The sequence below is a fragment of the Anguilla rostrata genome, chromosome 13 (assembly GCF_018555375.3).
Source record: "Anguilla rostrata isolate EN2019 chromosome 13, ASM1855537v3, whole genome shotgun sequence".
Taxonomy (NCBI): Eukaryota; Metazoa; Chordata; class Actinopteri; order Anguilliformes; family Anguillidae; genus Anguilla; species Anguilla rostrata.
Window position 1 is genome coordinate 30,544,634 of NC_057945.1, and position 238,399 is coordinate 30,783,032.

General features: G+C 44.0%; 7 protein-coding genes and 1 long non-coding RNA gene across 24 annotated transcripts; 3 read left to right on the forward strand and 5 right to left on the reverse strand.

Moving 5' to 3' along the window:
• Positions 1-24,996: 24,996 nt before the first annotated feature.
• Positions 24,997-51,294, reverse strand: LOC135238605 (uncharacterized). Its single transcript, XR_010325155.1, has 3 exons — positions 49,666-51,294; positions 31,238-31,369; positions 24,997-25,996 (listed from the first exon to the last, which is right to left on the reverse strand). It is a non-coding gene; the product is annotated as an uncharacterized LOC135238605 (long non-coding RNA).
• LOC135238604 (potassium channel subfamily K member 15-like) lies at positions 41,126-46,539 on the reverse strand. Its single transcript, XM_064306676.1, has 2 exons — positions 44,788-46,539; positions 41,126-43,468 (listed from the first exon to the last, which is right to left on the reverse strand). The coding sequence occupies exons 1-2, from the start codon at positions 45,068-45,070 to the stop codon at positions 42,531-42,533; spliced, it is 1,221 nt and encodes a 406-aa protein (XP_064162746.1). The 5' UTR covers positions 45,071-46,539; the 3' UTR covers positions 41,126-42,530.
• On the forward strand, positions 44,907-62,508 carry LOC135238602 (opioid growth factor receptor-like protein 1). Of its 2 annotated transcripts, none has more exons than XM_064306672.1 (8): positions 44,907-45,016; positions 57,227-57,283; positions 57,513-57,548; positions 57,672-57,741; positions 57,833-57,911; positions 58,715-58,781; positions 58,965-59,113; positions 59,770-62,508. In XM_064306672.1, exons 2-8 carry the CDS (start codon positions 57,257-57,259, stop codon positions 61,181-61,183), a joined length of 1,842 nt encoding a protein of 613 aa, XP_064162742.1. In that variant the 5' UTR covers positions 44,907-45,016; positions 57,227-57,256; the 3' UTR covers positions 61,184-62,508. The 2 variants fall into 2 exon arrangements, with proteins under 2 accessions (XP_064162742.1, XP_064162741.1); XM_064306671.1 differs by lacking the exon at positions 44,907-45,016 and adding an exon at positions 55,660-55,967.
• A 541-nt stretch (positions 62,509-63,049) lies between these two features.
• On the reverse strand, positions 63,050-69,320 carry LOC135238603 (transcription factor-like 5 protein). Of its 2 annotated transcripts, XM_064306675.1 has the most exons (7): positions 67,940-69,320; positions 67,407-67,587; positions 67,141-67,309; positions 66,735-66,933; positions 65,174-65,315; positions 64,518-64,550; positions 63,050-64,312 (listed from the first exon to the last, which is right to left on the reverse strand). In XM_064306675.1, the coding sequence occupies exons 1-6, from the start codon at positions 68,623-68,625 to the stop codon at positions 64,542-64,544; spliced, it is 1,386 nt and encodes a 461-aa protein (XP_064162745.1). In that variant the 5' UTR covers positions 68,626-69,320; the 3' UTR covers positions 63,050-64,312; positions 64,518-64,541. The 2 variants fall into 2 exon arrangements, with proteins under 2 accessions (XP_064162745.1, XP_064162744.1); XM_064306674.1 differs by lacking the exon at positions 64,518-64,550 and having other exon boundaries at positions 67,940-69,317.
• A 1,501-nt stretch (positions 69,321-70,821) lies between these two features.
• LOC135238599 (death-inducer obliterator 1-like) lies at positions 70,822-104,849 on the reverse strand. 7 transcript variants are annotated; one of them, XM_064306663.1, is made up of 17 exons: positions 104,723-104,849; positions 97,022-97,172; positions 94,837-94,952; positions 92,464-93,313; positions 91,898-92,222; positions 91,500-91,724; positions 88,659-88,866; positions 82,582-83,161; positions 82,223-82,382; positions 81,200-81,316; positions 80,909-81,070; positions 79,911-80,115; positions 78,915-79,401; positions 78,498-78,651; positions 77,753-77,842; positions 77,388-77,583; positions 70,822-75,061 (listed from the first exon to the last, which is right to left on the reverse strand). In XM_064306663.1, exons 3-17 carry the CDS (start codon positions 94,916-94,918, stop codon positions 71,520-71,522), a joined length of 7,383 nt encoding a protein of 2,460 aa, XP_064162733.1. In that variant the 5' UTR covers positions 94,919-94,952; positions 97,022-97,172; positions 104,723-104,849; the 3' UTR covers positions 70,822-71,519. The 7 variants fall into 7 exon arrangements, with proteins under 7 accessions (XP_064162733.1, XP_064162732.1, XP_064162734.1 ...); XM_064306662.1 differs by having other exon boundaries at positions 88,659-88,863; positions 91,868-92,222; XM_064306664.1 differs by having other exon boundaries at positions 80,957-81,070; positions 91,868-92,222.
• Positions 104,850-106,613: 1,764 nt separating this feature from the next.
• Positions 106,614-135,299, reverse strand: LOC135238600 (MYND-type zinc finger-containing chromatin reader ZMYND8-like). Of its 5 annotated transcripts, none has more exons than XM_064306666.1 (22): positions 135,118-135,299; positions 132,237-132,483; positions 129,658-130,156; positions 122,349-122,419; positions 121,638-121,789; positions 119,942-120,157; positions 118,952-119,065; positions 117,273-117,365; positions 116,793-116,880; positions 116,416-116,471; positions 116,100-116,177; positions 115,790-115,905; positions 114,915-115,396; positions 114,495-114,635; positions 112,933-113,088; positions 111,206-111,760; positions 110,342-110,782; positions 109,770-109,954; positions 109,609-109,689; positions 109,435-109,513; positions 109,073-109,312; positions 106,614-108,763 (listed from the first exon to the last, which is right to left on the reverse strand). In XM_064306666.1, exons 3-22 carry the CDS (start codon positions 129,978-129,980, stop codon positions 108,588-108,590), a joined length of 3,843 nt encoding a protein of 1,280 aa, XP_064162736.1. In that variant the 5' UTR covers positions 129,981-130,156; positions 132,237-132,483; positions 135,118-135,299; the 3' UTR covers positions 106,614-108,587. The 5 variants fall into 5 exon arrangements, with proteins under 5 accessions (XP_064162736.1, XP_064162737.1, XP_064162739.1 ...); XM_064306667.1 differs by having other exon boundaries at positions 119,942-120,085; positions 135,118-135,286; XM_064306669.1 differs by lacking the exon at positions 129,658-130,156 and having other exon boundaries at positions 135,118-135,290.
• An 8,865-nt stretch (positions 135,300-144,164) lies between these two features.
• On the forward strand, positions 144,165-197,751 carry LOC135237179 (nuclear receptor coactivator 3-like). Of its 2 annotated transcripts, XM_064304008.1 has the most exons (24): positions 144,194-144,312; positions 164,636-164,683; positions 171,165-171,226; positions 178,430-178,534; positions 179,012-179,172; positions 180,386-180,486; positions 181,172-181,346; positions 181,632-181,808; positions 181,983-182,069; positions 182,178-182,315; positions 183,123-183,270; positions 183,841-184,433; positions 184,837-185,810; positions 186,372-186,501; positions 187,204-187,395; positions 188,119-188,343; positions 188,580-188,700; positions 189,125-189,296; positions 189,978-190,277; positions 190,429-190,530; positions 190,769-191,063; positions 192,003-192,183; positions 192,676-192,850; positions 194,771-197,751. In XM_064304008.1, the coding sequence occupies exons 4-24, from the start codon at positions 178,449-178,451 to the stop codon at positions 194,780-194,782; spliced, it is 4,545 nt and encodes a 1,514-aa protein (XP_064160078.1). In that variant the 5' UTR covers positions 144,194-144,312; positions 164,636-164,683; positions 171,165-171,226; positions 178,430-178,448; the 3' UTR covers positions 194,783-197,751. The 2 variants fall into 2 exon arrangements, with proteins under 2 accessions (XP_064160077.1, XP_064160078.1); XM_064304007.1 differs by lacking the exon at positions 164,636-164,683 and having other exon boundaries at positions 144,165-144,312.
• Positions 197,752-198,678: 927 nt separating this feature from the next.
• Positions 198,679-229,912, forward strand: LOC135237885 (minor histocompatibility antigen H13-like). 4 transcript variants are annotated; one of them, XM_064305436.1, is made up of 13 exons: positions 198,679-199,093; positions 200,842-200,940; positions 201,652-201,734; positions 202,617-202,705; positions 203,064-203,149; positions 203,659-203,784; positions 204,308-204,365; positions 204,564-204,647; positions 205,123-205,159; positions 205,260-205,362; positions 205,451-205,536; positions 205,874-206,035; positions 228,778-229,912. In XM_064305436.1, exons 1-12 carry the CDS (start codon positions 198,869-198,871, stop codon positions 206,010-206,012), a joined length of 1,215 nt encoding a protein of 404 aa, XP_064161506.1. In that variant the 5' UTR covers positions 198,679-198,868; the 3' UTR covers positions 206,013-206,035; positions 228,778-229,912. The 4 variants fall into 4 exon arrangements, with proteins under 4 accessions (XP_064161506.1, XP_064161505.1, XP_064161504.1 ...); XM_064305435.1 differs by lacking the exon at positions 228,778-229,912 and adding an exon at positions 206,787-208,432; XM_064305434.1 differs by lacking the exon at positions 228,778-229,912 and adding an exon at positions 206,787-208,432 and having other exon boundaries at positions 205,874-206,008.
• The last annotated feature ends 8,487 nt before the right edge of the window (positions 229,913-238,399 follow it).

Genomic DNA, 238,399 nt, shown 5'->3' on the forward strand with positions numbered 1-238,399 from the left:
ATGACGGCCTGAAGTCTGTGAACCATAGACATAACCAGACCTAAGGTATCTTCCCTGATAATGCTCTGCAAATCCTATGCTGTAGCTATCGTCAGTTCCTGTTTGTTATGTGGGATTTTTTTGTTTCAGATGGGTGATTGACTTAGCTAGACAAAAACATTCCACCTTTTGGTTTTTTGTTGCTTTAGTAGAATGTTTTGGGTCATGTCCTGCTGCAAGGTAAAGCACCATCCCATGACTTTTGAGGCATTTGGTTGCATCTGAGCAGATCAGATGTTTCTGGGCACTTTAGAATTCATCTTGCTGCTGCCATCAGCAGTCACATCATCAATGAAGACAAATGAGCCAGTTCCAGTGGCAGCCATACATGCCCAAACCATAACATTACCTCCACCATGTTACACAGACAAGGGGGGTGGGGTGCTTTGGATCATGAGCAGTTCCTTTCTTTCTCCACACTTTCCTCTTTCCATCACTATTGTACAGGTTAAAACTAATCTCATCTGTCCATAAGACTTTATTCCAGAAGTCAGGTTTTGTAAATGTAATTTTTTTTTCAAAATTGAAATTCGTTGGTCATTCAGGTTGTTTGCTATAACTGAGCTTGCCTGTGCATTCTTGCTTATTAACAATGTATCAAGCAGTTGCTTTTGATGGCCTGCAATTCCTACATGTTTTACTCAATATGGATGAAAATTAAAACTGACCATCTGCACTTTAACCTATTTTTTTAAAATGTAAATAAAAATCATAGTTTTATTTCAAATCTAATGTTCCGGAGGACAGAGCCAAAACAATAAAATTGTGTCACTGTACAAATACAGACTGTACTATTCATAGATCCATATAAATGCTACTCTTTCTTTTGTTTTTATACTTAAAATTGTGAAAAAATATTGGTGATCATGGTTAAGTGTTAGAGAAGGTATCCTGGTTGTACATTTTAAAAAAGGTTTCTGAAAAGAAGCTAATGCTTTGTGACTACTCTCAATTACATTCTATGATCCTCTCTGTGAGAAAAATTTTTTTATTTTTGTCATCGTCTATCACCCTCGCCCACCAAAATTAAATCCATTGTTTTTACTGAGATGTTCTGAAATGTTATCCTTGCTGGCATTCTTTTGCTTGGTAAGTAATAGGAAGCAGTGGGATGCAACAATGCAGTTCCTTAAGACTGAGAGGAACTTCCAAATCAGAGTCAATTTACCCAGAAATCCCTGGATGTCCCAGATGTAAATCTCTGATTCGTGTTGGTGTTGCATTTTTCTGCAGTGTAAAACTAAGATACCTCACCTCACCTAAGTCATTTCAGCTTCCAAAATCCTATGCTTGTTTATCTTGAAAACTAGATATTACATAGGACACCTGGGCATCTCTGTCCTAAGTGTTATGTGTACGAGAAATTGTGCACATTTCACAAAAAAATCTAAGCATACTCTGAAACTGATGCAATTTTCTATTTGATCTAAATGGGTCTGTCACACAGCACGGTGTGGTGAGATTTGTGCTGACATATCTACAGTGCCCTCCAAAATTACTGACACCCTAGATAAAGATGAAGAGGGCCATGTAAAATAAACAATAGGTAATAAGCCATCTTGTATGCTCAAAACATGGGGAAATTCTATTACTTTAAACTAATACAATAGCTCAGAGAAAAAGATTTTGTTTAACAAGTTATATTTCTTTCATGGAGGTGAAATAGAATTTCTCTGTCGACCATAACTACTCAGTTTGTGTCTACAGTCAGATGCACAGAAAGATCCTGAATATTTCCATCATCCCATCCTCACATGCAGATCTGCAAATCTTTTAAATCTGATTTGTAAAACAGATAAATAAGATGTAAATATGCATGTGTGTATGTACAGGTATTCATTGGTGTGTGTTTTTGCATATAGTTGTGTTTGTGCATGCAATGTGTGCATGTGTGTGCATGTGTGCGCGTGAACATAATGAATTCAGCACACTTGTTGCTCCATTTAACCAGGAGCAGTGCGTTGTGTTTCTCACAGATGAGCTGCCGTAGAAATGTCATGGAGATAAAGAGGGCATCGGGGACGCCTGTCTGACAAGCAGTGATTAAAGAAAGTGTCCCACATGGAAGGGACAGCTTGGTATTGCACAATTTAATTATATGATGAATAATTCAACATGCCAGCCGAACCAATAAGTGGATGGAACATTTCACACACGGGGTAAGTGTTTGATTGAAAATTATACATTATTAACTTTAAGCTTTGATCTGTTTTCCTTTTAAGTGCTCTCTGTTGCTGTGGATGCAAATGGCAGTTGTGGTGGTGGGGGGTGTGATGAGGTGAACTTGCATTATGTGGGTGACGGTGGCTGAGGTTCAGAGCCGAAAAAAAACTCCCAGAAAAAAACTCACGGGGCAATTTCCTTTAAATCATATTTTGCTGGGCAATGTTGGACATGTGATATCATGTCATGTAAAGCTTGTAAACAGTATTATTGTAATACATGCAGTATACTACAAGCATAGTGTGACACCACAATTTCTTTGTGAACAACAATCCCCCCCCTAGTCTTGACACTGAAGAACCTTGCTGACTGGATGAGTTCCACAACTACCCTTAACAAGCAGTTTTCTCTGTATTTGAAAGTGCTCAATTACACTCTAGGGATTAAAGAAGTGCTGTTATAGAAATAAAGTTTGTTTTATGTATATACTAAAGTTTGGGTCATTTAAACGTACACATAGCATTGATGCCGCATGAGTCCTGAGCAGTATTTGGGTTGATGGCGAACCATGACATCATCACCCAATCAGCATTTTGTTGTCCGCACCAAGTTACCAGACAGTGACGCAGGCCTTTTATGAAAGAGTTTTGCTTTTACCCTTCAATCAATTCCTTCATCTGACCTGCAAAGCAGGCCGTTTCCTGGGAGATTGGAAGATGGCGGAGAGAGAAAAGGAGCGCGTCACGGAGAGCGTGTCTGAGCAAAAGCAGCGCTCGCGTCTGCTAGCAGCGGGGGAGAGCGATGGGAAATCCAATTAGGTGATCAGTTACATCTCATTGATTAACCCGCACAAAGCACCTGACTGGAGTATTGGACACAGCCTCCGCGGCCCTGTGCATCCTGCCTTCAGCTATCGATCCAGGATCATCTTAGCTGAGCCCAATCCTAACCCCAGCTATTATGAGAAGGATGTCAGAAATGATCGGAGGAGCATCGCCATCGGCGCTTAGAATACCATTTATACCTAACAACACATATGTATCGAAACAGAAACCCACTGGGATACTGCCTTATATTGTAAACCATACATTTTAGATGGCCCAACTCGTTTGCCACGAGCGCCATTTTCCCATCATCCCCAGCATCGACCCTTTATGTTGTTGTGGTAATTGTTATTAATATTAATATGGATGACTTACACATTTTACATTTCTATACAATTGTTTATTACTGCAGGTGGGTGTTTTCAATAACAAAGTAAATTCCTTTCTCAAGACTATTGCAGTAGTGTCCCTCCAGAAACTTGAACTAGTCACCACCTGCTGCCACACATCCTATTTCCAAACAAGCCTATTTAAGGGACAGAGAGCTTATTCAATCTTTTACCTTTTGTACTGTTTCACTCCTAAGTGGGGGATCGAACCCTGCTCCACCCCACAACAGGCAGAGTAATGTTCAGGACAGAATCGATGAGAAAAGGCACCACTGATTTCCCCCCCCATCCCTCTTCAGTTCAAAGAAGGAACGCTTTTGAAAGCAACCACAGCCAATTAAGAACCAAGGAGAGACATCACACTGGGGGCTAAACTTGCCCCAGGCACACCTTCTTTTAATCCCTTCATACCACTCCTACTCCTGCAACTGTGGCCATCATCAGTGCCAGCCCTGTTACAGATCAAAGCAGAAAGCCACAGGCAGCGGCTCGGTAACATGAACAAAACACTGTGCCTATATTCAGCTCCATTACATTCACCTGCCATTCGCCAATTGCAGGGCAATTTTCACAGGAAATGGGATTCTGCAAATTCTGCGACTCAGATATTTTGGAACATACACAGTAAAAATGTCCAGTGTTAATTCAACTCGAACGGAGTACATTTGCTCCAGTTGGGACCATGTGCACTTTGTAAGAGTTGATTTGACACTGAACATTTTTCTGTGCGTAGAGGAACAGGAACGCTCTGTCAAAAATCTATCAGTAACACTTGCAATAGGGGAGAGTGGGGCAAAACCGGGGTAAAATGCAGATGCATCTCCCTATTGAACTGTGAAAATGTATCCCACTGTAAGTACATGCAGAAACATTACATTACATTTATTTGGCAGACGCTTTTATCCAAAGCGACGTACACTACTGTAAGCGCATAAGAAACGCAATAGGGGACGGCACAGACTGCAAAGCAATGTCCAGCTGCATGAGAATTTATTTATTTACTAAGCCAGGAAAATAAAGAAGACCTGAAACAGATACTCTTTTCATCTCACATGTTCATTTGGCCTCAATTTATTTCATTTAAATTTGTAAGACCTTGGTAAATCACACAAGATCTCATGAGCATGTACCTGCAGTATGGTTACTAAGGTTACTAAGAGTGCTCAGAGATGTCACTATCTGTATCTGTTCAACTAACAAGATTCTCTGTATCTGTATTCAGGTAGAACTCGAAAGTGGGTGTGGTTTAAGTCAGAAATTGTGTAAAAAAAGAGAACTTTGGTTATGCAACTGTTGTATATTTGAACCACCAAAAACTGAACATGTAATCTGTCAGAAAGTATAATAACAGACCACTTCTTTTAAAGCTGTTTTTAAAAATAACACTCACCTAAACTCCTAAAGTAGCCATAAAACCACATTTTATAGTCTTTAGTGATAACTCTAGCTGCACCAGACCCTGCAGGTGCTATGGGAGCAAGCAACTCTGCCAAATATCTACCAGCTTCAACTATTTCATCATCTTAGTCCAGTGCTAACGGTCAGAAAAAAATTGGACTTCTGCTAGATGGCTACTATCACTGTAGGCTAGCTAGCCAAGCAATCAAGTCAGCTACTGCTTCTAGCCTCATTCACTTCCACATTATGCTCACGCTGGATGAGGATGGAGTTGCTAAACTCTGCTGATTTTATTTTTGGTAGCAATCATCAAACGGTCAAAGACATATCAGTGTAAATAAACTGGCAGATGAACACAATATTTCTCTCCCTCCAGTTTGTGTGTGTGTGTGTGTGTGTGTGTGTGTGAACTTGTAATCCTACCTTTGTTGGGACCAAATGTCCCCATACAGATAGAAAGATGATGAACATTATGCATTGGTGGGACCTTTTTCTGGTCCTCACAAAGTCAAGAGGCTGTTTTAGGGTTAGGATTTAGAATTAGGGTTAGGGTTACAATTAGATTAAGGTTAGGGTTAAGGTTAGGCATGTAGTGGTTGGGGTTAGGGTTAGGGTTAGAGGTTACGGAATGAATGTAGTCAATGGGAAGTCCCCACAAGGATAGCAATATGGGACTGTGTGTGTGTGTATGTGTGTGCGTGTGTGTGTGTGTGGGTATGTTACAGTACCTCAGGAATACGAACCCATCAGGGACTAGGGGTTTTTCTGAAGTCAGATTACTGATGCAAAAAACATTCACACAGTACAAGCTATAAAGTCAAACTTGCTGAGCCATCGCTTCGAATTTTTCCCTTTTATACTCAGATTGCTTTATACCACAAAATGTAAACATTATTAATTTTGCACTTTTAAATTGAGTGCCTTTATTCCCCAAAGTGTAAAAATGTGACTTTATGAAGACAGAATAACAAGCAAATACTCAGAATACATAGTTTTCTGCTGTCAACGTGTAGTTCCAATGCAGATATAAAATGGAGCATTCCAGTTCGTTCAAGTTGCACACTTCCCGGTATCCATCCACTTGGACGGAATGTGGAATGAGAGAAGACTCCGGTAGAGAAGGGAGCAGGGGTGCATGTTTGAAATTGGAATGCCCTCCCCTTCATCCACACTCACTGAATCTTTGTCAGCAAGAAATATGGGCGGGGGGGGGGGTTGGAGAGGAATTATTGGCTTGTCATGCAGAGCAATCCCTTCACAGAATGTGTTTTAAGGAGTCTCTGTGGGATGCCAGTCTTACTCATGGATCTCATTTCAACTCGTCCTCTCGCCATTCAAAGTCCCTCGCTTGTCATTTTCAATCGCTTGTTTGATTTCACTTTTTCTCTTTATGTCTTTTAATGTTTAGCGTTTAATTCATTTCAAATCCGTGAACAGTAGCTCCTCTTGCTTATGCACACTTCTAATAACACATCAGTGGTTAACACCTCCATGGCATTCAGTTAACAGGGGAAGGAAGCACAGAGAGCAGCAGGGGTGTAGTAGTGAGTTTGACATGGGGGGGGGGGCATTTGCTCCCCTACAATAAATATTACAATTAGTGGAAAATTTCATTGGCTCCACCAGAGTCAGCTATGGGTATTAAAGCTACAATGGTATGCTAGCCTCATCCATCCTCACTTGCGAGAGCTGGAATAGTTTTTTCTTTATTGCTCTGTATGTATGTGAGATACCTCCTAGTCAGTAATAGGCTAACACCCTCAAGAGGACAAAATAATGAAAATATCATGTTTAACAAACGTAATTAACCTATATTTAACTCTCTGATATTGAAATCTGTGAATTAAATACGTCACAAATATTCTATTTTTAGACACATAATTAAATGCATACATAATAAATGTGCAATAAATGTGTCTTACACAGAGTGTGGGGTGCAGATGATGCATGCTAATTAAGTGAGGTTGAAGAAGAGATACTCTACACCTCAACAGCACTGCCCCTCCACCTCTTTACCCATCCAAACCCAAATCAATTCCCCTCTCTTCCTACCCAACTTTCACTCTCAAGAAATGAATAAAGAAAAATATTTTGTCACAAAAAATCAACTACACTTTTTTCGCTTCCACACCATCATCGAAATGCTGTTCAGTGTAACGTTATGTAAATATGTAACGTGCACGTGTGTCAACACAGTAATGCAACACGTTGCAACAGATTACATGTTGGACTGGATCCGTTTCTGTACTGATTTTGTTGCCATATTTTTGGATGAATGCAGGAAATAAAATCAAATGAATACCGCCAAATCAACCATTGGGCTGTCCCACTTTTTACCCGGCTGTGATACTTGCAGTAAACTGTAGCAAACATTACAACGCATTAAAGCTTCAGAAAATCTACCGATAGCTAGATTCATGATGGAGCCAAAGGTTATATTCTCTGATACACACAAGGTACCCATAAATGTAGTCAATTAATGCATGCTCAATGTATGATGTATTGAATTATATATAATTTCATAAAAACTATAAAATGCAATTTGAACAATGCAAGCTGCTTATTGTACTACGTTAACAGTAAAAGCACAGTATTCATAGTACCTTCTGCCCATACGACTGCAAATGCAGTGGTGCATGATTTCATGGGGCAATTTTTTAAAGACTGAAAAGGAATGATATGTGCTGTATCAGGTGGACTTGTTGACTTAGCTCCCGCTTACAAAATAAAAGTGCATGTTGAAGGTCTTTTATTTTTTTTTGTTTGGCACAATTATAGGGGGAGACAACTGCTTCCATTATTTGGGGGGACATGTCACAACTTTCTGCCACTGGGTGTGAAAGGAGGCTTCAACAGCATGTTATGTAGTCTGACACGCATAGCAATGCGATTTTGTTCACAGTAAATTAAATGGCTGAGAATAGTTCAAAATAACTAAAGATTTCACACTTAAAAGGCAGGTAAGTCAAAATGTCACCTGCACCATATAGAAATGTAGATGAACTCACACAGTAAAATACAAGATACATGCATACGCAGTAACATGCATACAAAGACACATACGCACGGTGAAATAAGCAGCAAAAAGGCTGCAACTTTTATTTTACTTTCCCTTGGGAATGCGTGCCATGTTAATAAAAACATTAGCAGGTCTAATCTGTTGATTTAATCAAATGAACAATACCACAGCTATGAACACAAAACCACATTAATGAGCAGTGTTTCACTGAACACATTATTTCATTTCTGATTGAAAAAAATTACATTAACTGCTTTTAAAGAAATAATGAAGGAGGTAAACACATTTCCCAGAAAGGCTGCTGACATATAAATCATTAATTTATGATTTACTATGTGGATTGTTCCATTAAGATTTTGAATTAGGAATGTTTATGAGTGATATTATGAGAGAACATAGTTGACTGAGTTTGATTGAATTATCTATTTTAAATTAAAATAGATAATTCAATCAAACCCAGTCTTTTTTAAAGTAGAATTTAAATTAATAATCAGTAAGTGATTAAATATAATCTTTGAGCTGTTTGGGTCTTTCTTAATTGAGAGCCTAAAAATGTTCTTTGGTTTAATATTTTTTCCCTTGTTAGTCACAAAATGACAACTTCCTCTATAGACAATGCATAGGAATTACAAAAAGACAGCATCCACTTGCCATTCCACCCTATGACGTTTTCTCCTGAAGCTAAAAAGGGCTGTGCTTGATTAGTATTGCCTAAATTGGTCCTGTAAGTTACACCAGCTGACCAGATCCCTAACTCTGATCTTTAGCCACCCAACCATCTTCCAATATAAAATGGCTGTCATGCATCACTCAGATGGGTACTATACATTGGTAGGCAGCTGAGGTGAGACTCTCCCATTTACTGTGAAGAGCACTATGACTATGAAAGATATATAAATAAATCAATACATATCGATAGTACACATTATTACATTCAGTGTATCACATCATCCTATTGTGTGATAAAAGTGGTAATAAAATGCAGCCTCCTTCAAGAGTCAGAGATGAGAGCCAGAAATGGCTCCGTAATATCTGCAAAACTAAAGTTGCTGTTCTTTTCCTGTGTGATATATTCAAAGAACAAGATCGCAAAGCATGCTGGAATTAAATTATTTATGTGCTTCACAAGCACCTTTCTCCAGGGCAACTTGGATCCAGCAGCTTACTTTGCTTTTTTATTTTTTATTATGGCAGCAGTGTGGTGAGCACAACAATGAGCAGGGAACCCAGTGCTTATAGGTCAAATCCCAGGCTGAACAAGTGCTTTATGCTCTTGAACGTATCCTTAATATATATAAATATTTTCATAGTGAGCAGTGTGTAGGACAGGTGTTCTGAATATGAGTGTCCAGATAAGCAAAAAAAGCACTAATTTTCTGAGAAATAATCCAGGTCAAGCCTTTACTTCTGGTTATGAGACAAAGTCCTTAACTGATACACTGCACCGCTGTCTTTAATGCTTTAGCCTTGGTATAAATGAAGCTTAAAGAAGCTCTTACCTCTGCGAGCATTAAAACCACCCGGGACGAACCTTCCCTGACGGAAAGCCCCACAGCACTGCATTCACTTTACCAACTGCTACACAAAACCTGTCTGCATTGACACTGACAAGTCCCATGGGGTCATCATACAGAGAGAGGCCGGAAAGACAACACACATCGCAAGCAACGTCAAAGCACAGGCTTGACAAAAGACATCGATTTTTGCCATAAATAATAGAATTGAGTTGGACACATTGCTGTTAGCAAAGACAAGAACTGCAATGCAATGCAAGACTGTCATGCAAACGTCATCATCAAGGTGTATCTGCACAAGGCGAAATGGACAGCTCACATGGTCTAACCTTGGGAGATTCCTTTTGTTCCCTACAGGTGTTTAGACAGTATCTACTGTACATTGGCTACATTGGGGGAAATCTCAATATAAATGCCCTCAATAAAAGCTTATGGAAATTAATTCAGTTTACCTCAGGCCTTGGACCTACATTACAAAGCTAACATTCATAAGTTCATCTTATTCCACTATTTCCCTGATAATGCTATTTCAAAATGCCTGTCTTGTCAGGTGTTTTGCTCACAACTAGACACATTTTAATTTATTTATTTATTTATTTACTTCACCACAACACAGTAATGGAAATGTAGCTGCTGTAAGAGTTCAACATGGCCTTTGTAAAGCAACTCATACTGCTATGGGGGTGTGATGCTCACAGTGCTTCCAGAATGGGATGAGGGAGGTGCATTTCAATAGAATGCTCTGTGTGCTAGAATCTCTCTCTCTCTCTCTCTCTTGCCACCTCTTTCTCACTGCCCCTCTCTCTGTCCTCTGTCTCTCTCCATCTCCACCTTTCCCTCTGACTCTGTGCCTCTCTGTCTCTCTCTTTCTCTGCATCTTTGTGCAGTTGACCTGCTATTGTGCACTTGTTTCATGCTGGCTTCTCTTTTTGACTGTATGACTGTTGACTTTTGAATATGACTGTAAAAATAGTGACTGAGATAGCAACAGAATAAAATGGCATTATTGTTAACTTAGCTTAGGAGAGCAAAACCCAGAGGCGGGAAATTATATCGTAAGACGCACTGTAAAGCACAAAGTATAGATGCTTATTTTACCAAACATAAATCCTAGCCTAATCTAATCCTAATCCTAACATCACTCATTAAATGCCTCAACCATAAATGTCTCAAATTAAATTCCTTGTGTAGAAATCTAACCACACATTCTTGTTAATATATGTAGTTGCACAACAACCATTTCAAAAGTCACTATACTCGGGTTGAACATCACATATGTTTAGACAAACCGAAACGGATAGATAGGTAGATAGCTCTGACACTCTGGAATTCCCTATTTACGGTACAATTGGTGTTCTGTAGTAAAACATATATTAATTCCTGATTAGTCCATAATCTATCATTGAAACTTTAAAGTTTTAACTTGACTGGCCAAGAGTGTAGATGTTTCTAAGAGTTACACTGGAAAACTATATTCTGGTTAAGAGTTCTTTTATCATAATGGATAATGTGTACGTGTAGGACTGGGGTTTTCAACTTTTGCTGATCCAGCAGGGATCTCTCCACCCAGGCTCAAAAGCATCCACAGGGCAGGGAACACCCCCCATCCTAAGCCAAATAGGATCCTACTTTAAAAAGGTTTTCTTGCACCGGGAGAGGGGAGGGATTGCAGTCGTGGACCTGGAGGGGAGATGGTGAGATCACAGACTTGCACCAAGGGGGATTTTTGACTGTGGACCTGGGGGGGAGGGCATGGGGAATATACAGCATACACACACACACACACACACACACAAATATATATATATATATATGTGAGCTTAAAATATACAGGCAGATTTTCCCTACACCCACTTGCTTCTTCAAAGGGGAAAATCGTCCACTAGGCTACTCTGAAGAGTCGTTTGATGTCCTAACCATCATAAAAATTATCTGTACTTCCCGTTTCTCTTCAAAGGCACTTGAATTATACAAGCGTACAAACAGATTTTTGGCTCAGTGACTTAAACTGTTGACATGGTTTGCATGCATTAATGAGATCAGTGGTAAATAATAAGCTACGAAATACAATTACTATTATAATTATTATATAAAATAATAATAATAATAATAATAATAATAACAAGGGTTTGATTGGGGTTTCTGGCATACATTTGTAGTTAATGTATCATCAGTGTTTTATCCATAACAGGCCTACAATTAATGCAAGTGTTATTTTTTCAGTGCAGACAGGTTTTTTTAAATTCATTTTGATATTCCAAAAACTGTCAAACTAGTTTAACATTTGGATTTAAATTTTACTGAAATTTTAAAGGAAGGAATAAAGAAAATTTGGATTGAATCCAAGTCCTAGACCCCACATCATCAATGTGTATCTAAACTCAGACTAGCACAAGGTATCAAATAGCACACGAACCTGTGCTAGGAAATACACCACAGTATGTAATTACACTACATGTTTGACTTTTTCTGGAGAGTTTAGAAAATGCTGGGCACCACAGAAGAGAGCAGATGCGATCCCATTCCTTCTTTCTATCTCAGTTCATGCCTTGGTCAGTTATTTAAATTTCAAAATGACGATTCTCATTTTGGCCCTGCAAGTGAAATAAAAATAAACCTAATTGGAGTAGGTCATAGCACAGTTCAAAAGAAAATGTTGTGCTCAAAGGCATATTATATTGAAACTGTCGGTAATTATGCACGATGGGGATGGCCAAATTTAGAACTCACGATCAAGTAGTTCCTCAAAATGAAATTTGACTAATGAAAAATGAGTACATCAACCAAAGGGAAAATAAACAGTTACAGCAAAGCTTCATGCTGATTATAAATTTTCAAGTTCATGGATCGAAATGCTCAAATGGCTTTTTTTTTTAATCACTGCCTTTAATTTACAATAGTAATTATAAAGAATAATTATAATAATAGATTTTTCAAACCTATTGAGTTCTTTAGCAGGTTAAGGTGATATATTAAATGTTGCCTGGAAACTTCTCTCTCAAAATCCACTCTGCCAAACAAAATGTTAAAAATTTAAAATCTTTAAATAATAAAGCTGTTATTTCAAATGAAAAGAACTGGCCCTGAACTCAGTTGAGGAGTTGCTTTTAGCTAAATTTCCATTCCATGGATGTAGCCTGCCCTAATAATGCAATTGGCGGAGCTTCCATCAGCAGATTCACCTTAATGCGATGACATTTCCAGACTGCAGGACTGCCGATGGCAGCTTCTCTCACTGGGTGTTTCCAGTCCACAAGAAGCACAATTGAAAAGTAGAGCGATGTACAGTCACAGGTTCTTTCGAAGGGCACATAGTCGGAGTGTGTTTTTTTTAATTTTTTTTTTATTTTATCCCACATTGACTGCTTCTTGTTCATTTATTTGTGAGCTTGGGAAATGTAGCATAGTGCCAAAAATGCAGACATTCTAAAGATAGACCATTCTGGCATTTGTGAAAGGAACTCTTCATCAGAGGTCATTGATCTTAGAAACCAACCTCAATAAAGCCACGTATGGACAAACATGTTCCCTTGACACTTCCACTTTTCTTTTTAATTGTTAATTAAGTAATAAGGCACAAACTTGACAAGCATCCAACACTTATCTAACTTGTCAATCACTCTAGCTACTGCTATAAAATTACAAAAAAAACTATAAACAGCCTAACTAGCTAACCTCACTTTCCCATGAGGGATATTAATCTGGATGTTTCTATTTACATAAGTGGTGAACATGTAAAGCAGTGGACTTTTTGGCACAAACGACACATCATAAGTTTCATAACGTCATGTTTTGATATCATCTAAGGACAGCTGCGTTAGATATGTTTTCTGATTAAATGTTGGCCTAATGTTAAAACTGTCTATATTATTGTCCTGGTTTTCTTAAATGTAGCCCACCTAATGTTGAAAGTTGTTAGCCCAATAACATTAGCTACTGTCAATAGTTCATCCTCTTTTTAGAGGTGTGCAGTGATATTATACACAGGTAAAGGTGAAGAGGTGTGTCATGTCATAGCTGTTACTATATTGTGGATCATAACACAGATGGAATGCTAATGTGACCAATCAGCATCCAGGAGCAGGCTATTCATTTTATAAATCATGATTACAGGTAAACATTGATGGGCATTTATATTACACCGAATCTCACTGTATAGACTTAGTCTTTAGATTCCCTACAGCCGTGGCTTTCAAACTCAGTTCTGAGGACCCAATCTGTATGCTGGTTTTTGTCACAACCAATCTCTTAATCAATTGCACTTGCTGGAAACGTGTTTAAGCTCTAACATAATTTAGTTTCACTTACTCCACAGCATAATGCAGGTTTGACTCATTGCTGTTTACTCTGTAATTGAACTTTTCATTTTTCACACAAAGTTTAGTTTCAGCACTCAGTTATGCTACCAGTCAGCCTATGATTCAATTGATTAAAATGTAGCCTATTTCCAAAGGAATCGTTTGTCATAGTGCACGTTACACAGAATTAATGCAATAGTTGATCTGACTGATTGAAAGTCCCAGGAAGTGAATTTGGGATGACTGTCCTGATCAGGGCCGATGGATCATACTGCCAGTAGGGCATCATAGTTTACAATGAGCAGGTCCTCCTGATGGAGAATGCATGAGGGTTGCAGATACCCAGCGACGAAGTAGCACTAGAAACCAAGCTAAATATTTCCTTTGGAAATCATTTTTTAAGTGTGTTATGGCTTTTAACTTTGTCAATTAAGTATTTAAAAAATGGAGAACACAAACAAACCCTCAGGGGCAACAAAATGAATTGCCATTATTCATATTATGTAATTTCATTTAATGTGTTTGTTATTCACTCGATGGATGCTTTTAATCAGAAAAGCATTTCTGGAGTGCTGAGCATCCCCGTGTTTTTTTGCTCTGTTCCAACCATAACCCTGCTGCTACTCAGCAGTCAGTGTATGAATTTTAATTAACTTATTTACAAGTTAACGAAATGGAGAGGTAGGCAAGGTTATACAATCGGCTAACACATGACCAATTTCCCCCAGCACAACTCTTGTTCCAGCACAACGCTGCTCTGCACAAGGATCCTAGATTGATAGAGAGAAAGGGATAAAGCAGCATAATGTCAGGTTTCTTTTTAACTGCACCATGTCAGGACTCTGAATTTCACCTGGTGGCATTAAGCATTGCTATGTGGGACAGGTATTCTGAATAAGTGGGCAAAGAACCAGGACTCCAGCCACTTAACCTGCATTTCTGCAGAAAATATCCAGCTGCATTAATGGAACATGTATGGGAAAATGCTCTGATAAAGTGATTTTGCCAAGCAAGTGAATCATAAAAATTGCATGAAGGATCCACCACTGCTTCTGTGAACTCCACTTACCACTTGCATGAATACTGTATTAAAACGCAATGCTTTTTTGGGAAGGGGCCGATTAAAAAAACCAACCTGGATCACACATATATGAGATAGTGTCCTGCACAGGGCAATTTTACAGAATCGCTTTCAGAGTCAGGAGCACACATAACCACAGCTGTTCACAGCCCAGCATCTTCACACATACACACATACAAACACGCAGTTGCACATGCAGTGCGCTCCATGTTTTGGGACAAAGGCTTTTTTTTTTCTTGATTTGATTCTGTTCTCTACAATTTTAGATCTGTAATCAAACAATTTACATGTGGTTTAAAGTGCACATTCTCATCTTTTATTTAAGGGGTTGTTTTTGTACTCCTCAGCTTCACCATGTAGAAATTACAGCACTTTTTATACATGGCCCTGAAATGGGGGGACTGTGTATAACAAGCGCTGTAATTCCTACATGGTAAAACAGTATGTAAATACCCTTCAATAAAAACTGAGAATTTGCATGTTAACCATATGTAAATTGCTTGATTGTAAATCTGAAATTGTGGAAATTGCAGAGCCACATCAAAAATACATACAGTATATATCTTTGTCACAAACATTATGGAGTTCATTGTATATACAAGTATATCGGATAAGGAAACTGGTCAAATGCAGTATATACCTTTATCCCACATTAGAGTTTACCAGCCCTAAATGTCACTGTAGTGCAACTACAGTAGATGTCTAAGCCACAGACAAACAAAAAACATCAGTCTGGACAACATATTTCAGAAAGGTTCTTAAAATACAGTCAGATTTCTCACCCTTGCTCCAAACATTTTTGAACAGTACTGTAAGGCATTAGTATGCTGTTGTCTCTGCCGTAATGATTCAAAGATGAAGCTGCCAAAACGCGTGCTGAATGGGAAAATCTCAGGCCATTGAGTTTGCTCTCAGCTTATTTTGTCAACATTAACAGGACATTAAAATTAAATTTGGTAATCCTCTTACATATTGTCACACAATGATATTTGTAAACCATGCCAATAAGTCTTACACTGAACTAATGTCATTCATTGCATTTGAGAATTATTTTTTTTCCTAAATGAAGAAAAACATTTTTCTCCATTGCAGAGGCCAAGAGAAAATATCACCTAGGCCAGGGCTGGCCAACTGTGTTCCTGGAGATCTACTGTCCTGGGTATGTTTTAATTTCAACCCTAATTTGCCACACCTGATTCCACTAATTAGCAGCTTGATGAGATCTCTAGCTGTTGAATGAGGTGTGCTTTGTTAGGATTAGAGTGAAAAGCTACAGGACAACAGATCTCCAGAAAGAGGGTTGGGCACCTCTGATCTAAAATGACCCACCCCAGCCACACCCATCTTAGTTCTGCTTTGGCTGGTGATGCTTACTCAAGCTTACAAGAGTAAGAAAACAATACTCCTGGTTTTGGTTAAAAAGTAATAATGGCTCAAGTATGATTCTGGGATTTTTGATGATTATTAGGTGTCCATATTACATTGTGTCATGACCAGAGCCAGCCTGAAAGTTTAAGTTGGAAATCACAAACAATAAGGTGTTATGATGAGCAGTTTTAATTGCTTTCTGTGTGGTGTATCCCTTCTCCCAGAATAAGGGATATACCATTGAATATCAATATACTGACAAAGATAAAGAGTTTGTTCACCACAACTCAACATGCTGTTTGTCTGTGGCAACCAGCTATCCACTCAACTGCACACACAACAGCCACAGCAGATGATGTCTCTTTCCTTTCTGAACCAAACAACATATGGGAGCAATTCACCCAATTAATGAAAAGAGCCATCCTCTTCCCTCCCCTCATTCTCATGCATCCCTTTCCCCTGTGGTTTCCAATCACAGATGGATGTTAGACAAATGGGAGTGCACAACAAGACAACCTCCACAGCACTAGATGTAGGGGAGACCAGGAAGTACATAGGAAGCACAAGTAACATAGTAAATACATGACGTGAAGAAGTAAAGGTGTGGGTGGTGGCTGCACCTCCAACAACAAGCAGTATTTTTTTTAAATAAAGAACTAAATGATGTTCGCTACTACATGTTGTACAAAGAAATAAAAACTGACGCACAGTAGCCCTGTTTTATTATTTTTATAATGCAATTTTGGGCATGCTCTATGACAGCGTTCTGATTAACCGAAAGACCATAAGGGCACCAGTCTGTCAATTTTTCTCATATTTGATGCCAGCAACTGTTACTGCCTACTGATTTGTTTTGAAACTTTAAGCACTTGTTACTGTTGCTACAGTTGTTATTTCCCACCACTCTGCATGAGATCTATTAATAAATTAATGTTTTTTTAAACACTCCATGATTTCTGCCTCCGTTTCATCAGTTTTCTGTCATTTTCAACAATTTTGCCATGACTGCTCCGTGACTTCAGTAAATATTTTCAGTGACAAACACCCAGCCACGTTTAGAACTGCTCTAATTTTATGACACACTGCAAAACCCACAATAAAAAACAATTTATTTCCTGTCTTCTGACTATCCCCACCCCCACCCCACCAAACATGTCATTTTCCTTTCAAAAGTGATTATAATGCACTTATTTCAAAGATGTTCTGTTCCACGTTTATTAGAAACAAAGCCCTCCACGCTCATTATCGGTGAAGCCTCTGGCTATTTACAGTTCCTACGTGCCTGGGGGTGACACACCAGCCAGCTCTCTCACCGATTCCTAACTCTGTGCATTGGTGTAAACCTAAAAGATTTTTTTTTTTCCAAAGGTTTTGGAATGTGCGACGAATGGGCCTGTCTCACTGCTGCAATGTTCCCCTCACATTTAGAAGGGCATGTCCTAGTACACATGTCCTCTGAATCGTGTATAGCCAAAAAAAAAAAAAAAAAAAAACGCTTTTATCATACTACCAATCCAGCAGGGGACAGGTGCAGCTATTCCACAGGAGGGTTGCACTTCTGCAGCTGCCACTGGCAGACGGCAGGCACCCAGATCAACCAAAGGAGATTGGGAATACCCTGCCCATCGAAAACCTCTCCTTCCCTGAGCAAAGTTACCCATTGTCCATTGGGACTCCCAGTCCCAGTGAAGATTCTATTCACTGCTGGGGAGCCCAAAGCACGGGCCATTCAGGCTGTTGCACCACCCAGGTGCCACTGGAGTATCTTCTGAAAGCATCTGGCAAGGAAGCTAATTCTATCAAGCATCCGTTTGAAAAAAACGTTAGAATGTTAATTAAACTGTCAAAAACATTTTCGTTTTCTGCTGCATTTTTGCATCCTCCCCCTCTATACACACACACACACACACACATAAAAATGTACAGACTTATAAATTAATAGACTGATTGTTTATGAAGTCTAATTCCTTGTTAAGTTATCTTCTGTATCTATTTGTGCACAAGTGAAGAAAAAACTGCAATGGAAGAGGTTGTTTTAACCAACCCCTGAGAATAACAACATATTATTTTTGCATTACTGTATTACAGGGGAAATAACAAATTATCTTTCAGTTCTGGTCATGCTTATTACTAAAAGCTTAAAAAGGAAAGACAGCTATGCATCACTGCAGTGGCCAGGAAACAGATACAAATTAGATTTCCTGTAAAATTACATCTTGTGTCATCTGTTTTCCCTTATGATTTCTGAAAGGTCAGAAAGTCCAAAGAATACTTCTCTATTAAGCTCTGTTGTAGTCAGGGCCTTCGATAATAAATAATAATAATAATATTAATAATCATAATAATCATCATCATCATCATCACAACAGAAAAAACCTACAAAATGCCCTCAAACCCTTTCTGCAGTAACCACCGGAAGGCTTGCAAGCTGTAGTTTGTCCTAGTAATGACTGAAAAAGTCTGCTGTACCTGCTCTCACACAAAAGTGCAAAGACAAACTCTCCATGGCAACACTCTTAAAATAGCAATCATCACATACTTCCTGGTAGGCTGCCTCCCAGAATTGTGGTTGTGATGAAAAACAACCCCCCCTCCCCCCAACACCCCCCAATGGACAGAACTTCCAGCTGAGCAACTGGTGGCAAAAATCCCAGAATGCATTGTAGTTTCCAAGTATAACCTACAATTCCAGAACACTTTGTATAAAGCATATATGCATCAAGAATAATGAGTGCATATTGACAAGAGCTGAATGTGTTACAGCACATAGTGAACAATGGAATTAGTACTGAGGATTTCACACACATGCTTTTAGATCACCTTACATTAGATACATTATGAGAATGTGAAAAGACATTGAAAGAAATGTTTGCATACATACACTAGAGACATACTGTACTTCACATGCAGTATTGAAACCACTCATGGCCGTCTTTGTAATGCATTGTGGCATTAATGCATTTCTGGGGAGTCACTAAATAAACTGCTGACATCAAAATGAAATCACACAGAAATCACCAGAATCACTGAAAGGACTGAAAGAAAAGAGAAACGTGGCAAAAAGTTACAGAAAGTACGGTAGATGCATTTAGCTTGAAACGTAAGCACTATCTTTAATAGATCGTTTAAGCACATGCTCTTCTCAGAATATATCAGGGTTTTCAGAACGTACCAAGGTAAGTGTGCGTATTGCTTTTAAGAGCTGCATTTCATGATAAATGCAAGGCTGACGCTCAAGGACAGCAGACTCATCTCAACGTTTTGTTTTTCTCAAAAAAGCAACTTTACTAACAGGTTTGAAAAGCATACAAACACTCAGAAAACGAAGGAAGGCTTTGTAATCAAGGACATGCTGTTTATAACCCAGGCTCCCTGGCCCTCTCCTTAATGACGAGTCAAGTGAAGACTAAGAGAGTCCAGCCAGCGAGACAAAGCAAGAAAGGGGGTCCCACAGACGCTTCACAAAGTGGCCTTTTATTCAGCAGCAAATACGTAAATGGAAGAGACCTTTCCATGGCCTGGGTGGCTCATCCTCCTGTGAGACAAGGCTCCAGTGTGTGGATATGCTCCCCAGTCTGGTATCAAATCTCGACTGACTCATATCCAACTGTGGCCATTATAGGTGTCCATAGAGATCAGTCAGCAGGGCTGTCCTAATCTTATCCTGCACTAGTGAACTCCAACTGATCCTGCAGTCCACCTTCACTAGATGAGGATGAAGTATCCTCCTCAATGACTGCGGCGGGCAAAGAAGCTGTGACTGGTGGATCAAGCTTCTGCATATCCAGTACAATCATATGCACAAGGCTGGGTACATACAATCTAGAAAGCATTTTTGTCAAATTTCAGTTTAAGTGTTTCCTTTAAGTTTCTAAATGTGTGCTACATTTAGTACCTATCCTGCTGCATGGAACAAAAATAGTCTTACTTGCCTCTTGGTTTCAGTGGTTTAGGTTGTTTCTGGTGGATAATAAGCAAGGTCAATCACTTTTTTGGCTTGGTTCACAGAAGAGCACCACTGCATGATGTGTTTGCTCAGTTGTACTGCTACAGTGGCACACCTGTGCAACCTCTCCCAGGCCTATACCACTCTACTCCGAAAGCAATTTAATGCAACCAAGCAAAAATACAGTGCCTGAAACAACACTGGAAGTATATAGAAACAATACAAATTTAAACACAAATAGCCCTTTTGACCATAAATTCTAACTGATATCATACTGGTAATTATACCTTAGGCATTATACACTTCCGAAAAAAGAACGAAAAATAAATGAAAAGCCAGCGGTAAAGAACAAAAAAAAGAAAAAAGGCTTCTTCTCAATTAGGCACTGTCTCAAAACATTCATATTTGCCAGCAAATAAAGGCTTAATATGGAAACAATAATCATTGGATATGCTGATATGTTTGTCATTGTGGAAGCAGGGTCTTTGCAGATGCTAACAGTTGAGAAAGAATTCTCTTGCTTTTCTCGTCTGTTTATTGTAGACTCCAGATGCTACAGATATGATGAATTCTGAGCCGTGTTTCACTTCCACTGGTGAAAAATAGCTTTGCACCCTCTAAAGAAGAACTGCATGCTCTTCCAGAACAAAGCAGATTTATAGCTTGCCAAAGAATATCTGGACAGATAGAATTAGCTTTTGCTGCCCAGGCAGTGGCTCTGTACCTATTGTAGTGTGATCTGTGCAGACTCCTGTAAACTTTGGATAAGAAATCCATTCATTAAGTCAGACCACAAAGTCTCATGTGCTTTCTTTTGATATACTATCATATTCGATGTTCAGTAGTATTATATTATAAATGTAAAAATTCCCGGGTACTTTAGCTAATAATAGCCACAAACATGTGTTCAGTTTCTCACTAGCAGGCTCTACAGTGTGAGCAAGGATTGCTACTAATCAGCGGCTGATTCACTTTCATTTAACTGTCTTAAATGAGGTCGTGTGACTACTGCAAAAAAAATAACAGACATCAGTTCACAAAAATCTGTTTTCTTATAAATTACATTAGCTGTGAAGTGTACATCTGCGGAACTTCCATGTTAGATGCAAGCAGGTACACAGGAAGACTGCTAAAGACTCATCTGTCTTGAAAATGGCTGACCTTCCAAGTATGCAAAGCAATCAGGATGCTTATAAAATAAGGGGAAGGTCTATGGTTTTCTTGTTCATAACTCCCTTCTTGTTTCATACATGTGTCTGTACAGTCATGCGTATTTTAATAATCACTCCTGATAGGTGCCAAATACAAAGAAAGAACCATTTTCAAGGGATACTCCCAGCCTTTTTGTTTTTATGTCTTTCCTGCTCTCATTCTCTCTCTCTCTCACCACCCCATTCTTCTTCCACAGAGAATGCTGACCCTGCAGGTTTCCAAACATAATTTTACTTCCCAGCACTGCGCCATAATCAATAAACGGGGATTTATCGGGGTTTGTAAACAACTGTGTGAGAATGCTCCTGTTTGAGATTCACAGACGTGCTCATCCTAAAATCAATCAATTAAGTCTTCTTGAGTATAAAGCGTCAATTAATTAAACAAGTGGCCGTGGCAACACTATCCCAAGACATACTTTGTACTGGAGTCAACACAAAGGAACTGGACCTCATAAGCAATCAATGTGTAAATGCACATGTGCATTAATTTGTGTGTGTGTGTGTGTGTGTGAGTGAGTAAGAGAGGGAGTGGGGGAGGGAGAGAGAGAGAGAGAGAGAGATTCTAGCACACAGAGCATATGTTGGCATCCACATTCAAGTTTTATAAAGGCAGTGACAGATCAGATCAGATGAGTTTGATTAAATGGTTTAGTGAGCTTCTGTGATTACCACAAGAGCTAGCCCTGGCTGGAAGTTGTGCCATGTAGCTGTGAATTTCCTAATGTTAGTCCCTGCCTGGACCACTCCTGTGACAATGCTGCCATTTCAAATAGCAAACACTGAGCTGAGGATGATGAGGGTGAGAGGGTAAGAGACTGCGTGACCTCAGCGTGTGAGTGAATGTGGGACTTTGTGCTGATCACACACTGATGGATGTGCTCACACTGTGGAGAGAAGGGAGGAGGACCTGGACGAAGTGGATGCAAGGCAAAGCTTACGATGGAGCTTTGGTTGAGGACCCTGTTGTTATAACACAACTGGCAACACTGGAATACACAGTTCAGAAACACTAAAAAAAAATATATATCAAAAGAGTGTTTCTTAACACTACATTTTGAACAGCAAAACAAAGCTTCACTGTCCAAGCACAACCCATGTCCCCATGGTGCCTCACACTTAACGTCTCGTGTTTGGATGTGTGGACAGCTGGTCACAGAAATGCAACATTTAAAAAAACAGATTATATAATATCTGTGTATAAGGTCAATATGTATGAAGCAAATTCTGCCATTACATGATTTTTCAAAGATTCCCTGCGGTCAAGTGACACAGTGTTCTTGGAAATACTTCTGTCGGCTGCACTTCATTATCTGTTTGTCAAGATGATAGTATTCGGTTGTTTGGGCAAAGGTACCACTGGCCAGCAATGTCTGTATGATGTCTTCAGGCTTTTTGTGTATGTTATCTTCTAGTTAAGCAGCCAGTGAACTGGGAAAAGAAGCTTTACTAATTAGAAAATACATTCTTAATGGTCTCCCGGGCATAGTCATCATTATTTAAGCACTTTAGCCTGGAGAAACATAATTCAAACGATACATGTCTAACATCGAGGGTGTTAATGATGCACAGTGGAGATGCAAATTTAACAATTAGTGGATGTTATTCTTCCCTCTGTGAAAGTAGACAGTAAAAAAACACAGCAGTCATAAAAGCAGGGACATTTTTCTCTTGTGTACCCCCTTAACCCTTAAATGTTTCATTTGAAAAAAGAGAAATAACAATTAAGACGCTGAACATTCTGACCTGATACACCAAAGTAAACTTGAATTTAAAAAAAACTGTTAAATTGAACTCCTGTGAGTAAATGCCATTGACACTCTTTAAAAGGAACTTTATAAGGATAATTACTTCACAACTCCAACCGTCCTCCAGCAGACAGTGCAGAGGGTGACATGCTGATAATTACTGTGTTATTAATTCTTCCAAGCCTCAAGGTTCTCATATTTTACACAACGTTGTCCTTTTTGGCGAGAGATGAAAGGAATGAGACAGCAGTGTACAGAACTAACCTCTTCTGCCCTCTCCGACAGTAAAGTAGCCTGATTTTTTATTTTTTTTGGCTGGTCTTTGGGTAAACCAAGGCCAAACACATTGGATGAAAATAAGTGCATTTACTTATTAAGACTTCTATATATAAAACAGATCTCAAAACGTAATGAATAAACACTAGCTTGTTGGTTTTCATATTGCCCAATTGCTAAAGGCTGTTCTGATATAAAATCATATCGTGTCCCAGGTGACCTTAAAGTTGAGTCATTGGATAATGAGGGGCCAAGTTGGCTGGTTTATGCTACTTTGAATGGGAAAACAGTATACAAGCACTATAGTGGGCAAATTACAGTTCATTAAATCTGTGAGGTGATTTTTGTGTACCATATCGCCAGATAAAATACGGTCTGAAAGAATTAGTTTTATTTTCATTGTAAATGCATCTTTACATCAGCTTTGTATTTTTAGAATAATGAGAACCCAGCATCCTCTGTTCTGTGACAAATCAGCTCATTGTGCCAAATAGTAAGCAAAGTAACCACGTCAATAAAAGGAGCTTCTTACTTGTTTTGGTACCAATAAACTGACATGTCACAGTCCGGTCCTAACCCTATTTTAATAACCCTGCTGTTAATGATTATGTGATGCAAGGGGTCAATGCTGAACAGACAGTAATGCAGCATGTTTTGGAGGGAGGTTGGGTGTGCAAGGCAAACCCTTTTCTCCAATTTCACAGAACTCAGAAACAGTACCAGGCGGATACCAGTCACCCCAGTCAGTGAAATGGCTTGCATCATTCCTGAATATCATGTTCATCACTGTGTCTACTGGCGGTCAGAATTTCAATCATTATTGCCAACATGTTGCTGATTGTTTCACACTTTTAATATGCTTGTGACTGTCTAATGACACTATCTATTAATACTACGGGACATCTGGACATCCTGTCCACTTGTATTGTTCTCTCTTTTTTCAATTGAATTTTTAAAGATATTGGCACACAAAAATTTACTCACCATGGACAATAAAGTTATCTGATTAAAGTCGAATGAACCTGACACCAGGTTTACCGAACCTGAAACGTCACTGGGAGCCTAGATTCAGAGTGACATCAGGCCCGGTGTTTGTGAGAGGCGAAGGCCGAGCGAGCGAGCGAGCGAGCAAGCAGCATACGCAGCAGCATGTGCGCAGGGTGCAAAGGGACAGGCAGGAGAGAGAGAGAGAGGACCTCAGCACTGGGGGGTTTTAAGTTGTTGCTCCTCTCTCTACAGCCGGGACGCGCACTCAAGCTGTGCACCCAAAAAAGAGCAGTGATGGACGGGCCGTTAGGATGGCGGGGGGAGGGGGGGGGGGCGGTAAGTGGACGGTGCTGCCGGGGCTCTGACTGCAGCATCGCCCTTCACAGGCTTGGGCCTTTAATTGGCCTGCAGGGAGCTCGTTTGGGGCTGTTTGTGGACGGGGCCGGATCGCGCGCGGGAGGCAGCGGGAGGCTCTTTGTTGCGGTGGCTCTGTGGAGATGACAGGAAGGGGGCTGTGTACGGAGCTGCCTCCGCATCGCACAGAGGGACAGCTCGGAGCGTCAGCGCGCCGCTTTCACAGGCCCCGGGCCCCGAGCTTTCACTCCGAACACAGAGCGTGCTGTGGCCCCGCCGACCCCTCTCTTTAAATGTGCGGTATCTGTGAATGCTGTGTTTGTGCGTGTGTGGGTGTGTGCGTGCGTGAGTGAGAGAGAGAGAGAGAATGAGAGAGAGAGAAAGCTTGTCATACAGGTTTATTATTTGAGTCTCTTCTTTACAGTGGGCTCATACAGTACACGGTGTATGCCATGGCCCTCCTGATCTTTCTTGTATTACATACAGTACACAGGGAAAAAAGTGTCTTTATCCTTAAGCAAAGGAAAAAACTCTTCAAAGTTTACTATTCAGCCTACTCTGATTCAGCGCCCATGACTTAGATGATTTTTTCAGCACATTATCCTTTTTTTCCTTCTATACTAGTCTCCTCTCACTGATGATAAAACTGATTCGCTTATTACGAGAATTATGACAACCTCACTATGCCACATAATGAACAAATAAAATGGCATTTCTGTTATATTCCTCCCTATATTTCTCCTTCCTTCCTGTAACGTATCTATAGGCAAAGTACCTCCAAATAAACACTGCAGGTGTAAACATGAGGTGCTGAGTGAAATGGGAATGAACTTCACATGCCACAACTACTGTGGCCTAAAGATCCAATGTGGATCAAAACATTCATTCTCGAGGGTGAATAAAGTTTTTCCAAGAGCAGTAATTGCGGTGTGTGGAGTTTTTTCCAATATTTAACATGTATGTGAACAGACATTGTCATTGACAATTATGTTAATTGTTTATAGGGTAAAATAGGCTTCATTGGCCTTCTAGGACCTATTGTCCATGAACCGTGTTCTACACATTTCACACACAGAACAGCTGACTTCTCTAGCAGGTTCTATTCCCAAGCTTTCCCAGTTGTGCAGGTGAGTCAAGAGACAAACAGAACATTTCACATTGCTAAAATAAACCTGTCTTCACAAGTCAAATTTTTCATCGCAGAATCCCCTTCATTAGTGAGATTTCTCATCACAGGTCTGCAAACAGAAGCCTCAGCATCACGCTCACAGTCATATTGTCAGCTGGTTGTTTTGTCTCATCTTCCGAATTCACAGGTGTCATGTCTCTTCTTTATTTTTATTTTTTTTCAAAACATTTCTTTTTTAACATGATTTCAACCCTGCGATTTCCAAATGGGAGAGAGAGACACAGTGAGCTGGGTGGATTGCTCTCAGGCTGCTGATATTTGCCAATCAGTGATCTGTGCAACTCAGAGAAAACAAGGGGACTTTTCCCAGGCAGAAATGCTTTATTCTCACAAGCTCTAAGAACACCACAGGAGACGTGGGCTCTGGTAATGACCCTCTGGTGTAGAAAGAATTGGGCATATTGAGGAAGATGTGCTATTAACAACCCATTGAATTTTTCCTTCAAAGTATATGTGACCACATTTCATACACTTTGTATAAAAGACATACATCCACACAGACACACACACACACACACAAACATGCACATAAACATGTGCGGTTCTGAAGGTAATGAAAGTTAACTCTCTGAACTGCGTAATGATTTTTTTCACATATATCTGCACTCCCTCCTACACAAGAGCAATCTTTTCTGAATGCGCTGCATTCAACAATTCCTCTTTGAAACATCCAACATTGACATATTCCTATCTGTTTTAAAATAATGCAGGAATTATATAATCGATGTACTGTAGTATGTGTATGATAAGGAGAGAGGTAGGAGTTGGGGAGCAGAACAAAGAAAGAGAGAGAGAAAAAAGAGATTGTGCATGGGGGGGGGGCTGTCGCCTGTGAAATAACCTGAGATATATTTGATGTCAAATATATCTTAAATTAAAGCTAAACCACATTGTGCCCAGCCTTTTTTATCATGGCAGAGTCAGAGAGAAAGAAATCATATAAAAATCAATATAAAACCTTGACTTCTAACCCCTCTTGTTAATACATCACAAATGGAGGAATTTTACACATTATCAGCTTCTCTGGCGTGATGGAAATTATGGCTGCTGCTATTTTGAAACATTCAAGAGAACGTACAAGCCATTAAATGCTTGAATACCTCCGTACTACGGGTGACCAAATGTCAAACCATGTGTAGACTGCAGTATATGAGTCTTTCAAATATAAAAAAAAACATTTTAAACTTACGACTTCTCCTACATTTGTCTCTGTCTCAGCTGACGTGCAGCACAAGTACTTGTGCTTCTCTTCTGGGTGTAGCTATGGATTCAGACCCGAATCATTAGATTTCACAATGACTTTGTGCACATGACAGTTTGTCTGTGCAAGCCAGTGTGTTGTATAATCAACCTGGGTTGGTATAATATACAGTATATTCCTGGTATTCTGTCATACCAAGTTGCTTGATGACAAGAAATCCTGGATAGAGTTATGGCTCAGTTGTTTCTGTAATCTATGGATGGCAGCTTGTCTCATTTTTCCCTCAAACAGTAAAGTTATTTGTTTGTAGAATTATGAGCGGGAAAAACAAGTAGATTGTGTGTTACAGTATGGAGTTTTTCACAATAAGAATTTTTGGTCATGGCCTTAATCCGCGTATGCGATAAGGTCAATGGTATGCAATGATTAGTTTTTTTGTTTTTCTTCTCTGCTCAAGCTGAAATGATTTAAATCGATATTGAAACAGCAACGGAGGAAGCATCCATCAGCATAATTGAAGCTTTCATTTTCATTCGGGTTGGTATTTCGGTGTTTGTTTTATTACGCTATGTTTTTTTAGCTTTGTGGTTTTCCAGAACATTGGCTGTTTGTACAGATATCTTGTATCTTTCTCACTTTCGACCCCTTTTAAAGCTGAGAATTCAAACGGCGTGAGAGCAGGGTGAACGGAGCCTTTTTGTGAACTCAGATCGTCCCAGGAAAGGCAGGGGACACTGAGGTCACTAAGAGCGCAGAGATCTGAACTCGTGGCCCCCTGCAGGGGTGGCACAGCACAGCCCAAACATGCGTCCAGGTAACAGAGGCCTGGCACTGGCCAGGAGACCTTAGTGCAGCATGCCATTGGGAGAGTAGTTTCACAGGGTGGGCAGCCAAAATAGCGTAGGAAACCATCCAGTGCTGTAGCCCACATATGTAGTATAAAACAGCAGGTACACTACGAAGGTTACCCCTCAAACTGCATATATCTTCAGCAAAAAGCATTCTGGAAATTTACAAAGTGTATCTTTTTGAACTGTTAATATTACTGTTCTGAGAAAAGTAATACAAAAAAAATGGAAAAAATAAGTTTCAGAACAAGTAAAAATTACCTGCAATTTGAAAATGCACTTTAAGACCTTATAATTGATTTAATGTTACACCTTCTGTGAATAAGACATTTCTGCAACCACCCACACACAGCCATAAGCACCTGTGTTTTTCACTGGTCTCGCACTGAGTTTAGCAGTGTCCAGGTTTCTGTTAATTCAGTTTACCTCAACCAGTCTTACAGCACAGAAAGGTAACGGTGAATAAATACTGTAAAATCTCTCTGACACTAGCCAGAAACAAACATCCCTTGGGCAGCTGTGGAAATCCCACGTCACCACAGGAAAGGAGTTGTGATTTGTGAAACCGAGCTTTAAATGGAATTCTGGGCTGTGTCTAAACAGGAGCCATCACTGAAGAAGAACCGTGCTAACAAACATACAGGCTAGCCAGCAGAGTAAGTTTTAAAAATAAATATTACAATACAAACGCATGTGTTCTATGTATACAGGATAAATAGATGCAACAGTGTCAGTCTGGCACAACCCATTGGATTTTCTGCACCTTGTTTGGAAAGCCAGAAAATATGTGCTGCTGCAAATGCAAGTCTTATCTGAAAGACGTTTAGGCACATCTCAATCTTAATAAAGGAACTGCACCCATTTCTCTTAAAGTTTAGAGTCTTTTGGTAAGTGATGCAAAGGAACAACTCCGTTCTTTAAACTAAAATCTGCACCATTTTGTGCTAATGTCATGGTTCAAACGATTACATTTATTGTGGTGTGTTAGTTGTGTTGCTGTCACTCTTTCTAACTTCCTAATTAGGACATTCAAAACACCTATAGCTAGTGGCAAATTCTCCAATTTAATATTAACTACTGTAATGTCCGCTCCATTGCCATATTATAATAACTGGAAGACAATGTAGTGGGTATATTTTATAATGATTGGTTTAATAAAATGAGAATGATTCAGTGATGTCATGAATCTAGTGCTTGAGCCCACCTCTGTTGACAATTGAATTGGCAACTCAGTATTTTCTAATCTAAAATGTTCATATGCAGATTTCATGTATTTTACATTTTGACACTTTGTACATTGTTCAAATATACAATGAAGAGAACTGAACACCTCAACTATCATGATTTGACTTGAAATAACTAACTTTTTTGTATCTGAGAAGCAATCAGAAAAGGGGCGTGGCTCAGTAGGCAGCAGTACTGTAGTTCACTGTCTCCTCTCAACTAAGTGTTGACGTGCTATTAAATAAAATGCAAGATTTCATTTAACATCAAGATTATAATTGTGGTGATGATTTGTCCAGAATACTGTGACAAAGCATGATAAGCTTAATTCAAGATCAACTAAAATAATTAATTATTTTACTGCAGAATTAAACTAGGCAACAGGGCACCACAGCGTCATGACTGGAAAACATTTCTGTATGTAATTACCCATCAGGACCTTGGGCAGTGGCAGACCTTGGATGCCTACAGGCACTCAGAGCTGGGGTTTAGTGGTAATCCACCCATGTTTTCCCCATTGCTTCTGTCAGCTCAGGTATAAAGGGCAGCCAGCTGCACCTGGGAAAACAGATCTTCATGGACATGGACTGTATGCTTTTTATCCTCAGCCTTCAAAATGGTTAAAAAGAACTACAGAATTTCTGAGCCCAGTTTGAAAAATTTTTCGGTTACTTTTTCTGCTGTCACATCCTGGTGAAAGGGGGCAAGCTGAATGGCTTTTCGCTGCCTTTAAGTCCTAAGTCCATATTTTCCACTGAATCCATATCCGCTATCACACCCAACATTCCGAAAATATGTTTTCCAACTAGCAGTTAATCAGGTGTCCGACTTGTGAAGCAATAAGCAGATATCAGAGAGATCTCCATCAGCGATCATTTTGACAGTGCACAGCACAGACCAACAAAAAAAGCAGCAGCATCGACACTTTTCGCACCTCGGTATAGCTTTTAATCATTTTAATTTGTAGGGGCCCTTTTTCGACGGGACAGCTGATGAGTTATTGTTGTCAAAATGATAAAGTCTGTTTGGAGAAACAGGAGAGGCGCAGATGGAGAAGAGGGTGTTAACATCGCTCTCTGTCTCTGGATGAGAAGTTTTTCCCTGACGCACACTGTCTTTCGCAACTCACGTTACACTTAACAGATTAATTAGAAGTGTGTGACAGGACTGCAGCGCTCGTCTTTTAGTTTGTTAGCAGGAAACGGAAGATATATCTCTCACTGGGAGGGAGGACTCTGCTGGGAGAGAAGGGTGGAAGCTTTCAGGTGGATGTTTTGTCAGAGATCTTTTGTCTTGCTAGGGGAGGAATACACTTGCTCAGGAAAGCAGTCGAATGAAGTTTGTTTACCACTGACAACTAACAAGCCAATATGTCATTCTGTCACAACCTGCCAAGTGTTTACAGCATGTACAACATCATAAGTGTAAACGGAGATGGTGCTTCAACACAGATCTTAGAATCGCACATGCACCAGTACCAGCAGAATCACACGTGCACCAGTACTGTCAAAAACATTTTGCTGTTTTATGCTCTCTTGGAGAAGTACTTTGAATTTACCCAGCGGAAAATGTAAAGGACTGGCAGATGAATGGGTTTTTGTTGATGGTGAGTACAGGAGAGATTTTTTTCCCAACAGGAAATAAATAATTTCACATTAAAGTCTTCATCTGCCCATAATGTGCCCAAAGTAGAACAGCATTCAGAGGGTACACTAAATCATAATTAATAATGTGTTATAATGATGGGCCACTGCACCAGCAAAATCATGTTTTTTGGAGTGAACACAAGCACGCTCCTCCACTGCGTGGAGTTTTTAGTCATTTTCTTAATAATTCATATCCCTTTATCAATGAGCTCTGCAATGTCTATACTGCTGTTCTGTGTAGGGATGGAGTTTTGCTGAGGTATTGTTTGTTGTGAAATGCAACCACCATTATGTATTATATGAGTGAATAAGAGCACATATCCACACACATTGCCATGAAATTATATCTGTACACAATGTGAAAATATTGATTATGACAGCAAGAAACTTCAATACCCTGCTTACTGCTACGCGTGGGCACAGAAAATAATATGATTATTTATCTGTTGTATAAATATGCCTTTGTTTACGTCTTATTTAAAAAAATGTGTATTGAAAACAAAAGTGAACTTACTAGTGCTCATGTTCCTGTCAGTAGGCTGGGGTACAGCGTGCCAGGGAGACCCCAGGCAAGTGTGCAGTCCAGATGAGCTTTTCAGCTTGAAGGAGACTGTTTAAGCCGTTTCCTTTAACATTCAGCATTTCTCTGTGTGCAGGGGAAAACACAAATACAACTTATAAGGGCTGTTTAGCCATTGAAAGTACATAAAAAGGGACATAAATGAATAATTATCTCAAGCTAGACGGGTAAAAAGGACAGATGTGTCTATAGATATTTGCCTCTCTAATAAGATGATGAATAGCATGTCATAAAAGCTGTTCAGCTGCCAGAGTAATGAACACAGAAGAGCACAGTAGCCCACTCGGTTTCAGACGAAATTGCTGGAGGAAAATAAGACCAACAAAGTACAAGGACCTTCCATCAGCTCCCTACTATTCCACACTAATTGCCAAAAACATTATATTTGTTGTTAGTGTACAACTCTGATGACCATAACTTCAGATGAAACATGTACCAAGAGCCAAGCGTACAAAGACAGAGGTACCATTTCCAATGAGTTGTGAAATGCTCACGGGATCACTTGACGGTTTGCATTTATGCAAATTAGCAAATCTGTGTGTGTGTGTGTGTGTGTGTGTGGAGGAAAGAAGGAAAGAGAAAGTGAATGTTTCAGTAATAAGAGCTGCCTTTTACTGAGGCTGAACTTCAACTTAGGAAAAAAGCAACCTTATCCTTAGTTTATTTAAAGCTTTCTTTGAGCTGGGCCGGAAAAAGTGAAACCGTCACACATCTGTAGTCATGGATCGCAATGAATATTAATAGGATGACTATAGAAGTTTGCCATCATGCTAGTTGGCAGTGTGACAATAAATAAATAAATAAATGAAATTAAGTGCTACAGTATACTGAATAATTTATAACAGAATCCACTGCTCCTTAGCTTAAGTAAATTAACAGGGGAAACAGGAAAGTGAAAATATCTTCAGTGTCATACTTTTGTTTTTTGCGGGCAAAAAAATGAATAATTCCCTTTTCACATTTTTTAGCTGCAGTGATTCTTTATGTGACCATCCTCTCTGCGTTTTTCATTTTTTATCTTTGGTGTTGTGGTTTAATGAGTTTTATCTCATTGAGTGTAGTTTCTCTTTCCTTCAAATTCTGGCACAGTTGCACTTTTAAAATAGGTTTTCTTAATAAATGATATTTCGTGGGCTCTGGGTGATGTCCAACAAAAACAAAAGGGTCTGCTTTTGGGAAAGGAGAGGGAGGGAGGGAGGCAGCGAGAGAGAGAGGGAGAGAGAAGGGGTGAGAGAGAGAGAGAGAGAGAGAGAGAGAGAGAGTGAAAGAGAGAAAGAGAGTGTGTGGAGGGGGAGCTCTGTCGGATGTACTTATAGAAGAGCAATCTAGTATTTTTGTTTCAAATTTCAAGAATATTTCTAACGATGTGTACTGTATGTCCATATTACACAAATGAATATTGCATTTTCCAAAATGATCCATTTATACCAAACAGTCACATTGATTTTATATGGATCCATAACATAAGCACTATATAAACATGTGACCATGTGCTAGTGTGATAAAGAACTACTGTAGGTTATAAGTTCAGTTACTAGGTGGGGTACTAGTGTGATAAAGAACTACTGTAGGTTATAAGTTCAGTTACTAGGTGGGGTACTACTGCTGTAGCTCAGAACAAAGTACTCAAGACCTGAATTGTACCCAAAATATCCACCTGTACTGTGGGATAATATAGATAGTTTATTCAAGGTATGGAAGTAAGTTGTCTTGGATACATTGATAAATAAGATGTATTCATATGCTAACATAACATGCAAACATAAGTGCATAAAGAAATGCATAAAGTAATGAAGTATAGAGTGTACATATATACATACTGTATATACAGACGGGTGACAAATTAATGTAAAAACCTGAATAAATGAGCGGAGAAACATAACAAACGTGGGTGCTTCCATACAGGTGTACTGCATGATACAGTTAAGCAATTAACATCCTATCATGCTCTGTGGCATGCATAAAAATGCTGAACAGGCCCAGTTGACTCAATTTTGGATCAAGATGGCAAGAGAAAAGATCTGAAGTGACATTGAAAGAGGGTTCATTTTTGGGGCACGGATGGCAGGAGCTTCAGTCACAAAGACTGCTCAACTGGCTGGTATTTCAATAGGAACAGTGACTTAAGTGACATCTGCATTTAGATATATATTATATATATATATATATATATATGCTCCATTTGAACTATGCTATTTAAATATGGTAAATACAACTGTTTATGCCTCACGCATGCAGTTGCCACAGCAGACCCCGCCCCCCAAGTGAAGTGTTTCACGGTTCAGTACAACATATAATGAGTAAAACACATTGCCCCTTCGGCGATATGCATCTCCAAGGAGTCTGAAGACAATAACCTTCCAGAGCTCATTTTCACAAAGACAAGAGACAAGTAGATGTTTTTTTAGTTGATTTTTCAGACCCTCCTAGACACTTCGGCTTTGTGAGGCTGGGGTTTGCTGTAGGCTCTGTTCTCCAACTGACGTCTTCCCTAACAGCCGTAAAGCAAGAAAAGCAGCCCTGAGCCTTTCTTCCTCTTTACTGTCCTCTGCATCCTCTCCCAAACACAACAAGAAGGATGCTGCAGCTGTGCTACTTTCCCCAATAAGTCGGCTACATGCCGCCCGGTGCTTTCTCATGTTTTCTTTTCTATGGAGTCTTTTCCATGGCTGGAATATTCTAGAATATTAAAGGGTAAAATGTAATGTGCGGCCATGCCTTTTGATTTTATTTATTTTGTGTCAAAAATAGTACCGTGAAATATTTATTTCATTTCAAATTTCATAAAACTACGGTATTCAATCAACATTTAACTAATAATTAAATACAATACAATGCAATGCATTTCTGTGTTTGTTAAATGAAGTTAGTCGTGTTTATTTGTTAAAAGGTCTGGACATAGATTGAATGTACTAGGTGCAAAGATGGAGGTTCAGAAAGTAGACGTCCAGCCCAGTATTATGTTCCTGCCACCTGGATTTCATAATTAGCACAATTCTTCAGCCAGGAGGTAGAACTAATTAGTGAAATCAGCTGGCTGAGTTCATGGGTGGAAGAAACACATGGCAGAACTTTTATTTTCTGACCCTTGGACTTTCCACCCCTGACTAGGAGTATATTTGGTCATCAAAGGACCTCTATAAATAAACTGGTGCTAAGCAGAACAGAACAGTTTAATTTCAGATACTCATATCATATGTCTGTAAGGCAGACTTTAAAAAGATGCAAATGTTTTTTTTTTCTTCTTTGTCCCCTGTGATTACCTCTCTGCCCAGCCCAACCCTTTTCCCAGTGACAAGATTACAGTATGGGGGTATATATATGTCCACCTAGAATTGATAAGTAACAGTAATTACTCTCCTATATTCAGATTATATGGTTAATCTTAACATTCCAAGGCAGCTTTATGTGCATGAAATGGAAGGGGCGTTTCCATCTGCATTCTGGCCTCTGTGAGTAGTCCAAGGTAGGAAGTGCTCACCCTTAATTGTATATGCCTTATACCTTTAGCAACCCTTATGTCTTTGAGCATGAGCCTTTGTATTTGTGTAAATTGTAAATTGGCTTAGAGCCAGAGCCAGACCAATAATTAAGCCATATGGATGTATTCACTTAAATCTGTGTCAAAAATAGAAGCAAGGAATTATCATCATTACATTAAAAAAGATAGGTCAGGTAAACACTGTGACAGCAGCTTCCGTATGGAGATGGGCTGCCACGAATCTCACAGATAGTACCTAAATCAAAAGGCAGCTGTTAAATGCAAATGCACTCGTCAACAGACGGTAATGAGAACCTACACCATGCTGACAAACTTGGAAATATTCAGACAGCTGCAGACCTTCAAATGTGGAAATTCACCTACACAAACTCACATTACACATCCTGCTGCGTGCGTCATTCAGCTCCGGTGAACGGAAGATCCTACTGACCATGATGAAATCAACGTTCAAAAAGGACCTGCGAAGGCACCAATCAACCACCTCTGCTAGTTTTGCCGATTCTGTCACCCCCCTCTAGTGGTCCAGTGTTGCAAGTGTCAGAGCCATTCACTTTGGGGACACTTTTTCTGACGGACTGAGGGACACTACCAACCCTTTGACCTTGGATTTACATTTCTATGATACAGGATCAGCTGAATCCACATTAGCTAATCTGCAGCTGAACAGACTGTGGGCAAAAATCCCATCAATTATAAATTCAGGAAAGACTCCTATCTCTGTTAACTTCATATGCTTTAAAACTACTCAGCTGAGGACGTTTTTCTATCTTTAATGAAACAATGGCATTTTTTGTTAAGAGTCCCAGTGCCACCACCACCCCTTGTCCATAATAACAATGATGGGTGCCATGCAAAGCAATGACTGCATTCTACAGCCTCTGCTTAAGGGCGGTGCTGCTCAGCGCCGCATTGATTGCTGAGTATATAGTGTAATTAATACGGAGAATAATACAATGCAAATCTGCCATTGGTGTCACATTATTTCAGGGTTAGGCAGCTGTCCCTCCACAACATGTAAACATAGAAAATGATTTTGTTGTTGTTTCACTGCTTTCCCTCAGCTTGCGCATTTGCAACACTTGGAAACAACACTTTAAAAACTCCTACCTGTAATACCCTGCATGAACCTTTGTTCCAGCTAAATCCCAGAATCTCACTCTGCTCCTGGGGGTAAAAATGCTGTCAATAACAGCTCACTTCACAGGTTTGATTCACAGAGAGGCCGTGGAATCAGAAATTATTCTCCCATCCGCTCTGCCTGTACACAGCCACCGCCTGATCTACACGATCCCACAGAAAAACGCGTGTTGTCTACAGAAAAAGCAGTAGGAAGTTATGTAGTCAAAACATCGTAAACAATATTTTTTAAATTTCCAAAATATTCTCTCTTCTGGGTTTTTCTGCAGCCCTGTCAAAAATGGTCTGTGGTACTGAAATGGCTCAAAAAATTCCAATACCATTATGAAAATTCAGCCCCTGGAGTGTTCCAAACAGTGTCAAATGCACACCATTTTAAGTATTTGGTACAACCCCAAAACAGCCGATTTGAATATAACTCCATTCCATTTAATAACCTGCATATGTGTATGTGCATTTAAACATTAAAACAGCATTACATTCGCATGGTGGGTTTGCAAAGGATTCAGGACACAAATAAAGAGGAGTGTAACATGACTAGTGTGATGGCAACATAAAGAATAAAACCACATGACTGGTTGTCTGGACATGCATGGTGGTATTTTGTGTGTGTAAGAGGAGGTATAAACAGTAGCCAGGATTTATCTTTGGATTATTTAGGGTTTATCTGAGTGCTTGGGGTGAGTGCAGAGTGGAAAACGTGGACAGGTTTAAAATGTAAAGGATCTTCAGCCGAACAATAGTGAGCATGTGTAATTTGCACAAATAATTCACATGAATTCATATCCGACTGTCAACATAAGGCACATGCTGCAGGGCTGACAGAAAAATGCTGTTGATATAAGATTCTTTGTCTCAGTTTCAGATTTTAAGGGAGGTGCAGTTTGCAGATAATTTCTTTTTCCCAGTAGATCATCTGCACATTCTTCTAAAGGAGATTAATCTACTCAGTCTTTGGGCACTGTGTATAATGTAGAAGTAGTGAGTTATCTGCACACAAATAAGTAATCAAAAATGTACTTTTTAGTTATATTTATGAAATTAATGATCAATGAGTAGACTCTACTATTCAGGTAGGCAAATGCAGCAATAGCCAATCAGCCTACACCGTTGCTGACCTCTGGTCAGAGTTAAGTTTACTCTGTGTGTTTGTGCAGCTCCCTTCAGCTCTAAAACTTATATTTTTCTTCAGACTGAGAATGGATGACCTTGCTACATTTTTGACTTGGACATGTTTATCAGGGGCACCTTAGAGAATAAAATACCTTGTTAAGGAATAACAGCAGTGACCTGTAACCTCCTTGTTATAAGCTCAATAGGTTTTGTGCTGTACTGGTAAGTGCTTTCAGACGTGATAGACCATCATGAACAATGAAGAGACTGAAGTGCTCATGATAACCTTGATCACCATGGAGCCAACTGCAAAGCATTGAACATGTGACTCCAATTAAATCTTTTAGTCAGTGAATAACCAGTTTGTGTGGGAGGTGAGAACAAACTTTCAAAGCTAAGGTTCTAATACAGTGAAGTGCTATTGCCATCTACAGGCCAGAGACTGCTGACAGCAGCTGTACTTGTGTTGAGAAAGCAGCTCCTTATTCTGATCTTGTGTTATAATTCTTAATGCCTGTGTGTTTTAATAATAAAAAAAGATTATTAAAGTTGTACAACTATAATGCCGGTTATGTTTTTTTCAGTCAAAAAAGCTCAGAAAAAGCCTTAATGTGATTCAGCTGGAAATCCCACATCTAACCCAGCATACTTTAAAGAAACAATGGGCAGCACAGTGAGGTGAAGAACTTAAAGGTGTTTTCATAATGACCCAGATATCATCGCCAGACCATATTTATTTGGTGTTTCAACAGAGCAAAATTTTTATCTAAATTAATACTATAGCAGCAGAAAATGGTTGATGCATACAGGGTTAGTCTTCTGGCCAAGGCAAACTCTGTCGTACAAAACTACAGTATTTTCAGAAAAAAGTTACTCTTTTCTGTTCATTTTCTGGTAGTGTGGTTTTTACTTTTAGCATTTAGGATTCAAATACAATTGTTGTTATTATATTGATAAGAGGAGTAGGCAGATGCAGCTGACAAAAATATTATCTGTTCCATTAGTGGAAGAATCATGTATACGAGATGGATTCCTGTTTCATATGAAATAAAGACAACATGTCATTTACATCACCTTCTATAACAGCTGTTTCTTAAGCACTGTTTACTACATACAATAAAATTTGTTTTGGCTTTGTTGTGCAGCTTCAGTTCTAAAAGGTATATAATGTGTGGGGGGGGGGGGGGATTACAAATCAGATGTTAGCTCATAATATTAATTGAAAGATAAAAGAAAATCATTGTAGGCAAGGACACTAAATGTGGAAAGCGCACTTAAGTTGGCTACAGTTGGCTATGGTCATACATAATTTGTCAATATTGTGCACAGGATATATCTCGCACTGGACAATATTGCGACCAATCTTGCCCTCTAGTGTTGAAGATGTAAAATGACATCCCATAGCATTCAAAGTATAATGCGCCAAGGCAATGTACTTCTTAAAACATAAAAAATGAATTTAAGTAAATATTATACAAGAACATTACAAATAATGCATTGTTTGCATCCCTTTTAGCATGAATGTATTTTGAGCGAAGCACATGACAGGAATATCAATTATAATCTATTTTGTCTGAGGAATAAATGATAAAGTAGTGTTATATGCATAATTATTCCAGGAGTTTTTGTTGTTGTTGTTGTTATTATTATTATTATTATTTAGTGTTGTTATAAATTTTATTTTTACATTTTATTTATTTCTAAGCACACAAAGTCACTGAAAATAAGGCACTAAAATGGTATATGAAAGCAAAATGCAGAGAACATACATAAACAATAAAGCAAAGCTGGAGAAAATATGACTGTAATGAAAGTGACATCACACGAAGGGCTAACTGCAGTTATATATAAACATTAGCTGTCTCCATTATAATGCAGTTCTGTGCTTTCAAGGTTTAAACTCCAGCTAAGCACACTGCACTTGACCTCAATAGATCTGTCCATGCAGGCTTCTTGTTTCCCACAGATTTTTAAATAACTGCATCTGAATGATAGTGGTGAAATAATTTATTTGATTGTACTACCACCCCAGACCTAGCCCTATGCATTTGACTAATGGAAGTTATGCTGTTGAGAGAACACAGTGTCTGGTTGTGCTTTTTTGGTGGCTCTATGTTAAAAAAAAGAACTGTTTGTATATTTTTTTAAAATGTTTATGCAGGAACAATGGTGGAAACACACTTGGACTGCAGTTTCACTACTGCAGTCAAGACGGCAAGCACGTATTGTACTTTCCTCTTCATATTTCGGGGGCTGTTTGTAAAGGTAGTTTACGGATCAAAATTGCAATCCCTGCCAAAAAAACCTACAGTGCCCACAAGCAGCGCACAAGTGGCCCGCCGTCAGCACAGCTGTCAGTCCGCCAGCGTTTTGCAAATCGGCACTATGGGGGTCCCCTCGAGGAGAGCTGAGCTGAGGTGAGGCAATTGAGATGTGGATCAGCTGTTGAAAGAAACGTTTTTGCGAAACACTGGCAGACAGACAGTTGGCCCCGGCGGCAGTCGAATGGGTGCTTGCCTGCAGGGGCTACAACAGTATATATTAATTATGACAAGCTATTTGACAAAAGCACATATTTCAAACTATAGGAAGCAGTACACAGCATGATGTATACGTTAGCCACTTATTTAAAACTGTGCGTGGGCCCTTATTCCATTCCAGTGTTCATGTATCATTTGACAAAAACACATTAAATATTGCAAGCTGGCTGGAAACTGCATTACAAACTTATGCTTATGTACAGTATACAAACTTATTCAAATGTTTTTTTTCTGTTCACATTGTATGTTCTGTGTATTGTTTGTTGTCCATCAAGGACCACATCGGAAAAAAGTGTTTTAGTATGCTTTTATATGTCATCCTTGTACTTTTAAAATTTGCTCTATATTACAGTATTTTTTTTATACATGGAAAATATAAAGTTTCCATAAAACATAAAGTTCTGTTTTGCCCTGAATTTTTGCATTTTTGCATTACGTAAATGTTGGACTGAGATCCAACAGAACATAAATTATTTATTTAATATTTTCCCCCTTTTTATTCCCAATTTGAAAAACCCAATATTATTTTATCCACCCTCACTGCCATAAGCAGTCAGCACTGGCACAGTCTGGATTCGATACAAGACCACAGAGCGCATCCATGCACTAGAATAGTGCTTTAACAGCATGAGCCAGATCAATAAAAAAATCACCACAGCGATTCATAGCTGCAGTGTCCTCATTAGCCAGGAACAGGCATGAGCATCCTCTAAAATACATGTAGCCAGCTGCCATTTCTCACTCTGTAGCCCGCAAGCTCAGCTGCACAGTCATGATAGCACTACTTTGGCGAGCGGCACAAACAGAGTGTATTCAACCAGTGCTGATGTGGGAGGATTACCCTGGCAACAGAACCCCCCGCCCCTCGGTGATGGTATTGCCCATTATACCCCCCCCCCCCCCACTTGGTGATGCTATTGCCCATTATACATTGCCTTGTAAGGCTGCTGGCCATAATCAGCACTCTCACAACAGGGAAATAATTCCGAGCCACAGGGGTCCATCACTGCACATAGAATGATTGCTATCGATAGAAATGCCAACCGACCGCCCCTTTGAGTTTCCTCATTGTCTCTCTCAGCACATGGAGCTTCTCAGCCAGGCGCCAAATCGCAAAAACTGCCACCGTCCCCCAACCCCCCATCCCACACGCACGCAAATAATTCCTTTTGAATTAGGACAATAAATGTAATTACATTAGGAAATACTTTCACCCACGTGCATTCTTCTGATAATTATTCACTGGCTGTCAACCAAAATACCATAAAACTGAAATTTTGAGCATAACGTGTACATATATACCATGATACAATATCTGTTGTTTCAATAAATTTCTTCCTTGCCACTTTTCATCTAAATTCATTTCTGAACCTTTGAATACTGTATTGAATTATTTTTGGACTATAAACGGAGCTTCGTGTTTTATGTGCCTGTATATGTGGAGGACATGACTGTGCTGGAGCTGAACCTGATCAAAATTAATTAGCTGCATGTCTAATAGGCCATGTAAAAAAAAACACATGAAACAGATTGCGTAATAACATGGACATCTGTGTATTTTAACTTGGATATACACAACACTCTAACTGATAAATCAACACATACCGTATAGGGAAATAAAGAATTACAACAGCCTTGTTATTTATAGAAAGTTGTGCTTATATAGTTTCCAAAGTATGTTTTTTATTTTAAAACAAAGGATATTTCTCCTTTGTTTTTTTATGAGAAGTAATAACTTTGATTAATAAAATAGAATATAAAAATATTTTTATTCAATTCCTCACTGCCCCCAACACTTTAAATACAAATAAAACAACTGCATGCTTTTAAAAAAAAAAAATGACCTGCATTTAGAGGCTAGCGATATATACTAAATAAAATACATTGCTTTGAATCTGCTCTACTCTTTAATGTAGAGTTCCTATTAGCATGCCACAGTTCTCACCACTAGATATTGGTTCCTTTGCCATAGCTTTGACAATAAGATATATGATAAAACATATTACATTGAGATTTTGACTGGCCTGCTTTAGGTTTCATAAACTTGTTGGAAGAGGGACACAGTCTACCTGTTCCATGTACAACCATACATCCAGATTTCATGCAGCGGAAATAAAATGGTAGCAGCATAAATCAGTTGAACAGCTCAACAAACAATCATTGTGACTGAAGGATAACACTGGTAGTTTTCATTTTTTCAGTATCATCATCAAACCCTACGAAAAGACCAAAGCCGATAATGTGTCTGCCCAACTTACTAATAATTTACCCTACAAAAAATCATTATCCATCTAGCCAATGCCAAATCACCAGAAAGCAGAGAACTCCATTGTCCAAAAAAAACAATTAAAACAAGTCAAAGAGACATACTGTTGCTTTAGTCAGAATAATTCTCCATTACAATGAACTAATTACTTTATAAACTTGATTGAGTAAAAAAAAGTACAAAGTGACAACGATTGCTTTTTTGGTATGTGGAAAGTAGTTTGGCATGGCACCAAAATACTGAAAAATAGTCCCCATTGAAATGAACAATTTGAAGTAAATTTGATAAAAAGTACACTGGTCATGTATTTTGCGATAACAGGTTGCATTTTCTGAAAATGAAAATATGTATTTCTGCACTGCATTCAATGACTTCAGCACACAACTGAAATGAATGACTTTCCTGGTTGAACGCTAAATTTGGTAGGAAAAAAGTACTGAGAAACGGACAGAAACATTTTCAGTTTAGGTATTTTCATATGACATGACATGCTGAATGATACTGAATAAATTAAAATTACCAGTATTATCCTTTAATAGGACATCAAGTATATGAAGCAGTATAAATTTACAGATAATACTCAGCTCACCCTCTCTATCTACTCAGTGTATAAAAATAAATTTCAACGTTAAAACGGCAGAATTTCTGCTGAGAATTCTGCTCGAGGCATTATAACGAATTCCTCCGCGCAAGCGGGGAAAGGTAGGTCCCCTCAGAGGAGCACAGCGCAGTGCCTTCCCTCGAGCTGTGGGACCCCCCATCAATCCTGTAAGAGATGGAGCTGTAGTAGACAAAGTTGGTGTGGCAGCCTGGGTGGTCGTGGTGCGAGAGGGCGGGGCTGTCGCAGGCGCCCAGCTGGTAGCAAACGCAGGGGCAGAGGGAGCGGAGGCGGGACTCCGCTTTCGGCGGGTGCAGCCGTTGGAGGTACAGCTGCTCCAGTTCCTGCTCCTGGTCCTCACTTGGCGAGGGGATCAGGTTGATGCAGCTCGCGCTCTCTTCCACGGGCAGGAAGAGCATGCTCCTGCTGCACCCGTCCTCGTCCGAACTGAGCCCCCCGCGCCTCCCCGAAGCTCCCCATGCCCGGCCCCGCCCTCTCTTGAACGACGCCCGCTCCGCGGCGTCACGGCGCTCGTCCTCCGAGTTCATAGTGAGGAAGCGGAGCACCACCAGGTTGAGGAAGGCCCCGATGACCGTCAGGCCTACCAGGATGTACATGAAGCTGAAGGCCACATAGGACGTCTTCTCCTGCAGGTCCTCCTTCTTCTGCAGAGCCACAAAGTCCCCAAAGCCGATGGTAGTGAGGGTGATGAAGCAATAGTAGTATGCGTGGAAGAAGGTCCAGCCCTCATAGTAGGAGAAGGTGGCCGCCCCAATGCCCAGGGTACCAATACAGGACAGGAAACCCACCAGCACCATGTTCTCCATGGAGACCTCTGTCCGCCGCAATCCAAGGCTTTGTTTGGTCTTCCTCAGCAGGTAGCGAACGAAGGTGTTCATCCTCTCCCCCAGGCTTTGGAACATCACAAGCGTAAGGGGGATCCCTAGCGCAGCATAGAACATGCAGAACACCTTCCCACCATCTGTACCAGGTGCTGCATGGCCATAGCCTGCAGGATCACAGCATAGTCACACACAGTATTACAATCTGGTGTTTTCATCATCAGCATGTGCAAAAGTGCCTGATGCTTGGGGGAGCCGGATGGAAGGTACGGTTAAATGCAAACATACTGGACAGTGATGCAATTTGTGTTGCCATGGCTCTGTACTCCAGCACCTTGCACTTGAAATAAAACAATGAAATTTTGGTTGAAGTGAAGACTGTCAGTTTTAATTTGAGGGCATTTACATCAATATTTGGTGATCAGTGTAGGAATTGCAGCCATTTTCATACAGTCAGTCAACATGGACATCTTAGCAAAGAAACTTCCAGAAGCTACAGGCTGATCTCAGATCAGCTCTTGCTGATCAGCTGGTTGTAGTTGTCTGAGCAGCAGTGTAAACCAGACAAAGTTGCCTTTTTATTTAAATTGGGGGGAAGGGTTAAAACCTAGAGCCTGAAGTGTACAGAAACTTCTCCTCAGATCCAACCAAATGCCTCAAAAGTTATTGGACGGCTCTTCACCTTGCAGCAGGACAATCACCCCAAACATACTGCTAAAGCCACAGAGGAGTTTTTGGGGCCAAAATGTGGAATGCTCTTGACTGACCAGTCCTTAATCCAAATGAACATGCGTTTCATTTGTTGAAGACAAGACTTAAAGAAATGCCACAGAAACTAACAGGAAATGAAGATGGCTGCAGTATAGGCCTGGCAGAACATCCCCAGGGAAGATGCCCAGCATCTGGTGATGTCTATTGGTCACAGACTTCAGGCAGTCATTGAATGCAAAGTATTTGCAACAAAGTGCAAAATATAACAACTTTATTTCAGATTATGTTCATTTGTCCAGTTACTTTTGCTCCCCTAAGATGGGGGTACTATGTATAAAAGCGCTGCAATTCCTACATGGATCACCAATATGGATGTAATTACTCTCAGATTAAACCGAGCAATCTGCACTTTAACCTCATATTCATTGTTTTATTGCAAATTCAATAAGCTGAAGTACAGAAAACTAAATTTGTGCCACTGTCCCAGTATTTGTACATTTAGCTGTATATTCACACATTTATCTTCTAATTTGAAATTCAACCCCAGGTATTGTGTATTGTGTATTATTACAATCTATTCGCGTACACGTTTCAAACGACACATACACACATATATATAATAGCCTATATAATATTATGAATTCAAATATATCACTAAACAGAGAAAAGAACACAGTGGGAAAACTTAAATATTCTCAAACCTAAGAATGCCAATGTTACTAGTCTTTTACCATCTTACTCAAACCAAATCAGTATCTTCAGAAATCAAACTTGCCTATCGTCGTTATGACGGTGATGGCAAAGTAGAAGGATCCGGCGAATTTCCACTGCCTCCCGGCGCGATGGGGCTCAGCTTGCAAAACCACACGCTCTATTTCGCGATAGTCGTCATCTGAAAAGCCGTATTTGTTCTTAACGTCGTTGCGTTTCTCTTCCAGTATTCTCTTCCTTGAGTTTTCGGTTTCCGACTCCAGCGCGTCGAAAACGGCAGCCCCAACGAGCAGGTAGGAAAACATGCACAGGATCAGAGAGAAGGTTCGAATGTTCTGCTTCTTCATCTTCGCACGCGGCGAAATAGAATGGGGAAGGATTGTGGGCAGCCGCGGTGAAATGCTAGTGCAACTCACCACATGACTGATGTTCACACTAGCACATAAGCGAAGCCATTTAATTCGGAACTTTAAAAAAAGAATATATGACGTACAGCTTGTTAATTACAACATTCCGAGGAATACTTAAGGTGCTCGAATGTCCGAAAAGAAATTCTGTCGCAGTTTTTATTTGATGTTGATACTGGCAGTTATGTATTTAACGTGCAAGTAAAGCCTATGCAACTGTGCCGATTGTTGCATTCTACGCTTCTTAAAAAAGACTGAATTCAATATCCAATATTGAAATCAACCGCACGAACATGTTTTCTGTTGAGGGACGTCCTTATCAAATGCGACTGCAGTTCAGTTTAATTATACCTACATCTGAATGTTACCTTGCTCAAAACGTAGCCTACAACAAAAGTGTTTCACCTGTGGATATAACCTCAAACATTAAGATTACAACGCCTCCTCAGACAGTCTCCTCGTCACCAATAAACGCCTCCGTCTTCTTCAGTCATTCTTACATGGATTTATGTCTCAGACATTTTAACCAATCCAGTTTGTTTAATTTTTGTTTCCTTCAACCAACCGGGTCTGTCTTGTTGCAGCACTATAACCGGAGGCCAAGTGCTTGGTTATCTCGGCTGCAGCGCGGTCTCAGTTTAAATTGGTTACGGAAGCCGAGTTCTGTGCATCTCTGACATGGACCAGACTGCTTCATGTCAGAAGCAGAACATAGGATATATATAGCCCTTAAATCCCCGACAGTGATTTGCCTCCTAACTGCCGCTTTTACAAGGAGAGCTCACACGCCGGTTCACTTTTCATAGCAGCAAGAAAAAATGTTAAGCAGTCTCTACGGCTATTTAATTGGCAATATAGGCCTACTAGTCTGACAGCATACGGATAAACATATATGGATAACGCGAATGCTACTGTAAAAAGGAGGTGGAAGTGGGGAAGTACAAACAAATAATTATGTGTATCGGCCATTAATTAGCTTGCATGCAATAGGCTACCTTCTGGTAAGAAATAGATTAACTGTAAGAAATTATTTATTAATGTATCCATAAATGAGACGTTAATTATTAACACGTTAATTACAAGCCTACATTTCCATATTTTCTCTACTATGCAAATTACGTGTTATTGATCACCGTTTTAATCCTAAAACCACCACATACAGTTTCAAAGAGGCCATACAAAAATGACAAAACGGTTTTTTATATAGCGCGTAGAGCCTGGCGCCAAATCGTGTCACCTGCACGAGCCGCTGGCCGTGGTACTGATTGCTTTCTCCAGTGGAGCTTCAGCGGGGTGCAGCTAATGCTGTCCATTGTTCCCATAGTCTGCTCTTTACAATAAAGGGGAGCGATTTTGGATTTAACCCTTTACGTTATGAAAAGGATGAAATGAAAACATTATTTCTTCTCGAGGAACATTCACTCTAAAAGTATTGTGAAGGTTCAGTTACATATTCATGCCTGCTTTTGTTTCCTGTTTAATCAGCAGAGAGAGAAAGAGAGAGAGAGAGAGAAGTGTTTTGGGGAATTGTGGAAACAGCTGGCCTTTTCACATTCAGCTATCTTGATTGCTTTGCCTTTTGAAGCATGCATGGAAAGAATATTCACAATTCACTTCGGTATTGGATCATTCTGACGGATGACCCATGCCGGGCAGAGCTGACCTTTATGAAGCACACTGTACCAGACTAGTCAATGGAACATTTGTCATTTGCAGAGTCACTTTTTCAGAGAAATAGGGCAACCAATCACGGCCGCATGTTTCAAGATATCTTTTTATTCACTTAAAATGAACAGAAAAGTATTGAAATTTAATTACTGGGATCATTCTTAAGCACATCCTTTTCTTCAAAACAAGAAGAATGCAATCTAAAAAAATAACATTATTCATAACACACGTGTATGTGTGTGTATATTCTCCCTTACTCTCTCTCCTTTGTGAATGGAACCATTATTAATTTTGCCAAAGGTTTGTAATATTCCAATAGTTCATTCATTTTGTCAACGTTACTAATCAACATCACCGATCAGTCAGGGTATGGAGAGGAAAAGATTGTTCGGAGTGAAAAGATAGGCCACCACTGTGATGCTCCTCCATGAAAGCTGAGAGATGAGAGGATGTTTCAGTCGCTGCCGCGGAGGGGCCGCGGGCGTGACATAAATGAAGCTGAACTTTACCGGCAGTGCAAGCAGCTGGTGGGACCCCATTAAGGGAAAGGGCAGAGGAAGAACCCTCTCAGGGATTTGAGACTCTTATCCACAGGTGTCAAACTCCAGCCCTTGAGGGTCTGCTGGTTTTTGGGGTGTTTCGGCACCATTGCTTCATTTCAGTCACTGATTGGCTAAAGGATCCACAGACCTCGTTCTCAAAGCCTTAATTAGCAGCTGATTGAAGTAACACCACAAAAACCTGCACGCACTGCGGCCCCCTGGGAATTCAGTTTGACACTCCCTGCTCTAATCTGTCACGGCTCTGGTTCCTGACCACGAAATGCCCCGTTTTAGTTCTCACCCTGTTCCTTTGATTTCCCTGTGTTTAGTGTCTCGTGGCTGCTAATGGTGTGTTGTATTTAATGATAGATTTCTCACATTCTGCATATCTGCTTGTTTCCTGCCATTGTTTGCATGTCTCACCGTGTATTTCAGTTCCTGGTTTTTTCAGTTTGGTTTTTGTACTCTTGCATGTTTGCTAGCTCCCCCATGTACAGTACTTCCTGTTGCCTTGTTGCGGTTTTTGCTTTTGCTGTTTAAAGACTGCAGTAAAGACTTATTTTACCTACCTCTGCCTGCGCGTTGGTCTCTGCACCTGGGTCGTAATCCTTTTTGTGAGCCCTGACATTGATCTTTTGCAGAGGACTTTTGCCACAAACTAAAATGTTCAGTATTAATTCAACTCTGACCAAGTACATCCGAGTCCAGTTGGCACCATATGTACTCTGTAAGAGTTGATTACACATTTTACCGTGCATGCATTACTGCTCACATGCAGCCAACTAAATCCCTGGATCCGATCAACATGTTACTTTCCGTGGCTGACCATGTGCACTGTTGTACAACAGGGTGGCCAGAACATTACTGTACCATGTTAAGTATATGGTAGCAGGCTGTGTATCTGTTAAATATTACGGTGTTTCACAGTAAACAATACAATTATTTACATTTCAGCTGTTTACAATTTCATACCTTTGCTATTTTATAGCCTGAAAAATTCAGTTTTTACAGTGTGGGACTTCCTCAAACAATGTCAAACAATACCACATGCTTGGTATTCATTGAATAAGTTATTCTCATATTAGCCATACCACCCTGTGATCATCTCCTACTGATGGACAAAGCCAAGTGGGCTGAGGTTAGAACACCGATGTGAGACATGGGGTGCCTTCCAACTGCTTATTTTTCTCCTTTCCTGGTCTCCTTTCCTAGTATGAAAGGCCAAACGGGTAAAAAAAAATGTGAAATTGACGTCTGAAATCATGCGTTGTCAATTTGGGTGCATTCCAATCGCTTACTTTTCCTTGCCTCCACACTAGGAAAGGAGGCAAGGAAAGGAAGCGAGGTGGTAATAAAAAATAAAAAAAGCAGTTGTAACAACCCTGGGCAAGCTATCTCTGCTGGGAGAGCTATTAGTGGGCCAGTCCCAATACTGCAAAGACAGCAACACTGTACAACAGAATACATGCTTATGGTTATGTCAACAAAATGAGTTGCTGACTGAGCCTGACCACAGACAAAAGATGGAATAGATCATTTAAAAAAAAAAAGGATAGGTTGCAAATATTAAGGGAATCATATACCCACTAAACCTAAACACAAGCCAGCATGTTTGGCAGCTAATGGACACAAAATTACAAAATTGTACATCAGTCCATAAGAGACTATGGAACATCACACGCTCTCAAGTGGATAATGTAACTTAATGTTACTCTACTATTACCCATAATACAGCACACCTCTCTGGCATTTTTTATGCCGTTTTCATTCAAGGTTCCCTGATTTACTGATTTAGTATGGATAAGTAGCGGCCTTCAGATGATGACTCCCCAGAACTTAAGCAAGTTCAGCAGTCTCAGTTTCTGAAGCTGTTGCCAAATGCTTCAAAACGTATTACACATCAAAACATATTCAAAACATATTGACATCTTGTTAATAGTAGAAACCTTTCAATTTTGCCTGGAATGATCACAATATATTTCTTGCATTTTAAAATGTTAATTTCATAATGGACACATATAGCTCACACTTGCTGCAGATTGTAATATTTATAGGAATCTCTTCTTACCTAGAAATAAATTCACAAGGTGACTCCTAATTGCAACTTGTCCTTTGTGGTGTACTTGCTTTTTATAAAATGAAAATTGCAATTATAATTTCATTATTAATATTGCAAGTCTATTATCAAGAAAACAATGTGTGCAGGTAGAAGCAGTGCAATCATTTCATATATAATGTGTGCCTTGCAACTGGTGTGAGGCAGGGCTGGGGCTGGACACTGCTCAAGTGGTGGGCAGACAGGACAAAACAGAAAGTTTGGCTTACCGGTTTTATTTGTCCAAAACACCAAAGTAGTAAAGGCCACACAAAAAGGCCAATCTGGCAACCAAACCCTTCAAAGGAAGAGTAATAACAAAAATCATCCAAAAACTGGCATCAATCCATCACACTGTTAATAGCCCAGCTCCCAAACACATCTAAAACATTTTTTAAAAAGCAGCATATCCTTAGGCCTGGGAGCTAGGCCTCTTATAGAGCCCATAATTAGGTCATGGGGCTGCAGCTGGTGTGATTACAATGAACCACAGCTGCGGCCAGACCTGTCTGTAAGGCCGATGCTGCCCCCTGGAGGACAGCACCCCAGTTCCTTTCTTGCCATCACACTGGTTACTGTACAGACAGTTTGTAGTATTCTGTCAAAATACTGTTGTAGTACCAAGACAAGAATGTACTGGATCACATCATCCCAGCTGTGACACAAGAATATTTTTTAATGAATTTTTTTTTTAAATTCAATATACCTTCGTGCATCTGTTCAGAAGGATTTTTCTTTTTTTTATTCCTGTCTTATTTTGTTTCATTGGTAATACTAAAATAAACATACTGAAATGTAATTTGGAAAAAAAAAAATACTGTGTTTCTGTGGATGCATGAAATGTTAACACTTGATTCAATATCATAAATTTTCATGTGTATGTTTTAAAACTCTGAGTCATACAACAATAAATATGAAGGGTAAAATGCACTGCAATAAATTATAACGAAAATGTAAAATCTAAAGATGACAATGTCATCAAGGCATAAAAGAATACATCTATTGCACAAATACATGTCAGTCCTGTCAGAAGAGCTACAATCTACTACAAAGCATTAGTATTCAAGTTATTTATTGACATATATCAATATAGAATAATCAGTAACAAAAAGTTCCTGATTCAGACTAGAATCAGCCACTTTGTAATGCCAGAGAGTGACAGAAAGAAAAACAGCACACACATACTTGTTCATAATATACTTCATGGATTTACATTTCATAATAATGTGAATTAATGGTGAAAAATGAAACCTAGAGTGATCGCTAATTGGCAGGTGACTTCGACCAGATAAGTAGAATTTTCTTTTTTTTTCTTTTTTGTCTAAGCACTGTTATTACCACAGCATGGTATCCAAAATCTGTGAAACAGCACAGGAAAAGAACTCACCACTGCAGACGTTTGATATGGGTTTTAATTCAAAGAGAAATATACACACCCAGATGTGATTGGTGTAGTCACCACTGTATGCAGGAGGTTGGCACATCCTGCTGGTTTCCACAGTAACCAAAGATTAAAATAGCAGCTAAGAGTCGGGGGATGTTGGAGAAAAGGCACTCCCCCATAATGGAAGAGAAATGCATTTTCTGTTCTCTGAAATGCCAGACACATAAGACAAATATTAGCCAATTAATGTCTGGGGAAAAAAAGAAAAAAGGTCCTCTAAGCATAATCAAATTACAAACTCATTGTTTCTTGCTCTGGTGTGCAGCAGTCAGACAGATACACTGCAGGCCTAGCTTTCTGTCTGCTGTCCTCTCACAGTGGACTGAACGTTTTCACAGTTTCACAACCTTACATCATCAATTTAACAAAATCAAAAATCTGCTTCTCCTTCTCCCAGAAGCAAAAAGCATTTAAAGCCGCGTTTCCACCGCAGGAACTATACCCCGGAACTAGGAACCTTTTGAGGAACTCAGTGCGTTTCCACCGCAGGAACTAGGGTCTAAATTTAGTTCTGGGGGCTTTGTTTTACCCCCCAAAACGTTCCTGCTCGGGGGGTAGTACTTTCCGAAAGTACAGGAACCTTTTGGGTGGAGCTTGCAGTGCTGAACATTTCTGATTGGTCGAGTACTCGTAGCATTTGTGTTGTATTTATTCTCCGCCATTACCCGCCATGTTTGAAAATATGCAGCGCCAAACCAATTTATTTTCATAATAACTTCAAATCAAACTTGTATGTTATGCGGCGCAGTAGCCTACTTTATGGCCTGTCAACGTCTTGGAATTATAACGTGTGCTCTTCTGTTCTTTTCTTGCTTTAGTATTCGTTTTATAAAATGCTAAGCATTCGTGCTGGGACAGCATATTACGTAGGCTACCAAAACATTCAAACGGATTAATTCGGTTGCTGAATATTTTCTTCCGGATTTTCTTTGTTAGCCCGTTGTAATTGACTCAAAACGTTTGATACAGTTATGTGAGGTATGCGGTAGTTCTGCATAATTAACATTGGTGATACAGTACAAGCAAACTGGAAATCACCTTCCGCACTTTTTATCCGGGTAAAATAACAGGTTAATTCTAGTAATCTTCCCTTTAGCTTTTTCAGACTGCCGTAATTTTACTCAATTTTACTGCCATTTTCAATTCCACGAAAAGACCAGGAAGACTATGGACTCATTTATGGTGCATGGTTCGCATCTGGAGGGCACACTTCGCTGCTCGGCTAGCAGTAACTTCGAAGGAAAGCAAACGGTGGCTGTACCACTACTAATTTACATTTTCACGCAAGTCCGAATTTTCGTTCTATTCTTGTCATTTTGCGATTAGCCTATATGGAATCGACGACGAGAAAGTAATAAAACAGCAAATTGTTTACAACGTGTGCATGTTTTCTGCTGTTAATGAATGTGTTTGAGAGGATATATGAAAATCAATAAATACAAAAGTAACCATATATAGTCATTGTTGGTAACCCGTTGTATATAAGTGGAATAAACCCCTCCGGGCTGTCCCGGTTATTAGAAAATGTAGGCTACTTCGGTGGTAGTATAGGGTTACAGAAGAAATCATATGACAGATGGACCGACGACAACGTCAGTGGGTTAATTTGCCTAATCTTCGCGGTACTTTAGACCCCGGTGGAAACGCAGACAACCATTGGCTGAAGGAACCTTTTAGTTCCTGGTAAAGTAGTTCCTGGGACTGAAAGTTCCGGGTAATTTTGGTGGAAACGCGGCTTAAGTCACAGTGTTACTGAGATTAATGCCTTTTGGACTACACTGAAAATGGCTAACTTGTAAATCATAAAATGAAGACAGAAAAAATACTAAGTTGTACACAAGGTGTGGGTCAACCAAAGGGCAGAAAAATCTTATGTAATCAAAGTTTCCTGTATATATATATATATATATATATATATATATATATATATATATATACACTCACCGGCCACTTCATTAGGTGACAGGAGTGGCACCCGGTGTGGTCTTCTGCTGCTGTAGCCCATCTGCTTCAAGGTTTGACGTGGTGTGCGTTCAGAGATGCTCTTCTGCATACCTCGGTTGTAACGAGTGGTTATTTGAGTTACTGTTGCTGTTTCTATCAGCTCGAACCAGTCTGGCCATTCTCCTCTGACCTCTGTTTTCAACAAGGCATTTTCGCCCAGAGAACTGCCACTCACGCGATATTTTCTCTTTTCGGACCATTCCCTGTAAACCCTAGAGATGGTTGTGCGTGAAAATCCCAGTAGTAGATCAGCAGTTTCTGAAATATTCAAACCAGCCCATCTGGCACCAACAACCATGCCACGTTCAAAGTCACTTAAATCACCTTTCTTCCCCATTCTGATGCTTGGTTTGAACTTCAGCAGATCGTGTTGACCATGTCTACATGCCTAAATTCATTGAGTTGCTGCCACGCGATTGGCTGATTAGATATTTGCGTTAACGGGTGCAGGTTACAGTTGAACAGGTGTACCTGATGAACTGGCCGGTGAGTGTATATATAATATACATAATGCAGGACTGTAATTCTGTTAGTTTTCCTTTTACTCAAATGGGGAAAATTACATGGAGGAGGTAAACTCTGCATACATTCACAGCTTTACAACAATACCTAAATTTGCATCAAGGATATGCAGGTTTTCTAGTATGAATTTATGCATGGCTATAACTCAATGATATCCTATGCACTTTTTCCCTTTATGAATGGATTTGGGTGTGGGTGGTGAGATTAGATGGGATAGAGAGATTAAATGGGAATTAATTTGTAATTAATTGTAAAATATCATTGCAAGCTGGGGAGCAATTCCCTTTTCATTCTTTAATGAGAATCCATAAAATTCTGCGGTAGACTCAGTTCTCCTTTGTGATGGCATGTGGCCAAGGTCACACTTCTTGCATGGTTTGCAAATTCTTCTTGCAAATTTCTCTCAAACACTGATGTACATGTCTAAGCAAATACTTAGATCCTGATGCCTTTAGTATATGATGACATCACTAACATTGTTGTGTTGCTTAGGATAAATATACTAAACTCTTGAGATCTGGATTTGATCAACATTTTAATTTCACCTTACAAATTATATCAATTGTTATTTATTATTCGCAATTATTATGGATGTACTTTGGATGTATTCAGAATTTGTATTTTGGTTACTGGTTAGCATAGTTAACTTTTAAGTATTACTGCTTTAGTGAGGCATCTGTACTCACTTGGTTAGCCAAGTTTGAAAGTATTGCTCATATGTATCAGACAAGGACGCTTGTGTCCACCTACATTACAAGGCGCACCCGGTAAGAGTGTCTGCTATAAGAATGCAATGTAAATGTAATGTAAAACAGTAAATTCCCTTAATTGCCTTTACACATAACATATATGAAAAGGGAATGTAAGCTATTGCAGCCAGTTTCCTTAATTAAATCAAAATCAAAATAAAATTTTAAAAAACCATATACCAACACACATATTTTTTCGACACATATAATGTACAGTCTCCCTCTACAGTGAAGGCCACCCCTTCACACAGATGCAAAGCAACATTTTCAGTGTTGTTAAGAAGAAGACCATGGGCACACATTCCACATGGTTTCTTACAGCTGCAGCGCATAAACTTCCTGTTCAATATTGCTATATAATAATACAGCTTCTGTGGCTGAGCGGTGAAGCACACATTCAGCGATCATTCTGGCTCAAGTCCTCTTGATCCATGTGTGAAATGTGTTTCCTGTCTGGTGTTCGTAAACACAATGTGCCATCTCATTTCACAGTACAGCTCTCAGGTGATGTCACTAAGGCCACCGTATCACTGTATACTGTAAAACAGAATTTATGACCACATACGATATTGCATTTTCCAACATGGCCACCTTTCCAGAATACACGATGGTGACTGCAACTATAATAGCCAGCCCCTAAAGGGCTGTTTTATATTATTGCCTTCATGTCCTTATAACGGGAATGTGCATTGGTACTTCTAAATGAAACACTTAAGTACAGTAGATATACAGAAATTTAGTAACAGAACACATTACCCAGGAGTAAGATCAGGGCAAAACTTCAACTTCAAAAGAAAAAAGAAAGATTACACAGAATTCACAAGATGACAATAACAATGTAAAAGCTGTTGAAGCAAAACAACGCCTGAAAAGATTTTTTGCTCCAAAACATTTGCGCCAGCATTCTTTCAGTCTCCATATTGCCATCTACAGGTAGTTCTGCGAACACGCGCATATTATGCGTCATGGTTTTGAGTTGGCCAACAGCCTACCTTGAAACTTTTATTCAGTTTCAAAAAATGTTTACTGTGCGGAATGAAGCTATTTCTGAATACTTCGAATACTCTGAATACTATTTTTGAATATTCTATATCCTCTAAATATATAGTCAATTGTTTTTTTTATTTTTATTTGTTTGTTTGTTTTTTGTTTTTCTCCGTCGTCATGGTGCAATCCGTGGTGCCAAATTTTCAATTATACTTAGACTATAGCAGTCGAAGCCATGTTAATATTGGCTTCCGGGGACGCCAGTTAAGCCTGCATTGTAATTTAGGTATACAGTTTCGACCTAAATATTTTTCACGACAGAATGCTTAAAATACAATGAAACACGTCTTAAGTATGATACGCTATATTCCCCCTCAGCATTCCCTTTCGGAAAACAACCCGACAGCAAACTCGCAAAAAAGGGTTACAAAGCTCAGTTAATAATAATAATAATAATAATAAAAGCAGTTTCTGTCCTTCAACTGAGTTTCACTTTCATTTCCACGAAGTCAACTAGTCAAACATCACGTTAGGGAAAACTTCCGGTTTCAATTCAAAGAAACTGATTACAATACATTAATAATTAGGCTACTCCGTTCCAGTAGCGAACTGAAACGGATTCAGGGGCGATTTTACATTCCTGCCAGCCTAGCTGTCCTCGGTTCGCTCCAGGATTGTCTCCTTCATCATGGAAACTCCATTCTACAGATGGTCGGACGATGAAGATGAAGAAGAAGACGATCTGGTGTGCGAGTATGATTCGACCTGGGAGGAAACAGGCTGCGATTCCGAAGGAAAAAACTCATGGCGGAACACTGGCTATAGAGTTCGTGCCTTCTTGTGTATTTTTGTTATAATTTTATTTTATTTTTAAACAATGTATTTGATTCGCCTTACTTGTATCTTGTAGCCTACACAGTATAGTAAAATAACTCATTTGTGAGAAAATAGGCTTCTTTTTGACTGTTGTTAGTTGGCTGGCTCGTGACGACGGTAGATCCGCATTACATTATAAAGCGGCAATAAGTGCATACCGAAGGTCATTGGAATAACTACAGAACACGGGTCCGATAAGATACAAATCTCATTAAGTATCAGTTATCCATAGCCATGAACATCAGGTCTAGTTCACGTAGTAAGGATAGGCTAAGTCAGTAAAGCTATGGCAAGTTAAACTTGAAGTGAGACATGATTACAAGAAATATAAACAGCTACAATATGAAGACAATAGCACGAGTGCAACACAAAAGTGGTAGAATAAGATACAAGTGATATAAAACAGTGATCTGGGATTCGGACCAGTGGACCAGTAGCCCTAGTGTTAAGAGGTAGTCTGAAGAGATTCTTCAGTACACGATGGAAACTTGGGAGTGGTTTGTAGAGGAAGCAGCGATTACTTTTAATGGTAGGCTAGACATCCCAATATGCACGCACCTGTTATAATTAGGTTAGCGTGTTTTTCGGTGTTTGGTAGCGTGGACCGCCAAATGATGCGACGACCAGTAATAGTTACTGTATGATTGATCATCAAGGTTTTCGTCCTCAATGGCTACAGGCTTTTCCTGGCCCAAAGCAAAATTAATTACATTGAAAGTCATTATAGAGTGATAGACATTGACGGCATTTTATGCTTTTAGTGAAATCATATGCACAAATTGCAATATGGAATAAGAATTCACAAAGTTTTTTCCATGATGGGCAACTAAAACGGTGGTGGAAAATAATGCAAAGGTGGTGGTTCATGCAAATGTTCACTGTTTACGCTGGGTACATGGCAACTACTTTTTTTTTTGTTGTGAATGACACCCCGAGCTTCCTCTTCTCTTTGTGTACTGTACATTATTGCAGATTTTAATGGAATATTTGTATCTGAGTTTGAACAACATCAGTGAATACTTATCAATTAAGCCACTTTCCATATAAAATAAAAAAAAATTAATATAATTCCGAAGACCTCTAAATAATTTATTTTTGCATTAGTTGTTTATACAGGAGTAGAGAAAAAGCAACAGAACAATAACTAATCAATGAGGAGTGAAAATCTTTACAGGTGCCAAATTGTTGTAATGACATGCCTTTTTCCAGGGGAGAAGAAACCTTCGAGCTGCCAAGGACATGCAAACCTATCGACACAGTTATCCAGTAAGGCCATGGGTTCCTCCTAAATATAACACAACCAAATAATTAACTAATTGGACCAATTAAGCCAGAGCAATACTTTGGAACAAAAACTTGTGCACACAGGCTATTGAGAATTTTAGATCCGTGTTCCTGTTCGGTATTCCTTTGTACATGAAGTCAGTGTGTGTACACATCCTATAGGTTTAAGCTTTTGAAGATTCACAGAGGTGACCTACTGTTTTCTTAACAGGAGAAGTACCAATCATGCTCTTGGGGTCATCGTACAGTAAGTTTTTTTTTTCTACACTTAATTAGCAAACAGAAATCTTTATAATGTCAGACACATGAATATTGAATCTGGACATTTGCCTGGCTCATAGAAGCTCTTTCCCCCTGCTTGTTTCTCCAGGATCTGGACGAGGAGGAGCAAATGGTTAATCTCCGGTTCTACCGTAATGAAATTCCCTCATCGCCTGACGGTATGTCACTCCATAGAATTTTAATGAATTATCTGAATGCAAGTATCATGCTGTCCGGTGAGCTGACAACATTTTCCTTATTTTTTTCTAGACATGAAAATCACAGAATTTCACGAGCATTGGAAAGGAGACTATGAAAGACTTGAATATGTCCATTCCTACATTCAGTGGTAAGACCCAGTGTTTATCACAACCCGGAACATAGGACCTAACATTATATACTTCAGTAAAAAGACCTCTGCAGCCCATCCAGAATCCTGCCATGCATCTGATCTACAACCTCCCCATATAGAGCCATGTCACTCCCCTTTTCATCGCCCTCCACTCCACTGCCTGCCTGTGTCAGCGCGCATCAGATTCAAAACGTTGGTGCTAGCCTATCAAGCAGCTAAAGGGACAGTTCTGCTGTAACTTCAAGCGATTGTTAGACCCTACATACGTACCAGACCCCTCCATTCTGCTACGTCTGGGCATCTGACACAACCCTCCCAGCACAACTGGACTTCCAGGTCAGGTCTCCTGTTTGTTCTGGCCCCTCCGTGGAGGGATGAGCTTCCCACTGCAGTCAGAATGGCAGAAACCCTGCCAGAATTCCAACAGGCTGAAGACTCATCTCTTCAGATTGCACCGTGGCTTCCATGACCCCCTTAGATCAACTTTCTTTTCCTTTGTTTCTTTTTTGGATTTACGTTTGAATACGTGTTATAGCTGGGCAAAGATTTTCTTTCTAGTGGTACTTTCTTTAGTTACAATACAAATTGTTGTTTGTTAGGTTAACATTACACGTATTAATGGGCCTCTATGCCTTCCTGGTGATGTCACATTTTTGAGAGTTACACTGATGTCCACCTCTTCTGTATACCAGCCTGAGCATCTCCTAAGTGCAATGCAATGTGTAAAAAAAAAAAAGTAGTTTAAGTACTGCACTGGTGCTTTGATTCCTTTTGAACTCAACAGCATATGTATTTCTCAGGTTGTTTCCACTGCAAGAAGCTGGAATGAATTATCGTGCCAAGGAACTCACTAAAAAGGAGATAGAGGTAGGCTTTATTAACAAAAGATGTCAGAAAATGATGGCATATTGGTGATATAATTGGTGATATGAGAAAAACAAGTGAAAACATTTTTTAAATAATTGCTGGAGTTTAATTACTTTAAGTAGTGAAGTGTGGCACACAGCCTGCCCACACCTTGTGCTTTTGCACTCTTTATTGTCCCCACAGAAATTTTGTAAAGATGAGGAAGCAAAGAAGAGGCTGGTGGAATCCTATGAGCTGATGTTGGACTTCTATGGCATACGGCTAGTCGACAAATCCACAGGAAGGGTAGAACGTTCAGAAAAGTGGGAGGAAAGATTTGACAACCTCAACCGGTCAGTTTGTTCATGTAATTCAACTGCAGCAACTGATTTTGACTTATGGCCATACCTTATTTAACTAACTGTTCAATTCATTTCAATTTTACCATAACAAAGACCCGTTATAAAATATGAACAATTGGCCAAGACCACGCCTGAACCCCCCCAAAATCCAACAAGTGAGGTGCAAAAAAAAATTGTCCAGTAGGGAGAAAACACTCAAACAGTGGTGATAAAAACTCCCTGGTGGAAAGAAATCATGTGGAAAAACCCAGATAGAGGGGGAGCCCATCTCTGCTGGCCAGCCCTGCATCAGTAGTTTGATAGGATACTGTAAATGCGAAAAACTATCCCAATGGCTATCCCAATATTATAATCCAGATGCTAAATTATAATGAAAAGGAAAACTCCACCAGCCCTTATGGCCCTGATATAATGTCGTTGGTAGGTGAGAGACGTACATCTATAAAACAAGTAACAAATATGTATGATATTAAAGTAACTGGCTAATTTGAATTTGAATTGAATTTTTAGTGCCTAAAATGCACCAGCCACTAATGTCACACAATCAGTGATTAAAAATCTGACTATGGGAATCTGGAAAAATCATCAGTGGAGGCATTTTGTAACAAATTCATTATGTAATCTATTTTTATTTTTTTTGGCTTTAGAAACACACACAACAGCCTGCGGATTACCCGGATCCTGAAGAGTTTAGGGGAGCTGGGGTTCAAGCACTACCAAGCCCCCCTGGTTAAATTCTTCTTAGAGGAGACTCTGATTCATAATAACTTGAAAAATGTGAAACAGAGTGTAATGGACTACTTCCTCTTTGCTGTCCTTGACAAGGATGAACGCAGAAAGCTGATTGAGTACGCCTTCAGGCATTACGAGCCCAAATGTGAGTTTGTGTGGTGCCCAAAAAAGATTCAACTGTTGTGGGAACAGAAAGATGTGGATGAGCAAGACCAAGAAAAAGGTGGCCAATCAGATGGATCTGGGTGTGACAAGAAAAATGAGGCAAATCTAACTGAAGACCACTCTGAAACTTCAAAGGCTTTTCAGTGTCAGGCACCATCAGTCGACCCACTGCAAGAAAGGTCCTCAGTTGAACAGCCACCTCCAGTTAACAAGGAAATAAACCAACCCAACTTACCACATTCAGGCAGTCTGAATGGGGACAGTCCATTAGAAGGACACATGCCGGGGCCAGGAGTTGAACACAGTTGTCAAATCACCGTCAGTCTACCACTGCAAGACTTAGTCATACAAGAATCTGCACAAGAAGAAGGGATTGAGGCAAAGACAGAGAGCAGCAGGGTGCCTGCTGAGAAGCAGTCTGACAGCGATGACATTGAGAATAACTCGACAGCAGATGACACACCAGCAGCAGAGCAGGGATCACCACCGGAGAAGCAAAACAAGAAGGAAATGATGGGAATGGATGAAAATCCCAATGACAGTGATTTTGCAGAGGAGGTGCCTGACTCAGCTAGAAAAAAAGATGGTCCCTCAGTTAGCAGTAATCCAGTTAAAGATGACGATGTCACTCATGAAATAGATTCTCAGCTATCCAAGAGTTCAGAGAATCCCACAGCTGTGGGAGGAGCGAAAGAGAGTCTCAACAGCATAGGTGAAGATAGAGAGAGCAAAGGGACAGAGAGTCGTGAACCTGCAGATGCAGCTGAGAACAATCTCAGACCCATCGGAGTGAATGAAAGTCACCAACTTCAGGCTGAAGGTGTAGAAAGTTACAAACTTGAGGGTGGAGCACTCGAGAGTCCTGGACCAAAAGGAGGAGTGGAAGATAGTGTCAGCCTGGAAGGAGCTATGAACCTCTGCAAGCCTGAAGATGTACCTATTATCAGTAACCTGCCTGAAGGTGGAATGAGCCAGAGTCCAAGACCCGATGTTGGAGCAGACAAGGATCAAAGACCAGAAGGTGCAGTGGAAGACACGGCTTCTGGTAATGATGCTGGGAATGTGTCATCTAATCCTGATGATGTGAAGGCCAGTGACGATGCCATGATATGCAGAGACCAGGAAATGGAGACTGATGAGGACTCCGAGATGGAATTGCAATGAGCCATGTAAAACGGATATCTGTGAGCGAAGCACACCATAGATTCCACACTAAAACCTTTGCACATAAGAAAAATGTTCAAGTTCTGGTAAAAGAAGAAGCTGTTTTCAAGCCAAAAGAAAAACCTTGCATCTCAGCAAATGCCAAAAAGTCTTCCTGAAGCAATAGTATAGCAGTAGTACCCAAAATCAGTCCTGGGGAGCCATTGTGTATGCTGGTTTTCATCCCAACCACAAGCGCAATCCAAGAATTCTAACAAGCTGCTGATTATTCTTAATTAGATGGTTGTCATGTTCAGAGTGATTATTTACCCTCTTAAATCACATTATGTCAGAAATAGCCATGCATGTCATCAAGAATAAAAGTCACATGATCACATTGTGCCACACTGCAATCAATTACAGTGCGGTGAAAAAGCATTTTCCCCTGCCTGATTTCCTGTTATTGCGTATTTATCACACTTAATGGTTTCAGATCTTTAGACATAATGTAATATTAGACAAAGAGAAACTGAGTAAACACAAAACATGTTTTTTAAGTATCATTTCACATATTTAATGAAAAAACGTTATTAAACACCCATATCACCCATGTCAAAAAGATTAGAAACCATCCACTTTGACAAATATGCAGTAATAGAGGAAATCAGGAAGGGGGCAAATCATCTGACATAATTATGCTGACATATTGTAACGTGACTTAAAATGGTGAATAATCTCTCTAAACATGAAAAGCGCCTAGTTAAGAGAAATTAACATTTTAAAATTCTGGGATTTTTATTGTGGTTTTTACAAACTCTTCCTTTTAGACTCAGGGTTGCTCTGCAATAAAATGAAATTATAGTTGGGTGGGATTAATAAAAATAATCACTGGGCAGTACCAGATGAGCAGATAGTCTGAAATGTAAGTGTCATTGCTTATTGTACGTTACTTGTTTCATAAAACAAAAATACTGCCCTCTGTTACTTATACTTGTTGACAGTTTGAATTTTAGTCACAGAGAATGTTATCAGGAATAACTTAAGTTTAGAAACTTAAGAAAAAGATAATTAAGAAAACATCACAAATTTGAAGAATGTACATTTGTGTTGTTTGAAAATTTGTACTATCCTGTAACTGAGTGCACATCTGTTCTTTGGATTTTTCGGTCTGTAGTTTCTTAGTTTTTGATTGTGATTTTGCTGAATCTGTCTTCTTTGTGTTGTTGGGTTGACTTGATTATTAGATTGTCAAATTAATTTAAGTTGGTTGTCTTTGTCTGTTACATACAGATGCCAAATATTGATTCACTAAACAATTACAACTAAACAATAAACAATTAAATTGATGAGCATGGAGTGTGCCCCTGGAATTGAGGAATAATTTCAACTGCCTGTTTATGTTAACAAAGACACATGGCAAATATCAATATCAAATCAAGATATTTAAACAAGCAAAACAAGCATAACATGCAATACATTATAGTACTTGTTCAAACAGCACACACCACTGCTGCAACTGTGAGAGATAATTCATTTTCAGAAAAGAATTTTTCAATTCTATAGGGAAGGCATAAGAATAGATAGTGTTATTTTGAGAAGGAACAGTCCTTTTTATTTTTGAACACTGACACAAGAAATTCTGGCCAAACACCGCACATGCTTTTGTTTTCAGGAAGCTGCATGTGCATCCACCTGTAAACATATCATTATTGATGAAGTGAAGTTTTGTGTACTAAGAAACTACTAAATAGTTCCAATCATGGAAATCCCCCACAAATATAAACCATTTCAAGTTGCTACTGAAGAATTCTCTAATAAACGAGTGTAATTTTTAAAACCAAAAATCATTCTTCTCTAAATACTGGGGCAGTAAACTGAAGTCACACATCAGCAAACCAGTGAAATTTTATTGAAAGTAATAGGAAGATACAAACTTCACAGAAATATTAAGAACCCATGTCAGTTAACAATTCCTCATGCTGTCCATTCAAAAGCAGCAATCTCAAGTAATAAATAAAAAGCTCAGTATAGTATTTACAACTGTAAACCATATCTAATATTTTAATTAACCAAAAATTGCAATTGTGAAACATTTACTGCCACATAGGACAAATACCCACTGAATCTGGTCTGCATTATTTTAAATGCACATAACATGTAACATAGAATAAGATGCATATGACTATATATAATGTTTTTTGTTAAGGAATTCCACCCACATTGTAGCACATTTGCTTGATATGTTCACCTGTTTCTGTAAAACAATGGATACACTCACAGGGTTTGTCTGTTTAATATTGCTGTATTGTAATGAGAAAAAAATTCTCTGCTTCCAGTAACACAGCAGCTGCAGTATAGAGTAATCCTTTTCTACAAATACCTTTCAGAAAGTATATTAGAACGTTTCTTTTTAATCTGACGGGTTTGTTTTGATCGAGTGAACCATGAGACCAACAACGGTATCACTGACCAAAATTAGCACACAAAATAAATATTTTTTTCTTTTTTAAAAATGAATAAAAAATAAATAATATCCTGAGGTTGACTGCATGGTTGCTGCTCAATTAAACATCTCAGACATGCACAGAACTTAAGACAGCTTAGGCGGAATATTCAAGCCATGACCATATTATATTCCGGCTCACTGTATTATGTGGCTAAAAAACTCTAGTTATCTGAATTTAAAAGCTCCAATGCAGTTACAAACCAAATACTCATTTTAAGGTCATTAATATAAAACATATGATTGCAGCAACATTCTTAAGTGCTCTGGAGAAACACTGGAGAAATAAGAGTAGTAGTGAATTTTGTGGTTTGCCTAATCAGTTTTATCAGCCTCTCTGACATACATTTCTACAGGTGTTACAAGCCATTTTAAAAGGAGACAGGTGCTTTCTGCGGGCAAACTAAATACAAAAAAGGTTCTCTATTCGGCAGTTACATTTTACTGGCAACAGTGTTTCCTCCAGATAAAATAAGTGACATTAGATATGATAATGTCATGTCATATTTGTTCAGGTTGATTTATTAATGGTCAGCAGGTGCAATGCATGCTGGGTTCACAGTCTCTTTCAGCCCAGAAAACTGGTCGCCCACTGTGGCAAGCTTGATGCGCTTCCCTGTCTTACCACAGAAAGTGTTCTGAAACTCCTGAAAAGAAGAATGTCAGGTATCAATCATCAGGTGCACAAGCATTCATTTAATTCTCAATTGCACTTTGTCCTTACTTAGTGATGCAAAGTGTTGACCTTTTCCGTATTTTTACACACACACACAGACACACAAATATAAATTACAACAAGCATACAAAAAGAATACATGGCATGCTACACCCAAAGTTCCAATATTCTTGTACCTTAAATGGTGATTGGTATTTCTGCTACCATAGCTACGATTAGGAAACAAACAAAGTATTTCAGGCAAAGGCGACAAACACTGTAGGTCATCTGCTGATTATTGGCTGAGACGCAGCCATCAAAATCTTCCAAAGCAAACAGGAACTTTTCTGCTCCTGCTGTGATGCACATAAGGACACTATTTTTCTGGCATCTATAACTATGATGCCAAATCCTGTGTGTTGCGTCTGGTCTGCGAAGTGCAAAATGGTTGCAGGAAGCAAGTTTCTGAATGCATTTCATTTGTCTCATTGGCTCACTTGCATCATTACCTTCAATTTCAGCAAGCTAGCTGGCTAGTTAAGGGTAGCAATTAAATGTCCATTAGGGCTGATATTGTTTTTTGAACTATGAGTTCCAGATCCTCGGAATAAAATACTTAATTTATCACTAGTCTTGTGATGTATTTTTCTCTTGTACTACTGTTAATTTATGACAAGTAGAACTACATTTTAAAATATGGTTTGCATGGTGATTTATAAGTGTTTTGAAACACTCACCCCTGACCGCCCCACCGCCCCCCCTACCCCCCATAATTATTAGTATAATAATAACACCTTTCACAGATTGCAAAGTGCTTCAGAATGCATTGGGGAGGGAGGTGGGGGTAACTCACCATTTTGAGACTGTCCCCATGGATCTCCTTGATGTATTTGAGAAAGGCGGTGGTCCACTGCAGGGTGGTGGCCTTGTCCGTGTCTCGGTTGCAAAACGGCACCAGCATGTTCAGCTCATCACAGCAGATACGAATCCTCCGCCTGAGAAGCAGAAAGAGCAAGTAAGAACATCAAGGTCCTGCGGATAACACTGCAGACTACCATCCAACCCTGATTCTGAAGGCCCACCTATCATTTCTAATGTTCATAACTCTAATTGATGCCATGTGTGCTTTAAATATTTAAACTGTGCTGCTTATACTTGTTTGAAGGCTTAAATCACGGCCACAGTTTAATCTAGCATCCGTGCACTTTGTCACTGCTTACACTTGAAATATGAACAATATGCTGTGAGACTGATTGCAGAGGCCTACCAGAATCCACAAAGCTAGAGCCCATTTTCTGTTATGACCTGACTTTATAATCTGGAGCTGTAGAGACTTTGCTCCTTTACAGAGCCTCTGAAATGGTGTGTGTCTGTCTGAGAGACTGCATGTGCAGGTGTGAGATCGTATGCATGTGCATGCAGCCTTTGTGTATAGATGACAGAAGTCATAAGTGTATCTCTGTGTTTCACAGTTTCATCTGCTTAGGATGTGTTTTTGCAAGAAAAGAAGCTGACCGTGGATATGATAAAAAAAATTCTTCTTGCATAGCTATTAATGAGAAATAGAAAACCTTGTCTTGTTTCTCTTATTTTGAAGGTCAGTATTCTGTTATTTTCCACTGCTAAGAGTCTTCCCCCTTAGGAGGGGAAAATAACTGCTGTAATCATCTGAGTTCAATGAACTTGCCTTGTCAAAAGTATAGTTCCCCAATGGCCATTTGAATAAATTGCTTTGTCTCAAATAATCATCTCTTCAACCTATATCTAATGTTATAAAGATATGTAATGTAATGTAATATGACATCTAGCTAGAGCAGATAACAAAACTAGCTCATAAACTCACTTTTAAAGCAAACAAGCTAGCCAGTTTAGTAACCATTTTGTGTAATATTGACTAAAGAATACAGTCAATGAATCAACTGGCATTTAAAAACACACAACCTATAGGTTGTTGGGTGGCTGGCTAGCCAACATTTTCCTTTTTTCAGAAATAAAAAAGGAAATAAGTTCATATAATAAGTGAAATACACAGAGCAGAGCAGCATGTAAGATTAATGGGGCGCCACTAGCTTATTTGCTATGCTAGTCTAGTCAGCATTTCTCTTTAGCACACCAATTTATGTTTTTGTTTTTTCGACACCTCTCAAAACTTCAAAGCTTTAATAATGAAAGCTGTGGAAAACACACTGCTTTTAGTTCCATAAGCATGCTACCTGCAAAGTCATGTTATTTGTAGAGTTACATGTACTGGTGTAATTAAAAATGCCCTTTAAACCCATGTGTAACCATGCCATGTGTCCGAATCATTAATTAGTTACCAGTTTGTTTAAAACAGAAATGTGCATGGAAATGTTCTGAAAGGTAATGCAACCTTTCATGGGTGTAAGTGAATGCACCTGAGGCACTGTAGTTACCTGCGATCTCGCTCCATAATGTTGTGTCTCTCCCTCCTTTGTGAATTCTCACCAGCCTCCTCGGGCTTCAAGCTGGCCTTGTGGCCCATGCCCACCACTGCGTTCTGGATGTCATTGAGGGCGTGGCGCTGAGGGCATGTCTGCCTCCTCCTGCCCCGCCCACGTCTGGCAGGGGGCATAGGTTTCCTCAGCTCCTCTCCTTCAATGAAGATGGATGAATGAAAAAAAATACATAGTCCAGAGTACGTACAATTTAGACAGATTTGTTGACTAAACTAAAGCCAGTTCATATAAAATGTTTATTTGTAAGACCTGGTGTTCTGGAATCTACTTCCTGCCAAACATATTCCTGATAAAGTGCAAATATTAATGAGCTGACTGTAAATGCACTTTAAAGGGCACTTACTTCCCTCCATCTTAATCCAAACTTCGGATTCAATAGCCTGCTTGTTCTCATCGCACATCGCTGTCTTTTCCAACCCTGCATCCTGCTGGTAACTGAAGCTGAAGTTTCGGGGCATGATCAGATCCTGGTGCTTTGCAGATTCCAGAATATGGGAGATGGATCCAATACCCTGACGATACGATAGATCCAGTTACTGTTATATACACCAAAGGCAGTGTACTGACCTAGTTACTTTTGTTGCCATTGATTCGCGGTCCCTAACTTACCACCTGCGCTTGAGGCAAACCGACCATTGAGTTGCACACGTTCCTTCCGTATACCGGGTAAGGAAACTCCACCTGTCGCGGCACTGCAGGTTTAGGCCGGCCCAGCTTCAGACATTTGCTTGCCTGTGGCTGCACAGCAACGCCGAATAACTCCGTGGGATGATGGAGTTTTGAGAAAACGCTGAAGAAAACAAATCTGCTAGTAAGAATGCAAAACTATATGACAGGCAAACAAACTTATGGACAACGTTAAAAATTGAAATTTGCATCTCCTAAATTAGCGATATAATTAGCATTACCATCTAGAAATTGGCTTATAGTGTCATCCATGTGTACCCCCTGCAATGTCTACTTAGCTAACTTAGCTGCTTCCATGACAAACGCCAGCTGGCGAGAAACTTCATCAAGAGAACGTAGCTAGGTTGCTTAGCCGAAATAAATACAGTTAACGTTACCTTGCGCTAGCTGCACATATCAAGTTAAATCTTAGTCAACTGTCTAGATAGCTAGCTAACATGATTTATCGTTAGCACCTGCTCAGAGCTGTAGGTTGGTCATGAAGGGAGTCCTGTTGTCGGGAGACTTCGCACGGGCTGCAGTTAAACCGCTTCTCCAAACGCACTCGGGCGGCAGGATTAAGTCTCGTCTCAGAAGCCACTCTGTGCTCGCTGGTCTCCATCACGTTTCTGACTTTTGCCAATACAGGTCCGGGGACTTCTCCACATGTAGTCGGTGTCCGCTCCGGTAAGTGGACAGGCTCGCCCATCAGAATCATTTTAATCTCCTGGAAATCACTTTGCTGGTCTGAACTCAATAGGTACTGTGATTCCGATGATGGGGTATTCGACTGACCCACGGCGGGGCTGGGAGTTTTGGCCGCGTACTCGACTTCACTGTGCGGATCAGCACTTGGAAACACTGTTTGAATGGCCGCCGGACTGCTTACGGGGTAGCCTGAATTTAATCTGGCGTCTCCCGACCCTTCCTGCTCCGCTGACTGTGCCTCAATTTGCGAATAGATGATATGCTGGAGATGTGTGTACTCCACGTCTGTCATCTCCACCAAATTCAGTTCCGAAACAGAGTTGAGAACCATCCCCTGATCTGAGCACGGGGCACTTGATACAGTGCACTCGTGGCTCACGGTTACTTCGACCGGGACTGCAGTGTACAGCCCTGGTGGGGACGACCCAGGCTCAATTTTACAGGTCACTGACATGGCTAGCGAACGAAGTGGCTAATTATTGCAGACTATAAACTAAAGCGCTTAACGACAAGATAATGTGTGCCAGTTAACGTTTCACTTGCGGTAGTCGCCTAGCTAACTTATATATAAAGCGGTAGTATGTTACACAAAAAATCAAAAACGTTAAACAGGTTAATGATCGATCTGATTAACTTAATGTAGTATTTAGCTACTAGACAGCTAACAAATGTTACCCTTTCACGGCGTTTCAGTCACGAGCTTTCAGGGTTTCGCGCTCTTGGAAAACAGCCTCGCGATTTTATTCACCACAGCATTCCAAGTTTAGCCGAAAACCAGTCAATCTTGGAAATCACACTTTGATAAAAAGCAGTAGATTAAATATGAGATGTGGAACTGCCTATACGCCTGGATAGTTTAACAATTCGTTTTTTTTAATAGAAACGATTTTGAGTTTACCAGCTACTAAAAGCTAATTATCGTCAGTAAATAGATTAGCTAATTTACCCTTCTGACTACAATATCAGCGTTTAATTTACTCCTTACCAAGTTTTCAAATTTAATTGACAGAAAATAAAAACAATTACTAAAGGAAATAACTATTTTTTAAAAACAATGATTATTAAAGAGATTTGCGATTCAAGGTGTCAATGCGCCTATCTCTCCCAAAGATCCAATGTCTTCACATAAAATTCACCAACTGTCACCAGGTTGACAGCCCACTGACGTCATCACGTCGATGCAAAAAAAAAAAAAGGTGGGAGTGGCAGCGATGGTAAGTAAAAAGTAAATAGAAATAAATAAATAAATAAAACATAGATAACTCCTTGTATCCCATTTTGCAAAAGTGTGTAAGGTGTACTTTTATACAATCTATGGGTGTAATCCTGCGAACCCTAACGGTTTGATGTTTAAGATTCATTTTTTAGGCTTATAATAGCAAGGAGTGCGGAATTCGTGAATCCTGATCGGGGACGTCCCCAATATAACCTCCAGATCCTGCATATATTGTGAACATGAACTAGTGTAATTCTTGTTAGTACATCCAGAATATTTTTTGAGTTTAGACGCCCAAACCTCTAGTCATCTTGATTATCATATACAATTAAATAATTTAATGTAGGGGTTCATAGACTTATTGTTCTAGTTGGACCTTTGTTTGAAATGGGGAGTAACAAAAACCCGGTGTGTAATGTTTTTTGTTACAGCCAATCTCTGAATGAAATGACAGTTGAAAATAGGTTGCGTTCTTTCCACATTTCATCCTTACCATTACACACATATTTGTCCTTAACATAATTCAGGTTTGGTTAATTGCCAATTTGTCACATCTTTGAACTCTTCATTTTTCTCAACCTGTTCAGTTTTCAGTGGTCAGTTGCAGTTGGGAGCATATTGATTTTACCAGTCAGCCTATAATTTTATCATTAACAAATGGAAGCTCTTTTCGAAGGAATAATTTTTCATTGAACACATGAAATGAAAGGAAACCATTAGTTGATCTGAATCATTAAGTCCTGGGATAAGAATATGGGGGGCATTTATTCTTTATAGCGTGCAAAGCCTTATCTGATAAAATATTTCTTAAGAGGATAACACCACTCAATAGACATATATCTAATTAAATATAATCAACAGCTCATTACAGTTGTACTTTTTGGGTTTTACAATAGCATTATTTCTACTTATTGAAGTTCTTGTTATTTTGAAACACATACCCACACAAACCTAACAGTACTATACAGAAATGCTCAAATTTACTCTGTAGCATTGGCAGATGAAAAAAATAAAGCCCCAAAGACCACCTCTCCACTAATTCCAAACTAGCATCCAAAAGACCAATCATTTTTCTAGCTGACCATCCAAAAGACCATTCAATACCCAGTGTGAAGTGTAAAACAATGTATGACATCATCCACTGCGGCAAGACGGTGCTGAAACTGCCACTTTCTTGGAATTCTGGGACACATGGTGTTTTAGGGCACCTTTAATCTCATACTATGATTACATGCATAAATTAAATTTTGTCAGTGTTATACTGGGCATTTTCTAACAATACAATACTTATTGAATTGTATCGGTAGAATGTATTGGTAGTCAAGACATTTAAATTCAGTAAAAAAACAAACACACTTCAAAAATATAGTTCCAGTCGTATCAGTGAAATCACAGAAAGCATATGGTCATGGACTAAAAGAAGAGACAAGAAAGTTTCCAGAATTAAAGGAGGTTTAATTGGTTAAACAAATCAGGACAGGTTTCAAAAGAACTGCCAGTGACTGGCCATATTTTACCTTCCTGAACTAAAACTGTTCAACATACAAGCACGTAATTGAGACTACGAACTGAGACCTCCAAGATTCTTCAGTATCCACATCTATCCATTCAAAGCTATATGGCTTATGAGTTTGCTACTTAGAAAAATGTGATAAAAAAACATACCTATATATACACATGTACATGAATATTTACATCTCCTCAATGGGAACAGTTGTGTGGTGTGTTCAATGTATTTAACTATGGAAGTGATTCTGTATCATTTAAAAAGTACTTCAATAGTAGCAGGTACATTCTCAGTGATGTATGTTGATTTCACCAATTTCATAAAGTGGTTTGTGATAATGCATCACACAATCCAACTTGACACAGATATTTAACTCAAATGATTTCATAATCAGTCACTTGAAAAGGTGATAAAACAGATAAAATATGAAGGAACAAATGTAGTAGAAAAAACTTTATAGACACACTAACAGCAATAGCTCAGAACATAACCAAAGCCTGATTTTTCTTATACAGATGTAGAAAACCGTTCCTTAGTGAGTCCATTTAGAAGTTAGTCCAAGATATTTGTTATAGCCATAGGATAAATTTAAGTCCTTCTGAAGACCATGGCATAAAATCAGAAATTAGGAGGCCGTGTTTTTGTTAGCGGCTATCTCAGTTTCAGTAGGTTTTTCGCTTTCCTTTGGAGCTTCTGATTTGTTTTCTTTCCCCTTTTCTTTGCTTTTACTCCTCTCCTTTCTTTCCCTGTCTCTGTCCCTTTCCCTGTCCCTATCCCTGTCTCTGTCCCTTCCACGGTCTCGGTCTCTGTCTTTGCCACGTTCTCTATCCCTGCTCCTTGACCGATCACGACGCCTGTCTCTGTTGTCCCGGTCTCTGTCGCGTTCGCGATCCCTGTCTCGGTCGCGGTCCCTGTCTCTGTTCCTGGCTCTGTCGCGATCGTGGTCTCTCCGGTCAGAGTCTCGATCTCTGCCCCTGTCCCGTTCACGTTCTCTGTCACGGTCTCGGTCTCGCCTCTTGTCTCCATCTGCTTCCCTGTGTCTTTCCCCCTCCCTGCCTCGGCTGCGGTCCCTCTCCCGGTCCCTCTCCCGATCTCGCTCCCTGCTCCAGCGTTTACCTGTGCTCCTATCCCAGGGCCTGCCAGCATGAGCGCCATCCCTCTCTCTCCTCCTGTCCTCTGACACATCCCTCTGCCTTTCCTCAGAAATACGGGTGGGCCCCTGAATACCCTCCCTCTCACGGTGGCTGGCTTCAAACCTGCTTGGCCTGTCTCCACTGTTGCGTGGCTCTGAATCATCCCTGCCACTACCTCTCCTTCTCAAGTCAGGTGCAGGCCTCCAGTGATCTTCACGATGTGGTTCAGGGCTGTGACCCATGCGGTTTGGGATCTGAATGGGACCATCAGGGGGAGTGGGGAGGAGAGGACCAGCATGCCGGAGTGGTCTGCCATCTGGTGGATGGTTTTCAAAGTGGAACCGTGGCTGTCCTCCTCCCCCACTTTCCGAGAAGTGGGTTGGTGGGTGGGCCCGTGGCCCACTGAAGTGTGCCGGTGGAGGACCTCTCTGCCTTGGTGAGAAATCTGGAGGCGGAGGACCTCGCTGATCTTCAAAAGAGCCCCTGTGTTGAGGTGAAGGGGCCCTCTGATTGTGAGCATGTGGCGGTGGTCCTCTTGGCCCTCCAAACTGGTTGGGAGGGGTGAAACGTTGCGGTCCCATTTCACTGCCAGAGGGTGGACCCCTCCGTGCTTCGAACTGGTTGTGGGGTGGGGCCCTGTAGGATAGGGCCTGTGAAGGGGGTGGGGTTTCTCTATACATAGGTGGTGGCGTCTGTCCCTGGTGCTGCTCTAACCCCTGCTGATAGGTGCTGCTACTGTTGTCATACTGCTGGTCATCAGGGCCTCTTGGCGTATCCAATAAGGGCTTCTGAGGCCCATGGTCCGCAAACTGATGGGGTGGAGGGGGCCCTCTTGGTCCAGGAAAGTGGGATGGTGGGGGGGCTCTGTTATCAAAGTGGACAGGGGGTGGCCCTGCAAAAGGTGGAGGGGGGCCTCGAGGTCCTGAAAAATTAAATGGAGGTGGGGGCCCATTGAACCTTGGCTGGAGTGAGCCATTTTGCCCATCAAAAGGAGGGGGTGGAGGACCATGACCCTCCATGAATTGTCCTGGAGGTGGACCTCTTTGCCCCATGTGTTGTGGAGGTATGGAACCCATGGGACTATCAAACATCTGAGGGGGAGGTCCCCTCTGACCAAGAGGTTGAAATGGAGGTGGTGCTCGTGGCCCCATCATGGGTTGGGGCAGGGGACCCCGAGGGCTATCAAACTGCTGCTGGGGTCCTCCCCATTGATTCTGATAAGGTGGGTAAGGTGCTGGGGGCCCAAAGTGGGACGGATCTCTGTACTGGGACTGGTCTCCCTCACCTTGCATAGGAGGAGGTCCCTGAATCGGGGGCATTCCCTGCATAGGTGGGGGGCCAAGTGGGGGCTGGAAAGGTATGGGAGGCGGCATTTCCTGAGTGCTGCCGAAGTCTGGGTTTGACATTGCCATGTGGGGCACAAGGGGAGCCTGAGAGTCTTGTGGGTAAGTGTTGCTCTGTGCTGTATCTTGGGGATTTCTGGGGAGTGTAGGGTTGCTGCTCCCATGTGTACTATAATAAGGGGTTGAGGTTTGTGTCTGGGCTAGGTCAGGAACAGACTGCTCATGCGACTTTTCCAGATCTGAAAGTTCCTTGGCTTTTAAAATGCTGGCTGAATTGGGCCAGGCAGTGTATGGGTTACTTTCAATCTCAGCCTTAGTAGAATCCCCATTGGGTTTCTCAACAGGCTCAGTAAAGGGCTCAGTAAGATCTTCCATGTCAGGTTCTACCGTCTCTCCCAACAAGGGAATAACTACTTCAGTGTCTTTTGTATCAAGGAATGGGACAGCCTCAGCCTGTTTCACCTCAGCCTGTGTCTCCATTTCTGGCTGGGACTGAACTGGCTTTGTGATGTCTGCCTGTACTGGAACTGTGTCCTCAACTGTAGCTGATGTAGAGGCCTCCTCTTTTTCCACAGAGTCAGACGTGAGCCTCCGATTAGCTGCTGCCTGCCTTGGGTCCCTGCTCTGCCTTGGGTCCCTTCTCTGATTAATTACTGGGGCTACTGGAGTCTTTGCCACCAGTTCCTCTGCCTTTTTTCCTAGCACTAGTAGCTGACTATTAGCCAACAGGGATTTTGTAGGTGAAGTCAACAAAGTATCTCCTATGGACACCCCTACATTTGCTCTCTGCTGACGAATAGACTCCTCCTGCTCCTCCAGCTGACGTTTTTGCTCCTCTATCTGCTTGTTCAGCTCATCCAGCATCTTCTGTTGCTCAGTCAATGTGGAACCTCCCACCTCACCCTCAGATGTGGGTTTAGCTTTAGCCTGGCCAGGAACTTCAACACCACCTTTCACTTCATCAAAGATAGTTTCATCTTCTGGATCATAGGCAACATCATCCACATCTGCAGTGGAGGCTGGAACAGCAGCCTCAGCCTGCTTACTGGTCTCAAATGCCTTTCCTGTGACCACAGGCACTTCTGTTCCATAACCCATAGCTGAATCATACTCTTCTTCAGGGTCATATGGTCTGTCATCCTCATCTTCATCTACTTCTTTCTCCTTGGAGATCTGGCCAAACTGCTGGACAATCGGGTCAAGCAGTGGGACTGGCACCAGAGCCTCCACAGAGGCATGCTCAGACGGGGAGAGAGAGGCATCAGAGTCCTGTTTCTTTTTTCCAAACAGTGTTTTCAGGATAGTCTGAAGTGGGGTGGCAGAGCTAGAGGCAGAGGACGAGGGTGAGTCCTTGCCTGAGCTACCAGCTGCCGAACCCTTGAGTGAGGACACCAGCGACAACATTGATGGGGTGACTTGGGAACTTGATGAGGATTCAGAAGAGCCCATGGAAGGAGGGGAACCAGGAGGGGTGGTACTGGCAGAAGCCTCTAGGTTGTACAGGTGGGTTTTTTCCTGCTTGGCCTCAGACCTGGGAATGGCCGGTGGTTTGGGGAGGCCAGTGTCATCAGGGTCCCGAGCCTGCAGCTTAGACCTCTTCTCATCACCTTCCTGGGAGGCTGCAGATCGCTTTCTTTCCTTCTGACAGATGACCAATCCAAGGAGGAGATTCGGTCGAGCCGGTTCTAGTCCTGCAACACACAAATATAACCAGCACTTTTAGAACTTATAAGCAAGAGTTTAATACAATATAGGTCAGAATAAAACTTGCCAAACATCCTGCATTTTGGGGAATTCAAATGAAAGGAGAGCTTGTTTCAAACAACGCATGATGAGCACCCATGTATTGTAATTTGGGGGAAGATTCCTTCATGACTATACATAATGAAGAACCAAATGTACCATTAAACTTGTACACTACGAAACCATACTATAGGCCAGAAATGGTGAATTCATGTTCCTTGACAATATTTAAATTCTGAAACAAAGATATTCCTAAATATCTGTAAAATTACATACGGACAGAGCGAATATGAAAAATTGCATTCAAATCACTCATCACTACACAAATATTTTTTCAGTCCACTGTTATACCCGCTCTTTCAGAAACCTTTATTATACAGATGGTGCAGTAGTTTTAAATTAACAACATAAATCAGTATTTTTGCTTTAATGGCAAATATTGTACTTTTTAACTGCTATATTCACATATGATATATATGTGGCAACACCAAAGGGAATTTACCATTAGAAAGCATGCTTAATATCTACTTTCAAACTGAAGTAATCATTAGAATCTCTGATTTTAATCGGAGTAACATCACAATACACTCAGTATTCAGCCATTCTCACAGAAATGCATGAAAATGTGGGGCTGCCTGTATATGAAGACACTGGTGTCCCCACAATCAATTAAAAAATGAATATTAGTCACACAGCAAGAGAAATGTTTTAGAACTGCTTCTTGGTCGAGGGTCATTACACCACATAATTTAGTACTTGGAATAGCTGGCTGTGTATACACTCAGCAATTTTTCTTATAGGAACCAATTAGGCAATCCTAATGTTTATAAGAAAATGTGTGAAAAGTGTATGTGCGACTTTTACCGGGACATCTTCTGAACACAAGCGTGTGCACAGCTGTTGAAATAATGATGCTAGAGATGGTAACTACTGAACCCCCATGATTTCAAGTTTAATGTGTGTAAAAGCCATGTTAATTTCATTGATGTTACCATCTCTGTTTGGACTGTTTTCAGGATTTGTGAAAATTACACAATCTCAGAACTTGGCAGTGCATTTCTTCTGATGTTATAATCCAATCACTCAACCCAACCCCATTTGCAAAGGTCACCCCGAGAAAAGGTCCTCGAAAAAGACACTGTTCCTCAGTCTCCCCTTAGTATTCCCTTCAATAGTTAAATAAAAACACAGGTCCTTAGGCTTTCTGGTTGAGTTGAGTACAGGGGTTCACCTCCATGTACGCCCTGTCAAATCTCAGGAAGGGATGTGACATCTAAGACAGCCAGGATCCACAGCTTCTCCGTCCACCTCTGCTGTCAGTCCCAGGATCGTGTGTATGCACCCAGACATATGTGTGCACATCCCCATGGAAAGAAAATACTTACCATGATTCCCCTTAGGCACAGCTCCCATGTATAGAGTGTGGTGCTTGCAATAGCAACTGGCAGCTGGCAGCTTGCAGTCCTGCCCACTGCTCTAACTGCGCAGAAGTGTGTAAACAGATTTGCGTTTCTAGTTTCACGACTCACAGTGAGGGGAGATGGACACAAGACTTGTACCAAAAGGGCAAAGAATTGGCTATGAGCTCTATTTATTGAATGAATCTTGTTGTGGACATAGTGGCAATTCAAAAAAGGATGTGGGTGCACCTTGGTGGATAATGTTATGCCTCCCCTGGTATGTTTGCCATAGTGTGTTCGAAAATCATGCCAAGGGACCTACAGTATGAGACCCAAGTGTGAGAAATATCTAACACTGCACCAACCTGAGATGCATAATGTTCTTTATTTGGTAAAGATGAATCATACAAGGTATTACACAACAGAGAGAGTACAACACCCAAAAAATAAGGGGAATCAACACACATAGGTACAAAGCCAATTCAACAGGAGAATTTAAGTGCACCTACACAAACAAAGCATATCACGTCGCTCTGGATAAGAGCGTCTGCCAAATGCCTGTAATGTAATATCACTCGTCATTTCAGAAACAAGCTCTCCTTTGGTGGGGACAAATGCAGAACGTGCGCTGAAATACACTTTCATATACTTACCTCTCTCACTTGGAACCACTAAGAAGTTGAATCAACAAAAAATCATTGTGCAGAATGAGTTTACTGCACTGTGGCATTGTGGGTAGTTGTGGTATCGGTTTCGACTACTGCTCTGCAGGTCCGTTCGGAATTATCCCAAAGATTTAGGAGCGGGGCTGGGGTGACAGGAGGACGGGGCGCTGTGGCATTACTGCACCACCCTGCTGATACTGAATGCTTACCTGGCCCATCAAAGGGTAAGAGTTTGGAGGGCAGTGGATCCTTGGCACTCAGCGGGATGAGATAAAGGTCTTTTATGCGGCGGTTGTTGTTGGCGACCACGCCGAAACGCCGTCGGCTACTGAAATAAGAGAAGAGAGAGACATAGGCCACCTCCTCTTCCTCCGTCGCTGGGTGAAAACGGATCAGACACAGCTCCTGGCACACAGAAACAAGAGGGGAAAGAAAGCCATCACAGGAATTATTAATAAGATTTACTGGACAAACAATCAGGGCTTTTCTATTTAGAATCTCTGCATATGTCATGCGCTCGTTCCCAGAAAATACCAAGAGAAGTGGGGGCGGTGTGTTACGTAAAAACGTTTACCTTTGACAGGGATGTCTTAAGCTTCCCCACGTAGTCCCACACTGTGTGTGGAGAGATTCGGCCACCAATGTGGATTGTGTCCGGCAGATCCTAAAGAGAAGCAGCTTGTGAATTCATGTACTACAATACTACAATTAATGAACTACATGATGCAGCCAAGCTTAATACAACCATGAGTTGTTAAATTAATCTGGTAATCCATTTGTTTCTATTCTATAGAACCCTTAGTTTGTAAGGATAGTTGACTTATGGCGACTTTGCAGGTGCTCTTAACCACTTACACAGCCTTTGCATCTTTACATAGTATCTATTTTGTACAGCTGGGTGTATACAGTACTGATTCAGGTTAAGGTACTAATGGCAGTGTCCTACCAATTGAACCTGCAACCTTCAGGTTACAAGCCCAGGTGCCTAGACATTAAGCTACACTGCCACCTGATAGGATATTGTATCAGAAACTTCTAGAAATATCTAAAATATCCTTTACAAGAAAATGTCTAAAATATCCTTTACCACAAACATGGTCTGTGCATATCAAAACCATAAACTAAATATTATAAATAAACATGAGGAAGTGAGCTTCAAAACATTTTCAGTTCTTTCATTCTTTCTGCTGACCTCTACCAACAGCAATGGATTACTAGACAAAACAAGCTATGTTGTCATCAAACTGCTTAGCAGGATTTAAGGCAGGCCCCTCCCTCCTGACTGCTCTGTGTCAGTTTCATTTCAGACAGGGCTTCACCTCCTTCAGGTGCTCGAAGGATCCAGACACCAGGTAGGCCTTGGTGACAAACTTGGCGACGGTGTGCATGTTGATGAAACCCTTCCACATCATTTCCTGGCCAGAGAGGAACATGGCCGTTTCACTTTCCTGAGGGGAGTGGGAGTCCGGCCCACTGGAACACAAGGACCACCTTGTAAGTCGCAACCTCAATTTGTTCGCTACAACATTTACACTTACCTTTCTAACAGGACATCAAATAACATAATTTCCACTTAGCATGCAAATGTGACTAACGGTGCAATGAACAGTTTTCCTGTTCTGGAGAAACTAAAAAATGTAACAAACAAATAATAAATAATGAAACCCTGTGTTGGACCTGTTTACGTGCATTTCTTAGGCACTTGAGAAGGAAAAAGACTGAAGGAAATTGGGCACCTGGCTCCAGGTGTGCTGAAGAAGCGGGTGTCCGGCGAGGCGTTGGGTTTCAGCAGGATGGACTTGGGGGCGGATGGAGGAGGGGGCGGGGGTGGGGGCGGGGGCAGGGCTGCCTTGGTCTCAGTGACGGACGGCTCAGAGGTACTGGACACAGCGGGCAGGGCTGGGGTGGCGGGGACCGGGGGTCGGTAGCCGGCTGTGCGCGGGTCCCGGCGTGTGATGGTCACAGAGGAAACCGCGGGGATGGCCACGGGAGCGCACGACTGGCTTGGCGCGGGCGCGACGCAGGCGTCTTCTGGCGAGGCCGGAGACTCGGTGACGGGTGTCTCGCCCCCGGGGGGTGCGATGGGCGCACTGTCGCTTGAGGAACCGCCCGCTTTGGAGGGGCGCGGCTCGTGCTTGACCTTGACCTCTGCCTTCTTGACGACGGCGGGGGCAGACGGCTTGGGCTTCTTAGCCGGGGGCTCATCATCAGCAGACTTCTGGCCTGGAATAGCGATGCACAGCAGGAACTCACATTACCAGCAGCCCCCACACAGTGCACCAGAGCCCACACAGGCCACTGAATGGCTGCAGTCAGGGTTCCGACACTCAGCTGGGCCCACAAGGTTCCAATCCTCCAAATTCAAAGACCCATAATACTGCACAGGGGGCTAAGATCATGTGTGTTTCAGTCCATTAATAAAACAATACATAAATAGCCTCCAATATCCCAAAAGAATGCTACCCCTTTCAGCCTCAGTACATTCAGAAAATGTGGATTGGGACCCAGGGTTCATATCTAATGGTACAAGCTATATAATACATGGGTATTCTAGCTATTCTAGATGCTGGCAAAATCTAACAACAAAGTACTTAAGTACCTCAGAAAAATTTTAATTTTTAAGACATTGCGGGTGCTTGTTTTTGTTTTTGTAGATAGAAGGCCTTGTCATGGAGTCTACAGGAGCGTGGAAACCCTGGACAGTAAAACTGGTGCGAGGCGGTCCAGGCTACCTGTGCAAATCTTGCAGTTTAAGTCAAACAGATGAGTCCTGTGCTCGGCAGTGGTGTCCTTCAACATGCTGCTGAAGATATCGGGGACGGGGCTAGCCACGTTGACCTGGCTAGTCTTCACCGCAGGACCGGAGGCAGAGGCCGGGGCAGGGGCAGATGCTGGAGCCGGAGCTGGGGCTGGAGATGGCCGAGGCTCTTCCTGCTCCTGTACCACACACAGCGTCACATGACCTGCTCACCTCTCTTCATCACCACCTTGCTAATGTGGCTGTTCAGTGTTAGCATTTAGTGCCTGGACAGCTGTGCCATCTCACAACAAAAAAGAAAATGAACCAACAAAGATGTAAAGGCCCAGTACAGATCAAACAAGCCCATTTCCTGTTTGTGCACAAGTATTTAGTGAGATGAACCACTTTAGATGTAAGGGCTGGCACCAGAGAGAAGCAGTAAGCAGTAAGCGGCAGGGAAGAGGGACAGAACAGTTGAAAGCAGAATATATCCAGGGACAGACAGCAGAGATGCCTATTATAACATTACATGAGAAACCTCAAGTTTACCAGATTATATAGACTCACAAGATACTGAGCTTCTATGTTTCTTCACTGCTTCATACCTACAGGAGTTTCTGGCTGGCAACAGGAAGTTTCCTGTGCTAGATCATAGTGCCTAATTTCTATTGTAGGTAGGGAAGCAGAACTTTCAGTGATAATACACAGGTTCAGTATCTGGTGGTCGAGACAATTTGTGGTGTTTCAACAGCGCAGACTTGTGTTGGTTACACTTTCTTGAATGGGTTGGTCTTCTTATAACACTCGGCACACTAAAAATAATCTGTAAAAAAACACTGAGCTTCAGAAACGCGACAGTACATGGTGCCGTTTAAAATAAAGATGGAACCTGTGTACTGTGTGTAGGAGTTGCACTCTGTGAAGAGAAAGTTTGGAGAGACCAGGAAACCAAAGTGAGGAAAGCAGGACAAAGAGAAAGCCAGCACTTACTGCAGCAGAGCCCATGCCAGGAGACGGACAGGAGGCAGGGATACATACGTCTCCATCAGACAGAGGAGGAGACTCCTCCATGTCCACATCGGGTGCCACCTCCAGCTTTGGAGTGGGCCTTGACTGCCCAGGTGGAGGGGGCCTTGGGTTTGGGTCCAGGACCTGGGAGAGCGCAGACATCAGGTGTCAAAGTGTGCCCACTAACTACCAGCTATTGCTTTAAATACAGTCAATTACTTCTTCCGAGGTGCATTTCACAGTCGCAATATGGTAATGCTATGGGGACGTTACCTCTGGGGTTTCCCTCGGTCTCCATTCAGAGATCTCTCTGGAGAGCAGCTCTTCCGGGCTCAGCCTCACCAGCTTGAAGGGGCTGACCTCACCACCTACAACTCGATAAAACAGCCCCTGGAGAACAAACAACACACATCCACTTCAAGACCAGCACATCACACTCTAACACACCAACCACAATGTAACTGCTGGTGGAAGCGCTCACTGTTATAAATGTTTATGGTGCGTGCATGTAGGCGTTGTAAAAATCCTCGCTTTCAGAAAGGGTGCTGTCAGTAATGTTACTGTCTTGTGGAATAAGAGACCAGGGGTTGGTTCCTGCATGCAGCAGGTTATTTGCTTCCTCAATCCCCTCTGCTAACCAGACAACCAAGTAAGTAAAGAAATATACTGTTATTGGCACTGAAAACTGGCATTGTATAGGTATGTGATGGAAAGGAGGCAGTCTTGGATTTGGTATACAGCAGGGTAATATTGCATGGTGTGATGGAGAGCACTGAAGAGTGCTATAATGCTCTATAGTATAGTACAATACAGTCACACGATCATATACAGAGGTTCCAAGATATGGAATTCACTTCCTCCCCACTTTGTTAACCTTTCTTTGTTATTTAAAAAATCAGTGAAAAATATCTTGCTATATTAATACCCTAACATGACCTCTGTTTTAATTTTTCAATATTCAATTTATATTGTTTCTTCTTTTTTTTGTCTTACTTTTTAACTGTTTTGATCTCCGTCTCTTAATGCCTGTGTGTGTGTGTGTGTGTGTGTGTGTGTGTGCGCGTGAGAGAGTGAATGCATTTGTGTGCATATCTCAGAGTGATAATGACTCTTGTAATGTTCATTCAGGGAATTCCTCCTGTCAAGCCCCTTGAGGGCTTTTTGGGCTTCCCTGGAATGTTTTTCTTTTTATTCAATTTTTGTATATGTAAATTGTCTTATTGGCTTTTAAAAATGTGTTAAATATAGAATAAAGAATAGTAAAATAAAATAAAATCATCTTAACTGCAGACTCACCTTGTTTTTAGGGTCCTTCAGGTTGAACATGATGGATCTGTACTTGTTCTTGTACTTGTTGTCTGTGTTGAGGAATAAGTTGAACATTTCCTTCTCAATGTTGACCGCCAGTTTTCCAACCTCGCTCTCAGGTATCGCGAGGTCATCGCTGTCGCTCACCCTGAAAAAAATAAAATTAAAATAAAATTAATTTGGTCTGACATTCAGACTAACAAAGGTGCGACATAACAAAATGTGGCTTTCATTAAGAAAATAATGTTAGACAAAATCTAAATCAGTATTAACATACACTAGCCAGAATTCAGATACTGAAATACTGGACCAATAATTTGTCACAATCCTGGATGCACTTAACTCACCTCTTGTACAGAATGTCTGTGAGCGAGCGACGGATGTTCTGTCTGATTTGGTTGTTTGGTTGGGGTTGGGGTTGAGGTTGGGGTTGGGGTTGGGGCTGCGGTGTAACGGCAGCAGGCGGTGGGGGTCTGGGAGGGGCAGATGAGGTAGAGGTTGGGGGGGCTGAGGACACAGGTGGGGGCCTGACAGCTGGAGATGGGCCTGACGTAGGCGGCTGTGGCTGCTTCTTCGGGATGGTGTAGTTTGTCTTGCTGACCCTCAGGGCCCCAGTGACGTGATGTCTGGAGGCAGGGGGCCCCGCTGGCAAAGGGGCTACAGGTGGAAGGGCAGGTGGAGCAGGGCTGGGTTTTTTGGTTTTGGGTGCTTTGCCTGGGGGCAGGGCAGGTTTCTTGGAGGCTCGCCCTCGACCGGGTGACAGAGAGGTGTGCTTTTTCCGCTTGGCAAGTGTCTTGGCACCCGGGGAGGCAGGGACCTTCTTGCTTGGCTTTGGGGGCGTGGAGGAAACGGGAGACTGCTTCCGGTTGGTTGTGGCTTCTTCGTCATCATCCTCATCCTCATCATCATCATCACTTTCCTTTCCAGCTGAAAAGTGGTGGGGGGGGGGAATAAAAAAACAAAAAACAAGGTAAGCACACCGGGATCACCCGCCACATTCAGATTGTTCTTAAACTCCAACAACAAACGGCAAGTAATGTGCATAAAGTGCAATGTGTCAAGTTGTGAAATGTGAAAACAAGTTCTTGAAGGCAATCTTGGATTTGACACACAGTAGAATGGTATTGTACGGTACGTTAAAAAAAGATTTCTCTTTATTTTTTGGGCTTTGAATTTTCGCTGAGGTGGCTTTAGTCAGACTTGCACCTGAGAACAAGGTAATACCCAGCCACATCAATTTTAACCCCATACCCACCCCATACAATGACATTCAATCATTCTGCAATATAAAAATGTATGCCACTTAAACTGTAATTATACATACTTTAGCTGAAAACCATAGTTTATGAAGAAATTACAATTCAAGTGTTTAACTAAAACCTTAAATCCCTTACAACATTGAAATGTGTAAAAACCTAGCCAATGAGAAATCATTTCCCCAGTTCTATTCCTCTTTATATGATAAACACACAAATACAAAACTGACTGATACCACCTAATAAGCCTCAAGGTACTGCTAAATCTGAAATACATATTACCAAACAACTTGCAAGCTTTGTCTGAAATGAACTGAAACCCTTACAAAAAAATATATAAAAATGAATCTGTGTAGCAGCATATATTGTAGCAAGCTTTAAAAGAAAATTCAAGTGTCATTTCCATCCACACAAATCCTGACAACCCTCAAGAAGAAACGGAACCAAATTGGTATTGTAAATTTGTTTTATTGTTCATTAACCGTTAGTACATTATCGAACCCTGTCCTCATCCCAAACCCAGCCATACAACTCTTGAGGCGCAAATTGTCAGGTGACATTTTTAGCTTTTATGATCAGCTCCACAATTCCATCGGTGATACACTCAGATGGTTCTACACAGGAAACAACTAAGATATGAAGGCAAACTGAGACTTTACGACCCGTTAGCCAGCAAGGAGATTTGCACTAACTGCTGAAGTTTTGATCTTTTGGAGCACTGGCTAGAGTTCTGCTTGCGCTCATGGGTCAGTATATGAATGACAGACTGTGGACACACCATGTTGCTTACACTGAAGCAACGTTTTTTTCCACATCTACAAGAAACTTCATATCTCCAACCATAAGTTAGATGTATACAAACATAATATCTGCTCTGGGAAAACACACAAGTCACATATACTTTACCACCAGAGGCCTACGAGTGGGAGAAAACAACAATTTTGGCTTCTGCACCACAGGATCCAGCTCTGGACAAGAGCCTCACCTTTAAGAGCCCAAGCAGGAGTAACAAAAAAACACCATGGTGATGCAGCCAAATTAATCTCAGCAACTGTTATAGAACATACAGTAGATAGACGTGAAGACAGACTTGATTTTGATGGATGCGATTTTTACATTAGCAGACGGTGTCTGCAGTCAGCCACTTCAGCCTGGCCAGATGTCCTGGTACAAGTGATGATCAACCTAGTAACACACAATCCCCAACTTTTCTGGCCATGCTAAAAATGCTTCCAAATCAAAAATGATGGTGGTTGTGTTTAAAAAAAAAAAAAAATTATGACTTCATTTACAGTCATCAAATCATAGGGTATTCATCAGTCCATATCATCTACAGCAGATGAATCAATAGCATGGATTTGGCAGATAACTTCAGCGTTTAACCCAAGGCCAAGTCACCTTTCAGGCTTCAAACAAGCTGATGAGTCCGAGGTGAGTTTGTCCTAGAGGTTGAAGTGGTGCTGGTAGTCCAGTAGAAGAGGGACACTATTCCTTGGTTTCCAAATTTTATAAAAATTAGTTGCCATTACCTCAATTAGACATACAAGGCCATCATTGACCCACTGTGGCCAATGCAGACCTTTACCCCCCCCCACTCCTTCTTTAACAGACAAAAGGCAAATGTCTTGGCATAGAGGAAATTGAATGGTGAAATTATATCTGGACATTCAATCACCTACTGTCAAGCACAAATGTCCATTTATCCTATTCCACCTGTCCTGATGGAATAGCACAAAACAGAAAACATATGTCAGTTTCAAGACGTTTCCACACAGCTTCCACAGCAATGAATGTGAACTTTCATTAACAGTTCCAGATAACAGCTTGTGGAAAAGCCCCACAACTGGACAATGTTTTTGCCTGATAAATCTGACTGGTATTTGTAATGTGTGTGGGGAAAAAATGGTTATAACTTAATTTTCCGCTTCTGGGGGGGGGGGGGGGATTAGATAGGCCATATGCCACACGTTCTACCTACAACCCAGTATGGACTGGATCAGAGAAAAAGCTGTAATCTCCCCCTCTCTGGGACTATCCCATTTTGGACGCATCTGACTGACTGATAGACATCAGCATACGCAAGTGCCCTTTCCAACATTTAACTTGAGAGATGCCCGTTATGAGCTTTCGCACACTAAACACACGTCCCACAGGGAGGCCCCCTTCTCTCACCTTCATGGGAATAAAGGGATTCAGTGTGAAGAGCAGCACACCAAAAAGCGTAATGCTGACTGAACAGTGGCACCATGAATACACTTTACACAATGTGCCTATGTCCTCTGTGTAGACCTAGAAACACAAGGCAACATTCTGTAGTCACCGCACTCAAAGGGGTTCACAGTCATGTTCTTATAGGACATAACTGAGTGGATTTCCTGTTTTCTGTGTGCACTACACTACAATGAGGTGAGTGGGGATATATGCTGGAACTATGCTAACACAAGAGTAAGTAACATGACTTAATTTCAACAAGTTCTCAACCATTTAACCACTGCATATGTAATATATTAAGCCCTAAACACAAATAAAACTGTAGCAATGATATACTGTATACTGCCTTTAAGAGAGTGAACCCTTAAATCCAAAACCAGAAAAACAATAGTATAATTTGACAACTTTATGACCAATACTTAATTTCTGCATTATTGGATACTTCAGAAATGGCATTAAAAATGCAGAATGTCTGGCTGCCTGTTGAATACTGTTCAGAAGGCTGTGATTCCCCATCTGGCCACTAGAGGTGTTATACTGTTAAAACTCCTAAGGTAACACAGGTTTCCCAGGTCATCTGAGGGAAAACTGTTTAAGGAGCTCAATCCTCTCAACTCTAAGAAATCGAATTCGCTTTTTCAAGCAAAATTAATCACTACAGATGAAATGTATGCAATAATTTATCAAGCAGAGCTTAAGGTAAATGCACGTGCCTGAATCGCAAGCAAACTAAGGTCGAGTTGCACAAGCAACCCTGCAAACACTGAAACGTCCCTTATTCAGCTGAACAGGACCTGGGCAAAACAATGGAACTTGCACTGCCACACAAAGTGACTGCTTTTAAGTATGCATATGGAAAAAATAGAAATCCTTTCCCATTTAAGCATAAAAACAAGTGAACTAAACAATTCTCCTAAAATGGCAGGACACTCCTTGTAAAGGCTGTGTACCTGCCAGCCTTCGCCAAACTTTAAAAACTTTTAGATAAGTTTGCACGAATACTACGAGCCCCTTATTCAACTGTACATATTAAACTATGGGGTTTCTCCCCCCCCTTAAGTGTGTTCGAGTGGTGCTCACTAGCCATTTTCTGCTCTGATGCCAGTGTTTGGATAACTGAACATTCTCATAACCCCAGAGGCTTACTCTAATAGCAGCTTTCCCAGCTGTGAAGACTCAATGTGTTTCTCTGAGAAAACAGATACTGAATGCCTGAACTGGAGGACCCGAGGCACTAAAACAGTAGATTTAACTGTGTACTGTATCTCCTGGGTGGGCGTGGCTGTAAGGCTGTCCAGTGGCATCTTTCGTCGAGGGCCGTATTTCAGGTTTTCCCCGGCGGTCTTCCGTGCTTCTCCGTCCGTATTCTCCAGGGCTTTCTCTGCCGTTCTCGCAGGAGGGTCCAGCAGCTCCCAGCAGCTCCCAGCTTGTTTCCCATATCATATCCATGTGGCGTGGATAGATCTGTGCAAATCGAATCACTCCCAGCCCCCAGGACGCACAACAGCGCACCTCCACACAGGGTGTTCTGGCCCTCCCAAACCCAGCTGTGGGCCCCAACAGGAGGCTGGCCACTCGGGCACCAAAAAAAAGGAATCTATGACATTAGGGGAAGGGTGAAGGGGTTCTTTATTTTATGAGATCTCCTTTCAATTAAGAATTTAAGATGACGCAAACCATGCAAAGTTAAATTAAATGTCTGGAATGTTAAAGGCTGACATGGCCAGTATATGTTACCGGTGCAAAGCCTGGTCTACATCATGCTGGTGCAGTTTCCCAATGCAGGGGTTATAACCAATTCAGTTTTCCCAACAGATTTCCATATACCCTATTTAATGGTTTCACTTTAAATTCTCCCAAGAAATTACACAAGTTTTGTGTTATTAGTTAGGGTGCAGTCACAAAACAGAAATTCGTTGGAGAAATAAAGTTGGTCAGAACTCCGGCATTCGAGGACCAGCATCTTGGAAAAACCCTGGGAGCTTCAACTTTTTTCTTTCTTTTTTTTTTAATGAGTGCAGATGAAAAAACAAATCACTGAGACCTACCTGTTTCTGTGGGACTGTGGCGAAGGCCTGCCGGAGAGCTAAACACAGCGGGACATGGAAACGGACCCAACCCCATAACCGGTCCATCACACACACAAAGCACAGAGCATGGACCTCTGGCATCAAACTTAAAAATGCCTATCAAAGTTAAAACATGATAGTCGGGTGGAAAACCACATTGCAAAACCACCCATCAGTGACAGTACAAGATGTTTGCATAGCTTTGTGAAGCTACCAAAACCCATTTGGTTTCAAAAAGAGCCCCAGTTCACTCAATTGGCCAATGCTGGCCAAAGCACCATTACAGTGGTGCTTCAAGCCATGTCTTGCTTTGGCTTTTTTCTGTACTCTTTCTTCCTCTCTCAAGCAAACCTTTTACAATGTGGACTTTGCACCCAAATCAGCGTACCAAAAAGCTTGGCTGAGTTAAATTAATTGATGGAAAGTCGGCTTTCAAGAACAGGAACAGGCATTGCATTCCTTCAATCCTTGGGGCTTTTTAATACACAGTACTGGAGTCTCAAACATCCCAAATACTTACCTGAGAACTACACCACAACCATTACAGCGCTGTGTACTTACCTGTTGCCAAATCTGTGGCAATTTACCCACAATTCACTTCCCTAGTACCTGTTACTGCGATCCAGTCTACAGAAGACTGAAAACACTCAAGGCACGTCTGTTTAGATCACTAAAACTCACTGTTACCACCGTCCGCGTTCATGAACAGTATGGCCTGATCTCTGAAGTGAAGTGCTAGGACTGTCAAGGATAGTTCTTATGGACAAGCTTATACTAAAGATTGCCTGCATTAGAAAACCTTGTGTGAGATGTATGGCATTCAAACTAATAATGAACTGGAAAACAGAATTATGTCAGGTGTTTGGTAAACCTGCAGAAGATACATACACGATTTGTTAAACACAGATGAAGCATTTGGAGCAGTCTTTTCTGGCGTTACTGCATTGTAATTATGGTCGCTGGACCAGGATGCAACGGCTGGCTCCTGTTCTTTGCGCTCCCCCTCTTCATCCTCCTCCTCATCTTCGCTGTCGGAGTCGTCGTCATCATCTGGCTGACCAGAAGACTCGGTGGACCTCCTTCCAGCCGATCTCTTCTGGAGAAGACAGACAGGCCCAATTAAGCAAACTCAGGTGACTGCTGCACATGTACTGTAATATGAGAAAGAGGGTGTCCACTTTTGGAGGAGTGTTATTGGTGGAGGGCTCAAGTGCCATAAGGAGATGTGTATTTTTCAACCATCCTCAAGTAGCAAGATATCAAAACAACAGTCACACAATCAATATAAAACATTACATTCCAGACTACCGGAAACATCTCAATTACTCACTGTGAACAACGGCACTATAGGGTGACGATGGAAGCCAATCTGTCCCTTGCAAGGTTGTTCAGTCCATAGAATTAACTTGTGCAATGCATTTTGATAAAGCAGGAATGTATTGCATTACACCACACGTATAAAACTTAGCCTCTTAATCATGGAAAATGAACTTGTCATATATGCAGAAAGAGCCATTAAAAATGTACATAATGAATTAACTGAATTGAAGGCTGTCAAATCAGACCATAAAATTGCGGTTTTATAGGATCCACTGTTAACACACCGTTCCAGTCAGTGTTTCTGAGCATTGATGAGAGCACCAAATTACATTCTAATGCAGGCAGACTCAGGTGAGGTCTCTATTCTGACAGTGTTGGATCTCAGCGCAGCCCTGGATACAACCGATTATGACATCCCAATTAACAGTCGTAGGCAGTGGGTTGTCATATCAGGGACTGCTCTTAAATGGTTTTCATCTTATTTATTTGATAAGAATTGTCAGTGTTTGTTGGTGATAAGATGTCCTTAACTGCTGCTGTTTTATGTGGGGTGCCTCAAGGCCCCATTCTTGGCCCAATTTTATTTTTCCTTCATATGCTGCCTCTAGATAGTTGAAAATGAACTTGTCATATATGCAGAAAGAGCCATTAAAAATGTACATAATGAATTAACTGAATTGAAGGCTGTCAAATCAGACCAGAAAATTGCGGTTTTATAGGATCCACTGTTAACACACCGTTCCAGTCAGTGTTTCTGAGCATTGCTGAGAGCACCAAATTACATTCTAATGCAGGCAGACTCAGGTGAGGTCTCTATTCTGACAGTGTTGGATCTCAGCGCAGCCCTGGATACAACTGATTATGACATCCCAATTAACAGTCGTAGGCAGTGGGTTGTCATATCAGGGACTGCTCTTAAATGGTTTTCATCTTATTTATTTGATAAGAATTGTCAGTGTCTGTTGGTGATAAGATGTCCTTAACTGCTGCTGTTTTATGTGGGGTGCCTCAAGGCCCCATTCTTGGCCCAATTTTATTTTTCCTTCATATGCTGCCTCTAGATAGTTAAAAACGTAATTTTAACATATCTTTTCATTCTTATGCTGACAGCACAGTTGTATTTGGCAGTCAAATGCAATTATCTTATTAGATTGTCTAATCCGTTTTGTAGCCATTAAGGACTGGATGGGTAACTTTTTTGTAAGACTAACTCTGTGGAAATTCTTTGCGTTCTGCATAGCATGATTTGTAAATTTATCACAAGTGACCATTTTTATTCAGTTCCATTAGCCTACACTACAATTACAGTTATGTGCAAAGCCTCATAATTTCATAATTCAGCAACCAAGAAATTTCAGAGCAGTTGCATTTTGCCGAGGGTGATTTGCGCTAAAATGTAATTTAGAGCATTGTATTGGTCCACTGACATCTAACATCAAACGCTTCTCTAAAAATGTAGGCGTTTCTTTTTTTTTCTTCTTTTTAAAAAAAATCTTTGCTTGAATTTTGCCTTGCATACTAAGAAATCAGTACAATCCTGTATCTTCTTCCCATTTAAGAAACATTGCTAAGGTCAAAAGTGTCCGGTCTCTTCAGAACACACTGAAAATGAGTCATGCTTTTATATCATCACTCTTGGATTATTGCAATGCTCCATTTTCTTGTCTGAGCCAAGGAGCTGTGGCTCGTCTTCAACTAGTCCAAAATGCAGCAGCTGGTCTTCTTACCATGACTCAAGGAAGAGCATATCACTCTGGTGCTTCTCTCTTCACTGGTTACCAGTGACTTTTACAATTAGTTTAAAAACCCTTGTAACTACTTACCAAGCGTTACATGAAGAAGCCACTGAATACATTTCTGAACTACTGTCACCCTATAGTAATGAGAGGTCTCAGGTCTTCTAACTAAGGGCCACAGGCTAACCCAGAGACAAATTTACAACTAAAGGGGGACTGTGCATTCGCCGTTTGTGCACCAAAACTTTGGTACAGTCTTCCTTTGGACATAACATAATGACATGATCACTTTGAAAAACATCTTAAAACCCATTTTTATTCTCTGGCTTTTCTTAGTTCCTGAGCTCTTGTCTATGTGACATTATGTATGTGATATGTGTAACCCTGGTTTTGAAAGGTTCTATATAAATAATTACCTGCACACTATAAACTAATAACAATAACTTCACCTAAATTGAATATACACATAAACAGTGGCATTGAGCTGTTGATACAAAGCTCAGCTGTTTGATTCAAAAGGCAGGGTGCTTCATGCCCATGTGCGTTACTGCTATTGCACCCTCGAATTAGGTATTTAACACAGACAGCTGCAGTGCATACCTGACTGTATGAATGAGGGGAAAGCCCTTATTCTGCTCAACAGGAGCAGGAATTGATCAATTCAGCTGGTTACCTTGACAGTAGACCTTGTGGTGGGTTTCTTCTGTCCTTTAGGCTTGGGTTTTTCCTTTGGTTTGGTCTCTTTCACGTCAGTGATGGATTTCATGGCGGCCGCGGCGTGCCGGAGGATGCAATCGTTACCGCAGTAAACGGAGTCTGGCAGAGCGTTTTTCCCGCAGCCCGGGCCTATGCACTTGGGCAGCGCGGCTGCTGGGGCTGCTGCTGTTGCTTCCGCGGCCTGTTAACCAACTCGAGCATGTCAAAACCACACCCCAAGACATAACTACACAACAAAAAAACCCCAAGCAAGAAATATACATCACTCTCTCTCATATTTCAGACATTTGAACAGACTATGCTTGAATGCTCTTAGTTCATCACCTGTGTTTGTGTTATGTGTTTATCACATACCGGCTGAAATATCTTAATTTTCTTTTTCCCACTTGGATTGGTGGCTTTCTCGATCCTCCCCTTGATGCCCAGGTCTTCGCCATGTTTGTCCTCCACTCCAGAAGAGAGAGCAGTCTGCTCAGCAGAGTTCTGGCCAACCTTTCGGGCGGGGCGCTTGTCGCCCTCAGAGGCGCTGGCTGGGGAGGTGGAGCGGCTCTTCTGCACGGTGCAGTTGGGGCAGATGTAGTCTTCCCCGTTCCTCTCCAGCAGACGGCCGCGCGCCTCCGTGATGCCCACGCAGTCGCCGTGGAACCACTCCTCACAGCGATCGCAGCAGATCATGAACCTGCACACACAACAAGACTTCAGCTCTCCAAAAAAATGCAATGGTGCCCAACAACTGACAAAATGCAGACAGATAAAAGGGCAGCCTGATTATTGTGCCATTTGCATTTTAGGGTGGTTCCGATTGGTTTAATGTGTCGGTTTCCTTCCCTAGAAGCTAGAAGTGATCGTACCTGTGTTTACGACTCTTGCACAGCAGCACTGACATAACTATGTCACGGAGGGGTGAGGGACAGACCCACCTCTTGTTGTGCTTCTGTCGACAGATGCAATATAACGCATTGGGATCGTAGCCCTCGTCGTCAGATTTATCCGAGGAGTCCTCATCTTCATCAGTGTCATCATCATCATCCCCTTTCCTGTCCTTAGAGGCCTTCCTCCCCGCTCTAGGCCGAGTGACTTTTTTCTTGGCAGGTGTGGAGTCCCTGCTGGCAGCCCTGGCCGGGCTTACAGACGCCGGTCTGGACTCAGCGGCGGGCTTCTCCTCTCCCTCCTTCTCCTCTTCCTCTTCCTCTTTTTTCTCGGTCCCCTCTTGCAACTCGGGGTCCCCAGTCTTGCCCGCTTCCTGGGTCGTCTGCTCCTCCTTCACGGCGGGCGCTTCCTCGTTGTCCTCGTCTTCGTTTTCCGAGCTCCCGTTGTCGCTGACGGAGCCGCCCTTGGGCTTGGCCGCAGCCCTCCTCCGGCGGGCCCGCGGCCTCTCGGGGGACTTCTTGTCGTCGGTGGCCTTCGTTTCGGCGTTCCCGTCGAAGCTGGCCTCGGAGGCGGTCTCGGCGTCGGTGGGCGTCTGGGACGGCGGGTCTGAGGCCTCCAGGTGCGCGGGGGCGCTCCTCCTCCCACCCCGGCCTCGTTTGGCGGTGGACAGGAACTCCTCCATCTTGTCGGTGCGCTTGGCCTGCCGGCCGCTGCGGCGCACGGGCGCGTTCCGGCCGTCCTGGCTGTCCGTGTCGCCGGGCATCTCTCTCTTGGCTATCGTGGTTCTGCGGAAGCCCCAGGTCTTCTTGAACTCACCGGCGGCCTTCACAGACTTCTCGGACTCCTCTGGCTTGGCGTCCTCATTAGTCTGCTCCCCCTTCTCCTCCGCTGCTACCGAGGCTGTCAACAGGACAAGATGAAGTCTGAGTCGGACATTAACATGCGAAGAGCCCCCAAAGCTTTTATCCCAACTTTGAGTGCCGCAGCCAGAGAGCGACAGCACAACGGCGGGTAAATGCATGGTACTGAGAAGCAATAGCAAGACAGATCATCTGCAGAATGGAGAGGGAAATGTTTCTGAAAGACTGCAGATATTAGCCATTGATTGGGTAAAACAGGGATTAGGAAAACAGACCTGTATTTGGGGTAAAGGTCATTCTTACCATGCACTTCCATTTGATTTCATTTTCCCATATTAAAAGCATGCCCACTTAGTGGAGAATAAGAGGAAGTATGCAGAGGATCAGATAACGCGATGAGCAGTCCAAGGCTTGAAATAAACATTTTTGAGGACGAATCAGTGGGGCTACTGGATTAAGATATTTATAGCCAATGTTTTTTTTCATGAAATATCCAGATTGTGCAGCGTTCCCGTTGAGTTGAACCTCATTCTCTTGCACACAAGTTTCCATTTATCACTCAGATTTCAATGACACAGCACCAAAAGAAATACTAATAATAAAATGCACTTAAAATAACTATCCCCTGTGTTCAAATGGACAATACTGTGTAGCTTACAATGGGCAGAGATCGGCTGTGATTTAAAAGTCCTTTCCTTCACAAAAGCTTCCACTGAATATCACCATAAAGTATCAAGGCAGTAAACTCTGCCAACAAATGAATTCTTCCATCTTTGCACCACAGGCATGCAAACAGGTAAGCAACCAGATGTGCAAAGATGGAGATGCAAAGCACCAGTGAGCTACCATTACATAGCATCACAGCTAGCCTACAGTTGGGACATGGCTAATTAGTGACATGTCTAGTTAAATTAACATTAATGCGTATCCACACTGCATATGGGAAAGGTCTCTTGACAGAATTGACATGCCTGACTGTGGTTGACTTTTCTACATTTTACACCTTTTCAGAAATTGCATTTCTCACTGCAGCAAATTAATTATTTTTATATAGGTTCTTATGGTCATAGATTTGAATGAATCAGAATTGAACGGTAACAAAATGACCACTGCAACATCAAAAACCAACCAGTCCTTTGTCTTAATGACAAAAACCTTCCACTGATCATTGAAGTTACATGAAATGTTTCTTCTTTTCCTCTGCCGACCACAGCCTGTGCTGAAACTTCAGAGCTAGGAAGATTGAAGCATTTAGCTACAGAGTATGAAACATGGGATAATGTCAGGGGAATTAGCTACAGGTTACAAGGGACGTACTCTCAGTTTCTGTGCTCTGTCATTGAGGTTCAAAGCATCAAATGGAAACCGTTGTGTTAAAACCAAATTGTCTTTCTTCAGCGGAAAGTCAAACGAAACACCTGTCGAAATTGAGGGCAAGCATCAATCAATCTGCAGTTGCAAGCGATAGAGTTTACCAGCATTAGAACCCGGGCATTTGGCTGTTCATTTCAAGCCCTGCTAGCGCAATCATTAGCCCAACCATAAAGCAGCTTGTCAAAGTACCTTGAGAGCCGATATCCAGAGGGTCCTGGCTCTGCTCTGGCCCTGGAGCGGGAGAACGCTCTGGGCTCATACTGTCCTCCATAGTGGAAAAGTCACTACACACTCAATCACAATATCTACAACCAAGAGAGAAGCAAAATTAAATGGAAGTAAGGTTTAGCCTGAGGAGGTCTCTTCCATTTGAGCAGTGTCCAGCGGATCGGTAAAGCTTTAAGTGTTTAGCTGCACTGTCTGCGTCACTGCCGTTCACTACTCCCATTTCACCCTCAGGCCATTTAGCAGCATCAAAGGATTTTTAACTGGCTGCCAATGTGTATCACAATGTATTTTCATTCGGGTAAAATTGTAATTAACAGTGCTAGCCAATTTTGCACAAAGCTGTGTTTGTTGGAAGAGAGATGATATCCGACTTCCAACTTGTCCAATCAAACGGAAATGAACTCACTATCTCCCTTTTCACTGAACGGTTCAAGAGTCCTTTTTCAAAATGGTGTCTCTTTAAGACACAACACCATTCGCTCCTTGCAACAAAAACCCTGATGAAGGCACAGTACTGTGGTTGCATTTTGCTTCATAAATGAAGGAGCAAATGGTAGGCAATCTTTTAGAATTTTTCCACTGCATTGATTTTCACCTCATGAATTGTTGGGTGCACTCGTCATTCAGAAACATTTATTGTGCAAAAATGTATTCAGATACAAAACTGCAAATTATTCCAGTTTCTGTCAAGGAAATTAATATTCTGGACATGCCCAAGGAGAACATAGGCTATACCAAAGGGAGAAGAAATCAATGTAACAGTATTTTTTCCTCTTAGTTAAATAGCTGAATACAAACATGACTGAACTGAGAAGATGCACTTCCTACTGCTGTTTTACTTAGACCTGTATTTTGGACACTATTGCCAACTACTCAATGTTGAAACGCATCAAAAAAGACGTATTGCTGACACAAAGAACTCCATTTCCATCTGTTTCATTTCAACAAGTCAGGAAAGCCGCAACCTCCTTAAGGATCAAATTATTAAACCCAACGTTACACTTCATAATCTGCATATGCTATTCTGCAAGCACTGAAAAGTTACAATTAGTTTCAAAATGACCAATTACTCCAGATGTACAAACATTTCTTCATCTTCACCAAACTGTTCCATGAAAAGAAACTGATATCTGAATGAATGCCAACTCGACCCCTGGGTCAACAGAAGTATTGAATAGAACACTGAACTGATAGTTTTTTTTTCTTAAATAGATATGAATGTACTTGAAGACCTTTAAACCAGTCTGAAAGACCCAACCCACTCAGGGATTATTACCAATGACTCCAGCTCAGACTGATAAAAACTAGAAAATTGGATTTTAATTGTTTCATAGCTTAATTCATCCTTCTCTTTTCAGAAGATGCTGATTCTCATGCATCTTTTAAAATAACATCCTCCCGCACAGATACACTTCCCAATTGGATAACTTGGAATTGTAATTAGACTGTCTAAGATGGAGGGGGGTTACCACTGTACATCCCAGTTTATGGCAAAAAAAAAGTCTTGTGTAAAGTTGCTTTACATGCTGACAGGTAGCTCTTCCCAAACAGTTTGGACATTAGTTTGACTCCTAGCTAATGGGACACTGGGATTTCAATGTCATCAGTCACAATTTCTGGTCCTTGATGGCAAGTTAATGAAAACTGCACCCAGTTACTGTAAATCTTCAGCCTTCTTTCTTACGAGAATATTCGAAACCAAATAAGGCAATTTTTACAATTTTTTTTATTTTTCAGTCCAGTCATACACGCACCAATCCACACTTTCCCTGCACACACAGACCATTTTCAACCAACCAAAGGAATTCAATACCAGCCAGGTGCACAAAATTTCTGTATCAAACTGCTGCATTTTACCACAGTGCGATAACTGGACACCAGCTGGTTCAAGCTTACTCAGTCAAAGGCCTGTGAGACTTCACATGCATGTAATGAACAGTCATAAATCCACAACCCTGTTGGCTCTTGTTATTTAAGTGGAGAGGTTTGCTCTCCTGAAATATTTCCAAGTCACTGAATACTATATTCAGACACTCTATTGCCAACTGGAAACAGCCCACTCTTTGCCGGACTTCGACTACCCTGTCAGGGTACATAAGAGCACACTGCCCTGGATGCTAGTTCACAGGTAACATAGGGCCCATACCTGTTTCTCCTCAGTGGGTGTGGCCAGGGTAAGAAGCAGGCAGAGCGGTCAGCAGCCACCCTCTCTGCTCTGTGGAGAAAGGCAAAGGCTCCTCTCTTACTGCTGGCTTCGCCCAGTACACATCACAGGCTGGGCACTGTGGTAACTGGAGCTGGGGGTGGAGAGACAACATCCAGTTAGTGCACAGCTAAGAATGGAAAGCACTTCATGTCACATGCACAGGAACAAATATACACTTGCACGCACACACACACACACACACGGTGACAAACACAAGGTACACACAAGCATGCAAGCACGACAGAAACTTGCTCCACAGAAACATGATCCAATAGTAAACAGAGCCGGAAGCGGGAGGGTGTGTGTGCGTGTTAGCGGAATTTCAAACAGGCGCACCTATTCTATTTACATGAGCTCAGAAGTGAACCACACAACCTTCTGCCACTGAACTCCACTGACACTCAGTGTCAAACACACACCATTACACAAAATATATTAAAAGGCATCTGCACGTGCTAGGAATGACATGGCACCATGACAGGGTGCCGTTATTCTCCACGTGAGCACAACAGCCTACAATTCACTCCTGACACAAGCCTACACAACAACGACAAACCGAGTTCCACCCGCGACGTTAACCTTTCCCACAGCCGCCATCTTTACCCAGAAACTCAAACAGGAAATTACACTGGTTTGACATTTCGGGGACATCAGAAGGGTCAAAGCTCTGATCTAAATCAGACCCTCAGGACTTTTGAGGATTATACGGTCAAAAGGTGCACAGCGGTCATCTGTCAAAGTCACCATAGAAATGGAATTCCTAGAGTGGCTCTATTAAGTTGAACATAGGCAAGGGCCAGACAGACTTGAACAAAGGAAGATGGTTTAATTATTTTAATTCAAAATAACTGAAATATACATGAAATCTATTTTATAAAGAATCCAGGCAGAATTCTAGGGGCTATGTTCTATGTCCGCATCAATTCAGGAACACATACTGGAAAAGGTTACATATGGTGCTTTTAGGACTTAGCACTATACAGTAACAGATTTAGATTAAGCAGCTTAAGAATTACCGATGTCTGACAAGGGGCTATATCACAGTCATTTGTTTTTAAACTCATGTGCCCGTCTCTACATCCCTTCTCAAATCATTTAACCATACTAAATCATTGAACAGCACTGTGAAACTAAAATTAAGAGCTATTAAATTAAAATATATTTTGTTTTGATATGACATGCTAATTCAAATGAATCATTCGTACAGAAGACAGACTAACAAAAAAAAAAGTTAACTAGCAATACAGCCCATTATCAATGACATCACACTAAATGTAATATAATCTCTGAAGAAACAGCAGCACAGAAAACACACAACGGCCAAAAGCTATTCCTTACCATCCACTGCTAAAAGACCTTCAAAAAGGACAGGAGACAAAACCATCCCCGAGAGCAAATTTTACACAAAACATCAAGCTTACTCTGGATTTACCAGGGGCTCTGTTTTCCAAAAAGCTCAAACTGGAAGACAACTCTGCAACTGAATTAGTTTATCACAAACTCAACGCACTTAAGATAAGGCTAAGGACAAGGCAATTGATGCTACTTAGCTCAGTCATTTCAGTTTTACCTCTTTCTTCAAAGAACCCCCATTTCAGTAGTCATATTTACATCAAGCAATGTTATGCAAATTTTAAAGTTTAGAATAAGAAAAGCTGAATGGAAATGCCAAATAAAAAAAATATAAAAATACATCACAAAAATGTTTTTTATGATTGCTTGAGGTGGATTTTGAAGCTATTCGATTAAGTGAACATCGATAAATAACGATGGAAAGGGAATTTGCAAAAAAAAAAAAAAAAAAGTACAGGATGAACTTCCAGTGAATGGCTTGATCAGGCTGCACAGGTCTTCAAATGCCATTTTGGACATCCTAAATTCTCGCACCCAAAAACTTTCCTTAAAATTTCTGAGCACAACGACCTCCCAGAACTGCTTTACACGGCTTTGTTCCCCGTGTAGGCCTGCAGCCGTGGTCGTATGGCCATTTCCATGTTAATATATTTCCTTTTGCATTCCCAAATAGTCGCCACCCGGAAACAAGAAGCATGGCCAGGGATAGCACAAAAGAGTTATTACTTCCCCGAAGGCAAGCAGTTCCTGAGAACCCCTCTCTGTTTGGAATGTTTTTGATGATGTTGTCTCGCCTCACCCTGCGCATCGTTCGTTCACTAAGCTGATGAAAATGCACCCGATTCATATTATTAGATGGTCAAACTTTTAATAACATTTGCATAAAGTTAGAATGAAAACATACTTAGCTTGAGACCCACAAATATCAAAATACTAGATGAGCAATGAGCCAAAATCCAAATCATGCACTTCATCCTGAACTGTGAGTATATTTCAGCAAATAACACCTTTTCCTTTCTTAACACTGAGCAATCAGCCAAGTCAAAGAAAATTACAAAGGAGGGGGAAAAAAAACATGCAAATAACCACTTAAAGAACATACAGTACGTGCAGTGGGGACAAGTGGACCGAAACTATGGAACAATGTTTAAGGTTCCTGTATAATTTGGATGGAAATAAAAAATCTGTTGTTATTTCTTCAATAAAAACAAATGCAAATACTGTAGTGGACGAATATGAAATTCCCTCAGATTTCATATCTGTGTTAATTCAGCAGGTGTGTTTGAAGCGCCGTATCTCCACTCCAACCCAGTATTTAAACTCACAAATTGCTAGCTATATATAGCAGCAAATACCACCAGACATTCTGTACACTGCAGAAATCTTAGTAAATGACTGTCCCTCTTATAGAACTTTTAATTACATTTGCATTTAACAACAAGGAAACAGCAACACTGAACATTCAGATTCAAATAATGCCGTTATCAGTGTTATTTCAAGGCCTGTACATACTGATTACCCAGTCACTCTAATGGCACAAATAAATGTGGTATAAAATTACCCATCGGTTCTGTGCAGAAAACACTCTGTTATAAAAAATAAAAAAGCTCATGAGGCTCCTATTAATTTTAAAACGAAGATACATATAAAGTTTGGCTTCAAGTTCTCTTAAATGCAATGCATACTTACTCATTATAATTTTTGTTTTACGTATTGCTTTAGAAGCAATATGGAAGCTAAGTAAACTGTCCCAAAAATACTTCAGGTTGTTACAACCAGGAATTCATGACAGAAAATCAGGCAATTAAAACAAAATCACTGATCTGCAGGGTTTTAGGTTGTGCAACATGCCATTTAACCTTACTTGCTCATAAAAAGTTATTTAAAAATTCACCTTAAAAGTCCTTCCAGAAATTATTTTGCTGATATCTAGCTAATTTTGCTTGCTTGGCAAGCCTAATTTAGCCAGTTAGCTGGGTAGCCAGTATATGTTCTCGCATACAAATGAGTTGCCTAACAACGGTTGAAGACTCACTTAACACCATTTCAAACCACAATAAGAAAATTGCATGATATGAGAAATAAACCCAAATTTCAATTAATTGGACTGCTTATTAGTTATACTCTGAACCTTTATGCTCACCGTCAATACCAAGTCTCTCCCCCCAACCCCGCCCTCAAAAAAGCCACATTCTCATCAGGTTGATGATTTCAATACCCCAAAGGCAAACGGGATAATGAAAACCCAAAGCTACTCTCAAAAGGGAATTCACAACAGGCATGTGCCAAAACATTTCTCCCAGACGACCCTTCATTTCACTTACTCATCCAGCCTTTATAGGGGTGAAACTGTAGACCACAATGCCCTGGGGTGTACACTGTGAGACAGCGGAGGGACAGGTGGCTATGCAAAGTCTGCATGCTGCATGCCACTGCAGCTGTGCATGCCCACAGTGGCTGACGGAAGATTGGCTTAATATACATCATCCAAGCCACCGCTTCCACATCAGTCATGCTCTTCTGCCCAACCCCTCAGTCAGGGTTAAGGGCATCAGGTGCATGGCCAAGATCTCTTACAACAAGACACATGAAACACGGACAAAGACCACAAATACAATCAAATCTCTTCTCTCAATATGAATTCTCACTGGCATGCACACTGCAGCAAACCAAGCTACTCACAATCCAATCTACCAGCCGGTTTGTAAAGGCCACAGAGATGCAATGATACGCTCTGCTCACGAGTTGATACACTCACAATATTTTGAAGTTTGAATGGAAGCAAATTCTGACTGTTGAAGACCCCTTTCCTCATTCCCAAGTCATAAAACATGAAAAAACTCTCTCTAAGTTTAACATTCATTTTTTTTGTAAAGTATAGTCTTCAGTGCAAAAGAAAATAGAATCTCACAACAAATTAGCTTTTAAAAGGAAATACAATGTCTGAATAAATTAAACTAAATGGCAATATGATGAAAATAACATGTCTAACCAAGAAAATCCTAATTACAGTAATGTGCAAATGTCTGAAATTGGTTTGACTAATATCATCATCTTAACACCTTAATTGGCCAGTGGCCGCTAAGGACGTCTCCTACCATTTGGCCACAACATTGAAACTTCGAATATCAACTACCATTTCTACAGAGATCAAATCCTTGCCCCAAATTCATGATTTCTATTGGCCGCAAATTAGCATTTTAGCTCACTACAAATGGTTGTCTACTTCACAAATGCAAATATCACTCCTACTGCATAGCATTTATAGCCACTCTAGGTCTGAGCTGACCCCATAAACAGTCACACATTCCAGTCAGCCTCTGGTCTGCCATATCCAGGGCAAAGTGCAGGTAAATACCTTTCCTGAGCAAACAGCACAGTAGGCTTGCTTTGGGTGCATACAGAAATGGCAGCTAACTGACATGTGCCAACAAGTAATCCAATCACACCATGTTTCCTTTCTGAGGCAATGCTACTAAAGCGCTTAGTAGCTGGAACCCTGACTCAATACATGCAGCCTATAAGAACCAACATAAGAACCACTATGTAAATGGACTGTTTCAAAGTACTGCCATTTTTAAAATTACATCATGCAAGTCTTCAAGGATGTCAATAAATGCAACCTTAGCGGGGTGGCTACATTATATCAATTTATCATTCTACACACACACAATGGTAATGTTCAGTGCACCAAAAGATGGAACAAGTACCAAGATTAATTCAACTGCCTACATATTAATCATGGGGAGAACAACCTAAATGGAAAAAACAGCTATCTGTTTTCAGGTTTAAATGAAACAAAAACATTCAGTACAAAAGGTAGAGAAACAAGTGGATTCATTACAAGTACCACTAGGTGGCACCAGACCCAAATTGCAGTATCCGATTGCCATAGCCTTCCATTTTGGAGACGGATTACAATTCTGTTCGTATATACACTTCATGTGTACAGCCTATCGGGGGGGGGGGGGGACCAAGTTGCTGTTCCCAACAATATATAAAGACAAATTTATCAAATACTAAGTCTCATGTCTGAGCATAAAAGCCACCAAATCTATCTCCAAAGGGTTAAATATTCAGAAACAAACTGCTATTAGTATTCCGTGAAAGACACCGTTTCTGCATTTCCTGCAGGTTCAAAATATCTGAATCAACATTCATGAGTGAAAATTATGAAGGCATCAGAGTAACATGAAATGTGGCACACAACTCCTAAGCTTGCATATTGCCATCTGCCGAAAATTCGAATTCAAGCAAAAGACAGAAAAAAAATCTTAATTCGTGCATAAGGAGTTATGTCCGTTTTGAAAAGCAGACACGATTATTTTTTTGGTGAGAAATGAGTTTAATAGTCAATTTGAAAGATATGACATGCAATTATAGTACGGATCATCGCGGCTTTGTTAAGGAGCCTGGTGAGAAAGATTAAATAAAAACGGACCGTAAAACTGGTCTGAAGACCCTATGTTGCATGGGATTGTTTCGTGTGTCTTACCAAACACTGCCATTGCAGAGAAAGGAGATTTAACAAACAAAGCTAACGTAATGAAAACGCATAGACTTTGTAGTCGGAGTGTCAGCTACATCAAAACAAGGCCTCTAAAACAGCATGCTGCTTTTTTTAAGTTTACTGAAAGGCCAAGACGAAAAAAGCAGTCAAGTAGATCGCATTTTTAACAAAGCACATCGAATACTGTGCTAATTTTAAACGCATGTTCCAAGATTGGCTTTTATGAAGGTGAAGAAATAAGAACAATATTTAGCTACACAATATAAAACACGACTACGGAAAGAATACAAATGACCATATGTGCATTATCAAACATTAGGTACATTTTAAAACAACTGACCCAACGGTTTAGTTACAAGTGAGCCATGTTAGACCGGGACTGTGTAAATTACGTTAGACTCTAAGCCACATACAAGTAATGTTGCTATTGATTTATCATTCATAGCTAACGTTACCGTAACTACGACAACGCCACAGACAAAACTATACCAAGACAAGATCGGCTTTAACGATGCGCTTTACTTTTAGTCAATTCACAAATGCAACATAGACCACAAGCAATAGCTACCAAAATATAATTGTTCCGCGGACGATAGCTAGAGGCTATCAGAGACTAAATAAAAATGGATTTAGCGTTAATTTATTGGGCTGCAGCAGAATGCACAGCGCCCTCCGTGGATAGGCTACTTCAACAGCTACTGTGAAATCCGATAAACAGTCGGAAACCATTTTAATGTTAACGTTGGCGCTTGATGACATGCGCTGCTGCATCGTGTTTTAAGCTCTGTAGACTAGACTAATTTCGTCGACGTTAAGTACAAATGTTGTAGATTGCATTTAACATCTGTAAATGTCGCGATGGATAACACTTTGATAGCACGCATCGAGTTGCCTCTCATAACGTTAGTGAGACGACTGTGCTAACCTTACTTCATACGGTTGGTAGCCAGCTAAGTTAGCATATGGGCAAATTAGCCAACGTTAGTTCTAGTCTAACGTAACTTAACCGAACAAAGAGACAGGGACATAATCAACACAAAGTAAATCTACACAGATAGTCTAACTAGAGGACATGTAACTGCGAACACAGGCTCCCTAAATACCATCAGTATTATTTAAACTATAGTCTACGTAACGTTAGCTAACATTAGCCGGATGGCTAGTCTATCGAGATCAGGCTGGTTAGCTACCTAGCCAGCAACCAGTTGTTACCGAAATAACTGCTGCTTTTAATAGTTAACTGTCAATTCCATACTGGTCTATAACTTCAATATAAATACCTACACAAGACTAATGGCTGAAATTAATTAGCCAACTATCTTAAGTACTGCATGTTTACCAAGGAAAAACTATAGCTAGTCAAGGCCAAACCGACGATCTATGCGTTCGCATGCTACCTAATAAATCACCACAGTGATAACTATATAAATCGAACGTAGAAAGCCAATACCATTCATCAGTCTGCATACCTATGCGCGCATAACTAGCTAAAACATGGTTGGGCAGTCTAGCTTTGGTAACCTACATCGTGAAAGCGATGGCAAGAAGCGTTTCGTTTGCTAATATTAGCTAGCTGGTACAGGGTTCGCCCTGACTAGCGAGCTACGACATAGCCCGCCATAATGTCACCACCATCAGACCACGCTTCAGACAGCCGATAGAAATACTGAAGAAAAAACATTTCTACGTGCAGTAGTTATTCTTGCGAACCTCATTATAGGTAGTTGCTCGTCTTAAACAGCGACATTTGTGATTAAAGCGGAAGGCGACCGACTCACTTCACTGTCCTCGTTGGTGTTTTAAAATTTAGGACGATCCCCATTCAAGTCCTCCATTTTCTCTCTCCGTGGTGGAAATGGTCGAAGTGGCATAAACTGGTAAGGGGGAGGCAAAACAAAATACTCCCGGACGAAGTAGCACGACCCCAAAGGCTGGGAGTGGAATTGCAGAGGCCACAAAGCTCTTCACATGAGCCAAAGTATTTCTTTTCACAATTCCTGTACCTTCAAAAAATTCCTAACATATTTGTATAAGAGTGATCAAGAAAATCTGTTAATTATCGTAAACGCACAGAAAGTATACAATAAGTCATGTTTAATATATCTTCACGAGCCAATATGGCTTACAAGTCCTTTGTTCCACTGGAACAAATTAAATGGAAACTTTGTGCTTAAATACGTCTAGTAGGCTACTCAGAAACATTTATCTGTACCCTTTCGTCTTCTATTCAAAACGGTTATCTTCTTGACCACGAATGGTAACGACATTATGTCACCATCCGGAATTGGAAATAAAGTAGGCTATACAAGCCAAAGAAAATGAATATTATCATTTTGTGTAGAAAAATACTGGGCCAAGAAATACATGAGCAAGCCGATTATAAAATTCCCCACAGTAAAACAGATTAGACTGTTAAATTAAGTAAGTATTAATTAATACATATAGGAAGGAGTAATGTTTAATACTTGTTTAACACAAATTCTAATTATTTCTTCATTTCTGTTTTATGTTGATATTACATTTACTATGCCAAAAAGAGAAATAGTTGCAAAATATTGCATTAATTATCTAAATCTGTTTAAAACTGCAGTATTTCCATAATTTGTGCCAGTACTGATAAATGCATGTTTTAACTACTTGTGTGGCGTTTCATATAGAAAAACTCATATATACAATACAGGCCCAAAGTATTAGGCCACCTGTTTTTTTTTTTTTCTTTAGGTAGAGAAGAATTCAGATAATATATGCACATTTATTGAATAACAAACCAAAGTACAAACTTTCATTTCACTGTAGTCAGGGGAACTGGTTCTCTCTAGCTGTATTGAGTTTTCTTCCTGTAGTTACAGTGTAATTTTACAACGGTTACTTTTGGTATACACCACAAGATATTTTTCTACTGCCTCTTATTCTTCCTGGTCTTCTTCTGTTAACATTACTGCCCATCAGCTGGACCCTTCTGAGTGTGTACTGAACACTGCACTTGGAAATCTTAAGCTTCTTTGTTTCCCACAAACCTCTTGCGGGGAATAGCCACAATATGTTTACTTGGCCCAGTGCATATAAGCCTAATGATTGCCATATTTCGTGCAGCTTTAGTACCCATTTTACTTACACTACAATCCAATAGTATTAGGCTACCTGTGGTTTTAAATAAATTTAAGGTAGATAAGATTTTATTAAACTACCCCTTCACCTCCCTCCCACTCCCCGTTTGCAAAGTGATTGGATAGATTTCCAATAATTTGTTTAATTGTAATTAAAGCCAAAAGAGGCTATTTTGAGGAAAGTCGTGTTGATACGTGTCGAAGATTATTTTTAGTAAGTAAAACTCATTATTTTGTATTATTGTAGGTATAAACTGAAAAAAACAGTTTGTTATTCAATAAATGCTCATATATTAACTGAATTCTTCTCCGCCTAAGGTTTAAAAAAAAAAAAAAAAAAAACACAGGTGGCCTAGTACTTTTGGCCTGTACTGTATACATGCACTCAAAAGAGGTGCAGTCCCAACCTTGAATATTTGTACAGGGACTGGAAATCAATACCAGTATGACTCTGAGAACCTTAAGAGACAATAAAGCTTCAGTCAAACATTCTTCCAGACCCCAAGATCTTTATTAACATTATGTAAAAAAAAAAAAGAAAAAAAGAAAAACGCAAGACAAATTTGCTCACAAAGAAATATACAGTCACCTTTTTTATTTTTCCTTTTCCCTCTTTTGTCTGTTGGGAAGAATCATACCATCACACAAAAACACATATTAACAGTCAATACAACAGAGCTTTGAGAGTTGGCTCAGACCGAAGATGACAGTTTGTGGTCAAGGCCGCAGAAATAGAAATACTAGATCAGACATTCCACTGAAAGCATCAGTCAAACATACGCAAGCTGGGCAGTCATACTGGACTTTATATGTGCATTAATTCAGCATGTTACACTGGAAAGGACGTGCATGCGTCTGATCTTGTAGTTCTATACCTACAGTTTTAAAAAAGGCATCAGCTAACCTTTTGCCGTTTTATTTTCCTCCCACAATTTCCAGAAGCTCATGAACGAGAGCTCTATTACCTGGGAGGTACAACTCTTATACATTGTTTAAAAGGCAGAAAAGTATGCACTGAGAAGTGCATAAGCTTTGTAAAGAATAACAGTTGTTCATATCTCATTTTTTAATAAAAAAATTTACAATTCTGAATCACTCTGCATTAAATTCTATGTATAATTTAAGATATAGGTCTACATATTTGTTTCTACTGCATCATAAAACAAGAGTATGAATATAAATCAATAATATTTTACATGACAGTAAAAAAAGGAAAAAAAAGGAAACAAAGACAAGGTGAAATTCTCGCTCTCATACATCACATCACTTGGTCTCGGTACCATATCATATAAAACTTCGGTTTCAAAATACAACTCATCCACTGTGCAAAAGGCATCTTTACATAGTAATCACTGCCAATTACACAGTAACATTTTCCACTATATTGTGTATAATTTAAAATAAATAACTTAAAACAGATCTAGGATGTGTGCTTATGTACAGAGTATGTTATACTGTATGTGTACTTAGACTGAGTCATTATTTGAGAGTTCTTTGGAAGGTAATGGTACTAGTCTGTGATGCTGGTACCTTTAGCTAAAGTTTTTATGCACTTATTAAATGCTAAGAATGTGTTGGGGGTCAGTTAAAATTCAGACATGGGATAATTATTTTTGCTACATATGTAAATTTCCATTAGATACAGCTCTCTGATTGCTTTAGCCCATTGACAGCTTATACACAGTTTGGGAAAGAGTGAAGTAAAGAAGCCTCAGTAACACCGTAATCCCTGTCCCGACAATCAGAGGTGCCCTCGAATGCCAGGAGGTGGGCGAGCCGTTCTCTGGGAGAGACCTCCAGAGTCCACATATCAGGTTTCATGCCAAAATAACAAAAGAACCCTGAGCAAGAAACCTAAGGAAACACAGACTCCTCACTGTAGGTGAAAAGTGTCAATTTTCTCGCTTTACTGTGAGAGGGCACTGCACAGATGTGCTTCAGTGCCACATCTCTCACTCTGCTTTATCTTCTCCTTTTTGAGTGGGACAGACACACTCCTCCCCCTGTGGAATACAGAATTATTTCCCCTAAGTTTTGGAGTATGAGGTCTGGAGTGTGGAAGGGTCCGAGAGGCCTGGTAGAATTGAACCACGGCCCTTCTACGGTCACACCTGAGACTGCTGCTTCAGGCAGTGGATAGATCACCAGCTCCTCCACCGTTATGTCTGCTGCAGCTGCCAATAACAGCGGAACACACCTGTGTAACGAATGGAAGGGAGGGTGTTGCCCAGGACTGAGCAGGACCCATTTTGTTTAGTTTGTATAAAAACCGATACTTTTTATTTTACAAAGCCAGGGTCGATGAGCAGGAGGCATTGGGATGCTCAGTGCAGTGCGACAGGGGTTAGGCTACGCTAACAGTGTTGCCTGATGAACAGGAAGCACTGATACGGAGACCTTAAGGAAGGTTAAGCGCTGTGGTACAGAGGTTTGGATAGGGTTACCGAGTCCATTAGGAAGGTTTAAGCACTGTCAGACGGAGGTTAGGGCGCAGACACTGAGCGCGTGCAGAAGGATGAGTGCTGTGAGACGGACGTTAGGACACGCTGACGGCGCTGCTGCTGTCTTTGCTTTTCTCCAGGCTGCAGTCTGTGTCTGTAGGCGCCGTGGCGGCCTCTGTCGGGGACGACTGGCCGCTGGCTGGCTGTCCGGAGGCTTTGCTCGTAGCGTCTGTGGCTGCCTCCGTCTCAGACTCCTGCTGAGAGGCCGTCGCTGTGACGTGGGGAGAAAAGCAAAGGCGTAAGCTGACTGTGGGCAGGAGCCTGCAGCAGCACACAGCTAGCTGAGACCCACTAGGGACAGGGTGGAATTAAGTCACCCGGGGTTCTACTGGTTACTACTGCATTACTCTCTCCAAACAGAGCGCCTACAGGTGCTAATGTTTCTCTGTGTGTAAGTGTGTGTGTGAGCATGTGAGTGTGTGTGTGTGTGTGTGTGTGCGTATGTGTGCATGTGAGTGAGTGTGTGTGTGTGTGTACGCGAGTGTGGGCGTGTGCAGTGTGTGCAGAGAGGCTGTGTTACCCGACTGTGTGCAGGACTTCATGTGCTCGGGCCAGTGGGCCTGCTGGCAGGGGTAGTCGCAGTAGCTGGTGTTCCAGCAGCAGTAGAAGATGGCCTCCTTCCTGCAGTTAGCGCACCACTGCTTCTTCTTAGTGTCATCCACCGCCTGCTGCTTCTCCACCTCCATCTGCTTCTTCACCTCAGCCACCAGACGCTCTCTCTCCTGCTCCAGACTCTGCCTCATCTCTGCCATGGTCAGCTCTAACACGCACACATGCACATCCATACAGTTACCTTGAGTTTCCTGGCCTGGCCTGGCCTGCAATGCTGCCACAATCCGTTGGATCAGATGTTGAAAATGAGCTCAGAAAAAAAGATCTCACCTAAATTGTGCTTCATTTCTGAAAGCTCTTGCTGATGCAACCACTGCAGTTTCTCAATTTCGATTCTCAAACGCCGAATCTGTAGAAATGAACGCAAACATCAGTTTTATTTATGCAGGCAGACTCCACAGCTTATAAATGTAATTTGGCTGGGGTTTACCAGCCCAAACTTACCTCTGCTACAGTATTTCCCGATGTACTCTTAGAGAGGTCATTGTACATCTCTGTCATTGTACCTTTAATTGTGTCCATAATCTGAAACGCAGAGTTTGAGAATGAATTCATCTCCTTACATGAACCGACAGCACGGTGATTGGCGAGGGCAGTTGGCTCACTTTGTTGGTGTACTTGGCTATGTCCGCTGCGACGTCAGCGGAGGTGGTGGCGATCTGGAAGTCCCCGGAGGACGAGGGTGTGTTGACCGTCAAGGGGGCAGCAATCATGGGCACAGCTGGAGTGGTGGTTACCAAGGTCACGGCCGTGGTGGGAGTGGGCTGAGGGGCATCCTTCTGCTGAACGGCTGAAGTGTGCATCAGAGGGGAGCCCATTAGCAATCAAGAATTTCACCAACATCTTACACCTAAATGCACCCTTTTCAATATCAGTGCACTGTCATTTCTGGCGTGACAGTACATTGGTATCATTAGATTTGAACATTTTTCCATATTTCGGTGGTCATAGGCAATTACACAAACCTCTACAATATGAACAACTAATATGACAGTGAGCTTCTTTGTGTTTCCCTGATTTTTTTAAACATTGGAATTTGTGCTTGTTTGGATCCAGTCTGGGTGCATTTTCTGCGCAGAAAAAAAATGCTGGACGTAGTGGTCCATCTGTGGCTGTCAAACAGAAACTCCAACCCTGGTAAAAGCACAGAATTTGAGCCGGAATGGCGGGCAGGTACCTTTCACCGCCTGCCGCGTTTGGTAGCGCGTGCTGGGGGACTGCTGCAGCGACGCGGCCGCGAGGGACTGCGTTTGGGCAGGCGTCTGGGACTGCGTCTGCGTCAGCTGCTGAGGGCTTCCCTGCGTCTGCGCAGCCGGCTGCTGGCCCTGCTGCTGCCTCTGCACCTTCTGCAGGTGCCACTTCTGGGACGAGGTCTGGAACTTGGTGGTGGGGTTCCACACCACAGCGCGCTGCACCACAGGGGCGGTCTCCCGGGGCAGCAGGGGGCGCTGTTTCTTCACGGTGGACGGGGCGTTAGGCAGGAGGGCGGATGCCGTGAAGGAGACCATGTTGAGGGGGATGGTGATGGGCGGCTGGGAGGGGTCTTTGACGCTTGGGGTGGAGGAAGCTGCTTCGATAGGTGGCAATGGAACTGCACTGGAGGGTGCAGGAGCTTTACCTGGTCAGGATAAAATAATATTAACTACAAATAACACATTCATCAGATTAGGAGGAAACTGTGGTTGATTGTCCTTATTTTACACATGAGGGGGCAGTGTGTGTTACGTCCACTGAGATGGTCACTATAGGTCACAATAGGTCACTAGACCTAAAAGTAGTGGAGAAAACTCCACACACACAATACATGTCATTAAGGACTCAATGACAGTTGTGTGAGAGCAGGAAAACAATAAAAGTCATCAGGTTGTGCCCCGTTTCAAATGAAAACATTTTGGACATATTTTGGTGTTTCGTTACTGAGATTATGGCATGTCAGTTGAATTGCTTACTCTGTTCAGCACTACCTGGAGCAAAGACAAAAGTTCAGTCATATGCGAGAGGGCAGAAGACTGAGGCTGAGCTGACACAGGAGGATTCTCACCCTCAGGTTTGGCAGCGGGGGCCTCTTTGGGGTCTCCAGCCCCAGCGGACTCCTTCTTGCTCTTCTTGCGCTCCTGGCTGGCCTGGTCTCCCTCGAAGTCGATGACGAGCTTGCGCTCCGAGTCCGAGTCCACGTCCTGATCGTCGGGGGCCGGCTGCGGGCTCCCCTCCTTCGCCTGGAGCTTGTCCTTCGTCGCGGCGGCCTGTGGCGGCCTGGCCGTCTCCGCGGGCTCCTTGTCTCCGTCGCCGGCGCCGCCGGGCTTCTCCTTCGCCGGCGATTCGGCGGATCTCTTCTCGCCGGCCGGGGTCGGGGGCGGGGCCTCGGCGGGGCCCTCCGCCCCGCTCTCCTTGTCGTCGTCCGCAGAGGGCGCTCTGGCCTTCCTCTTGGAGTCCTTGTCGGCCTTGTCGCCTTTGTCCTCGGCCTCGGGCTCGCCCCTCTTCGTCCTCTGCTCCTCCTCACTCGCGTACTCGCTGTCGCTGGAGTCGGACTTCTCGGAGTCCTCCGAATCGCTGTGCTCCACGCCCTTGTACACGTCTTCAGAGATCTCATCAATCCCTGCTCGGGAAATCAGAACAGGGAGTGAGGAACAGTGGCAAGGACTCCGTCAACGCATGCTGCCAACCTGGTTTTGCAGATCTTCATTCCTTCATTCCAGAGCCACAGCGTTTTTGTTTTTGCCTTAATACCAGCAACCAATTCAGACCCATGAAACCAGGTGAGGTGAGTTAACAGTGTAATCAACTGCTTTAATTGATCAATTAAGTGTTGAGTAACTACAAAAACCAGCAGACCCTGCAGCTCTTCAGGACCAGGAAGGAAGATCACTGTGGTATTGTTATTATTATTAGCGTACTATTAACGTAGCAAGATACATTCAATACATAACAGGAGTAACAACAACAAAGGTATAGAACCAGCTGAATTCCAGAACATTTTCAGTCCCTGAAAAGCATGTTACAGTAAAAACAGAGCTAAATAGAGGTTAACAATGATCTGTAAAAGCAAAATGATATTAAATCAAAGTACATATATGGTGACAGAAAACAATCCACACTTTAAAGGTCCAGGAAACTAGATTAAAATTGTGGTTATTATTCCCCAGAAGTGACAATTGATTGTCTTAATATTTATTCAAAATTTTAACACGGTTATAACAATTAAATTGTTATAAACACTATTAAGATTATTGTGACCTTTTCAGCAGACAAGGACAGGGTGGGCGTGTATCCTGGGCTCATTAACATTCATATCCGTAAGACACGTCAAGTGGAAACCATTTCTCGTTGCTAGATTAGAGCCGGTTAGTGCAGATTTTCCAATGCAGGAACATTACACTACCAGACCAAATAAAAGAAGGAACGTAAACTAGGCTTTACTCTCGCATAGTTAAACCTGAAGATCATTCAATATGTGTAAAAACGTTGTAACACTGAGCTACTATACACTAACATTAAACTCTACAGCAGCGCATTACACCCAAATAAAGAAAGGCTTTGATTCGACATGTCTAAGCTTGAAAGCTACATTACGTGGCCAAAAGTATGCGGATATACTTTAATACTTTAACCTGCATCACACTTCTACATTGACAGTGAATGGGGTACAATATTCCGGGTTTGGTAGGTGTAGGAGAGAAGTGTATTCTGGGAACTGAGGGGAAGTGTGAGCAGGTAATGTGCTGTAATGTGCTGTGATGTATGAGCAGGTGTTAGGCGTTTTGTACGCACCCAGCTGTGCTTTGCAGCTCTCAATGGTCTTGTCCAGGTTGAGCTGAAAGCGGCTCCTGATCTGTCTCTTAGGAGAGGTGAGCACCACCGGCACGGCGTGCTGCTGCTGCACACTCTCACTCAGCTCCTTCAGGTCCATCTCCGCCTTGCTCCGATCTGAACCAGCAGACACACGCGCATACACACACGTTTGGGTGTTACCCCCTAGTGTTCAGTAGTGTGGAGGGTGTAGTAATACATTCTGCAGTGTTCAGTGGAGTTCATTAGTGTAGAGGGTGTGGTAATGCATTTGCAGTGTTCAGTAGTGTTCAGTAGTGTGGAGGGTGTGGTAATGCTCTCTGCAATACTCAGCAGTGTTCAGTAGTGTGGAGGGTGTGGTAATGCACTCTGCAGTACTCAGTAGTGTTCAGTAGTGTGGAGGGTGTGGTAATGCACTCTGCAGTACTCAGTAGTGTTCAGTAGTGTGGAGGGTGTGGTAATGCTCTCTGCAGTACTCAGTAGTGTTCAGTAGTGTGGAGGGTGTGGTAATGCACTCTGCAGTACTCAGTAGTGTTCAGTAGTGTTCAGTAGTGTGGAGGGTGTGGTAATGCACTCTGCAGTACTCAGTAGTGTTCAGTAGTGTGGAGGGTGTGCTAATGCACTCTGCAGTACTCAGCAGTGTTCAGTAGTGTGGAGGGTATGGTAATGCACTCTGCAGTACTCAGTAGTGTTCAGTAGTGTGGAGGGTGTGGTAATGCTCTCTGCAGTACTCAGTAGTGTGGAGGGTGTGGTAATGCTCTCTGCAGTACTCAGTAGTGTTCAGTAGTGTGGAGGGTGTGGTAATGCTCTCTGCAGTACTCAGTAGTGTTCAGTAGTGTGGAGGGTGTGGTAATGCACTCTGCAGTACTCAGTAGTGTTCAGTAGTGTGGAGGGTGTGGTAATGCACTCTGCAGTACTCAGTAGTGTTCAGTAGTGTGGAGGGTGGTAATGCACTCTGCAGTACTCAGTAGTGTTCAGTAGTGTGGAGGGTATGGTAATGCACTCTGCAGTACTCAGTAGTGTTCAGTAGTGTGGAGGGTGTGGTAATGCTCTCTGCAGTACTCAGTAGTGTGGAGGGTGTGGTAATGCTCTCTGCAGTACTCAGTAGTGTTCAGTAGTGTGGAGGGTGTGGTAATGCTCTCTGCAGTACTCAGTAGTGTTCAGTAGTGTGGAGGGTGTGGTAATGCACTCTGCAGTACTCAGTAGTGTTCAGTAGTGTGGAGGGTGTGGTAATGCACTCTGCAGTACTCAGTAGTGTTCAGTAGTGTGGAGGGTGTGGTAATGCACTCTGCAGTACTCAGTAGTGTTCAGTAGTGTGGAGGGTGTGGTAATGCACTCTGCAGTACTCAGTAGTGTTCAGTAGTGTGGAGGGTATGGTAATGCACTCTGCAGTACTCAGTAGTGTTCAGTAGTGTGGAGGGTGTGGTAATGCACTCTGCAGTACTCAGTAGTGTTCAGTAGTGTGGAGGGTGTGGTAATGCACTCTGCAGTACTCATTAGGGTTCAGTTGCACTCAGCAGCATTCTGCAGAGTGGCGCCCTCACCCAGGTTGAGGTTGAGGATGCTGCCGGTGGTGGATGTCCTCTCCTGCTTGGGAACAATAGGAGCGGGTGCCTGAGGGGAGAAGGGCTTGGGGCTGTCTGTCACGCTGCCTGTAGGACCAGTCTTAGTGGGGGCAGGAGAAGCTGTAGAGCACAACAGAATGGCATAAGTATCATTACATAACAGAGAGCAGGCAGCACCCAATGATCTCTGCTTCACTTGTTGCAGTTCAGAAGCCCTGAGCGATGCTATGGCCCATTACTCTCAACCTGGCAGGACTGTTAGCATACAGATTCAGTATCACACTGTGGGGCCCATCCACACACTGGAACAGTGTCTTAACAGGATTAGCCACCCAGCAGCCCCTCTGCGTGATTTATGAACAGCAGCCTGTAATGAGACTCGCCCAGACTAGACCCTACCTGCACAGTCCATGGACTCCTCCCCAGCGCTGAGGTGGCTGGACACAGCTTTGCCTCCACCCTTCTCCGTGGTGTCCGGCTCCACGTCAGAGCCCGTGTGGACCGAGGAGTTGGTGCTCATGGGAGAGCGGGGCATGTCCGTCAGGGACACCCGCCGCCCTCCGCTGCCTGGCAACGCGCTCTTGCCCAGGAGGATCTTGGGAGAGGCCGTCATGTCAAAGCTGAACTTGATCTTCTCCTGCTTTTCGGGCTTGACGGAGCCCACAGACGGATTGGAGGGGTCCAGCAGCATCTGGAACTGGTTGTCAGGTGTGTACGGTGTCCTGAAGGGGGCGTAGTTGAAAACGCCGAACTTTTTGCGGCTGTTCTCCACATAGATCTCCATCTCTTGCATTGCACTGTTGAAGATGCTCTTGGTCTTTTTCACAGAAAAAGGGATCTCTTTAGACATGAGGTAGCAGTTGTTCAAAGGGACCCAAGCCCTGAAATAAAGGGAGAAGAGCCTCTTAAACTCCTGTACAGTAAATGGTCACAAAGACAAATGCACAAAATTACGTTCTCAAGTTTCAATACTCGGCACTCTATTCTTCTCAACGCCTTACTTGGCGTTGAACGCAGCATTTGACTCCTCTCATGTGAAAGCGGCTTAATTGTGGAATTGTATTTCGAGACGCTGCTGTTGAGTTTTTCAAATGTTAATTTCTGGCCTATTGAGCGCCACAAAAACATACTTCAATAGAGGTCCATTGTACCGAGGTGAACTGCATTTAGAACACTCAAATTTCAGCAAAACTACCTGGATGGATAGATTGTAGTCTGGGTAACTGGAGACACACTTTAATTTAATTTTTTGGTGAGCTGCCCCTTTAACTTACCGGTCATGCTGCCCAAAAAAGCGAGCGTCCACCTGGCCGTCCTTGTCCCGGATGGCCTTGGCTGGCCAGAACGGAAAGCCTTTGAGCTTGGCCCACACCAGGGGGTGGGGGTTACTCTAAACAGCACAGGAAAACCATTTTGAGTGAGAAGTTCATTCATCACCCATAGAGCCATGTCAATGTTTCAGGCTGAAGTGGCCCAATTTTTAAAAGTAACACGCAGTTTCAGACAAGAATTTGACAGCTATTGTATCTGTATTCCACTGTGAAGCGCCTCACTGAGAGAAGAGAAAGGGAGATTTTGGCTTACGCATGGCTCACAAAACCAGTTTTCCCTCTTTTGGCAAGCTGACAGATAGCACTCAGGGCAGACTTCAATTTCATTCATCTGCAACAGAGCAGCATTTCACATTTATTTCACAATATACTGTAGATACATATATAAGTACGTGTGTGTGTGTGGGGGGGGGGGCTGGGGGGGCTGGGGGGTCATATAAAGACATTCAAAAAGAAATGAGTGTGTCAATGTTTATATAATAATGAATGCAATAAAAAACAACCCAACAGCATGTAAACTGCATATTTATGTGTCTGTGTGTGCACATTTCTGTTTTTGCAGTACTTACTTCATGTTCACATATTTTAATGATGACTTTAGCTGTTGCTGTCAGCTTGTGATTACCTGGAATAAGAGTGTTACTATTAATAAAAATCTCAACATTAACTATAATAACAATAATAATGATAATATACATACATTATCCAGAGTTACTCATGAAATCATAATGATTGTCTGGTTTATATTTTCCATGAATTTTAACAAAAAACAAACAGGAATTTACTGGATTCTATTGCATACAGATTGGAAAGAAGATCAGCCTACTTTTGAAAAAGGTTCTTTGGGTGGGGTGAAACACAGAGGAAAACTGCTCCAGGGATCTATTAAGAATGAACTTTCTGTCATGGGAACATATTCATGCTGATAAAATGGTTTGAGGCTAACCTCCATTATAAATGATGCAGTTGTGCAAGATCCATTTTACATCAGCCAAAAACGCCTCCGTACAGCCATACATTTTCTTTTTGATATTCTGCAGAGAGAAAAGTACATAGCTCACATACATATTTATTTAGAACAGCAGGAACAGCAATAGCCCATTACCATTAATTGGCTGAAACAGCACCTAGGCCGCTTTTCAGAAATATTAACAGAAACTGTGATCACTTGAACTTCGAAGGACCTAAACGTGAGCACCAAAAAAAAAGTTCAATTGGCCACAGCACAAGTATGTTGACTGGCCTTCACAACCCCACTGCATCGATGCTTCTTCTTCAACTAATCAATTTCCATGGGCCAGTTCTTTCACATTCATCTCAAGATACCTTTAAAGTACTATTAAACATAAAGGAATATACGCTGAACACATAAGAGAAAACAGAGCACTCTTCAGTATGAGAAGAGGGCACTGGATCAGATAAATACCTTCTCTAAGGTACAAAGGTCCATGGCATGGAAAATGTATTCAGCGTAGTCCGGGTGCTGCTCAAGAGACACAGGCTTCTGAAATGGTTCTGTCTGTTCATACAGAAAAGAGGGAAGAGGCCTTCAAATCGTGCTCTAAGTTCATCCCAAGGTCCTTACATTTTTTATCCGATTTCCTGGTGGAAGCACTTTTAAAAAGACAAACGACAGTTCACTTTTGCTTTCTTAAACACATGCATCCTTTTTTATCCTGCTGTTATACTTGCTTGTTTATTTAGCTGAGAAACACGCGTGCAACCTTCAGGAGACACAGACATTCCTTACAACCTACTGATTCTATGGTGCTTACATAGTGATGATGTCATAATGGAGATTCCCTCTGGACCCGCATACACCTGAACTGCATTAACAGTGTAAATTTAGAGCGATATACACATCCAATTGTACAGTTACACTGATGGTGAACCAAAAACATTTTCTGTTTCTGTCTGCTGATGTGATCATTTAATGGCACGTTTCTTCAGGAAAACAGCTACTGAGTGTGATCCATTCTTTATATTTAATTTAAAATTTTTGTTCAGTAAACCAACTAAGTCAGAGCACAGTGGAAATCTCTTTGACAGAGAGCATCCATTGCCTTAGTCATCACGCAATGCTGTCACCTAACACCAACAATGATGCCACCGCACAAACAGGGTTCCAACAGAACCAAAAATTCAAATTCTAAATGCTTTCTTAAGAGCCTTCAAAGAAAATTTGCCACACCAGCTCCATACAAGAGCCTAATCCTAACATCACCTATTACGTGATTAAATGGTAACATTTATTTTGATTGAAATCATTGGTGCATGTGGGCAGAATCTCTATCCAATTGGAAAGGAGAGGGGGTGGGGCATGGATGTGTGATCCTTAATACTGTACCAAAAAGACCCCAAAAATCTCTTCTTCCTCATAAACTGCCTCTAGCCTCACGCAAGTACAGCCTTAAACCTGCTGAAAACCAGGCGCAGCTAGTGTGACCTCATCTGACTCAGCCTAATGAACCAGGGGTCAAAGGTTATATTTACCAAGATTTGTCAGTGGCCTGCGTAAAAGACAGGAGCTAATGTGTGGCTATTTAGGGATTATATTTCCCCAGTAGAAGCTGCCCTGAAGCACAGTCAAAAAGAATGTCTTCATTCACAAAGACCACTAAAAAAAGAGAAGCTCCAGCTTTGCTCACTGTCGTTGAGTTATATAAGCAACATGGAGGCTGCTACTACCATATCTATTGAGTGACAGCCATACCCATGACAACCAGGTCATCCAGCAGCTCTTTTATTATACTTATGAGGAAAACAGGTGAACAGACAAGCAATCACGCATTTAGGATGAAGAAAGATGCTTAAACACTGTATGCACTGCCCAGTATCACACAAAAACAAAATTATAATTCATCTGTGACAGATTAATAGTGGTTGCAGTTGCTGCTTTTGTCCAGTAAAAAGCACACAATCAAAGTAAAATGGCTGTGGTGAAATTGTTATATTTATGGATATTTTTGGTGCATGTGTGTTTGTGTGTGCCTGTGATTGGGTGTGCGAGTATGTGTGTGCCTGTGTGAGTTGTTCCTGATGACTGCAAGTTTGGCTGAAATGTAAAAATAACAAAATGGTGGAAGACAGAGTATTCACACTTACGCCAGGCTGTTTCATCTTCTGAAGTGCAAACTTGAGCAGAAAAGACAGCTGGTCTATTGTTAGCATGGTCATCGCTTTACTTTGAGTTTCTATGCACTCAGCCACTGTTATTTTCTGAAAGACAGGAGGGGAGACCACTGAGATTTTTTTCATAGAAATAATCATTTTGAATATGTATTTCACTGTAAAACATGTACAAAACCATGTAAGCCAATATTCAATAAATAAATACCCCTTTCATACTACATATGATCCCTGTTCCTTTCTTATAATCAAATGTTTATTTTTGTTTATTTACTTTATTTTTTATCCATGTATCTTTCTACATATACAAAATCCAACACCAATGAGTAACATAACACATTCAAGTGATACGTATTTCTTTCAAGTTTTAAAAAATTTCTTAGGTAAGCGTAGTGACTGTGAAACACGGTATTGGAAACAACCGTGGACACACAAGAAACCCAAATTTATCTCTAAGAAGTGGCTTCACAAACTGAGCTAGGCCTGTACAGCTGCAGGAGGGATTTTCAAGCAGGAGCCACCAGGGGTCTCTAGATGACTTACACATTAAAAAATGTATAGTAGTCTACTGGTCAACTCATGTATTCCCCAATTGAGAAAACAACATAATTTAGGCCAGTTACATGTATATTCTAAGCAACCGTCTACCCACAGATGTGAACTAAAATAGCATTACAGCAATTACAGAAGAGGCCCCTGTCCTCGTTGGAAGCAGTGCCCCATTTTTTAAAGACGCACTGGCAAGGCATCTAGGACCCCAGCCAGCCCCAGTGAAGCCCCCGAAGCCTGCACACTATTCATAACCCCTCAGCAGATATCTCAGTCTCTCATCCGGGCGTGGGGGTGTAACACACACACAGGAGAGCCCCCCCCCCCTCCCACCCCACCCCCACACACACGGCCGTGAGTTCTGCTCTGCAGGCGCTGGGGAGCGGGGCGAGAGACAGCAGGCCAGAGACAGAGTACCTCACACTCGGGACAGAACCAGTCGCCCTCGGGCTCAGCGGCCAGTTTGAGACACTTGGCGTGGTAGACCCGAGGGCAGAGCTCACAGCAGAGGACCTGGCCCTCGCGGTGGCACACCCAGCAGTAGAAGTCGTTCCGCCCGTCCTGCGGCACAACATCAACAGGCTCTGTGAGTGGCTGCTTCGCATAGTAAAAGGGACCGTGTCTTAGCTCTGACTGGAATGCAGGCGAGAAGAAACAAGGGGGGTCCAGAGTCAAAAACCACAGGAAGTGAAGCACAGGGAGCAAAACATCAGGCAGGCACATGAGCACTACGCAGAGGCAGAGAGAGAGAGAGGGAGAGAGAGAGCGAGGGAGAGGGACGGCCATCAGGCGCCAGACTCCGCACTGATCCCAGAACAGAGCCGTGGCAGCAAGCGGGGAAGCCACTCCGTCAGAACCCTCTGCCCAATCAGAACTCATTCGGTCATTAAAAATAGAGCTGCACTGGGGATGCAGTAAATAAGCATGGCCTAATTCAGCAATAGAGCTGTGAAATTCCATTCTCACCGGCCCTACTCCGTTTACATGTTATTAGCGCAGTGGATATCAGTAAGTAAGTGAGCGCAGTAACACACTAAGGGTCTGGCCTGTCTGACTCCCTTCTCCTCTGCTGCCATGTTGCATGAAACAAGCCTCCTGTACCTCAGGCATGGAAGGGACAGAAAACAGCATAGCAATAGTAATACACAGTTGTGTATTATTATTATTATTCCCACACTAAACCTGCATTGCTTCAAAAAGGGCTTTGTCATGACATATTTTTTTTAACAGGGAAACATTATGCACGATTTCTGTTAAAAAGTATGATTGCCTTTTTAGCCAACTGTAAATAATTACTCTTGTGCTGCTACGCCAACAGTCCCCAGATTATGAATTAAAACTATTAAAAGCACCCAAATGTCTCCCTGTGGGAGGATGGGAGGATGTGGCACAGGAGGCTTGTACATGTAAAACAAAAGCATTCACAGCTAAATAACATTTCACTAAAATATAGAGTTCTACTTTCAGCAACACAAGGCAATACTTGAAAAAAAAAACATTACAAATCATTTTAAATAGTCTGTTAATCTTCACATTCATAATTTCTTTAGAAAAACATTTAATGCAAACCATATAACCTCTATCAAAAACATTTTGAGAAAAGTTTTAAAAAGGGAGAAAGTGCCAACCTTTGAACTGCAGAAAATTAAAGTTTGATTTGATTGATTGATTGTTTGAACACTGATTTATAGTATGGACCACAAAGATATTCGAAAAAGATTGCCAGCCAAAATAAAATCAAGACAGGATACAGTGAATAACTGCATTCTTGTGTGCGCAACAAACATTAACAAGGCTTCTTTCTCTCTTTTTATTTACTAGATTTTAAGTACCTTTAATTCCCTCAAACAAATTTTTCTAAACATTTTGCATACTGCAGAAAATAAAATACTCTAAAATGGATTTAAAAAACACACACACAAAAAACACATCAAATCTCAATGTTACATTAAAAAATTCTCAATGGCTGATTTTGTAGTAGAAAAGTAACAATATATGACATTAAATATAAAAATAATTCAAACATAATTCACATCACATGTCAAAATTCTTTTTTTTTTTTTTTAGTATCTTTTCTATTTGTTGCTGTTGATGACATCACACAGCAGCACACCTGCTCTTTACTGTTGTTGACAAGGCCCGGTTTCTTCTTCTTTTTGACGGGGCTGGGTGAGGTTTCTGAGGACGAGTGCCCATTGGAGGAGTGTGGGGGGCTGGGCAGCTTGCGTTTCTGAGCTGACCCTTCAACTGATCCCAGATCTGAAACTGTAGAGACGGACCAGACGTCAGACAAACACAGGCACCGCATACACCATGACCGCACTGGGGAATAGTGCTATTCCGCCTGCCTCCACCAGGGGGCAAAAGCCACACAGGACTCCAGAAACGCTGTTAACAAGCTCTAAGCTGCTACTGTTTGGAGGCTCTGAGAGGAACTGCTATCTATTTGAAATCAAAAACACTTTCCTCCTCATTCACATGGGGTTTCTCATGTCATAAGGGGCATCCTACATGAGAGTAGAAGCTTTGGCATACCCATAAGGACAGAAATACAATAAAGACTACATTTTCCAGACAATCAGGCAAACTATCAATGTGTTTTTGCTTTGTTTTGATATGCACTTACACCACTTCAGTTGTACATCAAATGTTAACTGTAGCGTTTCAATCCTGAACTGGGCAGCCATATTTGCTAATCTCCCTCACTTGAGCCAGGAGACATCAGAAACCTGAGAGGGCCAATGAGAGCAGCTGAATGAAGGTGACTCAGCATTTCTGGTCAGAGCTGTCTGGGGTCAGAATGGGCTCTGGTCCTTCCCCTCACCTTTGGAACGTGTGGAGATGTCCATCCCCTCTCCCACATCCGACTCCTGCTTAATCTCCTCCTCGGCCAAACTGTTGCAAGAGAGCAAGGACAAAAAAACAGCCGTCACCACGTCAGCAATCAACAGTGACAGTTCCTGGAGAGAAGTCCCCTGGGAGCTGGGTCACCTGATGTTTACTCTATTTAACCATCCCCACACAAGTGTAAATTTATGTTTGTCTTCCTGTTTATGGGCGGCAGCGTAGTAAGGAACTGGGCTTGTAACCGAAAGGTCGCAGGTTCGATTCCTGGGTAAGGACACTGCCGTTGTACCCTTGAGCAAGGTACTTAACCAGAATTGCTTCAGTATATATCCAGATGTATAAATGGATACAATGTAAAATGCTATGTAAAAGTTGTGTAAGTCGCTCTGGATAAGAGCGTCTGCTAAATGCCTGTAATGTAATGTAATGTTTATGTTTGATAGACTGCAAAGCTGTAAGTGTGCCAACCCTTATCTCTTTTCTTCCCAAATTTGGAATGCCAAATCATATTTTCTTTACTGCAACACCCTCCAGAAGAGTCAAAGCATTCCCACTGAAGCCACTTTGCAATCAGCACAAAATGTTTACATGGTAACTACTGGACATTATAAATCTGTCAGACAAGCTTTATAAAACAACTAATATGTAATTAAAACACTGAATGTGTTCATTTCCATTTTTACAGAGGTAAATCAAATAATTTTGTGCTTTTAAGTTGACTGCACACATGCAAACACATGATGAGTAAACCCGTTAGAAGCTTAGGAAACTAATGAGCAGACGTGGAAAATCCAGGTACAGAATATAAAAGCCCCCCACACCCCACCCAGTATTTTGTTCAAATAATCTGGATTTTCCAGTTATCACAATTTTTCAGCCAGGAGGCTAAACTAATGAGTGAAATCAGATGGCTGAGTTTGTGGGCGGAAGAAACACATGGCAGGACTTTTACTTATTGACCCCTGGTTCTACTTCTGCTAATGAGTGAAATTATGCAAAAATCAATGATGCAGTAAATTCATCAATGCACAAAACTATTTTTTTGCTCACTGCCAAAAATACATACGCATGCAAAAATAGGCAAATAACATACATTGTATAAAGCACACTATAGCACTATACAAACCACAACATGCTTAATAAATATTTTTCATGTATGTAATTATACTGCTAGCAGTTCCATTACACATGTTTTCATCTCCACCAGATTAGTGAGAATATAACTGTTCTTCAAGGACAGGACACGGAAACAATGTGGACCCTAGGAAACCTACACAAATGAAGATCAGTAGACACAAGCAAAATAGTACCATACATAAAACATAGTATCACATTGTTCCAGAACATTTGTGAACCTCAACCAATGTGAAAACCTTGCTTTTTCGCTCCAAAAAAAAAAACAGGCCAAAACTATATTTCCACCTTAGGAATCATGTGGTTTGTAAAGCAATTCTCTTTAGCCAGATATATTTGGTTAGATCCAACCAAACTTTTAAGGATGGAAGGAAAGTGAAAGAAAATGAAAAAGAAAAAAAATCAGACCCAGGTGAAATCTCTTCTTTGACTCCTCTGCTCTGCTGCAGTGAAATGGACTCAGGGCTAGAATGAGGGTCAGTTCTTCCCCCAGCAACAGGAGGCCAAATGACTGCTCACTAGAGCTGGCTATAGCCAGATGCCTCCTGATACAGTATGGGGGTCATGATTACATTACATTACATTTATTTGGCAGATGCTTTTATCCAAAGCGACGTACAAAAAGTGCATTTCATGGTCATAGACAACTGCTAAACACAGGTTCAGTAAGGTACAATACTTATTTTGTACAGCTATTTCTAGCCAAGAACACAGTTTAGTTCACACAGTGAATACTGTTCAGACCTAACGTCTGCAAAGCCAACTAGGCAGAAGAATAAGTTACAGTATTAGGACAAATACAAATTACCAAAAAGATGGAATACATATCCTGATACACATGAGACTAACACAGACATTAACATTTCTGTAAAGCGTGCTGTTTATTTTAATTAAAATAAGACTTTTTTTATTAACAAGACATGTCTCAAAGAAGTAGCTGTGTATTTTATAGTTATAGTCTTATATTTACTTGGAGACCACTTCATCCACTAAATTCGTTAGGAGAAAATTATGCATCTGTCCTTTAGCCAAAGTATCAATCATCAGATAGCACTACTTTCCTTTTCAAGGGGCAGCTGGAGCCAGTCGCAGTAAAGCATGTTCTAAACAAATGGGCATCCAGGGCTAAAACGACCCATTTTATGAATTTAAATAGGCCCTACTCAATAAAATCAAATGGCCGTATTGCCATCACTGCACAGGATCAAACGGTTACACAGTCTGCAAACGGTGTTTTTCCGGTCCACGGCCCTGTTCTGTCCTCACAGTTGACAGGGAATCCAAAAAACCTCCACATTCAGTCTTAAGTGGTGAGCTTTCTATATCAATGGACCAGTTTGCACTGGTCATGATTTCTGCATGAAAATGGCATCTTTCTAAAAGAATGAGAGAGCTCTGGCGATTATGTTAGTCACGTGGCAGTGAGGCATTTCCTCCTGTCAGAGCCAAGTTGTCTGAGCTTTTTGTCTTTTTAACAATCTAAAGAAAAAAAAACAGTCTGTCTATACTTTTCAAACTAATTTTAAATAAAAGTATGTGCCAATATACGAGTTGCAGTTAGCTTGGTTTGATTTTCGGTATGAACCGTCAGCTGTTTTCGACGCACAGGATTTTTTTGCACTCCTAGTGTCAAGCCCGGTCTTCAAAACACCACCATTACTATATTAACTATAATGAACGTATTCCGTGACCGAAAAAGTTGTCCACTGTCGCTGAGTGGCTTTCTCCGTGCATTGCACCAAGCTTGGTTTGATTATCAATCGAAAATTCTAAGCTTCATATCAAACCCGGTTAAAAGGTTTTCCACCTTTTCACTTCACCCTCCCTCTCCTCCACCGACCCCTGCAGAACACTTTGGGAACATTTCAACAAAAAGACTGCAGACACCCACAGCTCCTTCCGGATGTCACGGCCCTAACCTTCTCTCCTAACCACTTCTACCTTCTCTTCTCAGTTCCCTCCCCTTAAATATGTTGATATGTCTCATCTTCTGACACAACATAGTCCATCCTCCTGTGCTCTACAGAGGTGGAAAGTCCAGGGATCAGAAAGCGAGTTTCTTACAACCATCGATTTCACTAATTAGTTCTACCTCCTGAATGAAGAATTGTGCTAATTAGCACATCCAGTTGATTGGAAGGAAATACTGGGGAGGACTTTTATTTTCTGAACCTGGATTTTCTACCTCTGGTGCTCTGGACCACATTCACTCCCTTCTTCTCCAGACAGCCCCACCCAGCATGCTCCCATTCATCTCCACTATGACCAATACATCAGGCAGTGTGCCCACAGCTTTTAAGGAGCCCCGAGTCACACCCCTGTTGAAGGAACAGACTCTGGACCCTTCTGCTGTACAGAATTATTGGCCAGTCCACGGAATGTGCAGCAAGTAAACAACTCCCTTCCCCTCACAGTATAACCTTCTCGAACCCTTCTACTCTTCAGCGTTTGTCACTCCCGTCACTGAAGCACTTGAGTCAGCTAGAGAATCTTCCCATTCTTTTAACCCTATTGTAACCTACACACAAGATTTCTAGCACAGCTCTAAAGTGGATTGAATCCTTCATCTCTGGATGGTCCTTTTGTGTTTTCTGGGACGGTGGTTTATCTCGTGCTCATGACTTTCTTACAGGTGTCCCCCAAGGCTCTGTACTTGCCCCCTCTTCTTTTCGCTTTACGTACAATCTCTTTGGACTGTGCATCTTTGCACCAATTCACCTCTCCTTTCCACCATATGACACACAGGTCTCATTATGCATCTTATCTTGTATTAACAAGATCTACATATCTGGACATCACACTGTTGCCTAAAGTTCAACTTGGATAAAACTGAAATGCTTTCATTCACTCCCAAGTGTTCACACTGCAAGACCTGTCCCTCAGTCTTGATGCTAGAGAAGAGCTCAGCCTCAGCACTTCTACAATAAGAAGCCCAAGTGTAACTTTAGATACTAGACTCTCCTTCTCCTCCCATGCAGTTGGCAGTGAGTCAGGCATGCACATTCTTCCTATACAGAATCCAAAGAATCTGCCCCTCACAGCCTGCTCTTAATCCAGGCCCTGGTACTCTCACGCCTAGACTATCACCATTTTCTGCCCGTCACTGAACCCATGCAGCTAATAAAGAGTGCAGCCACGCGACTTGTCTGCAATCTTCCCAAATCATGCTCATGCCACAGCAATGGCTGCCTGTAACTGCTCCCATAAAATTTAAATCCTTAGTACAAGCCTATGGGACAGTTGATGGAATGATTCCACCATAGCTCCAATTGAACCTTACACCCTGGTGAGATCTCTCTGCTCTGCCACCTCGGAGGGACTGGCTACACATTCCCCACGAAGTTGCTCCAACCAAGCCATTTGGGAGGGCCTGTTTACATTGGCCCTCTCAAACTGATGCAAAATCCCCACAATGTATTGGACAGCAAAACCGTTGTCCATACTCAGACCCACCTGTTCAGACTGCACCTTGGTTGCGCTCAAATTCCTACCAAAAACACTCATACCTTTGTACCGGTTCTGCTCATGGTCTTTGTATTATAGCTTTAGATTTTTCTGAAGGCTGGTCAATGAATACAGTTTGAATGTATCCAGGATTCACATTCTCTTTCTTGCTTAGCATAGTTAAGGTTTGTTAGTGCTTTAGTGATGTTGCATCACTGGTCTGGGAATGCTGTTATCTATCTCTGGCATTATTACCCATGTAAATGAGGTGAATGCACTTATGTTCTTTCATGCTCTGGTTAAGAGCATTACCAAATGAATATGATGAAGTGCACTGAAACATAATGTATCCCCATTTAGAGATTTATACCTTGCTAATGTAGCCTACATTAGCGTGGAAGAAATACATTATATAGGAATCTATTCAGTACTTATGGACCAGCCTGTGGAGCCACTCCTTTATGTTATCAGAATTCTGGCATGGAAATAGTGTGAAAATGCCTTTGGTCTGAAAGCTAGTTTTGGACCAATTTATGACACCCAATCAAAGCACACAGGCATTGCCATAAACAATGGACACATCAAACAGCAGGGCAGCTACCACTGCAAGACTGTATTTATCCGCATCATTAGGGGTTACTGTTTCTCTGGCTTTGTGTGTCTCTGTTTGTCGGTTACAATAAAGAAGTTGTTGCGTCATGCTCCAGGCTCAAAGCTAAATTGTCGAGCAAGAAATCGTTAAGTAATGCCTCACGGTGTCCTTGGTCAGGAAGGGCTTGTTTTGTTTGGGTCTCTGGGAAGCCAATTGTGTGTTCGACATATGTCTAACTGCTGAGCTCTCGCAATTCATTCCCCTGGTAACATGCTACTATGGAGACTACTCATGCACTGGAAAACAAGCTGGAGGAGTCCTTCCAGACATGCGTATCCACAGTTAAGCGCAATCACATTTAGTGTCATTCCCAGAAATCTGATCCAGGGTTTGGTCATTCCCAGATGCTCAGTCCACAGTATTAAATGATTTGGGTGACGGCACACCACACTGAACCACATCCCAGTACCAGGGTGTCAGTGAAACTATGAGTTAGAGAAGACAAATAATAACAAGTTGAAACAAGACTTCATTGAAGTCCCTACAGAAGCTTGTTGTTTGTCCTTTTGAAAGAAAAACAAAGCAAGCACCTGGTGCTTCGTCAAACTTACTCTATAAATCGACTGCTGAAGATATCTAAACTGCAAAGACAGGAACTTGCTTTCTGCTGACTTTGGTCCAGCTTTGGCACTGATATCAAAACGCACCTTTAACCTCTTTAACCTAAGCCAGTCGGAAGTCAGTATTTCTCTGTACAATTCAAATATTCCAAGATGATGTGCTACTGTCCTGCACTGTGAAGGGGTTTTATCAGCATGCCTTCAAGAAAATAAAACAAAATGTAATAAAAACATATTTATATTTGGTTATGCCCAGGCACACCATGCTTACAGAGAATCCTCCTGATACATAACTAGTCCTTTGGGGCAAGATACAAATGCTGTCCTGACAAAAAAAAGCAAGTTTTGCTGAACAACCAAGGCTAGGACCTGAAACAGGAGTCCCTTTGTTACAAACACTGTCACTGGTATCCAACAGAAAGAAGGAACATATGCACCGTAGCACCACTCATCCCCTTGGATCCCAATGCTACTGCCACATCCAGACACACAAACCTCAACAGGGGGGATTAAAGTACTGTTGCAGACCACTCCTTCCCACATCCACAGGGACAAATGTGACCTGTGGAGATTAGTGTGCTGTTAACATGTCCACAATCCTTCGGCGACTTGTGATTATGAGGTCAACTCCACCCTTCCCCCTTTACCCAACCAATCATAGAAATGCAGCAAATCCTTAACAAACTGAAATTCGGCACCACCCCTCCCCCACAGCAAACACACAGATGCAAGCTTGCGCACACACACACAGACACAGACACACACAGGCACACACACACACACACATAATCTCTGTGATACTGAATGCTCAATTTTCTAGGGACTTTCCAATAAGGAAGCCACCATTCATCAGAAAAAACAGTTTAACAGGTTTGGTGCGTAACTGCAATAAAAAAAAAAGGCCTACTTGATTTTGCATTCCCCTTCGGCACATCCAGCTAGAAACAAACGCACAGAATATGTACCGTACACATACCGAATATCATTTCTTTACAGTCTCTCAGAAAGAAGCAGCCCAGATGCATCTGGAACCAAAGAATTTGATTTGATCCAGTCCTTTTTCCCCAGTCTTTTTTTTTTTCCCTAATTTGAAGGGGCAGTGTCCATGGACACGGCCCGGTGTCGGTGAAGACAGCCGGATTCCCCCAGCAGCCTCCCCCCTGTCCCCAGCTCAGGCAGGGTCCCCTCGGAGGGAGAGAGGGAGGACGAGCAGCGCAGGAAAACATCTAGACATGTCTCTGCCATATTGGCCTCTCTCTGCCTGCGTTCCCAAACGCTGACATCTTCAGCCACCACATGCACGGCGCCAGTGCGAAGCGCTACGCTACTGCTCAATGCCCGGCCCTGGCCCGAAACCCCGCCTGACACATTATGTGAAAGAAAGAAAAAATGAAAATCATAGCTATTATTCATAGCACTCCTATCCCCCCACCCCCACCCCCACACACAATCGACACAGATTTCACAATGCAGAAAACTGACACGTAGCAGCATACCTTGTCTTAAGGCACAGAGTATACAACACAAATTCTTCAGCTGGGGCCTTAGAAATATTGGATGGCAGAGGGATGAAAACAGAGAAGGGTGCAGAATTTTCCAGAAGGGCCTTGCTCTCCCTCGCAGCTCCACGGCGATCGTCAATCTGTAACCTCGGCTGCCGCTGCGATTGGTCTGAGTGCGGCACGGAGGGATCTGATTGGACAACACAGCTCACTGCTGTGCTCTCCCTCACAGACACCCCTCTGCAATGCAGGGGGAATTTCTCACAGATAAAATAGTCCTTCCTGCATAAATGGTCCTTTTCTGCCTTCAAATACATATATGCTGTCTATATCTTTAAAGATGACACTCGTCATACGTCCAAAAACCAGGAAGACGAGCACTAAATGCCTTCTTCTTTTCCAAATAGCCTGGCTCGGGTGCCCACAGAAAGACTGTCTTCGGCTGAGGTGACCATTCCTGGCCCTCTGTTGACGACATGGCTGGTCGACAGACCTGTAAATCAAATACAGCCCGTCCACAAAAAAAAAAAAGAAAGAAAAAGGAACGAGAGCAATAGACACCCTCACAGACCTCAGTGAAACACTTTGTCAATGGCGTTTCAAAGATCCCTTTCATCCCACGTAATCCATTTTAAAATATGAAAGCAGGTTAAAAGATCCGGCTGTAGCCACTGCTTTTTATATTAAAAAGGGAAAGATTTAAACAGATCAGTAACACAACGATTATATCATCCTCCACCCCCCAAAAAAAACAGCTGCTATGTTGTATTTCTTCCTGAATATAAAATCTTTGTGACAAGGAAATATTCAGGTGGAAATATTCAGCGTCGAGTGGTAATAATGAAAAGGGTGAAGATGCTGTACTGGCTCGCAGATATAAATGTCAGCACACTATAATAACCACTCTGCTGATTTTAATTCCCGGTTACAGAATAGACAGAATTTATAATAATCAAGAGATTACAGGCAGCAGAAATAAAAATCTATTTGCAAACTTTTGGACACAAAAAATACAAACATATCTATTTTTAATAACATAACAGCCTGAAGCTTTCGTATAGTGAATACGTTCTTTGTTGCTATTGCTTTTAAAGCAGATTTCATTCAGCTGTAAAAGATTCAGGTGCAGCTACAGTAACCACCGCTCCCCTGTTCACACTCAGCATATTAACATTCGGGTTGCTCCAAATCCTGAGTGAATCGGAAGAAATCCAGTGCGATTCCGAATCGAACCGTTTTCTAAGCACGACTGAATCGGTAGCCCGCGCTCTCTAAACAGCAAACGAATCACGTCCGCGCAGCGCGAGACCAAACACAGCTCTCCTGGTTTCAAGCCTGGCCCGAGACAGCGGAGGGGGAAAGTCTGGCTGCCGAACGTCAAACGGGCCGTGCCCACGGAGAGCAGGAACCCGCTCGCCGTCGCGCGCGTTCAGGGAAACGACATTCCGGAATGCCGCGCGGCCCACAGGTGAGAAAGGAAGCGTCCGTCCTCTCGCCGTTCAGAACGAACACTCGAGGAGCAGCGAACCGGCTGAAGAACGTGACCAGACAAACATTAAAATCAAATGGCCCGCTTGCTCCGAGTACTTTCAGACCACCGGGTGCTTTCTGCAAAGGCAGCGGCACTTCCAGGGTCCGCACTGAAACACCCTTTCTTTCCACAGCCGCTTGCGCGCGAATGCGCAGGCTGATGACTGGGGTGCGTGGCGGGGAGGCTCTCTGTGAAGGGCCCCAACTGAACCAGGCCAGCGGCAGCCACCAGGCCGAGTTCTCACACGTCACGTTCGCCGGTTCCCTTGGTTACAGGATACTGGAATGAATGCGGCGTTGCTCAGGTATTCAGAGACAAACTGTTCTTTTGATTTCAGAGCTGAACAAAAACACATTTCAATCCAAAGTCCTGCGCAAGACAGCAGAGCTCTGGCTGCCAAGCAAACAGCCTCGGCTAGAAGGCGGCCATGTTTTTTTAGTTTTTCTAAATACTTGTTGTGATCTCCATTTTAATAATCACATTTAACCAACACATATATATATATATATATATATATTTTAAACAGAGTCAAAAGTGGCCTCCAGAACATGTAATCCCTCCTCCCTGCCAGCTTCCCTGGGACCCCCTGCAGTGCTGTCAGTCACCTCTGCCCTCCAGCCTCCATTTTGCCCAGGCTGGCATGTGACCCGAGCTAGCAGTGATGCAGGCTATCGGCTTACAGGCACATCCCCTTCCTCCAGCACCAGACAACCCAAGACCAGAGGCAACAGGAGAGAAAATGTACACTTCTGCTTCTTTTGAAATGAAAAAAATAGAAAGAAGAAAAGAAAAAAAAAACACCCCAGAAGGACCTGATCTGCCATGGCCACCTCTGCACTACAGTATGGAGACAGGCTGGAAACCATGTGATCAAAGGCACAGCCAGCAGGGCTACACAGAGCCTCTGCTTGCTCCGGCCTGGCTCCACTTCTGTGGCGTGGGGCCTGGCTGGCTTCTCTCTCTCCTTGAAAGAGCAAGGCCATCTTTCTGCAGCACATAAACAGTACAGGAAGGAAGAGTAAAGGAAAAAAATCAGGCTTACCTCTGTGGATGCATGGCTAACACAGTGTTATGTCAATGCTTAAACAACATGGAGGACAGTCTCAGTCCTCGCACTGAGCAGAGTGGGCTTGGCACTTCAGGCTCGGTGATCAAGGCCGTCTGATAGAAGCCAGACCCTGAGTGGCTCCTATTCGCCGGCAGGATGTAAGGCCACAGCTGATTGGCTGAAACGTTTCCTGAGTGATTATCTTTGTTCAGCTCAGGCAGGCAGGCAGGCAGAAGCAGCCCTGTGCACACAAAAAAGAAAGCTAGGCCCAAACAATAAAATTTACATTTTAAAGCACATATTTGCAGAAAAAGACGCATAATATGGCACAATATCATAACTTAAATCTGCATCCACTGTATTATGTGTTCCTTGCGGGTGTGTTTAGTTTATAAAAGGGGAAAAGGGACTCGGGAGAAATGACTGCTGAAGCCTTCAGGCTGGAGAGAAGGCCTTTGTCTCAGAAATCCCTCCCTTTATTTTGGCCATCTCAACAGAAAACAGGAAAGCAAATAGGGGTGAAAAGAGCTCCTTTCTTCTGCACATACATGGAAAAAGAAAAAGCACAGAATTTGAAGACTGATCTTAATGATAAGATAAAGACGAGGTGAAAAAGAACAGAACACACAAAAAGCTTGATGTATATATAAATATACAAATAAAAAAAAAACAAATGTAAGCTAATGTACTTAAATCCAAAATAAATTCATAAATTATATTTCCCATTGCATTTTGCAATGGGAAATATAACAGATCCAGTTATACTTAAAGAACAATTACTGAATGTTAATTTATATAATACATACACATAATGAATTCAGTAGTTTTTCGGTTATATAATATGGGGGGCCATTTGCATTTCAGGGTATATTACACTTTGTCATTTTTATTTTTTCCAAGTGATCGTTGCTTTTTAAAAACAAAAAAAAGAAAAGAAAATTGGTCACTTTGATCAGTGACCGTGCTTAAAACACGAATCCTTTCAAGATAAATGTGCAAATCTAAAGTGACAGAAAAGGAAATGAAACAGCCCACAGGCAGCGTTGTTCTGCTTTTGTTGGTGTTTTTAAAAAGCAGGACTCCCGCCTTGTTCTGCCAAAAGATGATTATGTCCCTGCTCTTTGTCGTAGTGTCAAGGTCTAAGCTCTTAAGTCCTGTGTTTTGTCCAACACCAGAACTATTCTGAATCCACTTCAACACACTGAAAGATTATTTTAGCTCCAAGCTGGTTGAATATCTGGAGGCCAGCTTCAAGTTGTTAAGGCAATTGGTCATACACATCAAAGCTTCCCAAACACTGATTTGACCGTTTTCACACTCTTAGCAACGGATAAAAAATCTAATTAATATGATGTGGGGGGGGGGATACAATCTTACATTAGGAGTAGTTCACTACTTCCGTTACAACGGCAGCTCCGCTCCCCCGCTAACATTAATTTTAATTTGGCTTGTTTTGGCTCATCTTTATCATTAGGGCAACTCTGACCTCTAGTGGAATATAAGTTAAATGCAGTTACAGGCATAAAGGTCATGCTTTTCCCCGTTTGACCTACACAATTTAACTGCAGGCACGATTTATTATGGTGTATGCTATATACACAATGTACTGCGTAGTCAGTGAGAGTTTAAACACCCATAGTTAATTCCATTGCTACATTTTATTCTGTGCAACACACGTTTACAAATGAGTTTCGCAATTTGGTGTGCACAATTAGGTTACAGCTCGTCGTCGTTACGATGTAGTGCTTGAGTTGAATCATCTGCTATCTCGCTTTATAATGATCTAAAGCAGCAATGCCATCTGAAATATTTTAAGATGTGAGCAATAACGTGGACAGCAATAAAAACATTTTCCAATTTATGAGAGGCCATTAAACTGGAGGGTGGTTTTAAAAGACTAGAAGTAACATCAATTTCCATTTTTTTAAAGTTAATGTTAGTGAGTAACGCAACAATGATGGAAAAACATGGTCGGGTTCACTGACAACTTCACTTGACAGTGGTAGGCTCGTCACGTTTTTTTGTAAAAGGTAGCTAGCAAACTTGGCGCTGAAACAATTATGCGAATACCTGACGTTGATTGCCTGACAGACAGTCCTACAATTTCGCGACATAACTCATCTCTGTATGTTAGTTATTGAAATTCGGTTGGGCAACTGTACGAGTGCATTTTAAAATGGGATGGGAACATAGACCGTACGTCGAGACTGTCAGAGTGGTTACACGTTTTTAGCTAGCGAACGAGGTTAAAATTAGCTACGCTAATGAAGTAAACTTTAATTTATCCGACAGGTGAGTTACTCTAGTCTAGACTAACTGAGTTATACAGATATATTTTAACACTGATTTCTAGTGACAGCGCTGAACATGAATGAGCCCGCTACAGATAGCTTACTTCGCTACTACTTAGGCAAATAAATCAGTCTATCCGGTAGACCTAGTTGTTTGCTGATATTAAAGATGGCTAGTAAGCATAATGTGTGTTACCCAACTCTATACTAGCTAAAATTGGCTAACTTCCGATTAACGTTTATTATTTCGCTGCGATTTGGCGACTAAGAGGCAGTATCTAAAGTTACCAGTGTAGTTACCTAGCTAGCTGCTCCACATACGCAACTAGCGCTAACTGCCGTAAATTAGGCCTAGGTCTAGCTAGGTTACCATGTCTATAGTACAGGCAATGTTTTGGAGTCAACACTTAGCTGCGCACGTCTTGGCTAATGCTAGTTAAGTAGCCGCCTATTTTCGCCAACTAGTGTGTGCGTTTTGGTGTAGCTACTGCTAAGTAGCTGAAGTGATTTCCCAGGTAAGTTGGTTAACGTTGACCAAGTAGTTGGCAAGCCAGCTAGCTACTTTTCAAACTGTAGACTCTTACCAGTGTGGTATCTGTAGTTTCCCAGTGTAGCTACAGGCGGTAACCCTGTAAAATTCCGCAAATCTTCTTTTCTCTGATTAGTTCATGTGGTTGTCACTCACGAGTTAAACACCGAAAGGGCGGGATATTTAATAGCATTCGGCGGCTCGGTTGTGCGTGAAGCCTTTGATCAATCTCCTCCCCTTTTTCCTCGTTTGAAATGGAGTTTGAGCTCTGCTGCTCACACACGTTCACCCGCAGCTCCCACGAAACATGCTCCATCAGCACTTGGGCAGTTGCAACCTTGTGGACCTATGGCAATGACTAACACTCCCCTGACGCACTTGTCTCTGTGGGATACACAACTCATTATCCATTTTACCAATGGGCAAATTACATCAGTAATTCTATTGTCAGACCTGAGTATGAGTGCATATGTGAGACATTTCATTTGGATTTCCCATTAAGTATTCATAAACATATATTTTTGCATGCTCCATGTCGATGGTGCCTGAATCAATGGTGTTCTTTGGAGAGGACTTGGTGCACAGTGTTGGGGTAATGGGTAGCGGGAGATAAATGGGGTTGCTAGACACCTGCCATAACTCATTACACAGCCTCTGAATGTTGGGCTGTCAGGTGACTTATCCTGCTAAAGCACTGATTCTCAGTGTAACGACACACCCCAAGGTCTGGTATTTAATGCTAAATGTGTCATTGTTTTAGCTGACAGCCCCACAAAGTGTAGTATCACCTAGGCAGGGAGGAGTTTAGTCAGCAGGATTGTCCCTTTCTCATTTTGCCAGAGCAAACCCATCTGGTCAATTAGGCAGTCTTGTATGTCCGTGAAAGCCACAAACAAAGTGAAAAAATAGGGTTTATCTTCATTGAATGGAAGTGGTAGGGCTGTTTAGAAGTTCATTTTCATAGTTGTCTTTAACTATGCTCATCCAACTGACTGCTCACTTAAGAGTCAGGGGGAATAAATGGCCTGCATCTACAATATGTCAATGTTTTGTGGGATCATGTCCTGTGGCTGTTTGAATGTTGTCCACTAGAGGGGGCCCTTGTGCTGCTCAAACTGCTTTGGAGTTCTCTGCTGCATTAATATGTCAATGCCACACAGGTGAAGTACTTCCCTTTTATACATTTCTGAACCAGAAGGTGAAAAAAAAGTCATAGCCTGTAAATTTGAATTTGGACATCATACATTTACACAAAGAAATTCAGAAATGGCCCAAGGAAATTTAGTCAAAGAATCAGGAATTCACTTGTGAAAACTCGAGCAAGAACTGTGAACATAACCTCCTATTCAAAGGAAGTCAAAGCCCTAGAGGCTTGGTTCATTCTGAGGCTCAAACACAGACACATCATTCTCTATTTAGTTTCAAATGTTGATTTCTATCTGCATTACTCGCATGACAAATATGCATTTGTTTTACCAAAGAAATATGGACTAATATTTAAACCAATATTGAATACATTAATGGGAAGATAATTATAAATGTATGTGCAATAAGAAAGTGTAAAACAAATGTAAATGTACAATATGTTAAATGTTAAAATGTCACACTCCCCCCCCCCCCCCCCAACTGTAGGAACTCTCTCTCTCTCTCTCTCTCTCTCTCTCTCTCTCTCTCTCTCTCTCTCTCCCCCTCTCTCGCTGTAAGAATTATTGGAATACTGTGACAGAACAGCCAGCGTGCCACAGTTCTGCAGCATTGCAGGTGTCCTCAGATAGCAGCCAGCACACAGCGGTCACCACAGCTGCCATCATAACTCTGTTGCCAAGGTTCCTCTGTCACTCCCCCTCCTCCCGTCTTATATAAGAAATATCCTAGTCTGTAATTGTGGAAATTGTCTAATATACGCATTCATGTCTATCAAGACTGGAGTGCTTTCTTGTTTAATACAGCTTATTCCGGGTTAACAAGACATGTAATTTAATGTGTTCAAGCTAATTGCTCAGAAGCAGTGGGGAGTAAGAAAACGTAGCTTTTGTGCGCTATTAGAAGCTAGTTGTTTTGCACCGACAGCAGCCACCAGCTCACCTGTATTTGAATGTTAGTCATGCAGTGTTTCACGGTGAAATTGGCACAGTTCCAACAGGAGTACAGCAAGCGGAACAAGGATTATGCTTGGATCACATAAAAGAGTTGTGTCCATGCTGGAACATTCCAAAATTTTCCCCATGAATCGAAGCACTTTGCACAGGAAGTACCTGGAAGCCTTGAGGACGTCTTGAGTGGAAGCTTGAGAGTGAGGACAGAATACATTGTCAGGTATGATTTAAGGAGCCAGATCTTTCAGAGTATTTTTGAGCACATTTTCTGTAATGTAATATTATTATATTGTAAGTGCTAAGTGGGATGTTTGTACCTGTATATCTTGCTGGGACGTTTGCAGAACCATGGATAGTATTGGCCTCACATTACACGTGCACACCTAAGGCTTATTGGTCATCAGCTCTGCTGTTGCTCAATGCCTTTTTCAAACTTGCTTCAAAGTTATAGCCTGTTTTGCCTTTTAGAACACTCTATAACAGACCCAGGTAACCACCTGAGCAGGGATCTCACATTAGTGTTTCTGAGCATGTCTGTGCTCACAACACCAGTTCAATAAATCTATCAGTCCCAATTAATCTGTTATAGCATATTTCTACAAAGCTGTCATAAAGTAGTGGACAGTAGATTCATCAGGGAGGGACAGTAAAAACCAGAAAGTCCATTACAATTTGGGGGAGGGAAAGAGAAAGTAATGCTCTGTCCCCCAGTTCATCTCTGAATACTCAACCTACAAATTCCCTCATATTCCTGCAACTCTGTCACCATAAGAATTGTGAGCCATACAGAACAGCCCACAGTGCAGCTGACTGAAGCCCCCCCCCCCCCCCCAAGATCCCCCATGTGGATGGGGGATTGATCCCCAACATGGCACTTGTTGGATTTTGATCCCTTCTATTCCCTATTAATAACCATCTCTGCTTTCCCCGTCTAAATAAAGCAAAACTTATGAAAGGAGGATGGACTGTCTGCTCTCTTTGTTTTTGTTGGAAAAAAAGGAGCGGATGCTGTCATGGTGGAGACAGCGATTGGTTAATTAGCCTGGGTGCTTCTCGCAGGCCTTGTCAGGTTGCTTTGCTGTTTTAGAATGGGATCCGTGCTGGTGTTGGAGAGGGCATACCAGTGGCTGCTGGCAAGCTTTTTTTCCCCCTGAACTTCTTTTACATGATAAACAAGCCTGCATGTATAAATAAGGCCATTAGCAGTGTGATTTCCTTTTTGAATTGATTGCATCTGTCAACTGTGCTGCATTCACACTGAATCATTTTAGACATCAGGAAAATATAACCCCAGTCTCTATTATGACCAGAATTACTCAGTGTGATGTGTACTGCAGTGCTTCAGCATTTTGCTAAAAGGAATCAGCAGTTGGCAGATGATCTTTATTTAAGCTTATAAATTTTGTCAAACAAACAAAAACGGGGTCAGTATTATTTATGGTTCCAGAATCTGGCTCGCCTGTATCTTGCTTAGGGCTTGCCACAGATGTGCACTCACACAGCCCACTGCCAATTACCAGCGATGCTAATTAATACTTCATCCCTTATTGGACAAGATGTGCACTTGACCAAAGAAAACAAAAGGTGTGTGTGCGTGTTTGTGAGAGATGAGTTAGAACCTCCGAAACTCACAACGTGGAAGATGTACAGTTCCTACGGTAAACAAGGCAAGCCTGCTATTTACTGTAACTAAGCAATACTTTGGAATGGATCTGTAGCATGTGGGTCAAACAGCCAGTTCACTCACTGCTGTTTGTTATGGCACAATGCTTTGGTATAATTGTTTTATTGTTTGCATATTTTGGTCAGACATGTTTCAGAAATATTACTTCTTGTCACGGTCTGTCGAATAGGAAAATAAACAAGCCAACGGTGACAGCTAGCTCACTGTTCCGCAAACCCATCCCATTAACCACTATAGTGTGCAGCTGTCCTGTTCACCCCATACACACACCCCCCGCGTGCGTCCTCAAACAATATTAGTGCTCGGCTTGCAACCACTGTCTAACTGGACCCAGCAGTGTTTTTGATGTTTGATTCATGCTGTACATCCACTGTCTCTAGTGGTTTAATAAATCAATCATTTGTGCTGCTGTTCGTTCTAAATATGAGTAAATGCCCATGCCAAGTTTTATCAGATTACAGCAGTCTACTCCCATAGGACGAAGCTTAAATTATGACAGACCTGAACAAGAGCCACAACCATGGGTTGGGAAAAAGAAAGGAAGACAGATAAACTTGGATTTAATGTAACCCCCCTCCAAAAAAATACACCTGAGAGTTACAGTATGGCAGTTTAGTGCTTTAGGAACTGGCTTCAAAGCCACAGAGATGTTGAGTCCATTACTGGAGACTACAGGGCACGATTCAGAGGAAACCCGTGCAGACAACAGGCAAACTCCACACAGAAAGGTTCATTCTGAACCAGGATTCAAACCGAGGACCTTCTTGCTACAAGGCAACAGTGCTACTCACTACACCACTGTGCCACCATTTCAATCCAAATTTTAAATGGAAATAGTGCATTATTACGAGCACCACATCCATTTAGCAGAGCAGATTACAAAATAAAGTACTGTGCTGTAGTTAATTATGTATGTTCATAAGAAAAACAGTGCCTAAATTCATAGTCAACAATGCAAACAGGAAGTGCTTATTTCTGCTGACATAATATCCATGTAATAAACATGTATTTAATTGTTTGGCTCTACAGCACTCAGGACTAGACTAAGGTTGGTAACTCCTGCTGTACATAGAAACTTTGAGCCTGAGCAGGTACTACATGAAGGAAGCCGTTATGGATTCTGGGTAATGTGGAGTGGTTGATGCCTGCATCACAATTATGCCCGGGCACTATATGTCTTGTATATAAAGGTCAGCGAGGCAGTGACTTGTAGTGTAGCCAGTTTAAACTGGCCTCTCAGTATGAACAACAGTGACCATTACAATGCTTTTATTTAACATTGTGTTTGGTCTGTTGCATCTAGCTTGAGATTTTTGTTTATGCAACTCTTGCCAATGAGATACCTTTTTACTGTGTGAAGTTTGTCTTTCTATTTCACCGTATTCAATATAATTCTGAAGAACCCCTTTCTCAAACCAGTCTTCCTCTCAGGCGGTGACTTTCAGCTTTTAAACACAAAGCTCAAAGTCTAACTTGCCTTTTTAAAGACGGGCAGCATTTTCAGAAAAAATACATTTTCTTTAACAACTCTAAACCATGTTATAGCTATTCCTCATGGTTGGGTCTCTATGAAGTACGATCATTTTCTTCAAATGTCCTTGGTCAATATGAGACATCTTTGGTAGTATACGTCTCAAACACTTGACAAAACAGAGGACCGTAAGGACAATAGATGATTTTGTTTTTTTGGAGAACCAAAGTGATGGAATGTTAAATTAAAGGGGAGCTGCCTTTTCTCTTTCCTGCAGGCAGTCTTGTTTTTTTTTTTGTTTGTTTGTTTTGCTTTCTTCCTGATTTCAGCAATGCTTTTGCTTTATGTGTGGGCAGCCATTTTCCATTTCATTGGACAGTTCTTCCCAGGTTTGGTACCTGTTTGGAATTTTAAAGCATGCCCACCAGGCCACTCACCCCGAGCTGGCACAACACCCTGGCACCTCAGATAGCCATCAAAATTCTAAGCAGGAATGTTAACGTACCTTTATTTACTTTTCCACCTGTCATTTTCTATGTCTTCCATTCCCCCCAACCCCTCTGTTTTGAAATTTTCTATGTCCTATCCATTCATATGATGGGCTGTCTGGATCTGAGGTATAGGTGTATGTAACTTTGCCTCTCTTTCATACACTTTTGCAATGCATCGCTCGCTCTCTCTCTTCCACCATCTCTGTGTTACTGACGGTGTGATGGGAGGGCACTGTCTGGAGTGTCTGAAAAGCTCATGTGGTCATGTGTGGTAAGGAGACACGGTTTGAGTCAGTGCATGAACGGGTCATGTGCTCACACACACATATTTCTTAAGTTCGCCCACAATCCCTAACATGCAAGCTCTGACTGGCTGAGGGAAACACTCCCTCCCTCTGTGACGCTGCAGCCAATTATATGCCCCAGCCTCATCCGTCCACTCCCCATCTGCCCCACTCCTCACGTGGGAATATCAGCCACAGTCCACACTGGCATGTTCAGGATTTCATGCATTTTGGGAAGTGTCACTGCACTGAAAACCAGGCAAAGTGGCTTGGGAGACAGACTGATGAATTTTCTTGAAACGTCACACTGAATATGTGTGCACAGACAGAGGGAAAATGATCATGCAGAGGCTGGATCACTTCAGCGACAATACTCATAGTGCTTTTGCTTTGACTACACTACATTCTGTAATGATCATTTTATTTAGATTAGATATAAATATTTAATCTTTAAAAAAAAACAATGCTGTGCAGTTGCATTCATCGTCATAATTGTAATTGGTGTCATACCTCTGATTTTCTATCCCTTCCAGAAAAACACAACTCTGGTTTTATACAAAATTTTTATTGCACCAAATCTTCTATTGCACATTTATTGATAATAGAGGGGTAGATGTCTTAAGGCCTGAGTTTGTCCTGTTTCAACCGTTTCTGTCCCCAAGCTGCGTGCACATGCCCCATTGTTTGCAAACAGGAAAGTCACCTATGAGTGTAAAACAAAGGGCAGCTTACCTGAAGGTTACCTGACACTGAAAAGGCTGAGAGCCTGATGACCTGCTCCCTGCACGGGGAGGTCCACGTCCAGGGACCGGGAGCAGCCCAGGGGAATGGATGTGTGAGTGGGGATGAGAGCCGCGTGCTTCTTCAGGTAGAGAAATCTCCTGATGCACAACAGCAGTGGGGTTATCTCCCGGCCATTCCAGACTGAAGGAGGGAGATGGACAATAGCATCTCCCCCCACTCACTCACACGGAGGACCTACTTTGCATTGTGTGGTGGGGGGAAGGGAAGGGGGAGGGGATGGGGGACAAACTGAGTACTGTAGCCCCCCTGATCTGTGCAGAGACACACTAGAATCTATTCACACACACACACACAAATGCACGCCTGCACACACACACACAAACACACATCTACACACACATGCATGCACACGTGCACACACACATACACACACTCAGAGCCATACAAACAAATACATGAATCTCCCATCTCCTGGAAATATAAAGTAAGAAACAACCACTTACGTGACTTGAATGACTAAGGAATTACCCATGAACCACTGAATCCTTTAAGAAATGTGATTATATGTGGTTTAACAGAAGATAAATAATAATAATAATAATAATAATAATAATAATAATAATAACCTCTCCTTAAACCACTGTGATGACTTTCGGATGTGCCTCTCTGGTGGTAAAATATTTGTATTTATTTCAATTAAGTAATTGGGTGTTGGGGGGGGCAGGGATTGATCATATAGACAACTCATAAATTAAGGAGTTTGGCAACCATTAATACATTTGACAGGTCTAAAGGGAGGAATATTGCTTTTTAGGTCAGTTTAGAAACTAGTGTTTGTGTATTCATTAAAGCTTTCATGTTGACCGACAAGTAGTCCACAACTACTTTTAAAACAAATCCTCATATTCAAATAGGCTACCATTTAGCTCTTTGTACTTCATGTCCAAGTCACGTCCATTTTGTGTGCCTAGTGTCTTTACTGAGGAGTTGAGCATGCTGTGCTGGTAGTAAAATATGCTCCGACAGGAAGCTACAAGCAAGAGGCTAATTATCAAGTGTTGCTCTTTTTTTTTTTTTTTTTTTTTACAGCAACCATCCCCCTCTCTCCGCGTTACCTCCTTAGCACTGTCTCTGCTTCTCGAAGATCAGTTGAAATCCAACACCCGTGCGCCAGGAATCACCATGGAGACGGGTTTGGTTCCTACTGTCTCGCACAGGCCTTCAGGCTCCCGGCCACAAACATGTCTGCCGCCAGACACGGACCTCCACGGCACCGTATGCAACCTGGCCTGCATATGTGTGCATGACCGGCCAAGCATGCATATTTTATTCTTCTCTTTAATATTAAGAGATGAGTTGTTTTTAAAATATATATATTTCTCTTTGCACTAGCATAGTCTTCTAAGTAATGTATAAATACTTTATTTCACGATAAAAGTATACCTTGTGCATATATTTAAAATATTCCCAGCAGTCATCACCATAACAACAACAACAGCAATAATAATAATAATAATAATAATACCGCAATGTGGGAAACATAAGATGTAGGTAGCCTATATGTCTATGCAAACTGTATTGTCAATGGCTACCTACCCTTTATTGCGGTCTTATAATTTGCAAGCATATCATTAAGTTTGGAGGTTAAACGAGCTTTATGAGGCACACTGTACTTTAATAATTTATTGGATTTGTCTTAATAAATATACTTAAGTACCATTTTCATTCATTTTCATTCGACAGGCAAAAAATTCGACAGGTAAAAAAAAATGTTTTAAAAACTTGACACAATAAATACCCCCTTTAATATTAGCTCAAAGGGTTAATGTTGCCTTTAAAAAACTAGATTTATTGCCTGGACCATATTATAACTACTATTGGGAACAGTCGAGAACAACCCATTAAAATAGAAAGAAGAAAACGAGAAGCACAATACCAAAATCACTTGATTCTGAATAAGTAGCCTATGTCAGCGAGATAGAAAAGTGAGATTCCGAATTACATAATCCCTCACGACATGTTAATTGTTTAAACGCACCCCACCGCTATCAATTTCAACATTAACATTCAGTACCAATTGAAGAGAAGGGACTACAAATATATAAAGATATTCGGATATAGCCTACTATGTTGCACTGATCAAGTTCCTTTTAATTCTAAGAGTAGCTCTTTGACTAATAATAAATTCAATACCTTACTGTTAAATTGCTACTTCGAGCCATCTCCACTAGAGGACTATTACTACTCGGTGAGCATTCATGTACTTGTAGTCCATTTTATGGAGACCGACCGGAATTTGGAAGCCCGGGCGTGCGATGAATAACTACTTTACCCATAAATCCTATCTCTCTGGTTCAAAGCTGGCTACTTGCGCTTAGGGAGTGTTTTCCCATTTAAACAAACACAGTCCTGAAGATGGCGGAGAGTTAATAGTAGTGGAAAAAGGAAACTGGTGCGCTCCAAGGAATACATTGAATCTGGTAAGTTTTTCACGGTTATATTTTTTCATAGTAGAGGTGTCTCGCTGTTGGTTTTTGTGCTCAGCGTTGGTCAGCCATGAAGAAAACGCTAAGTCTTCATTTTCCCCATCTCATACGTTCTTGTTTGCTATCACCAGCTAGCGAGCGTATATACATTCAGCTCTACGTATTACACAGTGCCGTGCGTCTTCGTTTATTTTTGAGTGGGCACCCTCATTTTTAATTGATCAGTTATTTGCATTTGTGTTTGACCGGAGTGCCGAATGAATTATTTTCTGACTTGTAACCTCGTCTTCCTTTTAGTGCAGCATTGATAAAGTCTTATTCCTGAGTAGCTAAAATTTTTTGCAAAGTTTGTTGGACGTAAAGCAAAATAGTATACCTCTTATAAATATTTGAGGCGTCAAGTAATGGTGTCGTTCATTAATATTTTTGTGTATTTGTTTTCCATTAAGCTTTTTAATAATTTTGGCAAACTTATCAATATGCTCCAGGACGTGTTGCGTTCATGGAGTCCGTGTCATTTGGTTGTGGCTATACAGAAGCCAGCTAGCTTAAACAAGTCCATTTAAAACTCCCATATTCTTAGTTTGAAGTGATACAACTTAATTTCTGAATTTGCCATATTCACTAATGTTCGCGAAAGTGTGTTGCAATCTAGTTTCCTTTCCAATGGAATACGTTTGCGATGAGAATGTTTTCTGTTTCATTGGCTTTTGGCGATAGACGAAGGTTGAGGAATTTAAACACCTATTACAAACCCGGCTAGTGTGCTGGACTGTTTGAGTTCAATGCGTTTTGGCACCTTCTTAGAGCAAAACAAAATCTGTTTATTTATTGTAAAAATGTAATATTGTAGGCTAAATACAAATAACGCGTATGAAATAAATGTAAATCTATGGTGACGTATGTCCAGCTACTGTCCACTATGTCGGTTGTAGTCTATTAACAGTAAGTGTGCCCTTACTGGGTAGCAATTAATGCTGGATGATGTTGCATTGAAAACACAACTAGTTACTGTGCCTTTGTTACTGCTGATTTCTGTAGCTTACTGTGTGAATGCTAGGCTACTTGTAAAGTAGTAGGCTCCGTTTACGCAGCTGGTTTTCATGTGTGTGGTCGTTATGAGAGAGATAGCGAGTGGTTACTTTAATGCCACCACGCAATGACCTTTTGATTTGGCAACATTTAACAACGGATGCCACTTAAAATTATATTTATCATGGAAGAACCAGTTTGTTGTATTCATTTTAACTTCCGCTGTTTATAAGAACGGTATCGTTTGTTGCTAATGTTTGTAGCCAGTTATGCAAGTGATTATTTATAGGCTTCGCGTTAAATAGCCTGCTGTCCATATAATTGTAGGCTAAGATTTGCATAAAACACTTTCTTTCGTATTTAACAGAGAGAATAATTGGTCTTTGAATATTTTCCCAGATCAGAAAGGAGAGTGTGGTAACGAAGTAAATGCGGAAGTGGTGGTTAAATATTGAGTTATGAATTCGTTCCATGGCTTGTTTGTGCAACGCTGAGTGCACTATGAAATCTGAAGTGAAATTGACTTATCAGTTCAGTCGTATTGACAACTCTACCTGCTACGATGCTTTCTAATCACGAAACACTCGTTTATTTGCCTTTCTTTTATTTTGTTTTATTTTGTGTTAGTGTGCGCTACAACTCCCCACCGAAGTTTAAAGCTCACCTGTTGGAGTGTAGCTTTTTCAATGCGGAAACTATTAGGCTGAAATGTGTGGCTGGAATCTTTTTATTTTTTATTTTTTATCTCTGTGTATCGATGGGATATTTACCTTTACATCACTGATGCACACAAATTAATTAAGTTAGTTGGTGTCGTGCATTACGCATCATATTATGTCATTCATCGCCATGTTCTTAATATGGGGGTAAGGGGAGGAATTATAAAACTGCTGTCAGAAGAAAATGATCTAAGTACTTAGTTTTTCCAGGGGAATGTGTACCCGTTCATTTTGACGTTGTTTTTAACGGTCTTATAACACTGAAATAGATGACAGTGATATGTTTTCCCACATCCTTTAAAACCTGTACCATGCTGTTGAGAAGAACCGTCCCTTAAGCACTACATTACTCCGTTTCTCTAATCCGGCTCTGCTGGTAATGATCCACCTTGTGATGTAAAATATGTTTCATGTAAAATATCTTCACTTACACTCAACTTTTGCCTATTCAGCCCTTGTTACACTTCTGTGATTCCATCTGATCCTCAGACAGCTTCACATTGCTGATCTGTACATTGAGACTGTTTGAAAGGCTTGATTCCTGATTGCACTTTGAACTGGCATATAGGAATTGGGGATGCATGGTAAATGATAATGGACTGTGATGTTATAGGATGCATTGTCTTTAACAGAACTGATGTGTAAATAAATGTTGCGCATGCTGTTTCATTTGCTTCCTATCTTTGGGGCACTGAGTTATATTATGGTTGCCATTATCTTGTTGAACATATTAAGGAATGCAATGTAGGTTTGCAGGGTTTCCAGGTGAGATGTGAAAAGTGTGTTTCCCGGCAACCTGCGATTTTCCGTTGACCTGTTGTTTACAGGACTGGAGGGATTGGATTCTGACAAAGAAAGTGTTTTCCCCCCCTCCCCTTCCCTTGAGCGACTGCCTGTGATAGATTTATGCTCCTTATAGGCACATATATCTGCCAGTTGTCCCTCAATTAACAAACAACAGCTTGTTTTTAATGGCCTTTAAGTTGGGGGTGGCTCCTAAATCAGAGTGAACAGGCCCGGTTGGACACGGCCGTGCTGTAGAGCCTGGGGGCTCGCACCGGCAGGGGGGCCAAATGAATGAGTGAGCCAACCAATCGATGAATGCATAAAGATCCGGGCTGACACTGATGCATGGCATTGATGCGCTGGGCTGGGGTTGGGTGGGAGACCAGTTTTGGGGTCAGCAGGACGGCCAGTTTCAAGGTGCCTGAGGACAGCCTTGCGCACGGGACGGAGGTGCACGGTGCTTTAGAAAATGTCCTGGGATGTGTCGTCTGGCAGGGCGAGCAGCGCCGGCTGTGTGCGGGACGACCCGAGTGCGCGCCACTGCCCTGACCCGCGGTGAACGGGGGGGGGGCCCCTCTCACAGCTTGTCGGCGTGCATTAAAAACGAATGAATCTTGAGACTGATGAATCTTGCGCGAGGTTGTGAGATTTTGGAGGGAAACCCCCACCCCCGCTTTCCACTTTTATTGAACCTTCTGTGGAAACGTGTGGGAAAGCGGCAGACCTGACGCGCGGTGCTCTAGCCGCTGCTCGCCTGTGCGTTTGGCGCTGGGGGAGGGGCGGCGCATCTTCGCTTTGACATCGCAGTATTCTACAGTTACCGAGCACTTCGGTCCTCTGGGCACTTCTGTTTTAAACACTGACTCGCGGCAGAGAAATCTGTGTTGACTCATGTTTTCAGCTCATAACATCAGTGATGTTTTGCACTTAGGCTTATACAGATGCCGCTGCAGTATGGGTCCCATTTTGCTCAGTGCATTTTGATCCTACGTCATTGTCCGGTCCTCATAATAGTGTTTTTGTTTTCTTCAGTGTGTTTTTGTGAATTTTCTCTCTCTCTCTTGCACGCACACACACACACACACACACACTCGCTGGCTGCCTTCAGGCCTGCACCACGCTGAAAAGCTCTCGGAGGTCTTGCTTATGAAGCGCTGCTGCAATCGGTGTTTCGCCTGACCCTGCGCACGTGACCTTCACCCCGCCTTGTGAGAGGTCCGTCCTCTTCCTCGCGCCACCGTCTCGCAGCCGCGGGCGGCAGGCGGGCGCGGACCTTAACCCCGGCGACCGGGGCGGCGCTGGAAACGGCTAGCCGCGCTGCGCGTCACGGTTACGAGACGTAGGCGAGAGCGCGCTTTCAGGAGTTTCCAGCGCGGAGCGGGGCGGGGCGGAGCGTGACGTCCGCGGCGGCGTGCCGTCAGTCAGGCCGAGGCGCGGGGAGAGGAAGGACCCTTCTCCGGCGCTTCCTGAGCGCGCTGCATTCCTTCGGCGTGGCGTCAGGGGTGGCTGCCTGTCTGCGGCGCGGCTCATTGTCGGGGGGGGGCGGAACACCAGCGACTCGGGCAGGGGGCTGAATTTGGGGAGGAGCCGAGAGCTTAGGCTGCACGTCTCCTAATTGAAACTTGATGCCCCGGCTGAGCTGTGGTCGATCGAAAAGACAGACTTGCAACTCTGGTTGTTTTTTTTTTGTTTTTTTTTCCGCTTCTTTCTTTCTTGATGAACAGGTTTTAAATGTTTTTGTCCAGACCAGCATTCCCTGTTGTCTGGCACAATTAATTTGAAAGTGCCCTAGCCTGTTCTTGAGGTGGAGCCTATTTCATTTGGGCCAGATCTCATAGAAATTTATAAATGCGTTTTATGTGGATTAAGGTGCATTTTGCTGAGAGATCATTGACAATATTTCAGACCACACTGTTTAAGGCAGTTGCAGATATTAGAAGATTTCTGAATTATTGGATGAGGCAATCTTTTTTTACAGTAGCTTATCTGCACTTGGAGGTGTACACACACGCACGCGCTCACGCATGCGCACACACGCATGCACATGCACGCACTCATACGTGCACATTGTGTGTGGGAGGGAGACTAGAGACGCAGAGGCACACACACACACGCTCTCACTGTGAAAGTGTGCAGACAGCATCTAGAGATCTGCAGTCAGTCACAGGGCTGCACGTGGGCTTTGTCGGTTGGTTGTGGGGCTTTCAGGAAAGAAGCAGAAGACAAAGAGAAGAAGAAAGGTGGGGGAAGGGGGTGGCAAACACCTTTAAATGTTAAACTACCTCCAGGGCTGCAGAGGCCTGCGCGCTGGAAGGATTTAACGGAGGTTGTGGAGAGGCAGGGTGGCCGTGTGTTTGTTGGCTCGTTAATAACAGCAGACAACAAACAAAGCCAAGAAGCTTTCTGGTCGGCCTATTCGCTGACAGCACATCAGTTCTGAAACTCGGTCTGGCTCTGTTCGACAGAGTTTAAATGAGTAGGGAAACTGCTACCAGATTACTGTAATGCTTGTGGGTTGGTAGGCTATTAGTTTCTTCATGTGAGCTGCTAATGTTATAATGAAACTGCACCGACATGGCTGTCACATTTTCATTTTTGGTTTTGACTTCAGCATTTATTTCTCTGAGATCTGGGGGGAAAAATCCAAAGACTTGTGTTCGAATTACTTATTGAACAAAGCAACATTTCATATCAATTTAGTATCAAAGTTTGGAGGATTGTCTCTGTCTCCCTCCTGTCTCTCTCTCTCTCTCTCTCTCTAATTGTGTGTGTGTGTCTGCGCGTGCGTGTAGTATCCAGCTGTTACAGGCTGTGGGCAGAGACGTTGCCATGGCAGCAGAGTCCCACACGCCGGCTCAAGGTCGTTCATCCAGCGATGCTGAACTGTGCCGAGCGGGGCTCGGTGGGCCGCACACACACGCACACGCGCACACGCGCACACACACACACACACACACACACACGCACACACACACACGCACGCCACGCTCTCTGGGAGTGCAGGAGGAGAAAGCGCTCGCTAACTCTTTAGGGCTCGATTTCCAGAGCCAGGAACTGCCCATCAAACAAAACAATAACCTGGAGAGAGAGGCAGGGAAGGCCGAGAAGGAAAGGGAGTGAGAGAGTGAGAGAGGCAGTGATTGATAATGAAAGATGTTTTCTGGCTGACAGGATGTATCATTCTGTCGGGGATTTCACCTTTTTTCTCTCTCCTTTTTTATGTTTTTCTGGTCTCATTCTCATGTGCACTGACCACTCTTGTGTGGCCATTTTGTCCATCCAGGACGTCTTCACCGTGGCCCTGCTACTCAGTGCGCTTTGTACACAAAAATGAAAATGAACTGAACTGTGTCAACCAATGGACATGAACTAGAAATCCAGCAGTGAAGGGAGAGAGTTCAGCCAGTAGCTGGGTTTGAATGGCAGGGAATGAGAAACATAGGCTCCTCCCATCTCCCCGAGGCCCCGCCCCTCCTGGGGGCCCTGTCTCTGCTAGCCTCATAAGAATTCTTGTTAAATGGATTCCCTAGAATGAAGTGTGGGGGAGGGGGTTTGGCTTTTTTCTGCTCTTCATTGTAAAAATGAGCCAGGCTCAGTGAGGGGTGGGTGGGGGGTGTATTTGAGACCCCCGTTTTGGGTTTGAGGCAGCAGTAAATGGTACCAGATGCTTCCCCAATCAGGAAGAATATCCTGGCACTTCAACTCTGTATGAACCTCTGTACAATTACCTGACCCCCGCCCCCTGTCCTCTCTCCTCCTCTCTCCTCCTCTCTTCTCCTCTCGCCTCCTCTCGCCTCCTCTCGCCTCCTCTCGCCTCCTCTCGTCTCCTCTCACCTCCTCTCTTCATGTCTTGTCTGCTCTCGCCTCCTCTTCTCCCTCGCCTCTGCCTCCTCAGCTTACCTATCCATGCCTGAATCAGCCGGGTCTCAGGCCCTCCTCTCAGGGCCTGCCTGTCTGTGCATCCCTGTGTCTCTGTGTCTGTCTGCTGTTTAGCCACTTGGCCTGTCTGTGTTTCTCACCTTCCCCCGCTCCCTCTCAGTCTCTCTGTTTGACTGTCTTTATCTCTTTAACAATCAACTATCAAGTCTCTCCCCCCCCCCCCCTCTCCCTTACTGCACACCTCCTCACTCCAGCTCTCACTGTCTACCTGTCTACGTATCTGAACAACACTAAGCTCTCTCTTTCTCTCTTTCTCTCTCCATCTCTCTCATTCTGGCTCTATTTATCGCTCTCTGTTTTGCTCTCTTTCTCTGTCTCTCACTGTTTCTCTCTCTGGCATTAATGACAATGGCATTCTTGCACACACAGACACTGGTGTGTGCACATGCTGATAGTGTGATGGTGATCATTGGCTTTGTGAGCAGGGTGGAGGTGCTTGCTCTGTACTTAGTGAGTGGCTCTGTGCTGCAGTGTGTAGAGCGTTTAAACACAGAGGTGCATATAAATATAAACATGCACACACTCACTAGGTACTGGCTTTCTAGGAAGGGTGTACGTGCTTCGTGTGTGCACAGCTGTTCAGCTTCCTGTTAAAGAGGATGTGCGCACGCACACACGTACACAGACACACACGCACACATGTGCACGCACACACGCATGCAGACACACACAGGCGCATAAATACACACGCGCGCACACATACGTGCCCAGGCACACAGGCACAGGCACGCACACACACGCACACGCACAGGCACACACACACACGCACACACACGCACACTGTGATGTGCTACGCGCTGGGTGAGAAGCGAGGGAGTGGCTGCCCTGGGCTGCTGGGGCAGAGGGACAGAGTGACGGATGTGATGGAGATGGGCTGTGACGTGTGGGCACCGTGTCCGTGGCGACGGAGCGGTTGGGGCCTGTTCCGCAGGTGAAATGGGCCGTGGAGAGTGTACTGTTCCTCAGGCTCTCAGCGCGGACGAGAGAGAGAGAGAGAGAAAGCGAGAGAGAGCGAGACATTTTAATTAGCATCATTGCCTTTTCACTCTGTGTATGGTACAGAGAGTTTTATTAGGAATTGTGGTCCTAATGGAAAAAGATTTAAGGTGGCAGCTCCTGATTGGGCTGTTTACTAGGCTACTTGTAGTACTGTCATTGTTGCTGTATTTCAAATGGTTTGTGATTTCTTGCCTTGCACATGATCTTTTCTGGCGGTTTATGTTTTGACAATATGTGCATATTGATTGTATCATACCAATAGAGCACATGAAGTGAGATTGAGAGAGAGAGAGAGACAGCAGCCGAGAGAGCAGTGTCTGTACTCTAAGAGGGGGGGTTGGCACGGGGGGGGGGGACACATTGGCATTCCGCAGACCCGGGAGCTGGTATGACTGCAATGATGCCGTGCTGCATAGCTCCGCATCGCATTCTTTGTCTGTGTTCCCAGATGCAACAGATCGCTCATTTTGCCAGGAATAGCCCAACGTTTGGCTCCGCCCCCCCAGACTCCCTCCGTCCACTCAGAAGGGGAAATGCGTATATTTAGCCTGTATTAAGCTGAAACTTCATGAGAGCGAACAGAGTCTGCTGTGCTCTTTCGGTGTGCTATAAATACCAGCACAGGGCCGTCTGTGAGTGTGGAGAGGAACAGCACAGATGGGGGGGGGGGGACCACCACAACTACATCAATAATGCACCTGAAGCCCCAGGTGTTGTTTGACCTTTCCGGATCTGGACCGCCATGGGGCCATCGCAGGTTGCTGGCGCGGGTCCCCCGAACCGCAGACCCCAACGCTGGTGAGACGCCGGTCGTCTCCACGTGTCACACGGTCGCCTGTCGCCGTGCCGACAGAGCTTCCCCGCCAACCTGCATAGCCTCACGCTGTAAACTGGAGAGACTCCAGCCCACCCTAGCTCTGAGAAGGGATGTGTGGAGTCACGGGGGTTACTGGGTTAGCATCAGCTGAAGCGCATGCTCGAATGCGTCACGCTAGCTTCACAGTGTACCTGTTAGCATATTAGCTTCCCCGTAACCGACAGGGGCAGACGCAGTCACTCGACGCGGGCCCTGACGTGTCTGACTGCGCGGGGGGAGGCACTGACTGTCCGTACGTCTGTCCTCCTTTCCTACGGACGGTTGGACCCACGTTACGGGCTGTTGTTTATCTCCGGTCTGTTCCTGTGACCGATGACCGCCGTGCAGAGGGGAACGGGGAACAGAGGCCCGAGGCGGAGCAGGAAAAGAGCCTCATGTGGGGTTGGGCGTCGTAATGAAGCGGCCCTTCGGCGGCCGCCGGTGTGAACACCTCTGCCGCGTCCCTCGGAAGGCCGCTGAGCGGAGGAGGGCCGCATCGCTCACCGGTGACAGCCCGCCGCTCCTGGGCACGCGCTATCTCGTTGGCTCATTAACCCGAGGAATCCCAGTGGACTTAAACCCTACAGATAAAGAGCACCGCACGTCAGGGGGGAGGAAAAAGTACACAGAAAGCTTTCGCTCCCCCGCTCTCGCCATCGCAGCCGGCTGAAGACTCTTACGCGGTGTTAGACGACTTAGAAAATAATAACGTTAATAACGAGTTCAGATGGAGCAAGCCCTCGAAATGAGCCCTCAGCTGTAAAATGCGTTTGGGTTCATTTGAGTAATGGCCGACCGAGTAAATGAATTGCTGGAGTTCACTCAGGCACCTGAAGAGGCGATGAATAATGGAGTAAATAAACAGCGTCTGGGATAAGCGCTCCGGCGGCCCTGATTGGCTGGCAGCTCGCTGCTCAGAGCCTGCCTGCCTTGCTGGCCTTGCTGGCCTTGCTGGCCTTGGTGGCCTCGCCTGCCTTGCTGGCCTTGCTTGCCTTGGTGGCCTCGCCTGCCTTGGCTGGGGCCTGCCTGCTGCCTGCTGGCCGCTGCCTCTGGCCTTGCTGGCCTTGCTGGCCTTGCTGGCCTTGGTGGCCTTGGTGGCCTTGCTGGCCTTGCCTGCCTTGCCTGCCTTGCTGGCCTTGCCTGCCTTGCCTGCCTTGCCTGCCTTGCCTGCCTTGCCTGCCTTGCTGGCCTTGCTGGCCTTGCCTGCCTTGCTGGCCTTGCCTGCCTTGCCTGCCTTGCCTGCCTTGCTGGCCTTGCTGGCCTTGCTGGCCTTGCTGGCCTTGCTGGCCTTGCTGGCCTTGCCTGCCTTGCCTGCCTTGCCTGCCTTGCCTGCCTTGCCGGCCTTGCCGGCCTTGCTGGCCTTGCTGGCCTTGCCTGCCTTGCCTGCCTTGCTGGCCTTGCTGGCCTTGCTGGCCTTGCTGGCCTTGCTGGCCTTGCTGGCCTTGCTGGCCTTGCTGGCCTTGCTGGCCTTACTGGCCTTGCCTGCCTTGGTGCCAGTCTGTTAAACGGTCTCAGACTCGTTACTGACGGTGGAACAGATCTGCGATGGGACTGCGGGAGCAGTGACACGGGCGCGAACTGGAGACGTGTTCCCCAGCGCTGACCCGTCTCCGCGGAGGCGCGCTGTCATAAACCGGCCCCCGCGCTGGGCTCGGCTCGGCTCGGCTCGGCTCGGCTCGGCTCGGCTCGCCGTTGCTGGAGTCGCTATTGTCATTTAAACTGGGGGAAGGAGACCACGCCCCCCCCCCCCCACCTCGGCTGAAACCTGATCCTCCGCTGCCGCGGGCTTTTGGCGCTGACGCAGATGACGGTGGAATGTGGAGCAGGAAGTCCACCAAAGTCATGTTCTTACTATCATTTGAATGTTCTAGAAAATGGACAGGTTCATGGTGCTCGTAGACTTTGTGTGTGGGTTCCAGAGTTGGTACACAGGTCTTCTCTTTTGTTCTTCAGTCGTGTTCAGTAAGACCGGAGTGCTGTCTGCGGCTGGCAGTCCTGTGTGGAGATACAGGGGGCTGCTGTGTGGGCCACAGAGGGAGGGTTTTAGCACCCAGGGGATCCCCTGCCTCACAGTCTCCTCTGGCCAGCTGCGTGGCCCACTGCTCTGAAAGCGTGCTTCTCCACTGCAGAGGCTGCGCAGCTCTGCTGGTGGGACATCACAGTGAGAAGGGCTGGCTGCTACCTTCGCTAATGGGACAGGCTTTTGAAATACTCCCAGCCTGCTCCTGGCCTGGAAATGAGCCCCAGAGCAGTGTGTTCTGGGATGGGTGGTCAGTGCAGAGACCGAGCCATCGGCACGGCCTGTACCGTCCGCCCAGAAACCAGCCGCTCGACCCCGGCGCGTGGACTGGCCCTGTTCCTGTCCTCAGGAGGGGTCAGAGGTTATCTGGCACACCCTCCTTCTCCTTCTGAAGACCGCGCTGCGTGCGGGCCGGCACACTAGTGCTGTTTGTGCTCATTCAGACACTCCGCTTCTGTGCTGGTGTCAGTGCACTTTAACGGTAGCAAGCTAGCGCGTGCTGTATCTGCAGCAGTGAGAGGCCTTCGCTGGGGACCGAGCTCTGGAGCCTGTGGTACGGGGGTCTGTCAGGCCAAGGTCAGATGAGGGGAACTGTGTGCGAGCTACACGTTCTGCAGGTGTTTACCTCACACTGTGAGTGTGCAGATAGCCGCAGCGGCACAGGAGGGCCGGGGAATGTTTTGCTTATCAGCTGCGGTTTCTCTGACAGGTGACCGACTGTCTCGCACTTGAACTATGCGCCATGTTTCTGACATGCAGCAGCGCCCTCCTCCTTGCGTCGACTGTGAAACGAAGGGGTCCTCAGCCAGCCTGTAGAACGCAAGGTGTACATTCAAATAAAAGACATTCTGAACTGAAAGACCTTTTTTTTTTTCAAAAAACCCTGCTTTGCCCATTAGGCCCAATGCCATGATGCCGTGTTCTGGGGGTGGCCCTGTGAAAGTAGATCAGGGTAGCATCAGAGTGCATGGATATTGATGACTGGATATTGATTTCTGTCTGTATGGAAGCGAAAGCGAAGTGCAGAAAAAGAATGCCTTTATCGCAGCGCGGCTGAGCTTCCTCTTCAGCGTGCTGGAAGCCACGGGGTCAGCTGGGCACAGTTTCCTTCTTTCACTCTGTAAATATTTCCTTTTGTTATCATACAGGCTACTATAAAAAGATAGTGCTTCAAGCATTTGCATAGAACTCAGTTTCTCTGTCTTGTAAACAAATTTGGTGATATTTGTTTTTCTTTATTATAAATATGTATGTAGTTCTGCAGTGTGAGCCAGCAGCTCTCCTCCACACTCGAACCACAGGAAGAATTTGAAAGTCCGATGACACAGACTGAACAGCTGGACAAAAAACGCGCTTTATTAAAATTAGATGTTTTTCCGTCAGACGCCAGCGGAGAAGTGTGTAGAACTGAAGCGGTCTTTGCAAGACAGGAGTGCGTTGTGCACTTTTTTTTTTTTCACGCTAAAAATACAGGAAATGATTTTCAGCGAGGCGGCTCAGCGGAGCAGCAGTGCGCTTTTTAGGGAGACGGCGGGCCGTCGGGTAGCCCCGTGTTTACTGTACCGAGGGGCAGGGGCGTAGACTACGCGTCGTCCCGCTGTTCCCGAGTGCCGCTGCTGGTGTTGTTGTCGAGGCGATGGCTGCCCACTGCCGCGCGTAGATTAGCAGGGCTCTGCGTTTGGCTCCGCCCCTTTCTCTGTCATCCCAGGGCTGCGGAGGTGCGGGCGGGCGCTCTCTCTCCGTTACTGTAACTCTGTCTCCGCTGAACTCTGCTCCCCCCTCAGGAGCACCTGGACCTGCTGGAGGAAGAATAAAGCAGCCGAGTGAGAGTACAGAAGGCAGACTCTTATGATCGAGCGTGTTCGGTGCCTTGCACACATGCAGGGTTAGCAGACTGTAACAGTGTGTCTTTCCCAGGAGAAATGGGTGTGCACTGCAGCAGTTGGGTATACACAGGGCTCTTTCTCCCTCTGTTTTCATAACCAGTAACAGTGCACTTTGAATTCACCATGCTGCTTTGACAAATGTCTGTTCCATAAAATTTCATATATATCTATTACAGTTGTGTGTGTGTGTGTGTGTCTGTATGTGTCTGTGTGTGCGCGCCTTACACCCTGCTTCGCACTGTGTCTTTTCTTCTTTGGTTTTTTAGAGGAAGGAGCCGAAAGCGAGACAGAAGGGAGGGGGCAGATCTCTAGAGCTGAATTCCTCCAGCGGGGTCATAGTTCAGCTGCAGCGGCAGTGCCGCGCTCTGATTGGCTGAGGAAAGGTGAAATGAAATCCACGGTAAACTTTTGACCCCGCGGGAGCTCGGGCGCACACGCCCAGCACAGGCGCAGAATGGAATCCGCTCCGCTCGCTACCTCACCGGGTTTATACAGAGCGCAGGGAGGGGGGGAGGGAGCAGGAGGAGGGGAAGGGAGGGGAGGAAAAGAGAGGGGAGGGGAGGGGTGGGGAAAGGAAAGGAGAGGAGAGAGAGCATGAGCAAGAGCATGGAAAAGGGTAAAGGAGAAAGAAAGACAAAAGGAATGCAGACTTTTCAACGTTGCAGCATAATTACACACGGCTCCCTGTTTAAAGGCCAAAGAGTAGAAATGTAAAGGAAGGTAAAGGAAGGTACGAGGTTTTCTTTTGTTAGAGGAGGTGCGGAGGAGGGCCCGGGTTGGCGTGGGCCGCCCCGGCCCTGCCTGTGACTCCGGGAAGGGGGCGTACCGGGCTCACGTGCGCGGCCAGCGCTAATTGTTTTACGCCACTTCTGTTCACTGTTCGGAGAGGTGGCGGTGGCGGAAAGAAAAGGACCTTTTGGCCTGGTGGGAGGGGCCTGATTAACTCGCATACCTCTGACATGCTCTCGTTCCCCTCTGTTTGAAAGGTGGCACAGTACAACTGCTGTGTGTGTGTGTGTTTATGGCTGTGTTTGTGTGTGTGTGTGTGTGTGTGTGTGTGTGTGTGTGTGTTTATGGCCGTGTGTGTGTGTGGTGTGTGTGTGTGTGCACACTTGTTGGAGCACACGTGTATGCAAACGTGAGTGTATGTTTTGTGTACGTGTTTGTCTCTCTGCGTCTGTGTTTCTGTGCGCAGTGTTTCTGTGCGCAGTGTCTCTCTGCGTCTGTGTTTCTGTACACTGTGTTTCTGCACGCAGTGTTTCTGTGCGCAGTGTTTCTGTGCGCTGTGTCTCTCTGCGTCTGTGTTTCTGTACACTGTGTTTCTGCACACAGTGTTTCTGTGCGCAGTGTTTCTGTGCGCAGTGTTTCTGCGCGCTGTGTTTCTGTGCGCAGTGTTTCTGTACACTGTGTTTCTGTGCGCAGTGTTTCTGTGCGCAGTGTTTCTGTGCGCAGTGTTTCTGTGCGCTGTGTTTCTGTGCGCTGTGTTTCTGCACGCAGTGTTTCTGTGCGCAGTGTTTCTGCGCGCAGTGTTTCTGTGCGCTGTGTTTCTGTACGCAGTGTTTCTGCGCGCAGTGTTTCTGTGCGCAGTGTTTCTGTACGCAGTGTTTCTGTACGCAGTGTTTCTGCACGCAGTGTTTCTGCGCGCAGTGTTTCTGTATGCAGTGTTTCTGCGCGCAGTGTTTCTGTGCGCAGTGTTTCTGCACGCTGTGTTTCTGTGCGCAGTGTTTCTGTACACTGTGTTTCTGCGCGCTGTGTTTCTGTGCGCAGTGTTTCTGTACACTGTGTTTCTGCGCGCTGTGTTTCTGTGCGCTGTGTTTCTGTGCGCTGTGTTTCTGTGCGCAGTGTTTCTGTGCGCAGTGTTTCTGTGCGCTGTGTTTCTGCACGCTGTGTTTCTGCGCGCTGTGTTTCTGCACGCTGTGTTTCTGTGCGCAGTGTTTCTGTACGCAGTGTTTCTGTGCGCAGTGTTTCTGTACGCTGTGTTTCTGTGCGCAGTGTTTCTGTGCGCTGTGTTTCTGTACGCAGTGTTTCTGTGCGCAGTGTTTCTGTGCGCAGTGTTTCTGTGCGCAGTGTTTCTGCGCGCAGTGTTTCTGTGCGCTGTGTTTCTGCGCGCAGTGTTTCTGTACGCAGTGTTTCTGTGCGCTGTGTTTCTGTACGCAGTGTTTCTGCGCGCAGTGTTTCTGCGCGCAGTGTTTCTTGCGCCAGTGTTTCTTCGCAGTGTTTCTGTGCGCAGTGTTTCTGTACGCAGTGTTTCTGTGCGCAGTGTTTCTGTGCGCAGTGTTTCTGCACGCAGTGTTTCTGTGCGCAGTGTTTCTGTGCGCAGTGTTTCTGTGCGCAGTGTTTCTGTACGCAGTGTTTCTGTGCGCAGTGTTTCTGTGCGCAGTGTTTCTGTGCGCAGTGTTTCTGCACGCAGTGTTTCTGTGCGCAGTGTTTCTGTGCGCAGTGTTTCTGTACGCAGTGTTTTCTGTGCGCAGTGTTTCTGTGCGCAGTGTTTCTGTACGCAGTGTTTCTGTGCGCAGTGTTTCTGTGCGCGTGTTTCTGTCGCAGTGTTTCTGTGCGCAGTGTTTCTGTGCGCAGTGTTTCTGTACGCAGTGTTTCTGTGCGCAGTGTTTCTGCGCGCAGTGTTTCTGCACGCAGTGTTTCTGCACGCAGTGTTTCTGTACGCAGTGTTTCTGTGCGCAGTGTTTCTGTACGCAGTGTTTCTGTACGCAGTGTTTCTGTGCGCAGTGTTTCTGTACGCAGTGTTTCTGCAGCTGTCTTTTCTGCAGTAGAAACTGAAGAGCAGCGGTTCATTTTCTAGTATTTCCCAATCCCCTCCGATCTCACATTATCCTGCAGCAGCCTTTTGGTTTACTAACCAAATGGGTTTTATTGTTTTCTGAGCACTGCGGTGCTTTAAGGGGTTTCTGGCTTGTTAAACACATCTACCCTTCGCCATTATGCATTTGAACTGCTTTGTGCTGAAGATGAGGATGATGATGATGGATTTGAGGAAGGACAGGTTGCGGGCGGGAGAGGCAGGCACCGGGGCTTGGCAGTGGCTGCCAGGCGAAGGCACCATATGGTTGCTTAACGGATGGATTTCGCATTAGCCATCCCCTGGACATTTTTCTTCTTGAATCTAATTACTCCACCCATAGGAGCCAGTCCATTAGATAAAGAGTCCCAGAGCTCCACGCTTATGGAGAGTCAGCCAGATAGCAACAACAAATACACTATTTCACAGACCGTTCACTGGGGCCGTTTAAAGCAGGATAGGTGGAGTTAGTCCTCTCTTCTGTAGTCAAGAGTTGGCATTTGAAATTTTGTCTACGTGTGCATAATTTGTGTGAGTGTGTGTCTGTGTGTATCTCTGTGCATGCGTGTGTGTGTCTGTGCTTGTGTGTGTGCGTGTCTGTGTTTCTGTGCATGCGTGGGTGTGTGTGCGTGTATTTGTGGGCGTGTGTGTGTGTGCGCGCGTGTCTGTGCATGCTTCTCTATGTGCACTGTGTGTTTGTGCGTCTGGCTGTGCTTGTGTGCGAGTGTGTTTGTGTTTCTGTGCATGTGTGTGCGTGGGTGTGTCTGCGTGCGTGCGTGTGTGTATTTGTGTATGTGTGTGTTTGTGTGTGTGTGTGTGTGTGTGTGTGTGTGTGTGCGCGCGCGTGTGTGTCTGTGTGTGTGCTTTCATGCAGTTATCTGCCCTTTCTTTGTCTCTTTTGTTTGAGCGGGTGATTGATGAGTGGGAGTTAGATGTGATTTGGATTCTCCAGCGGTTAAGATTTTCTGCCCCACAGCCCAGTCTGTTTCTACCCGTCATTTTCTCTCTCTTTCTACTGGACTCATCATCACCTTCTTTTTTTGGCAAATGGGAGGGCAGGATGGTGGGGGGTTGGATATTAGATATGCTTTCTAAGAGAAGCCTTGGTTGAAAATGCAGCCTTGATTCAAATAGCTCCTTTCCCCTCTGAACAACCTTTCTCTTCTCCCCATGTGTGTAAATCCCCTGGAAGGAGAGGTTTGCTGTGATTGGCTGTGATCGGCCAGTGATTGGCTCTGATTGGCTGTCATTTTTCTGCCTGTGACTGCATGCACCACAGGACATCCCAGTCTTGTGAAGGCTGAAATGTCCGTCCTCGATAGTGTTTTTTCCCCCTCAAGTGTGCACATCATCATACGTGAGCAAAGACTAAAGCATTTTTTTTAAAACATAAAAAGAAAAGAGAAAGCCAAGTGTCCTAGGGCTGGGCTTTCTTTGTATGGCCATCAACTTTGCAGGTGTTTTAAAAATAGAGCTGATTCACCCTAATGTGAGAAACCCCCCCAAATTCTGAACACACACACACACACACACACACATGCGCTGTGTGGGATGCACTCCCGCTGTGGAAATGGATGGTTATGCACCTCCCGCAGTTGGCCAAAGCACCTCATCAATTCAAGCAAGGAGGTGGAGGTGCGTGCGTGCGTGCGTGCGTGCGTGCGTGCGTGCCTGTGTGTGTGTGTGTTTTTGCGTGTTTGCGACAGCATGGTAGTCTGTCTTGACAGCCATGAACTCTTTGGGAGGGAGAAGGACAAACAAAAGATTGACACAAAACCTGTCCAACTGCTGGTGGAAAATATGTCATTTTCTTTCTTTCCTTTTTTCATAAATGCTTTATTTTCATTGGTCAAAACCCTATCTGATTTCACCTCAATGTATAATTATCGGCTCAATTAACTGAAAATGTAACCACTTTCTAAAGAGGTTTTTTGTTCTGAAGCACCCAACAAGAAAAGAATTGGTCAAACTGACGACTGATTCTTGGCTCTGTCAACTGTTTTTTGGTTTGGGGGGGACGGGGTGCCACAAACGAGTTGGTGGGTTGGTTAATGTGACCCCCTTTTCCTAATGGCAGTCATTTTAAGCCAAAGGATGACTGTTGCCATGGTGTTGTCCACCAGCTCCTCCTACAGTGCTCTCTGAGGATGCTCATTGTGCATTGTGTGTGTGTCTGATTTTACTGTAAAAATGGAGACAGTTTTCCCAGGTTGGGATATTTGAGCGGGTTTTTCAGCCACAGCGATTGGCTGGATTTTCAGCTGACCATGGCTGCTACTGTGAAGCTGCGAGCACTCCCACCAGCCCCACTCTTAGCTGAAGGAAGTCCTCCATGTGAGGGAATAATGTGGGCTAGGGTAGGACTTCCTGCGCTGGACACTCCCATGGTGGAGCTGTGGAATGAATCCAGCGTAGCTCTCCGGCACCATAGTCACTGTCAGACTAGCCACACTCGGACGGGGATTTTAGGTTGTAATTCCTTAAATGCATTATTTTCCCGTTTTGGCATAGCTCTCCCCATAAATCTAGTGTGCTTGGACTTTGGTAGGTGAACAGCAGTTAATGATTTAGTCCAGATGTCCATTCTTTCAGTATAAATTGTCTCTGAAGTTCAGCTGAAGCTAAGGGCTAGCGCTAATATTTTGTAAGTCTGTGATATACGAATTGAGATTACTGTGCCGGTGGACTGGTGCTACTGGTGCAGATTGTAGGCAGTTTGCAGGCAGGTCATTGTCAGGTTGCAGGTATTGAGTAGGCAGACGCAGGTAGATTGCAGGTAGTGTGTAGATCACAGGCTGTGTAGGCAGGGTACTGGTAGTGTGTAGGCAGTGTGTAGGCAGGGTACTGGTAGTGTGTAGGCAGGTTGCAGGCAGTGTGTAGGCAGGGTACTGGCAGTGTGTAGCCAGGTCGCAGGCAGTGTGTAGGCAGGGTACTGGCAGTGTGTAGCCAGGTTGCAGGCAGTGTGTAGGCAGGGTACTGGTAGTGTGTAGGCAGGGTACTGGTAGTGTGTAGGCAGGTTGCAGGCAGTGTGTAGGCAGGGTACTGGTAGTGTGTAGGCAGGTTGCTGGTAGTGTGTAGGCAGGGTACTGGTAGTGTGTAGGTAGGTTGCAGGCAGTGTGTAGGCAGGGTACTGGTAGTGTGTAGGTAGGTTGCAGGCAGTGTGTAGACAGGGTACTGGTAGTGTGTAGGTAGGTTGCAGGCAGTGTGTAGGCAGGGTACTGGTAGTGTGTAGGCAGGTTGCTGGTAGTGTGTCAGTAGGTTACGGTTACCCATTTAATGGAGTTACTCTGGAGCAGTGAGGTGTGTGAGAGGTGCGGTGAGGCTGTGCTCAGGTGTATGTGTGCCTGTCTGAATCCCAGCCACATTTGGCACTGGCACATGCAGGATGGGAATGGACTGTAGGGTACATTACTCTATCAAAGCACAGCTCCAAAATCAGAGTCTCTTTTGTAGCGGTGAATGCCGGTGCTCTGTTCATACAGTACCTGTGACCTCGCCGACCTGCCAGGAATCAGGAAGGCTCTCTGGTCTGAAGGTTTCCTGTGCTGTACGATGTTGTACCAAGCTGTTCAGAATCGCCATGGAAACATCAGCCGCGAGTGCCTCCGCAGGGCATTTCCGGCAGGGCGATGCGCACGTCGACAGTGAAACCGGCTCAGTGTAATTTAGGTCCATAGTCCCTTCTCGTACTAGTGCAGGGCCCCTGCTCCTGTTGAGGCCATTGTGGTTTTCTTTTCTTTTTCCTTTTAGCAGCGACGGGAGTTTGTGTGCCACGCTCTCTCTGCCCGCCTCGCAAAGTGCGCGGCCTCCGAAGCACGGCGCCGGCAGCCGTTAGGCCGCGGCGCCCGTGGCGTGCAGCGCGGGTCGTTTTGGCTCGGGTCTGTTCGGCCCGGGTCCGTTCTGCTCTGGCCCGGACTAAAGGGCGCTCGGCGAGGCTCGCTGCTGCCGCGGTACTGTAGGACGCGGGCCCTGTCAGGCTGACGAGCAGCAGCCACTCCAAACGGGGTGGGCAGGATGCATTGATTGACCCTATTACAGTAATTAGGTCTGAGATGACTCCAGAGACACCGCTGGCCCCTGGCTCTGCAGAGCCGTAAAATCGCTGCCCCGTCTGCCCCTTCATTCACATCCTGTAATTAGATTATAAATAGTGCCACCAAATGTTTTGAAGCTGTGTAATTTTCTGAGGAGGGGTATAATTTTCTATTCCTGATTGAGAATTGTTAGCAAAAGCCCTAAATTACAGCTGTCTGCATGGGGGGATGAGGGACTGAAGCCCAGTTCTGTGCACTGTACAGAGAACCCTGCCTGGGGCCAAACAGGCACACATGCACATGTACATATAACACCCCCCCCCACACACACACACACACACACACATGCACATGTACATATAATACCCCCCCACACACACACACACTGACACGCGCGCACACATACACAAACACACAAGCACACACACGCGTGCGCGCACACACACACACAGCAGTCAAACTGTACAGACACAATATGCCGTCAACAACTGAGTGGATGTGCACAGTAAGGGTTTCTACAGTGTGGGTGTGGTTCCTGGGGAAAAAGAGTGCGAAACCTATAATCTGCGTGATGCGTATGAACTGCTCTAGCTGTTGTTATTAGTCCTGACTGTACCTGTGTGGAATCATAATGACATATGATTGATGTGCTTCTTACGCACTCTAAGTGCAGACAGTACTTTTAACTGAAAAACAGAGTATAGGCCCAAGCTGGTGGAAAGTGCAGTTAGTTGTCTAAACTGAATAACCCAGCATATGTTGGTGGAATGCATTGCGTGAAGGGACGTTAATATAGCATCCACATTGTAAACATACTTTAAGATATACAGAACTCACTGAATGTGTGCACTCTGCGTGCCATCTGCATCGCTCAAATAAATGTGCGCTTAGTAGGCCCTGCTTAACTGGTTCTGTATTGTATGGTAATGATATGCCATTGTCATTTTTGTCATAGTCGGGAAATTGTTTTGAAGATGGGAAAATGCAAACACAATTATTGGTGTTGATGCAGCTTGGCTGATGTCAACAACTGTGATTTTGTTCCCTGTTAAACAGTACGCATTACTCACAGGAGAAATGGACTTACTGTGATGTAGTTTCAGGGCATTTCTCACAGGCACTGAACCTGATTAAAGGTGTAGAACCTTACATAATGAGTCAGTCTGTTTTGAGAACTTTGGCTATAGTGTGAACTGCTCCTTTAAAACAGGAAGAAATGAAAGACAAACAGAATTTCTATCTGTGTTTTTAGAGTCAGATGTGGTGGACTTGGAAACATTGACTGAATTCCTTTAAAAAGGTAAATGATTAACATCCCTACTGAGAATGTTACCACATTACCTGAGACATACTGTGTGCCCTCTGCTAGCAGCCAGCAGTATCACAATTCACCTCTTGCCTCTGCACACGCACGCACACACCCACACACACCCACACACACGCACGCACACACCCACACACACGCACGCACGCACACACCCACACACACACACGCGCACGCACATGCTCTCACGCACACATGCACGCATACACGCACATGCACGCACACACCCACACACACACTTAGGTGCACACACACGCGCACGCATGCACACACAGGAACACACAGTTTTCTGGATGGCTTTACCTTTTTGTGCACAAACACAGGGCTTGCTTTGAAGTGGATGTATCTAATTTAGTATGGGGTAGTATAGAGTAGCATTGCATAGTGTTGGTGTTGTTTAGCGTACTTTAGGACAGTGTACTGTACTGCTGAGGGCCTAGGGCTCAGGAGTGCAGGATTGTGTTTTCATATTCTTAGGCCGATACTGGTTTTGGGCCCATTGAACCTTATTCCCTTAATCAGTCTTACACCTCTGTAAATGGGTTGGATAATGTCTAAAATGTTTCATGTCTCTGTGATATTTAGTTGGTTAGTTTCTTATGATGTCAGGGGATTGGTAAGTTGGATGGATCCAGGGTGTCTGTGTGTGTGTGCAGACTTGTGCCATGCATATGTCTCCTGTCAAAGTTGGTGCCGTTTGTGTGGAAACCCCCTGTGCCCTCCCCACACTCTCTCTGGTTCTGTAAAGGGGGTGGGGAGTTCTGATTGTAAGGGAATTTATTGGTGCCTACATCAGCACGTAACCCCTGGTTACCCAGCTGATGGTCTTCGCAGCTGAGTCAGTCTGAAAGTGTCCTGCTCTGAGCGTGTGCAGTAGAGCAGCTCTGCTCTGGCTCCTGATAATGGCGCGTATAAGAGTGGATAATGCAGGCTCTATTCCTCCTGACATAGCTTTGTGGTGCATGTACACACATGCTCAGCATATGTCTGCAAGCTCTGACTCCTGCCCTCCCTCCTCTCTTCCTCTCTATCCCTCATTTTCTCCCCCCCCCCCCCCCTTCGACTGTGTCTGTGCGTCTTACTGTGTCTCCCTGTCTTCAGTTAAAATACTATTCTTAAACCATCAAATAAAACCAAAAAAACATGCTAAGGACCGAAAAACGCTGGTTGAAAACTATGGACTTTCCTGGGTCCTGCTACGTAATATCAGTGAATGAACGTACGCCTCTGAGTGGTTCTCTGTTCAGACGGCTGTGTGTCACCGGGGCCTGAAGGGCCCGTGTATTTCCTGCAGAGTTGGCGATGCGATGCCCAGTGTGAATGTACAGAGCGTATAGGACTCGGATGGGGTGGGAAAACCCGTGAGTCACGCGTTTCCACTGCAGTCCGCGCCCACGCGCCCGCCTACGGCGTGAGGGAGCTGGCGCTCTGGGCACCGTGCCGCGGGGCCCCGCACCCCGTCTTCTGGCACGCGCCGCGGTGGCCACGTTCGATTGGACCTTGACTCTCGACCTGAGGGCAGCAGGGGCCTCTGAGTTCACGGTCAGGTTTAAATGTGCCCTATGTGTGTGGCCAAGGCAGACTCGCAGCGGACTAAAGCAACAGCTTCTCACTATATGAAAGCAGAAATCTATGCCAGGAGAAACTGCACCGTCATAAATTATCACTGACTGATAACATGTACGAACACAAGCAGGAAGAAACAAATGTGAGAGCAAGAAAAATTCTCGTTTCTATTTGACTTCCTTTCATTTAAATATTCTCTCTTGCTCACTCTGACGCATACGCGCATACGGTCTGTATGTTTGCACACTCACTGTGGGTGCCACGGGTTGTTCCAGTAAGAATCCAGATGACCTCAAATCTGAAGCATTATGGGTAAAAGTCAGTGAAGGTTCCACAGATGAAGCCCTCAGTTTGAAGTACGCACTTCCTCGGTGGTTTTTCTGCAAGGGTTCACCTGACGAACTGTTTTGACCAACCAAAGGCCTTCCTGGGGTGTAGATTCTGAGTCACTCTGATTTAACCTACTGCTTTGATTAATAGGAACTTTGTAAACCCCTATACCTAGGTGTGCTGATCTGTAGTAAAGCAGGGTTTCCCCAGGTATTAATAGCAGCACCTCAGCTGAATTCACGAGCACCTTCGAAAATATGAGAGAAAAATCAATCAAACCTCAAATCTCCACGGAAGGGAGAAAAGGCATGATGGTGCGATTTAACAAGTTGGGCAACGTGCAGTCATGTGTTCGCCAGGTCAGGTGTAGGCTGTACCATGTGACTACCACAGCCCACCTCTTCACACGGTCCCTTGCATACCTTCTGAGGCACTTCCTCCTCCCCAGTAACTACTTTCCTGGTGGAGTCCCTGAATAGCCTGTATGTGACGCATGTGTGCAAGTACATGGAATCTTCTAGAAGAAAGCTGTAGGTGTCCTAAAATGACCCTGGAGCTGGAAATGGTTGAGGGCGGTAGTCTCCACAACTATAAGTGTCCCTATCAGTAACTGTTGTCTCTGAGCCCTGTTTGAAATAATTCTGTGGAGCAGTTTTACCAGTATCACTGTTGAGTGTTTTACTGTAAGCAACGTCTATTCAAATTTCAAGTATTTCATCTCCGTTTTGTTTAAAAAATATATTCTACTGTGGCCAAAGGGAAATCTGAATGGAATTCTGTATTTTAGAAGCCTCCTCCAATTTACCTGTTTAAAGAGCTTCTTTGCTGGATTGAAGGAAACCGAAGGCCAAAATTGGGTTCATACCTTACTGTATTTGTACCATTGTGCTATTCACTGCAACTGGCTGCTTACTGCATTCCAACCATTTCCACTTACTTACTCATTTACTGCCCTTTCAGTGTTTGCCTCTACACGGGTGTGTTACTGAAGAAATGTCTCAATTCAGTGATTTTTATTAGCCCTACTAGTTAAAAGGCGCATGGAAAAATGCGAAAGATCAGATTTTTCAAGTTTGTGAAGTTGGAATGCATGCCTGGCAGTGGGTTTGTTTGGGCAGTTCCCTTGGTGCCTTGGTTTTTTTGTCATTCAGTGGCATTGATTGGTTGTAACCGCACTTCCTGTCAGGTTTTAATTGGCTCCTCATGATGTCGGTCATTTCAGCAACGCAGAGCCATTCTGGGTTGCGTTGGGCTGTCAGACTAACTAAGCCAGATGAAGAGGGGTGTTGGGTGTCCCAGGCAAACGCCTCTGTGGCTTGTCCTGCTGTCTGCTACGCAGATGGAGCACATCTTTACGATGAAAAACAGGAAGTGACTGCATCCTAAACTCACCCTGGCCGCCATTTTCAGCCATTCCTGTGTGTCCGTGTGTGCGTGTGCGGATCTGGGAGAGATGACTGTGACGGTCTTGATGACTTGGCCGCACATGTCCCCAGGAAGAGTCTCTCTCCCTTGCATGTACGTCCCATAAGAGTCCTGGTATGCATTCTTTCAGAGAGATAGCTTTCTTTGCATTTAATCAATTCCAGTGTCTCGTGTGCTACTTGCCACACACTTGGCCTGTTTCATTTGGACTAATGTTAGGAACAGTATCACCCCTTCCCCCCCCTCCCCTCTTCCACCCAAGTCTGATTGCTTAGTCAAAGGAGTTTTACTGGTTGCTGGAATGTGACGTTGACTGAGCCAGGGCTGTGGGGTTTCGCTTTTTCTCCCTGCGTGTTTGTGCTCACTGCGGGCCCTCTCGCCTGACACACCCGCGGTCGCCCTTCTGCAGAACCCGTTCTCCCGCACTCTTCGCGCCGCGTGTCACCTCGTTTGCATGTTCGGCTCTGTTTGTGTGCGGCGATAAGACGGCCCGGGACGTGGGGCAGGCGCGCCGCTGTCTGAGCGCGGGCGCGTCCCGGCTGCACCCGCGGCTCCAGGGAGCCGGAGACGGGACGTTTCAAAGCCCCGGTAGCTCTGTTTCAGAGCGGGAGGCGCGGGTTTTTAAAGAGAGTGGAGCAGTGGTACTGAACTGTCAGTACGGGTCCTTCTTTATCACAGAGGCTTCGTGCCTGCAGCAGGAGGCCCGCTTCCACACTGTAGCCAGCCGCCTATTTGCATTTTGTTTTACTCCTGTTGTTTTTTTTTTTTGTTTGTTTGTTTTTTTTTTGAGGGGCCGAGCTAAGCAAAGTCACTGAAAGTTCAAACGACGAAGCGGCGTGGAAAAATGAGGAACAGTACTTCCTGCTCCCGTGGCATTTCCTTGTGCGTGCGTGCGCGCGCGCGTGTGTGTGTGTGCGCGTGCATGTGTGTGTGCGCGCCTGCGCTAGCGCGTTCGTATGAGTGCGCTCGCGCGCTAAGCTCGCTCGTATTTGTGTGTGTTACCGGCTGGCCCTGTCTCTTCCTCAGAATGAAAATGGAACGCATTTGCATCCTGGGCCTGCTCAGGCAGCGCTCGTGTGTCATTAGGATGTTTCCTCGTTAGCCGCGTCGGCAGCAGCTGCTGCACCTGCAATCAGTCACGGGCGCGTGTATATTTAGACCGGTGGACAAAGCAGCATTAGCTCGGGCTCTCCTGTTAAATTATTCAGGAGACTCCTTAGCTGCGTCTCACTGCAGGGTGTAGGTGAGTTCATTGATTTCCTGGTTGGAGGCGGGTGCGCGCCACCTGCTCCTCCCCCTCTCAATTTAAGCCCACCCTCGCCGTGCATTGCGTGCCCCGCACCTGCTTCCGCTCCGCTCATGAATATTTAAATCGAGGTCCGTGTTCTGCGCAACTTGCATCTGTGTACATGCGCACGGCCATCTTAAGCGAGTGAACTACAAGCCTCTCAATGTTTTGACGGAAGCTGTCCTCACTAGCTGTAGAAGTTACGGTTTTTGTGGACCCAGTTCTCTGTCGTGAAATAGATTGGTTGGAAGGCCCGCCTCCAGTGTCTCCCTGTGAATAAAAATAGTATCAGCTGCAGTTGCCTGTGCAGGTTTGTGAATGCTTGGTATATCACAGTAACCACAGTAGCAGCGCTATCAGCCATCTAGCATGAACCACACAGGGCAGGGACTAGTTACCTCAGCTCACTGCTGCAGCAGGTAACCTTGCTCACAGGTGCAGTGCCTACGCTCCCTCTGGGTCCAGGCAGGGGCACTCAGACTGCCAGCTTCAGACATTCCTGGCTGAAGCCAGGCTGCTGGAACAGTGTTGGGATGCTTTAGACCTGTGTTGTGTGCGTGTGTAAATGCGCACGCGCATGTGTGTGTGTGGGAGGGAGGAAGTTGAGGGAACCGCTGGCGGTGTACATGTCTGCTCGCTGCATCCTGTCTCTCATGCGTCTCCTGTGCTGAATTTGGAAGGGAGCGTACAGGCCGGGATGCTTCTGAGAGGGGGAGGTGGTCTCAGTGCAGCCGTCGAACAGCCCACTAAACTAGTATGCAAATGATGTAGGGAGTTATGCTTTATCACATTTCCAGGAAGGTGCTGGAGATGGTGACTGACTGCGCAAAGGAACGCAAACAGGAAGCTGCCTTTCTGCTGCTTCCTGTTGTTTTTTTTCCACCCATGAAGTTCAAAAAAGTTTTAGTTCAGCTCTGGGACAGGAAGACGAGGGAGGGCTGCAGCTTTTTTTTCTTCTTCTGTTGGCAGTAGCCAATCAGACCCCGGCAATGGGAGAAGCTTTGGCCAGCAGCCAGTAAAAACAAGAGGGTTGACCAGGGTCAGGGGTCATAGCACATGCAAGTCTGCACTTTATTGAGGATCCCAGGCGCCTGTCGTCAGGGAAGCAGCGGTGATGGCGGGGGCAGCTTTCACACACAGAGGGGCGTGGCAGCACGGAACTCCACCCCCACCGGTGTCAGCCCACCCAGTGGGATGCACAGCAGGCGTTTCACACCACACATCAGCTGAGATGGAGAGGGAGGGAGTTAAGCCACAGATACTGGGAGCGATTGGGTGGCCACATTGAGAGATCCGAGTCGGGAACTCGGCCAGGGCGAAGGGGAAACCCTTACGCTTTTTTGTGATGGGCGCAGTGGGATCATTAATGACCAGTCGAGACCGCTTTTTAAAGCTCGGTCCAGAAGACAAGTGTTTTCACTGCAGTGACAGAATTCTGCACTGAGAACGTTCTTTATGGTTCACGTTCGAATGGCTTCCATCAGGAACACGGGACCGAAGCGAAACTGGGCTAGTGCATGTGAGAGGCCACTGGCCACAGAATCTGCTGACCAGACGCACACCACCCTGCCTTCGATTCCTGTGCCTTAAGAGTGTGTGATACACACTCCTGTAATTCACACACCCTAACTCATTCTCATCCCTCTTTCAGCAAGGTCCATGTGTGTCTGCTGTTTTGAATAAAAGCTGCTTTATCTTTCTCCACAACTGAAAGGATGATGTATTTTTTTCTGTTTAGATTTGATGGGGCCGTGGTGAATTTTGGTGGGGGATAGGGGTGTGAGGTGTAGACCCACAGCAGTGAAACTGACCGTTTTTGTTTTGTTGTTTTTTTTGTCCCCCTGGAAGGAGCAGACCGGACGGGACTCTGGACAGGCCACGGTCACGCACAGGTCACACTCGCGCCAAAGGTGGGTAAATAAGACGCTAAACACCCGGGCGTTTTCCCCAGAGGACGTCTGTGGAAGAGAGGAGCGCGGGGCTCTCTGGAGCTCCCCGGGGCCTGATGTGAGAACGTGAGCTCGGCAGAGAATTCCCCTTTCTGGTTCATTTCCACTCTCTCCCTCGGACGTTCCCGCGAAAACATCTCCCCCACCAGAGATCTTTCCCTCACTGCCTGCAAGGGGGCTGCTGTTAATGTGTGAGAAACGCAGGTAGGGCATGTGTTATGCTTGATGCGCCATGCGTTTCTGCAGCCTGCTGCCTGGACCATGCGTTTCTGCAGCCTGCTATCTGCGCCATGCGTTTCTGCAGCCTGCTATCTGCCCCATGCGTTTCTGCAGCCTGCTATCTGCGCCATGCGTTTCTGCAGCCTGCTATCTGCCCCATGCGTTTCTGCAGCCTGCTGTCTGCGCCATGCGTTTCTGCAGCCTGCTGCCTGGACCATGCGTTTCTGCAGCCTGCTGCCTGGACCATGCGTTTCTGCAGCCTGCTGCCTGGACCATGTGTTTCTGCAGCCTGCTATCTGCACCATGCGTTTCTGCAGCCTGCTGCCTGGGCGATAAGTTTCTGCAGCCTGCTATCTGCTGTATGCTACTGGTGTTTTACAAAGCGCCATCCCCTAATACTGAAAAGCTGCAGCTTAAAGACTTCTTGTCCAATTGTATTTCAATTGTGACATTGCTGCAATGTCCTCCATCAATTTAGCACTTGAAACAATTTTCTAGGTTCATTAAAACATGCACGCTGAGCAATATGAAGTTAGATACGCATTGGGTTTAGGTGACTAAGCGGTGACTGGTGTCCCTTAGGTGCCTGTAATGGGGATAGAGATGGTGACATGTTTCCAGCAAGTTAAAACTGATTCTGCTTTACGGTGTTTCTGTGGACTGGCCAGGCCAGGGAAGCAGCTTCTATATGTCTAAGTCATTTCATGAACTGAATTATCTGTTCTAACGCATGGAGCATACCCATTGAGTTAATTGCACGCATAGTTAAATCGCTTTCTTTGTTAATTTTGTTTGGCTGTTTAAAGGTTTGTTAGGTCTGCAGTGCGAACCCCCTGGCAGGAGTGTGTGCTTGTGTGTGTGTGTGTGTGTGTGTGTCTGTCTGTCTGTCTGTCTGGGACACAGCAGGAAACTGTGCAGGAGGAGGTGTGGAAGCTCTTCAGGAAGGAATCTAATTATTCTCCTCCATCCACCTGCTGCCACTGGGACGAAAATGGGGCATTAATCTCCCTCTCGTCTGGAGGTGTGACAGGCCCAAGGGAGTAAATAATGGGGGCGGGGGGGGGGGGGGGTTCTCTGCAGTGTACCGCACACTGCCTTTACACCGTCCTCTGCACACTGAGCACTTCACCACCAGAACGACTGTGCCCACTAGCACAGGAGTGACTGTGCCCACTACCACCGGAATGACTGTGCCCACGGCCACCAGACTGACTGTGCCCATTAGCACAGGGCAGACTGTGCCCCCTACCACAGGAATCACTGTGCCCCCGCTACCTCAGGAGTGCCTGTGTAGCAGCACTCATCTTCCAGAACTGTGTTGACCAGAGGTGGAAAGTCCAGGGGTCAGAAAGTACAAGTCCTGCCGTGTGTTTCTTTCACCTGTGAGCTCAGCCGGCCAGCTGATTTCACTCATTAGTTGTACCTCCTGGCTGAACAACTTTGCTAATTAGCCAATCCAGGTGACTGGAACAAAAGTCTGGGGGGGGGGGTGACTTGTACTTTCTGAACCTGGATTTTCCAGCTTTGCTGCCAACAGCACAGGTAATGAGATGTGTGACTGGAAGCTCACTCACCCCTGAAACCCTCTGTGACTCACTGTGCATAAAATATTATTATGCACCCAAGTGATCATGTGCATATGTGCAGTTTTTTGACGATTTTTGTAGTTGATTTGCGGTGTTTTATATGAAATGACTTTATGCCATGAGAAGGTGAGCAAGGTGGTGGCAAAAGAGACGAGAGCATTAAATTGAGAGGGAGGAAGGTACACGTGAGAGGCAGAGGAATCCTGAGCTAGAGGGAGAGGGCTCTCTCAGAAGGGCACATTCAAACGAATGCAGGGGTGTGGCACTGGCCCATGGAGGTGGGGGTGCTTGGGGAGGAGTCTTTTTGTCGCAGGTGCACACCGTCCAGTGACGTCTAATAAATGACACGTTCCCTCTGAAACTCCTGCTTCTTGACATTTCTGAGCTGTGAGTGTGGGTGAACCTGCTTTTGTTTTCACATGTGGAGTATGTGCGCGCGCTGTCAGTAATGTGAGTTTAAGGAATTCTGAGGCAGACGACAGAGATAATTACATAGATGGTTAGGGAGAGTGAGTTGGAAAGAGAGAGGTGGGGGAAGGAAGGGTTTCTTCTATGTATTCATTGGGACACCCAATAGGAACTTGACAAAAGGGTTAAATTATCCTACATATCAATCGGAAAAGTCCCAAAAATGCTTGCAGGGTAGTATTATGTCAATGGCCTTTATTACATCGGTTATATCAGTGAGAATAGAACTTTTCTATGGCTGCTTAACAGTGACCGTGACCCAGAGCTGAACTCAGCCCTCTCAGAAAGCTGATCCTGAGGCGGAAAGCACTCAAATTATTTCACACCAAGTAGCCCCAGCAACACTTCAGATAAAGACATAAGGAGTCCGCGCAAATATATCCCAGCAGAAACTAAATAAGATCACATTTAAGACGCACATTCAAAGGATTGAGTTTTTTATGTTAATGGGCTAAGATAATAAGCTCACAGATACAGAGTACCGACTGTTAATACAGCCTGGCCTTTGAGACAGACACTGACGTGCAAGACGCAGACACACACACACACACACACACACACACACACACAGAAACCTGGCTGACTTGTGAGGACCCTCTGTGTTCAGGGTGCTCTTAAGACAGTGTGACGTGCTGAAACGTTCTGGGAAGTAGGTCATAAGGTTCAGGGAGGCACGCGTCCCAAAAACAACACAAATCTGTCCAAGGCTTCCTGCTGTGTGGAACAGGCATAGATCATCCTTGGAGAGGGGCAGAGGTGTCTGGTGTCCTGGTTGGTGTGTTATCCACACACTGGTAAACCTTTGACATAAGAATGATTAGTATTTGTAAAAGATTTAAACATTGGACTTTGTGAAGTTGGACCCATAATTGCAAAGATCTTATAGTTTGAAAATGATAGTGGTAAAAGCAGCGATGTCATGAGCATTATTTTCAGAGCCGCACTTGGTACATTTTTTTCGCACAGGACAGGAGGAGCTGGGATGCATTCAAAAGCCAGCGCGTCTCAAAAAGGGAGAGGAACTCGAGGCTTGATATTTTGAAGCGTTTGACAAGCTCTGGACTCCTACCATTAGCTTCGTTGTAAATAGCCCTGTGGAAATTTACCAGTTGAATGAACCCCTTCTGAGAGAAGATGGTGGCTGGGTGCTGGTGGGGGTAATGAACGTTTGTGGTGTCTAATGAACACACATCAGGGTTTGCATCTATTTGCTCATTTAACACAGCATGCGTGTGTGTGTACATGTCAGGGATGCAATGGTTCATAAAACTCACGACTGACTGGTGGTGCTTCAGCTATGAGCTACGGTTGCCGCGACATCACACGTGCTAGCAGTTCTGCTGGGTTTTTTGTTTTAATGAAAGCAACCCCACTTTAATTGATACATTTTGGGTTACTGACCACCATGTTCTTTTTTTTTTTTTTTTTAAACTGGCTGCTTTCTCCCCAGGTTTCATTTGTAGTCAGATGAATGTGTGCACTTAGGAAATGCACTGGAGTGTGTGCTCCTGCTCTGCTTCTGATTGGCTGTCAGATCAGTGTGTGCACATAATAAATGCTCTGGAGTGTGTGCTCCTGCTCTGCTTCTGATTGGCAGTCAGATCAGTGTGTGCACATAAATGCCCTGGAGTGTGTGCTCCTGGTCAGTGACAATTCTTTCCCCTGGAGTTCCATACTAATGTTGCCTCAGACCTCGTGAAACGTCTGTGTTTGTCTCTGCAGTTTCTGCCAAATGCTTCTCTGCAATCAGCCACGCCAGCCATAATTACCGGCAACCAGACCCATCCGCTGTTTTAATGCACGTCCCGGTGCATGCTGGGATGCTGAGCCACACCTGTGTTGTAGCTCCTGCAGATGGTTGTTGTCCGTCATTTACCAAAATATTTTTATTTTTTGTCAACTATCTGTGTGAGCGCAGATGGAGACATGGCGTGGTCAGATCCTTGTCTTCTCTGTGTAGCTCCATGTTTGATTTTGAATTTGATTTTGATTTTGAGGGGGGAAGCAGAGTCTGCAGGTACAGGATTTTATCCAGCAATTTCCCGTCTCAGTTCAGCATAAGAAATGAGCCATCCCTTTCTTTCCACCGCTGCAGCGCTCACTGACCTCAGGCAGATTATTGTTCACGTTCAGCAGGTAGGAGGCTCGGTCTCTCGGAAGGTTGCCAGATCAGTGCCCCGAAACTCGGCTTTCCTTCAGCGAGAGGTCCAATCCCTGGACATACCGTGCTGCCCAGTGTGGGTGTGGTCAACAAATGACTGTCCCTGGGGGAAGATGGGCTGCTGTGCGCCGGTCTAACTTTAGAAGCCTAATATGACAGTTGGTGTCTGGGTGGGCAGCTGTTTTGAAGCAGCCCTCGTCACCGCCATTTGCCACATTGTAAAACTGGGAATGCAGTTTTTGTTTTCCTCGAGGAGGTGAGATTGAATCAGCAGTCTGTTCCAGAGGCCACGCTACACTTACAGTTTTTTCCCCCTCTGCTTGCGCTTGCCTATAATGTAGGTGCTGTCCGTGTTTAAGGATAACTAGTCAGCTGTGTGTGCTGTGTGTGTAGTCTTTAGCAGCTGCGGTTATGTGCTTACGTCTCAACACTTTGCCTCTGGTTGGTGCCATGTTTTCTCTTTGCAGTTCTTTATATCGTGGGTCTTGTTGCTTCTGTGATATGAATTTAGCATGTTGTGCTGAGATTGCCTAATGGTCACTCTAGAGTCTGCAAATTAAACAAATGAACTAACCGCTACTACCTCTGCCAAAACATTCTCCACTCCTCCTACCTACCAGTACTACTACTACCACTAGTGCTGCGATTAACAAAGGCACCACGTCTTTCTCTTCTTCTCCTTTCGTTTTGGGCAGGGCGAGGGATGGTTTGCATGTGTCTGTGTGTTCTGGCTGAGCGTCCCCGTGCTCTCTTCCACTCGCTGCTTGACGGCGGTGTTTTGAAAGCGTCGGTTGGTGCTGGTCTCAGACAGCGCTGTCAGTAGTGATCAGACGCGTGAGGCTGAATGCTCTGCCGATGACGTGGCTCGCAGCGAGGCGGCGTGGGACTGCAGTTACTGAGAGACATGGCTGCGGGTGTCTCTGTAGTGAGTGACGCTAGTGAACCCTGATTGGGTGATGTCTGGGTGGGTGGGGCTCTGTGTGGCGTTCCGCCTGCATGTTCTCCCTCTGCCACACAGCCTACCACAGGGCTCACCAGGATGTAAATGAGTTTTTTTAATTATCCGAAGGTGAAAAAAAGGCAAATTACTTTGGTTCCTGCACATAAGAATAGATGTGTGGCTAAATTTAATGAAAGCTAATTACCCCTGACCCCCCTCCCCCCTTCCCCCCAGTACTCTGCTTTTCTCTGACATCAGCGGTCATCAGTAGTAGGAAAGCAGCAGCTCACAGCCAATCAGAGCCGCTGTCCTTCTGGCTGTTCTCCCTGGGTACTGACTTCCTGGTGTTCTGGAGGTGTGAGGCATGCTGGGAGGAGGGAGGGGCTCCTCTATAATGGGGTTTGTCGTGGAGTGTGGCTTACAGTCGGCGGTGTGCTAATCCAGGGCTGAGCCGGTTTCGGGTCGGCTTTGGGGGGGGGGGGGCTCATCTGGCACAGCCTAGTGGGCTGGTCTTGGCCGCCAGCGCGTTGCCATGGCACTGCGGCGAGGGGCTGACAGATGTTGGGTTGTGCGCAGGTGTGGTGCGGGGTCCGGCGTGAAGCTGGAGACGCGGGGGATGTCCTTATCGCCGTCTCTCTGCCCCTCCCCCTCTCCCCTGTCTTTGTGTGTCTGTGCCTTTAGCAGATACTCTTGTGCGCAGGCACTTACAGATTTGTGATGAGCTTAGATACCGAAAGACTCTGTAATACTATCAAAACATACAGGGTCATGCAAAGCAATGGCAGTGTCTCAGCATTGGTGTCTGTTTTTGTAGCGTCGTGTGGTCATTTATGCGTGTGTGTGTATAGGTGCATGCCTGTGTGTGTGTTTGTTTGTGTGTGTGGGTACATGTGTGCATTCACGCGCACGCAGCAGTCCTGTACTGCAGGGTTTTGAATATCAATCTGCAGGTTCAGGACCGGCTATAAGTGTTTCCCGAATGCACACAGGTAAATGTTATGAACAGTGATGTATCTCGGGTACTGGCCGAACCTTTTGTTGAGCTTACTGTGAGGTACAGCGCTGTTTAGCAGTGGAGAGGATGCTCTAAAGGGGTGCAGAGAGCAGTGGATGAAATGAGCCCCACTGAAATGAGCTGCATTTGATGAGGCCCCACTGAAATGAGCTGCATTTGTTGGAGCCCCACTGAAATGAGCTGCATTTGATGAGGCCCCACTGAAATGAGCTGCATTTGTTGGAGCCCCACTGAAATGAGCTGCATTTGTTGGAGCCCCACTGAAATGAGCTGCATTTGATGAGGCCCCACTGAAATGAGCTGCATTTGATGATGCCCCACTGAAATGAGCTGCATTTGATGAGGCCCCACTGAAATGAGCTGCATTTGATGGGGCCCCATTGAAATGAGCTGCATTTGTTGGAGCCCCACTGAAATGAGTTGCATTTGATGGGGCCCCACTGAAATGAGCTGCATTTGATGGGGCCCCACTGAAATGAGCTACATTTGGCATACAGTCTATTGTGTTGAGTAATGTTGTGTAACTGTTCCCACAAGCATGCTCCACACTTGCTATGGGAGAGCAAGGCTTTGTAATGGGTGGAGCCATAGTGTTTCATCAGTGATTTTGACCAATCATATTGCTTTGCTGTGGAGGGCAATGTTTTGGTTAATTAATGTGATCACGTGATTGACAGTGAACACTCAACCCCATTGTGGGGACCAGGGAGCCTCACTCTCCCGTCCCCTGCCCCCATATTGACCTGTGTGTGCTTCTTGCTGTCGCCCCCTGCAGGTGCTGATATGTGCTTACGATGAGCGGACTGGGGGAGAACTCCTTAGAGCCGCTGTGCTCCGACCGGAAACGCAAGCTCTCCACCTGCGATACGCCCGGCCTCGGGTGGGTCCCCCCTTCCCAAACACGGCCACACCCCCACCCACCTGTCTACAACAGCTGTGGCTGCAGGAAAAATAGCGCTGAGAGCTAGGATGTTAATAAGTGGAGCTTTTCGGTAGAATCCAGTGTACTGTCACTGATGGTTGGCGAGGATTAGTCCTCACAGCCTTTTCTGTGCTGAAAGGCTGTAAGCCACTCACTCTTGCACCCTGATGAAGACTACTGCAGCTCCAACGCATTGGTTTTCTATATTCAAGATACATTTTGAATTTGTTCTTGCATTATTTAATGTATTTTAATGTTTTTTTGAACCTTTCGAACTTACTCGATGCTTGGCGTGTTTATCTTCCCCCTCCGTTTCCAATGTCGTTGGTTACCCCTGTCCTGTTTGTTTATCATTCAAAGAGTTGTGTTCGTAAACACGAGGTTGTCACGGAGACGCGGTGAGTAATGCGAAAGGGGGTGTGTTTGCCTGCGCAGGTGTGACAAGAGGAGACGGGAGCAGGAGACCAAGTATATCGAGGAGCTGGCCGAGCTGATCTCGGCCAACCTCAGCGACATCGACAACTTCAACGTGAAGCCGGACAAGTGCGCCATCCTCAAGGAGACCGTGCGACAGATCCGACTCATCAAGGAGCAAGGTTGGGCTCTCCAGCTCCCCCTTCTGGATTTTGAAAATACAATTTACTGACTTTTTTTTAAAGACATTAAATGTTTGTTATAAAGATTTTATCGATCTTCAAAAACAAATCCCAATGTGCACTGCTATGGTCTGGGCTTATATCACTTTTGCAATGTCATTGTTTTTGGGAGAGTTTAGAAAAGAGCTCACAGCCTCCCCCTGCTGTCATATCCTTGCAGTCTGTTCTCCATTGAGCTGAGCAGTTGGTGCGTTGGGGTCCTGCACTTGTCCGCTCGGTTGGTGCCGACAGGCTGTAAATGTCCACTCAACCAGAGCAGCAGGGGAGGGCCAGCCCTCTGAAATTCAGTATCAGATTATGGGCTGTACCCACTCAGTGGGGTGATGGTCACTACACACTGGGTGTGTCACTGCTTTGAAACCAGGTCTTTCAACAGGACGACCCACCCTGGATTTCCTCTTGAGGCTTGAGGCTTGTGACGTTTGGTCATTTATCTCCAGATTCTTGTTTTTTTTTTTTTTGCTTGTGCTTTTCCAGGAACCTGGTTCAGAGATGTTTTGTCTCTGTGTCTTTGGACAGATGAGTAGACTGTTACTCTGTGTGTTATTTTGGCTAAGGCCACTGACAGGAGAAAGACAGCGATAGAAATCCAGACAGTGGCCAAGCTATGCATATTCAACCCGTAATGAGGAAGTGATGATGCTTCTCAGAAATTCTACCATCTCCATTGAAGGGGAAGAGCTGTGACTTTGTCGAGAAGGTGTTGCCATGGTTATAGGAAGTGAATAATGAAACCACACACACTCGTTCACTCTCTCACTCTGTGCTCTCTCTCTCTCTCTTTCTCAGAGAAGTTCATTTTACCCCTTTTCCTCCCGTCGAGCTGAAAACTAGGCCGACCTATAGCACCTCCTCTCTGTCGGATGTTGATTCTGTAGATTGTGGCATGTGAAGAGAGAGAGAGAGAGAGAGGACTGCACTCGTTCTGTTCCTTTCTGCTTACGTACACCACCCTGCACACGCTCTGTTACTGCTCACAGTACCACGTGCTCTTCTCAAACATGGCAGTATCTGTTCATCTGAATGAGATTTGATATTATTGCTGTCTGAATGGTGCCTTTACTATGAGTCTTGACTGTGGTAATGAAAAGCACTGAACGGTTGCGATTGGTTGAGTTGGAATCAGGACTCGGTCTGTGTTCTCCGTCTCCAGGGAAAGCATCCTCCAATGATGATGACGTCCAGAAAGCCGACGTGTCCTCCACGGGCCAGGGGGTCATCGACAAGGACCACCTGGGGCCGCTGTTGCTTCAGGTGAGCCTGGCTTAGGCATGGGGGGGGGGGGCGTACAAAGGTCAGGGGTTCAACTGAAAACGGCTCATTGATTCATGAGGTGATACAGGGTCCATCAGAGAAGAGACTGGGTATAAGATAGGCATGACTAATCACAGCTTTCATCACTGGATTTTCTGTCCAGATCAGGACTACTCCTGAAGGCCTCCTGCAAATCAGTGATCAAGGCTCAAACTCCAAAATGAGTGGAGCTTACCAATTGGTTAAAACAAGTGTGCTCCACCCATTTCGGGGTTCAGGAAGCCTTGATTTCGCACCTTCTCAAAGGTTCAAACATCTCTGATTCAAAGCATCAGGAAGCTTCAGCCATTATGGGTTTTAATGAAGCATCACTATCCCATTATTGATCAGAAAGTATACTACATACAGCATCAGTGTACTTACACTCTATTGATGCATTGATTATTTTGGCCTGTAAATATAATTTAAAAAATATGTTTTAAATGACATTTTAAAAAATGACAATGTTCGAAATGAGTGAGAAACAAGATGAAATGTATCCTTGACTGGGTCCATGAATTTGAAAACCTGAACAGATTTGCTTCAGGTTTTGATCTGGCCGCCCTTTGCTTTAAAAGGATGGAAGGTGTCAGTGCAAAGCCCTGTGTCTCATTGCTTTTTTGGGGTCGGTGTTCTTCCTGTGCAGGCTCTGGACGGCTTCTTATTTGTGGTCAACCGGGAAGGCAACATCGTGTTTGTGTCGGATAACGTGACGCAGTACCTGCAGTACAAACACGAGGAGCTGATCAACACCAGCGTCTACAACATCCTCCACGAGGAGGACCACGATGAGTTCCACAAGAACCTGCCCAAGTCCAACAGTAAGAGCGCGTACCGGTGCACACACGCACACACGCGCGCACGCACGCGCACGCACACACGACGCCTCACAACTCCACACAAGTCATGCCTTTATTAAGAAAAGTGTGTGTCTTTGTGTTTGTGTTCGTGTGCGTGCGTGTGTGTGTGTGTGCGTGTTTGTGTGTGTGTTTGTGTGTGTGTGCGTATGTGTGTGTGTGTGTGTGTGTGTGTGTGTGTGTGCGTGCGTGTTTGTGTGTGTGTTTGTGTGTGTGTGTGTCTGTGTGTGTGTGTGTGTTCTGATGCAGTGAACGGCGTGTCGTGGGGTGGTGAAGCGCCTCGGCAGAAGAGCCACACCTTTAACTGCCGCATGCTGGTGAAGTACGTCCCCGGCCCGGCGGAGGATGCGGGGGCCAGCCCGCGGTACGAGACCATGCAGTGCTTCGCCCTGACGCAGCCCAAAGCCATGATGGAGGAGGGGGAGGGTAAGGGCCGCTCACCCGCTCCTGAACGGGGCTACCCATAGACACGCGTATGCAGTACCAGCAGAGATGTGTAAAAGTCCAGTTCAGTCTTGACCAGCATGTGTGAGTCACCGCATTAGAAGGCACCCGTGCAGCTGGGAAACTGCGCTCACGTCTGCCTCTCTCCCTGCGCAGACCTGCAGTCCTGCATGATATGCGTGGCGCGGCGCATCACTGCGGTGGAGCGGACGGAGAGTTTCAACACCAACCACGAGCTTTCAGGTAAGGCCTCGGTCCCCCCTCCCTGTCCCCCCCTTCGGGACTGCCCCGAATCGCCCCCCCCCCCAGCGTGGGTCTCTAATCCCAGTCCGTTCTGCTGTCCGGCGGCAGGCAAGCTGATCCAGATCGACCAGAACTCGCTGCGCACCATGCGGCCGGGCTGGGAGGACCTGCTGCGCCGCTGCATCCAGATGTTCCTGCACCACAGCGAGGGCCAGCCCTGGTCCCACAGGCGCCACTACCAAGAGGGTAGGAGCAGCGCCTCCGTCAGCTCTCCACCCCCCCGCTGCGCAATCCGTCACCATCCCCCGCCGCGTCTTTGGCCACACCCCTTTCTGAATGTTCCTACTGGGAAAGCAAGTCTAAAGTTCAAAGAGTGGTTTTCCGTATTTACCACACCCAGTACTATGTTACACCTCTGAAATAGGTTTAATGTTTCGAAACATGTTCTAGCAAGGCCAGGGTCAGATCTGTTGGGTTTTAGATGACGGGGTATGAGGTTAAACCCACCTTTAATGATTTCAGACTCCATTTGCTGTTTTTTATTGGTTAGTTTGTGTCGCTTGGACTGCTGCGCACTCCACAGCAATGCAGTTTCATTGGTACAGGCTGGTGGATATTGTGGCCACTGGCTATCAAGCCTGCTGTAGTCATGGTGTCTGTTCGTGTGGACCAAAGACTTTATAATTTGGGTTCACATGCACTGTGTGAGGATGCATGCAGAATGTTCACCTATGCTGTGCGGGGCTTGATCACCACTGAAAATGACAGTAGAGATGTGGTGTGGCACACTGATACAGTTGTCAGGGTAACTGTCTGGCGCAGGCCTGGTGCGACGCATCAGTGATGCAGTCGTCATTGGTTTCGTCATGGCTCAGGTTTGGTGTGCTGCGTCAGTGATGGGGTCGTCATGGCTCAGGTTTGGTCTGCTGCATCAGTGATGCAGCGCATCAGGAACATGTTTGGTTTGCTGCATCAGTGATGGGGTCGTCATGGCTCAGGTTTGGCCTGCTGCGTCAGTGATGCGGTCGTCATGGTTTCCTCCTGTGCCCTCAGCTCTCATGCAGGGCCACGCTGAGACCCCGCTGTACCGCTTCTCGCTGTCGGACGGCACTCCGGTCACGGCACAGACCAAGAGCAAACTGTGCCGCAACCACGTGACCAATGAGCCGCAGGGCTTCATATCCACCCATCTGCTGCAGAGGTAACTGCCTTTCCGTCCGACCGTGAACACTGCATTCATCACACACACGGGCCAGCGCTGGCAAGCGTGTTCATAAAGACCAAAAAGCCTCCAGCCTCATTACTGTCTCTTTTAGCATTGCCAGCCTCTCTTCTCTGACTGCTCCAGTGACTGTAGAGTCAGGAAGACCAGTCAGTCCAGCTGTAGACAGTGCCTTCTCTGACTGCTCCAGTCACTGTAGAGTCAGGAAGACCAGTCAGTCCAGCTGTAGACAGTGCCTTCTCTGACTGCTCCAGTCACTGTAGAGTCAGGACGACCAGTCAGTCCAGCTGTAGACAGTGCCTTCTCTGACTGCTCCAGTGACTGTAGAGTCAGGAAGACCAGTCAGTCCAACTGTAGACAGTGCCTTCTCTGTCTGCTCCAGTCACTGTAGAGTCAGGAAGACCAGTCAGTCCAGCTGTAGACAGTGCCTTCTCTGACTGCTCCAGTTACTGTAGAGTCAGGACGACCAGTCAATGCAGCTGTAGACAGTGCTGGACGCTGCCAGTGGATGGTTGCACTCATGGCTGGTGCGCTTGCCTTCCTCCACAGGGAGCAGAACGGATACCGCACCAACCCGGGCGGCATGAGGCCGCAGGGCATGGCCAACGCCGGCGGTCATGCCCAGCCTGGCGGAGGCGTGCCCATGGGCGCCAGCAGAGCCTACGGCATGAGCGAGCACGGCGGCATGGGCCCGGTGGGCGGTGGCGCGTACGGCGGCGGCGGCGGCAACAGGATGATGCAAATGAATCCCATGAACTCTATGAATCAGATGAACTCCATGAATCAAGGGAACCAGATGAACCCCATGAATCAAGGGAATCAGATGAATCCCATGAATCAGATGAATCCTATGAATCCCATGAATCAGATGAGTCAGATGAGCCAAATGAATCAGATGCACCCAATGAATCAGGTGAACCCGATGAACCAGATGAATCAGATGGGCCACCCTGGCCCTGGCCCCAGCATGCAGCAGCCGCAGCAGCAGCAGCCTCCTCCATTCCAGTGCGGCGGGTACGGCCTGGGCATGAACAGCCCCTCCCATGGTAGCCCGGGCATGAGCGGCCCCCAGCAGAACCTCATGGTCTCCCCCAGAATGCGCGGGAGCCCCAAAATGGCGGCAAGCCAGTTCTCCCCAGGAGGTATGTGTGGTGTGGTCTCTCATATCGAGTCTCATAAATCTGATGTGATTTTTATTAGTCTTTATTTCTCAAAGCCATCTGCACATGATCTGATAGACGGAGAAAATAATATTTGTGTTGTTTGGCTTCAGCAGGAAGCAGCAGCCCTAGAGCATTTATGTTAATTCACACTGGCTGTGACTCACTGTTTTTCAGACTGACTCACTGACTGACTCATTCAGTGAGTCAGTCAGAAACCATTAGAGACATCGCTGGCCAGTTTAACAGTGCTTTTGGGTTCTTCTTTTACTTACATTGAAGCATTTCTCATTTAAACAGTTTCCATTTGAGTTGAGTAAACACAGGAAGTGTCAGTTCCCAGGAGTCTCTCATTGGCGTATGTGTTGTTTGGGTTGTGCCCTAGGAATGCCCTCCCCCATGGGCGCGTGCGGTGCTGGCGGGACGGGCGGGGGCGGAGGCAGCAGCTCGTTCTCCAGCAGCTCGCTCAACGCCCTGCAGGCCATCAGCGAGGGGGTGGGCAGCGCCCTGTCCTCCGCCCTGACCTCGCCGGCCCACAAGGCCGAGAGCTCACCGGGCCTGGTCTCCTCCCAGCAGCAGAGCCAGCTGGGAAAGCCCAAAAGCCCGGCGGACCCGCTCCACCCGCACCTCCACCCGCACCAGCACCAGCACCGCCCCCTGTCGGCGGACGGAGGCGGTGACAGGCCCGACAGTCAGGCCGGGCAGCCCAGCGCCAAGGAGGGCGGGGACGGGGGCGTGGCCAGCTCCGAGCCGCCCAGGCGGTCGCTGGACAGCAAGGGGCACAAAAAGCTGCTGCAGCTGCTGACGTCCCCCACGGGGGAGCTGGACCTGGGGGTAGGGGGGGCACACCCCATGGGTCCTCCCAGGCCGTCCACGCCCTCCGGGCCGGACGCCAAGGAGCCCGCGGGCTGCGTCACCAGCCCCACTTCCATGGGCGTGTCCTCCTCCTCCTCCGGCCCGGGGCAGCAGGGCCCGGCGGGCCACTACCCCTCCCACTCGCTGCAGGAGAAGCACAAGATCCTCCACAAGCTCCTGCAGAACGGGAACACCCCGGACGAGGTGGCCAAGATCACCGCCGAGGCCACCGGCAAGGTGTCCGGGGGGGCGGAGCTGGCGGGCGGGGCCGGGGGCGGGCCTGCTGGCCGGGGCGGGCCGGGGGTCCGGGAGGTGAAGCAGGAGCAGCACAGCCCCCGGAAGGAGAAGACCCACGCCCTGCTGCACTACCTCCTGAACAAGGAGGAGCCCAAGGAGGCGGCGGAGATCAAGGCCAAGCTGGAGGAACAGGAGGGGAAGGGAGACTGCAACAGCTCCTCCAGCGACAGACCCGAGGGAAAGGTCAAGATTGAGCCCCCTGATGAGGTACTCACTGAGCTGTCTGTCTCTCTGTCTCTGTCTCTCTGTCTGGCTTTCTGTCTGTCTCTGTCTCTGTGGCTGTCTGTCTGGCTGGCTGTCTCTCTGTGTATGTCTGTCTCTGTCTCTCTGTACGTCTGTCTGTCTGTCTGTCTGAGCCTCTGTCGGGTTGGCTGTCTCCCACCTTAAACGACAGTGGCTCCTCACCTGACTGGAGGGCCACAGGCCTGTTCTGTTTATCCTGTCTTATTCTCCTCTATCGCTCATGACCAGAATAACGTTCCTCAGATTATTGGCGCATTCAATGGAGGGATTAATCTGCTTTTCCCTCATCTATTTCAGTCAGTTGCGCATATGTCCGTTGTGCATGCATGTCTGTTTGATATGTGTGTACATGTGTGCAGACAAGTCTGTTTGATTTACGCGTGTGTCGGTGTAGTACATGTGTGCATTATATGCCTGTTTGATATGCGTGTACACATGTAGTACATGTGTGCATACAAGTCTGTTTGATTTATGTGTGTGTCGGTGTAGTACATGTGTAGAGCTCTCCCCTCTGTCTCCTATCAGTTGGACAGCCTGGAGTCGATACTGGGAGGCCTCCGGAACTCCGGCTCCGGGTTTTACCCCGAGCCAGGAATGGGAGGAGCCAGTGAAGGGAGGAGCAAGCAGGGGGTGTGTCTGGAGGACAGCGTGCACGGTAGGAAAGCATTAGGGTGGATTGGTGCACTTGGTAGATTTTAGTGTCAGTTTGTGTCTCGCTCAGTGCAAAACTACATTCTGGCATCCTGCTGTCTTCCCTCTTTAGCCAGCAGGTATCATAGCTGGGCCATAGTGAAAGGCTTTAGGGACAGGACGCCAGAAGGGTGCAGGTTCACATCATGTTCAATTTAAGGGGACAAGTTAAAAGTGCTCTTATACAACAAGGTCTGGCACCACATGAACACAGTGATTTGGTCTTTCAGAACATTTTAAAAAGATTCAATGTAGTTGTTTGTTAAACTAACATTTTCTATTTTTACTGTTATGATTTACCTTTTTTTTGGTTATTTTCAACTTTATGGCCATTTCTGACGTTCTTGTTCTGAAGTGTTAGTTCAGTTGGAGTTTTGAGGTGACGCTGATGAAGGCATCTTACCGAAGAGTGTTGATTTTATCGATAAATTATTCGGTTTTATTCCTCGCCCAAGCGTGCGAAAAAACTCTTTTTTCATACTTTCATTCACCTTTCTTAGCACGTTAGAATGTTACAGCAAAGCAGCACCACATCGTTTATTACTGTCATTTAAAGCACACGGCGCTGCTATGTATGATACATATTTACTGCCGCCATCTGCTATATAGAGACATGAATAAATGATGAATGTTGTCAGTTTAAAGCTCGTACGCTCTTGCGCTCCAGGCTCCAGGAGCCCGGGGCCCGTCCCTGCCAGTCGCGCGCCCTTCCAGAGGGCCGTGTCGGTGGACAGTAAGCCCCCTGGTGGTGGAGGACTGGCAGGGCGTCGCAGCGCCCCGTGCCCCATGCTGATCAAGCAGGAGAGCCTGGACAGCCCGCGCGGGATTGGCACGCCCGCCAACGTCCCCGGGAACATGGGTGGGTACCCGCACCGCGCATACGGGGGGTATTTTAACGTTAATGTCAGTTAACTCTCCGAAACTTCGCTCCCAAGTTTTTGCAAAGTGTGCACTTGAGTAAAAGAATTAGTGAAGGTGAGTGGAAGTCCTGTGAGCACTGCCGGGGGTGGCTGGGTGACCCACGGCCCCCCAGGCACGGCCTAGATCGGGCTGTACCTCTAAACCGAGCGGAGGGACACGGGCGAAAGCATTTAGGGAAACCGCCGTGAACACAACAGCGACTTTGAAACCGCTACAGAGTTCCATGACTGAAATGGGCGGGGAAAATTTAATTTGGCAATTGCGCTTGTCAGAATGAGTCAACAAGAGCCCAGGCGCTCCACAGTTTAATATTCATGTCTGTCACCTGGCAGGCTGTGTTGTGGACAGATTTCTCTTTCTCCTCCCAAAATGGGCATTTTCCAAATTTTGTTGTAAAAGGCAGTGTGTAATGCTGCGAATTTCCACCTTCTTGATGGCCATATTTTTTTTAAAGGGTTTGGAAAATGTGTGCTGCTTCCAATTTTTTTTGGACATTTATAAAAACGTTCTACTGACTGAAATGCTCATTTTTGTTTGACGTGCGGAGTTAATTGAAGTGGACAGTCCATTCATTTTGGCTGATGAAACTTTGGAAAATGGCTGAAAGTCAAGTGATGCCAAACACTGAATTCCCTGTGCTTTGCATCGTGTGTCTCCTTAGCGATGCTGAACAGGGGGGTGGCAATGCCTCAGCGTTCCCCCATGGGGGGTTCGGGGGACTGGGGGAGGCCTGGCGGGAGCCCCGCGGGGCCAGTAGGACACCCCTCCATGGTCCGCCCCGGAATGGACTACGGCCCCAAAGGCATGATGGGAGGACCCATGGTCAGCAGGTCCAACAGCGTGCCGGGCAGCAGGTCTATGCTACAGCAGCAGCTGATGGATATGGGTATGCACAATGTCTTAAGGCATCCCTGACATTTTTAAAACGTGGGGCTGTTATTTTAGCTGTGTTTCCAGCTAAAGAATTAATCTATATGTGACAATAATGGTCATGTAGTTATAATAATTTTAATAATGGCGGTGATGGTGTGATGCTTCTGTCGCCCCCTGCAGGCTGACCGTATTAATCAGTCTTGCGGTTAAAATGCATTTTTAATAAATCGCATTTTTTCTTTTTCCCAGGACCGGGTGAAATGAATGTGGGCATGGGGCCCTTCGTTGGGCAGGGCCCCCCCAGTCAGTCCCCCTCGTGGCCAGATGCTGTGATGGGCGGGGAGCCGGGACCCCCAAACGGGCGTGGCAGGTAAGCCCTCTCCCGTTACCTGTTCTCCACCTGGGAGCCCACAGCTCAGACTCAGGTACTATCAGTGTAGAAATGCATTGCATTGTTAAAGGTAACTAATGTGTGTGTGTGGTGGAGGGTAGACAGGGATATGTATACACATCCACCTGTATCACTGAAACCTCAAACCGTAAGCAAAATATGCTCTGGTACTACCAAAGGCTTTTTGGCTCTTTTTTCATGGGTCTCATTCATTCATAAAAAATATGCTTAGAAGCTTTACCTCTGTACAGACAAGCAGGTGTCCTGTGAACACTGAAAATGCAGAGCCAGCAGTCTGAAGCAGCGGTGCTTTCTTCCTCTGGTCTGTGAGGGTATGGAGAGGCAGGACTGTTCTCTCCCCCCCCGAGGAGAGTCACTCTGACCCCCCCCGGCTGTGTTTCAGGCGGCAGTTCGGGAACCCCCTGGACGAGCTGCTGGTGCCCCCGTCCACCAGCGAGGGGCAGAGCGACGAGCGGGCGCTCCTGGACCAGCTGGACTCGCTGCTCAACAACACGGACGTGATCACGCTGGAGGAGATCGACCGCGCGCTGGGCATCCCCGACCTCATCAGCCAGGTGAGCCGCTCGCGGCGCGTCGCGCGCAGGGCCCCGTCGGCACGGTTACAGACGAGCTGCGGGCCTGGCGGCACTCTGCCCGGCTCTTCATCACTGATATCAGGGCTCCACGCTAACGTTTCAGAAGAATTCAGGAGCGCACTAATGCATCCCAGTGAGAAGATGTGCTCCTAAATTATGTTTCCAGTTAGCACTCATCAATTTCCAGGAGCACATGCTCTTAAAATGGTAGCACCGTAGAGCCCTGGATACGTCTTCCTGCTGTCACCTGCTGCTCTAATAGCATGAGAGGGATGGAAACAGCGGTGATTAGCTCCCAGTGCACAGCACTTTGAGCCGTTCCAGGTCTTGCTGGGCACAGATGTGAGATGTATCCTGAGTGGGTGAGGCCTCTGGTGGGGTCCACCCAGCTTTCTGAGCCTCCACCTGTAAGACCTGAAACTGCTGCGCATAGCGAGCGCTGTTTCCATCCCTGCATTACGCTGCACGTGGGTCTTATTAAGGCCATATGAGAGGCTTGGTCTGGTCACAGTGGTCTCGTAAGCTGCTGTGGATTGTGGATGAATGGATAAACGAAAGAGCAGACTGGGAGCGATTGGGACAGAAGCGCCCCGGGACCAGTGAGTGATAACGGTGTCTCCTCTCCCCCTCCCTCCCTCCCTCCCTCCCTCCCTCCCACAGGGCCAGGGTGGCGAACAGCCCCCAGAGCACTTTGGGGGTCCGGACTCCCCCCTGGTGATGGAGCAGAGGCCCATGTACGGCCAGGGCTACCCCGGCCCCCCCAGCATGGCCATGCAGTCGGCCTACGGGGGCGGGGGCGGCGGCGGGGGGGGTTTCGGCCCCATGGTGGGCCCCGTGGGGCAGCCGGGCGCCTTCCCCCTGCAGGGCATGCACCCGCGGCCCGGCGCCATGCAGCCGCGCATGATGAGCGCCACCAAGCCCATGCGGCTGCAGCTGCAGCAGAGACTGCAGGGCCAGCAGGTGAGCTGTCAGTCATACCCGTGACACCTCCCCCTGCCCCGCCCCCGTTTCCAGGCCCCTCCCACTCTCCTGACCTGGGTGAGCATGTGAACCTGGCCTGTGATTGGCTCTTGTCCCTGATTAGGCTGATGTTCTCTTTCTCTCCCGGCAGTTCATGAACCAGACTCGCCAGGGTCTCGGGGTGAAGATTGAGAATGCCCCTGCAGGAAGCCCGATGCTTCGGCCTGGCATGCAGCCTGGCATGAGCGCCCAGGTAATTTCACCCTCATTTACCTGCCATGCAGACGGAACTGTGCCTCAGAGTGTTTTATTCAGCAGTTAGATCACAGCACAGGAAACAGCACTTCAATTAGGACTTGAAAATAGGTCTTTGAAAAGTGGCGAATAGTGATGCAGCTTCCTGTGCTGACTGTGACGTGAGTCGAGTCCTGCTTGGGAATGGTGCTGGTGGTCGCCTCCTGTGATGGTTTGTTCTCTCTTGTCCCGGTCAGCCTGGGTTCCTGAATGCTCAGATGATTGCCCAGCGGAACAGGGAGATGGTGAACCTCCAGATCAGGAGACAGAGGATGATGATGATGGCCATGCAGCAGCAGCAGCAGCAGCAGCAGCAGCAACAGCAGGCTGTAGCTGGGTTCAGCCCCCCTCCCAACGTCACCGCCCCCGCTGCCATGGACAACCCCATGGCTGGCCCCCCCATGGCCGGACCCCCCATGGCTGGCCCCCCCATGGCCGGGCCCCCAATGAACCAGCCAGGGCAACAGACCTTCCCCTATGGAGGGAGCTATGGTGAGACCCTCCCCACCCACCCAGCCTCATCTGTATTCTGCTGGGTCTGTCTGTGGGCTGTTCTGGTAATGTTCTGAACATGTTCTGGTTATAAAGTCACACTCAGGGGTACACACTGTGCTTCATATCAGTGTTTGAGGCACTCCATGTGAATGTGGTGGGTTCTATCTATCTTCTGCCATCTAGTGGACATCTGTCACATGTGCATGCAGTCAACTCACTGAAAATCATGGGGAAACTAACCGGTGTACCGTCTGCTGAACTATTGTTCTGAAATGCGTAGTAGTGCCTTTCTTCCTGTATTCACAATATAAGGTTATGGTAAAATTACAGAGCAAGTCAGGAAGCATGGGCTTGGGTGGAATTTTCCATCAATTCTAAATTTCTGTTCTAACTTAGCCTTGACTACAGTTACTACCTAGTCCCTATCTACCATTATAGAGAGCTGTCTGTGTGTCTGCAGTGAATGTCTGTTTTGTCACTGTAGTGAGCCATATGTATAATGATTGTGAATTGATGGTTAAAGAAAGCCAGTCCATGTGTGCTAGCCACGGGTCTGCTGTGCTTGCTTATTAGCTACATTGGACATCATATCCTGTTGTGCATGGTACCATGGTTACAGATATCTCTCCTCATTTTATCCAGTATGTCATGCACGACACTGATTTTAAAACTGAATCCAAAAAACAAATGTAGTCTTCTGCTCACCTCTCTGAAGGAGAGTAGCATAGACTGAAACACTGTCTCTGATAGTGTTGTGCATAGTGGCATTGACTGTGTGTGTGAATGTTTTTTTAATTAAAAAATTTTTTTTTTATAACCAGAGAAGTAAAGTTAAATATGATGCAATTGTTGTTTTATATAATTTTATATAATTTATATAACATTCTTCTTGGCTGTGCCCTCCTAAAATCCTCCTATTTCTCTGTGTAATTCTAGGGATGAACCAACAGGGGGACCCCTCATTTCCACGCTCAGCTGGCAGTCCCCCCAACAATATGATGCCTGGTCGCCTGGGTCCTCCACAGAATCCCATGATGCAACAGCACCCCCAGGGCGGCCCCATGTACCAGTCAGCTGATATGAAGGGCTGGACGCAGGGCAATATGGCCAGGAATACGTATGTTGGCTTATTCTTCAGCTATATGCTACACTAACATCATAAACCATTTGTTGAGTGCCCAATACTTATATGCTACACTGTTATCTGTGGTTACTGTTTCTGCGTATTAGTGAGAGAGCACCGTGTCTTCAGTGAGAAAATGCTTTCTGTGTTTCCATATGGGAGTGAGAATGTGCTGTGTGTTTCTGTGAGTGAGAATGTGCTGTGTGTCTCTGAGTGAGCTGTGCTGTGGGTTTCTGTGAGTGAGATTGTGCTGTGTGTTTCTGTGAGAGTTAACATGTTCTCTCTGTGAATGAGTGTGCGCTCTCTGTCTGTGAGTGAGGGTGTATTTCAGTGAGAAAGAAAAATGTTTGACTGAAAGAATGTTTTCTCCTTTTTGGTGTGGGTGTGTGAGGGGGAAAATGTGCTGTTTTTGTAAATAAGAATGTGTGCTTTCATTGTTTATGCATGGGAGTGAAAGTGCTCTATCTCTCTCTCTCTGTGTCTCAGCATGTACCCCCAGCAGCAACTTGCCCAACAGGGCAACCCCAGCTCATACGGGGGCATGATGATGAACGGGTCCATGCCAGTGAACGGGGGGAATGGAGCGCATATGGGGCAAATGCAGGGGCAGATGGGCATGAACCCCATGGCCATGGGGCGGATGCCTATGGGGTCTGAGCAGGTGGGTCCTTCCGTCTGTCTGTCCGTTCCTCCGTCTGTCTGCTTGTCTGTTCGAGAAAATGCATGTGTGTTTATGAGCTCCAGTATCAGTGTGTGTGTTTATGAGCTGCAGTATCAGTGTGTGTGTTTATGAGCTCCAGTATCAGTGTGTGTGTGTTTATGAGCTGCAGTATCAGTGTGTGTGTGTTTATGAGCTGCAGTATCAGTGTGTGTGTTTATGAGCTCCAGTATCAGTGTGTGTGTGTTTATGAGCTGCAGTATCGGTGTGTGTGTTTATGAGCTGCAGTATCAGTGTGTGTGTTTATGAGCTGCAGTATCAGTGTGTGTGTGTTTGTGAGCTCAAGTGTCGGTGTGTGTGTTTATGAGCTGCAGTATCAGTGTGTGTGTGTTTATGAGCTCCAGTATCAGTGTGTGTGTGTTTATGAGCTGCAGTATCAGTGTGTGTGTTTATGAGCTGCAGTATCAGTGTGTGTGTTTATGAGCTGCAGTATCAGTGTGTGTGTTTATGAGCTCCAGTATCAGTGTGTGTGTGTTTATGAGCTGCAGTATCAGTGTGTGTGTTTATGAGCTGCAGTATCAGTGTGTGTGTTTATGAGCTCCAGTATCAGTGTGTGTGTGTTTATGAGCTGCAGTATCAGTGTGTGTGTTTATGAGCTGCAGTATCGGTGTGTGTGTTTATGAGCTGCAGTATCAGTGTGTGTGTTTATGAGCTCCAGTATCAGTGTGTGTGTGTTTATGAGCTGCAGTATCAGTGTGTGTGTTTATGAGCTGCAGTATCGGTGTGTGTTTATGAGCTGCAGTATCGGTGTGTGTGTTTATGAGCTGCAGTATCGGTGTGTGTTTATGAGCTGCAGTATCAGTGTGTGTGTTTATGAGCTCCAGTATCAGTGTGTGTGTGTTTATGAGCTGCAGTATCAGTGTGTGTGTGTTTATGAGCTGCAGTATCGGTGTGTGTGTTTATGAGCTGCAGTATCGGTGTGTGTGTTTATGAGCTGCAGTATCGGTGTGTGTTTATGAGCTGCAGTATCGGTGTGTGTGTTTATGAGCTGCATTATCGGTGTGTGTGTGTTTATGAGCTGCAGTATCGGTGTGTGTCTTTATAAGCTGCAGTATCGGTGTGTGTGTTTATGAGCTGCAGTATCGGTGTGTGTGTTTACGGGCTCCAGTGTCAGTCTGTGTGTGTTTACGGGCTCCAGTGTCAGTCTGTGTGTGTTTACGGGCTCCAGTGTCAGTCTGTGTGTGTTTACGGGCTCCAGTGTCAGTCTGTGTGTGTTTACGGGCTCCAGTGTCAGTCTGTGTGTGTTTACGGGCTCCAGTGTGAGTCTGTGTGTGTTTATGAGCTGCAGTATCAGTGTGTGTGTTTACGGGCTCCAGTGTCAGTCTGTGTGTGTTTACGGGCTCCAGTGTCAGTCTGTGTGTGTTTATGAGCTGCAGTATCAGTGTGTGTGTTTATGAGCTCCAGTATCAGTCTGTGTGTGTTTACGGGCTCCAGTGTCAGTCTGTGTGTGTTTACGGGCTCCAGTGTCAGTCTGTGTGTGTTTATGAGCTGCAGTATCAGTGTGTGTGTTTATGAGCTCCAGTATCAGTGTGTGTGTTTATGAGCTGCAGTGTCAGTCTGTGTGTGTTTATGAGCTGCAGTATCAGTGTGTGTGTGTTTATGAGCTGCAGTATCAGTGTGTGTGTGTTTATGAGCTGCAGTATCAGTGTGTGTGTGTGTTTATGAGCTGCAGTATCAGTGTGTGTGTTTATGAGCTGCAGTGTCAGTCTGTGTGTGTTTATGAGCTCCAGTGTCAGTCTGTGTGTGTTTATGAGCTCCAGTGTCAGTCTGTGTGTGTTTACGGGCTCCAGTATCAGTCTGTGTGCATGTGTTACATGCCAAAGGGCTGACTGATGGTGACTCCGTCCCTCTGCTCTCCCACAGAAGTACTGCTGATGGCTGTGACTCCTCAGTGTGAGCTCTGAGTCCTGCAGAACGGGCAGAGGCAGCTGCGTCTCTCACCAACGTCTGCTCTGCCTGCCCACCAGAGGCTGCCTGCAGGGATCAGTGTGGTGCTGACAGAATTCCTCTGAATGTCAGACTGAGACATGCGCAAACACACACACACACCACACCCAAACACAGACACACACACACAGAAACACCCAGACATACACACACAAACGCATGCACGCCCACACCCAAACACAGAAACGTGCGCACACGCAGACACACACACACACACAAACACACCCAAACACAGAAACACACAGACATACACACACAAACACGTGCAGGCCCACACCCAAACACAGAAACACACGCGCACACACACACACAGACACACACACACAGAAACACCCAGACATACACACACAAACGCATGCACGCCCACACCCAAACACAGAAACGTGCGCACACGCAGACACACACACACACACAGTTGCTCATACATGCTCACGACGACACATGCTCACTCAGACACACAGACGTGCTCTTCTTCTCTCTCGCTCTCCTCTCTCTCACGCACGCATGTTCACCCACAGACACACTCGCACAGAGAAACGCGAACCCTCGTACACACGAGTGAGCGATGCTCCGGTGGAGGACATGTATTTATGTAGTTGTGCTGCGGCATCTCGCCTCTGTGCGTTTCTTTTCCTACTGGAGGAGCCAAGCTTTGTCCGTTGGGCCAATCAGAACGCGGCCCGTTTCTCCAATCAGAGCAGAGGCTTCGCGTCGTTTGCAGGCAGTTAGACAGTGTAGATGTCACGCAGTATTTAGCCTTTGTTGTGAGAAACACTTTGCTTTGAAATGTGATGGGCTATGGTACGAGGCAGAACTATTTAGTTGCGATTGCATTGCACTTTACAGAAAGGCTAATATTGAAAGGACTGTTGCAATATTTCTTAGTCATTTTAGCCTTATTAAAAAAATCAATGCACATAGCAAAATCTTTTCTTCAGTGGGCTCTTTATAATTTAAATGTTAATGCAGAGCAGTAAGCACATATTTCTATATTATGCAGATTTAAGCAATAAACATTCTACTCTTTAGACTGAAGCTGAAATGGATCATTAACTCAAAGCAAAGGTACTGCAGTATTAGTTGTATTGTCACATTTTGCAATTTCTTGTCTGTGTATATGAATTGTAAATATGCTTCAAATGTGTATTATATGCTTTTGTAGGTTACATACTGTTTTTTGCACAGACTGTAGGGCTTCTTCGTATTTAAAGTATAATTCTTGTTTTTTTTTTAAGGTGAATAGAGCTTTTATTCGATTTTTTTGTTGGGTTTTTTTTTTTTTTTTTGGTAAAGGGGCAAGGGTCGAGATTATTTGTCGTGCCCTGATTTTGAATACATTTTAAACTGTACAGCTGCCATTTTTTTAAAAAAGAAAGGCACTTTTATTTCTGATACTGAAAAACAAATCCTGAAATGGTTTTATTTGTCAGGATGGCCATAAAGGTAAGATGGTGAGGTGCTGAGTTTATAATTGTAGTAGCATTTTAATGAAGTTCCTCAATGTAACAGGTAGAGGAAAAACAAGGAATGCCCCATCCTGCTTACCTAAGACACCAGGGACAAACAGACACACAAGAGGGTTCCAGTAAGAGGTTTCCTGAGGAACACACACACACACACACACAGAATGGGGTCCCATTCTACCAATTTTTAAGGGGATTTTTTTTAGACACACACACACACACACACACACACACGCACACACCAGCCAAGGGATTTCCTGAGGTAACGTTACCCTTTTTACAGACTTTGATAATTTCATGCAAACAAACTTGTTGTCTGTGTTCTCTTCCATTCGTTGGATGGAGGTCTAAGGATCCACCTTCTTTTGTGAACCTGAAAAAGACCCAGGCAAATGGCAGCTCCCTGAGTTCAGATGGAACATGAGAAAGCATCCCGGTTGAACAGTATCGTAGAGAAAACCAAATCCTCTCACTCACTCGACTCCTATGAAAAACTGAGTTCAGAAAGCAGTTCTTAAAGTAGCATCTTGCCAGGCACAAAATAGTAGCATTTTTCTTTCTTGGTGGTGCTAAAATGTATCTTGGGGCAAAGTGGAAAGAATTGTGAACAGGATATTGAATTGAAGGGGAAGCTATGGCTGTAATTACTGTCATTAATCTTTATTGAGGATTTTTTCTTACCTTTACTCTGTGCTTGATTTTCATCGAGAAATCTACCTTGTAAGACATGCGCAATCCAAAGATTTGTTTTGTTTCAATGCTTTGAAGGTTCCTTGACAGTGCAAATGTGTATTTATGTGTATATGTGTGTGAACAAGCTTACACACAGATATAGATACATATTAAATGAATATATATGAAATGAATATTTTGTATATTGTATAATACATTACAGAAAGGATACATCTGTTTCCTGCTCTGCAGCTTTTTTCTGAGGGAGAATATGGCCAGTGGGGTATATATTGCAGTGCCGCGGGGAATATGTTTCTGTAGAGATTGTTTGGTAAGGTTTAACTTTTACGTTTTCACAAAGGCACCACTATTGTGAAATTGTTCTAGATGGAGAAAATCAATTGAATTAAATGCTGTGTGGCATATTTGTCTTGAACTTAATATTTTTCAAGAGCTGACTTTTTTTTTTTTAGCTGACTGATGGAGAAGATTCAGTGGTTCACTTTGATTACTATATTAAATAGCCTAGAGATTATTTTATTTTGTTTTATTTTTGTCTTGATTAGTTCAGTTATAATGTTATTCAGTACACCCTGCAGGGAGTTTATCCTTGCTCCTGTTTTCAGGTGTTGCGATAGAGAAAAGTTCCCTTTGTTCTCTTCTCTTGATTAAATGAAAAACGGTAAATGAATCCAGGATGTACATTGCTTTTTTCTTGTTTTGCAATGTTAATATTGATGTAAATACAAATTTCTATTTAAACATTTGTGGCCTTTTCTCTTTTTTTGTGTCTTTTCTGTGTTTGGGATTAAATACAAAAATGTGAACATAAAAATAGGTTATGAATCAGTGTGTTTTACATGCCTGAGAAATCTGAATGTCACAGCTGTAGCTGCAACACTACACTTGGAGCTGGATATCTACAAAGCTGTTAGAAACCCATTTCTTTGTTTCTGGTGTATACTGTTATTTAGTTTAACAATGTCATTACAAAGAAGATAACTGTTTAAAAGTTTAAGGTTTAAGAATAGCTTGGAAATTGAAAACATTTGTCCCTGTGATTCCTAGATTGCGTACTTTTTTGGTATTTGCATCTAAAAGACTTAGTCCATTGTGTATAAATACAATACACCTCACAATTTCTGGATTACTCGCTCGAAAGTATTGGGCTGTCTGGCTTATGCCTCCCTTACATTACTATAGTTTTCAAGGTATAAAGTCTCGCATTTAACGTTTGTTAATAAACATATATCGGCCTGCCAATTACAAGTATTACATCTCTATACGTTGTGTATGTGGGTCCAGTGTTGGTTACCAGTACTGTGAATGAGCAAAGTGTGGACTTCTCACATGGACCATGGACCCATAATGCACTAATAATAAAAGATTAATTGGTCCATTAATTGGCCTTACATATTTTAGTTGATTCGGCATCAGATATAGCCAAAAAAACTCAAAACTGTGTGTTTTGCTAGACATTCAGCAGAATGCTTTTCACCTCTGTTTTTTTACCGAGTAAGAATACTTTCCTTTTGTAGAAAAGCAGGATATTAAGTTTTTAGCTACTGGTGAGGTTTAACAATATAGAAGCCAGTTTGTAAACATGTTGAATAATACAAAATAATTTGTTGATAAAGAAATATTGGCTTTTATTTAGAAATGTCCGAATCTGTGGTCACCGGAAGTCATTTTCTTTTTTGCATCTGAACGCACGTGTAATGAAACGTAAATTTTGTTAGGATACGGAGCTCGCTACCTAGCGATAATCCTAGATTGTGTTCGGATTGAGAATACAGCCCTGCGTTCCAGACCTTGTATAACGTTACGCATGTGTTGCTTCTCTTCAGACTCTTCACTGGTTGACAAATAGCTTGCAAAAATGGCCGAGGTCGACCCAGGATTGCCTTTTCCAAATGAAACTCCAACTCAAGATGTCCTGACTAATGACACCGTTTCAAATAGTACCGACTCCGCTAACGCCACTGTTGGGAAGTTTGTGTCCACACCTGAAGGCTCAGCACTGGCATATGGTAGCCTGCTTTTCATGGCTCTGTTCCCCATCTTCTTCGGTGCCCTGCGATCCGTCAGCTACGCCAAGAGCAAGGTAACGGAGCGTTACATATTTAGCCAATCGAAGAACAAACAAACTGGTCGTAGCGATACATATTACTTTGTCGCAACCATTACATAATATCAGTTTAATCAAATGAAAGGGTATTTTCTTCTGTGTTTTGTTGTTGGCTAACGATACTCCGGTGCGTTCTTGCAATACAAGCTGGTGAATGTCCTATAGGCTGCCTAACATATGTCAGACGAGTATATTGTAAACCAAATGGGAATATCCTGTCGTTTTTACGAATGCTTTTATTTGACAGTGTGATTTCAGCGGTTGTTAGCTTTGTAACATGAAGTGATTTTCTCGTTAATACCAAGGCAAATCAGGGACGATGTAGATTGATGTCATCAGTGCAGACCTGAGTCTGGCTCAGCCAATCAGCAGATCAGCTTTGACAAGCCTTGCCGCAGAATCTGTACTGACTTCAGGCATAATTCCTGAAATCTGTGTCTGCACAGTTTATTTAAGTGTGACATATCTTTCCTACTTTAAAATGTCTTTGTGTTTGTGCTGTAATTGTGGATGCATAGAACTGACTTGTGCAGAACTGTTTCCACTGAATGCACCTCATTGCAGTAGTGCAGTGCACAGCCTGTATGCATCTTTGATAAATCTTCGATAAATCACCGTATAGGTCAAGAACTGTGGCACTTTGTGCCAGTTTACACGGCATGTGGGTCAGCTAACACTGTGGACCCTGTTTAACAGTATAAGCTATCCACATTATTTAAACACATTTGTATTTATCAGCAACACAACTGTTTGCTGTACAGAGCTCACCTTTCCTATTGGAGGATGAATACTGATATTTTAAGCAAAGGAGATTAATAGACCCTCATGGTAAACTTTGGCTCGTCATCTTCCGGTTATGCCAAAGTAGACAGGAGAGTAAAGGCCAAGCAACACACATCAAGAATCTGTGTTGCGTCCGTCTATGGTTGCTTCTTGTGAAATGTGACTGAGGGACTATTATGACGTTTTTGGTGCTTATATTAAATGGGGATCTTACGCACTTTCACATCTTTTGGTCTTTGGGGTCACTCTTTGTAATACTTTTTAAGCCTATTTAATTAAGGATTTTCTAATTTTACATTATCCAAATCCTGTGGGATTAGCTATGGTCTGATTTGAGGAGCTTCAATCTTCAATTATGTGCAAGAAGATGGAACTTCATCCTTGTACTTCACACACACTTTATAATTATTTATGGGTGTTTTATGTCAGGATTTCAAACCATTTAATTTTAAGGCCCCTTAAAATAAAACCCCAGCAGTGGAAATTTAACAGGCCAGTACTCTGAAGCTTTTCTATGTCCTGATGCCGTTATATCATGAATATTTAAGGTATGTTGCTGTTTAGGATTTGCAGTATTTCATAATTAAAGGATCATAGTGTTGCCAAAGATGTGTAAACTAGGAGTGGTTTTATCATCATAGTCCAAAACAAGTAATTTTGGAAATGTGTAACTAGAAATAATTAAATAGTGCCAACTTTCTATGTCCTCTGAACTTTGTTGCATCTCATAATAGTCAAGTTTGGAGAATCTTTTGTGTCAGTTAGAGCAGTTACCCAAAAAGCACAGAATTGAATGTGATATGAGTCACACCATTGATTTTAGCCATAAAAGGACGGTGATACCTTACTCAAGGCCCTGACTGCAGTGTCCCAGTGGGGCCTGTGCTAAGCCTTTGTGCTGATGTACCGACACCCCGGTTTCTCTTCTGTGGTCCTGCCAGAGCTCCTCAGATGTGCCAGAAACCATCACCAGTCGGGACGCTGCCAGGTTCCCTATCATTGCCAGCTGCACCCTCTTTGGGTTGTACCTCTTCTTCAAAGTAAGGCAGACCCCTCTGTGCATTCTTACACACAAACACAGTTTCACATGCTCGCGCACACATACCCACACACACAAACTCAGACACACGCATACTTACACACAAGCACACTTTCATATGCTGGCAAACACAAACCCGCACACACACTTTCACACACATACACACAAATGCACTTCTGCTTGGTCGCGCACGTGCACTGGCACACCCAAACGCTTTTACACACACACACACACACACACACACACACACAAACACTTTCACACACATACACACAAACACAAACACAAACAAACACTTTCACACACATACTTGCGCAAAACACCATTTCACATGCTTGTGCACACACACCCACTCACAGGACACAAACGCACACAAACACTTTCACACACATAATTACACACACACTCATACACACAGACAAACACACAAACGCACACAGTTAAAGGCTTGCAGCCCCATTTTGTGCTGATAGTGGGGAGATGTGGGTTAGGAGAAGGTGGAGTGTTTAGTGGTTTCCAAATGAGATCTCTGATGATGCTTGAATCCCAAATATTGATAGGTGCATGGATTTGCTTTAGTACAGGGTGTCTGGTTTTAACAGGGCGCATCAAGCTAAGCCAGAACACATCATACGTTCTCATTGATTTCACAGTAACCCTTTTTATTCTGTTGAATAGCAACCTTTTTAATGATGTTTTCTCATTCCTGCAGATATTTTCTCAAGAATATATTAATTTGTTGCTGTCGATATACTTCTTTATGTTGGGGATTTTGGCTTTATCCCACACTATGAGGTAAGCACGTTTTGCATTAAGTCTCCCATGGCTGGGTTATTTCACAAGCGTTAGACTGCTTGTGGACCTAGGTTTGCCACATTTGCTTGATTACTATTTTGGTACTGTCAGTGCAACCAGTCTGTGAGCTAACATTAGCCTTTGAGGTGTTTAGCCCTCAATCGCTTATATTTCAGTGACATTCATTCTGCTGCCTGGGTCACCGCATTGCACAGGGAACACCTCCATTAATGCTTTGTTGTTATTATTAATGCAAGCGCAGGGGTTCCCATATCTTTTCGTCTGAAGATCCCCTTTAAGTGACCATCCTGTAGCAGGGGACCCCACCTGCACAAGATGTTTGAGATCCTTATCCAATCATCTTTGTCCAGTACTCATTATCGGCTGCAGAGGCTATCACACAGGTGCAAATGTGATCACATATTATCATTTATACAAGACATTTATTACTATGTGAGTATATAATCATTTACAATGACAATAATATTACCAAGGGCATAAAATAGGTCATTTACAAAATTTGGAACTATGGAACAAAACAGTGTTCAGTATTTAATACATTTCTTCAGTGGTACTGAGTACCCCCTTGGAGGCCTTTGTGGAATCCCTGGGGTCCCCAGACCTGTTTGAGTGCCCCTGATCCAGCAGAGTGGTACCCACCCTCGTGCTTAGCTGCCTTTTTCAAATGAAGTAGGCCTACTTGCCTTTCTGCATTGCTGCAACTGCTTCTGATTCTTTTGCTCGGCCACCCACGCCTAATTGTAGGATCTTTCGGTTATTTTACAGTTTAGTACAGTGCCACAGAACAGCCAAAAGCAAACAAAATCCACTGAACCTTGTGCAAAAGCAGCCTCTGTCTTTCCATTTCTCATTCTCTCACAGTCCATTCATGGATCAGGCTTTTCCAGACCACTTCCCCAGCAAGCAGTACCAGCTTCTGCTCACACAGAGTTCAGAGGAGAGCAGGGAAGGTCAGTCCTGTGCCCATTCTGTAGTGAACCCGGTTTTTTTTTTTTTTTAAAACCTCATTTGGTTCCAGTACTTAAACATGACCCACTGTAGCACTATGTTCGGAAATAACGCTGCAGTTTTGTATTTTTAACCCTTGTAAGATCACAAATATGTGATTAGAATGTTCCTAACTGAACATTCTAATGCTTATGTAACAATCACTACTGATAATTGAATGCAATGGAGTTCTAGAATACTGACTTGGAATTTTGAAAAAGCATTCCAAAACACCTACACTGGTTAAACTGGTGTATGCTGGCCTGTTGGCTGTACTGAAGGGGTTAAACGCTGTGTGATCCCTTCCTCTCCTACACACAGAAATCATCAATTACGAGTTTGACAGCAAAGACCTGCTCTGCCTCTGCGTCAGCACAGTGATTGGGGTCTGGTACATACTAAAGAAGGTAAATAGATTAGGTTTGAAGGGAGGAACAGGGTTTTTTGTTGTAGTGTATATTCGTTTTGGAGGCTGGGCCTTGAATGGTAACCTGCATGTTTTTGTTGTATACAGATTTGTAATTGAGTACATGAATAAATCCATGTAATCCTGTCTTGAATCAATATTCTCTATAGTGTGTCTGATACACACCAATGTATAACATGTAGAGTATACTACTGGCTGATAGAATATGGCAATACCCATAGTATCCAATGGACCTATAGCCATGCGTTTTTAAGAGAGAAATATGCTGGTGTAGGTGCAGGGTTTTGTTTTAGCCCTGCACCTGGACACCAGTGCTATCACACGTTGTCCAGATGTGGTATTTCCTCTCTCTTTGGGCTCTTGCTGGAGAAGGTGTGGATGGCATTAGCGGGCGTAGCGAGCGACGCTGTAGCCCTGTGCTTCCTGAGGACCCGCGTGCCCGCTCTGCCCGTTGGCTTCATGCCTTACCCGCCCCTGTGTGTCCCCCAGCACTGGATCGCTAATAACCTGTTCGGCCTGGCGTTCGCTCTGAACGGCGTCGAGCTGCTCCACCTCAACAGCGTCTGCACCGGCTGCATCCTGCTGGCTGGCCTGTTCGTCTACGACGTCTTCTGGGTGAGTACGTCCACACGCACAGACCCCCCCCCCCCATGATATCTGTCTGTCTGCTTGACTATGCGAGCATGCCCCCTGACCCCACCTGTCTCCATGAGGGAACCAGAGCGCAGTTGCCATGGTAAATAAGACTGCCCTCCCTCCAAGTATTGCACCAGCTACCTGTGATACGCGGGCAAGGGGACTAGTGGGGCGTGGGTGGGGTTGGCTAAGACAGCTGAATCCAGGAAATCTTTCTGTAGATATTTTATAAACATTTCATATAACGCTTCATACTTCATTCACTTTTAATAAAAACACTCAATAAAGAATCTCAAAAGTGGTATTTTTATAATCATCTCTTATGCTGATTATGATGATTATTATCACTGTTCTAATTGTTATCATCACCATTAGTGCTACTGTTAGTTTTATCATCACATTATATAGTCTGTATTCTTATCTGTTATGTTCTCAATTGTATGGATCTTCCACTTGACTGACATGCGCTTATAATTGTAACCATGAGCTTCTTTCGCTTTAGGTTTTTGGGACCAATGTCATGATAACCGTGGCGAAGTCATTTGAAGCCCCAGTCAAATGTAAGTCATTTTCATACATTTATCCTGCTCTGACATACTTCAGATGCTTTGTGCACTTTTTTGTATTGCAAGGGTGTGTGTATGTGTATGTATGTGTGTGTGTATATGTGTGTGTGTATGTGTGTGTGTGTGTGTGTTCATATGTGTGTATGTGTGCCTGTATGTGTATTAACCCTTTCTCTCCCTGTGTCCTCCCAGTGGTGTTCCCTCAGGACCTGCTGGAGAGGGGGCTGGATGCCAATAACTTTGCAATGCTGGGTTTGGGAGATATCATAATTCCAGGCAAGTCTACGCTTGCCCCTACGGAGGTTGTGCTGCTTGCTCGTCCTTTTCTGGACTGACTCTTTCTGATCCTGCACCTGATGACGCATCACCGCAGCTCTCGCTCACCTGTAAGGGTCATCTCCGGTGAACCCGCTTTCCCGCAGGACACCTGTGAGGTCACAAGAGCTGCTCCTTAAATACTGGCCTCATGGTCGTAAATATTCTGTCACAGCCAACACTGAATTGCACAAAATGAATAACTGTAAATCTTTAAGAACAGTTTTAGCATTGTTCAGTGTTTTGGGTCATGGAATTGCTTATTAAACAAGAATTTGGGAGTTCCAATTAGTTCTTCTACTGAAGATTTAAAAGCACATTTAGTTCTCTGTAAGCACTATGCAGTTTTATGCAATGTACTTCCGGTAGATGGCTCTAAAGCTTTTTCAACTGTCCAGTTAAGCTGCTTCAGTGTTCTTATGTCATTCTTTTTCAGGTATCTTTATAGCATTACTTCTGCGCTTCGATGTCAGGTACTCAAATATCTTTTATGCTTCTGTCCCAATGTAGTTATATCATATTATATATTATATGTTTCCATGTAGCTACTGTAATTTTATCCTCATCCCTCAGCTTAAAGAATAACACAAGGACCTATTTCTACACCAGTTTCTTGGCCTATGTCTTTGGCCTGGGGCTCACCATATATGTCATGCACACCTTCAAACATGCGCAGGTGAGACCCCCCACCACCTCAGCTCAAACACGAATCACTCCTTCTCCATTCCCAGAATTATAATTGGTCCTCTCTTTTACCTTCCCAGCCTGCTCTTCTGTACCTGGTCCCAGCATGCATTGGGTTCCCTGTGGCAGTAGCCCTTGTGAAGGGGGAATTAACAGAAATGTTCAGGTAAATGTTTTGTGGATTCTTTTCTCTCTCCTACTGTGGTGACTGCATGTATGTGCTTCTCATCTGTATGTAATCTGTACTGTTCTGTATGTCATTAATCAGTTTACAGTCCATGTAATGTGATGTAGCTGGATCTGGTTAACTCACATAATCTTTTCTGTAGTAGTGTGGGAAAGGTATTACAAAGCAGTTTTCTGTGTTAGATCAGTCCATGAAACTCTCTTTCTCTTTCTGTCGTTTTTTTCCCTCTCCCCTGATCTCTCCCTCTTGTTTTCCCCCCGACCTCCTCTGCTCTCTCCTTCCTGTCTTTTTCGCCTCCGTCGTTCGTTCCCCTCAGCTACGAGTCTTCAGAGGAGGTGTTACCTCACACTCCGCGGCTGACCCACTTTCCCTCCGTTTCGGGCTCGCCCGCCAACATCGCTAACTCCATGCAGGCCTCGCCCTGTCGCCAGCGCCACACGCCCGCACACATGTAGGCAGTTCGGCTATCGCCGGACAGGTACCCACGCCCCCGCCCATGCTCTGCTGCATCCCATCATCCTCTGCTCCTCTGATCTGTACTCCCTTCAGCAAACCTGAACAGCAGCTGTAGTGGGAGAATTCAGTAGGTTGTGGGTTTAAATCCCAGGAGGGGTCCTCTGCAGGGTGCAGCAGTTAAAAAGCTGCTGGGTAAAGCGCTTTTGGAATGTGTTGGGTACGAGGCTGCAAGCTCTCTGCTCGCCCGTGGATGAAGACGTCTGCAAGGTGTGCAAATAGCAATTTAAATAGGCCCACAAGCAACAGGAAGCCCAGTGAGATTTATGGATCAATGTGTTCAGCTCTGCAGGTGGTTCTGGAATGTGCCGAGTTGTGGGAGCATTTGTTGAACTTTGCAGGAAGTTTGGTAGGGTGGGCGGGCCATTATAGTCCTACTGTGATTGGACAACTCTGCTGTAGTTTCCTCAGTGCAGACCTCTCTAATATTCCTCTTCAGAATCTATTACTGTGCCCTGATAGAGATATGGCAGGGTACATGTGCATGTGTGTTACATCCTGTTTGTATGCTCTTAGCTGTGTGCATGTCCTAGTGCACATATTGTGTGTAGCGCACTTCTGCGTGCTGGGTGCGCTACATGTTGTGTCGGCATATTGACATGCTTGTGTGTGCGTGCTGAATATCTGTGCTCATGTGTGTTTCTGTACGTGTGTGTTTGTTTACACGCATGCCTGTATGTTAATAATCGCACCTCCCTGTGTTCTCTTTCCTCCAGGTATGAAGAATCGCCAGCCGAGGTAGACGCTACACATGCAGGAGAGGTAGACTCAGAGAAAAAAGATAAATAATGAACAAGAATCTCCCATTGCTTTTACACGCGCCTGAGCTGCACTATCACCACAGGGTGGCGCTGTTAATGCACATGAAAATGTATATTAAGTGACTGTGTAACAGTGGACATTTGTAGGATTTTAGTGGTTTGTTTAAAGGGAGAAAAGTATAACAATGTACTTCACTATTTAATTTTATTTGCCTTTTTACACTGTTTGCAACATCAGTTTGTATGGACTGCATATGTATTACTGTCATTCATATTGGCAAGAACTCCATTTCTTTACTGGGAGTGAAATTAAGCAAAAAGAGTTTTCATGTATGAAAGAGTTGATCATGTTCTGTTCTGGATGAGGAGCTGGGTGAACTGCACTGCTGAAGAGGATTCAGTGTTTTTCCTCAGTATTTGTGCAGAATTCAGGCTTGTATTTGTTGCACTTTGAAAACGACAGCACCTTTGACCAGTCATTCGAGTCATTGCAGTGTTTGCCCCTCGAACGGTGGTGCCAAACCAGCGGTAGCAGTTGTGGGTGTTTTTGCAGTAGAAGTGTTCCTGTGTTATTCATGTCCACACACAGCTCAGCTGATGCACCCATGCTCAAGGGCACGTGAGTAGAGTCAGCTTACGCTGGTCACGGTGCCCTAAATTGTATTGCGTATTATCAAGGCCGTGTTTTTTTTATTGCCTATTAATTATGTTAACCAGCAGTGAGATGCTGATGCGGCTTCCTTATTTAGACACTCGTTATGTGATCCTTTAAAGACAGCACTTTTTAAATTGGATTGATGGGTTTGTTTGGGGCCCTGGGATTAGGTTGTTTGAGGGCAGTGGCAGAGAAATCACCAGGCAGCGGAAATGTTGTTCCCAAGGCAACTTTAATGCAAGCTTGGTAGAGAACCTAATACAGAGGATGCTAATCTTCAGGAAGCTAATCTTCATCCAAGGTACTCTCGGTTACAAAGTGTTGAATAGGTATGCATTTTATAATACATTTTAATCTTTCTAAAGAATTCTTGGTCAGGGTGATTTTACATGTCATGTTTCTAGGCCGACAAAACATTAACAACATTTGAAATGACTAGCTGTTAGTGTGTACATATGAACAGGCATTCCTTTGTTCCATCATTTTTACGTATTTTTACGTGTTTATTTATAGGTGCATGTGTATGGGGGTTAGTAACAATGTGTGTGTGTGTGTGGGGTGGGGGGGTGGGGGGTGGGAGTGTATTAGAGTAGTAATATGTATACTTTGTTAGTATATATGGTGTTAGTGTTTGTCTGGCTGTCGCTTTTCTTTTCTTGTATCCTGTTATCTTGAAGAGGCCCAAGACAGTGGGGTCTTCCCCTGCGTCTGACTGTGTGACCGTAGTGACCCCAGGAGGCAGGCTCAGTCCATATGAACCCCAGGCCCTGCTCCTCTACCCCATGTCTGTGTAGCCAAGCAACTTCTGTAGTACATACAGAGCAATTTTGCTTGGTCACATGTAGATACACAGCACCCTTTAGAAGCCACTGCACAGTTCATTGTTTTTGCGTGTGTAAAATAAAGGCACAGAACTGCACTGTAGTCAGTCCTGTTGTAAAATAAAGTGCTGCTTGTCCTTTGTTATCAGTGTTAATTGTAAATGTAGCAATATTTCTGTGTATGAGTTAGTCGCAGTGAATGTGAGGTAAATGGTTTTGTTACATAGACATGATGTTTGAAATGGCTTGAAAGCATATACAATACATAGGTAATTTTTTGTGAGATGGACCACATAACATGCAGCTTTAGGGATTTATTTCATTTTTAATGTTGTTTTTTAAGCGCTGATTGCCAGTTTCAATTGCTGGTGAATTGACTGATGAGCAGTGTTTTTGTCTGTCTTAGAGAAATGTGATTTTTCATTTGTATGACATGATTATTCCTGTTCTTCTGCATGCTGTCCAAAGTGAAGGGTTCTTCTGACAAAGCTGTGAATTGGTTTAGGGATTTTTAAGGGATATGGTTCACAGTTGTAAATAGTAATTCATATTTAAAGATCTGTTTTTTTTTCTCTGTTACAGTATATCAGCGCAAGTGGACGCTAGCTTCTTTTGTTGAGGTGTGGTTTTACAGTAAATGGTGGAGTACTGTACATCACTGGTCGCATTAATTCCTGTCTTCGAGTGCTTATCCATTGCAGTGAAAACTAAAATATATGTGGGGAAAAGATACATTTCAGTCCACAGAAAACTGACTATACTGTAGTTTGTAGACATTTCAGTCTGCAGTAATCCGTTTGCTTATTTGTACTTATAAAATGCTTCGGTTCTTGTGCATATTTGAGGCTTATTATCTTCGATAATTATGAGTGTTTGAATGTATGAGTTTTTGAGGTTGCCTCTTATGAATAGGCCTACTACACATTTTGGAGTTTTTGTGCCATTTATGCAAGGTTTTTTACTGTCCTTAATTTAAGAAATACAGTCCCAGCATGATTACTGCAGCTGTTGGGATTTCTGGGAATGAAATGGGATGTTTTTTTGGGGGAGTCAGCGTGCACTTGCATTTGCAGTACAAATGTCTGTTTCCCGTGAACATCCTGGTCAGATACCGCTTAGTGCGATTCCTCTTGTGAGATCTTCCCCAGCTGCAGTCGAGCATTCCTGAAGGTGACGTGGAGAATGCGTTTGATCCGGTCGGGCCAGATGTACGGTTGAATAGGGGCGGTTTGTCTCCCCGGGGGTTCCGAAGCGGCGCGCTGTTTTAGAAGTGCCTCGATTGATCTGAAGTCGTCGCTAGTCTCGCTATTCGGTGCCGTCGCGAAGCAGCCGTTCACCCCGCCACTCGCGGCAATGTTTTCTTAACATTTCAAGTAACTGCACCGGTGCGGGGTTGAAGTGGGGGAAATTAGAAGCAGTTAAATTAGAACGCAGTCAGTGACGTAGTGCTGCGAGTGAGAACGGAAGGGAGTAAAATAATAGAAGAGCTGGAACTTGCAGGTGGCGCGCAAATGGAAAAAGGGGGCATCTTTGGGGGAGAGAATCACCTACAGACCCGTTTTGCTTGGACATAATGCTCCTGGTTTTGGCCCGTGTAAGAAATCAGTTTGTGATTTATTGCCGCGGGGCACTCATTTGAAGTGGCATCAACTCCGGAAATCTAAAAATTGGGGTTTTTGACATCGCTCTCTCGTCTCCGCTTTGCGCCAAGACAGATGAGAGGGCGTGGTGGTGCCCTGATAAAATTCGGTCCTCTGGGTCGGTCGGGGAACATTTTGTTCTGTGGTGCAGGGTGACTACATCCTTATTTTACACATTTTCTCCTAGACAAATAGAACTATTTTGAAAACGGTTCCACCTACACCAGAAAGCTATTGATTCTGGGCTGTAAATTTTAAAAAGGAGGCGAATGAGAAAACACAACCTTCTCTATTGCATTTCTCATGTTTTCCTATAAATAATTTTAGAAATGTTTTTAGAGGGATCTCATTTATGAGAACAAAAAGATCTGTCGTAAAGGCTGTAAGTGTGATTATCTGAGTCTGCTATTGAGGCTATTTTGTTAAGGTTTTTATTTATTTTTATTTAAAGGTAGACCACCCAGTAAAGGAAAGACTCAAGCTTTCCTTGCCTGCGTCCCTATGGTCTTCACTGAACTGAAATGTACAGTTAAAACTATAAAACGGTTTCACTATATATATATATATATATATATATATATATATATATATATATATATATATATATATATATATATATATATTGAATGGCTGTAAACGAATGGTTAGTTGGACATTTCTTCAGGGCATTCACTTAAATTTAATCTGTATTTCTACTTTATACAGTATACTGACAAACTGTAATGCAGTTCCATTTTAATGCGGAATGTATTAACCGGAGCCAGTAAATGAAAGAGGAAACCATGTAAATGGTTTTAATTCCCAGCTGGGGCACTGCAGTTGTCCCCTTGAGCAGGGTACTTAACTAGAATTGCTTCAGTAAATATCCAGCTGTATACATGGATTTTATAAGAGCATCTGCTAAATGCTAAAACGTAATATATATGTAATGTTACTTCCTCTGTAAATTGGCTTTTCTGAAATCATGACTGATCTGAGATGTGCTTACAGGATGTTTCCACTAGAGGGCGGCACAGTCAGTAGGGTTGGTGGAAGATCCTTTTGCTAAGTGTTAGACGAGACCATAACTCATGATAAAACGACAAAACGGAGCAAATGGTGACTCCTAACGACTTGAAAGTACTTTTAGAGATCTGAGAATTATGGCTGAGCCGTAAACCAGCAATGAAAACTTGCAGTTTTTATATACGACACAGTTAATAGAATGTAGGCTAGTAAGAAGCAGACTGAAAGATCTCCTATTACAGCAAAAAAAGAAGAATTATTACTGTCATAGATAAAGGTGAGATTGGGCAGTGATTATGGTTGCCTCAGTAATATCACTTGAGCAAGAAAGTGATATGGTAACATTTTAAAAAGGAGCTATGCTGTGACATACTGAAAGTGGTATTTTCTGAGGACCGTTAACTAAAGTAATGTGGAAAAAACTGAAATTTTAACTTCATTGTGCGATCAAAGTTTCATGCTCTTTTTTGGCTACAGTGTGCATGTTGATTCTGTAGCATTATCACTATCTGCTGAATGCCTATACACATACCAGCTACATGACTGAAATATCCCAGCTTGCATCCCTCCACCCTGACTTTGAAAGCCCATTGGAAAGCACAGGGCTGCCTGCTGTCCAATCAGTGCACGAGAGGGCATGAGAATCCCCAGCTCAGCAGGAATACAAGTTCATATCTGGGTCACTTCCAGATCCCGTTCTGTTGACAGTCACCAGGAATGCCAATGATGACAAGAAAAGCATACCATAACTGAGAGAGCAGGGCACTGCGATATCCCAGAAACCCACCCTGGTTTATTTTAACAGTGAGCCTACACTGTCCTTTCTACCAGCCTGAAGCATATTAAGTATCTGAGGAATGCACCTCTCTGCTCTTTCCAGGAACACGCTGAAGGATTCTGTGTGCCTCTAGCTATGCTATCTGCAAGACTGGACTGCAGTGATGTTATTTCTGTTTATAACTGTTAAATCGAGTTGGAGTGTTGTCCTTCCTTATTGCGCAGTCCCTGTGCCAGGAAAGTGTACATGACCGAGCTTGATAACCTTCGCATCAGTTTGAGACACACTCACCGGGTTGCATAGTCATGCGCTGGGGAACCATGGGAACAGGATTGGCAGTAATCGTCCCGGGTCATGTGACACCATGGAAATATGGCAATGCTGTTTTCACTTCCCTGGAACTTCCAGCGGTGATCTTATCAAACTCACCCACTGTGAAAACAGCCGTGTCATCATCAGTAAACAGGCATTTCTCTCCTCTCAGCACAGGATCAGTTTCCAAAAATAAATGTGATGAAAAAGCGCTTATGACTGTTTATTTAATCAACATACACCCTCACACTTGGTGACTCACACCGATGGCTATATTTGTTTATATTGTGCATTCTGTGACCTGTTTATCCAGCTGATTATTGCTACAGTAATTGAGCTTAAGTATTATTCTTGGTGATGACAACACCCACGTCGCACATCTGGGATCTGAACCCACAGCCTTCTGTCTGTCTTTCCTGTGTGCTCACCACCACCACCCTTGCACTATTGACCTTTGAGTCCTGGCAGCACTGTACTTAGCCTATATACTGAGGTCATTCAGAGAATATTTTTCTAGTTATTGAACTTTGTTTCATTAAAAATTACCAAACCTGTGGTATTTGACATCTCTTTAATGCATTCTTTTTTCTACATCTGCTTTCCCAGGGTGGAGTCTGCACTGCAGTCACCTGCTGTCTGTTACCTGCTATCCTTTGCAAACGGTCTTATTTTGTTCTGGTGCTTCCTTATATCAAGCACTATTGATTTTCCCGCTTTATATTCTTGGCAGGTCATTTCTCCATGGAAAGTGGCTGCTTGGTTCTTTTTATTCTGTGACAATAGAGAGTTTGATATCAGTAAGGTGAAATTACTTATGTTACTCCCAGATTCATTCTGCATTCAGTTCACTGTTCAGTCCAAAAGGTTTTTAGTTAAATAAACTCATCTTATAAGAGTTGCATCTTAGTCTTGATTTTCAGCCTCGATTCCCGAGTCTTCAATATCTGTGCTGTGTTTTAGTCTGAGATGTTAAGCAGGATTCTAATGACCAACCCTGAGTAACTGAATATTCCAGCATGTCTAATATCCCAGGATTCCTCAGACCTTTGTCACAATTGCAACGGTAACAGCAGAAGCTACCCTCAGGAGATAAGGGTGGTGTCCATTCAGCCACCTGTGGAATTGATGTGGGACAGCAAACCCTGTGGATGGGCCTCAGGGACTTGGGAAATATATCACCAGTACAATGCGTGCTCACACACGCATGCTCACACTATAAAACACCCGCACGTATGAACACACACAGGCGCACACGTTCCCACATAAACACAAGTTTGTGGATGCTTGCACGCCTGTCAACCGAGTCACACTTCTCCACCTGCTGCTTTAAATGAGCGTTAGCAGATCCCACAGGCATAACTGTTAGTGGTGAAGCATCACGCCTGGAGGAGACTGTAACATGATCCAAAATTGTGACAGTGCGCAGTGTGACCTTGCTCCTTCAGGTGCTTCACATTCTAACCACGCAGGGAAAACAGATGTGTTCATATCAAAACAAGTTTGACTTGTTTTTAAAGCCAGCTGCCGCCCCTCACCCCTCCCTCGCCTACTTTAGCAAATTTTAGAGTGAGTTTGACTGCTTGGTTTGATCTCTCTGAGTTCCTCAATGATACCCACAGTCACGGGCTCTTCTCCGCTCATGATTAATGAGCTTTCAAACCAGTCGCTTGAGTCACAAACTGGGGAGGCAGAATCATTTCCGTTAAACAGAATCAGTCCTGAATCTGTTTTTCATGACTCAAGAGGATCAGCCGTCGACATCTCCATCGCTTTTACTTAATAGGAGCTGATGAGACTGCACAACTGTTCTTTGCTTCAAATCAAGTTCCAATTAAACCAGATACAAAAAAAAAGGAAGCGGAATCAGCTCCTGACGAATGACATTCCTCTCTAAAACTGTATTAAATCCTTTTCAGTCCTGAAAAGTAGATGCTGGACTGTGAAATGTTCCCAGACTCCCCCCACCCCCACCCCCGGTTTGTAAGTCAGTGGCTGTTGTATGCAGGCATTCACGTCTTTAGGAGATGCAGGTGCATTGTCAGGCCTTGTGAGGCACTGGGTGTGTGCGCTGGGTGTGGGGGGGGAGGGGGGGGGGGTGTCCATTGCACTGCAGTTGGGAAATAGTACGAGGCGTTTCCTCATTCCAGCAGATTCAATATGTGCAATAATGCCCCCTGCGTGGAGAGGCCTTCGTCAATGGGAGGCAGAGAAAGAGAGACAATGGGAAACGAGAGCGGGAAGGAAGGAGGGACCAGACGCCCATCGGAGGTCAAATTTCAAAGAGCGGGGACGTCAGAGCTGCCCCAGCACGCCTCTCCATCTTCCTCTCTTTTCCCTTCTCCCTCTCTCTCTCTCTCTCTCTTTCTCCCTCATCCCTGCTTCTCAGCGTTCTTCCGCATGTGTGTTCACCTGCAGGTGTGCTTTAAAAAGCCCTGCGCTTTGCTTAGGTCCCTGCCCATGCCGTAACCCCTGCCTCCCCCACCTCAGAAACAGAACACACCCATTCAATATGCTGGCCTGTTGCTAGGCAGTTACTAGGCGATCAGTGCTAAAGTTGTCCTAGCAACCTCTGGCCATACTGGCCCACTCCCCACTTGCTGACCATCAGTCTAAGCTGCTCTGTGGAGTGGCGCAGTGGTGGAGATCTCTTTTTGTTTCATAGGGAAAAAAGCATCAAAACAGACACAATGATGATGCTCCCCAACTAGTGGGCAAGAGGCCTATTTATATGAGACTTGATATTTCAGTGATTTTGTGTGTTTTTTGCAATTAAATAATTTTTTTAATTCACAGAACAAAACAGAAGGCATTTGAAGTTCACTGGGAGTAGTGGAGCTTGTGTCTCTGCATTTCTTTGCACCATCTATGTACTATACGACTAAACTGTAAAAACAGATGCATATTGCAGCAATTTTGTGTTTTGGGTTAAGCAACTGGTCTTGGTTGTCGGTTGAACACTCTTGAAGATGGTGTTGAATCTGACTTAATTCAGTCATTGCCCAGTTGTATAAATGGATAGCAAGAAAAAAAATAGCGATTGCTCTGGCCAAGGGAGCCTGCGATGCAATAAACAATAATGAAACTTCAGTTTGATATCTGTAGGACAGGAGTTTCCATTCCACCGTTGTCAGGGCCGCGAGACAGGAAGGAACACACTTCAGACACTTCAGATTTTTAAATTTTTTTCTAACTGCAAATAACTTCTTAGAAATTACCACTTTCTTCCTTTTTTTCCATTCTGAGAATCAAAAGCAGATTGTGAGTTTGGAGTCAGTGAAAAAACAAATCGTTGACGGGCACAAGATATGCGAATAATAAAAAAGGACGTCTTCTATTGGGAACACGCTGACATTTGAGTTTATGACTTATTTTTCTCTTAAATGTGCTTCGGTGTGAGCAATGACAGACGGAGCACGCTGTCGCAGGCACGGCACCAAACAAACATCTGGCACAGTCACTGGCTTCGCCACAGCGCAGTTAGCTGCAGCACAGAGACGCCTGTGGTGCGATGGTGCACCGATGTTTTGAGAACACTCTGTGCTGGCAGGGATGATCATCCCCCGCTCATCGCGTACGATGTTCTTTCGTTTGTTCATTTTGTAACTTTCCTTAAAGGAGCGCACAAGTGTACATGGTTCATACTTACCTGTGAGCACCACGTGATACGTGATATAAGGCCTGTCACTGACATTCAGTAAAATTCCTTAGTTGGCACAAGGAGGTTCAGCTTATCGCTTTGCATGTCAGTGCGACATGGGTCTCAACTGGGGTCAGTCTTCCTCCTCACTGGAGTAGTTACTTCTCATTCCGTCAAATTCTTATCATGGGCAATACTGGCAAAAGAAGTGTAAGCGTGATAAACTAAGTGTATTAAGAGATGTGGAGGTTTTATCGTATTCATGAGCATGATCCGTTTTGGGCCGTCCGGATGTCTTAGCGTTGCATGAGGAGATTTGCGCATTTTTTCCTCCTGATTTTAAAGTTCCTGATATCAGAGCCAGCAGCTTCCAGATGTTTGTGTTGAAAAAAAAAATGGACCTACTGAAGCTTGCGCGGCCAGTACAATGTGTGCAGTTTTGGAGAAGATGACAAACAGCAGTGGGTTGTGAGTCAGTTCCCTTTTATGAGCTGTTTAATACCAAGGCCTGAAATGGTCGTATATTAGCAAGACTACTGTGGCAGGACCACAGCGTAATGTACTGAAAACCAAAATGGCAAACTCCCTTTAGGAAGAGCACTGACATCTCCATTTCAAACTGTAAATCTGAGGTCCGGAGTAACTGCTTTCCTGCTTTCCACTGGCTAAATTGCCTTTGTCTTTTCTTGAGGTGTGAGGCCCTGTCACGTCGTGCTTACACACATTTCACAACAGGGGGAGCCAGGAAAGAACAGTCTGTATGAAACTCTGCTCAGCCCTCACCTCTGCACAGGATACCCCCGTGCCTTGTATTTCTCATTCAGTGGGAGGCAGAGGGGCACGATGCAGGAGTGTTTTGACTGCAAGATAAGCCATCGCAGGCTTTCAAATGTTTCATTTTTGCATTCTTCTTCTTCTCCTTCTCCCTCCCCCCCCCCACCAACCCCCCACCCCCGCCCAACATTCAGGCTTTTCCCCAGAGTGTCTTGCGGGGGACAATTTGGCCTGCTACAAAGTTTTTTAATAAAGTAGCTACACTTTTGTGATAGTAAAAGAGGCAGTTCACGGCTATGAGAAACCTAACCGTGTGCTGCAGTAGCGTGTAGCTGCGCATGAAGGAGATGGCAGAGTGTGGGGTTCAGCATAGCTCTCGTCAACAGGACCATTAGATTTTGTGGTTTGATGATATATCTGCTTTGAGAGGGAAAACAGGAGCTTGATAGACTCCCATCTGACAGGGTGCATGTACAGCGCAAATATAAATATTCACACTCTATGTTATGTTATGTACTCTATGTACTCTGTGTTCAGGCCCTGAAGGACCAGTGCATATGCTTTTAATCATGAGGTCTGTTTGAGCTGCTTGTCTCATTTGATCTATTTAGCTTAGAATTAATGACTACAGGTCCTGTGTGAATGCAATGTTATTTCTGTTTTACTTGTGCTCTGAAAATATTTGAGTTGATATGGGTTGTTTAATAAACTTTTTTTAATAATAGGCCTAATGAATTCATTCTTTTTATCAATGTATCTACCCCTAAACATGGTTTTCTCAATGAAGCCTAATTCGTTTTTCAATTAATTTTCACGAGCCTCAAAAACAGTGAATTGGACAATTGATTTTTTAAAATTTAATTAAGTAGATTACCTTTTTTTTAACACAAATGCCCTTCCAGTAATGACACCAAAAGATAAAGAGATACTGTTCTTCCTTTATCATATTAAAATATTGTGAAATGTAAGATATTTTTCCTGATAACAGGAAAAATTGGAAATTCTGTAAGGAAAAAACAACACATTTCAGCCCGTCCAACTGGACCCTGAGTAACCTGAAAGGACATAAAATAACTGTTGTTTTCTGTTGCTTTATAATAATAATAATAATGTTATAGTTGCTGTTGAATATTTATCTTGCTTCATATTGATCTGTGTTGATGTTTAAATGTACAGCTATACCCTTTGGAAACATAAACAAATGTTTTACCAGTAGCACATCTTGAGTCTGAATTTGCGAGGGAGAGAGGAGGCACTTTAATGCTGATTAAATGCAGTGGACAGTGGGGACAGGGGCACACGCGCGCGCTCTGGGGCCGGCCATAGAGCCAGTAAGTCTAGACTCCAGATGTGTGCAGCTGGGCCATGTGGTCCTCTGTAAATATCGCCGGCAGATGTCATTGGTCGAGGAGTAAATTACGGCTGGGCGGGGGGGTGGGGGGGTGGGGGGGGGAGGGTCGCGGGAGCGCGGAGGCCACAGGAACCCGGGGCCCGGGCCTTGAGCACGCTGGCTGCAGACCACCGGACGCCAGAGAGGCGGCGGCTTGTCAGGGAAACGCGGACCCGTCACTGACTCCGATTCCCAGAGCTCCTCTGTCCCTCCGGGCTCACACAGCTGGCTGTGTTTGTGTGTGCATACGTGACTGTGTACATTAGATTGCAGGCGTTTAGTGCACGCTCTTATCCAGAGCGACTTGCACAACTTATTTTATGTGGCAAATAATGTTTGTGTGTGTGTGCGTGTTTGTGTGTGTATGTGCGTGTGTGTACAAGCATGTGTGTGTGTACTACACTGTCTGTATGTACGTGTGTTTGAATATGTGTATACACGTGTGTGTTTGTGTACGTGCGGGAGCCTGTATATGTGTGTTTAATAGTCATAGTAGTAGGAGGTGAAGGAGGAAGGGGACATTATGGATCCCAAGAACAGGAATGTGCTCTATCACCGAGCTGCACAAAATAACATGTAGGCAATTCATCAGGGCAGTTTTGCTGTCAACAAAGCAACGATAGCTGAAATAATGCCCCTGTATTGAGATCTTCGTTATGAGCTGCATCCTCCCCCTAGTAATCAAAGCAATCAGAGAGAGTTTAGCCCATGTATCTGTAATCCCCAGAGTAATGTGAACAAAAATGGAGATAAGACAGTACCCTGTGGAGCCTCTGTATTTGTGGAGACAATACCAGATGTGCCATTGTTTTAAATTTAACAAGCGAGTCAAATTGTTCATCCATGTAATGATTGGTGAATTGTTTGACTCGCATACCACAGTTTGTTAGATTTAAAATAGTGTCACATCTGGTGTAGATTAGTGAGCGAGAATGCATGCTGGGAAATATGCTTGCTGTGGTTGTGTTAGAGAGCAGAGATGAGCAATGCAACATGGTAGCTCCAGGTCCCTTTCCCTGTGTCTGCAATGTCAACGAATCCACATGGCATAGATACTGGTGCAACTGTGCAGGAATTAGCTGATACACACAAAGCAGAGATCAGTGGAGCAGTGCGAGAAACAGACAATCCACACAATGCAAAGATTGATGCATGTGACAGAAAATGATCCACAGGTGCAAAGATCAGTGATTGCAGACTGCCAACAAGCAATTATGCATGTGACAGTGATTAGCTGTGCACTGGTGAGATCAGTGTATTGCATGTATCTGCACACGCATGTGGTTGTGTGGATCAATGTGTGTGTGCGTATGTGTGTGTGTGCGTGTGTGTGTATGTGTATGTGCACGTGTGTGTATGTGCATGCGCATGTGTGTGTGTGTGTGTGTGTATGTGTATGTGCACGTGTGTGTGTATGTGCACACGCATGTGTGTGTGTGTGTATGTGTGCGTGCGTGTGTGTGTATGTGTATATACACGTGTGTGTGTGTATGTGTGTATGTATGTGTATGTGCACGCGCATGCGTGTGTGTGTATGTGTATGTGCACGCGCATGCGTGTGTGTGTGTGTGTGTGTGTGTATGTGTATGTATGTGCACGTGTGTGTGTATGTGCACGTGCATGTGTGTGTGTGTGTGTCTGCTCCTCATGTTACTCCACTGCAGTGCTGCAGCGGGCCTCTGCGATTCTTCGCCACCTCCCACACGGAGCCGGCAGCCGCTCTGAACAGCTGCACACCCCCCCCCACCCCCCCCCACCCCCACACACATCCACCCCCCACCCGTCCTCCACGAAACCCGGCGAGGCAGAACAGTCGCCACAGAAGCGGCGGGGGCGTTCTTGGGAGACCGCGCCTGCGGGGCGGTGTTAGGGATCAGGCCCAGCGGCGAGCGGACCCGGGCGGGGAGCGTGTCAGCGCAGCGGGGGGACTCTCTGGCTGGGGTCAGGGTGCCTAAATCACACAGATGTCAGAGTGGGAGGTCCCTGAGTGTGCGTGGGGAGGCTGCCCCGGCTGTCAATAATCACTAATAAAAATATTGCCTTACAGTGCCTTCAGCAATTTGCCAGATAACCTCTGAACAGACTGAGTGTTGCAACTCGGTGTACGTGTGGCTGCTGAGAAGCAATGGAACGGTAGCCAGTCTGTATCTGTGCGGTGACTGAGCTGTGGTAACTGAGTGGCGATAACTGAGTGATAACCAATCGGTGACTGAGTAGTGCCCGTGTGGTGACACGCATGCCTTGCCTGCACTCAGGCGTCGCTCGTGTCTCAGAAGAGATGCTCTCACAAGTCGGCCTCTCTGCTGAAATGTGCTGACCTATATTTCCCTCTCAGCCTGGGTCCAGCTCCCCTGCTGTTGCCAGGAGACAGGAAGACCTGCGGTCAGCAGATGGAGCCCCCCGCAGGGGGAGCCTGAGCACATCCTCAGAGAGGAATAAGAAGCTCTTTCAAGAGGGAGACCTGCACACTGTTACAGACCCACATACACACACACACACGCACAGGGCCATGCATACACACTGTTACACACACATACACGCACAGGGCCATGCATACACACTGTTACAGACCCACATACACACACACACACAGGGCCATGCATACACACTGTTACACACACATACACATACATAGGGACATACATACACACTGTTACAGACACACATACACACACATAGGGACATACATACACACTGTTACACACATACAGATAGACTACATACACTTACAGATACCATAGGGGACATACTACAACTTGTTATTGATGCATACACACATATAGGGACATACTTACATACTGTTATTGATGCATACACACATATAGAGACATACATAAACACTGTTACAGACACACATACACACACATAGGGACATACATACACACTGTTACAGACACACATACACACACATAGGGACATACATACACACTGTTACAGACACACATACACACACATAGGGACATACATACACACTGTTACAGACACACATACACACACATAGGGACATACATACACACTGTTACAGACACACATACACACACATAGGGACATACATACACACTGTTACAGACACACATACACAAACATAGGGACATACATAAACACTGTTACAGACACACATACACACACATAGGGACATACATACACACTGTTACAGACACACATACACACACATAGGGACATACATACACACTGTTACACACACATACAGTATATAAGGACATACATACACACTTTTACAGATACACATATGGGGACATACATACACATTGTTGCTGACACACATACACACATATAGGGACATACATACACACTGTTACAGACACACATAAACACACATAGGGACATACATACACACTGTTACAGACACACATACACAAACATAGGGACATACATACACACTGTTGCCAACACACAGAAGCACTGCTGCAGACGTGCACACGTACGCACAAATACACACCATCATACTCACATACATTCTCATCCACATACATTATCACAGACTTGCACGGCACATACATCTGCTTGTGAACCTGGGTGTCTGGTGTCTGGTCATGCTCATGTTTGCGTGCTTGTATACGTACACACTGTGTGTGTTGTGTATGTGTATGTGGTAATGTGTGCCTGAACATATGCGTACTGTGTGTATGTGTGTGTGTTTGTGAGAGACAGTTGGTGTGCATACAGGTGAGTGTGGTGGGAATGTACAGATGAGCGCCCAGCTGTGCTTCTCTGTGTATCACCCTGCTGTGACCATCGCACGAAGGCGAGGAAGGTTCTAGAGAGATCAAGCCAGAGCCAAGTCGTTCCAGACTTTACAGGCGAAATAAAAATCTGTGAAGGAGATCAGAATTGCCTGTTAAGTGCTTATGCAACGCTGTGCGCGATTCGCTGAGTCAGCCCGGAGACAGCTCACAGAGACAGGCTGCCAGGCCATCCATTTTCCTCTCCTCGCTGTGAGAAGAGGCCTGTTCCCATCGCCTCTTTCTAAAAACACATGTTACGCTTATATCCAGAGCGGAAACGGGGCGTGCTCCGCCCCATGTAATCTGCAGCGGAGAAAGGGATGACAAAAAAAGAAAAGAAAAAAAAGGGGGAAAGCAAAGAAAAGCTATGAAGAGAAGAACAAAAAAAACTCCTGACAAAAGCAGAAAGTGGATATTATCTCCCCGCTGTGGGCAGCTGTGGCCTCACACAGGAAGTGAGACCCGAGTGAAGCCTCTTCGGGAGCCAATCAGAGAGGAGTGGCAGGAAGTCAGACAAAATGACAGGAAGTCAGCACTGGCTCCAGTCAGTCTGGGTCCTGGGCGTGGAGGAGGAAAAGAGAGAGGCCGTAAGGAAGTAAATCAGAGCAGAGAGAGAGAGGGGGGGGGAGAGAAACCACCTTTTTCCCAGGGCATGGCAGGGGCGGTCCCGCTGCAGCTGTGTGTCGTTTGCTCATGAGTTCCTCGTTAAATAGGCCGGCGCTGGGCAGAGTCTGTAATGCCACGTTTCTCTTTAAGCAGCTGCTGCTTTGCGGTATTGGCACATTCTATTCATGTCAATATGCGATTTCAGTTTCGTGCACACTTACGCTGTGCAGTCGAACATAAGATAAGATAATGCTTAATTCAGTGCACAAATAGGCAAGTCATTTGATCTACTGTCATGTTGATGAAAATCAATTTGGAAAATTGTCACAGCCCTAAAGTGGGTTTAAGTCTCCTGTGTAAACTAATAGACCCTAAAGTCTGTAGGAAATGGAGGAGTGGCTGTTTCCACTCCCTCAAATTAGGACTGGCCATTAAACTTCAGTACTGCTCCGCGGTCTAACGAGCTAACATTTAAAATGTGTACCGAAGGATTATGCACTGGTGCATTTTGTATGCAGTACCATGTGGTTCCTGGCGATGGGATAGATTGTTTGATTTTGAAATGAGAGCTGCTGAGGGAGAAGCTCGTGCCAGAGTCTGATTTTGGGTGTGTCGATCTGAGCAGGGCCTGGAGCCACCCAAATCATGAAGATGGTAACTTTCCACTTGCTGTACAACACGCTCTTCGTCTGAGTAACTGTCGATGTAACGCCCATCCTGTGATAATTTAGCAATAAATAACACAATTTACTGCAGTTTGAAACTGAAAATGCCGTTTGTGTTGGATGTGTAAACGAAGGGAAAGTGTTTTGCTGTGGGACTGAAGCCTGCTGCATGCTGTATGGCCTGTGCGTAGTGGATCACCCGCTGTTGGAAACCCTTTCAATCAAACCCTTTCTCAGGCTTACTCTAATCAGTGAGAAATCAATGAGTTCCTGTTCCTAAACAGTCAGTAATCTCTGTGTATTCATCCCCTTCAGTCACAAGGACTGTGCAAGCCTGCTCATTTCTATTAATGATATGTGGAGGTTGTCACTTCCTTTCCAGGGACTTCCTGTTTCTGGTTGTCTACTGATAGAGGCCTCATATAGTTAAAACCAGACAAATGAAATTCAGTGCATATCTTTCTCCTTAATACACCGTTGACCACAGTCGCTACCAAACCAGACGCACGTTAAAGTTTAAAACCTGTATCAAACTCTGTTGTTAAAGTGGCTCTTTTTACCTCTGTATGTTCGTAGTCTTCATTATGGCTGAGGACCCACAGTACTGAAGCATGTGATACTGTATCAGCTGAGTGACTCCAGCCATGCTTTGTAACCTGATTGTAAAAGGAGATAGACTTACGCATACAGTTCACCGTGGGACACCGTCAGAGAAAGATTGTGGTTAGTGAAGACGTGTAATTGCATACAGTTCACCGTGGGACACCGTCAGAGAAAGATTGTGGTTAGTGATGACGTGTAATTGCTCTGTTCCGATGGCACCCAGCAGTCTTGGCGTTAACAGTCAAAACAGAACTGTCGTCCTTTTGTTGTGGCAAAGTTGTGTAAATCTCACTGTGTTTTTTTTTTTTTCTAACGACGAATACAGTGTCACTTTATGGCTGCTATCGTATTCGGTACTGTAAATATTTGTTCGCGCTAACACATTTGTGATTTGTGAGTGCATGGAGTCTGGGAGAGGGGAGGGGTTAAATACGCAGGTAGTAATGGGCTATTGGCTGCTAATGGCCTGCCATTCAAAAGCTGTTTACCGAAAGGGAGGGAACCGCAGGTGAGACTTCACGCTCACCTGCTTGTGTTTTGCATATTTACTCAGACTCAGCTGGGTGAATTGCAACATAGAGGAACAGGTGGTGACAAGAGAGGGAAATTCCTGCATTTTCAGTCTGCAGAGGAATTAGTACTCTGGTTTAAATGTGAATCTAGACAAGATAAACAAGTCATATTTCTTATTAATTAATTAGTAATGCCTATGCAGTCAACGGCATATTTCAATGAAAATACAAACATAATAAAAAGTAAGTTTTGGGGACAATAATTTTCTATGACACCACCTACAATGTTCCTTATGCATATCAATGGAGTATGTTAGATATTTGTTTGGGAAGTTACCTTGTTGGATTGAACAACATTTTTTCATGCTGTCAGATTTTACAATAGCCTCATTTCAAGCTAGCTCTTAAAATAGTTGTTTTGCTTAAAGTCCATATGATGCTTTAGCATTTATGGAAATATCCATGTATTAATATGGTTCAGTCCCAATGTATGTGTGGTAAATTCTACAGTGGACTACAGTCTGACTGTATCTTCTTAGCTCCTCCAACATCTTTGATTACAATGCAGGAGTTTAAACCACTGAAGAGGTTCAATGGAAAACGTCCAACCGATCCTAATCTGTGCGAGCAGGATAGTTACTCTACGTGTGTTTCAGTGCAGACGTCTGGTGGTCTGTATTTTGAAGCTGTGCTATGGGAACAGTGGCCTTCACTTTTTCTCTACCCCATCAGTCTCTTTTTCTCATTTGCTTGCTCTTCTTCCTTCCTTTCTCCATCATTCTATCTTTTTTTACATTCTCTATATGGCTATCTATGGTCCATTGGTCTCCTGTGCAATTTTCTGTAATTGTATTCTCCCTACAATATCCGTCACATTCCTTTACCGTAGAGACAAGACATTATATAGTATATACAGTATAAAATATCTTCCACAATGTCAGCTAGAGTAAACGTCAATCCCAAAGTTATTCTAATGAGATTTAATGTAAATGTTTTATGCTGTTTAGAGTTAACAATGCTGCTGTAGGCTAACCTGGTTGCTAAGCAGTCATTTCCATTTATTAGTATTTAAAATGACAAATTCAAATTTGTAAATGACAAAACGTAATTTCTTCTTGAACTGCCTATTCCTAAATGAGCTTTTCCAGGATATTTGATATTTTTATTAGTTTTGGTTTCGGTTTTGGGTAAACACAATGATCGCAGTAGATTGCCCTGGAGGTGCCGGGCTGCTTTCACTCAACAGTGACGGAGAGTTTAAAACCCAGCTTTGTCATGCTAACGAAGGGACGCAGAGAGCGGCACCATTAACATCTGAAGAAGGTCCAGGCATCTGAAGAAAATGTGCTTGTGACCCGGCAGATAACAGAACATTCACTCCAGCGGGCGGCTTTTAAAGTTACAAAAGAATAAATAAATGGCGGACTGATTCACCACCACCTGTGCTGACCGCAGGGCTTCCTGGCAGCTTCGCTGTTTCCCAGCCAGGTTTGGATTCTGCTGCTTTGCTTACACATTGACGCTTTGCTGGATTTAAAACCATCGATCTGACACCCGAATGCCATTTTGGCAGGGACAGATAATGTGCACAACACAGTTGGGCATATAACAAAATTAGCAAATTAATGTTAGTTTCGCAGACAAGGTTTGGTATATGGAATTGAGTGTGTGTGTGAGTGTACTGCTTGTATTTTTGCGTAGACTGCGTTGTTGCTGTTCTCGTTTGTGTTGGTATTAATCAGTTTATCCTTCAGGGTCCAAGCTGAACTATGCGGTTGTTCCCTGCACTTGGAACGGTACTTCTCTCTAGGGTTTTCGACACACTTGTTCCTGGTTATGGTTATACACTTTGTTGTACGTCGCTCTGGATAAGAGCGTCTGCCAAATGCCTGTAATGTAATGTGTGTGTGTGTGTGTGCGTGAGTCAGTGTGTGTGTATTTTGTGTGTGTGTGTGTGTCTGTGAGTCAGTGAGTGTGGGTGTCAGTGTTTGTGTGTGTGTGTGTGTGTGTGTCTGGGAGTCAGTGAGTGTGGGTGTCAATGTGTGGTGTGTGTGTGTGTGTGTGTGTGTGTGTGTGTATATGTGTGTGAGTGTGTGTTTGTGTCTCTGGGAGTCAGTGAGTGTGTGTATGGGTGTCAGTGTGTGGTATGTCTGCATGTGTCTGTGTGTGTGTGTGTGTGTAGGAGGGGGGCTGGGGGACATTCACAGGTGGCCACAGAGCAGGCTTTCTCAAGGGAGTGATTACAGCACCTACCTGTGACCAATGAGGCTGTGGTCGGAAGGTAACGACCGGGGTTTTGCTACGTCATCAGGGCGAATCCCGTTAGAGGCTGCGATGAGTAACCCCGCCCCCGCGCAGGCCGCCCCGGAAAGGGGGCCGTGACTAACCCCTGCACCTGCTTTACAGTCAGCGCGTTTCGAAAGACCGAGGCCTGGGAGGAAGAGCGCGGGGAGAAGAGAAAAAAAAGGGATTTCCAAGGACGGACGGAACGATGTTGCAAAATAACGAGAGCAGTGCTGGCAGCGCGTGGGGGCAGCAGCTGCAGCTGTGAGCCAGGCCGGGGTGGGGGTGAGAGGGCGAGAGCGTGAGTCACAGGGACGATTTCTCTCTCCTCTCTTCCTCCTTCACTCGCTCTATTACCTTACATTACATTACAGTCATTTGGCTGACACTTTTATCCGAAATGATGTACAGTAAGTGCAATCTGAAGGCCATTGGAACAAATACAAACACAGGTCAGATAAAGTACAAATCTGTCATAAAGTAGCTGCTATCCAAAGCCATGAACATCAAGCCTAGTTCACCCAGTAAAGCTACAGCTAAGTCTTAAGTCTAAGTCAGGAAAATCATGGCTAAGTCTTAAGCTAGAAGTGAGGCACGATTACAACAGATTACAAGAGACACGATAAAAGAACTACAACATCAAGATGGAGATACAAGTGGTGGGTAGCCCTGTAGAGAAGTGCAGTGTGAATGTTAGTCAAGGTAGAGCCTGAAGAGCCGTGTCTTCAGGCCCCGTGCTCCCTGTCATACCGTACACGTCTCTCTGTGACACACATGACCACACGCGCCAGTAAAGCGGCATCACTCCCACCAGCCCACCCTTTCTCCACGCCTCTCTCGATACAGAGAGAAGCAGCTCCACTCTACAGTTCCCTTTTGGTTTAAGAGACTAAACTCTGGTAATGGTGCAGGTGGAGGGGTCCTGAGGGGCACGGTAACACCTGCAGGTGTGTGTGTGTGTGTGTGTGCGTGCAAACCCCCAGAGACCCTCAGGGTGTCACATGGGTCCTGTGAGCGCTCCACCCTGGGGCTGGGGTGTAGCCAAGGTTCTGCAGGTGGCTTCGGTTTGTGCAATACTCCCATTGTCCTGTTTTTGAAGGCTTTACTCATTTTCCCCCAAATTAAGCACAAGACATCTGCGTTTTTTTTTTCTTGTTTAGTTAAGTTTGGCTGTTTCCCTTCAGTGAAGCTGACATCATTAAAAGTACTGAATTGCTTCATAATAATTATCCTTACTGTATGGTTTTACTCAGCGTGTTGTAATGCTACCTCAACCACTCACCTACCCCAGCAATTCATGATTTGCTAAAACAAGCCCGAGCTGTGACAAGATTGGATGACCCTTTCTGATCCCTCCCCTCAAAACTATTTTTAGGATATAGCCCATATAGGAAGGTACAGTATCCGTATTCGAAAACAAATTTGTTCCTATTCTGTACACTTTACATGGAATGACAGACGACTGTTTCTATGACTGTGTACGGGCATGCTGGCTGTGTAGTTTTTGATAAACTAGCAAAGTGTGAAGCAGTAACACAGTTGTACTGTCTATAACATTATCAATCACTAGCGAATGTCACAGATGGCATAGCTAAAAGCTGCTGTTCAGTTAAAAAAACATAACTGTTTATGGCCATGGTGACTCCCCTGATCAATTGAGCAGAAGTAAAAAGAAACAGGCTGAACACCCACCAAACCATATGCAGGCAAAAAATAACATTGCAGCAGGCCTTTATGTGTAACTGGGTATTTCAGATGAGGGTGAAAAATGGAGAATGACAAAATTGAAGTATTTCTTAATTATATTGATTTATGTCATTGCATTAGAATTGCATTGGAGCTGCATTCATTAATAATTGTAAATTATTGAGCAATACATGAGTTTCTTCATTACTGATGCTCATCAAATGTAAAATTCAGAATTGTTTTTTTTTTATTTTTAGCACAATATGTTCTTAAATGATAACTGCCATTAATTGCTAGAATAAAAACATAATGAGTAATTTGGTTGGCATTTCTATAACATTTTAAATATAGAAATGAGAAAAAACTATTGGCAGAACAAGCAGTATTGAAAAAGGAATGTTAAATGTACAATGACATCAGAGCAGTGCTTGTTAAGTATGTCTCAGTGTGTCTCTTTGTGTTGTAAATTAAATGTGATTTTACTGACAGTGTTAAAAAGATGTGAGGAAGCTGAGAAATCTGTGTGTGTGTGTGTGCGTGCATGCATGTGTGTGTGTGTGTTTGTGTGTGCGTGCGTGTGTGTGTGCATGTGTGTACATGTGCGTGTGTGTGTGTGTGTGTGTGTGTGTGTGTGTGTGTGTGTGTGAGGTGTGTGTGTGTGTGTGTGTGTGTGTGTGCACGCACGCAGTCTCTCTGTAGCAGCTGGCAGCTGGTTAAAGAATGGCCCACCAGCATGCAGTATACTTCTGACTCTCCCCTGCTGTGTTCAGTGCACCCTTCTCTCTCTCTCTCTCTCTCTCTCTCTCTCACACTCTCTCTCTCCTTTCCTGTAGGCAGCTGCAGCAGGAAGCAGCCCATTTGAGCAGCCCTGCTACTGTGGCACTACTGAGCGACCCACCCATCCCACAGCGCTGCCCGCTGCTCTTACACGCTGCTCCACATAGGCAGTGCCCCTCAGGCCTGCATCCTGCCCTTTCACCCTGCCCATCAGGCCGGGATCAACTCGATGAACCTTGATCTAGCCTGGGGTGAATGGCAGTATGCTGGGTATCATGGCTGGGAGAAGAGGTGAGGGAATTGGGTCCATGGCACTGGTTTATGGAGCTGGTTTATGTGGTGTCAGCAGTTCAGATATATCGACCTCTGTAAGCAGAAAGAACTTGGAAAGAACAGGAAGAACAGGGGGTGGGTAGAATCAGATGGCACAGTAAAGCATTCAGAAAGTACTCTATAGAGGGCTGGAGGAGAGGGAGGGTAGAGAAGTGAATGTCATTTCCACAATGACATTTGAAGTTTGGACTGAAAAAAGGACTCTTCAGTCCCTGTTTTTTTCTGCTAATAAATAAGTGACAAGGCCAGTATGGGATCTCACATTTTAGTTAGATTTTGTATTTAAGCTCAAGTATGCCGGTAGGAATTTTTTGATAGCGATAGTGTCCCTCAATGAAACATAGTACTTTGCTTAAAACTAAAAATCAGTTAGCATTTATGTGTACTAAATAGAAAACAAAAAACTTAAAAAACACAGGTCCTCCAGGAATGATAGTGTGCCCCCCCCCCCCCCCCCAAAATAGACCACATCTCATAGCAGAAGGTGGCAAATCCCATGTATATTGATGTTCATTCCAACAATAATTGTAACAAGCTGTTAATTGTTCTTAATTAGACACTTGTAATGTCTATTGAAGAGTGATTCACCCTGTTAAACCACCTTATGCTAAAAATAACTATGAATGCAATGAAGAATAAAAGTCCCACTGGACTTGAAATCAGTCAGATGAATTATTGATGTTAATCATTTCTTTTATGTGTTGTATGGCAAATGATTCCATTAGAAAGAGCTTATATTGTTTATTTATTAATTCAGACTGACAGCTGAAGTCAGTGGGCTCCTAATTGCAGAAAGTGAGGACACCGACTCATTGAAACCATTTGTGGAAAAAATAAGGGTTCAAATCTAAACAAATACCAACAAGCATTAATAGGTTTTGGTAATAAATATGCAACAACTTCACACCATTAATTAAGCTTTTAGCTGAAAATAGCATGCACAGGGAGCCCCTGCTCTAGGATGCAGCCGACAATTGTAAATAAAGTGTGGAGTGGATTTGTTTTTTTCTTCTTTTCTTTCTTTCAACTGTGCAGAAATTATTAGACAAATGCACTGGTGAAATAGCTAGCCGAAGCTTTCAGTGTGATTCTCTTATATCACAGACAGGGGCAGGGGAAACTTAATGACCTGAAAAACTGAGAACTTTACTAGCTGGGAAAGCTCTCATTAAAAAGAAAAAAAGAGTCAAGCGCTCTGTACGTGTCCCCTGTGTGGTCCGGCCCAGCAGGAGTAATGTGGCGGGACACGCCGAAGTCTGCTGCGCGACAGAGCCTTTTGATATCAGCGGCGGGGAGGGCGCCCCTCGGCTCCGAAATTTCCCATGATCCTCTTCCCGGCAGGTTGCCGGGAGAGCAGGCGCCATATGGGCCGGGTGACCGGCCGTCGCCGGGGCCTCGCCGCCGTTCCCAGAATTCAGATGGTAATGAAGCCGCTGGGCTTTCTCCGCGCGCCGGGCTAAGCCGGCGAGGAGCGCTTCTGATAGGCCCAGCAGCCTGCCGGCCCTGCCCACAGCTGGCCACAGCAGCTTAGCGGCCAGGCCGGAGCCACCTGTTTGATTTTCCCAGGAGCCGGGGGAGAGGGGGACGCAGCCTCTGTCTCGGACGCAGGAATTTCTTTCTTTCTCGTACCCTCTCTATTTCTCTCTCACTGGTGTTGAGAAAACCCATTCTTTTTTTTTTTTTCTTTCTTTCACTATTGCTCCCTCTGTTTCGTACACACACACACACACACACACACAGATGCACAAAAATGTGCACACAAACATCTGCCTGCAGACACATACGGCCACATAAATGTGCAAACAAGCATTTTTGCACGCACACACACATACTCACGCATGCACATACACACACACACATTCACACAAACACATATACACGCACTCGCACAATCTCACAAACACATGCACACACACATTCACACAAACACATATACACGCACTCACACAATCACACATTAACACAAACACATGCACACAAACACATATACATGCACTCACACAATCACACATTCACACAAACACATGCACACACACATTCACACAAACACATATAGACGCACTCTCACACACACACACGCACACTCACACACACACACACACACACACACACACTGGCACACACATGCACACACACACACACACACACACACACACACAGACCACAACAGAGCACATTCTCTCTTTTGTTTGTGACCTAAAACAATCACACTGGGTTCAGAAAGAAAGTGGGACACCTTCTGGTGCATTCAGGTCTCCCAGGTTAACAGAAGCCTGGGCTGAAAGCAGGGCAACGACGAACAAGAGCCGGTGCAGCTCCAACAGAAGGGAGCACAACAGCACCATCCCTGTGCGACTGCGTGAGCTGTGCTATGGGAACGACGTTTCTTTAAACACGGGAGGCGTGGGGGAGGGGGAGCAGCATTCATTCCTTTATTAAGGGAATGCAGACAAAAAGAATGAAGACAGATGGGACATTCTTTCACACTGTGTAACGCTCCCTTCTCATGTGTGCTAAATGCATGCCTGCATGTATTAATTTTAATTCCTGAAAACACTGATTGAATGCAGGGAATTGCTCATATGTCTAGTACAGCTACTAATTAGCAACATGCTAATCATTGCCATATAACGTACAGATAATTTATCGGTTGTAGCGGAAATAATAACAGTATTAACATAATATGTTGGAACTTCTGGACCTTATTCTTTCAATAGAAAATTAAATATGGGGTGAATTTATTTTTTATATTGTCATTTCTTTGTGTAAAGGGGAGGGATGCGAGGGGGAGTGTAGTACTGTGTGGAATGGGACAGGTATGGAGTGACTCTGAACCCTCATCCTGACCTCACGCTCACATGCAGACAGGAGGACGGCGCCCACACAAACACACAGGAGAAAGGACTGTATGCCCCCACGCAGTCAGGGAGCTATGCGCATGCCGCCAGGAAAACTGCGCATATGTAGGCAAGAGAACTGCGCATACGCAGACAGGAGAACTGCGCATACGCAGACAGGAGAACTGCGCATACGCAGACAGGAGAACTGCGCATACGCAGACAGGAGAACTGCGCATACGCAGAGAGGAGAACTGCGCATACACATGCTGGCAGGAGTTCCCCTGTGGCACTGGCTGCTGGTCAGTTCTGAACACCTGTTCTTCATTCCCAGGCTCTCAATGCAGGGTTGGGCATTGTGTCCTTTGTTGTGGGCCAGCCACTTCACAAAAGCATCCCACAGTGCACTGGACAGGTGGTCACCACTGCCCCACAAAGCTAGCCCCCCTTGCTACTGCACGGCTGTTTGTTTTTGTTTAGTTTCGTTTTTCTTTTTTTAACTTTTTTTTATTAGCACTGAAAGTCTTTACGCTGTGTTAATATCTGGTCATATAAGGAAATGCACGACATGAAAATGAAGAATGACAGGCTTTGCTGAAAGCACCATGCAAATCTGTCTGCCCTGCTCTAAATTAGCGCTACTTCCTCTAGCCTGCATCGACTCAGGGCCTGGGACCCACTTGAGCAGTGAAAGAGGCCATGACAGAACAGGTGGTGGGTGGTACACAGACTATGCAAAAATTAAAATTTGTAAGATGAAAAAGAATAGATCCACCTGTGCACTCAACTGGTTCTAAAGTCTTGTTCTGCTTTTGCGGGTTTCAGCCTCCTCTTTGTCAGTCAGTAGCAGATGATACAGAACAGGAAGTGAGGTCACTGCCAGGAGTGGTCATCGTGGTACAGGTGACAGGATGGGGGTCAATGTAGCCTGTTAATTCAGAAATTAGGCATAATATTCCTGTGGGGGTTTCTTCCTGTATTTATCCTCTCCAGACAGAGCTGATCAGGCTCAGCCTCATTGGTCATGCTGACAAACATCCAGCTGTGATTTGTGCAGAAGTTGTCAAAAATAAACATATTCATAGTATACATTATGTATTGATTAATTCATTGGAAAATGCACTTTTCCAGAGTGACCCATAAGGCTGTTACCGCAGGATAAATAGTCCACTTTGTTGAGTAATGCACTAGTCGTTCACAGCTCCACAACATTTGGGTGTTGTAATCCTCCTCATGCTACAGGACATTGGCAAGTGTCCTTTGGCACTCTCTTTTAACACTCTCCCAACACTTTTTATATCATACTGCTGCAGTGAAGCCACAGTTAATTAACAAAGAGTTGTTTTTGGGTCCGTGTGCAAGGTAGTTGCTTCTGTAGGATCCAATTAAAAATGCATAATGTGCCGGGCCACAGAATGGCCACATTTTTGGCTCTGGCTGAAGGACACCGACCCAGAAATAGTGGGAAGAAAGAAAGAAAGAAAGAAAGAAAGAGAGAGAGAGAGAGAGAGAGAAAGAGAGAGGGGGAGAGAGAACGTCTCTCGGGGGTTCCTCCCGCAGCTGTTTGCAAGCCCTTCAGGACCTCTGGATAATCGCCGCGGGCACGTGACATGGGCTACTGTTCCGCTGGGGTGGACGGACCCGTCGGCGCCGACCCCCCCGGCCGCGCCGCCAGGTGTGCGCTCCTTCCTCGCCGCGGCGTCCAGGTCAGGCGGTCGCGCTTAAGGAGGCGTGAGGAGGAGGAGGAGGAGGGAGCGGAGCGGGCCGCCGTCGGCCCGGCCGGTTCGGCGCTTTGTTCGCCCGCTCGTTTCCGTCGGCTGACAGCTGGCAGCTGAGAGGCTATAATTCTTTGCCCGGCCAAAGACGTCCTGCTGATGCCCAGCTGCAGACAGCTGGCCTTCCTGAAGGGGGCTCTTCTAAGCCCACCGCCCCTCCTTTCCCTCCAAAAAATGTGTCTGAAGTTGGAACTGGGGGGAAACAGAGGGGTCGGTCAGATAATCCAAAACACCAGAGAAATGCATTTTTAAAAGGGCTCATTGAGAGATATATTTTGTCTCTGAATAAACACATTGATTAGCAAATTATAAAAATGACGCATAACTGATCAAGTCTGACAGAAAAGAGGAATCATGTGACTTCTTAAAAATGAGCTCGACAACTTTTGAGAATTCATACTGTTGTCTTTTTCAGTGATGCTGTTACAAGAATATAAATGCTGTGTACAGTAAAGAGCACCCTCACGCCAACCCTTTCCTCTCAGAAGAAGATAAGATCCGCTTGACTTCTTCTATGGTCTTGAGCCTCTGAGGCTGATTATGGAGATGCTATCGCGCCGCTGGTGAGGACAGGCCCCGCCCACACGCTGCAGTCTCAAAGATATCGGCTCTGCAAAGGGGCGCTGTGGAACCCGGCTGCCTCGCACCCGCGCCCCTGCCAGAGCGTGCTCCCGCCTGAGCGTGCTCCCAGAGCCTCACAGAGGCGCACTGTTCCCCCCTTACCCCCATCTCCTCGGGGTGGCGGGGGCAGGGGCACAATGGGGAGATTGAGCGCATTTATTACTTCAACAGCCCGGCTGCTCGGTCACAGGAAGTGGCTCTTTTCACAGATATGAGATGCTCTTGGGAGATTAGAGGAAGGAGTGCAGCTGATGGGCTTAGATGCGGTGGGGGGGGGGGTGGTTGTACGTGCAAATGTCTGTGTGTGTATATATGAGAGCAAGTATCTGTGTACTTACGAATGTGTGTGCATGTATCTGTACGAGTGTGTGTAGGTATGCAGCTGTGGGAGCATATATGTCAGGGGAGATTGTGTGTGTGTGTGTGTGGAGGGGGGTAGTATATGTGGTCGTGGTAGTGGTGTCTATTCGAAGGAAAGTACTCCTCCATTGATGTATTTGCTACAGGCCGTGACAGTGTCCACTGTTATGTCCCTGAGTCCCCCAGGCCGTGTGCGTCTCCCATGGCTCTGGCTTCTCGGATCAATTGTCACTGGAGTGGAAAGTATTTGGGAGCACAATGACCGAGCTCTCAATAGGTCCCTGCGTGCCATTGGTGCACTGTCACCAGCAGATGGTGAGCTAATTAGAGGCCATTAAGTGCTTTGATAGCGTGTGTGGGAACCCGGCTGCCGGGGACCCTACTGTTCAAGCCCTCAATGCGCACACAAGCTGCTGAGCGCTGCCTGCTCAGTGCCGGCTGAGAGAGAGGAGCCCTTCATATAGTGCGCCTTTCTGTGACCGGACAATTCTGAGCCTTTTCTATTTTCTTCCTTTTCTTTTTTTTTTTTTGGTGGTCGGTCAGTCATTCATCTTTAAAGAGGTCTTTTGTTTTGTTGCATGTGGCTGAATTTCAGCTGGAATGCCTGCCTATGAGAGCAGCAAACAGCAAGCAGCATCCCCCCCCCTACCCCCCGAACACTCCACCATCCCCACCCACACATCCTACCCCCATGCCCTGCCCTATCCATCCACACACAGAGCGTAGCTCAGGCAGAGAGGGGAGGAAGGTTGGTGATGGGCTTGTTTGGGGGGGGGGGGGTTGAGTATTTGGGATTAGCAAGACCCCCTCGCGGTGTGTCACCGAACAGGCCGCTCTTGTCAACAGGGAGGATGTGACTCCCAGAGGATGCTCATTAACCAGCGGTCCCCTGGGGGCTCTGGGAAAAGCACATTACGATGAAGGACCGGCCAGGCGCACCGCACCACTGCACATAGCACTCCCCGACCTTTGACCTCTTCACCTCAGTGAGCAGCCTGTACTTGCACGGTGCGTAATTTGCAAGGACAGCAACCCTCTCTCTGGGCGGGGAAATTACACGTGCAGGTGGGGTGGTGGCTCAAGCTCAGATTACTGGTGGCCAGAAGGTTGTACAGTCAGAGCTCATGTGTGGGTACTGTTGTTTCTACTTTAATCATGGTCCTTGCCAGATTCAACTCTATGAAGATACAATGGAATGCATGCATGCTGAGTACAATACAAGCAGTGCAAGTCATTCCAGACAGGGTCTTTTTTGCGGTACAAAAACACAATAATGACCCGAACAGAAACATTGCATTATTATTCCACAGAATGGCTTCTGCAAGGGTTCAGCATTGACAAATTCAGTCTGCACAGTCCTGTCAACCTGGCCTGGTATGGAACGTCAGAGATTGCTTCATCATATAAGAGTGTTACAGCAAAACTAGTAGTCAATAACCCCCCACTGTACTATGCACACCTGCACAGAGGTGATCATCACCGCTGAAGCAGGAACAGTGAAGAACGGGAAGCACACCTGAATCAAACAGCAATGGAGGATGTGAGTAGAATTAATTTCACTTGCTGCTGTTGCTGGTTGCTGACAGACATCTGAATGACCGAAAAAGATTTTTTTAAATTTCTTTTTTTTCTAGCAGGTTTTTCAAGGAACTTAATATCAAACCAAAAATATATAGACAAATCCAGACATTTCAGAGAAAAAAGGCATGAACGTATCCATATCCCTTCTAATCAGCAGTAATGAGTGATAGGCGTCTGATTGGACCACATTTGAATCGAATGACAGTTGAATTTCTCCTCCTGAACAATAGCAGGTAAAAGTCATACATTGGCATTATCTTCATATTTGTCGTGATGATAAAATGTACAGCTCCTGCAATTACGCTGCTTCCCAAGTGTCCAAAGCCTCCTGCCATGGCAGCACCGCAACCATCAAACAGATGAAATGAAAGGTTTTAATGTGCCACAGCTAGTCTCAGAACAATTCTCCATTACAAACTGCTAACGCTGAAAAATTCTGTAATTACACGAGCAGCACTACTCGTTCTAATCACAAGTGCAGCAGCAGCACCGAAAGAGAAAAAAAAAACCCTTCAAACATTTGTGGAATGTCCTTTTTCCTCAACATAAACTTGTCATCCAGTTTTTCTCACACACAACATCCTGTTCACAGCCTCTGGACGTCTATTTTTGCAGCGATAAAGAGGGTGTGTGGTTGACCAATACGCTTCCTCTTTCTGAAAAGGAAAGTACAATATGAAGGAAAAGGGCGTTATGGCAGCGAAGGCTTGCGAAAACAACGGTTTCTCCCCCCCTCCCGTCCCTCTGGGTGGGTTTGGTATGTACTGGCACTTGGCCACCAGATTAGCACTCAAATTAAAACTTTGTTTACTCTGAACTTGTTCCACTAAAAAAGGAATAGCTGCTTTTTTGTCCTTTAGAACATCAGTTAATTGTTAGTTTAAAACCAGCTGCTAAACTGTTACCCTTCTCCACATATTCCTCTTAAGTCTGGGGGAGGCTGATACTGCTGATGGTGGTCATGGGGGGTACTCTTACTGTCAGTTACAATCAGGAGCTAAAATGTTTCACTTTTTTATCCTCCTCCTCCCCCCCCAGCTCTTCCCCCCTGCCTTGATGTGCTGTAAACAAGATTAAAAGGGCCAGCTGTGGGGAGTTATTGTTGGTGTTGGTAGGAAGTGCTGATAGCTTTTGCAGCTGAACAAAAGCTGGATGAGAGACCAGAGGGGCGCTCCAGACACAGTGGCTCCAGCCTAGATTTCTCCCACAATCCTTTGCTCTTTGCTCTCATTGTTCTGACTGCCCCCTCCCCCCTGGCCCAACTCCCTCAGTCATGACCTGAGACATTGGGTGGGGGGTGGGGGACAATAGGATGTTTAAAAACTCTGGCTGTGACTGTTGAGAGAGAGGAGAGAGCAGGGAGAGCGGGGAAGAGAGTGAAAGAGGGAGAAACAGAAAGAAAAACAGATAGGGGTTAAAAGAGATGAACAGTGGGGGGGGGAACTTAAGTATAAAGCCCTGCAGAATTGCATTGCTGTATTTAAGAAATTACATAATTTGTTTTATATTGCCCAACTATATTTTCTGTTGGGGGGGGGGGGGGGGTTCAGTGCACTAGCTGTAGTATAAGTAAAAACTGTTAAAACAACACATTAAATGTAGCCTAATGACCTGGAGAAGATATGACAAAACAATCTGAGGCATCTGTACTGGATTATTTTACATAACAAAGTCCATTATTTTGAATAACTGGTTAGTCTATCTAAAGAAAAAAACTTGAGGAAGGCATGTTTTGATTCATTTGTTTATTTTAGTGTAAATAGTTAATATGCTTTCATTAGTCAGTGCTTTTCAAATAACGCTCAAATTTGTGAAACATTTGAATTGCCATAGTCCAAAACTAGGCTAATTATTTTTCAAATGTCTTTCGGCTTCCAGGAACTATCGTTATGGGCTAACTAAAAAAAATGCCGCTCTTTTTTTCTCTTCCTATTGACAGGAGATCGAGCAAGCTGGCGACAATGACCGTTTGCAGGTGTGCGGGGCGGTAATCTCATCAGAGAGAGGGTTTTAGGTGATAAATGAATGACGACTCCTGCAGCCAGTTTGTTCTCATGGTTTGCGCTGCGCAGGTGAATGGGGGGAGTGTGAGCCTGTTGTTTGTAGTCTCCATGGAGACCGCCCGCGCGGCGCCAGGCTGACAGCCGTCAGGGATTGTATGAATGGCTGAC

Bases quoted from the DNA above. Each gene is read 5' to 3' on its own strand.
- LOC135238600 (XM_064306666.1), bottom strand. From the start codon at position 129,980: ATGTATTTGAAGGCAGAAAAGGACCATTTATGCAGGAAGGACTATTTT. The intron at 119,066-119,941 runs GTACTCTGTCTC...CCTGTCTTTCAG, and splicing joins GGTTCTGTCCCGAGTGTGAG to AAAATAACAGTGGCTGAGTG. The intron at 110,783-111,205 runs GTGAGAATCCTC...TATCCTGACCAG, and splicing joins CCCCGCTGCCAAACCTGAGG to GTAAAGCTCCTGCACCCTCC.
- LOC135238603 (XM_064306674.1), bottom strand. From the start codon at position 68,625: ATGTCAGTGACCTGTAAAATTGAGCCTGGGTCGTCCCCACCAGGGCTG. The intron at 67,310-67,406 runs GTAAGTTAGGGA...TCGTATCGTCAG, and splicing joins GTTTGCCTCAAGCGCAGGTG to GGTATTGGATCCATCTCCCA. The intron at 66,934-67,140 runs GTAAGTGCCCTT...TCTTCATTGAAG, and splicing joins TTGGATTAAGATGGAGGGAA to GAGAGGAGCTGAGGAAACCT.
- LOC135238602 (XM_064306671.1), top strand. From the start codon at position 55,830: ATGGAAACTCCATTCTACAGATGGTCGGACGATGAAGATGAAGAAGAA. The intron at 57,549-57,671 runs GTAAGTTTTTTT...TTGTTTCTCCAG, and splicing joins GCTCTTGGGGTCATCGTACA to GATCTGGACGAGGAGGAGCA. The intron at 57,742-57,832 runs GTATGTCACTCC...ATTTTTTTCTAG, and splicing joins AATTCCCTCATCGCCTGACG to ACATGAAAATCACAGAATTT.
- LOC135237179 (XM_064304007.1), top strand. From the start codon at position 178,449: ATGAGCGGACTGGGGGAGAACTCCTTAGAGCCGCTGTGCTCCGACCGG. The intron at 183,271-183,840 runs GTAACTGCCTTT...CTTCCTCCACAG, and splicing joins TCCACCCATCTGCTGCAGAG to GGAGCAGAACGGATACCGCA. The intron at 192,184-192,675 runs GTATGTTGGCTT...TCTGTGTCTCAG, and splicing joins GGCAATATGGCCAGGAATAC to CATGTACCCCCAGCAGCAAC.
- LOC135237885 (XM_064305434.1), top strand. From the start codon at position 198,869: ATGGCCGAGGTCGACCCAGGATTGCCTTTTCCAAATGAAACTCCAACT. The intron at 201,735-202,616 runs GTAAGCACGTTT...ATTCTCTCACAG, and splicing joins GCTTTATCCCACACTATGAG to TCCATTCATGGATCAGGCTT. The intron at 206,009-206,786 runs GTAGGCAGTTCG...TCTTTCCTCCAG, and splicing joins CGCCACACGCCCGCACACAT to GTATGAAGAATCGCCAGCCG.
- LOC135238599 (XM_064306659.1), bottom strand. From the start codon at position 94,918: ATGGAGGACAGTATGAGCCCAGAGCGTTCTCCCGCTCCAGGGCCAGAG. The intron at 91,725-91,867 runs GTGATGAACTAA...GTTGGTTAACAG, and splicing joins AACACATAACACAAACACAG to GCCGCGGAAGCAACAGCAGC. The intron at 75,062-77,387 runs GTAAGCATTCAG...TGTGTGTTGCAG, and splicing joins CTTACCCTTTGATGGGCCAG to GACTAGAACCGGCTCGACCG.
- LOC135238604 (XM_064306676.1), bottom strand. From the start codon at position 45,070: ATGAAGAAGCAGAACATTCGAACCTTCTCTCTGATCCTGTGCATGTTT. The intron at 43,469-44,787 runs GCAAGTTTGATT...GTGATCCTGCAG, and splicing joins CACCGTCATAACGACGATAG to GCTATGGCCATGCAGCACCT.